The following is a 243,213-nucleotide window of genomic DNA, read 5'->3' as shown; positions in this document are numbered from 1 at the left end:
CTACTGTGGCAGCAGCTCTCAGTACGAAATTCATTTTTATCACAACCTGCAAATGTTTATATCTATATAACTGAAAGAAAAATTTCATAAAACCATACCAACCTTCTGCCCTCTGCTCATGTGTGACTGGCCATCTTACCAGGTCCCCGGAGCCCAGAGAGTGGTGTTAGAGCCCAGAGCAGGCGCAGTACCCAGTGAGAGAGATCTCTTGCCCACTGAGGACCCAAGTCAGCATTTTCAACTGTGGCCCACCCGATCCTCCTGGAAGCCAGCCACCTGTCTTACCGGGCCCTGCCCCCTGGCGGTGGGCACATGGTTGGGGAGGGGGCGGGCAGGCAGCCGAAGGCCCCACCAATGTTCTCCTGGAGTTTCCACACCCCCGACCTGACCTGCTGCTTGCTTAGGGAAGGGCAGGAAAGCTCCAGGGAGAATTCCCTTTCCCTCTCCCCCGCCTCCTTCCTTTCTTGGTTATTGTGTATCTACTGTGTCATCAAGGACACTCAGCCTTTAGGAGACACCATCTCATCTACCTTTCAGTATTTAATGATGTAATGGAGCCGGACCTCCAATTCTCATTTAGAGGAGACACCGAGGAAGGATGAACGCTAACATTTCTTTAATGCCTATTTGGTGGTAGATCTGTGCTTCAGCACATTTCAACCTTCCAAGGATCCTGTGAGGCAGGTATTAAAATCTCTCTTCTTTCAGGAGCTGTTTTTCCAGCTCCAACCCTGTGGTTTTGGTAGGTGCGACCCTCACAGCACCTCTTCTCTGGGGCCACAAGGGTGGAGGGAGCCAGGCTTGGCCAGTCACAGCCCCCTTTGTTATTTTTTTGCTCAGGTATAATACTAAATGTAATAGAATGCAGAAAGTACTCGATGGATTTCTACTTACAATCACACTGTAATATAGAACACTTCCTGTGTCATAGAAGAGTCCCTTGGGCCCCTTGCCAGGGTGCTTTTTTTTTTTTTAATTGAAGTATAGTTGACTTACAATGTTGTGTTAATTTCTGGTGTACAGCAGAGTGATTCCTCTCTCTCTCTCTCTCTTCTTTTCTAGATTCTTTTTCATTCTAGGTTATAACAAGATATTAAATCCAGTTCCCTGTGCTATACAGTGGAACCTGTTTTTTATCTGTTTTATATAGAGCAGTGTGTATTTGTTAATCCTCAGCTCCTAATTTATCCCTGGCCCCTCTCCCATATCCCCTTTGGTAACCATAAGTTTGTTTTCTATGTCTGCAAGGTGCACTTTTAAAAATGCAAATCAAAAGAAAACGCAGGGCTTCCTGGTGGTGCAGTGGTTGAGAGTCTGCCTGCCAATGCAGGGGACACGGGTTCGAGCCCTGGTCTGGGAAGATCCCACATGCCGCGGAGCAACAGGGCCCGTGCGTCACAGCTACTGAGCCTGCGCTCTAGAGCCGTGGGTCACAACTACTGAAGCCCGCGCACCACAAGGAAGAGTAGTCCCCACTCACCGCAACTAGAGAAAAGCCCACGTGCAGCAACAGACCCAATGCAGCCAAAAATAAATAAATAAATAAATAAACCATTCACTTTATTAAAAAAAAAAGAAAATGCAAATCGGATTCAGTTACTCTCCTACTTACTCCCCGCAATGTTGCCGCCCAGGATAAAGCCCCAAGCCCTGCCTTGGCCCACCGCCTGGTCCTGCTCACCCCCCCCCCCCCCGCCCTCCTCAGTGCCCCCCCACCCCCACGCTCTCTCTCACTCAGTGGTGCGGCTTAGCGCTCACATCACATTCCTTCCTCACAGGGCCACTGCACATGCTGTTGTCTGCTTGGAACATGACGGCTTTTCTTTGTGGGCTTCCGAGCTTCCTAGGGATTCTGCAGAGTGCAGCCCAAATGCAGCTTCGGCAGGAAAGCCCCTGGACTCCACAGGTCAGGTGGGGTATTTCTAGAATAAGTTCTCAAAGCATTTCTTGTAGATTGCAGTCATTTATTCATCTGCAGCGGTATTTTACTAATGTCTACCTTATCTGATAGACTGTAAGCTCCATGGGGGCGAGGACCCCTTCATATATGCCTGGCTCTTCACTGATTCTTTTTTTTTTTTTTTTAAATTGAAGTATAGTTAATTTACAGTGTTGTGTTAATTTCTTCTGTACAGCAAAGCGATTCAGTTATACGTGTATATATATATAGTCTTTTTAAAAAATGTTTTATTTATTTATTTATTTTTGGCTGCGTTGGGTCTTCGTTGCTGTGTGCGGGCTTTCTCTAGTTGTGGCGAGCAAGCAGGGGCTACTCTTCGTTGCGGTGAGTGTGTTTCTCATTGCGGTGGCTTCTCTTGTTGCTGAGCAGGAGCTCTAGGCACACAGGCTTCAGCAGTTGTGGCACGTGGGCTCAGCAGTTGTGGCTTGCGGGCTCTAGAGCGCAGGCTCAGTAGTTGTGGCGCATGGGCTTAGTTGCTCCGCGGCATGTGGGATCTTCCTGGACCAGGGTTCGAACCCGTGTCCCCTGCACTGGCAGGCGGATTCTTAAGCACTGCGCCACCAGGGAAGTCCCTATATATTCTTTTAAAATATTCTCTTCCATTATGGTTTATCACAGGATATTGAATATAGTTCCCTGTGCTATACAGTAGGACCTTGTTTATCCATCCACTGATTCTTGGGTAGCATCAGGCGCATAGCAGGTGGTCAATAAAAAAATTATTAAATAGGGCTTCCCTGGTGGCGCAGTGGTTGAGAGTCCGCCTGCTGATGCAGGGGACACAGGTTCGTGCCGCGGTCCGGAAAGATCCCACATGCTGCGGAGCAGCTGGGCACGTGAGCCATGGCCGCTGAGCCTGCATGTCCGGAGCCTGTGCTCCGCAGCGGGAGAGGCCACAGCAGTGAGAGGCCTGCGTATTGCGCAAAAAAAAAAAAAAAAAATTAAATCAAAGAATGAAGGAAAGGGTATTTCCCTGGCGATCCGGTGGTTAGGACTCCACGCTCTCATTGCTGAGGGCCTGGGTTAGACCCCTCGTCGGGTAACTAAAAATCCCACAAGCAGTGCAGTGCAGCCAAAAAAAAAAAAAAAGAGAGAATGAGGGAACTGTTTCCAGATTGATGGTCATCTATTATTTATTTATTTTCTGCCATTTTAATTTTTTAAAACTCCTTCCTTTTGGGGAAGATAGATCCATTTGCTCAGGCCTAGTCCAGGAGCAGATGATGTATTGGTCTTTTAAAGCGTCTCCCTGTCAAGTGCACTTAGCCACATGTTAGCAATAGACAGTCCTCTGTAAGGGCCTGGGAAGGAGTGGAAAGAGCAGAGTTAGGGCCGGGCTTGGTGTAAATGTGCCTAGCAGTGTGCCTGGCACCTGGACGCTGGGGAGGAGGTTGGCAGATGTGAATACAAAAGAGCTAACATAGGGTCCTTGATCTGAAACTACTTCCAGCTTACCTGGAAAAACAATACACATCCCAGAAACGTCCAGGCCCTGTGTTCAGTCATGGAAACATTCATTGGTCATCTGGGGTGAACCAGACTCTGGAAGAAGGTCTAGATGCTTGGCATGCGGCAAGGTGAGGAGCTGTTGTGCGTGGTGGGCTTAGCAGTGACTTAGTGCAGCACTGACTGCTAGTACTCCCCCAATGCCTGTTCCCTCTCTTTTCCTCAGTAGGTAGAATGCCACTTTTTAGTTGGGCACCTGGCTACCCAGAAAAAAGACTACATTTTTCTGCCTTCTTTGCAGTTTGTTGTGGCTATGTGAGAAAGGGATAGAAGTGGAAGTGGAGGGTGCAACTCCTGGGAAGTGTCCTTTAATTTTTTTTTCTTAAGTGCCTACTTTATTCCAGACATCATTTGGGGCCTTTGGGATACAGCAGTGTCCTTGTCCTCAAGAAGGCTTATTCTAGTAAAAAGCACATTTATCTCTCTTCTAGGACACGAAGAAGGTAAATTCCTTTTACAGAATTCTTCATTGTTAAGGTAGCACAGTAATTGCATTGATACCTTTGCATTATCCAATATCTTAGCCCAAACTTTACTTTTTTTTTAAACATCTTTATTGGGGTATAATTGCTTTACAATGGTGTGTTAGTTTCTGCTTTATAACAAAGTGAATCAGCTATACATATACATATAGCCCCATATCTCCTCTTGCGTCTCCCTCCCATCTTCCCTATCCCACCCCTGTAGGTGGTCACAAAGCACCAACGAGCTGATCTCTGGGAAATGTTCTTAAAGGGAGAGAGCGTGAACTGTTTCTTTTGGCTCTCCTTTCTGCTGGTGGGAATGCATATGTGATGGTTGCAGTTCAGCAGCTATCTTGGACCATGAGGTGACCTGGGGAATGGAAACTCCCCTTGGTAGAGCAAAGGAGAGTTGGGACCTGGGTCCATGGCACCATGAAATGCCATACTGGCCTTGGACAGATTATCTCTATATGTCTGGAAAATTGAGAGAGAAATAGGCTTCTGTCTGGATTGAGCCACTCTTATTTTGGGTTTTCCTGTACTCTCAGCTGAGCTAATTCTAATATAGTGAGCCTATCAGCCTGTCTCAGGGATGTAGCTGCCAGAGGATCCTGGAGGATGAGCAGAGAGAGCACTGACTGGGATAAGCAAACTGGCTTCCAACCCCGGCCTGCATCCTGCTCTTGACTTGCTCTGGGATGTTTGGGAAGCCCCTCCCCTCTCTGGGCCTCAGTCCCCTCTTCTTGGACAAAGAGGGCTAGACTTTAGGGTTGCTATGGTATCTTCTAGCTGTGCCATTTTATCTTCTGGACATTTTGGTGAGTCATGGAAGCCCAGAATGCCAAGTTGAGAAATTTGAACTTGATCTCAGAAGTGGTGGTGTCACTGAAGATTTTTTTTTTTTTTTTTTTTTGTGGTACGCGGGCCTCTCACTGTTGTGGCCTCTCCCATTGCGGAGCACAGGCTCCGGATGCGCAGGCTCAGCAGTTGTGGCTCACGGGCCCAGCCGCTCCGCAGCATGTGGGATCTTCCCGGACCAGGGCATGAACCCGTGTCCCCTGCATTGGCAGGCGGACTCTCAACCACTGCGCCACCAGGGAAGCCCTGAAGATTTTTTTGATGGGGGGCCAGGAAGTGAATTGATGGGAGGCAGTGCTTTAGGAAGATGAACCTGGCAGGTCCTGACAGGGACACGTGACTAAAGTGGGACGGGCACTGGGTGAGGGTCAGAAGACCTGGTGGACACCCTGGCTCTGCCAATCATGGCATCTGTGACCTTGGGCATGCTGCCTCCCCTCTCTGAACTTCAGTTTGCTGCCCGTGACACGGGGACAATCAACACGGCCCAGAGTGGTTGTGAAGACTGGAACCGGTCATGCATGTGAAGGTGTCCTTTGAACTGTAAATGCTCTTTCCCTCAGATCTCTCTCAGGATGAATATTCTCCGCCTTCCCTTCTGTGTCTCTCCCCCACCCTGGTGCACCACATTCACTCCGCATAAGACCAGGGAGCCTCCCTGGGAAGAAGGCAAAGGGGCCCGAAGGCATCTGCCTGCTCCCTGCCCCCTTCCCCACTTCTCTTAGGTTTTTTCCTCCTCACTTCTCTGTGTACTGAGCTTTGCAGTTTTCGAAGTGCTTACAAAGGCTTCACCTCGTTTGGTTCTCACATGTTCTCTGAGAGGAAGGTTCAAGTCTCTTTTTATTTTATTTTAATTAAAAAAATTTTTTAACTACAAATCTTAAATGTTTTAATTTCAAAAATATCTCTAGTTACATGAAGTAATACTTCCAACTCACTGTAATAGAACTGTATTGTGCAGGATGCTTCTTTTATTTAATACTATAGTGAGTCTGTAAACTCAGTCTCCTTCTACTGTCACTCCTTTCATTCAGAAACATACTTGGAATATCGTCAAGTCTCATTTTATAGGTGAAAAATGACGCCCAAGGCTGGGGAGAGGGAGTCACTTGCTCAGGGTTGCCTGGCTATTTGGGGGGCAGAACTTGGGTCAGAACAAGGGCCTCAACCTGAGCTTTTCCCAGACTATTTTACTTGCCCAGACTCTTTTAACCTAGGGGAAAGTTGCAGGATTACAGTAAAGGACGAAGGAGTGAAGCACACTGGTGGGTGCGCCTGGGGCAGTGGAGAGGAGGGCAGTACAAGTTCACGGTTGGTTGGTCCCCGTGGGGTCACTTTACTCAGGCTTCTGGCGCCACCTAGAGGGAGATTTGGAAAGTGCAGCCAACTAAACACCCCCACTGCAGCCTGCTCCTGGCTTCGGGATGTTTCCTCTAACACTCCCTTTCCTTCCAGCTCCTGGTCTATTTTGGGGGCTTATTGGAACAGAGAATGTAGGTAGCTTGGAGTTTTGTTTTTTGGTTTAGGAGGTCAAAATACAAATGCCCACAGGGGTCAGACCACTAATGTAAAAGAGGAAAGTGAGTCTGGGGTAAGAAACTGTGGATAGACACAGGTTGTTTGCACATGAAAAATGCTGGAATATTCTTCTGCTCACAAAGAATTGCGTTTTCCATTGTCTTTTTTGAAACCTGCTGGCCTTTCATTCTCCCACTGTAGATTGAAAGATGGGTGCAGGGATGGTTTAATTTTCTTTTTAGCTCTATCATAAGGCGGTCCAAGTGTAGAAAAGGCATCTGACATTTGGCGTCATTGTTGGGACAATAAAAGGGAATGGTAAGGACCACGGCCAGCTAGAATTACTGATAATCCCTGGACCAGAGGCACCCCTTCCATGCAGCTCTTGTTTTAGCAGGCTCTGCTCTGTTACCCTCCGGCTCTGACTCTTGACCCTTAGTGAGGAGTCCAAGGGGCCAAGGAGGTGCCCACCCAGACAGAGCTGTGTCTCCCTGTCCCTGTCCAGATGGACCTGAGCTCACTTCCAGAAACTGCTGGGCTTCTTCCCTGGGCCCTGTCTCCCTTGAACCTTTAGTTCTGACAGTGGCTATGGGATGGTTGATTTGGGGGTGGATGGGTGTCCAGAGCTGGTCCATCCTAACAGGCAGCCACCAGCCACATGTGGCGATGGAGGATTTGAAACATGGCCAGGCTGAATTGGGACGCGCTGTAAGTATAAAATAGCACATCTTGAAGATAATATGAGAAAAAATGAATATAAAATATTCATAATTTGAAATATTGATTACATGTTGAAATAATATTTTGGATATATTGGGTTAAATATGTGTACTATTAAAATGAATTCCACCTATTCCTTTTTACTTTATGAAGTAGCTACTAGAAAATTTAATATTCCATATGTGGCTGGCATTTGTAGCTTACATTCTGTTTCTATTGGGCTGGTACAGAGGGCCCTTGGAAGACTGGTTAGGGTGTCCACAGGCCTGTGCATGAGGGCCCTTCAAATATGGGGTGAGATTCAGGATGCAGCTGGGTCAGAAGAGCAGGGGGCTGTGGGTCTCCCTTTGCAGCCCGTCCTGGCTCCCCAGATGCTGGGACCAGGCCCAGGGGGGCCTCTCTCCTCAGCCCCTGCCCGCTGTAGAAGACATGCAGGGATTCCAGAGCTTTCAACTTTGCAACAGAAATCGGAAATCTGGATTTTTACAAGAAATCTCTTGATTTAAAAATGTTGGCAACTAATTCAAATGTTTGGAAAAAACATTGTCCTGGCCAAGACCTCACAAGCCACAGAAAATATATCTTTGGGCTCTGGTTCAAAGCAGGGAGACTGAGGCACTTCCCTGGCGGTCCAGTGGTTAAGACTCTGCGATCCCTGGGCGGGGAACTAACATTCCGCATGTCGCATGGCGGGCCAAAAACAAACAAACCAACAAAACAAAAACAAAACCAAAAAACAAAACAAAACAAAGGAGGGAGACTGAGGTCAGAGAGAAAGCTTAGCTTGGTCCCCACAGCATAGGAGCCTGAGTCACCATAGAAGGACTGAGGGGAAGCAGATGAAAGGGGCTGCAACATCGCCACCACCAGCTCCCACCTCAGTGCAGCATTGGTATTAGGGGGAAGTGAAGTGGTGGGGACCCAAGGGACACAGAGAGCCCCAGATTTTCCTCTTTCCCTGCAGCCTGCTTCTCAGTCTGTCTGGACCCCTGAAAGATGGGCAGTAATTGTGGGCTACGCTCAGAGGGAAGGAGGTCGGTTGTGGGCATATAGGAGGTTCAACAAGTGTCCACTGGGGGGCAGCAGAGGAGCAGGGAAGAAGCAGCTCCACAGGCTCCTTAGAGCAGAGCTGGCCGGCCTGCTGCATCCTCCGCATTCCAGGAGCCAGATCTGGGAGGTGCATTGCAGACCACCAGAAGTCCACAGAGAGCTTGCATGCAAATCAAAGGAAGCTCTCATCTTCTGGGGGGTTGCAGCCCCAGGTCAGGGTCTGGCTTGATAAGTGGAACTTGGGGTGGATTTTAGTCCCCATCCACTTATGCCCTACCCGCCTGGCAACCCAGGAGGCGTTGCTGTGGTGGTGGAGGAGCTGAGGGCTGAGGGGACCGAGGTCTGGAGTGGGGCAGCCCCGGTCCTGCAGGTGTGTGCGGTTCGCTGCTCTGGTGCTTTGAGTTCCAGGTGAGAGGTGGCAGGGGTTCCCACACTGCCAGGTGCCAGTTGCTGGCTCCCGCCTTTCCGGCAGGTGGCAGGCTCCAGGCTCCATCGGCAGAGCCGACTGAGGCTGGGGTGACAGGGCTCTGCCGAGGGCTGGCAGGTGAAGCTGGGGGGGTGGGGCGGTGAGAGCTTGACAGGGTCCAGGAGGATGGGCACAGCGGACATCGGAGGCGGGTGGGATTTCTGGTTCTGGAGGAGGGGACACCTGCCCCTGGCACTTGGGTCAGCAGTGCAGAGGCCGGTGCTCTCTTGTGGCGGCTCAAAGAGGGAAGTCACCGTGCGTCTGGGCAGAGCCAGGGCCCTTGCTCCCTGCCCCCAAAGCACTCCTTCAGGTTGGTTCGGATCATGTCACACCCCAGCCCAAATCCCTTCTTTGGAGTCACCCAAGCCCCTGAGCTTGGCACTCAAGGCCCTGCCTGCCCTGGCTGAAGACCACCTCTGCAGCTGCAACCCCACCATCTCCCCCCCTACCCCGGCCCAGCAGCTCAGCTCCTTGCAGGTCCCTGGAGGAAGTCGCACACCCTCACACCCCTCGCTCTTTGTGTATGCCTTCCCCTGCCGGCAATGCGGGCTCCCTCTGGCTCATCTTAAGTCCTCCTGACCCTTCCGAGGCTGGGCTCCCAGTTCCCCTGTACTCCAACCCGTGGCTGTTTTCTCTGCATTGCATCCCCCACCCCTTGCCCCAGCAGATGGTGAGCTTCGTGAGTCTGCCTGGAATGCATTCTATATCCCTATGCCTGGTAGGAAGGCCTGACTATATCCCCCCTCCCACCCTTCCAGCCGCAGCCTTGTCATCACAGAAGACTGGTGGGGAGCCAGGTGTGTGTGTGCATGTGTATGCATGTTTGTGTGTGTGTGCTCATATGTGTGCATGGTAAGTGCACATACAGAGGGTCTCAGGCAGCAGAGACAAGGACTAATTCACATGGGAGCTAATATGTGAGCAGGCGCAGGCAGGCCGTGCACATTGGCCTGGCAAGACAGAGCTCCATATGCAGTGCGGGCTTTACTTTAAAAAAAAAAACAGGGCTTCCCTGGTGGCACAGGGGTTAAGAATCTGCCTGCCAATGCAGGGGGCACGGGTTCGAGCCCTGGTCCGGGAAGATCCCACATGTGGCGGAGCAGCTAAGCCCGTGCGCCACAACTACTGAGTCTGCGCTCTAGAGCCCGCAAGCTACAACTACTGAAGCCCACGAGCCACAGCTACTGAAGCCCGCACGCCTAGAGCCCCTGCTCCGCAACAAGAGAAGCCACCGCAATGAGAAGCCCACACACCTCAACGAAGAGTAGCCCCCGCTCGCCGCGACTAGAGAAAGCACGCGTGCAGCAATGAAGACCCAACACAGCCAAAAATAAATAAATAAATAAAATAAATTAAAAATACTTTCACTGAAGTACCTATATATACAGAGAAGTACTTATGTCAAAAGTATACAGCTTGACAAGTTTTCACAAACCGAACACATCATGCTACCAGCACCCAGATCAAGAAGGCGCAGGGCCAGCACCTGCAGCCCACAGTAGGGGCTTTTAAAAGGCCTGTGCCTTGACTCTGAAGCTGGGAGGGGGTGGCGAGAGGGTGCGGGAGGAGAGAGTCTTGGGGGCTTCAGGCTTCCACCTGTCTCCCTTCCAGAGTCTGGGCTGCTCTAGGAGATTTACTGCTTTTTGAACCCAGGCCCTCTCCCTAATGCCTCCGTTTTGTCATGCCCGTCCTCCTCCAGCACCCTGGCTGCCAGGCCCTGGCATGGCCCCCTCCTTGGGCGGCAGGCCCAGGGCCTATTTCATTTCCCAGTCTACCTCAGGAGCCGTAGGGTCCCTATGGCCCTGTGCTCAAATCAGCTGATGGCCAGTTTGTGCTTTTCTCCCACGCCCAAGGGGCAGACTGTGGGAGTGCGTGGCTTCTGGGGTGACATCTGCCCCAGCCAGGCTTGTCATAACTACAGAATATGGACAGAATAGGGATAAATGAAGCCCACCCAGTGTCCTAGAACTGCAAACACAAGGTGGGTACAAAGACCTGCCCCCTAAAACCAGCACTCCCAGGATGGAGCTGGCTTGACTGTGTCTGGGACAATTGTAAACGCCCAGTGACGCTGTGCAGGTCTGAGTGACTGGACACGCACAGGGACACTGTTTTACGGAGACTGCGTGGAACCCTGTGTGTGTGGCAGGGGGTTGGCGTGTCTGGTGGTGCTGGCACCCTGGGTGTGACAGGCCGGGAGTGGATGGCTGTGTGGCTGTGTGTGTAGGGCTGCGCGTGTGGGGCTGTGAGAAGGGCTGGTTGTGTCCGCGTGCTTGGGAGCCCATGTGTGTGCACCGATGTCTGCAGGTGAGGGGATAGTGCGGGGAGAGTTGTAGCTCTGGGCGTGTTTGCTCACTGCAATCAGGAGGTCACCTGTTCCTGTGGGGACCCAGTGCTGGTGAGGAGAGGTGAATCTGGAGAAGCAGAAAGAACAAGGGGGTGGTGGTCGGAGGCTGTGGATGGGCTGTCCCTTCCCCCCGAGGGTCTTGTCTGTGGGCCCCTCCTCTTGGCTCCCAGCTTTGCGGGTCAGTTACCCTGCCCACTGCCTGCAGAAATGGGCTAGGTGGGGACTTCCCTGGTGGTCCAGTGGGTAAGACTCCGCACTCCCAATGTCGGGTTCGATCCCTGGTCGGGGAACTAGATCCCGCATGCATGCCACAACTAAGAGTCCGAATGCCACAACTAAAAAAAAAAAGGTCCCGCATGCCGCAACTAAAGATCCTGCATGCTGCAACTAAGACCCAGCGCAGTCTAAATAAATAAATATTAAAAAAAAAACAACTTAAAAAAAAAAAGAGAAAGAAATGGGCTAGGTGGAGCCCAGGCTGGGACCTAGATGCTGAGGTGGCAGGCAGGCCTGGGAGGAGGGAGTGGGGCTGGTGACAAGCCAGAGCGGCAGCCAGAAGCATGGGGCACCCTGCCCTGTGTTGAGCTAGCAGCTGGCTCGGGGAGCAGGCAGGGCCCCACCTAAGCAGGCCAGGGCAGGCAGGGCAAGGTATGTCTTGGGTCAGGGAGGGGATGGAGCTGATGCGGCAAGCCTGGGCCTTGTTTGGCCAAGATGGAAGGTTGAGGGGCAGCTGCGGGGGATTCCTTTGTGATGGGGGCAGTGTGTCTGTGCCTGCTTACTCATTATTGTACATGTGATTGATTTGCTTATGCATTTATCTCTCGTTGTATGCATGGATCCATGGGTCTGTGCGAGGGCCACGGGTGGCTGTGTGTGTGTGACTGGTACCCAGGCATGTCTGTGCGAGGGTCTTGCACGGTTGTGTCTGTGGGAAGGCTGTGTGCTTGCATGACGGCTATGTGTGCACGTCGTCCGAGAGACCCACGTGACTTCTGTATGTCTCGTTTGTGGCAGACATCTGTGTGAGTCAGTGTAGGCTTTCTCCAAGGCCTCTGTGTGTGTGTGTGTGTGTGTGGTGTGTGTGTGTGTATGTGTGTGTGTGTGTGTGTGTGAAAGGTCTCTGTGTATGTGTAAGTGAGTAGTTCAGGTCTTGGGCTCAGACAGCAGAGGGCCAGCGGTTGGCAGTAGCCTGTCCAGGGTGGGTGATGTGGGGAGGGGAGGGGTCTGGGCTTCCTGGGTTGGGGCTTGGCCAGGCCCTGGGACCAACTTGCTCCTGCAACAAATTCACATGTTCTTTCCACTCCCCCATCACCTCCCTTTAATGGTTCTGACAGTGTGTGTGTGTGTGTGTGTGTGTAATGACCCCCAAACCATTGCAACTCTGTGTATAAACATTCCACTGACCCCTTACGATGTGTTTGTGTTTATAGCAATCCTGAAGACCATGTGTGCACCGTGTGAAGGATGCAAGTGTAAGTGTGACACACACTCCTGTGTTCCTCTGTGTGATGACTCCACAAGCCACTGGGTATGTGCCTTGCTGTGTGTGGGTCCCACACTCACTGTGCATGTATGCGGGTCAAGCTGACATCGTCCCTCCTCAGCCCGGGGATCTGGCACATACATCTTGTTGCCTCCTCCAAAGCCCACGTGTGCTGACACTCAGCTTCTTTCTGCTCCCCACCCCACCCCTTCTCACAGCCCTCAGGGATCCTCCCTGGAGATGGAAACCCTGGGTGGTGAAGTTGAGAACAGGACCTCCTGCGGAGTTGGCATTTTTCCCTCCCAAATCCGCTTTAGTATAATGGGTCCAGGAGGAGGCCACACCACCTACGAGCTCAGGGGGCAGCCACAGCCAGTGGAAAGAGCACAGGTTTAGAGCAGAACTGGGTTCAAATTCAGACTCTCACATCTGTAAGACCTTGGACAAGTCGCACTCTATGCCTCAGTTTCTCCTGTTTGTTTTTGGAGTTGCTATGTGAACATAATGCTCCCAGCAGTAGGTGAACAGACGCAGTAGTCTCTGGACAAATGGGGGTCCTTTTCTATTTAAGGAATCACTTTGAGAACACTTGAAGGTCACTGTGAGATCTTGCAGGAAAGGGCCACAGGGCTTGGAAGGGGCAACTGGAGCCTGATCTCAGGGTAGCATCTGGTCTCTGACCTTCAGGGGCCCTGCAGTGTGGAGGTGGGCAAAGCCGGAGCTGGAGAACTCTCCAAATGTGTAGCCCCTGTCAGGCCCGACCTGGCCTTGCACTGTCTCATAGAGCCTCAGGCCTTGCACCCCTCTCAGAGGGAGGCATAGAGTAGGGCATCCAAGGTGTGTGTGGAGGGGGTGGGGGCTACAGAGATGATATTGAAACGGTGGTCATGGAGTGACATCCCAAAAAAGTCAACATGCAGACTCCAAAAAGCCACAGCCCAGCAGCTGCACACACAAAGATCCAGGAGAGGAAGACAGAGACACCCTCAAAAAGACAGGCACACACACAGCCTCCCATTTCAGAGGGAGAGAAGTCCCCACCGCCCCAAGGACGACCCCGGAAGACCAGACACCAGATTCCCCTCCTCTCCAGAGGGCTCGATTCTCCCAGAGGGATGGACACGCATTCCCCGCCCCCTCGCCCCTGGGGAGGACGCGCAGAGGGCGGCAGGCAGGCCCCTGCTCCCCCTGCTGAGTCAGCCTGTCCCCGCTCAGCCGGCGGGTGTCGGGTGGAAGCGGCTGAGCGGAAGCGGCTGGGCGGCGGTCCAGCTCCAGGGGTGGGCGGAGAGTCAGTCGTCAGGCTGCCGGCGGGAGCCGCCCTGGGCCCCACGGCGGCCGAGGGAGCGCGAGGGCCCAGCCAATCGGCGGCCGCCACCCGGCGTAGCGCTCTGGCCCCGCCCCTGCAGCGGGCGGCCGGCCTCTCGGTTCCCAGGGCCCCCTCCCAGGGCCCCCTCCCAGGCAGCCTGATCGGCCCCTGACCTGGCACCTGGCCAGATGGAGCCCGTGGTCGCTACCTGGGGAGGGAGGTACAGGAGACGGAGCACGGGGCTCTCAGGGAACAGAGCTCCCAGCCAGGAAGTCTCAGCTCCTCTCCGGGGTCCCCTTCTTTGCCACTCCCACCTGCTGGTTAGGGGTAGGGGTGACCCTGTCGGTGACAGTGATGGGGTGGGGGGCGGGGGAATTGCCTCCTTCTTGCTGCCCTCTGAGCTCTTCCCAGATCGTCCCTTCCTCGAAGGGGACAGACTGCCTTGCTTTTCAGACTCTCGGACTGTGTTGGCTTCACACTGGTGTTTCCTGCACAGTCTTGATGGCAAAAATTCTCTGTCCACAGTCAGCCACATCACAGCTCTGTCTTCTGCTTCAGACAATACAGTCACTCCTTGGGAGTGTCATTGTTCCTAAGAGTCTGGTGCTGCCTGCTACTGAGTCCGGCCTGGCCAGAGCCTGGGCCTTGATACAGACATACAGGCAGATACGCATAGACTCATCTGAGCAGGTAGAGATTATGCAAACACACAGACACAGAGAGACAGATCTACAGATGTTCTGTCCAGATTCTCATATACATGGAACGCAGACACATTTTCGGCATGAAAGTCAAGTATCCCAGCTCTGTCCCTTACTACTTTTCTGACTTTCCAACTGTTTTTCGGTAAAATGGAGATAGCTAGAATCCCTTCCTTACAGAGTTGTTGTGAGGATTAAAGAAAAAAAAAAACAACACCTGGAGAGTGCCTGGTACCTTGTAATAACTCAATAAATGGGAGCTACAGTGATCTCCCAGGCCCACAAGAATATATCCACACACACACCTCATGGACACACACTGATGCACACACACACACACACACACACACACCAAACTTCAGACATCAATACATATGCAAGCACCAGGTGTGTCTGCACATAGCAACACAGACACAAACAGCACCCCTCTCCCCCCGGCCCCTGCCCCCCGCCCCCCCCTCCACCCATGACCTCTGCAACAACAATAAAAGCAAAATTTACTGCCCAGGGTGTGATGGGAACAGTCAGCCCAGCAGGGCAGGACAGGGGCGGAGGCCTCCGCATAGGGCGGTGCCTGCTCTGCTGGGGCTCCCACTCAGCCCCTGGGAGAGGACGCTTTCATTCTTCCAACATGCCCCTCTCTGTCCCCGAGAGCACTCACCCCATCACCTCTCCACTGTCACCTGAAATCAGGCTCCACCCTCTCCCAACAGCCTGAGCCCCAGGGTGGGCCCCCGCAATGATTTGTGCTCCGTGTGGTTGAGGGGTGCGCATGATGGCCTGGCTCTCTGGGGAGGACTTGAGGGTCGGCAGGGTGGCCCTCTCCCCACTGCTTCTCTGGGCCGGTGGATTTTGGAGGGTAGTGATGGTGAGGATTTTGTTGCTGCGCCCTGGAAGCAGCCAGAAGGGGACCACCTGCAGCTGGGGATCCCCCTCTGGGCTTAGATTCCCCTGGGCTGCACACAGCTTTCAGGCAGCTTCTCTCTACTTTCTATTTTATTTTTATTGTGGTAGGAACGCGTAACACGAGATCTACCCCCTTAAACTTTACGTGTACAGTATAGTATTGCTACAGGCACCGTGTTGGTAGCATCTAGAACTTACTCATCTGGAAACTGGACCACCCTCTACTTTGTCATGTGCTTCCCAACCCCAGCTCTCGCCAGACCCTCAGCCCTCCCCAGAGCTGGGGACATCTGTAAGTGGTTCTCTAGTCTCAGGGGACGCCAAAAGGAACACTGCCCCCAGCTCTGGGAGGGAGAGTCCTTTTCTGAGAAGCCATGGCCACAGCAAGCTAGTCTTCTACTTAAGCAGGTTCTCATTGCCCTCAGATCCCCTCCCCCCATTAACACATGAGGATACCCCTAGTAGAATAGGCTGTCAGAGCTGGAAGGGACCCTCAAGGTTACTGAATCAAGACCCGAGATGGAGGCCCCCATGTCTGAGGTCACACAGTGATTCTGTAGAAGCAGCAGTGGGATTGAAGCTGGGGCTCCTGTCTTCTCATGCAAAAAAGCCCGAGTCTCAGTGCTGGCTGTACCACTCCCCCACCCCAGCCCCCATGTCCATTTTCACAGGGCTGCGTCCCTTCTGTGTGCTGTCTGATCCTAGGAGCTGGGGAGGGGACTTGAGCAAGGAGGGGACTCGGGCCCTGTCCTCAGGGACTCCAGCCTGATGGGGGAGGAGGGTGTCAGATCCAGGGAACAGAGAAGCTCAAGCCATACATGGGACCTGAACCCATCAGACTGGAAGGTCTCACAGACTTAGGGAGATTATCAGGCACTTGCCCGGAGGAGGGATTAATTAATTAATTAATTATTTTTTTGGCTGCGTTGGGTCTTTGTTGCTGCGTGCGGGCTTTCTCTGGTTGCGGTGAGTGGGGGCTACTCTTTGTTGCGGCGCATGGGCTTCTCATTGCGGTGGCTTCTCTTGTTGCAGAGCACAGGCTCTAGGCACCTGGGCTCAGGAGTTGTGGCTCGCAGGCTCTGGAGCACAGGCTCAGGAGTTGTGGCACGTGGGCTCAGTAGTTGTGGCGCACGGGCTTAGTTGCTCCGTGGCATGTGGGATTTTCCCAGACCAGGGCTCGAACCCGTGTCCCCTGCATTGGCAGGCGGATTCTTAACCACTGCGCCACCAAGGAAACCCCTGGAGGAGGGTTTTGAGGGAGAAGAGGAAAATGGGCAAGTCCAGGGGGGTGGCCTCTGGATCGTGGGACTGGGGGTCTTGAGGGGAGTTGATGAGGCTTACTCTGTCCCCTTTGTGGAGTAAATTTCTGCTTCCCACTGTGGGGACTGGATTTTGGGGGGTTGCCATGAGACACCAGGTGACTCTGCTTTAAGTGTTGCAGATGGCCAGAGGGAGGCCAGAATGTCTTGCCAGGACCAGACGTGGATGTAATGGCATGTAATGTAACCTCCAGGGCTGGGACACTGGTCACCTTCAGTGGCTGATCTCCCTGGGGGGGCTGGGGGCGAGGGGATGAGTTCACCAATGCCTTGCCAACCTCCACTTGCCCACAACCCAGTTCAAGCTTCCTGGAGACCAGCTGGCCCTCGAGTGTGGCCGTGTCCTGCCAATGGGTCCCCAGAGGACTAGGAAGTCTTCTCAAATGCTCTGGCCTTAAGCAGACCCCTTCCTTTCCTGCTTTCAGCTTTCCTGCCCCCCTTTGCTCCCAGGGTCTGGATGAGCCAGAAGGGTAGGGCTCCCACTTGGCAAGACCCAATTTTGCTGGCTGGGGGTTTTTCAGGTGCGAATTAAAAGGAGCCACCCAGAGAGAATGACTTCATTTGTTAACACACCCACCCTTCTGCCCTGCCCTTTTTCTGCCCCCGTTCACACGCCCAGCCAAGACAGGGGTGGTGGCCAGCCCCACAGGAAAAGCAGGGTTGTGAGCCTACGTGGCTGTCAACAAGCAAACCACAGGCTCAGAGCATTTTTGACATTCTTTTCCCCCTAGTCAAATGTTGCAGTCGCTGCATTTCCCCTGTTCCCCTCTCAGCTGAAGTGGATGGGCAGAATTGATCTGGATGGGGAGGGACCTAGGTGGCTCCCAGAGCCCCCAAAGAGCCCTACTGTGGGGAACTCCTTCCCTGGCCTGGACTCAATCCAGCTAGCTACAGCCCTGTGATCTGGGGCCCCTTGGTGGGTCCACCTTCTGTACAGGCGGTGTGAGTTTCTCCCCACTTCTTCACAGTTCTCTCTGTTCCCTAAATTCTTGCAAAAGTAAAACCACGAGCCCTTCCATCCTGGGTTGCGAGATGGGGGTGTGATAGCCGAGGTGGGCACTAGTGCAGATCCAGTGGTATCTGGAGGAGAGGTGCTGGAGTGTTGCTGACTTTGCAGAGCTCCCGAAGATTCCTACCCGGTGTTTGGGCTACAATCCCCGTTGACCCCTTGGTCTTGGCTGGCTGCGGGGAGGGATGTGAGTTTACGGATTCTGTCAGGATGGGGGCATGGTGTGAGTGGGTCTGCCCCCAGACTCCAGGTGCCCGGGAGCGGTGCCACAGGTCGGAGGCAAAGGAGCTGGGCGGCTGCGGCCCACGTGGAGCGGGGACGGGTCAGCGCTGGCCCCTTCCTTCCCCTCTGTTCCGGGAATTCCCTGCAGGGGTCGCCCTAAGCCAGGCTCTGGGCCGGTGGCAGCGGTACGGGCCGTCTCCAGAAGCCAGGTGCCCTCTCAGACCCTATGTCCCTGACTCGGGCTCTCTTCTCTCTCCGGGGTCCTTCAGCCCTCAGGAGTCTGGGAAAGGCCACGAGGGAGGGACAGAGACCACGTGGGGCCCAGTGGCTCTGAAGCGACAGGAGTGACAAGTGTCAGTGGCCAGACAGGACACATGCAAATGACGTGCAAATGAGCCCAGCTACCTCGCCCTGGCCAGAGCCGAGGGTGTTTTGGCCAGGTCCCTGGGGCCCTGAGAGACTTTGTCACCTGATTTCTACCTGTCTCTGAGCTTTAGGATACCATTTTTTACTGCTCCCTCCCTCCAAGTGACTGTGCCAGGCCTGTGCTAACTGCTTTAGTTACCTCTCTTAATTGTCATGATATGTCACTGGCGGGGACCACTATCCTCATGTGTATATGGCTCCCATGGGGTTGGATTAATGTTTCCCAGTTTCTCCCTTTCGCCCTCGCAAATCACCAAGTATCAAATGCGCTTGAACAGAATGTAACAGGACCACTCCCACCCCCAGCCTCTGGAGAGCAGGGCCCTCCTGAGATGTCCCCGAGAGTGGAGGCTCTGCTCTGTGGTCTGGCACCAAAGGACTCCCTGGGGTCAGGTGAGGACTCCAGAGAAGTCACCTGGAGCATTCCCCTGCCTCTGTGGGGCAGCCTCTCCCTGCCGGACCTGCGTCCCCTTGACCCAGGCCCACTGCTCGTGTCTGTTGTCCTTCCCTTAATGGTGTCAGGGGTCTGACTCCAATCCCCCTTGCTGCAGCGCTGGCCTATTCCCCTGGTGGTGGGCCAGGCTCCCCAAGGAACTTTTAAAGGGGGGTTTGATGCAGTTTCTGTACTCCCCTCTTGCAAAAGGCCTTCATGAAGCTGGGGGGCTGAGGGGGACACTGGTCACTTTCCTGGAGTGGAGTCCCAGAGAGAGAGGGCCTGTGGACTGAAGCCCTGCTTCCCCAGGGGATAGACATGAGTTCTCCCTGGCACTTGGCTGCCCCTGGGGAAGCTGGGAGGGGGCTGGGGCGGGGGCCGGGGCAGTTTGCCCTGCCTTCTCCTCCAAGTGCTCTGCCCCAGCCTGGTCTCAGGACAGAACCTCCCCTCTCCAGACCGGCCTCCATCCAATTCCTCCCCTCACTTCTCCTTCATTCACCCTGCCCTGCTATCTCTCCCACCTCCCACTCCCTCCCTGGCCCCTGCCCATCTCCCGTCTCCTGGAGCTTCAGCCAGGCGCCCCCTTCTCTGTCCCCGACCCTCCGGGAACCTTGGCTGGCCACTCTGGAGACCCACAGGGTTTCTCTTTCCCACATGCCTGGGGCCTTAAGTGCTCTTCCCTGTTGCTGGGAATGAGGTGGCTTGAGGAATGAAGCTCTGGCACATTCCAGAGCTTGGAGGTGCTCAGATGCCCACCACCTGGGCTCTTCGGTCTGAGACCCCTGGCCCAGCAGAAGCCATGAGGCAGACGGCCCAGGCCTCCTTGCGGAAGTGATGGCACAGGGGGGTAGGTACTCTGGGGGCTCAGCCACTAGGCCTCAATTTCGACCTTAATTTCCACTCCCCACTCTGCCATCCTACATGCAACCATGCGCCACCCTCCCTAGCCAGGTGTCACAGAGGTCTGGGTCCCCCTTCTTATCCCCTCCACTCAACAATCTCTCCCCTTGCTTCCTGAGGCCCCTCCACGCTCCCCTCCTCTGCAAGGTGCTGCCAACTGCCCCAGCCCGCTGTTGCCCGAGTTGTTCCAGCTGGCTGAGCAGGTTTCTGTCTTTCTCTAGATTCCCCCAACCCCCCTGGTAGAGGGGGAAGAACAGAGGTGCCGATTCAGGCTAAGAACAGACAGGCAGAGGCAGGCACAAACCTGAGAAAGGGTCCAGGTTGTACAGACAGACCTGGTTCAAATCCTGACTCTGCCACCGCTGGTTGTGTGAGCTAGGGCAAGTAATGTAACTTGACTGAACCTCAGTTTCCCCATCTATAAAATGGTGTTAATTAGAAGCACAATATATAAAACACCTGGAACGTAGTAGTTGTGTATTATGTGATAATAATTCTTTTTTCTGGCTGCACCGCGCGGCTTGTGGGATCTCAGTTCCCCAACCAGGGATTGAACCCCAGGCCACCGCAGTGAAGGCGCCAAGTCCTAACCACTAGGCTACCAGGGAACTCCCTAATTATTCTTTTTTAAAAAACATCTTTATTGGAGTATAATTGCTTTACAGTGGTGTGTCCCTAATTATTCTTGATACATATAATAGTATTAAAAATTGAGACAACGTCCTGGAAGAGAGGTCTTCTCTTGAGCCCCTAAATGTAAGAAAGGACCCTACTTTAAAAAAAAAATTAATCAATTAATTAATTTTTGGCTGCATTGGGTCTTCGTTGTGGTGCACGGACTTCTCATTGCAGTGGCTTCTCTTGTTGTGGAGCACAGGCTCTAGGCACGTGGGCTTCAGTAGTTGTAGCACGCAGGCTCAGTAGTTGTGGCTCGCGGACTCTAGAGCTCAGGCTCAGTAGTTGGGGTGCACGGGCTTAGTTGCTCCGTGTCATGTGGGATCTTCCCGGACCAGGGCTCGAACCCGTGTCCCCTGCATTGGCAGGTGGATTCTTAACCACTGCTCCACCAGGGAAGCCCCAGGAAGGACCCTACTTGATGTCCAACCCCTACCTCCAAGTGGTCTTTCTCTCTGAGACACCCTCCCACCCAGTCCTTTATTGGGATTTTGCCTTCTTAGGAGAGGCAGTGTGGGTTGGAGTGCTTGCCTCCTGGGAGGGGGTTGGTCGTGGGCCTTGAAGCTGGTCCCCCTCCCCCCAGCCCCAGTTCCCCTCTGCGTGGAGTTGCCAGCTACCCCTGGTTGGGCCTGCCTGGGCAGGTACGCAAAGTGCTCTCAAAGCTAGCAGAGGGGTTTAAGCGTTCTCATCAGTGGCTGGGAGCTGCCCCGGGCACCCTGGCCCTCGGAGGGGCTGGCGAGAACAGGGAGAGGGTGTGGACCTGAGCAGCCAATGGGAGGTGGGGGGCGAAGTGTGGGTCAAGCTGGAGCTTTCCCAGGCGGGGGTAGGGGTGAGGGTGCAAAGTGGGGACGGCTGGTGCTGGATTCCTTCCCGAGTTTCGATCAGAGGGGCGGGTTTAACGTTGGGCTCTGTTGAGCTAGCAGCTTTTCTCTAGGAAACTTGAGAGCTTTGAAGGGAGAAAAAAAGTCTGTTCCACAACAAGTCAGGGCACTGGGAAATATTTTTCTCTGATGAAGCACTGTCTCCTGGGTCCTGGGGTGGGGCTGGGGACTGTGGACATCCACACACAACCCTCATACACACACACATCACAACACACAACCTCACAACATATTCACACCCCTCTATCCCCTCTTTCACACACACACCCTTACATGCTGTCATACGCAAGTGTCTTCTACCATACACATTCACAGAAGCTATGTATTCACACTCTCACCCTGACGCACACTGCTAGCTTACACATTCACACCCAAACCTGGCTTCCACAGCCCCTACATTTTTACTTGTATGCACACATATGTAGTCCTTCACGATCATGTCCAATCTCTTTTCACCTTCACGCTCACTCCCTCACATTCATTACAAGCTCCTGGCGATACACACCCTGCATGTATTCGCACGCATGTCCCTATTCTCTCTTTCTTTTACCCTGGGAGGTCGGGAGGGCACAAAAAGCCCTTCAGACCACAGTGAGAGCAGGAGTCCCAGGAAAGTCAGCCTTTAGTAGGCCAGGCCTGGTTGGTGAGTGGAGGCTCAGGAGACGATGATAATAAAAAAAAAAATAAAATAAAGCTAATAGTTGGTGGGTACTACACTGTGCTAAGTTCTGTTCTGAGCATTCTACGTGTATCATCTTGTTTGACATACACAGCAACCCTATGAAATAGGAATGATTATCCCCTTATTATAGTCGGGAATGCAGAGGCCCAGAGAGGTTAAGTGCCTTGCCTGAGGCCACACAGCTAGTCAGTAGTGGAGACAGTATCCGAACCCAGGCAGTCTGGGCCAGCTGGGACTTCTTCTTCTTCTTCTTCTTCTTTTTTTTAACATCTTTATTGGAGTATAATTGCTTTACATACATACATATACATATGTTCCCATATCTCTTCCCTCTTGCGTCTCCCTCCCTCCCACCCTACCTATCCCACCCCTCTAGGTGGTCACAAGCCACCGAGCTGATCTCCCTGTGCTATACTGGGACTTTCTTAAAGTCCAGAAAAATGCCCAGAAATCACCAGGACATTAGGTCCCCATTAGGGGGGCTGTTTGAGGCCTCTGGCCTTACATCCCCACCAGGCACCAGGAAGGCGGTGGCAGAGAAGGGACTCAGGGAGATCAGAATCAGCCCCTGCTTCTGTTCCTCCTGTTGCTGCAGGGCTGGCTCCTGCCGGGCTCCCAGGCCTGGTTCCAGTTGCGAGAACCCCGGCCGCCTGCAGGGGAAGTCAAGACTGGGAGAAGCCGGGCTCCTGCTCCTGCCCGGATGGGAATGCCGGGAATGGGTCTGTGCCCTGGTGAATCCTGGAAACATGTCTCGTACCAGGACTACATTAGACTGCATGATCCATCAGGCCGACGGCTGGCTCCCGTGTCTGCAGTGCGCGCGTGCAGCCTCCTGTACGTGTCTGCACGCATGCGCTTGTGCCAATGGGCTTCCAGAGCAAGGTTCAGGTCTCCTGCGGGGAAGAAATCAGACAGTGGAATTGGGGAAAAGCCCTGAGAATACATGCAAGGGAATGCTCTGAGCCATTCACTATAATCTAAGGGTATATTTATTGACACAGACGGGGAGGAAAACTGGCTAGAAATCTGTATGTGTGATATGATCCCACTTCTGGGAAATACATATTTACACGAATAAATGGTGCTTACACTATCGTAGAATACAGCACTATACTAGACATATGAATAGACATACACACACACACACACACACACACACATCATCGTGAGATGGAAACTCCATAAAGGCATGGATTTTTATCTGTTTTTTTTTTTTTTACTACTTTATTCTTAGCGCTGGAACAATATCTGGCACATAGAAAGTGTCCAATAAATATAGGTTTAATGAATAATGAAAGATATTTACATATGGAAAAGTCTGGAAGATTATGCACCAAAATGTTAATAGTGACTACTTCTAGGTGGTGGTATTTTGGAAGAGTTTTATTTTTTCTAATTTTGTTACCTGTTGCTTTAAATTTTTCAACAATGAATTTGTATTGTTTGTATAAAGAAAAGGAAGTGTCACCAGCTTTGGACTCTTCTTCTTCCTCCACATCTTTAAAACAGGAGCCTAGACTTTAAGAAGCACGGCAGTGGGTGGGATCTGCATTTTCTCCCCCTTTCACTTGCCCATCCAACATCTTCCTGCCGGTCCTCTCCTCTTTCTGCCACTTCTCCGCCCACAAGCTTCTGCTGGCACGGCTCCCCGGGCTTTTTGTGCCACCTTAGTACAGAAAGGTTTAGGTAAAGTCATTGGAACAATGGACGGGCTGACTCAGGAGCCGGGAGAAGGTCCTGGGCAGCACTCCCCCCCTGCCAGGCCAGGCTAGCAAGCAGGTGCCTCTGGGGCCAAGAGGAACTGGGCTGATGTTGCAGCAGGAAGGAGTGAGGTTAGACCCGAGAATTTCCTGACAGTCATAAGAGTCTGGAGCAGGTCAGGGAGATCACAGAGCCAGTCTCCTTTTCTGGAGGGCAGGTGGGGCACTCCCTTCTTACCTGGAGGGGATTATGTGGTGTATCTCCGCATACCGAGCACAGTGCTTGGTGCTGAGAAGCGCCCAGGAAATGTTATGGGTGGATGATAGCGTGCATGAGCTTGTTGGGATGGGGGGGCTGTGTGGGTGGGGGTTTGGGGTCCTCTTCTATAGTCTCTGTCCTAGTCTCATGGCTCTCTGCAGTGCAGGATGAAATGAATCCTGGCTTAGTGGGCTCTAGTCCTACCCTTGCTGTGTGCTCTGGGCAGGTTGCTTGCCCTCTCTGGGCCTGTTTCTTGTGCTATGAAACAAGGGTGTTGGATAAGATGACCTCTTAGGTCTTTCTGCTCTGACATCTGACAACAACTGGCAGGTATTATGCACGTGTGGGGCATTTTTGGTGTCAGGTCATTCTCCAGTTGTGATCTTAACTAGCGTCTACAATTCCCAAGACCTGGTCTGTGTCGCCACGGCATACGCAGTCTGGCCCTCCTTGCCTTGCTGGCACTCAGCACGCTGCTGTCTGTGCTCCCTGGCTTGCCTGACCCTCCCTCCCCTGGACCCAACTAGTGGTTCCTGTCCTTGTCACTTTTGTGACTCGGAGGCTCTGTGGAGCAGGGGCCCGTGATTCTTCCTTTTGGGGAGTCGGCGGGCTGCAGGGCAGAGCATGCATCAGTGGGCTTAGGGATTAGATTTGGTATTAGGAGAATTTCCTAACTTTCAGGATAAATTGAGAGCGGTCCTCACTCTTCAAGTTCCCCCTCCCAATCCTGCTTTCATTACTTTTCTCTTCTGGAAGATCTCCCCAGACTAAACCTTTATTTTCCCATCCCCCAGTCCTGACAACTAACGCCACTCCTGTTTCTGGTCTTATTTCTTGGGTTTGCGTGTGTCTGGGGGTGGGACCACCTCCTCTATCAGAGGGTATCTCAGCTTTTTTGGACAATGATCCTTAGTAAGAAATGCATTTTATATCACAGTTCTGTACACACTTACACAGACATACACACATGGAACACAATTTTATGGTGATACACTCTGATATGTTGGTCGAGATCCATTAAATTGATTTCACAACCTACTAGTGAGTTGTAACTTGCAGTTCTGAAAATACTATTCTCTCAGACTGAAGTTCCTTGGGGAGGGGGGCAGAAGATTCAACCCCCTCCCCATGCCCCATGCCCAGGGCTTAGTGCTTCAGATGGCCATGGGAGGGTTGCTGGGGAGGGGGACTGAGGAGGGGCAGGGAGCTGGTCCAGGTAAACCCCCTACCCTATCTCCCAGTCCAGGAGTTCTGCTGGGGCCTTGACCTCGTTTTCCCAGGGTTGTAGGAATCCTGGAAACTTTGCCCTAGAAGTTGCCCCATGGACCTCTGGGGTGTTGGGAGGCTGTCCTTAGTAACATGCTGTATAAATATTTACCAACTCAGGAGTGGTTGCTTGCAGCAGGGCACCCAACTGGCTGAACCTGATTGGTTCAGAGTGGCAGTGGCTGTGTGCTGGGTCCTGATGGGCAAGTCTGGACCCTCAACTCAGATTTTCCCCTCTCAGCCCAGCCCTCTTTCCTCTCCCAGCTACCATCAGTTTGCTCCTAAAGATGTGTTCTTGGCTCCCACAGTCTGGGACGGGTCCCCCTCCACAGAAAGGCCTCTACCTTCCTCACCCTCGGCCAGTGGTGTGCTGGAGCCAGTTGTGCAATCTCGTGAGGGCTAACCGTGTTCACCTCTTCCCAACTCTGCAGTCAGTGACATCATGCCGGTAGCTTGAAATCAGCCATGGCGGGACCATTTATACCCTAGAAGATGGCAAACACTACAAAACAGAGACGTGTTCTCCCAACCCCACAGACAGCCAGCTGTTACACAGCAGCCCCCACTGCCCAGGGAAGCTCAGCGAGTCCCCTCCACGGCCTCTCTCCCCAGCACGCACCAGAGGGGAAGTTTCTGGTTCTCTGTTGACTAGGGAAACACTCCTCCTATTGCAAGAAGGAGTCTTGGAGGAGGCTTCTCTTCCTGAGGAGACGATAGGATACTTAGAAGATCTGGGTTCTCATCCTGGCTGGGCCTCTTCACGTCTTTGAGATCTTGGGCAGTTGTTTTTGTTTCTGTGTCTGTAGTGTGAATAAGAATAATCCCCACTTCTCAGATCGTGGTGAGGATTAAAGAACGTGAAGCATCTGCAGGGCCCGACACAGTGACTGGCACCCAGAGTCAGTATGACAATCTCTAGGTCCATCCATGTTGCTGCAAATGCCATGATTTCATTCTTTTTTTATGGCAGAGTAATATTCCATTGTGTATATGTGTGTGTGTGTGCGTGTGTGTGTGTATACATACCATATCTTTATCCATTCATCTGTCTATGGACATTTAGGTTGCTTCCATGTCTTGGCTATTGTAAATAGTGCTGCAATGAACGTTGGGGTGTGTCAATAGAATTTTAAAAAGTGTGTTATGCATGGAAAATGGTTATTACTCCAAAGTTAGAGTTTGGCATTGTCCCTCCTCACTTCCACCCTCAACCGGGAACTTGGAGACAAACATTTAACTACTGAGCTCCCAGGAAAAGCTTTGCAAATCTTTCCTCTCCAGGCCTCTCCCTGTGGGTGTTGGGGGCTCATTACCTGGGCACGGAGGCCTGAGGAGGCAGCAGCTTGGCTCCCCTCTGGGACACCCCTTCCCTCACAATAAGCCCATTCTCTGGATGGGCAGCGCCTTCCTTCATGGCCAGTGCAGTGAGGAGGGCAGGGGCTACCCGCCCCCAGCCCAGCAGGCAGAACGGTGCCAGGGCAGAGCAGGCTGGTGTGAGTGTGCTCTGCCTGGCCTGGGGAAGAGTGAAGGGCAGACCTTTCATATCCTCCCTCCCCTCCTGTCCTGACAGGCCAAGAGAGCTGTAATTACAGGCGAGATAGAAATCAGCCACATCTGATGGGTGCTACGCCCTCCTTGCCCTCCCTGGCTTTGGGAAACTTCGAATAGGGACGAGATTGACCTGTGTTCTCTGTAGGCCGACAGCACATGGAGGAATGTTTTACATTTTAATAGTTATGTTTTATTTGAATATGAATTCAAAAAAATTAGAACCAGCACGCAAAAGCTACATTTTCAAGGATATTACGGCTTAGGGTCAGGATAAGAAAGAAGTGAACTGATTTAGCTTTGATTTAAAGAAAATATTAAGTATATACTAGTACATCTGGCTTTACAAAACGGCGCGATGATGGAGGTTGAGTGTGAGTGGCTGATGTTTGGGAGACTCAGGAGATTCTGGGTCAGAATCTGGCATGTATTTCCCAGCTGCAAAAGCAGAGCTGAGGGAAGGTTCCATTGTGCCTAGATCGGGGAAGTCATGGGGTGTCCATGGTGGGGGAGGGGAGGCTGACTAAAGGCAGGCACAAGACACTTGAGCCTTTTCTGTCCAGTTCCCCTCAAACAGGACAGGGCACTAACCAACCCCTTCGTTGCCCTGCGAAAGCTAGGAAGACCCGAATGGGTGTGGGTAACCCTGTCTCATCTTGCCCCAGGAGATGACTTCTGTTCTTCTGCGATGTGCCCAAAATAAGCACTCCTGCCGCTGCTGCTTCGAGAAGATGGCCAGAACCACAAGACCTGTACATGCGTCTACGGTGGAGACTCCAACACTTTATTGCACTTACTGGTTTTCAAATAGATTCCCCACTTCTCTCCCACTCCCCTTCCTGACTGCAAACACCTCGAAGGCAGGGACTTTCATTAAATTTTGTTTAACCTGGGCTGGCATGGTGTCTGGCACCTGGTAGTGCTTAATTAATGTTGATCATGGATGAATGTTGAGAAATGAGTTCACTTTTGGATCTGCTGCGTGACCTCGGGCAAGTCATTCTACCTCTCTGGGCTTCAGTTGGTTAAGGTGTCCTTCAATACTGACATTCCCAGGTCTCTGAGAGGAGCACAGTGAGGTGGTTAAGTGCAAAGACTCTGGAGTCCAACTATCTCTGTTCAAATCCTGGCTCTGTCACTTACTAGCTGTGTGGCCTTGGGAAAATTATTTGTTCCCTCTGCAAGGTGGTGATAATCATAGTACCAACTTCATAGGGTTGTTAGGATCAAATGCTTACCATATGTAGAGTTCTTAGATAAAAGTACAGGTGGGTAGATTCCCAAAGAGCTGAGCATAGCATCCAAAGGACATACACTGGGGGGATGTAAAGCCGCAGAGGAAGGGTTTCTAGTGGCATGCCACAAGGCTCTGTCCTTGTTTTCCTCCAAGGACAAGAGGAGGGTCCAGGTAAAAAGAGGAATCCCTCGCTATTACACCAACATGCCCACTTGCAACCCAGTGCACTCTTTCTCAGATCGTTTCCCCCATTCTTTGTTCATATGTGTATTCTCCACGGGACTATATATTCTTTCAGGATGGGGATGGCGCCTTATCCATCTTTTATGTCTCCTGTACCATTTAGCTCAGTGCTCAGCCCACAGCAGGAGCTCAATAACACACACACACACACACACTACCATGTTTGCTTGCTCCCAACCTTGTGGGGGAGTGAGATGGGGAGTGATCAGTGCTTTGGAGAACAGAATTGAGATTCACAAGGATATCCAGGGGTTAAAAGATGGAAGGAAATCAACAAGATGAAATTGAATGGGGAATCATTCATTTAACAAGTATTTACTGAGCACCTACTGTATGTCAGGCAGTGTTCTAAGTGCAGAGGTTACAGAAGTGAGCAAAGAGACCAAATCCCTACCTTTGTGGAAATGATATTCTAGTGCAGGAAGATTGACAAACAAAATGAGTAAGTGAAATATACGGTATGTTAGGAAGCGCTAAGTGCTAAATGGAAAGAGATAAAGCAGGGAAGGGGTAAGAAGTGTCAGATGAAGGATGGCCTCAGCGTTGCACTTTTGGTTTAGGACAACCAGAGAAATTGACTTGTAGCTATACGGGGATCTGGGAAGGAGCATTCCAGGAAGAGGGAACAGCGAGTGCAAAGGCCCTGAGGCAGGAGTGCTCCTGGCATGTTCGAGAATAAATTAGGGGCTAAACTAGATTAGGCCTCTTTCATGCCCTGTACTTTTCTCTCCTTATCATAATTGCAATCAAATACGTATCTAATTACCTGTTCTGTGTTTCTCTACTAGACTCTAAGCTTTCTTGGTGCAGGGGCTGGGCCTTGTTCTCTGCTAAATTCCTAACTCTCAGCATAGGCCCCGGCACATAGAAGGTGCTCAATCATATCTTGTTGAGTCAATAAATAAATGTGGATAAATGGCTATTGGGTCAAAAAATCCGCTTCACAAGCAGAACAGGCTTGAGGGCAATTAGAGAGAAAGAGATTGAGGAGTTGTAGCTGTGGCCAGGGGTGAACTCAGGGTGGAGCAGTAAGAGTAGGGGCTGCTGGGGAGCTACAAGAAGCTGCATTGGCCAGGGCATTCTCGAAGGCAGGACTGGGGTGGGCAGGGACTGTAGAGCATGAGGTGTGGTTGAGCAGTAGTCCCCAACTTTTTGGCACCAGGGACCGGTTTCATGGAACACAATTTTTCCACTGATGGGGACAGGGGATGGTTTTGGGATGATTCAAGCGCATTACATTTATTGTGCACTTTATTTCTATTATTATTACATTGTAATATATAATGAAATAATTATACAACACCATAACACAGAGTCAGTGGGAGCCATGAGCTTGTTTTCCTGCTACTAGATGGTCCCGTCTGGGGGTGATGGGAGACAGTGACACCCAGGGTGTGTTGCTTATGTCCAGTTTACTCTAAGTCACAGCTTAATTGTCACTTGCCACTCACTGACAGGGTTTCGATATGAGTCTGCAAGCAACTGATTTATTATGGTCTCTGTGCAGTCCGACCTCTTTGCTAATGATAATCTGTATTTGCGGCCGCTCCCCAGGGCTAGCATCACCGCCTCAGCCCCACCTCAGATCATCAGGCATTAGATTCTCATAAGAAGCGCGCAACCTAGATCCCTCGCATGGGCAGTTCACAGTAGGGTTCGTGCTCCTATGAGAATCTAATGCCGCTGCTGACCTGACAGGAGGCGGAGCTCAGGCGGTAATTCGAGCAATGGGACCGACTGTAAATACAGATGAAGCTTCGCTTGCTTGCCCCGCTGCTCACCTCCCACTGTGTACCTGCTGTGGACACGTAGCGGTTCATGGCCTGGTTCCTAACAGGCCGTGGACAGCTACTGGTCCGTGGTCCGGGGGTTGGGGACCCCTGTGGTTGCATGCTGGGTTTAACGTTAAGTTCACGATTCCAGCCATTTGGACTTTTGCTGCTGCGTGATCGGGGTCCCTTTGCGTACCTTTGTGTGTACCACTCAGCCTCCGAGGGGCCTGGCATTCAAACGTCCAAGCCATTTTTTCATTCTCTCCATCACAGCATGATTTTTTTTTAAATAGGGGAAAACATGTGTTCCAGCAGTGTTTGAGAACTCACGGGGATTCATGAAGGTCCCTGGCTGTAACTGTCATGGATAAGAATTCATCTCTTAAACAAGTACTTTGGATGCCTAGCGTAAGCCAGACCCTGAGCTTGATGCGGGGGTGGACAAGGCAGGCATTGTGGAGTCATGATCAAAGGTTTGTTTAGTGGGCTGCTCTGTGGGGCAGTGGTCTGAGCTGGGTGGGAGCCCTGGCTCCAGCCTGATCAGCTGTGTAGGTGGCCTTGAGCCAGTCACTCAAACCACAGAGTGACAGGTCAAAGTAGGCTCCGCGGTCATCTGGTGCAATCTCTTAGGTTACTCGAGGCTGCACAGCCTTTGCACCCTGCACTACACCCTATGGGTCCTCAGAGTTCTTAAGTGTAAAACAAGGGCATTGTACCGGAGGACCCTGAAGCTCTCTGGCTCTAATGTTCTATAATATTACAAACAAGGGGAAGTTCCAGGGAGGTACATTAGGCCCCGTTCCAAGTGTGACCTCTGCCCTTCACCCTCAGTACCAGTGGAGAGGGGTGGTAGACTCCAGCCCACGGAGATCTTTCTTAAGAATGTTTGTGGGAGGAAGGCACCCGGCCCTCCTTGCCTCTGCAAAGTGGTCCCCAGGGGGTAGGGTTTGGAGGTGGGTCCTCAGTGGGATTCAACCCATTTTCCACATTCTCTTTCTAGACTCTGAGGCTGCTCCACGTTGCCTCCTCTCTCCTCTGTGTCCCTGAATCTCTGCTTGGATCATTTTTCTCCTCTTCTCTTCCTCACCTGAGCCTTCAGTCCCTTGATCTCCTTTGCTTTCCCCACAGAAGACCTGACCTCGTCATCTGTCATTCAGTTTCCTTCCGGGATGCCATCTGCCAGATGGGGTTTCTAATCCTCTGGAGGGAGGGGAGATGCGCTCACCATTGTCTGGTCCCGGGGGGTGGAACATCTATGGGATTGTTTGCATTGCTAGGACTGACTTCCTCATAGCACATCTCTTGAGTGTTTATTATGCTGAGTCTCTGTTTGTCCTGGCTTTGAGTTGCATTATCAAAGGCCCAGTATCCCAGCTTCAGGGTGCATCAGGCTCTAAGAAAGCGGGGGAGGGACAGGGAGAAATAGCCCTCCCGCCTTGTAAAGAAGACATTTTGGAAATTTCTAAAAATCAGAGATGCCGGCCCTCCTTGCCAGCAGTGGGAGGGCAGCAGTGGAGGTGGCTGGATGCCTCCCATCTCGGGTCCTCCACCTGGTGGGAGGCCTGCTGAATGATGAACCTTGGGGCTACTCCAATTAGCAGACTCTCAGGGCGGAGACGGAATCTATCCTGCAAGCGAGCCTCAAAACTCCTGTTTTTGCTCCCAGTCCCCAGGGAAGGTATGTCTCTAAATGTACATTTTATTTCAGAGCCTGGGATCCTCTGATGTGTTGACAGGCACAGTGCTGGACCCAAGTGGATGTGCCTAGTGCTGTGTGTTTGTGAAAGGGACACAGGCTGGGCTTGGAAATGCTCCATTCCCCGCCCCCCCGGGTGCAGATGGCTGGTTTGAGTGGGGTGGCGCCTCATGGATGATTGCTGCGTTGGGCAAGAGGAGGGACTTGGGTACCCTGTTTTTCTGTTTCATTTCCAAATCCTGCAGTGTCTTTTACTTATTTATTTATTTATTTTTGCGGTACGTGGGCCTCTCACTGTTGTGGCCTCTCCCGTTGTGGAGCACAGGATCCGGACGCGCAGGCTTAGTAGTTGTGGCTCACGGGCCCAGCCGCTCCGCGGCACGTGGGATCTTCCCGGACCGGGGCACGAACCCATGTCCCCGGCATCGGCAGGCGGACTCTCAACCACTGCACCACCAGGGAAGCCCTGCAGTGTCTTTTAGCTAACGATGACAATAACACCTCTATTAACCTCCTGGCTTCTCCTGTGCTGCAAAGTGCCTTCCTCCTCCTACTCTCGAATGTAGACCCTCCCTCGGGAAGATGCACTCCTCTGTCCAGCATCTGCAGGGCACTCAAGGGCTCCATCTGAACCCCCTCCATCTTCTTTTCCCTTTGAATGTGCCTCCCTTCTTCCCCATCTCCTCCTCCAGGAAGCCTTCCTTGAATGACCCTCAGGAAGTTTGCTCAGGGCCATCTCTCCCCATCCCCCAGCACTGAAATCCAGGTCTCTGGCTACTTCCTGGTCTTCAGAATGTGCCCATCCCTCCTATAGCCTGGGAGCTCTGAGGGCAGGCTCTGGGTCTCTTCCTTGGGCTCTGCACTTGCCAGGCACCTATTCCCCAGGCGTGTCAGAAGAGGCCAGCTGGAGTCAGTGACAGACACACTCAGGCCAAGAGCATCTTGCTCTCCAAGACCCAGCCCAGGCACGGGAGGAGATAAAAGTCTTGTGCCGTCCCGGGGCCTCAGGGCAGGAACACACACACCTTGAGGATCCTCTGTAGCTGTGAAACCTTCAGTCTCTGCCATGTCTCTCTCTCCCTGCCGGGCCCAGAGGGGCTTCAGTGCTTGCTCAGCCTGTTCTGCTCGCTCGGGGGGCCGAGGCAGGGTCAACTTCAGCAGCAGGAGCCTCAGTTCCTTTGGGGGGTGCCAAGGAGGCTCTCGTGGGAGGGCCTGGGGTTCAAGGGGAAGGCTAGGGGTGAGGTATGGGGAGGGGATCGGTGGGCCTGGGCTTTCCCCGTGCCCTCCGGGAGGCATCCAGGAAGTGGCCATCAACCAGAATCTGCTGACCCCACTGAAGATTGAGATCGACCCCCAGTTCCAGGTGGTTCAGACTCAGCAGACCCAACAGATCAGAACCCTCAACAACCAGTTTGCTTCTTTCATTGACAAGGTGAGGGTGAACTCAGCTAAGCCCCTGTCTCTGTGACTCCCTCGAGGAGCTGTTCTCGATGGACTTGGGAATGGGGAAGTCTGGTCTCCTACTAGTTTTCTAATCACTTCTGCAGCAAGGAAGTCCCTCCTGTGGTCTAACTGGAGGCTCTCTGGTTATGCTGAGGCTCTGTTTAATTAGTGTTTTGAAATTCCCTTTATAAAAATGTCATTATAATTCATTTAGTGTGTTGGAAAATATTTATCAAAGGCTTAAAGGCTCCGGGCTGGCTAGAGGGTTGCTCAGGCTTTATTTCCCAGAGGCTGTGCCCAGGGAGTCCGGCAGGGGCTTGCCTCAGGGACCCGCTGTTTGTGCTGTAGGTGCGGTTCCTGGAGCAGCAGAACAAGGTCCTGGAGACCAAGTGGGACTTGCTGCAGCAGCAGGAGTTGAGTGACAGTCCCCAGGCCCTGCAGTCTTTCTTCGAGGACTGTCTGTTCCAGCTCAGGAAGCAGCTGGAGCAGCTGCAGGGAGAACGGGTGTCTCTGGACGCCGAGCTGAAGTCCTGCCAGTACCAGCAGGAGGAGTATAAAGCCAAGTAGGCAAAACGCAGCATCCCCATGGGCCCTGGATGGGGGCTGGGAGGGCTTGAATCAGGCTGTCAGCCAGAGGGTATCTCACTGCTGAGCTCCCAGTGTCACATGACCGGCCTCCCCTCTAGCCCCTCCGCATCCCCATTCCCTCTGATTCTCAGGGGGCCCCACCTGCTGCAAGTAAGTGGTCCCACAGCCCCTGATACCCAGGACTGGAGAGCCTCGATTCTAGCAGGCCCCAGTTACGAGGGCCACATTTCTGGTCAAGGCTGGCAGGGGCTTATTAAACAATGCCTATGTGGGTTCTTTTCTTGAGAAATTTCTGTTGAGCAGGCTGTGGGTCAAAGTGACTCAGACATTCTCTGGTCTCAGAGGTGGAAGAGAATTCATTAGTGGGAACATCCCTAGGCCTGTGGCATGACTCACAGGTAGGCTGTGGTTCTGGGTTCCCCGCCAGGTCACCTGGTGGTATGGAGAGAGCCCTGGACCAACAGGAGGCTTGGGGTTAGTGACTGTGAACAAGGAATAGCTGTGTGGCCTTGGGCAAGGCATCTTACCTTTCCCAGCCTCAGTTTCCACATCTGTGGACTGGGAAAATGCCACTTGCCTTTCTTACCTTCCAGAAACATTGGGAGCATTGCTCCAGGACACAGGTGGAAGGTCCTGGAAAGATTGGGGCCAGGAGACCTGTGTTTTAGATCTGCCTGGGCCACCTAATTATCTAGGACTTGGGCACATCTTGTAATCTCTCTAATAAAATCCAAAATGCCTGCTTCAGATGATGATTGTGCGTGGTAAGTGAGAAGAGCGTTTGAATGTACCTTATAAACATGAAGCAAAGTCGCATGATGTCACAAGTCGACCTGGGCTGAAAGAGTGAAGAGGGACATAAGACATGACAAAGCTTCCTGATGGAAGAGCAGAGAAGCAGGCTGGTGGCGTGTCCTGCTTTGGAGCATCTAAAGCAGAGTGGCCTTTGCAGGGAGGGTGTACTTGGAGAGGGGCCTGGGCTCTGATGCCGGCACTCCAGGCAGCGTCTTTCTATACTTACTTGGCAGGTATGAACGGGAGGCCCACAGGTGCGCCACACTGGAGAAAGACTTCGTGGTCCTCAAAAAGGTGAGGGTGGGGTCAGCTGCTCTACCTGAACCCCGAGCATCCACCGTGCACAGAGCCCAGTCCTGGGCTGGGAGGGCAGTGGGTGGGAGATCCTCACGCACGACATGCTGTCACACTGCCTCTAGGGACCCTCTGAGGAAATGGGACGTCTACGTAGACGCAGGGGGACCCTAGGACAAGATCCAACTGAGGGACTATGTGATGAGCTCTGGTGTCACTGTGGGAGAGGATGGGGAGGGAGTGGAAGAAACAGGACTGGTTAGGATGAATCAGGGAAGGCTTCCTGAAGGTGGTGTGGGTCAGTGTCAGGCAAAAGAGAGAGCAGGGCAGGGCGGGGCTGGAGGAGGAAGGAATGGGAGCTGGAGATGGCCATGGGGTAGGTGTTGGGCAGTGTGTGAACAGAACTCCTGGGTCAGAGTGGGACCCCCAAAGAGGGAGTGGGGGTATATGGCTTTTATCTTCCTGTCCCCAGGATGTGGATGGAGTTCTCTCGAGCAAGATGGAGTTGGAAGGCAATGTGGAGGCTCTGAAAGAGTACATCTGCTTCTTGAGGCGTCTGTATGAAGAAGTATGGATCACTAAGGGCAGAAGTGATGGTCTGCCAGGGGCAGGTGGGCGGGAGGGAAGGGCACAGGGTGGGCAGGCTCCTGTGGCAATAGTGGGAGTGGCTGGGAGGTGAAGCCTGGTTAGAGTGAATTAGATGCCGGTCATTCAGTCCTTTGATAAACAGTTACTGAGAATGTACCATGTGAATTACTAGGTATTGGGGATACACCAGTGAACAACCAGACAAAAATCATGAAGCTTGCTTTCTATTGGGAGACAGACAATAAACACTAGACCTAGTAAATAAATAAATGACCAAGTATGTTAGAAAGTGATAAATACTATGGGAATAAGGAAAATTAGAACAGGGAAAGGAGGATTGGGAATGTGGCCGGGGGGTAGGGCAGGTGGCAATTTCAAATAGGGTGGTTGGCATGGCCTTATTTAGAAGACAAAATCTGAGCCAAGATCTGAAGGAAGTGAGGAAGACAGACACACAGTGGGGAATCTGGGATTCCAGGCAGAGGGTGCTGGTGTCTTTGAGGAAATGCAAGGAGGCTGCTGTGACTGGAGCAATGGGAACAAGAGAGAGGATGTGTTAGGAGGTCAGGGGAGTGATGGGGACCAGGTGATTTCAGACCCTGCTGGACACGTTCCTTTAATGTCCACGAGTCGTTGGACAGCCCTCAATTCCAGAAAAGGACACAGCCCTGCAGAGGGCAGGGTGTGCTCATTGTCACCCGGCACGAAGGAGGGCTGCCTCCGAAGGAAGAGGGCACTCTGCCCACCTGCCCGGGGCTCCAAGGGGAAAGGGAGCTGGGGGGCCAACGGACACTGAGTCAGTCTTCCCCACAGGAGCTGGGCCAGCTGCAGACCCAGGCCAGCGACATGTCTGTGGTGTTGTCCATGGAAAACAACCGCCACCTGGACTTCAGAGACCTCATCACCGAGGTCTGTGCCCGGTACGAGGAGATCGCTGGGACCAGCAAAGCCGAGGCTGAGATGCTGTACCAGACCAAGGTGCCAGGGCCGGGGGACAGGCACCATGCTGGAAATGGCTGGGTCTCCCTGCCTGCCCCCCCAGGGTGGTCGTCCACCTTGGTCCCGTTGGGCAGTTGTAATAACCTCTCTGAAGCACCAGGGCTGGGTGGGCACCATGTTTCCCCTCTCCAGGAGGGAGGCAATGCAGGGAAATTGTGGGAGATGAGCCCAGACTTCCGCAACCACATCCCACCGTGTCCTGGTTTTCCAAGCGTTTTAACCCGCTTCCCAAATGAGGATGTAAGGAGGCAGAGAACCGGGGCCATGGTGTTCCTCATGGTCTTGGGGTCAAAGGTGAGGGTCCTCTCCACTGACGGTGTCACCCCATCCCCCATCAGTACCGGGAGCTTCAGGTGTCTGCCCAGCTTCACGGGGACCGAATGAAGGGGACCAAAGTCCAGATCACTCAGCTGCAGCAGGCAATTCAGAAGCTGCAGAGTCAGACTGAGAACCTCAAAAAGCAGGTGAGGGTGCCAGAGCCCCCAAGCCCTCTGTCTTACCACCTTTGTGCCAGGGTCACTGCTGGGTTTGTGTGAAACTTTGATAACTGGCTGGGGGTTTGGCTAATTTGGGGTGGAGAGAACTTCAAGCCCTGTTTCAGAGGCGTTCAGCTCTCCTGGGAATTCTAGCTGCATGGGCTCTGCACTGCCAACCCTGGCCCCAGCCCTCACGCTGCATTCCATGTCTACATGCACATCTTGCTTTCAGCTCCTTGGGGAGAGGGTTCATTCATCTCTTTTCTTATCTCTTCTTTTGATACTTACTCGTCAAGCCCAGTAAGGACTCTAAGGCCACACGCTGAATTTCCTGGTCCCGTGTTAGGGAGGGAGAGTACCAGGATCTCAGGGAGCGGGGGACATGGGCAGGACGGTGGGGTGCCGAGACCCCCTTAGGGTCAGGTGATGCTGTGGGTGTGAGGAGCTGGGAGAGGTGGAGGGAGAAAATGGCAAGGGCAGGGAGGTGGGTTCCTGCTTCTCCTGGAGACCTGACTTCTAGGTGTGAGGATTACAGATTCTTAAGTTTTCAAGTGTCTTTGCCCTCACTTTCCCCAAGCCCAAAGCATCGTTTTTTTGGGATCAACAGAGGGTTGAGAGCTGAGACCACAGAGTCTGGCGGTTTCCTCAAGCACTTCAGCCTGACTCTCAAGCCATGGGTGGCCTGTCCACATGCAAGCACAGACCATTCAAAGGCCAGACTCAGTCTCCAACCATTCTGACCTGCTCTCCTTCAGAGTGTGAGGAAGGACCTGAGATGCGGGTGACCAGGTCCTATTACTCAATTTGCTGCCACGGTGTTTTGCCCATAAATGTGGACTTTTTGCTCTGGAAGCTTTGGGGTTCTCTGGGGGTGTCTGATAAGATGCAGATTCCTGGGCTTCCCACCAGAGAGAGGGAATCTGAGTCTCTAAAGGTGGAGCCAAGAGGGCTTCCCTGGTGGCGCAGTGGTTGAGAATCCGCCGGCTGATGCAGGGGACACGGGTTTGTGCCCCTGTCCGGGAAGATCCCACATGCCGCGGAGCGGCTGGGCCCATGAGCCATGGCCGCTGAGCCTGTGCGTCTGGAGCCTGTGCTCCGCAATGGGAGAGGCCACAACAGTGAGAGGCCCGCGTACCACACACACAAAAAAAGGTGGAGGCAAGAAACCTGCTTTCTCAACTAAGTTCACCCAGGTGACAATGAAGTGTGTGGAGTCTCAGAGACCAGTGGCCAGCACTTAGGAGAGTCACTATGTCCCCATGTCTGGGAAACACAGTCCCCCCTGCATAGCAAGGTGCCTTTCCTGGGAGAATCCTTCTTGGGGTCACAGCCCCCTCTCACTCCTCCTTTTCATGCACAAGCCTGATGAACTGAGGCTACAGTAAGAGTGGTGGACTGGGCCTCAGCTGTTCTGGGTTAGGGTCTCAGCTCCGCCACTCACCTCCTTTCCTAGCCTCAGTTTCTTCACCTGTAGAATGGAGACCCTGTTCCTCATCCATGGGGTGCTTTGTGGTAAGTGAAAGAGAGCCTTTAGGGAATGTCTTCTTTCTTGAACCGAACGTGAGGGAAAATCAACTAGATGGCTGATTGGACAGGGATGCTGTCCTTCCTCTAGGAGTTTTCTGTCGGATTGGAGAGGTGAGCACAGAGAATGTTTTTCAGACCCCAAACTGAGGCCCATGAGACTCTGACAACATCAGGATAAAGTATTTGAAATGGGGCTGTTCCAAAAGCCTCAAGGACACGTGGCCCTCAAGAGGAGACTTGTAGGTAATGACCCGTACGGGACGGGAAGAGCTTTAAGTACCCTAGGAGAGAGAAAGTGCTGCAGGGAAGGTGCTGAGGGTCGACAGGGTGGGGAGAAATAGGGGAAGATCATGGGAGAAAGTGGAGCAGGAGCTGCATTCATTTCCTGTGGCTGCCGTACAAAGTGTCACAGACTTGGTGGCTTGAGAGAGCGGAAATCTATTCTGTCAGTTCTGGAGGTTAGAAGTCTGAACTCAGGTGCGGGCAGCCACACTCACTCTGAAGGAGCTGGGGGAATCCTTCCTCACCTCTTCCTGGCCTCTGGTGGCTCCGGAAGTTCCTTGGCATTCCTCGTCTGGTGGTGCATCACTCCCATTTCTGCCTCCATTTTCACACGGCGTCATCTCAGTGTCTGTCTCATCTTTTTCTTGGACACCAGTCACTGGATATAGGGCTCACCCTAAATACAGTGTGATAGCATCTTGAGATCCTTAACTAATTACATCTGCAAAGACCCTATCTCCAAATAAGATTATTTTCTGAAGTTCTTGATGGACCTGACGTTTTTGAGATGCTACTTAACCCACTCTGGGAGTTAAAGAAGCAGAAGAGGCAATACTCTCTTTGAGAATGAGAAGAGCTGGCCATGGCCAGGAATAATTTTGAGCTCTTGAGATTATGGTCCATCTCAGCCTTTAAGTTATATCCACAGTAGGTGCTTTGGGAGTCTGTGTCGGGCTTACAGCCACTTCCTCCCTTATTTCTACCCCTGTCTAGAATGCCAAACTGCAGGCTGCCATCGCCCATGCCGAGCAGCGTGGGGAGCTGGCCGTCAAGGATGCTCAGACCAAGCTGGCCGAGCTGGAGGCCGCTCTGAGAACCGCCAAGCAGGACGTGGCGCGGCTGTTGCGCGAGTACCAGGAGCTGATGAGCTCGAAGCTCTCCTTGGATGTGGAGATCGCCACCTACCGCAGGCTGCTGGAGGGCGAGGAGAGCAGGTGGGGCTGGTCAGAGGGCCCTGAGGATGTGTGACGGAGGTGGGGGTGGGGGGGTGCAAGGCCAACACAGAGTGCTGAGAGATTTCTTTCTTTCTTTCAAAATAAATTTATTTATTTATTTTTGGCTGCGTTGGGTCTCCGTTGCTGCAAGCGGGCTTTCTCTAGTTGTGGCGAGCGGGGGCTACTGTTCGTTGCGCTGCACGGTCTTCTCATTGCGGTGGCTTCTCTTGTTGCGGAGCACGGGCTCTAGGTGCGTGGGCTCAGTAGTTGTGGCGCACGGGCTCAGTTGCTCTGTGGCATGTGGGTTCTTCCCGGACCAGGGCTCGAACCTGTGTCCTCTGCATTGGCAAGCAGATTCTCAACCACTGCACCACCAGGGAAGCCCCTAGGATGCTGAGAGGTTTCTTGACACTGTGAGCCACCGAGGGCCACCCATTCTGCTGGGAGGGATTTAAAATTGGGGACTGGGGATTTTATCTGCTCAGAGGGTGGCGAGCTGCTCTAAGAGGCTTAAAAGCACCTGGGAACATATTTTCTGCAGCCCTTCTTAGCATTTCTTCCTCTCGTCCTTTTGCCCCCAGGACGTCTGGGGAGTACACCGGTCAAGTCACTATCTGTGAGTATCAGGGGACTTTGGGAGAGGGACCCCATGGGGAATCGAGGACCTGCTGTGACCCTGGTGCCTTTCCTGGCAGCTGTTGGGCAAGGCAGCACCATCGTGTCTGGAGGAGCAGATGGTGGCCTGGTGGGCACTTGTGGACTCGGAGGCGGGAATGGCAGCTTTGGGTCCAGCCGCTCCAGCATCGTGACCGGTGACTCCAACGTCATCCTGGGCTCTGGGCAGGGCCCTGTCTTGGGCTCTTGCTCTGTGTCCGGCTCTGGCTCCAGCTCCACCTGCCACACCATCCTGAAGAAGACGGTCGAGTCAAGTCTGAAGACGTCCATCACATACTGAGTGACCCGGAGGCCATTTGCTCCTCCCGCCCTCCCACCTTCCTGACCCCTCTCAGCTCTTCTCCCACTCTTATCACTCCCATCCCTGCATGGCCAGCTCTGTGTCCACTGCCCACAGCCCGAGCCAGCCCACAGGGGGCTCTGCAGAAGTCAGTCGGGTCCGGCCTGCTGTTCTGAATGCTTGCCCAGTCTGGCTTTGTTCCGCGTACTGATTTGCATCTCATTTGTCCGCTGCCTACACTAACCAAGGAGCACAGCGCCGAGCCTCCAGCCAGGCTCGTCCTCTCCTCTCTCCACAGCCTTCAGCCGAGCTAGGAAAACTCCTGGTTGGGCTTGGCCAGACTGCATCCGCATCCCAAGGGAGAGGCCTGAGGCCCACTGACAAGAGCCTGAGGGCTGGAACCAAGGGACACCATCCTTGCCCTCTTCAGCAGCCTCTGGGCCTCCATTTCTGTATTTCTGTCCAATTATTTCCTGTGAAATAAAGCAGCACCCAGTTCTCCTGGTAGTGGGTCTTCCTTTCGCTCTCCCTCCCCCTCCCCCCTCCCTCCCTCCCATAAATTTGATTGAGTGCCAGGACTAGGGCTACTCTGGCAAACAAGATCAGACCTATTGTGCCCTCCTAATGTGTCTTTCTCACCCCTTCTGTTCCTGGTGTCTCCTGCACAACCCCTCTGTGCTGAGGTCCTCTGTGTTCTGTCACTTCATCCAGTCCCCTCCCAGTGATGTGCTGGCTCCAGCTCCACCCAGGGTGGCAAACCTGGGTCTTGTCACCTCACCCCCATCTCTCGCCTCTGAGCTTTAACCTGACCCTTCTCCTGGGCAGGTTAATAATTCAGCAATGGTGCTAAGCCATAGCCTTAAATATGTGTTGAAAGGGCCTTTAGAGGACAGGCTGCAGGCCAGAGATGAAGGCTCCTTTTGGCAATATGCGGCTTCTCTGCCGCTCCTTCCAGCAATTCAGCTCTGCCCCAGGATTGCACAGCTCACCCAGCAAAACAAAAGCTATGCAGCTACCCAGCTCACTCTCCTCGGGAGGCAATTTATGGAATATCTATGGTTGTTTGGGTAGGTCCTGTGGACATCTCACTCCTCACCCCAATCAGCTCATCAAGGGATTCTTTCTAACCCTCCACTATGCTCCCTGGGATGCCCTCCATCTCCTCCATCCCACTGATGTTTTAGTATCTCTTGTATCTTGCTCCCTGCTTAACTGCCTACACTGGGCTCTACTCCTGACCCAGGACAGCCCCATTCATCCCTGTTCCTCCTTCTTCCCAAGTCTGCACCAGTTTTCGTCCCACCTGGAAACCTTCCCCAATTCTCCATGTCAGAATGCACGAGACCCTTCTTGTCCCTGGCACAGTCTGGCTGCACCCGTTGCTGTTCTTGGCTCTGTTTCTATCCAGTTCTTGTCTGGAATGCAGGTTTCCTATTAGCCTGGGACCTCTGGGCAGGCTCTTCTCCTGCACCCTGGATGGGGATCAGCAGCTCAGCTTGTGCCTGGAGGCTTGATGGGTACTTGGGACTGGAACTATGCCCCATCCCTCCTGCCCCTTGGCGCTTATCCTATCTCTGGGCCTGTCTGAACATGACCCTGGAAACATCTTCTCCTTCCCTCTTCTGCAGGAAGCTCTGCATGAAGCCAGGAGTGTGGGCATCAGGGCCAGGTGCTAAGAGGGCGGGAGGGTCACCTTCTCATTCTCCAGCAGCCCATCAGCTCCTGCACTGCTCCTTCCCTCTTCCCTGTCTCCACCTGGTCAACTCCCAACTCCATGGCCTGAGCTGCAGGAGGTCACGCCATTGCCCTCTCCTTTATGGGGAGGTCAGCCCTTTTCTCAGACCCACAGTTCTCTCCATCAAAAGTATCTAAGAAGGAGCTTTTCAGCCTTTGCCTTCTATGAGAGAGACATGAGTGGGTAAGCACATGGCCCTGGAGCTAGAATTCCTGGGCTTGAATCCTGGCTCTGCTATTCACTGGTGGTGTGACTTTGACCAAGTACTTGACCTCCTTGTGCTGCAGTTTCCTCACCTGTGAAAAGATTTTAGTAATAATGATACCTACCTCACCGGGCTGTGTGGGGATGGGACCATTCAGGGTCCCAGAAGGAAACCAATTTACCCAAGATAGTTCAACTAAATGGACTTTAATGAAAGGATTCCTTACAGAGGTGTGGATGTGGCTAAGGGCACAAACACAGGACGGAGAGGCCAGAGGCAGGCAGTTGTGGGAAGCCATTGCCACCCACACCATCCCCCCACTCCCCCTGAGCAGGGGTGGCCAACCTTTTGTTTGTCCAGGGCCCAGGGGTTTTCCACGGTGTGGGACTTTCAGTGCTAAGGCAGGACAGTCCCAGGAAAATCAGGATGAGATGGTGGCTCTGAGTAGAGCTGAAGAGACAAGAGGAAGCATGGATGACTGATTGGGTGATAGAGGTGCGGGGATGGGAAGAAGCTGTAATCACAGAGGAAGGCAGCCACCTCTGGAGCAGGGAGGGGGCCAGGAGGAAATAGCCACCTCTCTCTCAGATCTCCTGCTAGTGTCCCCTCCTTGGCCAACCCCCTCCTCCGGAAGCCAGAGAGGCAGGGAGCAGCCTGCAGGGGTCAAGGAGGTCAGGGAATGGATCTGGGGCAGAAAGGATGCAAACGGAGCATCCCCAGCGTAGGGATTGGATGCATTATTGCATGGAAAGTAAGTGCTCAATAAATGACGACTATAATAATTATTCCTACTAGATGAGAAAGCGCTGCCCTGGATGGGGCTCCTCACGGGCAGTGGCTGTTTTCTGCACCTCTGCATCTTTCCTATCGCTCAGCCTGACTCACGTTGGGTGCCTGGTTGATGCCATAGGCTGTCTCCCTTCATCCTTTCCATAGCGGCAGCAGCGCTCTGTCCCCTCTGTCCTTGCGTCCTGTGCAGGGAGAGCCCCTGGACAGGGGAAGGTCTCAGAGATGGAAGCCCTTGGTCCAAGCAGCAGAGGTGGGGAGGGAACCACGCCTCCTACACTGAGAAGGTCTGAGTTTGGGTGTCCTGTATAAAGATGAGTGGAGAGTTGGACGGGAGGAGGCACAGTGGCTCCATGCTGTCTGGGCTGGGACTGGTGAGACGGTCTCCAAGCAATAACGGTTAGAGTGGGCCCTGGGCTGCCTGAGCGCCTGTTACCAGCTGCTGGCACAAAGCCTGGATGGATGGAGGATGTCAGTCTCTGGGGAGAGGGGGAGTGTGTGTTTGCAGCTGACTCTACTGTCACCATCCTGGCTGCACCTGACTCAGATGGCTGACATCACTCCCTTCCCCAGTTGCCACTGTCTCCCCCTCTCATGCTCCGTGGGGAGAGATAAGGGAGCTGAGAAAGTGATTATAGCCTCGGGGACAGGAGACAAAGGTTAGTGGAAGTGATGGCTCAGTTCTGGGACGGTGGGTCAGCAATTTTTTTTTTTCTGTTCTTCTGCCTCATTTATTCTGCTATTGATTCCTTCTAGTGTATTTTTCACTTCAGTTATTTTATTGTTCAGCTCTGTTTGTTTGTTCTTTTTTTTTTTTTTTTGCGGTACGCGGGCCTCTCACTGTTGTGTCCTCTCCCGTTGCGGAGCACAGGCTCCGGACGCGCAGGCTCAGTAGCCATGGCTCATGGGCCCAGCCGCTCTGCGGCATGTGGGATCCTCCTGGACCGGGGCACGAACCCGTGTCCCCTGCATCTGCAGGCGGACTCTCAACCACTGCACCACCAAGGAAGCCCTGTTTGTTTGTTCTTTAAACCTTCTAGCTCTTTGTTAAATATTTCTTGTATCTTCTCTGTCTGTGCCTCCATTATTTTTCTGAGATCTTGTATCATCTTTACTATCATTACTCTGAATTTTTTTCGGGTAGAGTGCCTATCTCCATTTCACTTTGTTGTTCTTCTGGGGTTTTATTTTGTTCCTTCGTCTGGAACATATTCCTCTGCCATCTCACTTTGTCGACTTCCGTGTTTGTGGTCCCATGGACTGCAGGATTGTAGTTCCCCTTGCTTCTGGTGTCTGCACCCTGGTGGGTGAGGCTGACCTAAGAGGCTTGTGCAGGCTTACTAGTGGGAGGGACTGATGCCTGCCCACTGGTGGGTGGAGCTGGGTCTTGTCCATCTGGTGGGCAGGGCCATGTCAAAGGGTGTGTTTAGAGGTGGGGGCCAGTGATTTTTGAAAGGATTTCCCTGGCGGGCCTTGCTTATAGGCAGAGGTGAAGGGGCCCAGAGAGGTTGAATGTTGCCCGAGGACATACACCTCAGTGGGGATTCATCTCCCAGCCCAGCTCCCCCAAGTGCCTGGTGTTCTAACTCTAAGCAGGGAGAAGAATCCTTCTTGGGCATTAAGGGACTAGTTCTGTGAGCACCTTCACCCCCATCCTCCATGGGAGGCTGGGTTCAACTCCTTCAGGCAACTGGGAGCCATTTGTAGCCTCCCAGAGGCCCTGGAAAGGATCCCACCGCCTCCTGGAGCAGCCCGCTCTCTGCCTGCCTTCCTGTGGGGGTGGTCCCATGTGCTTTCCTTTGGGATCCTGGGGACACAGTTGCTGAGAGTCCCAGCTCTAGCCCTGGCAGCTGTGTGAGGACCACAGCAAGTGCTGTCTCTGCTCCTTCCTCAGGCAAGTCTCTCTCCTCTTGGTGCCCCTTCCTTGCTGAAAGCTAAGGTGGGTGAGGAGGAATCATCTCTAACTCAGGTCCTCAAAACTCCCTCGTCCTAACACTTGACTAACACTGATGTCTCCCATTTCTCCCTTGGGGATATGTTTGGTCCCAGCAGCCTGAGGTGAGTGGGCATGGAGGAGACTCTGCGATGTGATTTGAGGAACCCCCTGGCCTTTCTGGCTTGAGCACTGGGGCTCCGCGGGCTGGGAAGACTGGGGTGTCCATAGGCCTCTTGGGGCTTTTCTTGGACACTTACGTCTTCTTTTTTCTTTTTTTCCTGCTGCACTGTGTGGCATGAGGGATCTTAGTTCCCAGGAGCCTGGGCAGGGACCCTCTTCTGTCTTTGTATCCCCTTTGCCCAGCACAGGATCTCCACCGAGCAGACAGTCTGCCAGCATATGACAAAAGATCAGGCTGCCTGCCCCCTGCCACCCCAGGCTATCACCTGTGCCCCTACACCCTGGACCTGCCAGGAGGCACCGAGGCCATGGGCCGGGAAGGTGGGACTGGAACAGGTCTGGGCACCCTCTTCCATAGCCCCTTGCCCAATGCCTGTGCCCTCACCACCGCACAGCCTGGGCCCTGGGGCCTTGGCTTACCACAGGGGACTGGGACCAACCCCAGAACACAGCCCCACTGATGGTGGCCACAAAGCCTGGGTGGGAGGAGGCCAGCCAGTCACTGCGTGGTGGCGGTGGCCATGGCAGCCCCTATCATCCTGTTCCAAGTCAGGAGCGCCCCAGGGGGGAGAAGGAGGTGGCATCCTGCCCCAGACAGTCTCGGCTCAGCCCCAGCTCTGGAGCTCAGGCAATAACTGGGAGCAGCCCCTCCCTCCCGCTATGGGAGAGGAGACTCCCCTGACCAACAGGGCCCCTCCCTCTCTCCAGGGGCGATGGGGCAGGAGTGTCTGTGGAACCCAGGAGCCAGGAAAAGATAAAAAAGCCATCAGTGGCCCAGCAGCTCACCGTGCTCTTTCCCAGCTCTCCCGGCCTGCACTCCAGCCCTGCTGCAGCCATGAGGTCCTCCGTGTCTCAGCAGACGTACTCCACCAAAGGGGCCTTCAGCTCTCACTCTGCCAGCGGAGGGGGTGGCTCCCGGGCCCCCAGCAGCATCAGCTGGGTGACCGCGTCCCGGAGTGGTAGCAGCGGGGGGAGGGCCCGCTGTGGCCCCAGCACGGGCGGCTTTCGCAGCCGGAGCCTCTATAACTTGGGGGCCAGCAAGAGTATCTCGGTGAGCGTGGCTGGAGGGGCCTCATCTGGACAGGCCCTGGGAGGCTTCGGCCTTGGTGGTGGGGCCTATATGGGCCCGGGGGCTGGCAGGCAGACGTTCGGGCCTGCCTGTCTTCCTGGAGGCATCCAGCAGGTCACTGTCAACCAGAGCCTGCTGACCTGCCTCAATGTGGAGATCGACCCAGAGATCCAGCGGGTGCGCACCCAGGGGCGGGAGCAGATCAAGACCCTGAACAAGTTTGCCTCCTTCATCGACAAGGTGGGCCGAGGTGGAAGGAGGCAGGGAGGGGCCATGGAGTGCAAGCCAGGCCCCTAAGAGAGGGTGGGCTGGGCGGATGCTGGTGCAGCCCATGTGCACTGGGGCCTGGAGTGGATGGAATGACCTTTGGAGCACTTCTGGCCTGAGCGTGGGACGCCTGGACCCGAATGGCTGGACCATCTTTACTGTAGTTGATGGTGAATCTCGAGTCCACTCACGAGGCCTGTTGGCCCAGCCTAGCTTGACCGTGTTGCAGCCTTTCTTATAGTCGTCATTAATGGGGTTACACGGCAGCCTTGTCCCCCAATTAAACAGCGGATTGTCTTCATTGCTCTTCTTAGTGGGGTGGCCCTTACTGCCTCTTGTTTTATAGCTGGGAAAACGGGCTCAAGTGTCAAGTCTCCAAGGAACCCCATCTGTTGCCTGTTCTCTTGGTTTTGGAGGAGGTCTAAGGGCAAAGATGTGATCAGGACACAATGGTGGGGGGGGGGTCCTAGGGGAAGTCTCCTTTTCCCTTCTCCAATTCTTCCTCGCTGTTCCAACCAAGGAGCTCAGTTTGGGGTGGAAAATGAGCATGGTGGTCACCAGGTCACCATGACCCGGGGATATGCAGTTTGATCTGTCCCAGATCGGGAGTGTCCTGACTCCTCCTCTGGCCCTCAGGCCAACTAGGGAAGCTCTTGTAGTAATCTCTGGCATTTCCAGGTCCACTTTGCTGCATTGTCTACCTCTACCCCGAGCCCCCCCAGGCAGTGGGACCATGATGAGGAAAATCCTGGTGGATGACCATACCTTGGTTCAGTGATTTGTGGGTTCCCAAAGGATATTCACGTCCCCTTTCTCATATGATGCCCACAGTGTCTCATGAGAAATCAGTCTAGTGATAGTGTGCTCCTTTTTTTTTTTTTGAAGGATTATTTATTTATTTATTTACTTATTTTTGGCTGCGTCTGGTCTTGGTTGTGGCATGTGGGCTTCTCTCTAGTTGTGGCGTGCGTTTTTTTTTTTCTCTCTCTAGTTGTGGCGCACAGGCTTAGCTGCCCTGCGGCACGTGGGATCTTAGTTCCTTGACGAGGGATCGAAACTGTGTCCCCTGCATTGGAAGGCAAATTCTTTACCACTGGACCACCAGGGAAGTCCCGTGTGTCTATTTTTAAGAAGAGAAAATTGAGGTCTGGAGAGGTTGAGTGATTTGCCCAGGATCATACAGGTACTTGGAGGCAGAGGTAGCCCTGGGACTCAAGTTCGTGGCATAAAGAGGTCTTTTTGTCACTGCTGCCTAGTGCCCTGGGGCCATGTGACTGTGGGCCTGGGGTGCTGTGGAGGTGGGATCTGGAGAGACCTGATGGCAAAGGGTGAGGCAAACTGTTCTGCCCACCTCCTCACCTTTTCCCCTAGTGACTTTTGTTTCTTTTGTGGGACTGTCCCAGAGGTCAAACAAGCAACACCTTCTCAGACTCTCAGAACCATGGTCTGGGAGCTGAGGCCTGACAGGTTGTCCGTGTCTGATATCCTGGAATCCTGGTTGGGCAGAGAACCCCCCTGGGGGCCCATTAAGTTCACGCCATGAGCACCCTTCTGAGTCTGTAGAAATAGGGCTGGACATCCATGTTTTAAAAATTAAAAAAATGTTGGGCTTCCCTGGTGGAGCAGTGGTTGAGAGTCCGCCTGCCGATGCAGGGGACACGGGTTCGTGCCCCGGTCCGGGAAGATCCCACATGCCGCGGAGAGGCTGGGCCCGTGAGCCATGGCTGCTGAGCCTGCATGTCCGGAGCCTGTGCTCCGCAACGGGAGAGGCCACGACAGTGAGAGGCCCGCGTACCACAAAAATAAATAAATAAATAAAAAAAATTAAAAAATGTCAAATTTACAGAAAAGTTGCAATAATGGTACAACATATTCCTATATTTCCTTTCACCCAGATTCACCAATTTTTAGCATTTTGTCACATTTGCTTTCTTTCTCTCTCTCTTTCTCTATGTATATTTGTATATATCCATATGTACCTATATATACACGTATACTATATATGTATCTGCATTAAAAATTTTGATTTTGATGCAGAATTGAGGCTCAGAAACATTGATCTAGTTTGATTTACCCAGGATAAGTGAGAAAGGGAGACCCAGGAAGAAGTGACTTGACTTCTTCCTGGGTCAGGAAGTAAATGACTGACTGAGCTGGGCTTTTTTAAAAAATTTATTTATTTATTTTGGCGTTGGGTCTTTGTTGCTGCATGTGGACTTTTTCTAGTTGCTCTGAGTGGGGGTTTCTCATTGCTGTGGCTTCTCTTGTTGTAGAGCATGGGCTCTAGGCACATGGGCTTCAGTAGTTGTGGCTCGTGGGCTCTAGAGCGCAGGCTCAGTAGTTGTGGTGCACGGGCTTAGTTGCTCCGCGGCGTGTGGGATCTTCTCAGACCAGGGCTCGAACCCATGTCCCCTGCATTGGCAGGCAGATTCTTAACCACTGCGCCACCAGGGAAGTCCCGGAGCTGGGCTTTTATGTTTATTAGCTCTTTAGAGTCCTTGTCATTGGATTGGACTGTCTTTTCCAGCAAAGATTGTTCACTCAGGAACTCCTCCCCACAGAAAGACAGAGGCCCTGCACTGCCCTGTGGTGTCCTGGTCAAGACAGATGGTGACGATGGGCCAGGTCCTTGGTCCCTCCTGGGGCTGGGGCTGGCGCCAGCCACCCTTCTTGCTCTGGCTCAGGTGCCGTTCCTGGAGCAGCAGAACAAGATGCTGGAGAACAAGTGGGCGATGCTACAGGAGCAGGGCCAGAAATTGGGCATCATCTGGAACAATCTGGAGCCCCTCTTTGAGTACTTCATCAACAACCTATGGGGGAAGCTGGACAACCTCCAGAGCGAGCAGGGGAGGCTGGACTCAGCTGAAGAACGTGCAGGATCTCGCTGAGGACTTCAAGAGCAAGTGAGGAGAGCTGGATAGGCTGGGGCCATGTGGGGATGGGGAAGCGTCAGCCTGGGAAATCTCCCCAGAGAGGGCCACCCTATTCTTGGGTCCAGGGACCCAGCTGGGGGAGTGTCCAGACAGAGCTGCTTCCCTCGGGGGCTCAGGTCTTGGACCCATTGCCTCCTGGAGGATTGTCACACTGTGTACTGTTGTAAGATGAAAAAATATTATAAGGTAGGGAGAAAAGTGTAATGAACATTTATGTTCTCATTACCCAACTTTAATAATTGTCTACTCATAGCCAATTTTATTTTGTCTACACCCCTACTCACTCGCTTTTCCTCTTCCCTTATTGTCTTGAAGCAAATCTCAGCCATCATGTCATTTCATTCACAACTATTTTTACTGGATATATTCATATAGTTCATCTGCATAACGTGACTTAATAACACACAAACACAATGCCCTAAGAACACCTAAATCTTTTGAAACAATAATCCTCAGTATCACCAACTATCCAATCAACAATTGAATTTCCAATTGTTCCATAAATGTCATAAATTTTAAAAATACAGTTCGCTTGAATCAAGATGCAAATAAGGTTCACATATTATGATTGGTTGGTCTGTATATTTGTGAGTTTAAGGTATAAACTTTCATATCTTTTCCCATTGCTTTACACTGGCAATTTCTAAACCTTAAATTCTCTGCAAAAGCAGTTGGAGAGAAGTTGATGTTTTCAATGACATCCTATTGTAGAAAGTGAATGCAAAGGTTAATCATTGTTGACACATCTTCAACCTGTTCCCATAAAGCCTCCCAAGGGCTCTGATCCAAAGAGATGGCTGCTCTCAATTGCCATATTATTGCACAAATACTGTGCTCATTTCCTCAAAGGAAGTGGGAGGAATGTTTAAAGACTGTATCCCTGTTTCTTCATTGGTTAGCTGCATTACAGAACTACTCCCCAAAGGTGTTCTTGGCCATTGTGGGACCCATCAGGGCTTCCTTAAAGCCAACTGGGTTCAATGTCTTAAAAGGCAGAAATGGGGGGAGGCTGGGCTGAGTCTTCCCTGTGTAACAGGTATGAGGATGAAAGCAGCAAGCACACTGCCGCAGAAAACGAGTTTGTGATGCTCAAGAAGGTGAACGAGGTGGCAGGGAGTGGGGGCAGGTGGTCTTTGGCTGCCAGGGTGCTGGGCTGACTCGGAGAGAGGTGAGAGCCCTGGGGGCTGAGCCAACCGCCCTGCTCTCTCTCTTGCCCCCAGGATGTGGGTGCTGCATACATGGGCCAAATGGATCTGCATGGCATGATAGACATCCTGATAGAGGAGATGGAGTTCTTGAGGCATCTTTATGAAGAAGTAAGATAGCCAATGGACAGGGATACTTACATTCACATACAGCTTTGGGGATTCCCCCTGGAAGTCTGATCAGAATTCACTAGTGCAACTTAATTGATAGAATACAGCACCTGGACCTGGATCAGTACTCGCTTCCATGTTTATGTGCTTATGATGGGCCAGGAACTGAGCTAAGCTTTTTACATAATCCTCTCAACAACTCCATAATATAGGTTCTATTACTGTCTCCCTTTTATAGTCAGGGACACTGAGGCTCTGAGTAACTTGCCCATGGTCACACAGCTAGTTAGAGGCAGTTCTGAAATTAAAACCTGGTCCTTGGACTGTTATACTATTCCCCTTGTTGCCCAGTTTGTAATGGAGCAAGGGATACAGGAGCAGAGATGGACAGAGAGTGGGGACTGAAATTCCATGTGAGAGCAGGAGGTGAGGTGTGGGTAGCAGGTAGATCACAGAATCTACGAGGGGTCCCAGGAAACAAGGGGGCTTTGAAGACCAAGGTAAGAGGGTTGAACTTGACATGAGTTGGTGATAGACTCTTAGATTCAATAGGGAGCCCAAGGCCAACCTTATGCTCAGAATAAGAGCCCTTTCTCTAATATCCCTGACGGGGGGCATGTAGCCTTTACTTGAATACTTCTAGAGGCAGGGAGCTCACTCTTTTTTAGGGCAGGCATTTCCATTATTGAACAACCGTATTGGAAAGCTGACTTGAATCTTCTTCCCATGACTTCTGCTCTTGATTGGCCCTGATTCTGCCCTCTGGGCTGCACGTATCCAATTGTCTTCCATGTGACACATGTCTGTCATATGACAACAATTTAGTGGTCGGGATGATTAGTGAGCTGACATTTGTGGCATGTGAAAAAGTTGGGGAAACAGCATCCTTAGTCCAGAATCCAGAAGACAGAGAGGTGGGGAGGAAGGTTACAGATACAGACTTCTCTTCATGCAGCCTAATATTGTACTAGTTTATGTGTTATTTTTAGAAGCCATTTCACAATGTTTGCCCCTTAAAAGCTCCCTGGGTTTTTTTACGTGAACGCCTTCAAGTGAGACATGCATCCCCTGTCCTCCAACTTCCTGTATTTGGGCAGCTGAATTTTTGAAACTGAACGCAAGAGTTAATGATTCCCCTTTTTCCTGTGAAATGTTATTGTGGTTCCATCTCATCATTTTAGGTCACTGTGGGTGCTTTGAAACTTGATTCTCCTATCCATATATTGGAGGTGTCCAAATGGATAAGTGGATATATTACTGATGCCCCAGCTTTGGGTTATCTGCAGACCTGATAAGCTTTCAGTTTAGTTATTTTACAACATTTCAGTGTAAATCATTGATAAAACACATTAAGGCGGACAGAGCCAAGAAAAGAGTCCTCGTCCAAGAGCTAGATCTTCCTTGGTGCCTTCTCACCAGGCTGATCTCATCACTCCACTAATAAATAATTTGTGTCACTAATAAATAATTTGTGTTTCAAGAGGCTCAGTTATTTTAAAATCCAGTGAACCATGGCATCATCTGGCCCACATTTTTCTGTCTTATTTTTAAGAATGTCAGAAAAAAAGCATTTCCAAAGAGAGGGGAAAAAAAACCGTCTTCCAAAGAAAGTCTTGGTCAAATAGCATCTGTGGCATCCTTGAGTAGTTTGGCAACACAGCCGTGGAATAAAATCTATTTGGTTTGACTTTTCCTTAGGGAAGTCTTGCTGGCTCCATGCCTCTCACACACATTTTAGAATTCATTCTAGAGGTTCATAGGAGATTGATATCAAGTTTAAGTTGGAGAAGTCTAAATCTCTCCCCTTTGAAAATGAGGACGTTTTCATGTCTCAGGCTCTGGAAACTCTTCTACTGTCTATATTTCTCATGGATCTCCAGGGGTGTTTATTTCCTTGGCCATGGCCATGGGGTCCTAGGATTTGCTCCTCTGGCTTGGACCCCTGAGATTCCCAACAAGGCCAAGGTCTCTCATACCCTCAGTGTCTGTCTTGGCTTCCATTTCTTCTCAAGCATCCTGCCCTTTCCAGTTTGATGACTGTTTTCTTGATGGGAAAGAGCAAATGACATAGCAGTTGAGTTGTTGGCTTTGCCTGGGTCTTCTGTAAGGTTAGCCCAATGCTACCTCCCTGTTCTTCACACCTAGAGTTTATCTAATGACCCCTGTCCACTGGCCTTAGCGTTTTTCCAAGTACATCCTTGGCTGTGTTGTTCCCCTTCAAACATCTCTACACGCCTGTCGGGATGAGCTTGTTGGGGAGTGTTCTGTGCCATCATGCTGATCTCTTAGGTGCCTCCCCAGTTTCTTTTTTAGTGGGATCACTGATGGGCATTCACCATCCGGAGCTTCCTTATTCTCCTCTCTTAGGGTGGACTCTCCTTTAGGACAGGTCAAGGGTGCCTAGCTCCTCTTCTCTGAATGGGTAGGAACTAGCTTTCCTACTCTCTCAAAAAGCTTTCCCTTCCTTTGCTGTTCCCTGTCCGTTTGACACATGTGGCTGAGTACCTTCCACACGACCACAGAAGGACAGTCTGCCTTTGTGGGTTACCATGTGACAAGAGCCATGTTGGGACAGGGATAAGGTGCATGGGGCAGGCTGTGGCTGACCCTCCGTGGGAGGTCTGGGGGCATTTCAGAGGAGATAGCATTCGTGTTGGATTTTGAAGGAAGGGCGGGACTTCTGAAGGAGGAGCAGCGAGGGTCTGTCAGCCAGGGCCCCAGCCTGCGCCATGACGCGGAGGCACCAAAGAGCACGGTGTGTTTGGGGAGCAGCAGGTGACCTGGCGTCAAGTGTGTGGGAGAAATGGATGAGGAGATGAACGGGGAAGGCGAGCTGGGACCAAGCCAGGGTCACTTCCTGTCAGAGTTCCCCATGTCTGTGGGCACCTCCTTGCGGGGGGAAGAGTGAAGGCCAGAGCAGTCATTCCCTTGCTTGCATACCAGGCGTGATGGCTAACACTGCACTCGGTAATCGATTTCATGGTCTGGTTTTGGTCAAGCCAGATCTCAAGGAAATCCAGAAGGCCAGCCACCAATCCCTGGTGTGTTGTACAGGGCAGGAAAGTTACCTCGTGGCTTCCCTCTGGTCCGGGGGCTCCCTCCGGGATCCAGCTCCAGTACCCTCACTTCGCCCCTCTGGCTCCTTTTCCCATGCGTGGGTGCTCCCTCCCCTCAGGGCCCCAGATGTCTAAGGAGCTCACACCTTTAATCCACAGAGTTCTCTCTCCACTAGCATTAGCTCTTTCTTTGGAAAGCCTGAACTTTTTATCCTCTAGTCCTAGCAAGAACACCTTTATCCACTCTTGATGGTGTCTGGTAGATAGTGTTTGCCTCCTTGTCTTAAAAATTCCAAGTTAATTTTCCTCAGGACCACGCTCTGGCATGGGACTGTAGAGGGACCCTGAGCTGGGGAGGGTGACGGGTGATGCTGCAAGATGATGCTGGCAACGCACGACTGTGACAGAATGACTTTTTCTGTGGCACATGCCTCACGGGCATCCTGACTGACTTTTGGAGAAATCTGGGCAAATGATTCATTTTACTGAGCTCCCACCATGGGCCACGTATGGATCTGAATCCTCAGATCAACTGCATGAGGAAGGTATTATCACGGCCATTTTACAGAAGAGGAGACTGAGGCCTCGTGAGGCTTAGTGATGACAGTGGTCCCACAGCTGGTAGATGTCAGACTGGGGACTTGAACTTAGCTTTGTCTGTCTTTAGAGCTCATTTCTTTTTTTAAGAGAAAATTTTTAGTTTTTTCTAGTACACTTTGGCCACGCCACGTGGCATGTGGGATCGAACCTGCGCCCCCTGTTGTGGAAGCACGAAGTCTTAGCCACTGGACCACCAGGGAAGTCCCTAGAGCTCAGGTCTTTTCACTAAACCGTAAATATTTTAGTGATTGGATTTCTGCCATTTGTGATTGGATTTTCTGTCCATTTCACCTTTTAAAAGAGAATCTAATTTGAGAATTTAAATCTATGTCCATACAGATGTCAGTTTTGGCTTTGCTAGTTCTTTCTTTCTTTTTTTATAATTTTATTTTTAATTGAAGTATAGTTGATTTACAATATTGTGTTAGTTTCAAGTGTATAGTAAAGTGATTCGGGTATATATATATATATATATATATATATATATTCTTTTTTCCCTGATTCTTTTCCATTGTAATTTATTACAAGAGGTAGTTCTTTCTTTCTTTATGCCCATCTCCATCTTAGTCTGTATCATCTCAGGTTCTGGTGTCAAACTCCCTGTGTTTGAGACTGAGCTCCTTGCTTAATAGTTTGTGATTTTGGGCAAGTTGCTCTCTGTGCCATTGGGAAAGGGCAGGGAATGAGTTAGTACCTGTCAAGTGCCTGATCACAGGGAACGTCCACTAATGTGGATTGTTCTTGCCATTCTTCTGTCTACTGTAATCCCACTGGCAGCAGTGAAGGGCAGCGTGTGAACAAAGTTGGAGACAAGACCAGAATATGTTGGAAGGTACTGACTTTGAGGCGGAAGATTTTCTTCCCTTTGGGAGCAACTGAGGAGCACTGAGTGGATGAGGGATTTGATCGGAGCTGGGGTTTGGGGCAGTTTTTCTGCAGCCCAGGGCAGGAAGGACCACGGGAGAGACAGAGGCAGAGCCCAACTGGGAGTCAACACAGTCATGACCTAGTGATAAGAGCTGGTCTCAAAGCCCAACATACCGTTCTCGGCATCTTTAAACGTTGTTTTAGGTGTGAGAGCTGATGGTCCTGGAAACACAGGGAGGGTCCAGAACATCAGCATGGACTATAGATAATTAGTGAATTCCAGAGGAAAACACTTGGGCTTTGGGCACTCACCTGACTGGTTCCAGGCTGGGCCCTGCTGGGTCAGACTGGATGACCTTGGATCTTGTGACCCTGGATGTGTCACTTCTTTTCTTCAAGCCTTGTTTCTCACCTGCCTATGTCAGGACCACTGTGAATGGTGATGCAAGTTGTTAAATGCCTGAGCAGAGAGTGGCGTTTGAATCAGGCCCATACTTGGCTGCCTCTGTCCAGAGGAGTGCTGTTTCCTAATTTGCACAGAAGCACCCTGTGGGCCAGCTGTGGCCCTGCCTGTCTCACAGGGTGTTCTGAGAATTAAAGGTGAATGTGCTGGCTCAGGCCTGGTACCAGCTGGAGTCCAGTCAGCACACATTCCCTTTCCCCTTCTTTAAGCTCTTGGAAGCCTGCAAATCCACACAAAGAAAGATGTCTATAAAACTGGGAGCCCCATTCCAGCTGGAGAGATTGAGGCCTTTCCTGGCAGTTGTAGCTTCCTTCTAGGGCGGAGCCTGGGGGAGAGCACAGGCCTCCTGATGCCACCTGGGGACCCCTGGCCTGGAGCATGGGCACTGGTGACAGCTATTTCTGTTTTTGCAGGAGCTGAGTCAAGTGCAGACTCACATGTCTGACACCAGTGTCATCCTCTCCATGGACAACAATAGCAACCTTGACCTGGACAGCATCATCACCGAGGTTAAGGTCCAGTATGAGAAGATTGCCCAGAAGAGCAGGGCTGAGGCCGAGGCCTGGTACCAGACCAAGGTGAGAGAATGGCCAGTCCAAGGATGTGGGCTAGGCCCGCACCAGGACCTTCCCCCATTGTGAGAGGCCTGGGCAACTGGGCTCCTCGGAGGTCCGGGGCCAAACACATCCAGCCTACACATCCTGCTGTGAGGGTGGGCCCAGGGGTCAGTGGTTACCCATGGGGGCCTGGAACGATCTGACAGCTCACTGTCATTTCTTTGCCTCCAGTACAAGGAGCTGCAGGTGACAGCTGGGAAGCATGGGGACAACCTGAGGGACACCACGAATGAGATTGCATAGGATCATAAGAGGCTTCTATGAACAACTATATGCAACAAACTGGACAACCTAGAAGAAATGGATAAATTCCTAGAAACATACCACTTACCAAGACTGAATCAGGAAGAAATCAGAAATCTGAACAGATCAATTACTAGTAAGGAGATTGAATCAGTAATCAAAAGTTTCCCAGAAAAGAAAATTCCAGGACCAGATGGCTTCACTGGTAAATTTTCACTGGTAAATTTAATGCCAATCCTTTTCAAACTTCTCCAAAACCCAAGAGGCAGGACAACTCCCAAACTCATTTTATGGGGTTAGCATCAAAGCCAGATAAGCACACTACAAGGAAAAAAACTACAGGCCAATATCCCTGATGAATATAGAGGCAAAAAAATTCCCAACAAAATACTAGAAAGCTGAATTCAGCAGCACATTAAAAGGACCATACACTGTGATCAAGTGGGACTCAACCCTGGGATGCAAGGTTGGTTTGACATACACAAATCAATAAATGTGATACATCACATTAATAGAATGAAAAATAAAAAAATCATGTGATTAAAAATCATATGATCATCTCAACAGATGTAGAAAAAGCATTTGATGAAATTCAACATCCATTCATGATAAAAACTATCAACAAAGTAGGTATAGAAGGAACATATCTCAGTATGTTCCTCAGTATAGTAAAGATGATGTATGACAAGCCCACAGAGAGCATTATACTTAGTGGTAAAAGGTCACAAGCTTTTCCTCCAAAATCAGGAACAAGGCAAGGGTGCCCACTTTCATAATTTCTACTCAGCTAGTACTGGAAGTCCTAGCCAGAGTATTCAGGCAAGAAAAAGAAATAAAAGGCATTAGAATTGGAAAGGAAGAAGTAAAATTTTCTCTATTTACAGATGACATGATTTTATATGTAGAAAATTCTAAAGACTCCACAAAAAAACTGTTAGCTCTAATCAATGAATTCAGTGAAGTGACAGGATACAAAAGCAACATACAAAAATCTATAGTGGAAAAAAAAAAAATCTATAGTGGGGCTTCCCTGGTGGTGCAGTTGTTGAGAGTCCGCCTGCCGATGCAGGGGACATGGGTTCGTGCCCCGGTCCGGGAAGATCCCACATGTCATGGAGTGGCTGGGCCTGTGAGCCATGGCCGCAGAGCCTGCGTGTCCAGAACCTGTGCTCCACAATGGGAGAGGCCACAACATTGAAAGGCCCGCATACTGCAAAAAAAAAAAAAAAAAATTATAGTGTTTTTAAACACTATCAACAAATTATCTGAGAAAGAAATAAAGAAAATGATCCCATTTACAATAGCATCAAAAACAATAAAATGCTTAGGAATAAATTTAACCAAGGAGGTGACAGGTCTCTACGTTGAAAACTGTAAGACATTCATGAAAGAAATTGAAGAAGACACAAATAAATGGAAAGATATCTGTGCTCATGGATTGGAAAAATTAATATTTAAAATATCCATACTATCCAAAACCATTTATAGATTCAATGAAATCCCTGTCAAGATTCCAATGATATTTGACATAGAAGTAGAAAAAACAATCTTAAAATTCCTTTGGAACCACAAAAGAACCCAAATAGCAAAAGAAATCCTGAGAAAGAAGAACAAAGCAGGAGGCATCACAAGTCCTGGTTTCAAACTATATTATAAAGCTATAATAATCAAAACGGTATGGTCCTGGCATAAAAACAGACACATAGACCAGTGGAATAGAATGGAGAGCCCAAAATACACCCATGCATGTATAATCAACTAATATTTGACAAGAGAGCCAAGAATATTCGATGTAGAAAAGACAGTCTTTTCAATAAAGGGCGCTGGGAAAATTGGATATTCATATGTAAAAGAATAAAACTAGACCCCTATCCTACACCACTCACAAAATCAACTTGAAATTAATTGAAGACTTAAATGTAAGACCTGAAACCATAAAACTTCTAGAAGAAAACAGGAAAAACCTTCTTGACATGGGTCTTGGTAATAATTTTTGAGGTGTGTCACACCTAAAGCACAAGAGAGAAATTAAAAAATGAACAAGTGGATACATCAAACTAAAAAACTTCTGCACAGCAAAAGAAATGATCAGCAAAATGAAAGTTCCACCTATGGAATGAGAGAAAATATTTGCAAACCACATACCTGATAGGGGGTTAATATCCAAAATATATAAAGAACTCATACAACTCAATAGCAAAAACCTCCAAATAATCCGAAAAGGAAGAGGACCAAAAAAAACATCTTTTCCAAAGAAGATATTCAACAGGTACATGAAAAGGATGAAAAGGTGCTCAGCATCACTAATCATCAGGGAAATGCAAATTAAAGCCACAATGAGGTATCACCTCATGCTTGTTAGAATGACTATCATCAAAAAGACAAGAAGTAACAGATGCTAGTGAGGAAGTGGAGAAAAGGGAACCCTTGTGCACTGTTGGTGAGAATGGAAATTGGTGCAGCCGACTATGGAAAACAGTGTGGAGCTTCCTGAAAAAATTAAAAATAGAACTACCATAAGATCCAGCTATTTCACTTTTGAGTATTTATATGAAGGAAACAAGATCACTATGTTGAAGGGATATCTGCAGTGCCATCTTCATTGCAGCATTAGTTACAATACATGGAAGACTTTGAAACAACCTAAGTGCCCACTGGCAGGTAAAGAAGATGTGGTTTATATAGAAAATGGAATATCATTCAGCCATAAGAAAGAAGGAAATCCTGCCAATGCTACAATATGGATGGACCTTGAGGGCATGATGCTAAATGAAATAGCTCAGACAAAGAAAGACAAATACTGTATGATCTCACTTATATGTGGAATCTAAAAACAAAAACAAACCCAAACCACCCCCCCCTCCAAAACCTCATAGAAAGAGAGATCAGATTTGTGCTTACCAGAAGCAGGGTATAGGGAGTGGGGAAATTGGGTGAATGTGGTCAAAAGGTACAAACTACCAGTTATAGGATATGTTCTGGAAATGTGATATACAACTTGCTGACTATACTTAAAAATGCTGTATGGGATATTTGAAAGTTGCCTAGAGAGTTAATCCTAAAAGTTCTCACCACAAGGAAGAAAATTTTTTTTGTAGCTGTAAGAGGTAATGGACATTAACTAAACTTATTATGGTAATCATTTTGCAGTATATCCATATGTCAAGTCATTATGCTGTATACCTTAAACTTTTACAGTGTTTAATGTCAACTGCATCTCAATAAAACTGGAAAAAAATCCACATTTTAATTAGACTTTGTGGTTCACAAATATGTTACTTTGTCTATGACCTTCACAGCAGCCCCAGAATTTAGTCGGGGGCAAATGATACCCCTTTTTGCAGGTGAGGCAATTAAGGCTCACCGAAGTTAACTTTCACACCTGCAGTGGTATAGCTGGTGAGTGGTAGCCAGGGCTGCCAATTTCAAGCTCTCCACCCTTTCTTCACAGTGGCAACCTCCGTCCTACCTCTGTTTCCGTCACTCGCCAAATCATATGGAGCCTTCCTCCACTGTGTCTCTAGGAGTCACCCCTGTCCCTCTTCATCTCCACACTTCCCTACTCTGAGCCTCAGTCAATTAATTACCCAAGTAATTCCCCAACTGACTGACTTCCCAGCCCTGTGCCCTGCCACACCCCAAACCCTGCTGCCAAATCAATGTGCCCCTCCCTTCTCTGGCAGCCTTAGAGTTCCTGATGGAAGGGACCCTTCTTGATGTCCCCTCCACTCTTAGCCTGGTCACTCAGTCTCCCTAAAAGAGACCAGACAAGCCCCACGAAACTTCCACCAGGGTCGTGGGAGTGCCAGCAGAGGGATTTTGAGCCAAACCCTAACCACAGCTTAGGAACACAAAGGTTAGCACTTAGCAAAATTAACTCCACCACCTAGGTGGTCCCCAGCTTGGGGAGGCAGTCATACTTTCAGTGAGCTTTCTCTTCTCAGGGGGATGGAGTATAGAGCACCCCTGATAGGAATAATAACTAGTATTTACTGAGTGCTCACTGCCTACTGTACTACTGTCAACTCTCTACCTGATTCACTCTTTACAGCAGCCTATGAGAGAAGTACTATTTTCATCCCCATCCTGCAGATGAGGAAACGGAGGCACGGAGTGATTAAGTAACTTGTCTAAGGTCACACAGTTAGTAAGTAGCTGAGTTGGGTATGCAATCCAAGAAGCTTGGTTCCAGAGCCCAACTACTGGGTTATGCTGTTTTATAGAAAAAGAAATTGAGAAGCAGGGGTACTGGAGCTGGAGAGATATCTGAGGCAATCTAGTCCAAACGTTTCTTTCTTTCTTTCTCTCTCTCTCTCTCTCTTTTTTTTTTTGGTCACACCACACAGCTTGTGGGATCTTGGTTCCCTGACCAGGGATTGAACCCGGGCCCCGGACAGTGAAAGCATGGAGTCCTAACCATTGGATTGCCAGGGAATTCCCCAAACGTTTCATTCTATAGGTGAGAAAATGAGCTGAGAGAGGGGAAGAACTTGCTAATGACAAAGTAGAACAAGAAACAAATTTTTTCAGGTGGTAATCAGATTTTTTTAAAAAATTGAAGTATAGTTAATTTACAGTTCTGTGTTAGTTTCAAGTGTACAGCAAAGAGATTCAGTTATACATATATATATATATATATATATCTTAACAGAGAAACAATTTTATTGAAATTATATTTACGGCTTAAAAAATAGAAACAGTTTTATCAAGTAGCAAAACTCAAAGATTATACTATGGACCATGAAGATCCACTAATGATGTGTATGTTACTTAGAAATACTTGTGTAAAGCTGGGAATGGCCTGGACACGGGGTTTCGATGCTGAATTCCTGGAGCCTCAGGACCCCAGGGGCTACTCTCAGGGGGTCCAGGGAGAGGCCAGCATGTAAGAAGGTTCACGGTTCCCTCCTCTGCACCAATCAGAGCATCTCTTCTTTTACTTGGTTTTCAAATGGGGCTGTGCGTATGTTTTTTTTTGTTTGTTTGTTTTTGTTTTTTGCCGTATGCGGGCCTCTCACTGTTGTGGCCTCTCCCGCTGCGGAGCACAGGCTCCGGACGCGCAGGCTCAGCGGCCATGGCTCACGGGCCCAGGAGCTCCGAGGCATGTGGGATCCTCCCGTACTGGGGCACGAACCCGTGTCCCCTGCATCGGCAGGCGGACTCTAAACCACTGCGCCACCAGGGAAGCCCGTGTGCATATGTTTTGGATGACAAGAATGGTTTTGCTGTCAAAGCATGTTGGGTAACCCCTGCTGACACATGCCCGGGAAGTGGGGGGAGACCAAGAATGCTCTCTACCCCTGGGAAAGGGGGGACCTTGTGTACAGACTTCTCCTTCCCGATTCTAAGGGCTCCCCACCCTCTCTCTGCCCTCACTGTCCCCTTGCCGAAATGCTGACTGGTCCTCTTCTGCAGAGTCTCTGATCCCCAAGTTGGCTCTGGCTCCCCACAGAGTGACTCTGGGGCTGCTGAGGCTGGTTGACTGAACGGGGTGAGGGCACAACCCGGTCAGGACAGGCGGAGGTGCTTTCCCACACCACACACCAGGTTTGGGGCTAAAAGACTTGGGATCCCTGTAATCCCAGGACTGAATGCAAGGGCTTGCCTCCCTGACCCAGAAAACCCTAGGCAAACACACCCTCCGCTCCGCTCCACACCCCTGTCAGCGGCTCATCCTTCTTTGACAAGATGGGGAACGGCTGCCAGTTGAGGAAGGGTCACAGAGGTTAAGAGTGGAACTGTGGAGGTGGGGTGGGAACCTGCTTTTAGCTGTCACTGCCAGGGGGAGTCACCCAGGAGCTGGCCCAGGAGCTGCAGGAGGAAACCTTCCCTTTCTCAGGGATGGAAACTCTTCTTTGCCTCTCTCCCTCGAGGGTCAGCGCTCTCTTGCACACTGAAGACATGCCTACCTTCAGTTCCTCAGGCTGCCGTTTGAGGATTTTGTGAACTTCTGGCAATTCTGACTTCATAATAGAGCCACAGAATATGGCTCTAGTCCAGAGCTTTCTTCCTGTTTGGTTTGGGTTTATTATTGGATTTGTCATTTAGTTAATTTGGACTTAGTTAGTTGGAGGACACAGAACTGGCCCCTCAGGACAGTGTCCTATATTATTGGATACTTGTAAGGACAGGGCCACATGATCCAAACAACCAGTCCTGTGGTAAAAGCAAGGACAGAACAAGCAGAGTGCTGGCCGAGACCCCGTGGCTACTCTGATGCACCATAAGCTACAAGTCTGTCTAAGTTGCTGTATAGTTGTTTTTCCTACGGATTCTGATATACAGCATTGTGGTGCAGAGGTTAAGGTCACAAGCTTTGATGTTAGACAGACAGGACTGGCCTCCTACCTCCACCACTTCCTAGCTATGTGATCTCAGGTAAGCTACATAACCTCTCTGAGCCTCAGCGGCTGTAGCTCTAAACTGAGCATAGCAACTCCTCTTTTTTGCAGGGTTGTTGTGAGGAAGGGAACCCCTACCTGAAAAGCACCCAGTGTCCAGCACGTGATGGCAGCTCTATACGAGAGTTCCTTCTACATGGAAAGCAAGGCGGGCTTTCCCTCATCTAAATTTTTATCTTAGGAATGGCGTCTGCCTCAACTTAGAGTTAGCTTGATGAGAAGTACATCAATTGGGGATCTTTGGTTTGGGTGCCCCACAGGCACAAAATAAGATTGATTGTATATTATAGATTATTTCCCTTAAAGTCCCTTCCACCCCCGCTGGCTTTCTGTTTTATGCACTGGACACACCTTAAGGACACAGCATTTTCTCCTAGTATTGGGGTGTCACAGCTATAGACTACAAGACACAATGGACACATCACGAGATGCCTTGAGGCTGCACCCTGCAGATGCACACCCTCCTCCTAGCCCATGAAAGTCCTCATCAACCCTCAGGGAGAGCCTTTGCGAGCAGACTGATGTGGGTTCGGGTCCTGGCTCCACCACATGCTACTGTGTGACCCTGGGGGGCTACTTCTCCTCCCCGGGGCTTCCAAGTCATCATTTGTAAACACGGTTGTGATACTGACTGCAGAGAGCTTTTAGGAAGATTCCATGACCACATGTATATAGAGCATTCAGTACAGTGCCTGGCGTGAAGTTGGCATTCAATAAATACTCATTGAAAGGATGAGAGGATGTTCAACCTTGTCCCTCGTAGGAGATAGTCCTGGCTCTAGAACGCTCACTTACTACAGGTGGACGGACCATCCCTTGGGCTCTCTCCCATGGACATTTGACGGGGCCCAGGGGCTCTCCTGTCCTCCCTGCCACAGCATTTCCACCCACTCTCCATTTACTTAGAGGCCACCTAGGCAGGGGCAGGGAGAGCCCAGCAAAGGCTGAAGTAGATGGGGACAGAGGGTGGGGTGCAGCTCAGAGGTAGAGGGAAGAGGAGGGCAGGGAGAGGCAATGAGGGTAGAGGTGGGGAGAGAGGAGCTGGCCAGAGGAGAGAGCTCCCAGCCAGTCCAGCCTCCCCTGCAGCCCGATCCCCAAGACCTGCATCCGCTGACCACCCTCTTCTCACCCCATAGGCCCGCCCTGCTCTCTCTCTTTGCACGGGATGGCTTGATCATTTTTGGGGTGGCCAGCTTTCATTCGGTCAGAGTCAGCTCAGGCCTGTGGGAATTATGTAGGCCCTCATCACTGCTGTTCCCCAGATTCAGAATAGCAGTCTCATTAGGGATTGAGAAGAGGGGTGAGGTTTCATCTAATTTCTCCTCAGAAGTGGCAATGGCAAAGCCCGGGCAGGATAAGAATGAATGCCTACCGACCTACTACATACCAGGCACTGTAGATACCTCATCTCACGATCTATGAGGCAGGCGTCCCATATGATAGATGAGAGGATGGGTTGAATGGGTTCAGAGAGGTTAGGTGACCTGCCCAAGACTGCACAGCCAGTTAGTGGCAACAGGTGGGATTTGAAGACAGATCTGTTGCACTCAGTGGGGAAGAATTTAAGTCTGAGCTTAAAACTAGGGTTTTGTATTTGAAAACATTGCTCTGGGCAGAGGCTCATAGGTTTCACCATTCTGCCAAAGGGGTCCCCAGCACCTTGGAACAAAAAGTTCCAAGCTCCTACCCTGAATGCCGGGACCATCATGGGAAAACAGAACATGACCTGTTCCGGTGGAGCCAAGAAAACAACTGGGCAGCAAACTGAGTAGCATGGCGCGCACAATAAGGACCCAGCCTGGAGAACGCTGACCTAGAATCCTGCCAACCCAGACTGGAAGCCCCGAGAAGGAATGCGAGTCTTGACGGCCCAAGGCAGAGTCAACTTTCTTCTGTCCCCAGCTCCATGCCTGGCACACAGTAGGTTCTCAATAACTGTGTGTCAAGTCGAGGTGAGTCTTGATCTAGGTTTGGAAGGCCAGAAGGCTGGAATATGGATTTCCCCTTTTGTGTGACTACATGGGGCCAAGTGCACATGGAAGAAGAGTAATGAAATTGACAAATGACTGTGCAGCCTCTGACGGTTTACAAAGCACTCATTCTTCTTAATCTCAGGATCTTGACAGAGGTGAAGGAAAATATTTGTAGTATTTTCAATTTATGGGTGAAGCAACTGAGCCCCAGAGAATGACTTGCTTCAGGTTTGCAGAGCATGCATGTGAAGTCAGGCCTGCAGGTTCCATATTCTGTGGAGTGAGCGACAGAGCAATGGGTTGTCTTGTCTGGAGCAGGGAGGCCCCTGGAGGCTGGTGAGATGGGAGTACAGTGGGTGGGGGGCCTGTGACCCAGGAGGCCCTGCATCACCGGTTCAGCTTCTCCCGGCGGAGAGCATGCCCTCCAAATGACTTCTGTAGGTGTGTTTGTGACATGTTCAGCAGGTGTAAGAAGGATGGGCCAGTGCCAAAGGCCAAGCCCAGAGGTGTTTCAGATTTTTCCCTTTATGCCCCTGCAACCAAGCCCTGCTCTCCTGCACATATAAGAGACCCAGGCTACGGCTGTGGCAGTCAGTGGCCTGGCCCTTCTCGCTTCTCCCTGACAGCTCTGAGCGTGTTCCTCTCTCTCCAGCCATGCTCATCAGACAGCAGTGTGTCCGAGGCGGGCCCCAGGGCTTTAGCTGTGGCTCAGCCATCGTAGGTGGAGGCAAGAAGCCTGCTTTCAGCTCTATCTCCATGTCTGGGGGCACAGGCTCCTGCTCTGGGGGCTTCAGTAGCAGAAGCCTTTGCAACCTCGGGGGAAACAAGAGCATCTCCATCGGCACGGCTGGCTGCTGGCGAGGCGCTGGGTTTGGGGCTGCTGGAGGTTTGGGGGCTGGCTGCTTTGGCCTTGGATTCGGTGGCTCCTTTGGTGGACGGGGCGGTGCTGGCTTCCCTGTCTGCCCTGCTGGAGGGATTCAGGAGGTCACCATCAACCAGAGCCTGCTGACGCCACTCCACATGGAGATTGACCCTGAGATCCAGAAGGTCCGGACCGAGGAGCGGGAGCAGATCAAGACCCTCAACGACAGGTTCGCCTCCTTCATTGACAAGGTGAGCCGGCCCCTTGGTCAGATAAGGTGGTAGAAGCCAGGGTTTCTGAGTCCTGGCATCTCAGACCTGAGCCTGCTGCGGACTTGGGAAAACTGTGAACTTCTCTGGGCCGCTGTTTCCCACCCGGTTAAGAAGAGTCATTACTCTTTCTCTTTTGTCCTATGACTGGTGGGAAAACAGGCTGCTCAAAGCAGTTCAGTACTTGGATTTCCTGCCGTGCTATGTGTTACTGGGCAAATCATTCAGCTTTTCTGGGTCCAGTCACCCCAGCTATAAAGTGGGTTCCTTGTTTCCCTGCTTCTTCTCAGATTTTGGTTTCATAAATAATATGGCTAATAATTTAATAGTTAATTAATTATAGTGAATATAATAGCTTAACGACTGACACTTCTGTTGTCAGAGCAGAAGAAAACCAGGCTGGTTTCCCAAATGAGAAAGGGAGTGACTCTAATGGCAGATTAGAGTTCCTGGTAGGACCTTGGAAGGTCATTGTGTTCATCCTCCTGATTCTGGGCAAAATTGCTCATTTCTGTGTCTGTTTGAAGAGGATAGGGGATGGCTCTCTGATTTTCCTTTTTGTAGTCCACTTCCCTACTCCATGCAAGGTCTGGAGGTTCAAGTCTTTTCTGCTGTATGCTGTGCTTCTGTATGATGGATGATAGCAAAGAGATTAGTTCCAGAGAGTCATTAATCCAAAGATGAATGACTGAATAGATGACTGTAGCACGTTTGGCCCAGGGTGCCCTGGTTCTCTGTGCATCGAAGTCTTACTTCTCTTAGATGATGGGGCAAGAATGAACAATCTGGGAGTAGATCGAGTGGGAATATTTGCTCTTCTTGCTAGTTTGAATTAACCCATAGCAGCTTAAAAGGGCTTTACTGTGACTCTAGGACCTATAGATGTGAAAGTAAGACCAAGGCTTGGGTGCTTCCTTGTCTAATCTCCCATCATCAATTTAAGTTCAAACTGTGATCAGTCACCCTTACCTGCTTTTCTTACAATTCTGAAGCACCTAAAGTGGAAGCATCATGCCAAACCCTGGTTTATCTGGCTAGATTTCTTCCTAGAGGGAAAGTTCAGGGAAGTCCTCTTGCAGCAGTGAGTCTATGAGACTCAGAATATGTCTAGGGCTTGATCTTAAGTATTTATACTCAGTTGTGCACAGGTTCACAGGGACACACCAGGTCCATTTAGAAGAAAGCTTGTTTAAGACATCTTCAGTGAATTTATCATTCCTTTGCCTTGGGTCAGGATCACTTTGAATGCAATAGCCCTTAGGCTGTGGTTGTATCTCCTAAGTTTGTTTTATTTTATTATTTCATAGAGGTTCAGTATTCTCAGCAACTCATCCCTTCTCAGTAACTCTGGATCCCTGTGGTTGGGAAGTTGTTCTTGCTGCACAGTCAGGCCCCGATGCTTGGGCTCTGCTCTGCTCTCCCCAACACACATGGCCCACTTGCTGCTGTGGAGCGGGGCCGCCTTGTTGACCCCAGCAGATAATGCCTGGAGTTGCAACGTGGTGGCCCTACTCGGATGGCTCTTGGGCTCCCTGGTTAGCTTGGATTGACGGGGATGGTGTTGGCCAGCCCTCCTGCCAGAGATTCAGGCCCTCATCTGTCGGTTGGTCCCTGTGTTAAATACAGGTGCGGTTCTTAGAGCAGCAGAACAAGGTTCTAGAGACCAAGTGGAACCTCCTTCAGCAGCAGGCGACAACCACATCCAGCAAAAACCTTGATCCCTTGTTTGAGGCCTACCTCAGTGCCCTGAGGAAGCAGCTGGATACCTTGACCAACAACAAAGGAGGCCTGCAGTATGAGTTGAAAATCATGCAGGACAGCGTGGAGGACTTCAAGGCCAAGTATTTGGGGAGGGGATGTGACAATCTGCCCAGCCATGCCCCAGGCCCCCCGGGTTCCTCTTCATCATTTAGAATCTCAGGCTCTGGAGAGACCCCAAAGGGTCAGGGAGGACCTCCAGTCTGTTCCCATGCTTCTACATGGTCACTTTTTTAATGGGGTGAGGTCTAGTAACCCTAAGTTGCCCCAAACAGAAAATGAGTGATGTATTCAGAGAGCTGGGCTTGCCATATACAAATAAGATAAAAAACCAAACAGATGGAAAGTAATACAGCAGGGTTAGAAGAATACAGGCTGTAGAGATAGATGGACTTGCTTGGCATACTGATTCCTTCACTTACTAGCTGTGTGATCTTGGGTGACTTGCTTAACCTCTCTGAACCTTAGTTTTCATCATCTTTAAAATGGGGATAATAGTTCTACTTTATAGGTTGTGAGAATTAAATGAAATTAAATGAGATAGAGAGAGCTAGTAGCATGGTGCCGGACATAAAATGAACATTGAATGCAGAGTAACTCTTATTATGCTCATTATGGGATGGAGCTGGGAAAAATACCAGCTCCCTCTCTCAATTCACTCTCACACCAAAGAAAAAGAACTGGAGTATTGGCAAGCCTCCTGAGAATTTAGTCCACCCAATTGCCAAAGGACAGCCCTTCTATGGAAATAAAGTCGACCAGATCATTGCTGGTTCTCCTCCTCACATCTTATCTCTTGCAAACAGTCTTTTTAAAATTTGGTTTTCACTTCTCTGAGTAAACTAGGGTCTAGACTGGTACCTCATATGCTGTAATTACTCAATAAATGTAGGTGGAATGAATATCTGTATGAACGTGGGAAAATGTAGCCAATTAGATGGATTTTTCCAGGTAGTTAGATGTTTGAAAACCAGCAGGAGAGAGTGAGAAACAGTAGCTCACTGTGGGCTTTTTTTTTTTTTTTTTTTTTTTTTTTGCGGTACACGGGCCTCTCACTGTTGTGGCCTCTCCCGTTGCGGAGCACTGGCTCCGGACGCGCAGGCTTAGCGGCCAGGGCTCACGGGCCCAGCTGCTCCACGGCATGTGGGATCTTCCCGGACCGGGGCACGAACCCATGTCCCCTGCATCGGCAGGCGGACTCTCAACCACTGCACCACCAGGGAAGCCCTTGTCTTTTTTTTTTGCATCTTCCCATCCCTAGGTATGAAGATGAGATCAACAAACGTACAGCTGCTGAAAATGACTTTGTGGTCTTAAAGAAGGTAAGGGTTGAAGGCGGGTAGGGATGTGCTCCCACTTCCCTCAGGAGTGGCCTTCGGCTTGAATCATGGGTTCGGTCCATCCCTCTCATCTCCACCCCACTTGGTACTATCCAGATCTCACTGAACTATGAATTAAGGCTGTGAAAAAAAAGCCCATTTGGGTAATTAACTTCCATGTCTGCAGGTGGCTTTAGGGGCAGAATAGGCCAAATGATTAGTCCCCCGCCACCTCACCTGGTGCTACCTTGTGTGTCACATAACACTCCCTGCCCCCCGTTGGAATGCCTGTACCTTGTCTCTTATCCTCCCCCTTCCTCTGCAGGACGTGGACGCCACCTACATGAACAAGGCGGAGTTGGAGGCCAAAGTGGAGGCCCGTAATGATGAGATCAACTTCCTGAGGGTCCTCTATGCTGCGGTGAGGACTCCATTCCCCCACCCCACCCCCCCCATTCAGGGAAGGGACTCCTCCATCTGTGAGGCTGCTGGTCGGAACTGACAGTTCGTTGAAAGGACTCCAGCTCCCTTACTTCAGGGCCGTGGGCTCTCAGCAAGGTCATGGATAGAAAGGGTTGAAGTGAGAGATTCAACTGAGTGGTCTCAAAACCAGAGGTTGTCTTAGAAGATTAGGTCTAAAGATTGCATGGGATAGAAGTTATTGCTGTCTAGCATTTCTCTGGTGAAATAGATCCATTCCCTTCCCTTCCATGTAACATACTCAGGGCCCCCTGACCTGGAGGAGCTTAGGGAGCAGTAGGGACTACAAGCATTGCTTTTCTGACTTGAGATATCGCCAACCACTTGATTTCTACATAGAAATTTACCCCTCCTCCTTCTCTGTATGCAATGCCAAGTTGGCTTCCATCTGAGCCTGTGGCATGGCCATTTCCATGGTGATGGCAGGTCTCTGGTGTCAGAGATTAGGGAAGACTCTCCAGGAGGCCTGATGTGAGACATTTTCCCTGCAGGAGCTGTCCCAGATGCAGACCCATGTCAGCGACATGTCTGTGGTCCTGTCCATGGACAATAACCGCAACCTGGACCTGGACGGCATCATCGCCGAGGTCAAGGCCCAGTACGAGGACATCGCTCAGAGGAGCAAGGCCGAGGCCGAGGCCTTGTACCAGACCAAGGTGGGTGTCGGGGGTCTCTCAGGGGCCGAGAGTGGCTTCTGGGGCTCTGCTTTTGATGTCTATGAGCAGATGAGCATCAGCTCGAGCCCAAGAGAAGTGAGGGGTAAAACTGGTTCTTCTGGGTGGCACTGATCCTGGTCTGCCTGGAGATAGCATGACATTTTGTATCATTCCTGCCACCTGTGGCTATTCTTGCTGAGTCCACTTGAGAATAGACTCTACCCAAACACCCCTGACCCCTGATTCCCTGTGTCTCCTGGGTCTCAGGTCCAGCAGCTCCAGGCCTCAGTCGAACAACATGGTGACAGCCTGAAGAGCACCAAGAATGAGATTTCAGAGCTTAACAGGATGATCCAGAGGCTGCAGGCTGAGATCGAGAATGTCAAGAAGCAAGTATGTGTCACCTCTACCCGGCCTCGGTACAGGGCCAGGGGCCTGAGGCAGATGCCTCCACAGTAGACAAGCAGATAAGGCATCAGCCCAGAAGATCCTGAGCTAGTCTGCGGGGGATTTGTAGCTCTTTGCATAAGTCATACCCAGATCTTTTCAGCAATATCCTAGTTAACATGACACGATAACCTCAGCAGATAAGTTTTCCTGGCTCTTTTTCATTGGTTTTGCTCATTTTATCTAATCAGTCTGGTGGGGGCATCGGTGGACCCTAGCTGGAGTGAATAAAATACATAAGAGTCAGGGAAGGTGGGGAGAAGGACAGACAGAATCCTGACATCCTAACCCAAGCAAAGCTGCTACGGGAGAGGGGACAGATTTAGAGGTCTTGACAGCAGGACCCTGGTGATCGCCTGTCCCGCGCCCCTGTCTGCAGTGCCAGACCCTGCAGGCATCCATGGCTGGTGCAGAGCAGCGTGGGGAGGCGGCCCTGAAAGATGCCCACGGCAAGCGCACAGAGATGGAGGGCGCCCTGCAGAAGGCCAAGGAGGAGCTGGTCCGGATGCTGCAAGAGTACCAAGAGCTCATGAGTGTGAAGCTGGCCTTGGACATTGAGATCGCCACCTACCGCAAGCTGCTGGAGGGCGAGGAGTGCCGGTGAGGGGGGCTAAGGCAGGGTGGGAACAGGAGGAAGGGAGAGGGTCCAGAGCCATGGCCAGTCCGGGACACCTCTGCTGGACCACTTGCTTCTGTGCTGGTGTGTTATGAATCAGGACGGTGTTATATAACAGGTTCACATTCAGGCCTCAAATCTGGCTGCTGAAGGATGGGAGGGTGCTTGATACCTGCTTGTTGAACCAAGTGTGGTTCCAGGTTTGCTGAGGTTCACTGCTCTTTCTGTTGCCCACAGAATGTCTGGAGAATGCCAGAGTGCCGTGAGCATCTGTAAGTACCATCTGCCCCCGCTGTGGCCATTTGTTCACCCCGGTTTGGGGTGAGATTCCTGGTTTCCAGCACTGTTGGAACGACCATGTCCTTGTCTTTCTCCCGCAGCTGTAGCTGGGGGTGCTGCCAGTGCAGGAGGCGTTGGTGGAGGGTTAGGAAGCTGCTCCGGATTTGGCCTGGGTTCTGGCTCCGGAAGTGGTTTTGGGTTTGGTGGTAGTGTTGGTGTCGGCGGTAGTTCCAGCAGCAAGATCATCTCTACCACCACCCTGGCCAAGAGATCCCACCGATAGAGGAGGTGAGGTCCCTGCAGCCGCCTGAGGCCAGCCTGGTCCATTCCTGGTGTCTCTGCTTCCTTCACCTCCACCTCCACCCTCCCTTCCTGGGGCTTATCTTACATATGCCGCCTCAGTGCCAGGGCATGGACTCTGCTCTCTTGGAGTTTGGTAGCTTCTTCCTAATTTGGGCTTGCTGACCCAGCTGGAATGGGAGAGGTGTCAGCTGACTCTTCACCTCCCACGGACAGAGGAGAATCCAGCCAGGCGCTTCATCTCCAGAATTATTAGGGTCGCATATATCCCCACCCAGCCCAATGCCGCCTCCTACCAGATCCCGGATCTCCCTCTGCAGCAGGACCAAGCTCCTTCTCCATCACTTGGCAGCCTCTGGCCCTGCAAGGTCAGGACAAGAGCCACTCAGTACCCTGTCCACCTCTTCTCCTTCCCTCTGTCCATCTTTGGGTGAATCTTCAATAAAAAGCTTTTGTCATTCACTTTGAGCAATCGTGTTTGTTCCTTGGGGAGAAGCCTCAAGAATTCAGGTGAAAGTGAAGGAGGCTGGGGCCTGAGGGGTCTGTCTGTCTGTCCAAATCAAGGTTATCAGCTAATTTCTCAGATCTCTACTTCTAAGTTGCTCAGATTATTAGGACAGAAGGGTCATGTGTGGAGCCTGAAGGCTGCCTACAGAACAGGAGCACAGTCTCAAAGCAACCAACAGTTATCCAAAGATCGCGCATTGCAAGCAGTCAGGGTGGGGCCGTCTCAGTGCTGAGACCCAGGAGTATCTGGCGGGAAGGGGTGCAAGTCTGGAGGTGTGGGGTATAGGGCAGGTATGGGGACAGGCAGTCAGAGGTCTCCACTGAATATAGAACAAGAGGTCAGGGAGCTTATGCTCAGCGTCTAGCAAGTCCCTGTCTTCACGAAACTCCAGGCATGGGCTTTCCCACCAAGCCAGCAAGGCTTTTGGGAACTTGTTCGCAGAATCAACAAGGTCACGACTATTGGATGGAGAAATGAAAACATGTTGCTCTCACAGAGCTTTCGTGCTGAGCTCACTTGCCCTTGTCCTCAGGTGATTGTGTCCGAAGTTATGTCTAGTGGCTGTCCCTGAGTGGTGGGAGAGAGGGGGGTGTGAGGCAGGTCTTTGGGGGCACTGGAGGGTGTAGCTTCCTGTTTGGGGCCAGCCCTGGAGATTCCGGTTGGATATTCAGAGGTGGGGGTCTGGGTGTAGCCTTTGTGGACATACTGTTTTTATACTGGACGGATTCCAAGATACCTGGAGCATCACAATCTTCCCTTCTTCGGAGGAAGTCCGCACAGCTCCCCTTGTGCAGTCTGACCTAAATCCCTCCTACTACGGTTGCAGACTGCACTCGCTCCCCTGGCCGTCAGTTGGTGCCTCCCACCCTCGACTGCCAGGGAGTGCATGCAGACTCCAATCCCTCCTCATGGTGCCTCCCACGGGCCCTTACTATGTGCAGAACAAAGGGCACGCCGTTTGCCCAAGGCTGGTCTCTGCCCATGGGGCCTTCGCCGCATGCAGGCAGGCTCAGGGCAGCAGGGCAGCAGGGCAGAGCAGCGAAATGTTAACCTCAGGGGTTTGCGCTCCCAGGCAGGGGCCTCCTGCCAGAAGCAGCTGCTTCCTGCTCCCTGGGCTGGCCAGCTGGTCCTCCAAAATCTAATCTCCCCATAGACCTGGGGCTCACCCCGTGTGGCAGAGCAGGAAGTCTTTGACTTCTTTCCATCACTGCACCCCTCCCCTGGGAGAATGGTGAATCGGCTCTTTTCCGAGTTTCTGGGGTGGGGAGGAGGAGTCAAGGGTTGGAAGCAGGGGAGGGGCTTCTCAAGTTCACCCACCGGGAAGTTGTAGGTCGCGACGGGCCACGCCGAGAAGCCGAAGCCCAGAAGACGGGCAGGTTACTGCCTTTTTTGTGCCCTCTGAGTGGGCGGAGTGCGGGAGCGGGGAGTAGCCAGCCTGAGTATCACTGTCGGGTCTCTCAGGGCCTCCTCAGTTGAATTTAATGACTTACACTCAAAGTTAGATGGTAGAAATAAAATTAAAGGTCCCTGCCATCCTGTCATTCTGAGCCTGATGGAAAAGACATAGAAACGTGTGATCACAGTACAGCGTGGTAAGACCTACAGACTGGTGTGCCGGGGGCTCTGGGCACAGAAGTGTACCCAAGCGGGGAATCAGAGAAGGCTTCCTGGAGGAAGTGACTCTGCCCTGAGTTGGAGCTGGTTAGGGAAAGAGGGAGGACGGGTGGGGGGATATTTTCCAGCTGGAGGGAGAGGCTCACGCAAAGAGTCAGAGACTTGAGAGCACATGGGCCCTTTCTGGAACCTGGAACTGTTTGGCACAGGTGGAGAGCCAAGTAGGTGATGGGCAGGGGCAGTGAGAACTGAGTCTGAAGATCTTGGTGGATCTCAGATCTCAAAGCACCTTGATGCCAGGCTAGGAGTTTGAATCTGACCTTGACTTTGAAGGGCTATAGGCAGGGGAGTATCATAATCTAAGTTGTGTGTTGTAAAGCTGCCGTGTGGAGAGTATGGGAATTTCAACTGACCTTAAGGCCGAATCCAACCATCAGTGAGATCAACTGTGTTTAAGGCAAATAAATCAAGCCAATGAACAGATGGTTGAGTGGGAGGCAGGTGATAGGCCTGGCGAAGCTGGACAGATACCTACCTCTGCCACACTCCCCAGGCAAAGGCACAGTCTGCCAGGCTGAGCTCGGCTCCTTGCTTTGACCCCCTCCCCGTAGTTCCAGGAGCTGCAGCTGGCAGCTGACTGGCCTGGGGATGACCTCAAACACACCAAGAACGAGATCTCAGAGCTGACCCGGCTCATCCAAAGGCTGCACTCGGAGATCGAGAGTGTGAAGAAGCCGGTGAAGAGGCTTTGGGGTTTCCTGGCTCAATCCCAAGGGAGGGGTGAACTGTCCATCATATATACTCCCCCATGCCCCTTCTCCTTCTCTGGGTCCTCCATCTCAGAAACCCCTTCCTCAAATGGAGCCCCTGCTCTCATCACCTGCACGTAGCTCCCACCTGAACTCTGGAACAATTGGAAGGGCCTTTTCAGAAAGCCAAGGGGCTGGGAATAACAAGCCCCCCAGTCCCAGGTTGACAGGACTCTATCGCCATGCATGGGGTTTTGCTCTAGGAAGTGGAGCAGGACAGGGCTTGGTCCAACCACAGTAAGCACTTGGGGCGGGGGGCGGGAAGGGAGGCTCAGGCTGCCTTAGAACTGAGGGGGCAATGCCACCTCCTGGCCCTCAGTGCTCCAGCCTGGCGATGGCCACTGCTGACGCCGAGCAGCGGGGCAACTGCACCCTGACGGATGCTTGAGCCAAGCTGGATGAGCTGGAGGCCACCCTGCTCCAGGTCAAGGAGGAGCTGGCCCGGATGATGCATGAGTACCAGGAACTTATGAGCACCAAGCTGGCCCTGGACACCGAGATCGCCACCTACCGCAAGCTGCTGGAGAGTGAGGAGTGCCAGTCGGTGATGGGAGGGGTCTTAGAATGTTCGGGCTGGAAGGACTTTTGGAATCCTCTGACTCAGTTTCCCAGATGGGGGGGGCAGGCTGCTGGAGGGGCTGGAGATGTTTTTTTAGGTCACCCACAAACGTAGCCTTATACAGAATCTGGTCAGATAATAAGATGATGATTTCCTTTAGGGTTCTCTTTCCAGTCTTCAGACTGTGATGGGGAGAAAGTTTCAGTGTAGTGCTGTTGTATCTTTAACACTGCTGCTCTGACACTTGCAAATGTCCCAGTTAGTAAAGAGATGGTAGATCTCAGCTTCACAGCCTCTGGGCAGACAAAAATATCTAGCCAAAATTTAAAAAAATTGTTTCATCCATTATATTATTTTTACTGCTACAGTTTTTGTCTTTTTTGGTCCAGCAATACTGGTTTTCTGTTTACCCTGGTGATATAAGACTTCCTTTTAAGAGAAATGCATTTTTTATTATAAAAGGCAGGATCAATGGAAAATACTAAATATATAAGAGTATGAGTTATACGTGGTCGTAGCAACAATTGGAAGGGTGGTACATGAAGCATTGACATTTGAAAAACCCTGTTCTAACCTAGCACCATTTTATAAATGAGACCTAGAGAGGAGAAGTTATTGGTCCTAAAATCATACAGTTGGTTCCTTAGCGGCAACTCCTGATGCTAGCGTTTCTACACGTGTATTTATTCAGGCAGTAGCCCCACAGGGATGAAGAAATGGGCTGAAGAGAAGCATGGCAGGAGGGCCTCTGGGAGGTGGTGTTGCCATGGCGCGGGGCGGGGGGGGGGGCGCTCCAGGGTTGAAATTCGCACATCTCTGAAGGGGAAATAGCAGATGAGGAGGGAAAGAGAGGTGCTTAGAGTCACACAGGTGCACTTCATGCCACCTGGCCAGCTAGAGGGCTTGTGGAGGCTGCAGTAGCCTCGCTGATGATTCCAGGCTGGGGTGAGCGTAACTTGGATTCCATGTAAAGGAGATTTACCTGTGCTTTTCTCCCTGTGCAGGATGTCTGGAGAATATACCAATTCTGTGAGCATATGTGAGTACTTCATTCCCTGAAAGAGTATTTTTAGCCCATTAATGAACACAAAGTAAGCAGTCCCCTACCACCAGGACCCCCTGGAAGAGCCTGGGCTCTGCCTGGTAGAGCATCATTGTCCTAATCGCGTCCTTTGATGAGACCTTTGGCCTCTTCCTCTGTGGAGTCAGCTTCCCATCACATTCTGACATTTCACACTGACCCCTTCCCCAGAAACCTCACCCATGCTAGGATGAGACTCTCAGTCCTACCCTCTTGTGTCACTCCCATCCCGGCTTTCCTTCATGACGGAAGCTGTGAGTAGGAAGAGGGGCACCTCCTCAATCGGACTGAGACCTGCGCACGGAAACACTGCGTGAGCCGGCAAAAACTCCCCTGGGACGAGCAATCAGGAACTGCTTTGAAAAAAATTAAGGATGTCTCCTTGAGTTAAATGCAAGACTTTTTGGCTTATGCGATACTTGGGCATCATCTGTTCTTTGGGGGAAGCCCCTGCTACTAGAATGAGGAGGCTCTGGGTTTGGGGGTCCCGCGGCACCTGGGCTGATTCTCCCAGTGCTTGAGCTGCCCAGGAATTGAGCATATATCACTAAACTCAAGTCCACTGTTGATGTGGAGTGTTTGTGTAAGAGGGACACATTAAAGCTAGTTGGGGCTGGGAGGTTGGAGAGGACTTCGGGTCAGCCCTGTCCTGGGACACACCCTTATCATCCCTCCCTCTGTCCTCCACAGCGGTCATCAGCAGCTCCATGGCCAGGACCGCAGGCGCAGGAGTCGGCTTTGGGTTCAGTGGTGCCAACACCTATGGCTATTGGCCCAGCTCTGTCGGCAGGGTCTATGGCATCCTGTCTGGGGGCTGTGTCACTGGCAGTGGGAATTGCAGCCCCCGCGGGTGGCCAAAACTAGGCTGGGGAGTGCAAGTGAATTTAAGGATTGCTGGGCAAGCCCCCAGCTCTGAGTTTACCCACCAAGAAAACCACAAAATAAAGTGCAAGACAGCTGTCCAGACATCTTGCTCTGGTTTCTCCTGGACTCCCTGCTCCAGGAAATTCCTCCGTCACATTTGTCATCATCTCTTCCTTGCTTTTCTTCTCCACTGACATGTCCTCTCTTGCAACTCTCTGCCTTAGTCCTTCTTAATTAAGAATAGGGATTCTAGCCCATCCTTCTGCTTTCACACCAAGAGGCCTCTTAACCCAGCCTCCCCTTCCTGCTGCATTGCCCAGGATAAAGACTTGACCCTTTCTCTGGCTGCATGCCCCCTTGCAGATGAAGGTTTTCTCTAAAGGGCATCCCAGGCCTCCTGTTGCTCCTTCCATGCCCCGGCTTAGGTAGTTATTCAGCCATATGCTCCATGGGTACAGGAGATTACAGGTCCACTGATAGACCTGCAAGGACTGTATCTTGCTAGAGCAACGTCAGCTCTGGGGAAACACCTGGTTATTTGTTGTATCTTGCATGGTCCCTGCAGACTATAGCTGGGAGCACCCCTGCAGACTGATCCCATCAATGAAGGGATCTGTGTTCTCAGCATGTACGTTTTTGTCCTGGTTCAGGCCTCTGTCCCTGTTTCCTCGTCTCACCAATAAACTTATACAACTCATGCAGGCCCAGGATGCTTTTCTCTCCTAAGGGAATCCTCATCTTAGGCCAAGTCTCTTCTGTATGTAGAGGTCAATGACCTGGAGCCCAGGGCATCTGAGGCGCATCTTTCTTCCATAGAGACCCGAAGTATCCTTTGATCTGAGTGAAAGACATCCTTGCACGGATGGCAGGACCCCACCATCACCTCCGCTGGATTTTGTGATACTCAGGATTCATCTCTGTCTCCCATCCCCAGCAGATGCATCTTTTTTTTTTTTTTTTTTTTTTTTTGCGGTACGCGGGCCTCTCACTGTTGTGGCCTCTCCCGTTGTGGAGCGCAGGCTCCGGACATGCAGACTCAGCGGCTATGGCTCACGGGCCCAGCCACACTGTAGCATGTGGGATCTTCCCGGACCAGGGCACGAACCCGTGTCCCCTGCATCGGCAGGCGGACTCTCAACCACTGTGCCTCCAGGGAAGCCCCAGATGCACCTTTGAAGTCATGCTTTTCTCAGATGAATGCACCGGTGAATGGAAAACCTTTGAGAACGTTCAGATTCTCAGCAGAGAGAGGGAGTCAACATTTGTCTTGTGGCAAAATTTAAAACTGGCCAAGAGGCAGCAGAAGGCCAGTTCCAGAAAACCTGGGGCTCGAGTTATAGCTGTTCCTTGTTCTCTGGGAAAAGGTCAAAGGTAGATTCTGTTTCAAGTAATGAGCCATGTTCTCTTGGTGCCTGGGGAAGGTTCACTGGGTTGAACATGGTTGTGGATGTATATGTACGAGTTGTGTTTTAAGCATGGGGGGCATCTCTGTTACACGCCACTCAGCTTCCAAACACTCTTGTGCTCAGAGCCTTCTTTTTTTTGGCTGCGTTGAGTCTTCATTGCTGTGCGCAGGATTTCTCTAGTTGCGACGACCAGGGGCTACCCTTTGCTGTGGTGTGTGGGCTTCTCATTGTGGTGGCTTCTCTTGTTGTGAAGCACGGACTCTAGGCGTGCGGGCTTCAGTAGTTGTGGCTCACGGACTTAGTTGCCCTGTGGCATGTAGGATCTTCCCGGACCAGGGATTGAACCTGTTTCCCCTGCATTGGCAGGCAGATTCTCAAACATTCTCAAACATTGCACCACCAGGAAAGTCCCTCAGAAAGTTCTCATAGGTCTCTAGGCCATGACTATGCTGGCAGGATATGACAGGAAGCAAAAAGCAAGTGAGAGGCCAGCACACATTGAGGCTGGGGCTCACAGGTGCATCTGAACAGGGTCACTGTGGGTCCAGAGTCCTACAGTTCAAGTCAATAGCCTTGAATTCAGACCCAGTCCCTGTGACTAAGTGGTGATCATGAGTGAAGCTCTCAACCCTTTTGAGAGTCATTTCTTTAGCTATAAAATAAGCAGAATTAACCCCCAGCTTGCTGTTAGGCTATGAGACAGCATGAAGATGTTCTGTGCAATTCCTGGTACAAAGTTCATGCTTAATAAATGTTAAATGGAAACAGAATCTTGTTCTTAATCTTTGTGGTTCAAAAACAAAATTAGCTCACTGAAAGGGGTGTTTAGCTGCTAGTAAAGCAATTCACAAAATCTAAGCTTTAAAGAAACCATCTTATAAACTACATGCAGTTTATTTATTGCCCAAAGGAGAACTGGCTGGCCAAATAACTAGTCTCAGGGAAGACACTCTTGGGGCCAGTAAAGAAATGGTGGTCAATTCAAGGAATATTTAGTAAGTAGCTATCATGTGCCTGGCATGAGTTAGTGTTCGGGATAGTGATATGGAAACAGGTCCATGCTCTTAATGGAGACATAACCACAAAAAATGTAACTATAACACAGGTGAGATATTGGCAACACAAGAAATGACAGAGTCAGCACAGAGGAGAGTGGGGAACTTCAGGGAGGTCAGGGAAGGCTGGCAGAGGAGGCAACATGTGCAGAGTTTCAAGAGGATGGAGTTTACTAGGCAGTCAAGAGGAGGGAGAGGGCATGGTACCCAGAGGCACTAGCATGGTGTAAGTAGGTCATGGTTGCTGGAGTGTGAAGAGGAAGGCCGAGGAAGTTCTGCAGGTGGAGATGGAGGGGGCAGTGGCACCTGAAGCTGGGGAGGTTGGCAGCAGCCACATCAGAGGGGCCCTTTCAAGTCTGCTAAGGAGCTGGGATTTCATGCTGTAGAGCTCGTGGGAGAAGCCTACACATTGGATGTCGGATGGACCCAACTGGAGTCCTCCTCTGCCACTCAGTGTGACTTAGGCAAGCTACTTCTGCTCGATGACCCTCAGTTTCTTCATCTGTAAAAAGGAGTTAATAATAGTATTCCCTAAAGAAATTGCCATGAGAATTACATTTAATTAGAGAATGTAGGAGAATTATTTAATTTAGTGACTGGCACATAGTACATACTAAATAAATGGCTGCTATTAAACATTGTTAATATTATAGCTCTCTTTTTTTTAAAGCATCTTTATTGGAGTATAATTGCTTTACAATGTTGTGTTAATTTCTGCTGTATAACAAAGTAAATCAGCTATATGCATACATATATCCCCATATCCCCTACCTATTGCCCCTCCCTCCCACCCTCCCTATCCCACGCCTCTAGGTGGTCACAAAGAACCGAGCTGATCTCCCTGTGTCATGCAACTGCTCCCCACTAGCTGTCTATTTTACATTTGGTAGTGTATATATGTCAGTGCTACTCTCTCACTTCATCCCAGCTTACCCTTCCCCCTGCCCGTGTCCTCAAGTCCATTCTCTACATCTGCGTCTTTATTCCTGTCCTGCCCCTAGGTTCATTATAACTTTTTTTTTTTTTAAAATTCCATATATATGTGTTAGCATACGGTATTTGTTTTTCTCTTTCTGACTTACTTCACTCTGTATGACAGACTCTAGGTCAATCCACCTCACTACAAATAACTCAATTCTGTTTCTTTTATGGCTGAGTAATATTCCATTGTATATATGTGCCACATCTTCTTTATCCATTCATCTGTCGATGGACACTTAGGTTGCTTCCATGTCCTGGCTATTGTAAATAGTGCTGCAGTGAGCATTGTGGTACATGTCTATTTTTGAATTACGGTTTTCTCAGGATATATGCCCAGTAGTGGGATTGCTGGGTCATTCGGTAGTTCTATTTTTAGTCTTTTAAGGAACCTCCGTACTATTCACCATAGTGGCTGCATCAATTTACATTCCCACCAACAGTGCAGGAGGGTTCCCTTTTCACCACACCCTCTCCAGCATTTATTGTTTGTAGATTTTTTGATGACGGCCATTCTGACTAATGTGAGGTGATACCTCATTGTAGTTTTGATTTGCATTTTTTTTTTGATTTGCATTTTTCTAATGATTAGAGATGTTGAGCATCATTTCATGTGCGTCTTGGCCATCTCTATGTCTTCCTTGGTGAGATGTCTATTTAGGTCTTCTGCCCATTTTTAAACTGGATTGTTTGTTTTTTGATACTGAGCTCCATGAGCTGTTTGTATATTTTGGAGATTAATCCTTTGTCTGTTGTTTCATTTGCAAATATTTTCTCCCATTCTGAGGATTGTCTTTTTGTCTTGTTTATGGTTTCCTTTGCTGTGCAAAAGCTTTTAAGTTTAATTAAGTCCAACTTGTTTAGTTTTGTTTTTATTTCCGTTACTCTAAGAGGTGGGTCAGAAAAGATCTTGCTGTGATTTATGTCAAAGAGTGTTTTACCTATGTTTTCTAAGAGTTTTACAGTGTCTGGGCTTACATTTAAGTCTTTAATCCATTTGGAGTTTATTTTTGTGTATGGTGTTAGGTCGTGTTCTAATTTCAGTCTTTTACATGTAGCGGTCCAATTTTCCCAGCACCACTTATTGAAGAGGCTGTCTTTTCTCCATTGTATATTCTTGCCTTCATTATCAAAGATAAGGTGACCATATGTGTGTGGGTTTATCTCTGGGCTTTCTATCTATATTTCTGTTTTTGTGCCACTACCATACTGTCTTGATTACTGTAACTTTGTGGTATAGTTTGAAGTTGGGAAGCCTGATTCCTCCAACTCCATTTTTCTTTCTCAAGATGGCTTTGGCTATTTGGGGTCTTTTGTGTTTCCATACGAATTATAAAATTTTTTGTTCTAATTCTGTGAAGAATGCCATTGGTAATTTGATAGGGATTGCATTGAATCTGTAGATTGCTTTGGGTAGTATAGTCATTTTCACAATATTGATTGTTCCAATCCAAGAACATGGTATATTTCTCAATTTGTTTATGTCATCTTTGATTTCTTTCATCAGTGTCTTATAGTTTTCAGAGTACAAGTCTTTCAACTCCTTAGGCAGGTTTAGTCCTAGGTATTTTATTCTTTTTGTTGTGATGGTAAATGTGAGTGTTTCATTAATTTCTCTTTCTGATTTTTTGTTGTTGATGTATAGGAATGCCAGAGATTTCTGTGCAGTAATTTTGTATCCTGCAAACTTACCAAATTCATTGATTAGTTCTAGTAGTTTTCTGGTAGCACCTTTAGGATTTTCTATGTATAGTATCATGTCATCGGCAAACAGTGACAGTTTTACTTCTTCTTTTCCAATTTGTATTCTTTTTATTTCTTTTTCTTCTCTGATTGCAGTGGCTAGGATTTCCAAAACTATGTTGAATAAGAGTGGTGAGAGTGAACATCCTTGTCTTGTTCCTGATCTTGGTGGAAATGCTTTCAGTTTTTCACCATTGAGAATGATGTTTGCTGTGGGTTTGTCGTATATGGCCTTTATTATGTTGAGGTAGGTTCCCTCTATGCCCATTTTCTGGAGAATTTTTTATCATAAATGGGTGTTGAATTTTGTCAAAAGCTTTTCCTGCATCTATTGAGATGATCATATGGTTTTTATTCGTTAATTTGTTAATATGGTGTATCACATTGATTGCTTTCTTATACTGAAGAATCCTTGCATCCCTGGGATAAACCCCACTTGATTGTGGTGTATGATCCTTTCAATGTGCTGTTGGATTCTGTTTGCTATATTTTGTTGAGGATTTTTGCGTCTATATTCATCAATGATATTGGTCCATAATTTTCTTTTTTTGTGATATCTTTTCCTGCTTTTGGTATCAGGGTGATGGTGGCTTTGTAGAATGAATTTGGGAGTGTTTCTCCCTCTGTAATTTTTTGGAAGAGTTTGAGAAGGATCAGTATTAGCTCTTCTCTAAATGTTTGATAGAATTCACCTGTGAAGCCATCTGGTCCTGAACTTTTGTTTGTTGTAAGATTTTTAATTACAATTTCAATTTCATTACTTGTGATATGTCTGTTTATATTTTCTAATTCTTCCTGGTTCAGTCTTGGAACATTGTACCTTTCCAAGAATTTGTCCATTTCTTCGTGGTTGTCCATTTTATTGGCATATAGTTGTTTGTCGTAGTCTCTTATAATCCTTTGTATTTCTGCAGTGTCAGTTGTGATTTTTCCTTTTTCATTTCTAATTTTATTGATTTGTGTCCTCTCCCTTTTTTTCTTGATGAGTCTGGCTAAGGGTTTATCAATTTTGTTTATCTTCTCAAAGAACCAGCTTTTACTTTTATTAATCTTTGCTGTTGTTTCCTTTGTTTCTATTTCATTTATTTCTGCTCTGATCTTTATGATTTCTTTCCTTCTACTGACTTTGGGTTTTCTTTGTTCTCCTTTCTGTAGTTTTTCTTTTTTTTTTTATACATAAGTTAACCCATTTAATGGACTTCCCTGGTGGCGCAGTTGTTGAGAGTCCGCCTGCCGATGCAGGGGACACGGGTTCGTGCCCCGGTCCGGGAAGATCCCATGTGCCGCGGAGCAGCTGGGCCCATGAGCCATGGCCGCTGAGCCTGCGCGTCCGGAGCCTGTGTTCTGCAACGGGAGAGGCCACAACAGTGAGAGGCCTGCGTACCACTAAAAAAAAAAAAAAAAAAGGATATTTTTATTTTAGCCATTCTAACAGGTTGTATAATGGTATCTTGTGGCTTTACTTTCCATTTCGCTGATGGCTAATCATGACGAACAACTTTTTATGTGCTCATTTGTCACCCATATATTTTCTTTGGTTAAACATTTGTTCAATCCTTTAAAAAAACAAAAATACCAAAAACCCAAAGGCAGCTGTGGCAGTGAGTTCAAGGATCCCCCTGCCAGAAACCTCAGGCTGCAGGTGTGCAAGCAAAAAGGCCTCGAGATGAAGGGCAAGTGAAGGCTGGCTCTGTGAGCAGAAAGCTGCAGACCTCATCCATCTCCTCCCTGCGTCCTCATCTCCTCCCGCAGGTTCCCTTTGCAAGTCAGGAAATGCTTCCTCCGGAACCACAGTCCCATCCCATCGCCCCTCCCTGTTGTCCTCAGCAGGGCAATGCTCTGATGCAGGAAGTCCAGCCACGGACTCGCTCGGTGACCCTCTCCTTGGTCACCTTTCACTGGGTCACTGCCCCAAATGCAGAGATAACACACATATCCAGGATGCTTCCCTACGACCAGGGGAAAGCTCATCTGTCCCTGTGCCTTTCTGGGCCTTCACAGCCAAGGAGCTCTCATTGTCCTCTTATTGGGATTGTGTCCAGGTCTCTGCTTCCCCCACAATAAACGATTGATATCATTTGATTCTGAGTGTTGAATATGTTGCCCGGGATGTCGACATCTGAGTTGCCCTGAACAGTTTTGCTCGGTCCAGCTCTTTCTTCCTTCTGGGTCCCTGCGCTGACATGGATCTTTGCCGTCTGGTCCTGGCCAGGTAGGCTTTGTGTGAGAGGTGCTCCGTATAAACAGCAGAGATTTGTTACTGATGCGCCTCTGGGCAGGCTTGGGGCTTCCAGTGCACTGGGGTACCTATTGCACACAATGGACCTGCCAGATGGGCACAGTCACCACCCCCCGACCATTATAGAGAGGCTCAGGCCTCTGTGATCAAGGAACCAAATCACCCCCAGACTGTCAGGTGTTCGAGCTTCAGCGCGGCTTCCTGCTGCACTTCTCAAAAGCTTCCACAAGGCTTCCTGGTGGTGCAGTTGTTGAGAGTCTGCCTGCCGATGCAGGGGACGTGGGTTCGTGCCCCGGTCCGGGAGGATCCCACATGCCGCGGAGCGGCTGGGCCCGTGAACCATGGCCGCTGAGCCTGCACATCCGTAGCCTGTGCTCCGCAGCGGGAGAGGCCACAACAGTGAGAGGCCCGTGTACCGCAAAAAAAAAAAGAAAAAAAAAGCTCCCACAGCGTCACCCGCAACTGCCTCTTGTTGCCGGAGAGTCACTCCTTCTTTCCTCCTCACTCCTGCCAACCCACCCCCAGTCCTACTCCCCCACTCCAGCCCTGCTTTCCTCTTCTTCCAGCCGATTCTTTTCCACCCTCACATTTGAGACCAGCATGCCCACTTGCTTACGGATGCATCTGTATCTACAGTGTCCACAAAGCAGTGGCTCACTAGACAGAGCTTCGGTGAACCCGGCATTGTCAGGCACCGGGAATTGTGGAGTCAGCAAACGGGTGCACAGAGCCTGTCCTCAGAGAGCTCACAGTCTGGTGGGGAGAATAAAAATCAGCAACTAACAAACGCAGGATACGCTGTCAGGCAGTGATGACTGCTGTGAAGAAAAATTAAGTGGAATAAGAAGGGTGTCCTTTGAAGCACATGCGTGTTTCTGTTAGTGTTCTCTCAGAAGCAGCACAGTCGCCTTGATCAAGGTGCGGAAGGGCAGAGTCCTCCAGGGTGAGGCCACCTTCCAAGGATGAGTGTCAGTCGAGGGTGACTTTCAGGATGCCCATGACACCTTCTCCTCCCTGTCATTCCCCAGCCTCACACTCCAGTCTTTCTTCCCAGAGGCCAGGACTCTTCACACCCCAGGACCATGGCAAATCTGGCTTCCAATCTTGACGCCCATGACCCATTTCCTGAAAGCCCACTCATCCTTCGTGGCTCGGCTGAAATTCCACCTCCCATGGACATGCGTTGTCTGGTCCCTCCAGGTGGACTCCATCAAGTCATCAAGCATTAAATGAGAAGGAACATTAGAGCTGGTGGCAACAATTCCCCTGGTACCCCCACTATATAGGTCAGCAAATGGAGGCCTGGATGTCTAAGTGCTCTGCCCATGTTCACAGTGCTGGTGAGCATGGGGACCGGAGCCCTGCACATCCACAGCACTGTTCCCGAACCCGTATTACAGTTGTTGCTTTATTTTCCTGGTGTCACGTTAGCTGCGCACATGTCTGTCCCCTCCCCCCACCACTCACAGCCCCGTGTTCTGTTCTGGGGCCCTCCGTCTGGCTCACGCTTGGCACTCAATGTAACATTTGCCACAGATATGCATGGCTCAGTCTCACCAACCCTCACTGGGGAGAACGAGCTCATGGAACACACATGTGTCCTGATGATTTGGCGTGCAAGTGATGAAACACATTTGTGTTAATAAATTTGTGCTTTACATGCATCCACATGTAGGCAGTTTATAGAATTTATCAACCAAACGGAGACACCTTTATTCTGGACACATGCTAAGCTGGATCTGCAGACAGCAGGCATAAGCCAGGACTCTGTCAGGCACATGCTGCCGTAGGTCTAGTGTCCTGGCTGAGTGTCATATGCCTGGCTTCAAATCCTGGCTCTTCTAATGGCTAGTTGTGACTGGCTGCAAGATCCTGCCCTTACAAAATAGGGTCGATACAAGCTGGCCTTGACTGAGTGCTTTCTATGTGCCAGGTACTTCTCTCAGTACTTTATGTCTGGCAACGATGAATTCTCCCAACAACCTGATAGGTATAGTTGTTATAAGGTGCAATTCTAATAATACAGATCTCACTCGTGAAGATGTTGAGACTCAAAAGGGTAAAATAACCCACCCAACGTCCCACAGTTAGTAAATGGCAGAGTTGGGAGTTGACCCACAGTCCAATCCCAGAGTCCATGCTTCCAGGCACGATACCTCCTTACCTGTCAAAGTTCTCACCGTAGAGAAGAGTTGAGAATATGAAAAGGGATAATGGAAGTAATACAGTGCCTGGAATATAATTTGCAGCCAATAGATGTTAGATGTTATTATAATAATTACTATTAATGCATGTTCTTTGGGCCTTTTGTGTTTTGCCAGCTGTGCACTGGTTCCTGAGCAGTCAGTTCACAGCAGGACTGTGCCCGGAGACCTGGCTTAGGCGGGTTAAATGCAGGGCCAAGGCGAACACTGGCTCTCTTCACTGACACACGGTCCCATTCAGTCACCAACTGCTAATTTGCAAGCAGGAAGAGTAACTCCTCGGTGCCAGTATTTTTTTTTTTTTTTTTTTTGCGGTACGCGGGCCTCTCACTGTTGTGGCCTCTCCCGTTGCGGAGCACAGGCTCCGGACGCGCAGGCTCAGCGGCCATGGCTCATGGGCCCAGCCGCTCCGCGCCATGTGGGATCTTCCCGGACCGGGGCGCGAACCCGCGTCCCCTGCATCGGCAGGCGGACTCTCAACCACTGCGCCACCGGGGAAGCCCCGGTGCTGGTATTTTTGTGCATACACTGCCCTCTGCCATCAGCCCCGGGTACTGCACCTTCCAGCCCAGTGCCTTTGGAGGAAAGGCTCTTCCCTAAAACGGAGAGGGTGTGGGATGATTTTGGACAGGCTCTGTGCCCACCGTGGAGCTGCCAGCTGGAGGAGATGCTGTTTCGCTCCCTGGCGTGCCCAGGCTGGCCCAGCCTCCTTGTTGCCCAGGCCCTGGCTTCTGTCTCCCCTCCCTCTCCTTTCCCATCTCTCCTCTCACAGGATTGGGGGTTAGGAACTGTGGTAGTGCTGGCATTGCTGCAGCCCAAACCCCTTTCAGGACCTTCCTTGACAGGCACCTGAAAATCTTGGTGCTAGTCAGGAAGTCCGGGGAGTGAGAGCCCCCGTCCCTCAGCAATACTGTCCTCTAGACTCACCTGCACTGCTGGTAAGCTCCTGCCCTGGCTGCAAGGGGGACCCTCTGAGATCTCAATACCACACCCCGCCCCTGCCCCAGTGCAGTAGATGATCTGGGCATGGAGGCACTGGTGAGACACAGGCAAGGGGCTACAGAGGAAGGAAGGGATCAGAGCTGAACACAGACAGCCTGGGAAGGCTTCCTATAGAAGGTGAAGGGGACACGACTTGTTGGAGAACGGGAGTGTCTTAAGACGTTTTAGGTCTCATCTGGCAGCTGCTCTGAGGTTTGAGCTGCCCTTTGCCAGCTGCCTCTATTTCCCTCCCAGGGCCTCCACCACTCCTGCCATCTCAGGGCGACACCACTTGTAGGACTAACCCTCCATCCCTCAGCCCTTAGACTCACATCCGGCAAGTGCTGCACAGACCAGAGAGGCACTGAGGGTCTCTCCTCTCCTGCACGCCAATTTCCACCGCCCTGGCCCTCCCTCCCTGCTTGGTGCACTTCCACACCACAGCCCCTTGTATATTTGGTCCCTCTTCGAGCACGCATAGACACGTGCTCATTGGCTCACAGATTCAAGTCTACGGAAGATACTCAAAATACTTAACTGGTATAATCAGGCACCAACTCATCAAAGTAGTTGTCAGCCACAGACAACCGAGACAGCCATGCCAGTCCCTGGGCACCATTCTGCTTAAGTTCGTGTTCACGACTACTCGCATGTAGATGTGGACCCCCACGTGGCCTCTGACACATATGGGAGAACATCTTTCAGCTGGTGAGCAGTGCTCACAATTCATATTATGATCCCGAGCCTGGGTCCAAGGAGCAGAGAGCATCACCTGGCCTCGGAGGGAACTGTTAGGCTGGAGGAATGCACACAGCCCTTAGGCAATAGGGTTGTGTGAAGAAAGGTGCAGCTGACCCAGGGAGGGCTTGGGGGAGGTTTCTTAGAGGAGGGGTGTCTTGGTTTGTCTTAAAGGATAGGACAAGCCTGCCCTGGTGGGCAGGAGGCTGGAAGAACAGCCCAGAGCATGTCATCAGGGAAAAGCATGATGCATGTGAGAAACATGCAATCATCTCATAAGCACACCTACCCAAGTCCCGAAGTTACAATTGTCTTCAAAAGAGTAAAGCAGGCTGAGAAGGGGAGCGGGGCGGGGGGTCAGTTCCGCTGCCTAGAGAGTCTGGGACAGGAAGAAGAGTGAGGGAAAAGTGAGTGCTGGTGAGCTCAGTGTTTCACACCGTGCAGGCACCTGCACTGGACATTTGCACATGAGAAAGCCAGGACAGTGTAGAGGCTATGAGCACAGATGGTAGCCAGGCTGCCTGGGCTGAACCCTGGCTCAAATCCTGGCTCAGCTACTCACTAGCTGTGCAACCACCAGTAAGTTACTTAACTTCCTGGTGCCTCAGTATCTTCATCTGTAAAATGGGGATAACAACAGTACCTGCCTCACAGGGCCGCTGTGAGCATTAAATGAGTTAATATATGTGTAGTGCTTAGAGCAGTGCCCAGCAGAGCTCACACTGTGTGTTAGCTATTATCATTACCATCATCATTATTATTTACAAGGTGCCTCCCATACACCTCTGGGAGTAGGTGGAGCAGGTATTAGCACCCCCCTTTTTAGGGATGCGGAAACATAGGCTTAGGAAGTTGGGAGACCTGCCCGTGGTCACATGGCAGGACCAAGACCTGGGTCCTCAGAGTCCTGAGTCCACACACTTCGCCAGAGGCTTGGGGTGGGGCTGGAGGAAGGAGATGGCTAGCAAAACTCAAAGGAGATGGTCCCGGCCACGGAGCTGAGCAAGGAGGAAGCGAGGGGGATGGGGCTGCCCAGGAAGGCACCTCTCTGGTAGCCAAACAGCAGGATGGGAGCAGAGCTGAGTGTCTGGCAGGACAGTCCTCCTTGGACTTTATATCCCAGCTCCTCTGGGGTGAGCTCACCTTCAGCTTTGCCAGCTGCAAACCTGCTGAACAGCTGTCCTGCCCCCAGATGTGTGGCTCTGATTGTGGCCAAGTCCCCCAGGGACTGTGCTCCAACCAGCTAGCATGGGGCTGTGTAGTCTTTCCCGAGAGAAGGTAGGTCAATCTCTACTGGCAGAGGCTTGTCAGGGTTACTGGCAGGAGCTCCAAAGAGAAGACAGACCCTTGCTTCTTACTCCTGAAGGCCAGCTTGGTGCTATTGCTAAGCCTGGGTCCATGCAGGCTGTGCACAGGGAAAGCCAGTGAGAGGGAGTCTGCCCCTGATTGGTCAGGGAAGCTGTCCTCCTCCCATCAATTTTAAGCTGATTTCTCCGCTAGTCATTTGACAGGTGGATTGGGAGCATCAGTGTGTGGTCATTCACAGGCGGCTTGGCCACGGGCATTAGTTTTGGTGGGCTAAGGACTCTCTTGAGAAGCAGAAGAGTGTGGTGGGGAAGAGGTCTCCACAGCGTTGTGAAGTCAGACCTGGCTTCCACCTTGGCCCCATCACTTACCAGCTGTGTGACTTTGTGTGGCTAAGCCAGCTATGTGGACACGTGGAGAGTCATTCATCCTGTCTATGCCTCTGTTTCTTCATCTCTACAATGGAGATACTAACCTACCTCTTGGGGTCATTGAAGGATTCACGAAAGAAAATGCATGTGAAGATGTTGGCACGATGCCTGACACATACTAAGTGCTCCCCAAATGGCGGTTATTGTTATTGTCGTTTTTATCTCTGAGAGCTAGGGTAGGGGTGTTGAGAAGGAGGAGAATCAAAGGTCTGGAAGAGGCCTCAAGGGATCATCCAGTCCAGATAGGCCCTGACTTTCCATAGATAAGAAATGATTGCTCCCATTTTGCGGTCGGCAAAAGCATGGAAGTAATGCCGTGCCCAAGATCATCTCCAGGGTAGGGAAGGTGAGGTTGGATGACCAGCCTCCTGCCTCCAGACCTAGTACTGGGGACTGGAGGGCTATGCTGGCCACATGACAGTGAGGCACCAAGGACAAGTCAGCCCAGGACAAATCCTATGTTGTGATGGTCAGTGGCCATCAGAGTCTCACCTCCCCACAGCTCTGGACCCTGGCTCGGAGGATTCCCTGCTGCCTCTGCTCTCTTCAGGGGCTGGCACCTTCTCTGTGGCTTCTTACCTCTAAGCCTTTTACCTCTAGGAGATCAAAGTGTTCTGAAATTTGAGGTCTGGGGGGATGGGAGTGGACTGACTTTTGGCTGGGCTGATCAAACCTCATTAAGGAGTAAAGTCTGGAGACATGGAGAGAAAGACAAACATGAAGACAGTCACCTCTGTGAAAATTGTGGTCTGCCTGGGGTGAGAGGGAAACAGGCTCAAAAGCCTGGAGGGTTCCTAAATAATTTTATTCTCTAGAGGAGTATAATCCCATAACCCCAGGCAGCCGGAGAAGATGGGTGCATCCTATCGGTCATCCAGATGTGGAGTTCAGATGTGTATTGTGGTGTCCTGGGTGTAGGGTTTTCTCTTTGGTCAATGCTTAGTCTTATGAGTAGACATGAAAAAATCAGGACTGGTTAAACCAAACCAAATGCTGGAAGATCTGCTGGACGCAAGCTGTTTGGTGACCAATCCCATCTCAACACTGAATACCAGACAGTTTTCTAATGTCCTGTGCTTCTGACTTCAAGGGACACAACCTTGTTTAAACAGTAGCTGCACTCATGTACGATTAAGGGAAGTCACGTTAAAGAAAAGTCCCAAACCAAACAAGAGAGGTGTATGCAGACCCACCAGCTCTGGTCAGTTTCCCGGCCCAGTGAGGACACAGTGGCGTGGGGAGCTCCGTCTGCCCATCTGGCTCCATAAGCCATGCTTGCTCTAGGGAAGATGGTTCTGAGGAGCAGGACAAAGGGAGGAGGAGGAGGCATGAGCAGAGATGCAGTTGGAGGCTGATGCAGGAATTTAGAACACCCAGAAGTCCTTGGTCCGTTGAGCCTCACTGAGCTTGAGATGTTAGAAAATGAAGAGCAGACTCCCTTCTTTAGAGTGGTCAACCTTTTCAAAGATGAACCCTGCCTGACTCTGTTCCAGTACTTTCAAGCTCACCCCTGCCCTGGGCTGGTTTGGCCACAGCGGGTTCAGAGTGATCTGATGCATGGGTTATGGGGACACATATCTGTGTTCAGTTCTGGGCTCTGCCACTTATTAAACTATTGGACCTTGGAAAGAAGCCCAACTTCTCTATGCCTCAGTTTTCTTTACACAAAATAGGGTTCATGATGCACCCACCTCATGCAGATGTTGTGAGGGGTAAAGGAGAAAATGCAGGGGAGCGCTTTGCAAAGCTCCCTGGGAGTGACAGGTGTGACTGTTTTCGTGGTGGCTCAACACTTCTGGGTGTTGGGCTCCAGGTGTGGATCCTGGAGCAGCAGAACCAGGTGCTGGGGACCAAGTGGGAGCTGCTGCAGCAGCTGGACCTGAACAACTGTAAGAACAACCTGGAGCCCATCCTCGAGGGCTGCACCAGCAACCTGCGCAAGCAGCTGGAGACGCTGTCCGGGGGCCGGATGAGTCTGGACTCGGACCTGAGGAATGTGTGGGATGTGGTGGAGGACTACAAGAAGAGGTGAGCTGGGAGGGGACCCCCTGTAGCTACATGACTGTCCCTGTCCCTTTTGAGTTTGTTAAGCAGGAGTGGGCAGCTACCCCAGCTTAACATTTTTGGAGGTGGAGGGAGGCAGTGTTCCTTGTCATCCCAAGCAGAATCACCCCCAAGAAAAAGGAAACTTGCTCTCCTCCTCCAGCCTGGCACTTAGGACGATGTGAGATTTCGTACAGGACATTCATGCCACACGCTCCTTCCTCATTTTTTAAAATTAATTTATTTCTTTTATATTTATTTTTGGCTGTATTGGGTCTTCGTTTCTGTGCGAGGGCTTTCTCCAGTTGTGGAGAGCGAGGGCCACTCTTCATCGCAGTGCGAGGGCCTCTCACTGCCACGGCCTCTCCCGTTGCGGAGCACAGGCTCCAGACGCGCAGGCTCAGTAGTTCTGGCTCATGGGCCCAGCCGCTCAGCGGCATGTGGGATCTTCCCGGACCGGGGCACGAACCCGTGTCCCCTGCACTGGCAGGCGGATTCCTAAACACTGCGCCACCAGGGAAGCCCTCCTTCCTCATTTTTGAAGCTGGATCTTCAATAATCTTCCAAAATTAGTGATCACATCTCCTCCTCCAGGAAGGCTTCCTTGCCTGGCTGGCCCTACTGGCCCTGGACTCTGCAGCCCTGCAGCATCTGTGCCCTTGCTCAGGGTCTTCCCTGGGCAAACGAGGGTTCTCAGTGAGACATATTAACTGACAGAGCACTGGCATTCCTGCAAGTATGAGGAAGAAATCGACAGGCGGACAGCAGCAGAGAATGAGTTTGTGCTTCTCAGAAAGGTGAGGGGTAGGCAGGTCTTGGATCTGGGGCTGGACTGGGACCTGGAGGAGCTGAGTCTGCCAGTGTGCTCTGCTTTCAAAGAAAGTTAACTGATTCAGAAATAGCGAGGGGAAGGCAGGGGAAAACCGCGATGCAAGAGTATCCAGAGAAGGGAATAAAACCGGTAGAGAGGATGATGGCATTCTTGAGAGTTTAATGGGGTCGGGGTTTGTCCACAGTGAAGAACAGTGGAGGGTGACACACAGGGGCTCTCCCTGCAGTTGCGGGCCTGGCTAGGATGTCACAGTGATGACTGACAGCAGCCTCGATGGGTCTAGTACAGTGCCTGGCACAGAGTAGCTGCTTAATAAACATTTGTTGATTCAGGGATCGAGGAGAAGGGGGTTCAGAGAGCACCCCTTCAAATCTGTGGATATCTATTAAGGCCTTACTCGGAGTACTGCTCCTGGGAACATAGGGAGCAGTCTCAGTTCTAGTAGGTGGGGAAACAAGATTCTCATATACATTAACAATAGCAGCATCTCCTGTCATTTTATCACACTGAATCCTTCCAAAGACCCTGTGAGGCAAGGCTTACCTGTTGTTACAGATGAGGAAACGGGTTCAGAGAGGTTAAGAGTGTTGCACTGCGGTAAGTGGTGGAGTTGTGATCTGAACCAAGGTCTCCTGACTCCTGGTCCAGTCCTCTTTCCACTCTCCCATGGGTTTTAACACTTAGTAGCTCTGGGACATTGGGCAAGTTACTTGTCTGCACTGCACAGGGTGTTGTGAGGACTGGATGAGTCAAGTTATATAAAAGCCATGTGTAGGGCTGAGCACAGTGCCGGGCATATGGTAAGCATTTGGGAAATTGTTTGTCCTGGGGTATCTCCTTCCCCATTCCCTCATCTGTGACTCCATGCACCTGAGCAGCCACTGTTGTGGTACCTGCAATACCATATTCCCGTGATCTGTCCTCCTAGACTTTAAACAACTCAAGAGCAGAAGGCTGAGCTTACTCTTACTCATTTTGTATCCTCAGAGCAGGGTGGCCAAATAAATGACTTTGAAAGGTACTCAGTGGCACTGAATTAGCCATCAACTCAGGGGGGCAGGATGCACTATTTTTCATCACCACCAGTGTCTAAACAGAGTGGAGATAAAGCTAAGAAAGGACTTGCCGACCCCAGAAGGGGCTCCAACTAGAAGAGGAACAGGGAGTCTGAAGGGTGGAGGTGGGCATCTCTGCTCCAGAATCTCAAAGAATGAGTGGGACTTGGATGTGGATGATTCCAGTGAGCACTTCCAGTTTCCAACCTCTGTAATTCCCCATTTAGGCTTCCAACCTGGAGACGGCCATCGTTGTTGCTAAGCAGCGTGGGGACAACACCCTGAAGGATGCCTGGGCCAAGCTGGATGAGCTCCTCCAAAGACAAGCTGGCCAGGATGATGCACGAGTACCAGGGACTCATGAGCCTGAAGCTAGCCCTGGACATGGAGATTGCCACCTACCGCAAGCTGCTGGAGAGCAAGGAGTGCCGGTGAGGGAGCGATGCTCTGGCAGGAAGGCCACAGGGGTTTGGGAAGGACCAAAGGAGAAAGCCTAACATATCTTAATCCAGAAGAGATGAATTCTTGGGGAAAGAAGGGGTGGTGATGCTAAGAATAATAATAGAATTAATAATACTACACAGACACGAGTGCTTACTTCATACCAGGCACTGTGCTACGTTGATTGGTTCATTCAGTCCTCACCACTTCCCTGCCTGTACCTGGGTACACTACCCACCCCCCCCAAAAAAAAAACATTACTCTGTTAGGCCTTCTTGTTCTCTCTTCCTTAATTGTCCAGGTAAAAGACGAGCTTGTGAGTGCTGTCCCAGGGCAGCCACTCCAGCATCACCAATGCCCTTGGGAGAAGGAAAGCCTCGATGCCTGGGAGGCTGACCCTTGGGAGGTGTGCATGCCATCCCCACAAGTACTCCTTATGAGAGCTACTGTTTGATGGATTTTTGCCTGGTTACCCCAAAGATTCAGGGGTGGCCCCCATAGCTTCTGGAGCTCTGCTTGTGCCAAAGGAGCCCTGGTATTTCCATAGGTGCCTACTGAGTTCAGAAACCCACATTAGGCCAGTGGGGGCACTAGCTTTGAGGTTAATAACTTGTGGCTTGAATGACTGTTTGTTCTTATTTTATTTCTCCCCTAACAGGATGTCATGAGAATTTCCCTCCCCTGTCAGCATCTGTAAGTACTTGTGTTCTTGGACCTAGAATTGTAGAATGTGTGGACTTGAAAGGGCTTTAGTTATACCCTGTGTGTGGAGATGAGGAATCTAAGGACCAGAGAGGGGAAAACTTTGCCTGAGATCACACAGCCAGATGGCAGGGCATGTCCAGCAATCAGGCCTTCTGACTCCCAGCCCAGCACTCCTTCCTTTTTATCATTCTGTCTCCCTGTTCTGAGGGCAGCTAGGAAGGTTATCACCATGGTGATGGGGAACCAAAGGACACAGTGCAGGAAGGTGAGTATGGGTGTGTGTGAGGCCTGGGGAGCCAGGTTGCAAGTTATGATGAGACCTGGGCTGGGGAATTGGTAAATGGGGGACCTCAGAGGTCAAGCTGAAAGTGTTAGATCTCTGGATTTCTCATCAGGGCTAAGAGTTAAATCATAGCTTCCAAAAGATGCCATCTGGAGGACAGACGGTAGAGGTTGGAAGCTGGGAAGTTTAGAAAAAAGACTAATAGAAGAGGCAGAGTGTTCAGAATGACAGGTGGGTCCATTGGTACCTGGACCAAAGAGGTGGACCTCTGAAAGTTAAGAATCAGCTAGATTGGATGTAAGCTGGGCAAGTCAAGGGCAACACATGGAGGAAGCTGTCTCTGAGATATTTTCCCCAGTGGGGATGGGGTTGGCTGTGACTGGGTCCCCCACCAAACCCATTGTTCCAAGAAGAGCCCTACCTGTCCTGGGGAAAGGTGGCCTCGTCCGGTCCCACTCCCAGCTGTGCTTGTGGGGTGTTGACCCTGCTCTCCCCCTGCAGCCACCATTAGCAGCACCAGCGTCAGCAGTGGCTATGGCTTCTGGCCCAACTCGGTCAGCGGAGGCTATGTGGTCAACGGCAGCAGCTGCATCTCTGGAGTGTGCAGCATCTGTGGCAGGGAGGGCCAGAACCAGAGCAGCACCACTGACTACAAGGATGCCCTGGGGAAGGGCTCCAGCCCGAGTGCCCCCTCCAAGAAAGCCAGTCCATAGAGAGGGCTGTCCTCCCGCCACCTCTTCGTCCTAGCTCTGGCTCCCACGTGCAATCTCCCTAGCCTGCTCTCAGCCCCACTCCCACCCTGCTGGCCCTGCTTTTGTACCTCCAGTGCTGGACTTGGCCACCCACCTGTGTCATCCTGAACCTGGACAGGTGTGGATGACTAAGCCTGGTGAAATTCGTCCCCGCACACGCTTGGGGTTCGCCTCCTTGGCTGTGGTCCCCGAGCCATGCCACTAACTCCCAGTCTTCGATCCTCTGCACAGCCTCTGGCTCAGTCACTAATTACTCTCTCTGGCCCCGTGGGTCTCAGACTGAGGCCCCCCTCTCACACTGGGGCCTTTGTCCCAGCTCCTACTAACTACCTGTGGTAGGAGTGGCTCTGTGTTCAGGAAAAGGCAAATGAAAGACAAACGACCAAGCGAGGCCATCCCCGCCCCTCCCTGGCTGGCTCATGACTCATTCTGAGTGGACCAAGTACAACTCAGGGTCTCTTTCTTCATTCTCCTGCACGCACAAGCAGGGAAGAGGAGGCCTGTTCGTTTCTCCTTTCTTCTTAAAGGCCCTCCCTCTGCATCCTCAATAAACAGCAATGATCTGATGCCTTGGCCTCTTGAGTAGTTAAGGTGTGCACAAGGACCTCAGTCCAGATGCTCATGTGAGCAGACACCACAAACCCACACGAACACACTACACCACTGCATATCGCCTGTGCAGCCTGTATTTCCAGGTTAATCTTCTCTGTAGAGCAGAAAAAGAAGACGTTCTCAGACCACACATAGCAGAGGGGCTGGAAGCACTTCTGGGGCTGCAGGGAGGTGAAGCGCGGAGAGTTTGGGAAGAGGGCAGGAGAAGGCGTGGGGAGAAGAAAGGAAACCATAGAGAGGGGGTGTGTACAGCCTGGTTTGTTGTTTTCAACAAAAGTGTTATATGTGACCACTGGCAGAAACGGTCCTGCTCCTGACAGGGGTCCTGGCCTCTTCTGGAGAACTGGATCTTTCCTAGAGGGAAGGTAGGGGCTTGGTGGACAGGTATCTGCCTTTGTTCAGCCTGTTCCTCACTCTCACCGTCCTGGCCTTCCGGGGGGGGGGGGCGTGTCTCCAAGGAAGGGTGAAGCTGGTGGGAACCACACATGCTGGCCCCACTGTTAGAAAATCTAAGATAGGGAACCAGAGTTCTGCGAACCTGAGCCTGGACTGAGGGGGAGTGAGATGGGGGAGGGGCAGATTGTGAAATTTAGTGACTATGCAGTTGGTACCTCTCCAGACACCTGTTCACCCTGGAACTACTGTTGAGGTGGCCAGTCCTGCCCTGTGGTGAGGAGGGCTGGAAGGAGGAGAGATGGACAGATTCTCCAGTGACCAGCAAGAGCAAGCAAAACTCAGCGGGGAAGTCTTTGGGAGTCCAAAGGGTTTGCAGAGATGGAGGTGGAGGGATTGGAGGATGGGATGGAAGGGCTGCGCTGAAGGATTGAACCTGAGAGTAGTGGTTGGGGCTTAAGACAAGGCTGCAGGGCCAGGCTTGAGCAACCCACTCCAGGAGGCGACCATCAGCTGCCCTCAACCAGGAAGTCAACACCACCATTCAGTAGGTGTCGGTAGAGGAGGGCAAGCAGATCAAGACTCAGAAGCAAGTTTTGCTTCCCCGGTTGACAGGGTGAGGCCAGTGTCTGTCCTAACCTGTACACAAACACTAACCTCTACCCTAACATGTAAACTAACCAAAACCCGTTGTTGTACCCTAAGCTGAACCCTAAACCATACCCATTCCCTAACCCTAAACCTAATCCTAACCCTTACACTAACCCGAAACCTAATCCTAACCTGTACACTAACACTAACCCGTACCCTACCACGTGCCCTAACCCTAACCCGTTGTCGCACTCTAACCTGTACCCTAAACTGTACCCGTTCCCTAACGCTAACCCTAAACCTAACCTTAACTGTAAACCTTACCCTAAACTGTACCCTATTCCTAATGCGTACACTAACACTAACCCGTACCCTAACACGTACCCTAACCCTAACCCGTTGTCGTACACTAACCTGTACCCTAAACCATACCCATTCCTAACCCTAACACTTACCCTAACACGTACCCTAATCCTAACCTGTATAATGAAACTAACCCATACCCTAACACGTACCCAACCTTAACCCGTTGTCATACACTAACCTGTATCCTAAACGTACCCATTCCCTAAACCTAACCCTAACTCTAAACGTAACACGTACCCTAACCCGTACACTAATCCTAACCTGTACACTAACACTAAACCGTACCCTAACACGTACCTTAAACAAAAATTGTTGTCGTACGCTAAACTGTACCCTAAAACATACACGTTCCAAAACACTAACCCTAAATTTAATCCTTACCCTAACCTGTACCCTAATCCTAACCTGTACACTAACACAAAATCGTACCCTAACGTATACTCTAACATTATTCAGTTGACGTACACTAACCTGTACCCTAAACCATAACCGTTGCCTAACCCTAACCTTAACCCTAACCCTAAATTTAACCCTAACCTGTAACCTAATCCTAACCCATACATTAACACTAACCTGTACCATAACACGTAACCTAACCATAACCCATTGTCGTACCCTAGCCTGTACCCTAAAAAGTACCCGTTACCTAACCGTAAGCCTAACACTAACCCTAACCCTTACCCTAAACCATACCCTAATCCTAACACGTACATTAGCACTAACATGAACCCTAACACATACTCTAACACTAACCCATGGTCATACATTAACATGTACCCTAAACAGTACCCGTTCCCTAACCCTAACCCTAACCCTAACACTTACCCTAAACCAGACACTAATCCTAACCCGTACACTAACACTAATCCGTACCCTAACACGTATCCTAAACCTAACTCTCTGTCGTACACTAAACTGTACCCTAAACCATACCCATTCCTAATACTAACACTAATCCTAACCGTAACACTTACCCTAAACCGTACCTTAATCCTAACCCGTATAATAACACTAACCTGTACACTAACACATACCCTAACCTTAACCCGCTGTCATACCCTAACCTGTACCCTAAAGCGTTCCCACTCCCTAACCTAATCCTAACTCTAACCCTAAAACTGACCCTAACCGTACAATAAACCAAAAATGTACACTAACACTAATCGGTAACCTAACAGGTACCCTAAACCTAATTCATTGTTGTACACTAACCTGTACCCTAAATCGTACCCGTACCCTAACCCTAACCATAACCCTAACCCTAATCCTAACACGTACCCGAAGCCTTACCCTAACCCGTACCCTAATCCTAACCCGTACACTAACACTAAACCGTACTCTAACACGTACACTCACCCTAAACCGTTGTCGTACCATAACCTGTACTCTAAATCATACCAGTTCCCTAATCCAAAGCCTAACCCTAACCATAACCCTAACCCTTATACGAAGCCTTACCCTAACCTGTACCCGAATGCTAACCCGTACACTAACACTATCCCTTACCCTAACACGTACGCTAACCCTAAAATATTGTGGTACCCTAACCTGTACCCTGAACCGTACCCGTTCCCTAACCGTAACCGTAACCCTAACACTAACACTTACCTGAAGCCTTACCCTAACCTGTAACCTAATCCTAAACCGAACACTAACACTAACCCGTACCCTAACACATATGCTAAACCTAAACCATTGTCATACCCTAACCTGTACCCTGAAGCATACCCGTTACCTAACCCCAACCTTAACCCTTACCCTAACACTAACCCGAACACTAACCCTATCCCGTACACTAACATCAACCCATACCCTGACACGTACGCTAAACCTAAACCATTGTAATACACTAACCTGTGCAACAAAATGTACCCTTTCCCTAAACCTAACCCTAACCCTAACCATAACCCTAACACTTACCTGAAGCCTTACCATAAAACATCGCCGAATCCTAACCTGTATGCTAACAGTAACCCGTACCCTATCACGTATGCTCACCCTAAACCGTTGTCGTACCCTAACCTGTACCCTAAACCGTCCCTGTCCCCTAACCCTAACGCTAATCCTAACGCTTACCAGAAGCCTTACCCAAACCCGTCACCAAATCCTAACCCATACGCTAACACTAACCCTTACCCTAACACGTACGCTAACCAGAAACTGTTGTCGTACCCTAACCTGTACTCTAAACCATCCCAGTCCCCTTACCCTAAACCTAACACTAACCCTTACCCAAAGCCTTACCAGAACCCGTCGCCTAAACCTAACCCTTACGCTAACACTAACAAGTACCCTAACACGTACCCTCACTGTAAAACGTTGTCGTACCCTAACCTGAACCCTAAATTGTCCCCGTCCCCTAACTCTAACCCTAACCCTAACCCTAACCCTAACACTAACAGTTACCTGAAGCCTTACCCTAACCCGACCCATAATCCTAACCCGAACACTGACACTAACACGTACCGTAACATGTATGCTCACCCTAAAAGGTTGTCGTACCATAACCAGTACCCTAAACAGTCCCCATACCCTAACTCTACCCCTAAGTCTAACCCTATTGCTAACACTTACCCGAAGCCTTACCCTAACCTGTCCCCTAATCCTAAACAGTACGATAACACTAACCTGTGCCCTCACACGTACGCTCACCCTAAACCGTCGTACCCTAACCTGTCCCCTTAACCATCCCAGTCCCCTAACCCTAACCCTAACCCTAACCCTTACCTGAAGCCTTACACTAACCCGTCCCCTAATCCTAACCCGTACGCTAATACTAACACGTGCCCTCACACGTACGCTCACCCTAAACCGTTGTCGTACACTAACCTGTCCCCTAAACCGTCCCCGTCCCCTAACCCTAACCCTAACCCTAACCCTTACCCGAAGCCTTACCCTAACCCGTCCCCTAATCCAAACCCGTACGCTAACACTAACCCGTGCCCTCACACGTACGCTCACCCTAAAACGTTGTCGTTCCCTAACCTGTCCCGTAAACCGTCCCCGTCCCCTAACCCTAACCCTAACCCTAACCCTAACCCTTACCCTAACTCTTACCCGAAGCCTTACCCTAACCCGTTCCCTAATCCTAACCCGTACGCTAACACTAACCTGTGCCCTCATACGTACGCTCACCCTAAACCGTTGTCGTACCCTAACCTGTCCCCTAAACCGTCCCCGTCCCCTAACCCTAACCCTAACCCTAACACTAACCCTAACCCTTACCCGAAGCCTTACCCTAACCCGTACCCTAATCCTAACCCGTACGCTAATACTAACACGTGCCCTCACACGTACGCTCATCCTAAACCGTTGTCGTACCCTAACCTGTCCCCTAAAAAGTCCCCGTCCCCTAACCCTAACCCTAAACCTAACCCTAACCCTTACCCGAAGCCTTACCCTATCCCGTCCCCGAATTCTAACCCGTACGCTAACACTAACCCGTGCCCTCACACGTATGCTCACCCTAAACCGTTGTCATACCCTAACCTGTCCCCTAAACCATCCCTATCCCCTAACCATAACCCTAAACCTAACCCTAACCCTAACCCTTACCCGAAGCCTTACCCTAACCCGTCCCCTAATCCTAAACCGTACGCTAACACTAACCCGTGCCCTCACAGGTACGCTCACCCTAAACCGTTGTCGGACACTAACCTGTCGCCTAAACCGTCCCCATCCCCTAACCCTAACCCTAACCATAACCCTAACCCTAACCCTTACCCGAAGCCTTACCTTAACCAGTCCCCTAATCCTAACTCGTACGCTAACACTAACCCGTGCCCTCACAGGTACGCTCACCCTAAACCGTTGTCGTACCCTAACCTGTCTCCTAAACTGTCCCCATCCCCTAACCCTAACCCTAACCCTAACCCTTAGCTGAAGCTTTACCCTAACCGATCCCCTAATCCTAACCAGTACGCTAACACTAACCCGTGCCCTCACACGTACGCTCACCCTAAACCGTTGTCGTACCCTAAACTCTCCCCTAATACGTCCCCGTCCCCTAACCCTAACGCTAACCCTAACCCTAACCCTAACCCTAACCCTTACCCGAAGCATTACCCTTACCCGTCCCCTAATCCTAACCCGTACGCTAACACTAACCTGTGCCCTCACTCGTATGCTCACCCTAAAACGTTGTCGTACCCTAACCTGTCCCCTAAACAGTCCCCGTCCCCTAACCCTAATGCTAACCCTAACCCTAACCCTAACCCTAACCCTTACCCGAAGCCTTACCCTAACCCGTCCCCAATCCTAACCCGTACGCTAACACTAACCCGTGCCCTCACACGTACGCTCACCCTAAACCGTTGTCGTACCCTAACCTGTCCCCTAAACCGTCCCCGTCCCCCTCCCCTAACCCTAACCCTAACCCTAACCCTTACCCGAAGCCTTACCCTAACCCGTCCCCTAATCCTAACCCGTACGCTAACACTAACCCGTGCCCTCACACGTACACTCACCCTAAACCGTTGTTGTACCCTAACCTGTCCCCTAAACCGTCCCCGTCCCCATCCCCTAACCCTAACCCTAACCCTAACCCTTACCCAAAGCCTTACCCTATCACGTCCCCTAATCCTAACCCGTACGCTAACACTAACTTGTGCCCTCAAATGTACGCTCACCCTAAACCGTTGTTGTACTCTAACCTGTCCCCTAAACTGTCCCCGTCCGCTAACTCTAACCCTAACCCTAACCCTAACCCTAACCCTTACCCGAAGCCTTACCCTAACCCGTCCCCTAATCCTAACCCATACGCTAACACTAACCCATGTCCTCACACGTACGCTCACCCTAAACCGTTGTCGTACACGAACCTGTCCCCTAAACCATCCCCATCCCCTAACCCTAACCCTAACCCTAACCCTAACACTTACCCGAAGCATTACCCTAACCCGTCCCCTAACCCTAACCCGTACGCTAACACTACTCAGTGCCCTCACACGTACGCTCACCCTAAACCGTTGTCGTACGCTAACCTGTACCCTAAACCGTCCCCGTCCCCGAACCCTAAACCTAACCTTTACCCTAACCCTAACACTTACCCAAAGCCTTACCTTAACCCGTTCCCTAATCCTAACCCGTACGCTAACACTAAACCATGTCCTCACACGTACGCTCACCCTGAACCACTGTCGTACACTAACCTGTACCCTAAACCGTCCAAGTCCGCCAACCCTAACCCTAACCCTAACCCTAACCCTTACCCGAAGCCTTACCCTAACCCGTCCCCTAATCCTAACACGTACGCTAACACTAACCCATGCCCTCACACGTACGCTCACCCTAAACGGTTGTCATACCCTAACCTGTATGCAAACCGTCCCCGTCACCTAACCCTAACCCTAACCCTAACCCTAACCCTAACTCTAACCCTAAGCCTTACCCGAAGCCTTCCCCTAACCCGTCCCCTAATCCTAACCCGTACACTAACACTAACCCTTGCCCTCACACGTACGTTCACCCTAAACCGTTGTCGTACCCTAACCTGTACCCTAAACCGTCCCCGTCCCGTAACCCTAACCCTAACCCTAACCCTAACCCTAACCCTTTCCCGAAGCCTTAGCCTAACCCGTCCCCTAATCCTAACCCGTACGCTAGCACTAACCCGTGCCGTCACACGTACGTTCACCCTAAACCGTTGTCGTACCCTAACCTGTACCCTAAACCGTCCCCATCCCCTAACCCTAACCCTAACCCTAACCCTTACCCGAAGCCTTACACTAACCCGTCCCCTAACCCTAACCCGTACGCTAACACTAACCCGTGCCCTCACACGTACGCCCAACCTAAACCGTTGTCGTACCCTAACCTGTACCCTAAACCGTCCCAGTCCCCGTCCCATAACCGTAATCCTAACCCTAACCCTTACCCGAAGCCTTACCCTAACCCATCCCCTAATCCTAACCCATACGCTAACACTAACCCGTGCCCTCACACGTGCGCTCACCCTAAACGGTTGTCGTACCCTAACCTGTACCCTAAACCGTTCCCGTCACTTAACCCTAACCCTAACCATAACCCTAACCCTAACCCTTACCTGAAGCCTTACCCTAACCCGTCCCCTAATCCTAACCCTTACGCTAACACTAACCCGTGCCCTCACACGTACGCCCAACCTAAACTGTTGTCGTACCCTAACGTGTACCCTAAACCATCCCCATCCACTAACCCTAACCCTAACCCTAACCCTATCCCTTACCCGAAGCCTTACCCTAACCCGTCCCCTAATCCTAACCCATACGCTAACACTAACCCATGCCCTCACACGTACGCTCACCCTAAACGGTTGTCGTACCCTAACCTGTACCCTAAACCGTCCACGTCCCCTAACCCTAACCCTAACCCTAACCCTAACCCTTACCTGAAGCCTTCCCCTAATCCTAACCCGTACGCTAACACTAACCCGTGCCCTCACACGTACGGTCACCCTAAACCGTTTTCGTACCCTAACCTGTACCCTAAACCGTCCCCGTCTGCTAACCCTAACCCTAACCCTAACCCGTCTCCTAATCCTAACCCGTACGCTAACACTAACCCGTGCCCTCACACATACGCTCACCCTAAACCGTTGTCGTACCCTACCCTGTACCCTAAACCGTCCCCATCCCCTAACCCTAACCCTAACCCTAACCCTTACCCGAAGCCTTACCCTAACCCGTCCCGTAATCCTAACCCGTACGCTAACACTAACCAATGCCCTCACACGTACGCTCACCCTAAACCGTTGTCGTACCCTAACCTGTCCCCTCAGCCGTACCTGTTCCCTTACCCTAACACTAACCCAAACCCTATCCCTAACCTGAAGCCTTACCCTAACCCGTACCCTAAACCTAACCCACACACTAACACTAACCCATACCCTAACACGTACGCTAACTGTAAACCATTGTTATACCCTAACCTATACCCTAAATCGTACCCGTTCCCTAACCCTAACCCTAACCCTAACCATATCCCTTACCTGAAGCCTTACCCTAACCCGTACCCTAATCCTAAACTTTGCATTAACACTAACCCGTACGCTTACACGTACACTAACCCTAAACCGTTGTCGTACCCGAAACTGTACCCCATACCGTACCCATTACAAACCCTAACCCTAACCCTGACATGAAACCCTACCCGAATCCTTACCCTAACCCGTACCCTAATCCTAACCCGTATACTAACACTAACAAGTACCCTGCAACGTACGCTAAACCTAAATTGTTGTCGCACGCTAAACTGTACCCTAAACCGTACCCATTCCGTAGGCCTAACCCTAAAGCTTACCTTAACCCTATCCCTTACCAGAAGCCTTACCCTAACCCGTACCCTAATCTTAACGCATACAATAACAGTAAACATCACCCTAACACTTACACTAACTCTAAATCATTTTCGTACCCTAAACTGTACCCTAAACCGTACGTGTTCCCTAAACTTAACCATAACCCTAATCCTAACCCTAACCATTACCCGAACCCTTACCCTAACCTGTACCCTAATCCTAACACTTAAACTAACATTAACCTGTACCCTAACACGTACGCTAACCAAAACCATTGTCGTTCTCTAACCTGATCCCTAAGCCGTACCCATTCCCGAAACCTAACCCTAACCCTAACCCTAACACTAACCCTAACCCAATCCCTTACCCGAAGCCTTACACTAACCCGTACCCTAATCCTAACCCGTACACTAACACTAACCTGTACTGTAACACATACACTAACCCTAACACATTGTCGTACCCTAATCTGTACCTTAAACCATACCTGTTCCCTAACCCTAACCCTAAACATTACCCAAAGCTTTACCCTCACCCGTACCCTAATCCTAACCCATACACTAAAACTAACCCGTACCCTAACACGTACACTAACACTAAACCGTTGTCGTACCCTAACCTGTACCCTAAACCGTACCCATTCCCTAACCCTAACCCTAACACTAACCCTAACCCTAACACTTACCGGAAACCTTATCCTAACCCGTACCTTAATCCTAACCTGTACACTAACAATAACCCGTACCCTAACACATATGCTAACCCCAAACCGTTGGTGTACCCTAACCTGTACCCTAAACCATATCCGTTTTCTAACCCTAACACTAACCGTAACCCTAACCCTTAACTTAAGTCTTATGCTAACCTGTACCCTAAACCTAACCCGTACACTAACACTAACACGTGCCCTAACACGTACACTCACCGTAAACATTTGTAGTACCCTAAACCATATCCATTCCCTAACCCTATCCCTAACCCTAACCCGAATCATTACCCTAACATATACCCTAATCCTAACCCATACACTAACACTAGCCCATACCCTACCACTTACACTAATGCTAAATCCTTGTAGTACCCTAACCTGTACCCTAAACTGTAACTATTCCCTAATCCTAACCTTAACCCTAACTTTTACCCTAACCCGAACCTAATCCTAACCCGTACAGTAACACTAACACTTATCCTAACACGTACGCTACCCCTAAACGTTTTCATACCCTAACCTCTACCCTAAGCTGTACTCGTTCCCTAACACTAACCCTAACCCTAACCCTTACCCAAAGCCTTATCCTTACCCGTACCCTAATCCTAACCCATACACTAACACTAACCCGTACCCTAAGACATACGCTAAACCTAGACCTTTGTCATACACCATCCTGTACCCTAAACCGTATCAGTTCCCAAACCCTAACCCTAACCTTAACCCTTACCCGAAGCCTTACCTTAACCCGAACCCTAATCCTAACCCGTACAGTAACACTAACCCTTATCCTAACACGTACGCTAACCCTATACCATTGTCATACACTAACCTGTACGCTAAGCCATACCCTTTCCCTAATCGTAACACTAACCCTAACCCTAACCCTTACCTGAAGCCTTACTCTAACCCGTACTCTAATCCTAACCCGTACACTAATGCTAAACTGTACCCTAACACGTACGCTAAGCCTATACCTTTGTCATACCGTAACTTGTACCCTAAACCGTACCCGTTCCCTAACCCTAACCCTAACCCTAACCCTAACCCTTACCCAAAACCTCACCCTCACCCGTACCCTAATCCTAACCCATCCACTAACAATAACCCATACCCTAACACGTACACTAACCCTAAATCATTGTCATACCCTATACTGTACCCTAAACCGTACCCGTTCCCTAACCCTAAACCTAACCCTAACCCTAACCCTTACCTGAAGCCTTACCCTAACCTGTACCCTAATCCTAACCTGTACACTAACACTAACCCATACCCTAACACTTACACTAACGCTAAATCATTGTCATACCCTAACCTGTACCCTAAACTGTAACTGTTCCCTAATCCTCACCCTAACCCTAACCTTTACCCTAACCCAAAACTAATCCTAACCCGTACAGTAACACTAACACTTATCCTAACACGTATGCTACCCCTAAACCGTTGTCGTACCCTAACCTCTACCCTGACCCGTACCGGTTCCCTAACACTAACCCTAACCCTAACCCTAGCCATTACCCGAAGCCTTATCCTTACCCGTACCCTATTCCTTACCCATACACTAACACTAACCAGTACCCTAACATGTACGCTAACCCTAAACCTTTGTCGTACCCTATCCTGTACCCTAAACCATAACCGTTCCCTAACCCCAACCCTAACCCTAACCCTAACCCTTACCCGAAGCCTTACCTTAACCCGAACCCTAATCCTAACCCGTACAGTAACACTAACACTTATCTTAACACGTATGTTAACCCTCTACCGTTGTCGTATCCTAACCTGTACGCTAAGCCGTACCCTTTCCCTAACCCTAACCCTAACGCTAACCCTAACCGTAACCCTAACCCTAACCGTAAACCTCACCCTAACCCGTACCTTAATCCTAACCTGTACAGGAACACTAACCCGTACCCTAACACGTACCCAACACTAACACATTGTTTTACCCTAACCTGAATCCTAAAGCATACCCGCTCCCTAACCCTAACCCTAACCCTATCCCTTACCCTAAACTGTACCCTAATCCTAACACGTACACTAACACTATCCCATACCGTAACATGTACCATAACCCTAACCCATTTTCGTACCCTAACCTGTACCCTAAACCATACTTCTCACCTAACCATAACCCTACCCATAACCCTAACACTTACCCTAACACATACACTAATCCTAACCCATACACTAACACTAACCTGGAACCTATCACATACCGTAACTGTAACTCGTTCTCATATCCTAATCTTAAACCTAAACTGTACCCATTCCCTAACCCTAATCCTCACCCTAATCCTGACCCTAAACCTTACCCTAACCCATACCCTAATCCTTACCTTTATACTAACAGTAACCCGTACACTAACCCATACCCTTAGACTAACCCGTTGTCATACTCTAACCTGTACCCTTCACCGTAACCATTCCCAAACCCTAACCCTAACCCTAACACTTACCGTAACACTAACCCTAATCCAAAACCATACACTAACACTAACCTGTACCCTAACACGTACCCTAACCCTAACTCTTTGTCGTACTCTAAACTGTACCCTAAACCATACCCGTTCCCTAACCCTACACCCAACCCTAACACTTACCCTAAACCGTACCCTAATCCTACACCATAGACAAACACTAACCCGTACCCTAACACCTACCCTAAACTTAACCCGTTGTCGTACCCTAACCTGAACCCTAAACTGTACTCGTTCCCTAACCCTAAATCTTACCCTAACCCGTACCCTAATACTAACCTGTACACTAACACTAACCTGTACCTTAACATGTGCCCTAACCCTAACCCATTGTCATACCCTAACCTGTACCCTAAACCATACCCATTCCCTAACCCTGACCTTAACCCTTACTCTATCTCGTACCCTTACCCTAAACTGTACAGTAACTCTAAACCCATTGTCATACCCTAACTTGTACCCTAAACCCTACCTGTTTAGGTACGGTTAGCCGGTGTGTGTGTGTGTGTGTGTGTTTCCAGAACTGGTTTGAGACCCTGCCATTTCTTCAGCAAAGGATGCACACACACCTGCTGCCCCTGCCACCCTGTTCCCTTTGCAGCAGTAAGGACTGAGGTGGGATATCAGAAAGAACTTCCCAGTTGAGAGGTTTAGAAGAAATGCTAGATTCTCAAATATGGGGATCGAGGGTGCTTCTCTAGATGCTGCCATTTTATCACCCATACTGTGGTTGGTGGTTGTGGTGGAATTAAGAACTCTCCCACAGCCCTTTCTGCCTCAGGGCTCCCAGCGGTCTCCTGGGTGTGAAGGTGATTCTGGGTACTGCGTCTCTTTTTTAGAACAGCAGATCAAGGTGCTGGAGACTGAGTGGAGCTTCCTGCAGGAGACAGTCAAGAGCCCCACACTGAAGCCCACAGTTGGGACCTGAGTTAGCTTGGTAGGTCTGAGGGTGAGAGGGCTGGGCTGGATGTGCATTACAGACCAGACAGGACTTGGTGGACAGTTTGGGAAAAAAGACAGTGCTCTGGGGAAGGGACTAAGGAAAATGACTAGCAAGGAGGGTAGCCACTATGTTACATGAGTCTACGTGGTCATCGGATTGTGGTTGCCAAGAGCAATATGGGCTGAAAAATAACCTGGGAACTTTTTTAAAATGCTGATGTCTGAGCCGCTATTCTAAACCTATTAAGTCAGGCTACTGGGATGAGGCCAAAGTTTCACTGTTATCTTTTGAAAGTTAGTGATGTGGTTCAAGGGAGTGGCCATAGCTAAGAACTATAGGCCTAGGGTGTGGCTTTAACCATCCAGAAGGGAAGAAGGGTGTGATTGATTAGTAATGCCTGCCATGGCTGCAGGTGGAGTGAGTCACAGCACACGATGCCCTCTCTCATTGGTGCCCACCTGTCGCTTCACAGTTTACCAAATACTTTCACACCCACTGTCTGAACAGCACTGAGTGTGAGGGAATGCTTCTGTTGTCATTTTACAGAAAAAAAAATTGAGGCTCAGATCCCCTATCAACAACCACCCTGGGCTGGAGAAGACCCTGAAGGTACCCTGTCCCTTGCCTGCCTAATTTTAGAGGGCTGAGGGGAGAGTGGGGTCAGGGCTTTGGCTCCAGTGCATGAATCTGGATACTTTGTCCTTGGCAGTGCTGCCACGTGCCTGCTCCTCCCTCCTGGCAGGTTCCAGGAGGAGATCAACCTCAGGGTCAATGTGGAAGAGGGCACGGTGCTGCCCTGACTCCTCCCATGGTCCTAATGTGGTGGCCCTTCTGTGCTACATAGCAGGAACCTCTCTATTTCACCAGTGAACTGAGACACAGGGAGCGGCAGGGGCCTCGTCTAAGGTGAACTAGGTTGTCAGGGGCAGAGCCAGGCTCAGACCCCAAAGCCCGGTGCTCTTTCCATCACATCCATGGCAGGATGGCATTGATCTCCAACATGGGTGAGGGGGGTGTTCCCTTCAGGTTGGCGGGTTAGGGACCTGGGTAGCCTCGGGAGCAGAGGGGATGCTGGACAGTCATAGAGAGGTGAGCACTTCACAGCCTTCAGTGGCGTCCGTGGGTGGAGGAGTGCAGGTGGGTCTGCGGCAACTCAGGGAGGCTCGGGAGTGGGCAGCCAAGGGAGAGGCAGGGCAGAGGCTGTCTGGGGAAGCAGGAAGTACATCACGTGTAGCAAGTCGGCTCTTCCCCACTCAAGCCTCTGCTCCCTGAAGCCCAAGAGGAGCAGAGGGAAGGAACAGGGTTTCTGGAGACATTCAAGGCAAGGAAAAGAGGTGTGGACTCACTGTAATAGAGATGAGGCCCATGTGGAGGGGACTTCAGGGAGCTGGAGGCTCAGACGGAAGGGCTGTGAGGAGAGCTGCTTCCCAGGGGGTCCCATCGGGGCTGGCCCTGCGGGTCAGAGTTGTAACTGAGTCGGTTGACATGGGGCTAAAGGTGCCCTTGGAGTTAACATGGCCTGGTTTTCCTCAGCTACTGAGCTGTTTCCATTTCCCCCACCCCCAGGACCACATTTCATGTCCGTTTCCCACTTACACACCCCAAAACTGAACCTCAGAAGGGGTAAGTGATGGAGCCTGGCCCAGGCCACTGACTCCAAATTCATTGCTCCCAAAGGGTTCCTACCTGTCATAACAATTCCTGCTGGATCCCCAAATCCATCTGGTGTGGGGACCAACAGGGTAAAGACTTGGTTATGTGCATTCAGAGTATGAAGTGTGCCCTAAGTCAGGGAGTCCCTCATGCTACTGTGTCATGAGAGCTGGCCTGCTGGCCTGGAGCTGAGCTTCCCACCGCCTTGCAGGAGGGGACCAACAGGCCTGGGCCTCAGACACATCCATGTTCCTGTCCACGGGCATCAAGCGGCTCTTGGACCGGGCTGCATCATCCCAGTAGGAGAATATGGTCGGGGTGGGGGGGTGCAGGAGGGAGGCCCGGGCCCTGGAAGACCAGGGGGCCCTGCAGTGCTCTGTAGCTGGGCTCCCTCTGTCTTCTGAGAGCTCCAGGTCAAAGGTCTGTAGTGCTGAAATCCAGGTTTAAATGACATCAGGCAGGAAGGTTAATAAAAATTGGGCAGGGAGATTCACAGAAATAGGATCTCCTTTGACCTTCAGAGTGGGTTCCTATAGATCTGGGCTTGGGGTGAATTCCTGGGGTGTTTGCTATAGGTATTGAGTCCCTGGAGCCACGATAAAGTGACACTAAGGGATGGGAAGTGAGGAAGCCAAGGACAAGAACGAAGTGGGGGAATCATGCCGTGAGGACTGTTATGAACCATACTCAAGATGGAATGGGCTGCTTTAAGACATAGGGTGTTCACCATTATTAGAGATGTTCAAGAACAGACTCAACAACTCTTGATCGGTTTTATAGGGGACTTAAGAATTGGATGGACAGTTTGACTAGACCAATGCTTGTCAGACTTTCTTTTGCATATCAATCTTCTGGGGATCTTGCTGAAATGCACCTTATGCTTCAGTAGGCCCAGCTGGGGCCTAAGAGTCTGCATTTCTACAGAGCTTGCAGGTGTAGCTCATGCTACTGATCCTTGGACATCTCTTCCAACCTGAGAGCTTTAAATTCCCTAATAACTGAACTGTTTCTGCCTGAATTTGGCTACTAAGTCCCAGAAGGAGATTTCATGGAGAGAGCCAAGCCCAGAGTAAAGGGATGAAGGGCATTTGTATCTAGAGTAGTGTTTTCTGATTTGGGCTTTCTTTTCCTTTTGGTTTCATCATTGGAACTTTGTTAAGTTTCTGCATGGTGGGACAAGCCCATCTGGGCAGTTGGGTATTTTCCCGAGGTGCTGGGACTCTTCTCAGGGAGAGGAGGGAGGGGAAGAATCAACGGGACCACGTTGGACTCTGCCCACCAGAGTGACTGTGGGTAGGGGATGGATAAGAGTCTAGGGAGACATTGAGGTTTCTAGCTTAGGTGACTGGGCAGTAACACCATTTACAGGGAAAGGGAATATAGGAAGAAGATTAGGTTCTGAAAGGAAGACGTGGAGTTCAGGCTTGGAGAAGCTGAGTTGTACCTGTAGTACAGTCAAATGGAGATGTCCAGTAAGTGACTGAATTAAAAAGGGTCAGGCCTGGGATTCAGATTTGGAAGCATCAGAATTTGGGGACAGAGAGGACACCCAGAGAGATAATTAGGGGGTCTATAACAGAGCCCTGGGGCAAAGGGGGAAGATCCAGCAAAGGAGACTGAGGAGGAGTGATTGGAGAGATAGGCGGAGAACAGCAGAAGGCATTCAGGAGTCAAGAAAGGAAAAATTCTTGAAGAAGAAAAGGATCAAGAGGGGCAAATATTGCAGAAAGGCCAGGAAAGGGAAAGAACCAAAAGACAGCTTTGGGTCTAGTGATGGCTTAAGTGGGCTCAGGCAAGAGTTGGGCAGAAGGCCTATTGAAGTGGGAGTGGGGTGGGTTGGAGTCAACTTGACCATGAAGGGAGAGAGACAGATGGGGAAGTATGAGGTACAGGGTAAGGAGCACATGGTGCGTATTTATAGTCTCTGGGAATGTGTTCAGTGGAGAGAGTGGTTCAAATTCCAGCTGATTTTGTACAGCAGAAATTAACACAACGTAGTAAATCAACAAGAAAAATAAAGTAGATTTTGAGATGTCGACAAACAAACCAACAAAACAAAAACAAATTCCAGCCAACGTAGCAAGGTCTTGGAATAAGGGAGTAGAGATGGTATCAAGGTACTAGAGATGGAAGGATGAGCTCTGAAGGGGACATGGGGTTGGGAAGCTGAAAAAGCTCATATCTAATAGCCTAGCCTTTTGGGTCAAGTAAAAGGCATGGCCCTGTGCCGAGTGACGGTGTGTTGCAGGGTGTGGGCACAAGCAGAGGGTGAGGGGCAGGAAGGGAGCTGATCCCAGGGCTGTAAGAGCATTGTGATGGGCCTCAAGTCCTGCCCCCAGATCTGTCCCACTTTGCTGTCTTCCTCACATTGATGGGATGCTCTGTGCAATGGATGCTGGAGAAAGAGAAAGCAAACTTATAGTCCCTGCACCAGGAAGCTTCTGGTCCTACAGGCAGGAAGAACCACTCAGGGAGAACGCAGGTGGAGGAAAAACTGGTGCAAATGACTAAAGTATGAGATGCGGTTGTAGAGACTGACTCGAGAGTGGGAGACACAGAACACTATGAGGCACAGAGCTGTGTCCCTCCCTGACTAAAGGGCCAGGGCCAGGGCCCAGGACACTTTCAGTGGGCTCCCACAGTGGGAAGGGGGTGACAAGGCCCACCTGACACCTCTCCCACAATACCTCAGCCTGCAGAGAGGAACTGGAATGTCAGAAGGTCAATCACCAGGTGTGACAGAGTTGCTAGGGCAGCTCTTAGGCTGGAGACTGGTCTAAGACAGCCCTAGAAACAGCTGGAAAGCTCCACTGGACAGGATAGTTTGTGCAAGAGGGAGCCTGGAGTGGGTCTGAGGGGCAAGGGCAGGGCTAGGATGGCAGCCTAGGGGTATAGAGGTTGTGGCTGTCCGTGACTATGGGAGAAGAGGAAAGAGAGGAGTCATCATGTGTTCGTTTCCTCAAATGCTAATAGTGAAGGCCTTTGATACTTGGCGAGTGTCCCTTGCTTTCTGAAACATCGTCTCTGCTCCCCTACCCACCTTACTCATCACCTCCCCCAAAACCAGTGACAGGGACGGAATCGTACTCTTTTGAACTCCTGTGCCTGGCACACCATTTGCACTCAGCACAAGCTGGTGGACTACGTACCCCCCACCTCTCCGCAGGCCCTGACTCCGGGCTGCCATCATGGCTCCTGACAGAAGCCAGCCTTTTGGACACCCCACTGGAGGCCCCTGCAGCAGGAAGGCCAGGAGTAGCAGTGGCCCAGCTGGGGGACTATCAGGGGCCGCTCGGAATCAGGCTGTAGATGTGGATGTTGGTACCCTCTGGACAACTCTGGAAGGCAAGGAGAGGAAAAGGGGGTTCCACGCTGCACCCAGGGGTCCTGCCGAGGGGCTGAATCCTCCCGACACTGACCCCTGCCCAGCTTCTTTTCTCCATCTGTGAAGCCTCATCCCTTAGACCCTCTCCTATACTTTAGGCCCGGAGTACCAGGTGGGAGTCTGAGGGGAGGGATTGGAAACTAATGTTTACAGAGCCCCTACTACTGGATCAGAATCTCCTCTGGCTGGACACCTCTCTGAGGCAGGTGTTCCTAAGACAGACATGCTAAATCCAGGGCCACAGAACCAGTACCTGGAGCCAGGATTCCATGAGCTCTGTCTCTCCAAAGCCCACTCTCTTTGCACATCGCCACCATGCCTCCTGGTGTGGAAACTGTCTGGCTCTGCCCACTCAGCTGCTGTGTGTTTGTTCCCGCCCTACACTGACATCCCACGGGCTCCCTGCCTGCTCTTTGTTGGAACTTTCATCATATTCCGTCATTCGAAGCCTGACGTCTCTGAGTCCTAGGCACTGGGCTGGGTTCCCTTTCCACCTCCTGACTGCTGTGTAAGCCATCTCAGTTTTACATACTGCAAGCTTCCTGCAGAGACTGTGGCCACACTGTCACTGGTCAGTCACAGAAGCTCATCCCCTCAATAGTGAGCATCGTCAAGGCAGCACCTTGATCAAGTTCCTCCTGAAGTCCTAATCTCCCATGCCAGAGGCGGCCAGGGCAGTGGGGTGGTGTTGCCCCTGGAGCAGGAGTGGATGAGGAGGGAGGCTGTGAGCAGGTGGTGGAGGTGGGCCCAGGAGAGGGGTGTGGAGGGAGCTTTTGGAGGGAATGGGGCTGAAGCAGATGGGGGCGGGCCGTTTATCCCGAGAGGCTGGCTGGGCTCTGGGAGCAGAAGCATCAAAATGAAACCCTAGATCAGCAAGAAGAATCTGGAGATACATGAAGGAGACAGCTCCGGCCAAGCAAGTCAGCTCTTCAGGGCACTGTCCTTTGTCTAGGCATCAGTGTGGTAGCCAGCGCAGCCAGCTGGAGACGGCCATCACCTCTGTCACCACCCCCGACAGAGGCATCCCCATTTTTCTTGGGCGCCTTCTGAGGAGACTCTGGAGTCTTCATGTCTCAAAACCTGACCTTAGAAAAGTTCTGCTTCCTGTCTGACCGCCACCCCTCCTGCCACACAGGACCTGGTTCCCTACCCTGCGTGCATTACCTTGCCCAGCAATGAAGACTGTTTCTCGTCTGGATCACTCACCTGCTGCCTCTCAGGGCTGGAGATTCTCGGGTCCTGTACCCTAACCCCACTGGCCCAAATCTCATCAACTGTGGGCTTATCAACACCAGCTCGAGGAGACAAGATATTTTCAAGTCTAGGTGTCAACCCTTTCTCTGCCTTAGCTCTTTCTGCTCCCCCATTCTAGACTGAATACAATCACTGGCCGCTGCCAGTGCTGGTGGAAGAGGGAGGAAAAGCAATCCAAAAATGAAGACTAGGCCACAGAACAGATAATTCAGAAGCATAGATGATCCAAGGATTATTTCCATTACAAGATATAGAAAATATATTTATCCTCTAGGAACTAGCTCCCCTCACTTGGTCCTGATTTTTTTCTTTGTTTGAACAGCTCATAGATAGTCCTGGCATCCAGCCAAATCAGGAAAGAGGGACTTCTAGGTTGCCATAGAAAATCCTCGAAGCAAATAAAAGATGGATGAATCATGGCTTTGACTGCCTGAGGGATGGATGCATGGTGGGAAGATTCCTGTTTGACTTCCCCTGCCCAACCCCCATCGCCAACCTCAAGTCAGCAAATGGAGCGTCAGGGCAAGGGGCCCCATGCAGGATGAGGCAGGTTTGAAAAGAAGGGTTGGTGGGGACACCGCACCCTCTGAAGCCAGAAAGACCGGGGTATTCCCTCTGCACGTCCTCAGCTGGCAGGGCAGCCTAGGCCCAGCGTTTCCTCTGACACCCTTTCCTCCACAGTCAGGGATGATGGAGGTTGGGGATCCTTCGTATTTTCTAAGCAGCCTAAGTGCACTGGATTAATTTCCCCTGCCCGGAAGAGGTGTGTGGTGAGAGAGCGCCATGCTCAGAGTCCACGATCCAGCTGGATTTCAAATCAGATTGTACCATCCACTGCCTTTATCCTTTCATAAAAGAAAAGGACCATTTAACAGTAGGAAGGACATGCTCTCAGAATAAGTTCAATCCTCAAGGCTTAAATTGCTAGCCACCTGAGAAACTTACTGCCTGGCACTCCCTTAGCTCCAGACCAGTAAAAACTGCTTCAAGTGTGGGCCCTGTCTCAGCATTTATTGTGCGACCTTTTCCTATCTTAGGCCCTCATCCAAACAATGAGAATAAAAGTGCTCTGTCAAGTACACGCCATTGAGAAAATCATCAAAAGGAACAATAAAGGGGAAGCCTGTAGAAAAATGAGCTACGGAATGAAAGGAGTGTTAACAGTGATGATCCTGCAGAGGGATGTCTTTGGGCAGGGAGGGGCACGGGCACTGGTCCCAGACTCCACCCTGCAGAGCTGCACCTCACAGCAAGTGCCTTATACCCTGTGTCTGCTTCTCTTCTGCAAAAATGGGAATAATAATAACCACCTCCTGGCATTGTTGTAGTTGAGACATAAAATACCAGGCCCACAATAAATGTTAGTTTTATTATTATTGTTATTATTGTTATTATTATTATTATTAGGGATAATGATAGCTAGGAAACACAGGTAATTAGAGTTTAACTGGGACTCCGGTCCTGATTTGATTTCCCAGCAGCAAGAGTGCTTATCTCCTTCATCTTTGGTTTGTCCCCCAGACTGATGTATTTCAGCCCATGTTTCTGAAACTGCCTCTGCCAGGGAACCAGCCCGGTTCTTCAGAGCCCACGGCTTCCTTCTCAGTCTCTCCCTACCAGAATGGAGCTTTTGCCCCTGGACTTTTCCCGAAACCAAACCCCTGGAATCTCTTCCTAAAGCTCTGCCTGGCTCCTGACGCGTATATGTTGCTCAGCTTGTCGTTTACTTTGAACAGGATTGCTACTTTGCCCCCATGGACCCCCTGCCTATTTATTAGTAGTCTCGGTGGTGGAGCTGTCTTTTCCTCCAGGGTCCTCAGTGGGCAGAGCCTGGGAGGTGCAATGTCTTCTTGTGTGGTGTTCAGGACTGAACTCGCTGGTTTTGATGATGGTGGGAAGAAGACACCTGCAGAGTCGTGTCTCAAGAGCTCTGAACACCACGCCCCTGCACCATGCCACTCTCTGCCGCTCAGTCTCCCTTCTCTGCCGTTCATTCACCCCTCTGCCTCGCTGCGGACCTACCTGTCTAACGGGGCTGGGAACGGCCACCTTTCATCCCCGAGGGCCAGGTGTGCCAGGAGTCACTGTCAAAGCTGACTTCCAGCTGACAGAGTCTCAGGGCAAGAGTGGGCAGGCAGGGCTCGGGTTAAGCACCAAGCCTGGGAACGGAATCTCCATGGCACCGTGATTGACTATTCAGGGCTGGTGTCTGGAAACTGGGGTGTGAGCCAGGATGGGTAAGAGGAGAATAGGCTGAAAAAAAGACGTCCTGAGTGGAACAAAGCTGGGCGGGGAAGGGGGAGGAGGGGCTGCCAGTCACATCGCTGAAGCCTGCAGATTTGGAAAGTGAAGGTTCGGGAGGGACAGTCAGTACCACAGAGAGCAGGGCCTGGGTGCAAGAGGGTCAGAGACAGTGGTGTGCTGGTTAAAGCTTAATCAGCTCTTTGAAAAATGTATGTATATGTAAATACACATACACACACGCATATATGTACATACATAATTTTACATTTTACTGATATATAAGGTGTGTAACACAGAAGTTATAAATAATAATAAAATATTCAATATTCTTTATTATAAACTTTGTAATAGCTTACTGATTCTCACGAAATGCTTTCAATTGATTTTTGTTAAGTTCTTACATCTATCACCAGCCTGTGGTTACAACTGACAAACAAGTATAACTCTGACAGGAACGTTAGTTCATATTTTCATGCTAATGATTAAGACGAAAGTGAAACAATGAAGATGGTTGTTAGAGCTTCCCTTTTTCCTCAGTGATGTGAGTGACTTCATGGCTGAATCAGGTAACAGCTTATGAATCCTGGAAGATTATTTGGTCACTTTTTTTTTTTTTTTGCTGTCCACAATGTAATGGCTACAGACAGGACACACTTTTAAGTTTAATCTGCATAACATTTTCACCATCACTTCATTAAATCTAGGCCAGAGCTGTCCAACAGAAGTGTAATGTAAGCCGGACATACAATTTAAAATTTTCTAGTAGCCACACTAAAAAAAAAAAAACAACTGAAATTCATTCTAATAATGTACTATACTTAACCCAATATATACAAAATATTATCATTTCAACGTGTAACCAATATAAGAATGATTAATGATATATTTTACATGCTTTTTTCATACTAAGTCTTCAAATTCCAATGTGTATTTTACATTTACAGCATGTCTAACTTTGGACCTCCCACATTTCAAGCGCTTAATAGCCACATGGGGCTAGTGGCAACCGTGATAGATAGTGTAGCTCTAGACAACCAACAAAACAGTAAAATATATACATATATACATGTATGTGTATACACATGTATGTGCACACATGTATACACATATATGTATGTGTATATAGAATCATTTTATTGTACACCTAAAACTAATATAATGTTATATGTCACTTATATCTCAATTTAAAAAATACAAAAAGAAAAAAAAGAAAAACAGTAAATTAAGCTCTGATTTGCAGTGTTTGGTGATTCCTTTGGTATAGATGCTCCCATAGTGGTGGTTTCAAGCTACCAACACGATGTCACTGATCTCAGCGTTGCAGAAATGTGCAAGGGCCCATCATTGTGTGGTATTTCCACCCTACAGATTCCATAGATGTAAATAACCTCAAGAGCTTAGAGAACAGTAAAATAGGAAGTTATCAGTTTTAAACATTTCTTACCTTTGCTTTTGATTTAATTAATTGTAAGTTGATATAATTTAATTTGAATTATGGCTATGTTTAAAAACCAGCTCACAAAATTCTTGAAAATTTATCAATTGGCTATTGTAAGCCAGCAGAACTGGGTCTAGCACTACACTAGTCAGAGATCAGAACAAAAGGAGCTTTCAAATGAGACATATGGGTTTGGGGCAGGGATCAAAATGGGACTTTTCTCTGTTAAACTAAATAGACATTTCTTGGTTATTTTTATGTGTCAGTTTGTCTGGGCCATAAAGTGCCCATACATTTGGTCAAACATTATTCCAGTTGTTTCTGTGGGGATGCTTCTAGATGAGATTTACATTTGAACCTTTTTGTAGGTTGAGTGAAGCAGTTTGCTCTTCCCACTGTAGGTGGGCCTCATCCAATCAGCTGAAGACCAAAACAGAAGCAAAGTGCTGAGTAAGAAGCAAATTTGCCAACTTGAATATGTGAGCTGGGACATTGGTCTTCTCCTTAGGACTGGAATTTACATTGTTAGTTTTCCTGGTTCTTAGACCTTCAAACACAGACTGGAACTACACCACTGGCTCACCTGGGTCTCCAGCTTGGCCACTGTAGGTCTTGGGACTTCTCAGTCTCCTTATTCATGCGAGCTAATGCCATATATATATATAGATATAAATATAGATATATATATTATATATATATATATAGAGAGAGAGCGAGAGAGAGAGAGAGAGAGAGAGAGAGCTGGTGCAGGGCAGGAGTGGAGGTAGGGAATAGAATGAATACAATATGATTCTGGCCCTCAGAGGTCTTGTGATCTAAGAGAGGCACAGAGACCTATAGAAGCAATAATAAGTGCAAGTTATAAGGGTGGCCCTGAGGGTTGTGGACCCAGAGGTGAAGAGGTAAAAAGACATTTGACTCTGTCTCTAGGTCACTGCCTCATTTTGCTCTGTTTCCTTGTCTGTTAAATCAAAGAGTTGGGCTGAGTGAATGGCCAGGTTCCCTTCCAGCTTTCAAGGTGGGTCTTCTCGCAGGATGAGTTGGGGGCGGTGGCCCCCTGGATGAAGTGGCACTTGAGCTAGCCTTGACAAATGCTGTTCTCAATGCATAGAGATGAAGAATATGGGAATCCTAGGCGTCAGAAACAGTGAAGGCAAAAGTAGAGGGGCAGGAACAGAAAGGACATTTTGGGAAGGAGATGAGTGCCCCCGTGTGAACGCAGAATAAGGATGGAAGAGCAAAGAGGGTAAGTACCAGAGTTTTAGGGGTGGAAGCGTTCTTAGAGTTTATCCAGAGGGCTACTAGATGAGGAAACCGAGGCTTAGAGAGGTTAACTAACTTGCTCAAGGTCACACAACTAGCAGGTGGGAAAATCAGATCCAAGTGACTCGATATACATAAGGATATACATAATTAACGCATGCATGTCCAAACTCACATATTTATATAATTATCCCGCTCAGCTGCTTATTTCCACATGTTTGAGCGTAGGATAATCATTGATGAAAACAAACCTAAATTCTTTCACTCTGTATAAAGATGCTTGGGTCCAGGGTTCTCAAAAAGGCATCTTCAGAAAAGGGCATGGAAAATGGGGAGAATACTATAAAATGCCTAAGCAAAAACAGTGAAAACATCTGATAAAATAATTAGCTTATATTAGCCTCTGAGAGACGGCCCAGGCATTTGGACACCCCAGCTTTGCATCTGCTGTTGTTGGGGGAGACCCCAGCAGCTTCCCTCTGTGTCCCAATCCTTAGCCCAGGGACCTTGAAGGATCAAGCTGAATACAGTCAGCAACATCTGCCATCTGGAGATCTCTTGAGAGCCCCAGGCACCCCCCCAGGCACCCCGCAGGCACCCCCAGGCACCCCCCAGGCACCCCCAGGCACCCCCAGGCACCCCCCAGGCACCCCCCAGGCACCCAGGTAACCCCCATCCCCTCCACACACTGAGTCAAAGACTTGATTTCCAAAATGTCTCCAGCATGGTGGCCCAGGACCTGGCAGAGATGGTCTCAACCCTACTGAGATGTCCAGGCTTTGGGTCCCCAACAGGCTGGCCGGCCAGCCTCAAATGGAGTATTCTTGGACTGCTCAAAGTTCCAGGTCAGAATTGTGGCAGCAGAGAGCACTCCCAGCTCCTGACTGCAGCCTGCCCCTTTCCCTTCCTAGGCCTGGCTCTGTCCTCACTGCAAGGACCCCATGAAAACCCCAGCCTACATCTCCAAACTCCAGATACAACCCACAAGCAGCCTGGAGGAGTGCCCACCAGCAAGGCAGTCTGTGCACTGAGGAAGGCCCTGGGAGGAGGCCTGCACAGGCCTGGATGTGGGCTGGGGGTATGGGACAGGGAATTCTGAGGTCTTAGTTACTTAAGCTGGTCTAGAAGGGGAGCGTGGCTTCAGATGAACTTGTCCCTGTGGCCCTGCACACTCCTTGCTTTGTGGGGAGAGGGTCGCTGGGAGGGGCCACAGCAGGGCCCGCTAAAGTGGGGTCCAGGGCAGGAGCCCTTTGTGCCCAAGTATAAGGTGCTCCTGGACGTAGGACTTACATTTGGGACACTGACTGGAGCAGAACTAAGCACCAAGGTCAAGCTCTGGGTGTCGAAGGCCACGAGGATGAAGTAGGGGTGCTGAGCCCATCAAGGAGATGAGAAATAAGTACAGAGAGAACATCAGAAGGTAAGAATAATGATAATAGCTATTGTCTCTTGAGGGTTTCCCGTGTGCCAGATGATGAGCTAGGTTCTTTAAGGATATTTCCTTATTCAATCCTCATCAGCAACTCCATTAGCATCCCTATTTTATATAAATAAAGAAACTTAGGGCTGGAGAGACTATGAATTGTGGTTAGAAGGGTCACCAGCCAGAAATGGCCCCTGCACTCTCTCCTACCCTGATGGGGTACAGTGTGCTGGAGAGGGGTGACAGGAAATTCACTGTCCTCATCTTGTGTCTGCTCCAGGGCCTGGCTCCGTCTCCAGGACGGAGTATTGGGAGAGGTGTTCCAGAGCAGTAGGGGACTCTGTGTGGGACCAATGATATGGGTCTGGGAGGGTAAAGGGTAAGGCTGCAGCAAACACTGTGGACTGGGCAGGACCGCCAGACATGGTCAAGTCCATGCAAGGCTCCTAATGCCCACGTGATGAGGCCACACTTAGGGGGTGGCCAGTGTGGTCATGGTCGTGAACCTAGTGCCCTGGGGAGGTGGCAGATGCCTCGAGGTGAGCAGCTTTTTAGGAATTTCTCCCTGAGGTCAGAGGGAGTGCTTCTCAGCATCTCTCTACCTGTCTCAGGTGGGGATGGACTCAGGAGCCTCCGCCACCTCCCTCTTCCCTGAAACACACCTGGGCCAAACTGCCCACAGCTCCGGTTGTTTTGACTGCCTGGTCGGAATCTGCTGCTTGCTACACTCACCCTCTTGCTCTCTAAGGACTGTAATTTGCCTTTCTAAGTGCTCATTTGTGGTTTCCAGACACTCAGTGGTATCATTACAGAAATGGACTCTCTACCTCCCTGACTCTGGGTCAGGTGTACCTGTTGGCCCAGGTTCACAGCTGGATGTTCTGAGAATATAAAGCAGCCCAGGTTATCGCCCCGGCCCCCATCTCTCCTAAGTGCCCCCGAGGGGGCTCCTTGCTTGGCGAGAGTTGAGGCCCAGGAGCAGAGAGCAAGACCTGGCTATATGGCTGGAGAATGGACAAAGGTAGCCAGGAAACGGAGGGGAGGGTCTATTTCTGTTCCAAGGAAGAGACGGTTAGCAGCTAGCACTGCTGGCACACAAAATCATTTCTGGCCGTTTTGTAGTTCTGGCCTTATTTTGATGTGTATTAGAAGAGATGTCACTCAGTAGTTAACAAAGTTGCCTTATAAAATAAATATATTAGGCAATCCAGTTTAAAGAAAAAATATTAAAGAAAATAACAGTATAACCAGTATAACCAGTTTGGAGACGTGGGCAAAATCCTGACGGCGGCACTTGAATGACTATAGTTTGGGAAACACTTAAGGAGTAGTATCCATATTAGAGAGGAGCAGACAGGCACAGGCTGGAGAGGCCAGAAATCCCAGCCCGGGGCTGGGTTGGCTAAGGGGGCTGTAGCCAGATCCTGAGGCGGTAAGAAGAGCAGGGTCAGGCAGGCTGCCGCAGTGTAGACAGCTTGGGAGATAACCGGATTATTCTCCCTGGGAGTCAGTGTCCTCCAAGTCAGAGAAAGAGGGTGACTGCGAAATGTCCCCCAATACAAAAAAATTTCACCAAAGGGAAAGAGGAATTGATCTCTTGTGTAGTTCATAGTGCAGAACAGGATGCTGGAAGGAGGCTGATCTCAGCTCACAGTGAGGAAGAACTCTCTTCTAATGAGACAGGTCTGAAATGGGCTGGTGGATCGGCGGAGAAGACAGCCCCCTCACCGACCTCCAGTGCAGCTGGGAAAGGGCGCCCTCTCTGGTCCCTCCCGGCAAGTTCAGTGTGACCCTCCAACGAGGGAAGGCGGGAGGGACATAACTAAGGTTCTCAGAGGCAGGCTGAGGACAGGGTGGGCCGGTGGCTCCTTGGCCACGTTCCCTGGTGCCTGAGGGGAGATGTTTGATAGGCCAGATAAAGGCCAGTTCTGATTGCTGGGAGCAGATGAAGGAGAACAGGGAGAGGGACACTCTGAAACCTGATAGAATGGGCTCCCTCCCTCAGCCCTCAGGAGATTTTTGGATGCAGACCCTGCATCAGACACATCAGGATTCCTGTCCATGGAAAACAACCACAGCCAGGATCTGAGAGCGTCCGCTTGAAGAATGTGGCCAACATGCCACCCAGCCTGAGGCCCAGCTGGAATTGGGTACCTGAGCAAGGCAGGTAACTGATGGTGCTGGAGGCCTTTGAAGGTGCCTGCCCAGCTGACTCAGCAGATGGGGCCCAATTTGGTACCATGGACCCAACGTTTGGGTGTTGGGATATACATGCTGCATCACTTTCTTCAGGGAGCAAACCCAAGACAACACCTACTTTCCTCCTTCCACTGCCATTGGGGCTGCCCCCAGCCATGGAGGAGCCGTAGCCCAGCTGCTCAGTTATCTGCAGGGACATGGTGGGGGACACAGGCCGTGGGTATCCTCATGAGGGTGTAGGTCAAGGGGAGGGCACAATTCCCGAGTAGCCAGAGCTACTTTAGCTTGTGCTCCCAGCTGAGGTCGTTATGAGATAGACCTATCGGGCACACCCTGGTTCTCCTCCAGGACTAGACCTCTGTCCTAATTCTATCACAAAGGTGCTCTCTGTCCTCGCCAACCAGGAGGGCTGTGAGGGTTTGGGCAGATGGGCAGAGTCCATGCCATTTGAAGAAATCCCTCTGGGGACTGTCTGGGGAAAGGGTGGGGCTAGTGTCCACAGCCTCCCACTCAAGGAGCTGGAACACTGGGAAATGTCAGCATCTGTCCATCAGGCCAATGTCCTCAGGAAGACGGTGATCATGGTGTCATCTTCTAGGGCAGACACATTTTTTACCAGCTGGCAGAGACTCTTTCCCTACGAACTGCCGTCTTCCCTTTCTTGGCCTCACCAGCATGAAGACCAGGAGCTGGCAGGTGATGGGGGGATAACCCAAGGTGGACAAAGGCAGCAACGGGCAAAGTTAACTGGCCAGGAAGGGAGCCACTGAGCTGCTGAGAGACCAATCCTCTTAAAAAGACAAGACAGACCCTGGCAAGGTGGGGTGATCTTCACCAAGCAGCCTGTGCTCACTCCAAGAGGCCAGGTCCCAGGGTGGCTCGCTCTCATCAAATAGGAAGCAAAGACTGGGCCTGTTCCAGCCCGAGTTCTCCCTGCCCCCAGCCAACGGGTGAGCTCCTGTGCCAGTCAGTCTGCACCGGGCACTGGCCCTGCTGAGTCCTGGGCAAGGGGATGTGGACAGGTTGGAGGGAAGGTCAGTACTGAGGAAGGTGGGCTTAGGGACCCAATCCATACTGAACTCCAAGCTGAGAGCAGTGGATGAAATGCATACAGATCCTGGGGCAGAAAAACAAACATCCAAGCAGAGGACCCCCAGCAGATGGTGAGTGTAGCCTATTCGCTGTTGTCCCATAGACCTAGTCCAGCTCCCGGTGGTACAAGTTGTGGGATGGATGAGTAAATGAGGTGACAGGTGAGCCTGGGCAGTGGGCAGATTTTGGAGGGGAGCTGTGAGGAACAGAATTCAGGGAGAAGGAGGGGCAGGCAGGGCTGGGTGGAGAAGGCAAGGAAGACATCTTGAAGTGGGCGGAGGGTAACCTGCATGTGGAGGATGCAGGGTGGATTTCCTTGGTCAAAGCAGAATCTGGATAGCATGGTGTATTTACTTTCTGTTGCTACTGTAACAAATTACCAAAACCACAAATTTATTATCTCATAGTTCTAGAGATCAGAGTCTGAAATGAGTGTCGCTGGGCTAAAATCAGGGTGCCGGCAGGGCTACATGTTTTCTGGAGGTTCTAGAGGAGAATCTGTTTGCTTGCCTTTTCCGCCTTCCAGAGGCCACCCACATTCCTTGGTTCACAGCCCCTCTCCTCCCTTCTTCAGAGTTGGCAATGGTAGTCAAGTTCTCACTTGACATCACTCTGACCTCCTCCCCCTCCTGCCTCCTTCCTCCACATTTAAGGGCCTTTGGGCTTACATTGGACCCACCTAGATAATCTAGGATAGTGTCCCAAATTTTTAGGTCAGCTGACTAACAGCCTTAATTCCTTCTGCACCTTAATTTCCCTTTTCCATGTAAAATACCATACTCACAGATTCTGGGGATTAGGGCGTGGACATCTTTGGGTGCCATGGTTCTGCCTACCATAGATGGTAGGAGGGATGGTGAGTAGGGGGACCCAGAGGAATGTGGAGGTGAGTTTAAGGCCAGTAAGAAGCTATTCTATGTTCTTGAGAAAAAGAGGACCGCGCTTCTCAGAGAGACTGGGGCTAACCTACATTCACAGGGTTATCATGAGATCGTTTTCCAGTCTCAGAACAATGGAGCCACGTTCTGTCTGAGGGCTTGCAGACCATAACATGTTACTGTTCTCTGCTGAGGGCAGTGTGCCAACCTGCAGGGGGCCTTGGCTGGCGCCAGAGTGAGGGGGCCCAGCCCTCGGGGATGCCCAGGTCAGCTGGAGGCTGTCCAAGAGGCTGGATAGGTCATGACATTCTGGCTGTGAGACATGGAGAGCTGCTGAGTGTCTCTCCAGCTCTGAATGGTGAGACTGCCCCTTCCTGGGAGGCCTGGAGGGTGAGGAGACCAATGGGTGGGACAAGTCTTTCGGGTAAACTCTGGAACCGGTTGGGACTCCTGGGATGCTGAGGAGGGAAGCGGGGCATGTGGGGGCAGGGGGAGGGTCAACGTGAAAGGAGCTTTTGTTCACTCCTTGGCTCATACACTGCCTGGGAAGTGATGGATCAGTGGAGAACACTCAGGTCTGTAGATCCAGACAGTTGGGAAGTTCCATCTTGCTGGGGCATTGTGGTGTTGATGGCTCTAATGGTGTCTTCAGAATTTTCTTACGGGTCGGGCTTAGAGTTTAGGAGCTGTGATCGAGTTAGAGAGAGGCAATTGTATGGCAACCTTGGTCTCAGAGCTAGTTTGCCCGGGAGCACACTGTTTTCATTTAGGTGGTATGTTTTTTTAAAGAGGCTTTGGTGTATGGGCTGCTGATGGAGATCAGGAGTGTTCTGGGCTCCTCAAGGTCCCCTGGACACCACCACTCGTGTGCTGGTTAAGAACACGGGCTCTAGGACCAGCCAGACCTGGGCTCAACTCTCAGGTGTGACACTTATTAGCTGTGTGACCTTAGATAAGACACATTTCCTTTCTGAGGTTCAGAAAATGGGGATAATGATGCTTGACTGTCTATCGGTAACATGAGTAGCAAATATGACAATGTATGTTAAGTCTTAGCTCAATGTCAGGCACAGAGCAAGCCTCCAATGGTCATTCATTTCAAAGAGAGGCTAGAAGAAATCAGGCCTAGTGTCACCCAAAGAAATAAGGCCACTTGTCTGAATGAAATGGGGTTCATTTCTTTTCTGAGTGGGGCAGCCTCACGCAAGGAGTTGGTGTAATACCTGTGAGGCCACTGGCTAGCTCGGCCCATCCCAAAGGATTACAAATGGCAAATGAACATCAGGCTGGGTCACCCCATTTCATCCTTTCCTGTTCATGGCCTCTGCTCATTCAGAGCAAAGTTCTGTGGGGCCCGGTCTGGGAGTCTTGGCCACAGGGACCTTGGAGGATGGGAGAGACAAGACATAGAAGAAAAACTGAAGGTTGAACTAAGGCACCAGTCCACACATGAGGTTGTTAGACATGTCTGGACCTTTGGAAGAGACTACCCCAAAGGCACCTGAACCTTTGCTTTGTGTCTGGTGCTAGGGGAGTGGGCAGAGGAGCAGCAGTAGGCCAAGCTTCACTCCCAGGAACATTGTATAGAGTGACCCCAATTCACTGGAACCTTGCCCCATGGTCCCAGCTGCTTCACCACAGGTTCTGACAGTTCAGAGAGGGGAAGGGTCTCCCCAGGGATCCATTCCCCTATCTCCACTCAAGGCTAGAGCTTCTTCTCCCTAAGGGTTGCTGGAAGACGCCGAGAACACTGACTGCTGGGTGGCATCTAAGGCCCTCTGTGTTTGCTGCCCTCACAGGTTGGCTGGAGACCAGAGCTGCAGCTAAAGGCCTCCTCTTCAGGGTCAAGTCAGGGTCACGGGCCAACAACTTGAGTATTCACAATGGTGAAGACAAGCGCTCTTGGAGCCACACTTACCCGGATTCCTATCTAGGCTCTGTCACTGGCCATCTACTTAACCTCTCTGAGCCTCAGTTTTCTCATCTGTAAAATAGGGATAATGAATAATAGGCCCATCTCCTGGGGTTGTAAGGATTAAATGAATTGATACATCCAGAGCCATGCCTGGCACACAGTCAGTGCTCTATAAGTGTGGCTGTTGTTATTGCCTTTTATCTAACACAGAACACATCCTGGGCACTGACCCAACCCATACATTGAGCTGTTTGGGGATCATGGAAAGTTCAGAGTTTCAGAGAGGCACCCCATCTAGCAATCGTCAGACATGTCTCCCCCATTTGGAAGAGACTGTCTGAGAAAACATCTGGGTCTTTGCTTCATGTCTGTGGGACGTCAGGACAGAGAGAGAGATAGAGAAACACAGAGACAGAGAGACAGAGACGGAGCCAGCACTCAGCTGGCTGCTCCTCTTAGCAGGAAAGCAGGGGAGCAGGTAGGCCCTGGGGTGTGGGTATGGATGGATCCCTCTGGGTGGGGAGCTGAACAGCCATGGGAACCCAAGGATGGGTGAGTGGAATGGGGACCCCTTGGAACTGTTTCAGAGGATACGATTTGACTAGAGCCAGCAGAGAGCACTGCGGGGCTCTGAACCCTGGCAAACAGAGTGAGGTGTGAATTCTCACTCAGTGGGAGTAGGAGGTAGGGAGAGGAGCAGGGCAGAAAGTGGTTTCCATCAACAACTCTTCTTCCCATCTTTGGTCAGCGTCACAGCCTCCGGGACCTAGAGGCCTGGCACAGGCGAGGGCCCTGGGGAAGGGCCCTGGTGCTGACTTTGGCTGAGGCTGGTCTCGCCCTGAGTCTGGTCTTGCCCAGGAAAGACAGCGTCAGAAGCTGTCAGGGCTCTGGATGGAGGTGAGGTGGGAAGCAGTAAATTTGCATCACCCATAAGTGGCCTCATACACACAGGGCTCCTTCCACACTGGCCTGGGGAAGTGGTTCTCTGAAGGGGGCCGAGACACGCATCCTCGAGTGAGACATGTGTGGGCTCTTGCTAGGGTGCAGGCGAGGCAGCGCAGGGCAATGGCAGCACGTGGGACGGGCCCTGGCTTTGTCCTGGCTCTGACAGCAGCTTGCTGGGGGATTTGGGGTTAGGTCTTCCCTCTCTGAACTCAGCTTCCTCCTCTGGGAATGGGTTCCTGGTGGACACCTGGGCATGGATGGGCAGGGGGAGAGTGAAGGTAGGAATCAGAGTCAGAAGATTCACATAAGCAAGTATGGCCAAGGCTTGCCTGGAATGGCTTGTGGGAGCTGAGTTTTCCTGAAACCAAGTCAGGCAGGATTCCCTAAGCCCGCCTTGGCATGACCACCCCCTGTCACCAGGAGAGTGGTGTGGGTAAATCATCCTGCTCCTGGCAGGACCCAGGCCTGTCCTCAGACCCTGCATCTCCCCCCGGGCCTGTCTTGTTCATGGCTGTACCCCGACTGTGGCCCAGTGCGTGGCACCCCACAACTGCTCAAAACACACGTGCTGGAAGAAGAAGTGACCAGATGATTGGTACACGTGTTCCTGTGCTCTTTCTTTTCTCAGGTGCCTTTGATGCTGTGTCTCTCTTGGAAAAACTAACCTGGTTCCATGAGCCCTGGACAGTGCCTGGTGGTCCCCAGTGGATGAGGGATGAGGCCAGCGGTCTGTGTACCTGGGGGATGTGCAGGAGCTGAGAGCACGTGCAGAGGGTGCAGCTAGGCTGGGAAGGCGACCATTTGCCTCTGGGACTGTCCAAACTCCAGGTGTGTTTCAGAAACCAGCCCTGGGAGGGATAACATCTCCAGCCTCTGCACTGTCGTCTCTTTCTTTTCTTCCCTATCGTATCATCATTGTCTACACTGAATCATGTCCCAGTGATTGGACCTCACCACCTGGGAGATGGAAACAAGCCTCAGTCCCCGCACCTTGCCCTACCTCCTCAGGATGAGGAAGTGGTACACCAGACACATACTCCAGGAGGGCAGCTTCCGTCTCTACCTTCATCTCCTCATCCCTGGATGAGAAGTCACTAGTATGCTGGAGGTAGAGAAAGTACAGGAAGGAAAGAAAAAAAAAAAACATGGGGGAGGTTAGGGATGTAAAAAAGTTTCCCGGCATACCTCTGACCCTATAAGGATAGAAGCCTGGTATAAATGAATCATGTCCCTGCCTCTTCATTGTAGAGAAAGTCTGCGAATTCCTGGAGTACCAGGCATGCCCACACCCACGTGTAAGGAAAAAAGAAAAAGCCAAGAAAATGGTAAAAGCCCTTCTTTGCAATTTTAGATTCACAGATGTGGAGTTTGTAGGACAGGACCTGGTATATGGTAAGTCCTATATGAGTGTTTATTAAAAGAAAAATAAAACCACCCTCCATGAGAAAGCAAAGCACAGAGGTTTTTGCTGTATGTCCCTTTTTTTAGTCCCTCTGACTAATTAAAGTGTTTGTTGATATCCAGTCCATAGTTTCAATCAACTGAGGGAGACTTTCAACGACTTTGCTATGCCTTTGGCAAAATACCCTTCCGCTGAGGAAAGAACATTCCCCAGACTTGCAGGGACCTGTTGGAGGGAGGCTGAGAGCTCTGCTCTGTGGTTCTCGCACCACCAGTGCCAATCTCCAGCTCAGTCTGAGGGGTGGGGGCCAAGGCTGCTCCCCACAGCCCCCTACATGTTGGCCTCACCCTTCCAGTCAACCCCAGCCAGCTTGAAATTACCATTCCAGCCCCCACGGCCTCCTCCAATGAGCCCAGACCCCTTTCCTGCTGCGTCTCCCAGCCCCAGTGGGGGAAGCTGTGTTGAAAGCTGGGCTTTGTGTCTGGGATCCCAGTAATTCAAGGGCTAGATTAGGACCAAGACATGGCCTGGGGTGGGGGGTGGGCACGGGCTTTTGTACCTCTGCTGGGACCCACGATTTGTGTGAAGCCCTTGCACAAGAGAAGTCAACTCCAAAGGCCCCCTTGTCACCATGACCCAGATAATGGCAGCAGGGGACCCCTCCAAAGCCAAGACATAGTGGTTCCTTTACTTGTGGACATGTGCATTTCTACCCAGGTCTCTTCTCAGATGTGAGAGTCCTAGAGAGGCAGGGTGGTACTTGCATCGACAAGGCAGCCTCTGCCAGATGTGGCTACATGAAGGAAGGGTGGTGGATCCTGCTCTCCCATCCGCAAAGGGGCCCGACTCCTCTCTGCCCCTGCAGTTCTGAGAATCCAGCATCTGAGATCAAAGCTGGGACACAGAGTTCCCTCTGGCTTTGGGTGGAGGTAGGAGAATTCTTCCCTCAATTCCTCCCTGAGGCTAGGGCTTTGTGAGGAGCTGCGAGGGCTGGCTCTGGGCTCCGTCCCCCATTCTGCTGGATCGGGCTCCGTAGCTAACCATCATCCAATGAATAGGTGACTCATGCCCCAACTATTGCTCCCCACTGTCTGTGCTGAACAAGCATGGGGTAGAAGGTCCGCAAAGACAGGGACAGTGCAGCTTTCTTTCTCTCCTGGAGGGGGACGTGGCTGCTGGGGCTGAGGGCTGGGGGAGAGGAATGAAGGGAAGTCCAAGGGATGAAGAGTCATGAACTCTGTCCTCAGAGGGTGCCCAGGCTAAAGGGGACAAGAGATCTGCTCTCTGGACGGGAAGCCAGGGACAGCAGCAGGTGGACAGGACCCTGGGACTTGGCATGGGGCTGGGGAGGGCCTCCCACAAAGACCTAGGGAAGGGAGATGACCTTATTCTGTCAGTTCAAGTCGAAACTGTTTGCTGAGCCCCATCAGTGTGTGCGGCTGGGCTGAGGGTGTGGCAAGGCAAGCCAGGTGTACTCCCTAACCTGGGGGAGTCGACTGTCTGGGGAAACCTAGAGGGCATGTGCCAAACCATCTCCCGTTAAATATGTCCATTCCATCGTCTTCTATGAAAGGCACACATATAGCACTGGGGGATCCGTGGAGGGAGCTCTAGGCTGGGATCACAGGATTTGCCTAATCCTTGTCCCACGGTCACCTGGACCAATCCTACTCCCTGCCTTGTCTGTGAGGTGCGTCCCTGTGGACAAATGCTGCCCGTGTTCTACGTTCGCACACCTTATGAGGGAGGACAAGGCAGTTGCCCCTGTCCCCCTCTGACACGAAGACCAGCAGGGACAGCTGCTGCAGCTCCTTCAGTCCTGCACTTGCCTCTTGCTGATGAGGAAAATGATGCCTGGAGAAGCTAATTAACGTGTCCTGCCAAGCCTTGGTAACTCTCTCTGTGAGAATGCCTGGCAGAAAAGCTCGGCAAGCTCTGTGTAATCTCTTTTCCTGCCACGGTGAAATTCCAGGCTGGGGTGGGACTCTCCCACACTGTAGTGGTGCTGGGGCCTGGTTCCCCAGGGGAGCATCGCCACTATTTGTAGCCATCCGGGTCTGGCATTGTGGGAGGGGCTGCCCTGCCTGCTTGGGGGAGAGTTCCCACAGAGAGAGATGCTTTTCCCCGAGTGAGGCATGCAAACACTCCCAGCCACAGTGACTTGTCCCTGGCATCTGATCTGAGCTTGGCACACTCCAGCCACCCTCAGGCTGGCCAGAATGCATTCCTGTTCCACCGAGGCCTGCTCCTTCCTGAGAGGAGGAGGAATGGGGAGAAGCAAATGTTCTGGTGTCTTAGGAGGGTGGGGCTTCCCAAGGGCAGTGGAGACTAGACCCAGGATGTGTGTGTGTTGGTGTGGGTGGGCAGCGGGGGGACATACCCTGACAGTAACCTTCCATTGGAGAAAGAGGACTCGTGCTAGGAGTCCCCAGATCTGTTCTGTCAGGGGCTGAGAATCTACCCATAAGTCTCAGGGCCCCCAAGACACTCACGTCTGTTCTCTGAGAGGCAAGAAAGTGTTAAATTGACAAGCTCAGTAAAATGTATCTTTGAGTATCTCAGGAATCCTTCAGGGAGGGAGGCAACCAAACCTCATTGCCCAAGACCTGTAAGGCCAGCTCTGGCCATTGACCTGTCTGCCTGGATTTGCTCGTCCACTGCTTTCTCACCACAGCCTCTGATGAGCAATCACCTCTCGGCTGGTCTCCAGCGGCTCCGAGTCATTTTTCCACAGCCAGGGCTGCCTTGTGGCAAGCTGCAGGCCCCGACTGGGGATTCCTAAGCCACGGCTGGGTCCTCACTCCTTTACCCTTGAGGACGTACCTCCTTAGCCTCAAGGTTTCAAACCCACCCTCACCCTACCCCTTCCTCCAGCCCCAGCCCTGGGGTGCCCCCCGGCCCTGCTCACAGCTCTTAATGGCCGAGGCACTGCCTGAGAGTCCTGCTTCTGTTCTGGGGATGAAGAGATGTGAGCCCGCTCAGGTCTGCAGCCAAAAAGACGGGGTGTGATCTAAGACAGACACTTATAGAACCCAAGCAGACCACTTGTCCTCCGTCTGGTACCATATAGCCGATCCGGACAAGCTTTGAAGAGGGGTCTTCCTGGGAGGTGGGACATGGGGGCTTTCTAAGACAACTTTAGCAGATTGTTAGGCCAGCTCTCTGGTCGCCCAAACCTGCCCCTTCTAGTCTCTCTGGCAGGACGATCCATAGATTTAGAATTCCTTTTCCATTCTCCAGGCCCTGAAGGAGGGTTCGGGCTGAAGCTCAAGAAAGCCCAGCAATTCCCGTTGCTTGGAACAGGGTGGTTCACTGGTTTAACAGAGCAGCCAACTCTCAACATGTTCCTAATGAGAATAGAAGCTCCTGTAGGTATGTGTTTGTGGTGGCCTTCAGCCTGTACCAACAGATACGATGACTCATTTCTTCCCTAGTGGAATCACTGAGGGCTTGCTGGGACACACCTGGGGTTCTGGGGAGCCGGCAGAGGAACTCCCCATGAAGAGAGACGTGACTGCCAGGCAGAGTCTCAGGACTTCGCAGGGAGGGCTATTGATTGCATGGGACACCTGGGTTTACTTAAACCCACAGGGTCCTGGCCAGGCCAAAGAGCAAGGGAAAAGTTCAATGTCACAGAAAAGGCTGAATTAGGAGGCGTTGTGGAGGGATGGGTCTGCCCGGGCAGAGAACAAAGTGGGACAGACCTGGGGCTGGGGGTCTCCCCCATACTCTGTTTCTGGAGCTTGGGGCTTGGGGAGTCTTTCTGGCCTGAACCTTGCAGGAGAGTCTGCCCAGTGGGCTCTGGGATAACTGCCTCCTCAAGGAAAGGAAATTTTGCAGTAGAGGACCGGAGTCAATTTTCCCCTCTGGCACAGAGCTGAGATATCAGGCCACACTTGGCTTTCCAAGGGCTGAAATCCCTGAAACAACCTCTCATTAGGGGAGTAAGCAAAGCAGACCACTGCCAGTGGGGGACTCGCTCTGCCCCCCTAGCCTCCTGTTCATGGACAGTGTACACCATGCTGGGATGCTTGACATCCCTGGTCCTGGAAGGATCCTTCAGGACATTGGCCAAATGCCCCGTTGCTTCTTTGGGCTACTCACAGCCCTGGGCTCCCACAGTGAAGAGAGGTTTGCTGCCAAGACATCTGGGCTGCAAGGCAAGTTTATCCCTACCTGAGCAGAGCCTGCCAGGAAGAAAGTGTTTGCACCCCACACCGCTGTGCAGGTGTGCCGGTGAGCTCACAGCTGCCCTTCAGGCATGCCCAGCCCACTTAATCATTCACAGCTCAACAACTCTCTCGCCCAGCCCAGGTCTAGAGGATAAAAGGGTGGCTTGCCGCTCCTGGCTAACAGAGCCACCTTCTGCGTGCTCTCCTGCTCTGTTCTTTCTCTGCAGCACCTCCAGACCGCTAGTGCCCACTACTCTTGCTCCACTAGGAACAAGCCATCATGTCTCGCCAGTCGAGTGTGTCCTTCCGGAGCGGGGGCAACCGTAGCTTCAGCACCGCCTCTGCCATCACCCCGTCTGTCTCCCGCACCAGTTTCACCTCCGTGTCCCGGTCCGGGGGTGGGGGTGGAGGTGGCGGCTTTGGCAGGGTCAGCCTTGGGGGTGCTTACGGCACGGGCGGCTATGGCAGCCGGAGCCTCTACAACCTGGGGGGCTCCAAGAGGATCTCCATCAGCAGTAGCGGTGGTGGCTTCAGGAACCGAGGTTGTGCCACCGGTGCCGGAGGCGGCTATGGCTTTGGAGGTGGAGCTGGGGGTGGATTTGGTTTTGGCGGTGGAGCTGGTGGTGGCTTTGGGCTCAGTGGTGGAGCTGGCTTTGGTGGGGGATATGGGGGCTCTGGCTTCTCCGTCTGCCCCCCTGGAGGCATCCAAGAGGTCACCATCAACCAGAGTCTCCTGACTCCCCTCAACCTGCAAATTGACCCCAACATCCAGCGGGTCAGGACCGAGGAGCGGGAGCAGATCAAGACCCTCAACAACAGGTTCGCCTCCTTCATCGACAAGGTGAGCCATGATTTTTTGTGAAAAACCGCTATGAGTGTGGAATAAGTGCCAAAGAAAGTGGAAAGAGGGGCAATTTCCTGACTTTGTGCAAATATCTTCATAGTTTGCAGTTATGTTTTTCTCTTTGTTTCTGTGTCCTGGATTTGTGGCCTGCTTTCTTAATTAGACTGGCAGCTTGGAAGAGAAGGTCTTAATTCTTCCCCTTCAGAGATAAACACACAAGGGATCCTTGCTTACTGTTGGGCAGAGATATAGTCTGTGCTCCAGGTAACAGGGCTGATTGCACAGAAAGGTGGATGAATTCACTGGGCAGCAGCCCGAGTGCTTTTGCAGCCACCCCTACACCAGGCCACTCTCTGCCCAGCCGTGCCCAGTGCTATCTGTGCCCTGGAGAAGTGTCCTGTCTCCCCTAGAAGAGTGAGTTTAGATGCTTCACTCTGGACCTGCCCTCTGGGGCCCAGGTACAAGCACTGCCCATCATGGGAAGGTTTAGGGGGACAGAATGAGATGGGAGGGAAACTGGGAAATTGACCACTGAAACACGAAATCCAAGTTTGTCCATCTTCGAACTCTGTCCCTTCCAGGTGCGGTTCCTGGAGCAGCAGAACAAGGTCCTGGAAACCAAGTGGGCTCTGCTGCAGGAGCAGAGCACCAAGACCGTGAGGCAGAACCTGGAGCCTTTGTTTGAGCAGTACACCAACAATCTCAGGAGACAGCTGGATGGTATCCTGGGGGAGAGAGGCCGCCTGGACTCAGAGCTGAGAAACATGCAGGACTTGGTGGAAGACTTCAAGAACAAGTGAGTTGGGGTGGAGTGGAGACAAGGGCGGGTCTTGGCACCAGATGTACTTTATAACCAGACTACTGCTTATGCCTTTCCCAAGGGGTGAAAACATATACCTTCCATGGACACCTAAAGTACTGGAAAAAATCCAGGTCGGTGTTTAGAAAGTTCTAGCTGCAAGCTCAGTCTCTCTGCAAGGCACTTAGCCTCCAGCCAGAGTAACAAACTCAGCACCCTTGGTACCACCTAGTGGAAAAAGCAGTCATGTAATCCTTACTTTATGGGGCTTTTCTCCCCAATACACTCCAAGTACACAGCATTGGCTTTTTGATGGATTCCCCCCAAAGCAGGAACTGATGACGTAACCTAGTTTGGTGGCTCAAAGTATTTCTTTAGTCCTTATGAACCAGCAGCTGGGTTGCTAATATTTTGTTTTTTTTCAAAGGCTATGAAAGCTGAAAAAAAAAAAGCATTAGAGAAATTGACTAGATGTGGAGTTGTAGAGAAACAGCATAGCTTTTCTACAGGAATGTTCTTGAAGCAACTGAATTATAGCAATAAAAGAATAGTTATCTGCTAGGCAATTATAGAGAAAACAGTACCCTAATGGGTAAGGACCTTGCCCAAAGACTCATGCTCCCACTGTCCCTCTCTCTCTGCCTATATGATGTGAGAAGCCCCTTTTGGCGGGAAAGCAGGCTCACAGTTGACTTTATGCAGTACAGACCCCAGCCCTCATCCTCTGATAAGCACTTCTCATCCTTTTTATCACCAGGTATGAAGATGAAATCAACAAGCGTACCACCGCCGAGAATGAGTTTGTGATGCTGAAGAAGGTATGTGGGTAGCAGAGAAACTGTTGCCTGTGGTTATGCTCACTTAAGGTATTGTTCATTTAAGTCAGGGCGGAAATGGGGTGCAGTGCCAACTATCCCTGTTTCTCTAGGATGTGGATGCCGCCTACATGAACAAGGTGGAACTAGAGGCCAAGGTCGAGGCACTGATGGACGAGATCAACTTCTTGAAGATGTTCTTTGAGGCAGTAAGAAATGCCCCCTATTTGGGACCCAGAGAGATGGTCACAGGGATTAGGGTCTCCAGGGTTAAGTGACTTTCAGTGGTTCGTAAGCTATGGGCACATTTTTGTCTTTCCTACTCCTTTAGTACTATTCACAGTACTTAATAAAGCCAATTCTTTTTTTTAAGTCAAATTTAAAGCAAAAGAACTCTTCATAATCATTTTGCAGAGTGAGATTTAGAATGAGTTATTAGAGCCCCAGGTATACCTTTCCCAGCCACCTCCCCTTTCTGGAGTATCATTCCGTCTTTGTTTACTCCCAGCATGACAGACCACACAACTAGATTCTTTTTTTTTTTTTCTTTTTTAACATCTTTATTGGAGTGTAATTGCTTTACATTGTTGAGTTAGTTGCTGCTGTATAACAAAGTAAATCAGCTATACGTATACATATATCCCCATATCCCATCCCTCTTGTGGTCTCCCTCCCACCCTCCCTATCCCACCCCTCTAGGTGGTCACAAAGCACTGAGCTGATCTCCCTGTGCTATGCGGCTGCTTCCCACTAGCTGTCTATTTTACATTTGGTAGTGTATATATGTCCATGCCACTCTCTCACTTCGTCCCAGCTTACCCTTCCCCCTCCCCGTGTCCTCAAGTCCATTCTCTACGTCTGCATCTTTATTCCTGTCCTGCCCCTATGTTCTTCAGAACCATTTTTTTTAGATTCCATACATATGTGTTAGCATACCATATTTGTTTTTCTCTTTCTGACTTACTTCACTCTGTATGACAGTCTCTAAGTCCATCCACCTCACTACAAATAACTCAATTTTGTTTAAAATAAGTTATGACCTAAGAAGATTCAAGTCTGAGAGGTTACACGGTAGGGGTTTCTTGATGTTCAGAGTTGTTAAATTAAACAAAAATAGATTTAGTAGTGATTTGGATTATTTATTAACTGACCTAAGTTTTTTACGTAGGTGGTTATTCTTATTTTTCTCAAGTCGACATAGTACAATGAGTAGAAGATTAGAATGGACCTGTTATTAAATAACATGGACTCACATGACTAACTTGAAATCTCCCTGCAGGAGCTGTCCCAGATACAGACGCACATCTCAGACACGTCTGTGGTCCTGTCCATGGACAACAACCGCTGCCTGGACCTGGACAGCATCATCGCCGAGGTCAAGGCCCAGTACGAGGAGATCGCCAACCGCAGCCGCACAGAAGCCGAGTCCTGGTACCAGACCAAGGTGGGTGCTGTGGCGAATGTGCAAGTGTGTCCTGAGCGAGGGATGGACACGTGTCTAGGATTCCAGGCCATGACCAAATGCTAAGGATGTGGCTCCTGAGATTGGCTGAGGCCTACTGGGAGGAGTTATGGGAACAGTCATGCATGCATTTGCCACATAAATTCAAGAACATTAAAGAGAATCTCACTGAGTTTCACACCAGTGTCTCTAGAAAAGCAAAGGCAAAAGCAAGTTATTGAAGACCAGCCCCGGGCACCCAGTAACTACACCACTTGCCACCTCTTGGTAGCTCCCACCTGTGAACCTGGGAAAGTGTTTCCATCCTCATATAAATGGACTCTTTCCTCTTTTCTGGTGGCATCAGTACGAGGAGCTGCAGCTGACTGCGGGCCGGCATGGCGACGATCTCCGCAACACCAAGCAAGAGATCTCCGAGATGAACAGGATGATCCAGAGGATGAGATCCGATATTGACAACGTCAAGAAGCAGGTAGGGAAGGAGCCTGAGCTTTGAAAGGGAGACCTATTTTGTCTTATTTTATGTTTTCTAAGTATACACACACATACACACACAGAGCTGGAGCAAGTACCAGCATTTCAATATTCCACCATCCACCATGAGACCAGGACAAATGTGCTGGTTTCTCTCTGGTTTCTCAGAAAGAGACACTTGAGGCCCAGCTCAGCCTCTAAAGTGTCCCTACTCTTCCTTCCTTCCTCTCTAGTGTTCCAACCTGCAGAACGCTGTCGCCGATGCAGAGCAGCGTGGGGAGCTGGCCCTCAAGGACGCCAGGAACAAGCTGTCCGGGCTGGAGGACGCCCTGCAGAAGGCCAAGCAGGACATGGCACGGCTACTGAAGGACTACCAGGAGCTCATGAACACCAAGCTGGCCCTGGACGTGGAGATCGCCACCTACAGGAAGCTGCTGGAGGGCGAGGAGTGCAGGTGCGTGACACGGCCAACATCACGAGCACACGATGGCCTCACATTTGATAAAATGGAGCTGCTTCTTCACTGCAGGGTGTCAAACACACACACAGGTGGCCACTCTCTTGTGCATGATGATTATCCATCATTAATCAATGATCCAATCCAATCCAATCTGACACCTGGGCATACAGCTGACCTACACAATGTGACCTCAACTCACTTTCTGACCCTATTCCCACCACCAGTATTCTTGAATGCTGCCTCTCCTTCAAACAACCAAGCAACCCAGCAAATGTCTTCCCCATTCTTCAAGTGCTTCTTCCTTCAGGAAGCCTTTCATGATTACTCCATCTGAGTTAAATTCACCTGCCTTTGGATTCTCAAACTACTTGGGTTTTCTTCAATCTTCTAACACTGCCCACCACCTACGTCCTGTCTGAAGTATTTCTGTCCGGGCCGTCTTCTCACAGAATGTAAGCTCCTACAAGGCAAAAACTGCTTCCTACATATTCACAGTTCCCACAGCCTCTTCCTCACGTTTTCCATATAATGGGTAGAGGACAGTGTGAATTATAAGCTTCCTTTGATAACCTGTTTCTAGATCAAGACCTCTTCCTTGGGAAGTCCCTCCAGAGAACTGTCTCTTTCTCTAATTTAAGCAGTTTTTCTGGCATGCGGTCTCCTTGCTCAGAAAACAAGTTCTAAACATGACTATGGGAGTTATCCATGCAGACTAATGCTGTCTTTGGGGGGAGTTTTTAACTCTTATTTCAATTTTTCCCCTTTTAGACTGAGTGAAGGAATTGGACCAGTCAACATCTGTAAGTAACTTTGAACAGACATTAACAATGATGACAATATGGGGTACTTGACGCCAACTCAGAATCCTGCTATTTCTAGATGCCAGACACTCCCATCCCCAAAATGGTTATTTAATACACTTAGTGAGAAGCAGGTGGTGGAGGAGAAAGAACACAGTTTGAGACAGGAAGCAACGGGGCTCATTTCTTATCTCCTAAAGAGCAGGCCCTGTATCTCACCTGTCTTGGACCCTGTTCCCCTGCCTTGCCCTGACCCCCATCCCCTGATGACTTAGCACTGTCCCTTGCCTACTGTGTTCACCAGCTTTCTGTTAGGGATCTTCACTAAATGACTTAGCTCATCTGCTACTCTGTAAAAGGGGCCAAGTACAGTGCCGACACCAGCAGGATCAAATAAGTTAGATGCCTAGGCTCTAATCTGGCCGACTGGTCTCACCAGGTTCTCCCTCCTTTCTCCACAGCTTTTGTCACGAACACCGTCTCCTCTGCCTACGGCGGTGGCGGCAGCTTTGGCAGCAGCCTTGGCGGTGGTCTTGGCGGCGGCCTTGGCGGAGGCAGCAGCGGCTTCTACTCCAGCAGCAGCGGGGGCACCGGCCTAGGCAGTGGGCTCGGTGTGGGGGGCTCCAGCTTCAGTGCGGGCAGTGGCCGAAGCCTGGGCTTTGGCAGTGGCGGGGGCAGCAGCTCCAATGTCAAGTTTGTCTCCACCACCTCCTCCTCCCGGAAGAGCTTCAAGAGCTAAGAGCCTGCAGCAGGTCACTATCTCCCAAGTGCAGAAGCCAGCCATGGCAACAGCCTCTTCTAGGTGGTGGTCCCAGCCAAGTTTTCTCTTTTTCTGGAGTCTAGTCGACCAAGTCTATCGCAGACCCACATTCTTTGGTTCATGAAAGGCCCAGCCTCCAGTCTCTAGCCTTCTGTGTCCTGATTCTATGCTCTGCTTGCAGTTAGCCTTTGGATCTCTACAGCCTGGTCCTGGGTGACAGAAGAATCCAATGTTTTCCAGTATCAAAACCATCAAAACAGAGTCCCTACCCCAATCCCATCTGGCCTATCTCCAGAGTGTGTTCAATAAAATGCTTTTATAATATAAGCTGTTGGGAAGAATTGTTTTTTCAAGATCTACAACCAACCTAGAGAACCCCTGCGGGTCCATCTGTCCAGGTGTGATTTGTTCCTTTGATGATTCACAGGGAGACAGAATGGCCTTGGAGGGAAAGTAGTCCTCGTGGGTGGTCTAGAGACTCCAGGAGGCATGAGAGGTGGATGCTAAATCCTCTAGAATGAAGGAGTCTCTAGAGGGCGTGAAGGGTAGGGTTCTTTGTTTCACAGTTTGGACAGATTATAGAGCTGTTTGTTGGAGGGGGGCCCCAGTGAAGGTGGGCCAACTTGCAAGTAACGACATAACGCGCTTAAGTCAAATTTGTAAATAGGAATATGTTGCCTCGAAACCCCACAAAGGCCTAAAAGATATTGGGCCTGTTCTAATAATGTGGGTGCTGAGAGTGTCAATAGCTTATAGTTTCTTAACAGAGTCAGGGATGAAGTAGCCCTCGGATTAGCGAATAATTTCAAGAATTTAATGGAGGTGACCGGAACTTGCACTATGTGTTGGACAATGGCCCATCCTCTTTTTCTGAACTTCTTTGTGAGTCTTTTTGGTCCTGAATGGGTATGTTTAATGAATCTTTTTGAAGAGGGACTTATCAATGCAATATCATACCTATGCTCCTGGGGAAAGTCAGATGCATTTAAGATCTTTCCTGCAAAGACTGTGTGTGATGGCAGGGCTGTTGAGGTACCTCACCAGCGTCTGGGTAGAGGTGGATTGTGCCCCTTCCGAGGTGAAAGCAAACTGTGATGGAGAGGCTGTTGCAATGGCTACTGAACAGAACATTATTAGCCAAATCCACAAGAGCAAAATATTTACCAGTTGCTGATTGAACAGAGTCAGCGATTTCAATCATATTGGATAGTGAGCCTTAACGGGAGTGACCATGGCATTAGGGTTGTGGTAATCCACTGCCAGGCACCTTTATTCTTTCCAAGTTTAAAAGTAGGCCAAATTGAGTTGTTGAATGGAGAAACAGTGGGCATAATCACCCCTTCTCTAAATATATTCCCTTTAATGGGTTTGACCTTTGAAGGCCCTGTTTTCATTTACATTGGGACATATTAACAATTTTAACTGGAGGAAGGTCCATGGAGTCCCATTGTGACAAGCCAATTTGTTAGTGTCAAGGATTTAATTTAATTTTAGTTTTGTTACTCACTGGATCAGTGTCCATGACCACTGTGAGATATACTGGCGGGGGGGGGGGGTGGGCAATGAATAGTATGCTCATGTGAAATTTAGGCAAGTCAGTAGTTCTGCTAATTAAGGTAAGGCATACTTGTTTGTTTTCTCTTTTGTGTTCAGTAACTCCCTCAAGATTACAGGGGGTACCTTGTTTAAATTTAGTGAGATCCCCAGTATAATATGAGCTCCAGTATGGATTAAGGCCATGAAGATTTGCCAATTGGTGTATTTCAGCAGACATTAAAGTTAATTCAGAACCTATGCAGTAGAGGTGCAAAGCCAATCCACACCCCTTTATATTTTTTTTATGTATAAATTCTTTCAGTAAATTTTGGATTTTCAATTGCATCGAATTGTGTTTAAGTTTCTTTTGTTTCCTCCCCCTGTTTCCAGGTTTCTTTCTTTTCTTGCTGCCTCACTCTGGTTCTCTCTCTCTATTTCTTCTTCCTTCCTCCCTTCTTTCCTTCCTTCCTTCCTTCCTTCCTTCCTCCCTCCCTCCCTCCCTCCCTCCCTTCTTTCCTCCCTTCCTCCCTCCCTCCTTTCCTTCCTTCCTCCCTCCCTCCCTCTCCCATGCCCCCTCTCTTTTCTAGGATTACTAGAATTACTTATGAGAGAGGAATTCTTGCTACTCTGCTCATATGTATAAATTTCTTCCTCCAGAAGGCCTCAAATCAGTATCATCAGGGTTTAAGGCCTCCCCCACAGAAATAGTTGAATTAACTCCTTAGTTGTGACACAAGGGTGCCCTATGTGTCTTCCCCTATAACCCTGAAGAAGAGGATCTCTTTTTGGCAACAGAGGCATAGGCAGCAGCAGCAGAAAAGCATTTTGTAGGGTTCTCATACACTATCTGCCTTTAAGAGTGTGACCTCAGTATGCTACAGAATGACTGCTTTTCCTCTCAATGAGTGATCACCCGATAGGACCATATATTGCACAGGTTGTAGTCTTTCCCCTGAGAACTTCATAGAATGGGAGCCAACACCTGCTTAAGACACACACCAATCTTCACAGGGTAACAGTCATTCCCTTGATCTTGGCGTTGGTCATTACTTATGGAGGAATCAAGAAACACAATTCAATACGAGACACACAGATAAGTCTGCGCCAAAACACATGACACTTTAAGGAGGGCTCCAATCCCATAACTGTCTCCAAATGACAATGATTGAAACTTCTGACATAGATCAGTTAAGTCTGTAACAGAGGCCTTGGTAGAACTCAATAAATGTGGCACAAAGCAGTACAGCTCAAGTGCAAGCTTGACAGCAGGGAGCAGCACAACTCAAAGAGATCACTAGCCAGAAAGCAGCGGCTCAAAGTGCATATTGCCACGCTGAAAGCTAAAACAAGAAAAGAAAGATCCCTGTGGTAGCAGTCATCATCCAGACATCCTGCTCACAAAACCAATTATTGTGAACACCCTCACTCAAAATGTGGTTCCACTATTGAGACTGATGACTCCACACACACACACCAAGATGGTATGAAAATGATATTATTCACATAACAGAGCTCTCTGGAAAGAGTAGGGCAGGTCTCCCACGCTGGTCCACATATGGCTTGAAAGAGACTGGAGTGGATTTATTACGGTGGTTAGGGGTTGGGCCAGGCCAAGGATTCCCACACATGGTCTGAAGTTCCCACTAGTCATGAATGGGGCGGGGATCACCCAGGCTTTCTAATCAGATGGGGAAGGAAGAGGGGTGGGGATTAGAAGCTGTCAACTGTCAAGCATCATTACAGTAAGAGTGCTTTAACATCCAAAAAGTTCAATCACATAATACGCAAATTTACAGAATAAAACGAGAGGAGTCAAATGGTCACCTCTCCCTCCAAATAGACAGGAAATATTATACTTAATAGTGAATGATAAAAACTTTCCATTGAGATCAGAAAGAAAAGAAAAACCATATCACCACAATTATTCAAAATTATACTGGAGCTTTAGCCAGTGCAAGTCAAGACAAAAAAATAAATATCTTTCTTTTTTCTCACACACACACACACACACACACACACACACACACACACACACACACACTGTATTTTATTTTTACAAGAGATAAACTGACACCAAGCACTGTAAATGGATTGTGGGATTTTTTTTTATTCAAACAGAAAGTCACAAAAACTATAATCATCCTCATCAGTTCACTTAGTCCCATGTAATTAATTTTTTTATCTTGATTTTTGTTAGCACTTTTATGAATTCATCAGTTTTCCATTAGAGTTCTGAAATGCTTATTCATTCAGTTCAGCAGTAAAGTCAGTTACCAGAAACCTGTACTCATCAGAGTCTTTTCCATAAATTCCTTGAAGATGAAACCCTTTTATAGAAACATTTTTGCAAAAGCATCAGAGTACACCCAGAACTGTCTGTAAATGACAAAAGACTTAAAAATGACCACGGTTAAATATTTGATGAAAGTTCATAATAATGCAATTGACAAGGAAATTTAGTTATTTCTGAGATATACATTTTAAAGTAATAACTAGAATTATGACATAACACTACACCAGAACGTATAAGATTTTTAGAAATTTCATGTAATGTCTGAAACATTTATATTAACATATTTCCATACAAATAACCCAAAGAAAGATTAATATTAGTTGGGTTTTTTTGTTTGTTTGTTGTTTATACTGCAGGTTCTTATTAGTCATCAATTTTATACACATCAGTGTATACATGTCAATCCCAATCGCCAAGTTCAGCACACCGCCATCCCCACCCCACTGTGGTTTTCCCCCCTTGGTATCCATACGTTTGTTCTCTATATCTGTGTCTCAACTTCTGCCCTGCAAACCGATTCATCTGTACCATTTTTCTAGGTTCCACATACATGCGTTAATATATGATATTTGTTTTTTCTCTTTCTGACTTACTTCACTCTGTATGACAGTCCCTAAATCCATCCACATCTCAACAATGACTCAATTTCGTTCCTTTTTATGGCTGAGTAATATTCCATTGTATATATGTACCACATCTGCTTTATCCATTCGTCTGTCAATGGGCATTTAGGTTGCTTCCATGACCTGGCTATTGTAAATAGTGCTGCAATGAACATTTGGGTGCATGTGTCTTTTTGAATTATGGTTTTCTCTGGGTATATGCCCAGTAGTGGGATTGCTGGATCATATGGTAATTCTATTTTTAGTTTTTTAAGGAACCTCCATACTGTTCTCCATAGTGGCTGTATCAATTTACATTACTACCAAGAGTGCAAGAGGGTTCCCTTTTCTCCACACCCCCTCCAGCATTTGTTGTTTGTAGATTTTCTGAAGGAAATAAATATCTTAAGGATTAGAAAAAAAGAAAGAAAACCACAATTACTCACGTATGACATGATTCTGTATGTAGAAAATCAAAAGTCTCCTAACTATTAGAACTAATAAGTGAATTTATTAAGGTCACTAGAAAATAAATATAAAAATTAATTGTATTTCTATATACCTACAAGAAACAATTAGAAAATGAAATTTAAAAGATACCATTTTCAGTAGCATCAAAAATATCTGATATCTAGGAATAAACGTAGTCAAAGATATGCAATACTTATACACAGAAAACTACAAAAGTTTATTGAAAATGTAAAGAAACGTAATAAACAGGTATGTATATACTATCTTCATGGATTGGAAAACAATAATGTAGATATGTCAATTTCCTCCAATTGAACTATGGATTCAAAGCAATTTCAATCAAATTTCATTTGGTATTTTATGAAAATTTATAAACCTATTCTAAAATTTGTATGGAAATGAAAAAGATCTAAAATAATCAAAACAATCCTGAAAAAGAACAAAATTCTTATAGTTCCAGATACTGAGAATTATTAGAAAGATATAGTAATTAAGAGATTGCAATATTGAGGAAATGACTGAAAAATGGACCAATGGAACTATATACAGAAACTGGAAACAAACCACACGTAGACTCACTAGATTTACAACAACGGGGCCCTTGAAGTGCAATAGGGAAAGGATGGCTTTGCACAATAAATGATGTAAGATCAGTTAACTCTCCATATGGGAAAAAATGTATCGAGTCCTAATTCAAAACATTCACAAATATCAGTTTCAGCTGTATGATAGTTCTATATGTGAAAGGTAAAATAATGTATTTAGAAGAAAATAGAATATATCATTATGACCTGAGGATAGGCAAAATATCTTAAACATCATAAAAAAAACTGCTTCCCTTAAAAAACAATAAACTTCTTTCCATAAGACACAAAGAGAACAAAACAGCAAGCCACAACCCAGGAAAATACATACTACAATGCTACATGATCCATCGATGGTTGAATCCATGGATGCAGAACTGCAAATACAGAGGGCCAACTGTAAAGTTACACACAAATTTTCAACTGCATGGGGGCCTGATACCCCTAACCCCTGCATCGTTCAAGGATCAACTGTATTGTAAGATTCTAAACTGCTGCGGTTTTGTCAGAACCTAATCAACCTGGGGGAAGAGAATGCCTGACTCCAGCTTCCTCTAGCCAGCCTGTCCCACCTAAGGGGTGAAAAAAAAGCCCTGAGAAGCACACGTGGAGTTCACAGCCCCGGGGCACAAGTTCAAAAAAAACCAGGACCTAATCATGGGACTACAGAATGCTTTCTTTCCCCCACACCTTACCACCACATCACTAAAGGCCTATTTAAATAGCACAGTTTCTTTCACCCAGTACATCATGGTTGGCTTTCAACAAAAATTTACAAGGCATACTAAAAGGCAAAAAAAAAGAAAAGAAGCTTGAAGAGACACAACAAGCAATCACAAGAACCAGACTCAGATATGGCAGGAACATTGGAATTATCAGACCAGGAATTTAAAATAACTATGACTAATATGCTAAAGGCACCAATGGGAAAAAAGACAGTATGCAAGAACAGATGGATAATGTTAGCAGAGAGATAGAAATTCTAAGAAAGAATAAAAATAAACACTAGAGATCAAAAACCCTATAACAGAAGTGATGAATGCCTTTGATAGTTTCATTAGCAGATGGGGCATGGCTGAGGAAAGATTATCTGAACTTGAGGATATGTCAATAGAAACTTCCAAAATTGAAAAGCAAAGAGAAAAAAAAAACAGAACAGAATATCCAAGAACTCTGGAATAACTATAAAAGGTATAACCCATGTGCTGTGCAGTGGGAATACCAGAAGAAGGAGAAAAAAAGACAGAAACAGAAATAATATTGGAGGCATTAATGACTGAAAATTTCTCCAAATTATTGTCAGACACCAAACTACAGATCCAAGTTCAGATAACACCAAGCACGATAAGTGACAAAACAGAACCACAAAAAACAAGCAAACAAAAAGACAACTAGGCATATTCAAACTGCAAAAAAATCAAAGATAAAGAAAAAAATCTTGAAAAAATATTTTAGGAAAAAACAGCTTACCTACAAAGAATACCTTTGATTTCTTCTCAGAAACCATGCAAGCAGGATGAGAGTGGAATGACATATTTAAAACATTGAAAGGAAATCAAAACACCAACCCAGAATTCTGTACTCTGCAAAACTATCATTCAAAAGTGAAAGAGAGGGCTTCCCTGGTGGCACAGTTGTTGAGAGTCTGCTTGCCGATGCAGGGGACACGGGTTCGTGCCCCGGTCCGGGAAGATCCCACATGCTGTGGAGCAGCTAGGCCTGTGAGCCATGGCCGCTGAGCCTGCGCATCCGGAACCTGTGCTCTGCAACGGGAGAGGCCACAACAGTGAGAGGCCCGCATACCAAAAACAAAACTACCAAAGGTAGAAAAAAAGTGGAAAACAAAAATAAGAACAAGGGCAATGACTAGAAAACTGTAACAAAAATGGTATTGATTGAACTATATTGATGATCACTTTACACAACAATGATCTAAGTATACCAATTAAAAGACAGATTAACAGAATGGATCAAAACAAAAGACCCAGCTATAGGTTGTCTACAATAAACCCACTTATATAAAGACATATATAGGTTAAAAGTAAAGTGATGGAGAAAGATATACCATGTTAACACTAACTGAAATAAAGTTGGAATAGTTGTATTAATTTCAGAAAGAGTAGACTTCAGAGCAAGGAAAATTATCAGGGATAAAGAGGGGCATTACCTAATGATAAAGGGATCAATACTCCAAGAAGATATAACAATCTTTAACATGTACATACCTATAACAGAGTACCAAAATGCATCACACAAAAAGTGATAGAATGGTACAGAGAAATAGATGGCTACTATTATAATTGGAAACTTCAACCCTTCTCTATTAGTGATGGGCAAATCTAGCAGACAGAAACTCAATAAGGACATAGTTGAACTCAACAGCATCATGAATTAACTGGATATAATTGATATCTATAGAATACTTCATCCAACAATAGCAGAATACACATTCTTCTAAAGCTTACATGGAACACTCATCAGGGTAGAAAGAATGAAATCGTACAATCCATGTTCCCAGACCAAAAACAGAAATAAATCAGAAATGAATAACAGAAAGATAGCCAAAAAATCTTTTTAAAATGAGGAGACTAAACAACAAACTTCTAAATAACACATGAGTCAAAGAAGAAATCTCAGGAGAAAATTTAAACTATTTTGAACTAAATGAAAATTAAAGTATAACAACTTAATTTTGTGGGATGCAGCAAAAGCAGTGCTTAGAAAGAAATTTATAGCACTGAACACATATATTAGAAAAGAAGAAAAGTCTAAAATCAATAATCCAAGTGTTCATCTTTGGAAACTAGAAAAAGAGGAACAAAATAAATCCAAAATAAGTAGAAGAAAAGAAATAATAAACAGAATTCAATGAAGTTAAAATAAGAAATTAATAGAAAAAAATTAATGAAACCCAAAACTGGTTCTTTGAAATGATCAATAAGATCAATAAGCCTCTAGCCTAGTTAACTAAGAAAAAAAAGAGAAAAAACACAAATTACTAATATCAAAACCAAGGAGTGGACATCACTATAGATCCCATAGACATTAAAGAAATAACAAAGGAATACTCTGAACAACTCTGTGTCCACCAAGTTGATAACCTGGATGAAATGGACCAATTTCTTGAGAGATGCAATCTGCCAAAATTCACACAAGAAGAAACAGACAATCTCAATAAGCCTATATCTATCTAAAAATTGAATCAAGAATTAATAACCTTCCAAAACAAATAGCATCAGACTCAGATGGTTTCTGAGCCTGATGAAACTCAGAAAGTTTTTCACTGGTGAAAAACTTAAGGAAGAAATTGTACCAATTCTATACAATTTCTTCTGGAAGACAGAATCAGAGAAAATATTTTCTCATTCTACAAGGACAGCATTGCCTTAATACCAAAATCAAAGACAGTATAAGAAAAGAAAACTATAGTCCAATATCTCTCATGAACTTAGATGCAAAAATTCTCAATAAAATATCAGCAAATCAAATCTGACAATGTATAAAAAGATCAAGTAGGATTTATTCCAGGTATATGAAGCTGGTTCAGCATCCAGAAATCAATTAATATAATCCATCACATCAACAGACTATAGAAGAAAAATCACAAGATTATATCAATAGATGCAGAAAATGTATTTGACAGAATCCAACACCATTCATGATAAAAACTCTCAGCAAGCTAGGAATAGAGGGGAACTTCCTCAACCTGACAAAAAAAATCTACAAACAACCTACAGCTAACATCATATTCAGTGGTGAGAAAATAGAAGCTTTCCCACTAAGATCAGGAACAGGGCAAAGATGTTCCCTCTCACCACTCCATTTCAGCATTGTACTGGAATTCCCAGTTAATGCATTAAGACAGGAAAAGGAAATAAAGGTGTACAGATTGGGAAGAAAGAATCTTTGTTCACAGATGACTTGATTGTTTATGTAGAAAATCCAAAAGAATTGATAAAAAATACTCCTAGAACTAATAAGCAATTACAGCAAGGTTTTAGGATACAGTGTTAATATATAAAAGTTGATTGCTTTGCTTATACCAGCAATGAACAAGTGGAATTTGAAATTAAAAACCCAACACTATTTACATTAGTATTCTCCAAAATGAAATATAATACTTAGATATAAATCTAACTAAATATGTAGAAGATCTATATGAGGAAAACACTAAAACTCTCATGAACAAAATCAAAGAACTAAATAAATAAAGGGCTATTACATGTTCATGGATAGAAGGACTCAATATTGTCAAGATGTCAGTTCTTCCCAACTCAATCTTTAGATTCAATGCAATCCCAATCAAAATTATAGCAAGTTATTTGGTGGATATCAAAAAACTGTTTCTAAAGTTTATATGAAGGCAAAAGAACCAGAATAACCAACACATTATTGAAGGACAACAAAGTTGGAGGATTGACACTACACAGTCTCAAGACTTACTATGTTATGGTAATCAAGACAGTATGGTATTGTTGAAAGAATAGACAAATAGGTCAATGGAACAGAATAGAGAGCCTAGAAGTAGACCCACACAACAATAGCCAACTGGTCTTTGACAAAGGAACAAAGGCAATACAATGGAGAAAAGATAATCTTTTTAAATAAATGGTGCTAGCACAACAGGACATCCACATACAATAAATTAATATAAAGACAGACATTACACCCTTCCCAAAAATTAACTCAAAATGCATCATAGACCTACATGTAAAATGCAAAACCATAAAACTCTTAGAAGATAATATAGGAGAAAATCTAGATGACCTTAAGTCTGGTAATGACTTGGATACAACACCAAGAGCATGAGTCATGAAAGACATAATTAATAACTTGGACTTCATTAAAATTAAAAACTTCTGCTTTGCAAAAGACACTGTCAAAAAATGGTAAGTCAAGCCACAAACTGGGAGAAAATATTGGGAAAAGACATATCCAATAAAAAGACTGTTATCTGAAATATAAAGAGCTCTTAAAACTCAACAATAAGAAAACTAACAACCTAATTAGAAAATAGGCTAAAGATCTTAACAGATACTTCACCAAATAAGATATACAGATGGTAAATAAGTGTATGAAAAAAATGCCTACATCATATTTTATTAGGGAAATGTAAGATAAAACAATGAGACACCACTACACACCTACTAGAATGGTGAAAATCCAAAACTCTGAGAACACCAAATCCTGACAAGGATGTAGAACAACGATAACTCTCATTCATTGCTGGTGGAGTGCAAAATGATACAGCAATGTAGGAGACAGTTTGGGCGTTTCTTATAAAACTAAGCATACTCTTACCATACACTCCAGCAATTGCACTCATTAGTATTTGTTCAAATGAGCTGAAATTTATGTCCACACAAAAACCTGTACATGAGTTTCACTAGGTCCCATTTGTTTATTTTTGTTTTTATTTCCATTACTCTTGGAGGTGGATCAAAAAAGATCTTGCTGTGATTTATGTCAAAGAGTGTTCTTCCTATGTTTTCCTCTAAGAGTTTTATAGTGTCCAGTCTTACATCTAGGTCTCTAATCCACTTTGAGTTTATTTTTGTGTATGGTGTTAGGGAGTGTTCTAATTTCATTCTTTTACATGTAGTTGTCCAGTTTTCCCAGCACCACTAATTGAAGAGACTCTCTTTTCTCCATTGTATATCCTTGCCTCCTTTGTCATAGGTTAGTTGACCATAGGTGCGTGGGTCTATCTCTGGGCTTTCTATCCTGTTCCATTGATCTATATTTCTGTTTCTGTGCCAGTACCATGTTGTCTTGATTACTGTAGCTTAATAGTATAGTCTGAAGTCAGGGAGCCTGATTCCTCCAGCTCCATTTTTTCCCTCAAGACTGCTTTGGCTATTCGGGGTCTTTTGTGTCTCCATACAAATTTTAAGATTTTTTTGTTCTAGTTCTGTAAAAAATGCCACTGGTAATTTGATAGGGATTGCATTGAATCTGTAGATTGCTTTGGGTAGTATAGTCATTTCACAATATTGATTCTTCCAATCCAAGAACATGGTATATCTCTCCATCTATTTGTGTCATCTTTAATTTCTTTCATCAGTGTCTTATAGTTTTCTGCATATAGGTCTTTTGTCTCCCTAGGTAGGTTTATTCCTAGGTATTTTATTCTTTTTGTTGCAATGGTAATGGGAGTGTTTCCTTAATTTCTCTTTCAGATTTTTCATCATTAGTGTATAGGAATGCAAGAGATTTCTGTGCATTAATTTTGTATCCTGCAACTTTACCAAATTCATTGATCAGCTCTAGTAGTTTTCTGGTGGCATCTTTAGGATCCTCTATATATAGTATCATGTAATCTGCAAACAGTGACAGTTTTACTTCTTCTTTTCCAATTTGTATTCCGTATATTTCTTTTTCTTCTCTGATTGCCGTGGCTAGGACTTCCAAAACTATGTTGAATAATAGTGGCGAGAGTGGACATCCTTGTCTTGTTCCTGATCTTAGAGGAAATGCTTTCAGTTTTTCACCACTGAGAATGATGTTTGCTGTGGGTTTGTCATATATGGCCTTTATTATGTTGAGGTAGGTTCCCTCTATGCCCACTTTCTGGAGAGGTTTTTTAAATCATAATTGGTGCTGAATTTTGTCAAAAGCTTTTTCTGCATCTATTGAGATGATCATATGGTTTTTATTCTTCAATTTGTTAATATGGTGTATCACATTGATTGCTTTGCGTATACTGAAGAATCCTTGCACCCCTAAGATAAACCCCACTTGATCATGGTGTACGATCCTTTTAATGTGTTGTTGGATTCTGTTTGCTAGTATTTTGTTGAGGATTTTTGCATCTATATTCATCAGTGATATTGGTCTGTAATTTTCTTTTTTTGTAGTATCTTTGTCTGGTTTTGGTATCAGGGTGAAGGTGGCCTCACAGAATGAGTTTGGGAGTGTTCCTTCCTCTGCAATTTTTTGGAAGAGTTTGAGAAGGATGGGTGTTAGCTCTTCTCTAAATGTTTGATAGAATTTACCTGTGAAGCCATCTGATCCTGGACTTTTGTTTGTTGGAAGATTTTTAATCACAGTTTCAATTTAATTACTTGTGATTGGTCTGTTCATATTTTCTATTTCTTCCTGGTTCAGTCTTAGAAGGATATACCTTTCTAAGAATTTGTCCATTTCTTCCAGATTGTCCATTTTCTTGGCATAGAGTTGCTTGTAGTAGTCTCTTAGGATGCTTTGTATTTCTGCAGTGTCAGTTGTAATCTCTCCTTTTCATTTCTAACTTTATTGATTTGAGTCCTCTCCCTCTTTTTCTTGATGAGTTTGGCTAATGGTTTATCAATTTAGTTTATCTTCTTAAAGAACCAGCTTTCAGTTTTATTCATCTTTGCTATTGTTTTCTTTGTTTCTATTTCTTTTATTTCTGCTCTTATCTTTATGATTTCTTTCCTTCTGGTAACTTTGGGTTTTGTTTTCTCTTCTTTCTCTAGTTCCTTTAGGTGTAAGATTAGATTGTTTATTTGAGATTTTTCTTGTTTCTTGAGGTAGGCTTGTTTTGCTATAAAATTCCCTCTTAGAATGGCTTTTGCTGCATCCCATAGGTTTTGGATCATCGTGTTTTCATTTTCATTTGTCTCTAGGTATTTTTTTATTTCCTCTTTGATTTCTTCAGTGATCTCTTGGTTATTTAGTAACATATTGTTTAGCCTCCATGTGTTTGTGCTTTTTCATGTTTTTTTCCCTGTAATTGATTTATAATCTCATAGCATTGAGACAAAAATAAACAAATGGGACCTAATGAAACTTAAAAGCTTTTGCAAAGCAAAGGAAACTACAAACAAGATGAAAAGACAACCCTCAGAATGGGAGAAAATATTTGCAAATGAATCAATTGGACGAAGGATTAATCTCCCAAATATATAAACGGTTCATGCAGCTGAATATTAAAAAAAAACAAGCAACCCAATCCAAAAATGAGCAGAAGACCTAAATAGACATTTCTCCAAAGAAGACATACAGATGGCCAAGAAGCACATGAAACCTGCTCAACATCACTAATTATTAGAGAAATGCAAATCAAAACTACAATGAGGTATCACCCCACACCAGTTAGAATGGGCATCATCAGAAAATCTACAAACAACAAATGCTGGAGAGGGTGTGGAGAAAAGGGAAGCCTCTTGCACTGTTGGTGGGAATGTAAATTGATACAGCCACTATGGAGAACAGTATGGGAGTTCCTTAGAAAACTAAAAATAGAATTACCATATGACCCAGCAAGCCCACTACTGGGCATATACCCAGAGAAAACCATAATTCAAAAAGACACATGCACCCCAATATTCATTGCAGCACTATTAGTTCATGGAAGCAACCTAAATGCCCATCGACAGACAAATGGATAAAGGAGATGTGGTACATATATACAATGGAATATTACTCAGCCATAGAAAGAAACAAAATTGGGTTATTTGTAGAGACGTGGATGAATCTAGGGACTGTCATACAGAGTGAAGTAAGTCAGAAAGAAGAACAAATATCGTATATTAATGCATATATGTGGAACCTAGAAAAATGGTACAGACGTACCGGTTTGCAGGGCAGAAATTAAGACACAGATGTAGAGAACAAAGGTATGGACACCAAGCGGGGAAAATGGCGGGGGGGGGGGGAGATGGTGGTATGATGAATTGGAAGATTGGGATTGACATATATACACTGATGTGTATAAAATTGATAACGAATAAGAACTTGCTGTATAAAAAAATAAAAAAATAAACAAACAAAAAACCCCAAAAACCTGTACATGATGTTTATAGCAGTATAGATTCATCGACCGTAGAAACTGTACCACTCTGATGTGGGATGCTGATAGTGGGGAAGGGTATGTGTGTGAGGGGGCAGGGAGTATATGGGAACTCTTTACATCATGCTCAATTTTGTTGTGAACCTAAAACTGCTCTAAAAATTAAAGTCTAATGTTAAAAAATGATTCAACCATTTTAGAAAACTGATATACATTTACTCATCTGTGTGTGTATGTGTGTGCGTGAGAGAGAGAGAGAGAGAAGAATGGAATTTTCTATGGCTCTGGTTATATACACATAAGATGTGCCTGGCTGGGCTGGCTGTACATTTACTCTTGATGCAGCAGTTACATTCCTAGGTACTTATTTAAGGAAAATGAAGCATATGTCAACACAAAGACTCACAAGTATGCTCATAACTGTTTAATGGAAGGTAACCCCAAACCGGAAATATTTTAGGAACCCACGAGTCAGAATGGGTAAAGAAACTGTGGTTTATTCATACAATGGTACAGTACTCAGCCATAAAAAAGAATGAACTATCAATATTCACAACCAACTGGATGAATCTCAAGAACATTTTGCTGACTGAAAAAACTACACACACACAAATATATACATATGTATTTATAAATACGTAAGTAAATGCTGTGTGATTCCAGTTATATAAACTTCTAAAATAAATTAATTCCAGGTGGAAAAATCAAAACAGTGATTGCTTTAGCCAATGGGGTTAAAGGGAAAGGGCACAGAGGAATTTTCTGGAGGAATGGAGGTGCCCTATGTCTTGATATTGTGTGGATACAGAAGTGAGCAAATTTGTCAAAATTAATTGAACCCCACACTTAAGATCTGTGCATTTCACTGTCTATAAACTATACCTCAATAAACACAAAAATTTTTAAGAGAAAGAATATTTCATGTTTCAAGTTTCTAAAGCGGAAACGGGAAAGAAAAAAGTAACTCAGGAATGGAATCGAGATTAGCCAAATCAACTGTTTCTGCCACAGGGTCCAAACTTTTCTAGCCATCTTGAATGTTCTTCTGGGCCTATTGGAAAAATTCAAGCTATTTTCTGGAAGTGGCTGAGGCAAGGGCAGAGGAAAATCGGAAGGAAGCTAAATGTAACAGATCCAACCTGAGGTCTCCTTTGCAATGTTAGTTCCACAGACTTGTGCCAGAGTATCAATGATCTGTTACTAATTCCAACCCTAGGTTTAAAGTAAGATTATAAAGGATTAACAAATGGAAGTAGCCATTGAATGCCAAGAAATCTCAGAGGAGACAGTTGGAGGCATGTTTGCTCTCTAGGACATTCAGATGGTTTTGAGATGAATTTTTTTGGGGGTAGGAATTACTCCAAATCATCCTGAATTGGTGGGGAGAATTACCCAGTACATTCATAATTAACCAATATTTCCCCTTTACTGAAATAAAGGGAGTTTAACCAGAAGGCAGATGTAGGAAGACATCATCCCATAAGGTGCATCTTTTCTAATCACTCATGTTATTTAAGTCAGATACTTCGTGTATCTTATTAAAATGTTGGAGAATTTTCACCCAACTATACTTTTTTTTAATGACACAGTATAGAGAGGTGGACCCTGCAGAGGTGAGGAGGTGAAAACCAGAAGCTCAAAGAGGAGGCAGACATAAGAAGGGAGGCAAGGATGTGAGGGAGGCAGTGGAGAGAGAAAGAAACCAGTCCACTGGTAACTCTTCTTGGGCACTTCCTTGGTCTCCCCTGGAGCCCTGGCTTGGCTCTCTTCAACCTCTGTTCCTACCGAGAACTGAGGACATATGACAAAGGAGGCTCTGGCCCCTTGTCCTCTTCCCCATGCTCTTTTTTGCTGCTCATCCCAGGCATGCTCCACACTAGCCCTGGGGTTCAGCCTGTTTTTCCCCATCCTCACATCTTCTCTAAAACACTTCTCACCTCCTGCATCACTCTTGCTTCAGAGCATTAAAATGCCTCACTCACGAGTTACCAGTTGCTCCTCCTCCTCCAACTAGTTTCCCCACATCAATTAGGAAAGCCAAAGGTTGTCCCCTTCATCCAAATATGCCTTCAGTCCCAGCCCAATGATGCACTTATCAGCGACTTATACTTTCAAGTGCACCCACCTACCCAATACCAGTATGTACAGGGCGAGTCAGAAAGAAATGAACATTTCCAAACATGTATTACTCAGTAACTAGTTTTTATAAGAAGAGGTACCAAAATCAGTTGAAGGGGAAAATCAGAGGTTTTTTTTCTATAACTGTACAAACACTCAATTTTTGTCCCTCAAGGTACATGACATGCTTCAATTCTGTAGGCTAATAATTGTACCAATTCATCCCAGACCCTTTGTTGAACATTACTTTTGATAATTGAAATGGCAGCCACAATGTTTCCCTTCATCTCCTCCAGGCTATGAGAAGATGTGGGACAAACACAAGGTTCTTGACTTATATCCCCTAGAAGTCACATGGAGTGACATCTGGGGACTTCGGACTGTAGTTCCAGAGGTCAATACTTTGAACCGAGCATCTCACTGAGCCCCGTGGAAGGTGTTCTTTCCATGACCTCTGGACCCCACGATCGACTTAAGGTAGAGCCCCATTCTGCTGGAAGACAGAGTTGTCAGAAACTACCTGCAGCTGTGAATAAAGCCACGCAGGTATCATATCCAGATATGCGACCCCATCACTGTGCTCTCTGCCAAAAATGGGTGGACTCTGTTGTGAAAATTGAGAAATACAAGGGAAGCTCTACTGTTTAGTGCATACTACATGTTTATATACGGCATGGTTACTAAGTAATACAATTTTGAAAGTTTCAATACTTTCTGAACCACTCTGTATATCATAGAAGGCTACACTTTCCACTCCAACTTTTGGTGCTGAGACAGACTGGGACCTGGGTCCTGGGACACTTTGCTGCAGTGCTTGCACCTGGGCAAGCATCTCCTTGAACAACAAAATACAAAGAAACTTATAAGGGACTAAAAGTAACTGTATATGTGCAGTTGGGGCAAATTATGGACAACAAGATACAAAAAGACCAAACAAACCCAACTGCCACTTCTGAAGACCTGGGAGCAAAAGCAGGGTACTGCACATGTCCCCTGCACACAACACCACCGAAGGGGTGGCCAAATCACCTAAGCCACCCCTCCAGCCCGACCCCTGGGCCCACCCCTACCCTCACCCTATATAAGGAACAAGCTCGCTCCTGAGCTAGCAAGGAAATACGTTACTTGTTCTCACTCCCCGCTGCTGCAGTAAGGGTCCCAATAAAGCCTTGCCTGAATTTCTTGTCTGACCTCTGATCAATTTCTATTGATTAAGGAGGCTAAGAACCCTGGTCGGTGACAGTGCTACTGTCTCCATCCTTTACATGTGTGGTTGCAGGTGTTTCTCTTTCAATGGATGCTCCCCAGGGACAAGACTGGGTCTGTGGGATTCCCTCTGAACAGCATCATCCTGCTCTGGGGCTTGCAGGGTTAGGCACTTAGTCTTAAGCTTTTGATGGAATGTGACAATGGCCTATTCCTCATTCTCATCTGCCAGCTCCACCCAGGGAGACAGAAAGACAAGGCAAATCCTCCTGAGGCAGACTTTCCGTGGGCTCAGCCTTCAGGGGATCCCTCCTGCCTTCCTCCATGCTGGGAAAAATGCAAGGAGTATGGTTTAATCCTTGGGCCCTAGATCAAAGCCCTTCCTCATTCCATGGCCATGAGAGACAACACCAGCCTGGATGGAGCCTCTCCCAGCAGAGAGTAGAGGCTGGGTTCAGCAGCCTGCTGAGGAGGAGGCTGGCTGTTGCTGGAGCTACTCATGCAGCTTTGCTTCAGTTTCTCTCACATAGTTGCCTGGCTTATCATTCTTTGTTTTAATCTTATTATGAAGGTCCAGCTTCCCCACCTTTCTCCTCTGGGAAAATATAACTCCCCTGTGCTCCACCATAGGACATGATTCAGGATCACTGGGAAGATTTCACGTGAGAAGTCAATTCTCTAACCATCCAGTGGGTCCCCACTGCCTATGAACATAACCCTCTCCTGGGCGCTAAAACAGGGGAAGAGGGCAGAGTACTGCATTCCAGAGGAGGGTAGAAGTACAGCTTAGTCCAGGGAGGCAGTCTAAAAATGGGTTAGGGAACACGGCACACTTCCCACACCCAGACAAAGAAAGATAGAGAAAATCAAGGGCAAATGAACCACTTGCCCTTGACCTTTTAAGGGTAGTGGGACTTGAAAAGAGTGGACAGAAATGGATCAGCCGCAGGGTCCCTCCTCCCTGACTCCCCCTCCACTCTCTCAGGAGCCCTCATCATCTCTCATGAGCCCTCTCAGTGGACATGACTCAGTGTCAGGGTCCCTGGAATTGGTTCCTAGAACAGCATTCCCTGGCAGGTGGTGATATATATATGAATGACTTATAAATCTACCAATAGGAGAAATACTTGTGTCAGGAAATGAAACAAACATGATACTTTACATTGCTGATGCTATCTGGTGCACATGCCAAATTTCACATTGGATCATATGTTGAAGTGAAATCATCCTCTGATAGGCTAAATGGTTGAATGTGAGTTTCCTGCTGCAATTGAATTATATACATCATTGGAGGACGAGTCTGCTCCCACCCTGGAAAAGATATACAATTAGTACTAAAAGAGGAAGTGATCTGATCACCTGTGCTGTTTGACAGAAGCCTGTCCCCGTGTGCACAGCCCAGAGGACAGATAAGGACCCGGAAGAGGGTTACAGCAGAGAACCTGACTCCGCAAGAGGGAGAGGGCAGCCTGCCAGGCTCTCTCCTAGGACTTGGATGCTGCCTTCCTCTGACCACCGCTTCCTTCCAGCCCCTTGAGCAAGGAGCTGCTGCTGGAGAAAAGCTCTTCCCTGCCTGCTGCTCTGAGTGCCAGCAAGCTTTCAAATCACACTTCTGATCTCGTGCCTCTGCATGGCCTCCAGGAGCAAGGACAAACTTCTACCTGTGGCTTCTGGTCTTACTAATGTGGCACAAACCTGCAACACTGGTCGCATTTTCTCCCCACCCCTCCCAGACACATACAGGTTGTCCCTGTGTTCTGTTCTTGAAGCTTCTTGTGGGTCCCTGAACACACCAAGCTTCTTCATACTTCCATTATAATGATGATATTAGCTCATCTTCATTGAGAACTTATGCGCAGACACAGTGCTAAGACTTTTACGTGAATTATTTCACGTAATCCTCACATCACTGTGAGACAGGTACTATTTTCATCCCCCAGTTTACAGCTCTAAAAATGAGTAATTTGCATAAAGACCACGGGAGCCTGTGAGCCTGAGCACTCTGTCTCCAGAGCCCTTGCTCTTAACCAGGGGTTGGCACATTTTTCTTTAAAGCGCCATCTAATAAATTTTTTAAGCTTTGCCAGTCATACACACTTCTGTTGCAACCATTACTCAACTTTGCCATTGCAATGTGAAAGCAGACACAGACATGGGACATTGACATAGACACAGGACATTGGACAAATGCATGTTGCTCCAACTTGACTTGCTAACCCTTCCTCCCCTCCTGGCCTCATCCATGTCAAGTCTAAAGAATCTATCCCAAGAGAGTAGCTCAGAACACCATGCCATGGAAAGGAAAGCTTCTTTCTCAGAATTGGGTGGAATCACATTTCTTGGTAAAGCATTGTGCAACCAGGGTGGAGGAAGGGGAGCTGCTTCCATTGCCTTGAGAAGGTACCTCTTTCCTGCCAGATGCTGAGTTAGCACTCCTTTGGGTAGGGAATGCCCTGCTCTCCTGGATGCTGTGCCTCCGTAACACTGGAGAGATTGAATTGCTTATAAAATAGTAACAAGAGCTTTTCTCAGGCTCATCTCAATAGGGGAGTTTGTCTTTCCTCCCTTGGTTGTCAATTAACCAGATATTCTCATAAATCACCATGCCTACAATTGCTCTCAATATTCCTCTTACTACTTAATGTATGGACTAAGAAATGAATCTCTTTCCCCATAAACCAAACACCATGCTCACTTGACAGCCTTCCCACCCTCTAAGAATGTGTCTGGGGAATTGAGATTTCAAGCACTGAGATTAGAAATATAAATTTGGAATTTACTTGTGACATCATCACACTTATAAAGGCACATTTTAATGATTCACTGCTTCTATATGCCCCTCAACTTTCTGTGCACACCACATTAAGATATATAATTCTTGATTCATAAGAAAGGTCAGAATCTATGGGCATCAAAATGCAGTGAATTCCCTTAATGATTTTTGTCCTACTCATTTTAGCTTCTTTAAATTAAACTCTAAGTTAACATTCCAAAAAACCAGAGAAAAAGGTGTCTATGAATTTCATTTGGTTAAAAAAAAATGTACAGGGTCATCAGCTCAATGGGAAAACAAACACTAGGGAGGGAGGTGCAGGCATGGGTAGAAATCACAAGAAGTCAGATCTCTGGGCAGGGTGGGCTTGGGAGATCTCTTATCCTATTATGAAACTGCCAATTCCACACAGGATAGAGATGCTCTTATGCTGTAAAAACTCAGCTCCTTTGTCCCTCTTGCCCTTCAAAGGAGGGTCATGTGCCCAAAGTAGCCCCCATTCCCAGGCCAGGCCACCAGAAAAGCATCCAGGAGCTCCAGAAGGACAGGTGCAAACATGGCGGAAAAACACCACAAGCCACTTCTTGCTCAGGCCACAGGGCAAATGCCTATTAGCTCTCAGAGGCAGTCCAACTTGATGGGAAGGGTGGTGCTGGTGGAAGAGAAAAACTGTGTGGGAAAGGGGCAAACAGAACAGTGTCTGAGTAAGCAGAAGGAGGGGACAATTATCACAGATCAACTCCTTGTCTCCTTTGTTTGAGAACATGACTAACTCATGACTTCAGTGAATTTACATCCAGACTTATTGTGTTGTGATCAAGTCAAGGCTAGAAGCCAGGAGAATTTCTCCACGAGTAAAGGATGCAAAAGAAGCAACATTCATACTTCATACCTTCATAGTGCCTCGGGGTGATCTCACTCTTTGTAAAGCCCAGCCTCCCCAACCTGCAGGCTCACCTTCCAGCACTGAGCCCAGCCCATTTTCCCCATATATAAGCCACTGCTGGGAACCTCATCTCACCGATCTGCTCCTCTCAGCTCTACCCTCCACCTCTCACGCCCTCCTCAGCCTCTTCGACTTCAGGAACCATGACTTCCAGATCCACCGTGAGAAGCCAAAGCGGCAGCCGCCGTGTCTTCAGTGCCGGCTCAGCTAGAGTCCCTGGGGTCAACCGCTCTGGCTTCAGCAGCATGTCCGTGTGCCGCTCCAGGGGCAGTGGAGGCTTCACTGGAGTGGGTGCAGGAGCTAGCTTTGGCAGCCGCAGCCTCTATGGCATAGGGGGCTCCAAGAGGATCTCCCTCGGAGGGGGCAGCTGTGCCTTCGGTGGCGGATATGGCGGCAGAGCTGGAGGCGGCCTTGGCTTTGGAGGTGGAGCCGGGAGTGGATTTGGTTTCGGCAGTGGAGCTGATGGTGGCTTTGGGCTCGGTGGTGGAGCTGGCTTTGGTGGTGGCTATGGGGGCTCTGGCTTCTCCATCTGCCCCCCTGGAGGCATCCAAGAGGTCACCATCAACCAGAGTCTCCTGACTCCCCTCAACCTGCAAATCGACCCCACCATCCAGCGAATCAAGACTGAGGAGCGGGAGCAGATCAAGACCCTCAACAACAGGTTCGCCTCCTTCATCGACAAGGTGAGCCGGGAGCACCTGCCCTCCACTGGGATTTCAGAGTCCCCAGTCGAGAGACGCAACCAATGTCCTACCAGGGGGAGTCTCGGGAGAGAGGGAGGAGGGGACTCGGGCTAGCTCTCCACTGGGATGCAGGACAGGCTCCATGTGGGCCACAGGTAGAAGGTGATAAAAATCATTTACAGCTACTGATCCCTTAAATGTCTTCATTCCTGCCTGGGAAGCATTCTCCACTCTTGATAACCCTCAAGCAAAGGAAAGGAACTGAGAGAATGGAACGAGTTAGCTTGATCTTCTGAAGGGTCTAAGAAATTAAAAAGGGAATTACAGTGGAAACAGCACTTGAGCCTTAGCTGGGGTGGCGGCGGGGAAGGAAAGAAGATAAAAAACCAAAGGAAATTACAGGAAAAAAAGACTCAGAAACATGTATATGTGCATAGAAATACTTAACTTGTAGAACCAGATCATGAGCATTAAGGGAGCTTGTTTTAGAGGGACTCATACACTAGATGGGAAAGAAGATTAAATCCAATCATCAATAGGGTTGGAATTTAACCATTAGATTCTAAACATTTGACATCCCTTTAACTGAGATACACTCTATAAAATAACTCTGCACAATATACGAGAGAAATACTATTTTAAAGTACATTTGTGATTGTGCATATCAAGAGGAAGAAAAGAAATGTTGAAAGTCACTGACTGACAGGCTCCGTAATTGAGAAGAGGGACTATCTGATAGCTCCCTGGGGAAACTTGGCCAGTGAGATCTGTGTGGTGTGAAGGAAAACAGTCAGGGGAGCGGAACTGTCAGCCTGAGCCTCTGTACATGCTCTGGAGTAGCCCAGCACCATGGGGACCATCAGATCTGCTTGGGGACAGTCAACTCACCTCTCTTCCTTCCTTCTTTCCTTCCTTCCTTCCTTCTTTCCTTTGTTGGACAAATAACCATCTTGTCTTTCTCCAGGTCCGATTCCTGGAGCAGCAGAACAAGGTCCTGGAAACCAAGTGGGCCCTGCTGCAGGAGCAGGGCACAAAGACCGTGAGGCAGAGCCTGGAGCCTTATTTCGAGCAGTACATCAACAATCTCAGGAGACAGCTGGACTGCCTTGTCTCAGAGAGAAGCCGTCTGGACTCAGAGCTCAGGGGGATGCAGGACACGGTAGAAGACTTCAAGAAGAAGTGAGTTACAGGAGAGAAAAGGGCTCAGTTTCCTGAAGCCCACACTTCAAGTCTATTAGATGACCAGGTCCAAATGAGGGCATGATTCTTAGTAAAACGTGTCCATGGAAATGAAACCACAATTCTTGCCTAAACACAAACCCCAAAGAACAAAAGGGCCATACAGGTGGATGGGGAGAGTAAAGATGTAAACAATTTAGGGACCACAGAATTCATCTTTTAGGCTTACTGGCAGGAAAGCTCCATTTGGATATATCCATTGTGGGAAGTTGGGATCCCAGGCTGCCTTTTCTGTATCATCTTCACCACTGACTCAATTAGGTTTTACCCTTTCTAATTCCAGATATGAAGATGAAATCAACAAGCGCATGTCAGCAGAGAATGAATTTGTGAATCTAAAGAAGGTGAGATGAGTAAGATCAGGGGTTCATGTTTCTTTGCCGACGGAGAGGACTCTGAGAAAAGAATAATCAGTGAGACTAAAGGAGGAGCAGACTGGGAAGGAGGGCTTGGCTCATCTGATCCCAAGTTTTTGGCTTCTTCCCTAGGATGTGGATGTTGCTTACATGAGTAAGGTTGATCTACAAGCCAAGGCAGACGCTCTCATAGATGAGATCAACTTCCTCAGAGCCCTCTATGAAGCAGTAAGCATCTTTCCACACTCTGTTTTATTGACTCTAAAGAGATTTGCAAAGGATGGAAAATCTTAGGCTTGGGTACCTCTGTAAATGTCATGGGAAAAGAGGATCTGACGATCTCATGTTCTGCAGGAACTGGCTCAGATGCAAACCCACGTGTCAGATACTTCTGTCGTCCTTTCCATGGACAACAACCGCACCCTGGACCTGGACAGCATCATTGCTGAAGTCAAAGCCCAATATGAGGAGATCGCTCGCAGGAGCCGGGAGGAAGCTGAGTCCTGGTACAAGTGCAAGGTGAGCAGTGAGGGGGAAGCTGTTGAAGAATCCCTGTACCTCCCCCCTGAAGACCAGCAAGGCTTCCCGAGACTTCACTCGGGAAATCTACATCTAGGAAGCGGGGGTCCACTCAAAGAACGTGTACCCTGAACCAACAGAATAGATCTTTACAGTATTTATGTCCAAGTCTAGTAAGTCAAAGAACCTAAATGTAGGACAAAAGCTACCATAGATAAAGGCCAAGGGATCTTTGCTTTAGCTTCACCCTGATGCTGGTTCTCAGAAACAGTACAGAGGATGTTCTGGTCCTGAAGAGAACCAGGCAGTCAGTGGTCCTACCAAGGGTGGTGTGTGATGGGTGTACAGTGTCCATGACCTTGTAACACCAATTTTCTTAAAACGCCTTGTGGAGAAACCATTAGTTTGGATTTGTGAAAACCTTGATTAGTGTCCTGTGAAGTCCATGAACACCATCCTCTCTCCCTCTGGTTTACAGTACGAGGAGCTGCAGAGTTCAGCGTGCAGACATGGGGACGACCTGCGCACCACCAAACAGGAGATCGCTGAGATCAACCGCATGATCCAGAGGCTGAGATCTGAGATCGACCACGTCAAGAAGCAGGTATGGTGGGGACCATGGAGGAGAAAAGCATCCTTTCCTTCCTAGACCACCAGGGATCATCAACCACCATGTAGGGAATTCCTGGGCACTGAGGGAACAGCAGGGAGGGGAGGACATGTACTTCCTCCCTTAGTGAGTTCCCACAGTTTAGAGAGATGGATCCCAACCCAAGAGCAGGAGACAAACGCATGACAGGGCCAATCCCAACTGGTCAGCAGTACAAAGATAAGGTCTTGAGGCACTGAAATGAGATTCCATAAGACGAATGATTGATTAGGGAATGCAAGACACAAGTTGGCAAAGAAAAGTTCAGGCCAGAAAGTGTGAGGAAGAGTGCTGCAAATATGCTCAGATTCGATGTGAAAAAGAAGCTGAGTAAAGACACAGGACAAATGAGGGTTTTCCAAAAATGTGAAGTGGAAGGAAGGCAAGGTCACAACAGTTTAAAGTGAAATCATCTCCTCACTGTGGGTGTCTGTGGTTTTGTGTGAGTTAGCGTGCACGCACATGAACTTACCCAAACTATCAACATTCAGAAGAAGCCAGTGGGTCCATTTCTTCCAATGTCCCCTGGTCTTGGGTCTGCTGTAGTATCTTCCAGCACTCACCACCTCCATCTTCATTAGGGTGGTTAACACAGAGACGCATAGGGAGCTCCTAGCCTAGTTCAGGTTTGCAGAATGGAAAAAGACTGGACAAAAAGAATCAAACCTCCTTTTCCATGGAATCTGGGCTCTAGAGCTCTTCCTCACTGGGAAAGAAGAACCATGGTTCATCTCCTCAGGAGTCCAGATTGCAGGTTCATCTGCCCATCTTCCCCTCTAGTGCACCAACCTGCAATCCGCCATCGCCGATGCAGAGCAGCGTGGGGAGCTGGCCCTCAGGGATGCCAAGAACAAGCTGGCCGAGCTGGAGAACGCCCTGCAGAAGGCCAAGCAGGACATGGCGCAGCTACTGAAGGACTACCAGGAGCTCATGAATGTCAAGCTGGCCCTGGACGTGGAGATCGCCACCTACAGGAAGCTGCTGGAGGGCGAGGAGTGCAGGTGAGTAACTCACACAACCTCCTCAAACATCTGGGTCCATCTCCAAGGTGTCCAGCCAGTGAGCACCACTGGAAGGCACTCTAGTCGTGGCCATAATGCCACTCCCAGAAAACCACGTAGAAGGCACGTTCCCCATGGGCTCTCCTCACGCCAAAGCTTCCCACGCTGGTCCAGCTCTGGCTCTGAGGTCTCATAATGGCTGTGTCTCCTCTCTCCTAGGCTGTATGGGGAAGGCGCTGGACAAGTCAACATCTGTAAGTACCTTCACTTGCCTCCCTCCCTTGCCCTTGTGCTCTTCTGACTGGACTGTGTGTGGCAGAGTGAGCTCACCATGTCTTGTCATGGCCTTGTCTCCTTGCCTCTCCAGCCGTGGTACAGTCCACCACCTCCAGTGGCTATGGCGGTGCTGGCGGTGTCAGCAGCGGCTACGGCATGGGCGGAGGCGGTGTCAGCAGCGGCTACGGCGTGGGCGGAGGCAGTGGCTACTCCTACGGCAGTGGTCTCAACGTTGGAGGTGGCTTCAGTTCCAGCAGTGGCAGAGCAATAGGTGGTGGCCTCAGCTCCTCCGGGGGCAGCAGTTCCACCGTCAAATTCAGCACCACCACCTCCTCCTCTGGCAGGAAGAGCTACAGGCCTTGAACACCTGCCACGGGCTCGTGGTCCCACAGCATCTCAGGCTCCCTCTCTGGCTTCACTGCCCTTTCCTCCAGTTGCTTCCTCTCTCCTGCTTCTTTCTTCTCTTACTCCTTGAGTTAGAACTGAAGTTGCTGAGTGCCCTCATGTCCTCTCTGCCACACCTGCTGCATCTGAGCTTCCATTGCTCACCATCGGAAGGTCCCTGTCTGGGTCCTACTCCAGAACAGGGCAATCCCCCTAGCTTTCCACTGGCCCAGTATGTCCCATCTCACAGGTGTTGTGTTCCTCCCTTGCAGTGATCATGAAAGCACAAGTGACTAGTTCTATGATGTACGGGGGTCTGTATCCCTGTGATGCTTCCTCTGCTCTTTGCTCACTTGTATTGCTAAATAAAGCAGATTTATACTATAATGCATGGTTTCATATTGCCTTGCTTTGTTACCAATGGTTCTTGCGGTTTTCATAGGGCAAATGCCTTTTCAGGAATGAAGCATACTCCCAATTGCCATGTGCGTCGCCCCCCTCCTTTAGAGAACTTCAACAAACAGCAACTTAGCATCTGGTTGCTCAGGAGTCCTCCAAGAAGAGTTTGGCAATTGAAGCGGGAGGGATCAGGTCCATCATCATAGTAAAGTCTGTTTTCACTGCCCTTACCAGGTGCCAGCAGATTAGTTTCTCTGACTTGGTCTCTAACTGTCTACCTCCTCCTGCCCCAGTGGATACCCATACTCCCCAGAGAATCATATTACAGTCCAAGTAGATCAGGACATTGACTAGAGAGTAAGATATTTGATTTATACTTAGAAATGCCTCATGACCAAGAAACTTGCCTGACAACATGTATCAGGAATAATCTAAATGTACATACTTCTGAAATGAAATTATGCTTCTAGCAATGTGTCCTGAGGAAATAGTACAAATGCAGAAAGCTGTACTTCATGGTTGTCAATCCCAATAATCCTTTTGACAGGGAAAAATTGGAAACACTTGGCAAATTCAGGATCCAAAGACTCAGACACAAAGCACAGGTGTTGATTTTTTGAAGTGTGGAGTCAAAATAAGAATGGAAATGCCTTCTTCCTTACCACATAATCCTCTCACAGAGACTCAAAGAAGTAGGGTCCTTGCAGCTCCAAAGAGATAGCCCTGCATCCTCTCTCAGCTGTGCCCTGGCTTCCTTTGACTTTTACAAATGGGTAATGGAAAACTCAGGATACAGTGCAAGGTTGGTCTGTCAACATTTTCCTGAGGGCCAGTCACTTTTTCCAGTCTCTGTTCTGTCCATGTCCCTAATCCCAGGCTTTTTCTCTGGAGAATTCTGCCTTATACCATTAGGAATGAAAGTTCCCTTGTTAGGAGTCAAGGAGAAATGACTGATTCTACGAATGGGGTGGAATATATACATAAGATGATCCTGCAGCATCTTTCAGTGCCAAGAAGTAAAGAAATAATCAAAAAGACTCTGTAAGAGCTCCTAATAGACAAATTGGAACAACTTGAGCCATAAATAAATAGATAAATAAATAATGTACTGGATTATAACCCAAATTATGAAATAATTATTCATGGTCCCCACTGACGTGAATAAGTGATTGACTAAATTGATTAATAAGGGATGATTGACAGCTCTTAGGCAGAAGAATTTCATTTAGTTACATAGGTGCTCCCCAATCAAGGAAGGAGTGAAGAACTGCTCCCCCCTAAGTGTGGGCTGTGCACAATGATTTCCTTGCAAAGAGCACAGTCTAAAAATGGGGGAAAAGAGTAACTTTACTGTCAAGAAATTAATCAAACACTTCCTCAGCCAGGTGATTAAGGGTAACACCGACAGTAGTAAGTCTATCATAGCAAGTACCCTGGATATGATGTAATGAGAAGGGCACACGTCATCTCTGTGGTCTTCCTCCCAAACACCATAACTCCAGTTTATTCATGAGACAACATCAGACAAAGCCCAGTTGTGGACATCTGCAAAACACCTGGGCAGAGTTCCCCAAAACTTTCAAGGTCATTAAGACAAGGAAAACCTGACAAACTGTGTTAGCCAAGAAGGAGACACAATGACTAAATGGAAAGTGGATGATACCCTAGAAGAGAAAAAAGAATATTGGGCAAAAGGTAAGGAAATCCGAATGAAGTATAGATTAGTTAATAATAATATATTTATATTGTTTCCTTAATTGTGATAAATATAACTAAAGTGAGGTATTAATAATAGGGGGAATGAATGTGTATTGTATACAGACCTCTTTGTACTATCTTCACATTTTTTTGTAAATCTGAAACTATTCTGAAATAAAAGTTTATTATGAAAAACGCTTAAAGTGTGGGTCTCAAAGTAACATCTGTATTTTTCACTAAACTAATTTTGTACACAAAATTATGAAACAAGTAAGGGAGAGAAAGAGACAGAATCACAAAGGAACACAAAGACGGTTGCAGGGCCACAGATACAGAGAAATCATTGAAGAACTAATGCTAAAACAATAATGTTCATCATCTCAAGCTAGTGTTAACTCTAGTAAACTGTCTTTCTTTTACGTTGTGTACTTTCTAAATTTTTTGATGTTGAACGTGTCATTTCAAAAGAGAAAGTGTGTTCCCCACAATGTCATTGTATGACATCTGAGATTAAACGTGGTTACACTTTTTGGTACTAAGGAAGGAAAGATTCAGTCTCTAGATTAAGGTCCCTGAGATTAAAACATTCAGATTGATTTCCTTTGCTCACTGAGGACTGAATAAGAGGAAACGTATTTCTTTTGCAACAGCAAAGACGTGTTTTTGAGTCAAGGAAGGACTCGGCAGTTCTGACGGTCCTTAGATACTGGATTTGACTCCTAAGGAGGCTAGCCAATTGCCTCCTCCTGTATGGAGCCCATGTACCTGGAAAATATAGGAAATACATTTTTAAAATAACAACCTCCAATAGAAAACCATTTTCCAGTTAGGGGCTGTATCCAAAGTTCACCTTACCTGAATCTTCTGTGATTCAGAATGATCACTTGTGAGCCATACCACGTGGATTCTAGCTGCATTGGCTAGAATCGCCAGTACAGCCCAGTGCATGGAATCCCAGCTCACGGTGGGGGCATGGGGTGCAGAACAGCCAGAGGAGGGAATGTTTCTACAGGTGCTGAGAGAAGGCTGCTCTTCTCTGCGCTGCTCCATGCTCCCAGAGTCATCCCTACAGAATTCCTTGCTAGCTAACTCTTCATTGTACTTGGCCTTGAGAAAAGCTGACAGTAGATCCCAGGATGGGAGGAGAAAAGGGTTGAGGAGTTCTTCTCTAACAGCAGCTGGATTCCTTTAACCATGAATTTTGCTGGGCAGTGCCTTCTCCTCAATGCTCTTACTTCCTGGGCTCCAGGGGTGTCCCTTTAGCACTAGAAAGTGAGTGGCAGAGGAAAACCATACTCTTGAGGTCTGGGAGGCCGATCCCCTCAGATGTGCCATTTTCCCTAACATTCTTACTGTCCCCAACCTCCTCATGCACCTATAGAATCCCCTTCTTTAACCCCACTGCCATCTGTATCTGTACTCCCTCCCTTAAGAAATTCCTCTCCATCAAATGCAATAATGGAAGACCTTTCCTTCCTGCTTCTGTTTGAAACTGCAAGCCTAGAATTTATCTGGATTCTTATGAAGGTTTTCCTTCATCCCGCCTTTCTATCTCTCCATTCCTCTTGCCTAAACTGATTTTCTTCATAGCACTTTCAGGGTGTAGCCACAAAGAAATCAGAAACTGCATTTAATAGAGCTCTTTTTAGTAATAGTATTTGTACTGTTATTTTGACACTATCATAGGTTTGTTGTAGGATAAAGCAAATAAGTAATATGTCATTCAGAGCTCAGCTTTTCAGAGTGAGTAAAATAAATACAGGTATAAAATCATCCTGTATTCTATTTAAATGGAAATATCAGTATAAACTTCTGATGTGAGTACTTTTTAATTATATTTTTACATTTTTCTTAGCTCTATCCATTGAAAAGTCTTCAAAGCAAGAATAACCCAGTAACAATGAACACCCATAGCATGCAAGTTTTAGCTTGTGAATATCATTTCTCAATAAAAGGTACCAGAGCTACTCACAAAAATGGCTGATTCCATGTCTGTTGCAAGATAAGCACAAGGTAGCCTTGAGACATCTCGTCCCTGTCAACAAGGGAGCTTTCAAAGTCCAATGCGTTTCTGTCAAAAGGACACAGAAGCCAATCTGAGGAGCTCCCATTGGCCTAAAATGGACAGTTAAAGCACCAGAAGGATTAATGCCTGCAATGGACTCAAACATATCAAATATATTTTTTGAACTGTGAATTTATAATTATACAAACCCCAAAAAACAAACAAACAAAAAATAACTTTCTTTATTACATTTGGAAATTGCTGGGGTCCCAACCCACTATTTTAAAATTGCAAAATAAAGGAAAAAAAGCACTTATTCTGCCTTTCCTGTATCAATTAACTACATATTAGGTTACCTAAAAAGGAAACAATGACAATTCCTTCCTTATAGATGACTCCCAGGTGATAAATGCAGAGGCAGGACGTTAAATTAATAAGTTACCAGTTTGCAACCCCTCATGAAATGTCAATCTGGGAATTGATCAATGAATATTAAAATATTACATGACAAATTTATTGGACACTTTTTCAGGGAGGGTTAAGACTGGAACTATAGATATACCTGGATCAGTCTTCACATCACTAAATTGAACAACTTGTGTTATATGCCTCATGATCTGATGCAACATGGGGCACACAGCACCAGCTGGGACATAATCTTGCCTGAAACAATGGAACTAAATCTAATCAACTCTAATATAACTAGTACCTAGGAAAAACCGGCGTTACAAGTTACGTGGCACCAACAGAAACAACGAGCCAAATACAGAACGCAGACGTTCTAGAGAAAAAAAACAATTTCTCCACAAATCAGTGGTATATAAAAGAAAACAATGGAATCTATTACAGAATGAAAGAAGCTTAAGAGAACCAACAGTCCAATGCAATATGTGAATCTAGTTAGGCTGTTGCTTCAAGCAAACCAGCATAAAAAGACATCTTTGAGATTATCAGAGAAGTATGAACATAAATGAGTATTAGGTTTCATTAAGAAGTGACTGTTGCTCATGATCGATATAAAACTGTTGTACAGTTAGATTTAAAAGTCCTTAAGAACTTAGACATGCGTGCAAATATTGACAAGTGAAATGACTTAATGTCTTAATTTCCTTGAAGATACATCAACAGAAGTAGAAGATTTCAATATAAGAAGTAATGGAATTAGATGAGACATGCTGAGAAATATGGACAAGTGTTTAATCTGGGGGATTGGTACATGGTGGTTTACATACTATTCTCTTTCATTGTATCTGTTGGGCTTTCAATGATGCAAACTGTGATTAAGCAATAAAGGAGGTTCTTCCACTGAGGAGAACACAAATATATTTTGGGATTAAATTTCTGATTATGGTAAATATGATGGCTTGTAGAAAACTTTCAGGTGACTCTTATCATGGCTCAGGGAAGGGAGAGGCCCTGAGCACAATGATGTCTTCATTGAATCCAATAGTTTCCATGCAGCATGAGAAAGGAAAATTAATATGTTGAATTTCAATTATTGCTTAATATTTTAAATGCTATATGTATTTTAAATATAAATATATGAATGGGAGACTTCTGAATGTAGCCTAATGGAGGAAAGGGAGGCATTTCCCCTTCTCAGATATTATCTTAAAACAAACAAGGAGAACAAGAAATGTAAAAGTAATCTCCACACTCAATCCCCAAAAGGAAAACATCTTAAAGTCCTTCAATCAAAAAAAAAATAAAAATAGAAAACTCTTCTCACAGAAAGAAAGAAATCAAACACAGTTATTGGGAAACTGAGAGAGAAGATGCCCTCAGTGCAGATCTCAGAAAATCCAGTGAAGAACACTCTTGAGAGCAAACAAATCAACACTAAACAATGTGGTAACCACAGAGGGACAGCACACAAAGTTAACCCTGAGGTTTTCCTACTGCCAGGCACTGCTGACTCATGTAACTCCTACTGTATGAATGTGAAGAACATGTCCTCGGGTGCAAATCCAAGAATCGCTGGTTTGCAACAGTCAGAAGTGGGTGTGTGTGTTCCAGGGAGGACCCATTTGCCATGAAGTTTCAAGACCCAGTGAAGGCAGGGTTGAGTAAGTGATCAGAGGCAAGGCCTATTGGCAACAGGTTGTCGGGGAAGCAAAGAAGACTGAGACTGAACTGCGAGCCATGCTGCAGCCGTCTTCCTTGGCTTCGTCTAATTAAAATTAAAAGAATTATTCACACAGCCTGTGCCATAATGAGAATTCCTGTTAGCCTGGTTGCAGCCTGGCCCCTCCTCCCAGAATACTGTCTGCAAAAGACAGGTCCAGAAGGAGCTCGCCTCTTTCAAAGATGAGCCCTTGTTAGAAAGGAACAACAATTCCAGGCCCCACGAAGGATACTTTACATTGAAACAGAGAAACAAAAGTCACTTAGAAAACACTCCACAGAAAAAAGTGACAAAAATTATTACCGAAAGGGCAATGAAATAAACACCACGGTGAAATAAGGCAACAAAGGGGCAGCAGAGTGCGAAATAAAAGAGTAAAATACGAGTTGATAGAGCTCAGAAAAGGAGCGGAGAAGAAAGATAAAGCCACAATAGAAACGAAGGCCAACCTGAAAGCAGCACAAGACGTTGCTGATGCACAGCAATGGACCACAGGTAAAGGTGGAGAAACAGCCTGTAGAAAATAGCATGAGAACCGAGTGAAAACATAGATATGGGAGACAAAGTACATATACCATGAGTGCAACTTCAAAAGAAAATATATATGTGTGTTTCATATATATATGTATGTATATATTCAATATATATCCTCGCATGCATCACACACACCCAAGGAAAGACACAGAAACATATCTAAGTGACGTGACTACAAGGGTACACAGGGAAGTGGCAACACTGCTTTGTCTTCCTAGACAGGAGTGGGGAATGATCTTGAGCATGTAATTTTTTCCTTAACCATGTATTACTTGTTTAATTTTTCAGTTAATAAGTAGGTGTGTAAATATCAATATTCAGTATATAAATAGGCATTCTATGACATCCGTATCTGTAATGTTTAAATAGATAGCTTATTAAGCTTCTAGTTTGAACTGTCAGTTTACAGGATACACAAAGGACACGAGATCATGTTAAATAAGACAACACGACTATGCAAATGCACAGGACAAATAACCTGTTTTTTATTTTTTTCACAAATAAACTGCAAGTGGAAAAGCGGAGGAGGATTTAAGGACTTAAATGATTTTACAGATGTATTACTTTAAAGACATATCACCGAAATACAAAATGTATGGAACTTATTAGAATCCTGATTTGGACAACCAAAACATAAAATATAAATAACACAAACAGATTTAGTTCAAGATTGAATAGATACTCCTTAATGTTAATGAATACATACATATTAAGGATATATAAATGGTATTTGGTTATGTATTTAAAAAGCACCTCATTTACAAAATAAATGTTGAATTCTATACTAAAGAAATGATATGACCTCTGGGATTTGCTTTTGAATATTTTAAGATTGAAAGGGAATTGGGTGGGAGTATAGAAAAAATAAGGCTGACCATGAGTTAATACTTTGTATAAAATCCAGTGATAGATATACAGAGGCCCATTATATTGTAAATCTACGTATCTACCTGTGGGAAATTTTTAATGAAAGCAAAAAAAAGTCATGTTTAACTTCTGTAATCAGTGAAAACACTAATAATTATAGGTAAGGGATAAGCAATAGGTTATTTTGATCTCCAGTATTTCTGCCTTGTGGGTGAAACACCAAGGCAGAGGAGCTTCAGTACATTTCATACACGAGCATAACATGGAGAACCTCTGTGTGAGTCAGTGACTAACTCCCAGCTAAGTGAATTCAGACTAGTCTTATTGTACTGAGAGCAGTCAAAGCTGGAAGGCAGGAGAAATTTTCCCTGACTAAAGGAAATCTAAAATGCGATCTTCAGATTTCATAACTTTTCTAATAAACCACATGTGATCTCACTCTTTGTAAAGCCCAGCCTTCCCAACCTGTAGGCTCACCTTCCAGCACTGAGCCCAGCCCATTTTCCCCATATATAAGCCACTGCTGGGAACCTCATCTCACCGATCTGCTCCTCTCAGCTCTACCCTCCACCTCTCACGCCCTCCTCAGCCTCTTCGACTTCAGGAACCATGACTTCCAACTCCACCGTGAGAAGCCAAAGCGGCAGCCGCCGTGTCTTCAGTGCCGGCTCAGCTAGAGTCCCTGGGGTCAACCGCTCTGGCTTCAGCAGCATGTCCGTGTGCCGCTCCAGGGGCAGTGGAGGCTTCACTGGAGTGGGTGCAGGAGCTAGCTTTGGCAGCCGCAGCCTCTATGGCATAGGGGGCTCCAAGAGGATCTCCCTCGGAGGGGGCAGCTGTGCCTTCGGTGGCGGATATGGCGGCAGAGCTGGAGGCGGCCTTGGCTTTGGAGGTGGAGCCGGGAGTGGATTTGGTTTCGGCAGTGGAGCTGATGGTGGCTTTGGGCTCGGTGGTGGAGCTGGCTTTGGTGGTGGCTATGGGGGCTCTGGCTTCTCCATCTGCCCCCCTGGAGGCATCCAAGAGGTCACCATCAACCAGAGTCTCCTGACTCCCCTCAACCTGCAAATCGACCCCACCATCCAGCGAATCAAGACTGAGGAGCGGGAGCAGATCAAGACCCTCAACAACAGGTTCGCCTCCTTCATCGACAAGGTGAGCCGGGAGCACCTGCCCTCCACTGGGATTTCAGAGTCCCCAGTCGAGAGACGCAACCAATGTCCTACCAGGGGGAGTCTCGGGAGAGAGGGAGGAGGGGACTCGGGCTAGCTCTCCACTGGGATGCAGGACAGGCTCCATGTGGGCCACAGGTAGAAGGTGATAAAAATCATTTACAGCTACTGATCCCTTAAATGTCTTCATTCCTGCCTGGGAAGCATTCTCCACTCTTGATAACCCTCAAGCAAAGGAAAGGAACTGAGAGAATGGAACGAGTTAGCTTGATCTTCTGAAGGGTCTAAGAAATTAAAAAGGGAATTACAGTGGAAACAGCACTTGAGCCTTAGCTGGGGTGGCGGCGGGGAAGGAAAGAAGATAAAAAACCAAAGGAAATTACAGGAAAAAAAGACTCAGAAACATGTATATGTGCATAGAAATACTTAACTTGTAGAACCAGATCATGAGCATTAAGGGAGCTTGTTTTAGAGGGACTCATACACTAGATGGGAAAGAAGATTAAATCCAATCATCAATAGGGTTGGAATTTAACCATTAGATTCTAAACATTTGACATCCCTTTAACTGAGATACACTCTATAAAATAACTCTGCACAATATACGAGAGAAATACTATTTTAAAGTACATTTGTGATTGTGCATATCAAGAGGAAGAAAAGAAATGTTGAAAGTCACTGACTGACAGGCTCCGTAATTGAGAAGAGGGACTATCTGATAGCTCCCTGGGGAAACTTGGCCAGTGAGATCTGTGTGGTGTGAAGGAAAACAGTCAGGGGAGCAGAACTGTCAGCCTGAGCCTCTGTACATGCTCTGGAGTAGCCCAGCACCATGGGGACCATCAGATCTGCTTGGGGACAGTCAACTCACCTCTCTTCCTTCCTTCTTTCCTTCCTTCCTTCCTTCTTTCCTTTGTTGGACAAATAACCATCTTGTCTTTCTCCAGGTCCGATTCCTGGAGCAGCAGAACAAGGTCCTGGAAACCAAGTGGGCCCTGCTGCAGGAGCAGGGCACAAAGACCGTGAGGCAGAGCCTGGAGCCTTTGTTCGAGCAGTACATCAACAATCTCAGGGGACACCTGGACTACCTTGTCTCAGAGAGAAGCCGTCTGGACTCAGAGCTCAGGGGGATGCAGGACACGGTAGAGGACTTCAAGAAGAAGTGAGTTACAGGAGAGAAAAGGGCTCAGTTTCCTGAAGCCCGCGCTTCAAGTCTATTAGATGACCAGGTCCAAATGAGGGCATGATTCTTAGTAAAACGTGTCCATGGAAATGAAACCACAATTCTTGCCTAAACACAAACCCCAAAGAACAAAAGGGCCATACAGGTGGATGGGGAGAGTAAAGATGTAAACAATTTAGGGACCACAGAATTCATCTTTTAGGCTTACTGGCAGGAAAGTTCCATTTGGATATATCCATTGTGGGAAGTTGGGATCCCAGGCTGCCTTTTCTGTATCATCTTCACCACTGACTCAATTAGGTTTTACCCTTTCTAATTCCAGATATGAAGATGAAATCAACAAGCGCACATCAGCAGAGAATGAATTTGTGAATCTAAAGAAGGTGAGATGAGTAAGATCAGGGGTTCATGTTTCTTTGCCGACGGACAGGACTCTGAGAAAAGAATATAATCAGCGAGACTAAAGGAGGAGCAGACTGGGAAGGAGGGCTTGGCTCATCTGATCCCAAGTTTTTGGCTTCTTCCCTAGGATGTGGATGTTGCTTACATGACTAAGGTTGATCTACAAGCCAATGCAGACTCTCTCATAGATGAGATCAACTTCCTCAGAGCCCTCTATGAAGCAGTAAGCATCTTTCCACACTGTTTTATTGACTCTAAAGAGATTTGCAAAGGATGGAAAATCTTAGGCTTGGGTACCTCTGTAAATGTCATGGGGAAAGAGGATCTGACGATCTCATGTTCTGCAGGAACTGGCTCAGATGCAAACCAACGTCTCAGATACTTCTGTCGTCCTCTCCATGGACAACAACCGCACCCTGGACCTGGACAGCATCATCGCTGAAGTCAAAGCCCAATATGAGGAGATCGCTCGCAGGAGCCGGGAGGAGGCTGAGTCCTGGTACAAGTGCAAGGTGAGCAGTGAGGGGAAAGCTGTTGAAGAATCCCTGTACCTCCCCCCGGAAGACCAGCAAGGCTTCCCGAGACTTCACTCGGGAAATCTACATCTAGGAAGCGGGGGTCCACTCAAAGAACGTGTACCCTGAACCAACAGAATAGATCTTTACAGTATTTATGTCCAAGTCTAGTAAGTCAAAGAACCTAAATGTAGGACAAAAGCTACCATAGATAAAGGCCAAGGGATCTTTGCTTTAGCTTCACCCTGATGCTGGTTCTCAGAAACAGTACAGAGGATGTTCTGGTCCTGAAGAGAACCAGGCAGTCAGTGGTCCTACCAAGGGTGGTGTGTGATGGGTGTACAGTGTCCATGACCTTGTAACACCAATTTTCTTAAAACGCCTTGTGGAGAAACCATTAGTTTGGATTTGTGAAAACCTTGATTAGTGTCCTGTGAAGCCCATGAACACCATCCTCTCTCCCTCTGGTTTACAGTACGAGGAGCTGCAGAGTTCAGCGTGCAGATATGGGGACGACCTGTGCAACACCAAACAGGAGATCGCTGAGATCAACCGCATGATCCAGAGGCTGAGATCTGAGATTGAACACGTCAAGAAGCAGGTATGGTGGGGACCATGGAGGAGAAAAGCATCCTTTCCTTCCTAGACCACCAGGGATCATCAACCACCATGTAGGGAACTCCTGGGCACTGAGGGAACAGCAGGGAGGGGAGGACATGTACTTCCTCCCTTAGTGAGTTCCCACAGTTTAGAGAGATGGATCCCAACCCAAGAGCAGGAGACAAACGCATGACAGGGCCAATCCCAACTGGTCAGCAGTACAAAGATAAGGTCTTGAGGCACTGAAGTGAGATTCAATAAGAGGAATGATTGATTTGGGAACTCAAGACAGTAGTTGGCAAAGAAAAGTTCAGGCCAGAAAGTGTGAGGAAGAGTGCTGCAAATATGCTCAGATTCGATGTGAAAAAGAAGCTGAGTAAAGACACAGGACAAATGAGGGTTTTCCAAAAATGTGAAGTGGAAGGAAGGCAAGGTCGCAGCTGTTTAAAGTGAAATCATCTCCTCACTGTGGGTGTCTGTGGTTTTGTGTGAGTTAGTGTGCACGCACATGAACTTACCCAAACTGTCAACATTCAGAAGAAGCCAGTGGGTCCATTTCTTCCAATGTCCCCTGGTCTTGGGTCTGCTGTAGTATCTTCCAGCACTCACCACCTCCATCTTCATTAGGGTGGTTAACACAGAGGCGTATAGGGAGCTCCTAGCCTAGTTCAGGTTTGCAGAATGGAAAAAGACTGGACAAAAAGAATCAAACCTCCTTTTCCATGGAATCTGGGCTCTAGAGCTCTTCCTCACTGGGAAAGAAGAACCATGGTTCATCTCCTCAGGAGTCCAGATTGCAGGTTCATCTGCCCATCTTCCCCTCTAGTGCACCAGCCTGCAATCCGCCATCGCCGATGCAGAGCAGCGTGGGGAGCTGGCCCTCAGGGATGCCAAGAACAAGCTGGCCGAGCTGGAGAACGCCCTGCAGAAGGCCAAGCAGGACATGGCGCAGCTACTGAAGGACTACCAGGAGCTCATGAATGTCAAGCTGGCCCTGGACGTGGAGATCGCCACCTACAGGAAGCTGCTGGAGGGCGAGGAGTGCAGGTGAGTAACTCACACAACCTCCTCAAACATCTGGGTCCATCTCCAAGGTGTCCCGCCAGTGAGCACCACTGGAAGGCACTCTAGTCGTGGCCATAATGCCACTCCCAGAAAACCACGTAGAAGGCACGTTCCCCATGGGCTCTCCTCACGCCAAAGCTTCCCACGCTGGTCCAGCTCTGGCTCTGAGGTCTCATAATGGCTGTGTCTCCTCTCTCCTAGGCTGTATGGGGAAGGCGCTGGACAAGTCAACATCTGTAAGTACCTTCACTTGCCTCCCTCCCTTGCCCTTGTGCTCTTCTGACTGGACTGTGTGTGGCAGAGTGAGCTCACCATGTCTTGTCATGGCCTTGTCTCCTTGCCTCTCCAGCCGTGGTACAGTCCACCACCTCCAGTGGCTATGGCGGTGCTGGTGGTGCTGGCGGTGTCAGCAGCGGCTACGGCATGAGCGGAGGCGGTGTCAGCAGCGGCTACGGCGTGGGCGGAGGCAGTGGCTACTCCTACGGCAGTGGTCTCAGCGTTGGAGGTGGCTTCAGTTCCAGCAGTGGCAGAGCAATAGGTGGTGGCCTCAGCTCCTCCGGGGGCAGCAGTTCCACCGTCAAATTCAGCACCACCTCCTCCTCCGGCAGGAAGGGCTACAGGCCTTGAACACCTGCCACGGGCTCGTGGTCCCACAGCGTCTCAGGCTCCCTCTCTGGCTTCACTGCCCTTTCCTCCAGTTGCTTCCTCTCTCCTGCTTCTTTCTTATCTTACTCCTTGAGTTAGAACTGAAGTTGCTGAGTGCCCTCATGTCCTCTCTGCCACACCTGCTGCATCTGAGCTTCCATTGCTCACCATCGGAAGGTCCCTGTCTGGGTCCTACTCCAGAACAGGGCAATCCCCCTAGCTTTCCACTGGCCCAGTATGTCCCATCTCACAGGTGTTGTGTTCCTCCCTTGCAGTGATCATGAAAGCACAAGTGACTAGTTCTATGATGTACGGGGGTCTGTATCCCTGTGATGCTTCCTCTGCTCTTTGCTCACTTGTATTGCTAAATAAAGCAGATTTGTACTATAATGCATGGTTTCATATTGCCTTGCTTTGTTACCAATGGTTCTTGCGGTTTTCATCGGGCAAATGCCTTTTCAGGAATGAAGCATACTCCCAATCCCCATGTGCGTCGCCCCCCTCCTTTAGAGAATTTGACAAACAGCCGTTTGGCATCCTTATGCTCAGATTTCCTTCACAGGTAAGATTTCATCTAAATGTTTGGCAAGTGTAATGGGAAGAATATGGTTCACCATATTGTATACTCTCCTTTTAATTGCCCATACCAAGAAGTAATGGTTGAGTTTCTCTTCCTTCTTCTCTAATATCACTCCAGCCATGCCCAAGGGATCAACTCTCAATGTCCAGTAGGGGAAAGATATTTCTGGTCTAACATAGCAAAATGACATTTAACAAGAGAGTAAGATGTTTGATTTTTATTTAGACTTAACTTCATGACCAACATACTTGCCTGACAAGGTGTATCAAGGGTAGTTAAAGTGGATATACTGCTGAGCTGAAATTCTATTTCTAGAAATGTATTCTGAAGAAATACTACAAATGCAGGAAGGAGTATGTACATGGATGTGAATCCCATCTTCCCAGCAGGGAAAATTAAAAGCAGGAGAGCTGGTCAAATCACCACCAAACTCAGATTCTGGTTTCTTAAAGTGCGAAGGCAAAACGAGAATGGGAATATCTACCTTCTCACACCTTAAGACTCTTGCAGAGATGGATGAAGCTGAATCCTTCATCTCTCTGGTGTGCTCTGGCTACTGTGACTTCTCTGAATGGGTAATGAAAACTCAGGATATGGTGCAAGGCTCATCATTCACTAGTGCTGCCTTTTGTCCACACCATTCCCTATTTCCTCATGAGTGACAAGTATCTCCCTTGCCCCCAGGCTCTTACAACACAAGCGAAAGTTTCTTGTATTCCATAATATAAAGAGGGTGAATCTGGATCCTTTTGTATCAGTATTCAGCTGTATTCACCTATAACCATTCCCCCAGCAAAGTGGGCAGCCTCTCACATTGGTACCTCCTCACTTTGCCCAGAACTTCCCCAACAGCTGGTATGTGATGATTTGGTTCCAAAATCTAAGCCCACTTAGTATTTATATTATTATGTACCCATGAGGAATAATGGAAAGAAAATACTGACCAGGAAATATATATAGAATATATCAATGAATAATAAACAGGTTGCAAAATAATATGTACACATGGATTTATCTTATTAAAATCTTATGGTACATGTGCTGATAGCGAAACGGCAGACTGTAAACCATCGAGCTCTCTTTTTGCCAAAGAAACATTGAAAAAACAACCAGAAGCTGTCTGAACAAACTTTGCAGGAGCTCTGGAAAACACTCAAGAGTTTACAGCAAACAAGCAAATGCCCAATCAAGAAAATCCACCTTCAAAACGATAGCAAAGCTTTGTGACAATTTTCCTAGCACTTGCCCTGCCCTATACCTGGTGTAGTTGTGGTCTTGAGAAAGCAGCAGCCTTATTCTAGAACTTTCCCCCACCCCTCTCCCACCCTCCAGTCCCCTCTCAAACCCATTTGCTCCTCTTGGTCACCCTCCACCACCCAGCACATGCATCTTGAACCAGAGAGCAGATGCAGATTATTTGCAAATTACTGTGCAAGTCTCTTCAAACACATCTGGGGCATTCCTGAAGAAATAATACAGGATTCTCACCTTTGTTCCACATAAATCCAAATGCAGGCAAGAGAAGCAGCAGGTACAGTTAGTAAAAACTGTAGGGCAGACTACAAACCCACAGAGGCCTGGGGCAAAAGACTATGGGAGAAGATATACAATAGACCCTCTGACCATCTAAGGTCTAGAGGCTAAGCTGGAGTGAGAGTCTGGGAAATGAGGACATTCAGGCGCAGCTGTGTATATGAGAGAATTTAGAAAACTGTGCCTAGGTCCAGACAAGACACCTGCTCAGAAAATTCTTGAGAAGGTCTTAAGCATTAAGCTTGGGCTGATCTCTAGGTTCAGAGCAAGCCCCACTAAGTGGTGAAGGAGTATCCAGTCACAGGGAGAGTTGGTTGTTCTCAGTTTGTTATTTTGGCTTTTGGTTGTTGTTTTTTTTTCAGCTCCTGGTATACAAGAAAATCTTCATCAAGACAGTAGCTGAACACAAGCTATAGGAGCAGCCTGAAGTTGAGGTTTTACTGCATGCCAGGCACTGCTGACTCATTTAACACAACTAGGTCAATGTGAAGGACAGGTCCTCAGGTGCAAATCCAAGAATCCCTTGTTTGCAACAGTCAGAACTGGGAGTAGGACCTGAGGCAGGACCACATTAGTCATGATCTTTCTAGAAACTGGGAAGTAGAATTGAATAACAAATCAGAAACAAGGCCTATTGGCAACATTTTGTTAATAAGAGGGACAAAAAGCAGAGAGAATGTGAATTTGTCACTCTGCAGTGATTTGTTGGGCAAGGTTTTTAAGGAATAAGAGAATTATTCGCACAGCCTGTTAACCTGAATATGGCCCCAGCTCACTCCCCAGAATACTTTCTGCAAATGACTGGTCTAGAAGGAGTTCACGTCATTCAAAGATGAGCACTAGTCAGAAAGGAACTGGTCCAGGACTCACTAAAGAGAATACACATTCAAAAATGAAATGAACAGGAAAAACAAAAGGCGGATAATGATCACTCATCAGAACAAAGTCACTATAAAATATTGCCAAAATAAAACAAACCCTCTACAAAATTAGAGAAGAAAAAGTATATAATGAGACAATAAGAGATAAGCCATTACTAACAGAAGTCAGATATGAGACAGAGAGAAAAACAAAGCCAGCAGGGAAATGAAGGCCAAGTTGATGTCAGTACAAAGGACAATAGACGTGCTGAATGCACAACAAAGGGCGTATGGGAGAATATGGAGAAAAGAGAATCGGGGGTCATAGAGGGAGTTAACGAGGGGTTAAAGGAGGGTCAAGAGGATATATAGATAAAGAAGACAAAGTAGATTCAACACAAGAATAATTGAAACACCTAAAGGAGGAGTATACACACTCATACGCAAACTCATACACACAAATTGTCCCCCCCAAAGCACAGAAACATCTTCAATTAGGTGGCTGGGGATTTGCCCTGAAATTTATTTTGATAGACAAATGTGCATTTTTTAAATATGTAAATATTGTATATGGGTATAAAGAATGAAATCTTGCCACTTGTGACAACATGGATGGATCTCTAGGACATTATGTTAAGTGACATAAGTCAGACAGAGAAAGACAAGTACTGCAAAGTCTCTTATATGTGGAATCTACAAAACAAATTTTCAAAAATTTATAAACTAAGCTCATAGACACAGAGATCAGATTGATGGTTGCCAGAGGCGGGGGAAGGGATGGGAGTGGGAGAAATGGGTGAACTGTTTTCGTGAGGTTTTTTTTTAAGTTTAAATAAATTAAATTTTAAAAGCCCACAGAGATAAAACCACATACTATTAGAATGGCTAACAAAGTAATTGAGGATACCAAGGCAACAATATGGAGCAAACAGAACACTCATACACTGCTGTTGGAAACTCAAAATGATGCAACCAGGGCTTCCCTGGTGGCGCAGTGGTTGAGAGTCCGCCTGCCGATGCAGGGGACACGGGTTCGTGCCCCGGTACGGGAAGATCCTACATGCCGCGGAGCAGCTGGGCCCGTGAGCCATGGCCACTGGGCCTGAGAGTCCGGAGACTGTGCTCCGCAACGGGAGAGGCCACAGCAGTGAGAGGCCCACGTACTGCAAAAAAAAAAAAACAGAAAAGAAAATGATGCAACCACTCTGCAAATATATATATTTATGGATGTATATAATGTAATACTCAATCTTATACACTTTCAACTACATCTACTTCTGGAAAATAAACTTATTATTCTTCCAGATTTAAGATTCCAGATTACAGGAATATAGAGGAGAGAGTAACATATGGAATGACATCAGAGGATGCAATCACAAAAGCCAAAGAATGGAAAACTCTACAGGACAGTTAACCTAGTTTATTTAACAAATAAATGGCCAAAAAGATGAACAGCTAAATGATGTAAAGGATGTATTATTTAAAGGATGTATCATCCAAATAAACATGTATGGACCTTATTTGGACCCTGAATTAAATTATAAAAATAAGTAAGAATAAAGGGAAATCTGAATGTTCACTAAACTTAGTGATGTTAAAAATTACTGTTAAATTTTTAAGATATAAAAATAGCATTTTGGGGACTTCCCTGGCAGTCTGGTGGTTGAGACTCTGCGTTTCCAATGCAGGGGACTAGGGCTCCATCCTTTGTCGGGGAGAACTAGGATCCCACATGCCGTGCATTGTGGCCAAAAATAATAATAATAAAAATAAATGTTTAAAAAAATAAAATAAAGTAAAAAAAGCATTTTGGTCATTTTCTAAAGAGTCTGGTATTTAGACATAAATACTGAATTGAATATGAAATCATATGACCTTTCTTCTGGAATTTCCTTTCAAATAACTTAAGGTGGATGAAGAAAGTAGGTGGAGCTATGGATAAAATAAAGTCGGCCTTAAGATAATAATTGCAAAATCTGGGTGATGTGTATCCATCCTTAATAGACAAATAGGGGTCTATTATGTTGTTCTACTTTTCTATCTGTTCAGATTTTTATATACAGAAAAAACAAGTCAACTTTAACATATTTGTAATCATTAGGGAAATGGTAATCTTTCTATTAGGGCATAAGCAATAGATTGCTGTTAGATTTCTAAGTTCTCAGCTGTTACGAAAGATCAGATTGGAATTATGGATGAAATAAATCTGGCCTTGACATAATAATTGCAAAATTGGGGTGATGGGCACGTTCATTCTGATACACAAGCAACCCATATTGAACCTTTGTTTGAGACAGTCTAACTCCTAGCCTCAGTGAATTGAGAATAGTCTTGTTGTATTGATATAAATCAAAGATCAAAGGCAGGAGAATTTTTCCCTGGCTAAAGGAAGCCAAAAAGCATTCTTCATATTTTATATCTTTTCTAATAACCCAGGTATGATCTCACTGTTTGTAAAGCCCAGTCCTTCCCAACCTGCAGGCTTACCTTCCAGCCCTGAGCCAAGCGCATTCCTCCCTGTACACTGGCTGCTGGAAACCTATCTTACACTTTTCCTCTCAGCTCTACCCTCCACCTCTCACGCCCTCCCCTCTTCGACTTCAGGAACCATGACTTCCAAATCCACCGTGAGAAGCCAAAGCAGCAGCCGCCGTGTCTTCAGTGCCGGCTCAGCCAGAGTCCCTGGGGTCAACCGCTCTGGCTTCAGCAGCATGCCGGTGTCCCGCTCCAGGGGCAGTGGTGGCCTCGCTGGAGTGGGTGCAGGAGCTAGCTTTGGCAGCCGCAGCCTCTATGGCATGGGGGGCTCCAAGAGGATCTCCTCGGAGGGGGCAGCTGTGCCCTCGGTGGCGGATATGGCGGCAGAGCTGGAGGCGGCTATGGCTTTGGAGGTGGAGCCGGGAGTGGATTTGGTTTCGGCGGTGGAGCTGGTGGTGGCTTTGGGCTCGGTAGTGGAGCTGACTTTGCTGGTAGCTATGGGGGCTCTGGCTTCCCTCTATGCCCCCCTGGAGGCATCCAAGAGGTCACCATCAACCAGAGTCTCCTGACTCCCCTCAACCTGCAAATCGACCCCACCATCCAGCGAATCAAGACTGAGGAGCGGGAGCAGATCAAGACCCTCAACAACAGGTTCGCCTCCTTCATCGACAAGGTGAGCCGGGAGCACCTGCCCTCCACTGGGATTTCAGAGTCCCCAGTCGAGAGACGCAACCAATGTCCTACCAGGGGGAGTCTCGGGAGAGAGGGAGGAGGGGACTCGGGCTAGCTCTCCACTGGGATGCAGGACAGGCTCCATGTGGGCCACAGGTAGAAGGTGATAAAAATCATTTACAGCTACTGATCCCTTAAATGTCTCTCATTCCTGCCTGGGAAGAATTCTCAACTCTTGATAACCCTGAAGCAAAGAAAAGGAAAAGAGAGAATGAAGTGGATTAACACTTACCACTAATGTGTCTACAATGGGATACAAAGAAAAGGCCAGTCACTACCTTCTCTGAGGTTCTGGCCTACCTTTCCAGCAGGAAGAAAAAAAATGAAAAACAAAGAGAAGAAAATAAAAATGGAATTATTTTCCATCCAGGTGAGAAAAAGAAACATTTGAGATGTGCAAATATTTATAATTTGTTGGTTTTGTGTGTGTGTGTGTGTGTGTGTGTGTGGTACGCGGGGCTCTCACTGCTGTGGCTTCTCCCGTTGCGGAGCACAGGCTCTGGACGCGCAGGTTCAGCGGCCATGGCTCATGTGCCTAGCCACTCCGCGGCATATGGGATCTTCCCGGACCAGGGCACGAACCCGTGTCCCCTGCATCGGCAGGCGGACTCTCAACCACTGCGCCACCAGGGAAGCCCCTATAATTTGTTTTTTAAAAAAAAAGTTATTCTAGAAACAGAGTATGACCATCTATCAAGAGTGTTTTAGAAGAGATATATGCACTAAATGGGAGTTTAGATTAGAATCTAATCATTAGATAACATTTAACATCCCTTTTATTTTAGAAAATAAAAGCTTTGTATAATACATCAGGTAAAAACCATTTTAAATTACATTTTTGATTCTGCTTCTCAAGAGAAAGAGAGGAAGTGATGAAAAAATCACTGATAGGCACAATAACTTACTTATAGGGCAGGAACAGCTCAAAAGTCTATGGGGGCATTTCATCAGTGAGATCTGCTGGTTGAGAAGGAAGAATATCAGGGGAGCATACCGCCCAATCTAAGCCTCTGTATATTCCCTTAGTAGCCCAGCACCATGGACACCACCCCAGCCTACTTGGAAACCTGGTAATACAGACACTTGTTCCTTTCTTTCTATGTCTAGCAAACGACTCTCTTGCCTTCCTGCAGATGTGGTTCCTGGAGCAGCAGAACAAGGGCCTGGATACCAAGTGGACCCTCCTTCAGCAGCAGGGATCCAAGCCCATGAGGCTGACCCTGATGCCTACGTTTGAGCAGTACATCAACAACCTCAGGGGGTGGAAGGAATCTCTCCTCTTCTTTAGTGGCTTCCCGGATTCATAACTCAGACACATGCAGGATCTGGTGGAGGACTTCAAGAACAAGTGAGTTACAGGAGAGAAGTGAGCTCAGTTTTCTGAAAACCACACTTCAAGTCTACCGAGTGACTAGGTCCATTTGAGGGCATCATTGCTTAGGAAAAATATCCAATGGAAATGAAAATTTCCATTGGCTTTCAAAATCCTTTGCTCACTGGCTCAAGCGTCTTTCAGCAGCCTCTCTGGAAATGAAGAAGAAATCAATAGGCCTGCAACCGCACCGAATGAACCTGTAACACTGAAGGTGAGCTTAGCAATATTAGGTGTCCCCATTCCTTTGTCGAAGGCTGGAAGAGCCCACACATGGGAGGAGAAGATATTGGGTGGGCTGGGAGTAGGGGTCGGCTGACTCTTGAGTTGTTCCTCCTTTCCCAGGACGAGGATGCTGCATGAATGAGGTTGAACTGCACACCAAGATAAATACCCTTAACGATCAAATTGATCACTTATATTCTTACTTTGAGATGGAGAGAACCTTACCCTGTTTGTTCATTGGTTTGTTCATTTTTCTACTTAAGAGTCTGAGTGGATAGAATGTTTGGGAGTTGGATCTCATAGATGTATCACTGGAAGCAGAGGTACTAACAATCCATATCTGGTAGGAGTGCTCTCAGATGCAATCCTACAGCTCAGACATTTCTGCGGTCCTCTCCGTGGACAACAACCATAATCTGGACCTGGACAGCACCATTTCTGAGGTCAAAGGCCTATATGGGGAGATTGCTCAAATGAGGCAGGCTGAGGCCAAGTCCTTACACCAGACCGAGGTGAGCAGTTGCCAGCAGCGGGAGAGAAATCCTGTGCCCGCGCCCCAGGTGGTTACACTCAGCTGCACCAGCCTACCGCAGTTTTTTGAGTGGAGTTTGAAATACAAAGACCCTGGATGATTTCATAGGAGGTCTGTCATTGCTCAGTTCATGTAGACAATTAAAGAATTTACAATTGGGCCTATTGAATAAAAAGAAAAAAGAGTTTAATGACATTGCCCTACTGAGTTTTGCCTTCAACCTCTTCCTGATTGTGAAATCCCGTAGATATCACTAAGAACATCACTAGTTTATTGAAAAACTAGGTGCTCAATGATCATACAGAACTATTCAGTTGTGCAGCAGCAAATAATCTTGTGCCATCTACTATTTCTAGAGATGTCGCATCGTTTGGTGTGAGTTTATTAGATGGCTGGGAATTGAAAGCCATTTTTGGCATGTGAAAGCCCATAAACACTGTATCTACCCCAATGCACACTGCTTCTCTATTCTTCTGGACTACAGTGTAAGGAGCTGCAGGTCAAGGTACATAGACAAAGGGATGACATGTATAACACCAAGCAGGAGACTGCTGAGCTCAACCACATGATCCAGAGACTGATCTGAGACAGACCATGGCCACATGCAGTCTACCATCTCTAGTGGCTATGGCAGTGTCAGTGGTATCAGCAGTAGCTTAGGCCTGGGCAGAGGCAATGGCTATTCCTACAGCAGTGGTCACAGCGTTGGAGGTGGCTTCAGTTCCGGCAGTGGCAGAGCCATAGTGGGTGGCCTCAGCTCCTCCAGGGACAGCAGTTCCACCGTCAAATAAACCACCACCTCCTCCTCCAGCAGGAAGAACTACAAGCACTGAAGTCCTCCTGTTGGTACTTGGTCCCACATTGTCTCAACCCCCCATCCAGCTGCATTGCCCTTTTCTTGGGTTGCTGCTTCTCTCCTGTCTCCAACTTCTCTTGGCCTATGAGTTAGAGCAGAAGTGGTAAGTCCTCATTTCCTCTGTCTATACTGGCTTCACCCAAGCCTCCATTACTCACTATCAGAAGGTCACCAATCAGTGTCATGAACATATGTAGACATCCTATTGATGTTCCCATCTTATTATCAGTGTCATCAGTCTACCATGATTCTAGGAAGAAAATGACCTATGCCCTCCTTGAAAACTGACAATCGAGATCATGAAAACAGAGCAGGGAATCTTCCCTTTAACTGTCCTGCCCATTCTAGCTAGACTCAGGAGTTCCCCACAGAACAAATAAGTTATCTTCCCATGCAGTGTCCCTAAATGGTACTGACACCACCCTCTCAGCAGCAGTTATATCCCTACAATGTTTTTCTCTGCTCTCTTTGCTTTCTTTTGTTGTGTTGAATAAAGCATATTTCTAATATAAAGATTCTGTGTTAGATTGTAGTGTTGATCATGTACTGGTTCTGAAACTTACTCATCCCATTCAGTGATCCTCATCTTTGGAGAACCACCTCTCAGCCCCACTGACAACTTACCCTGCTTCATACCCAACTCTATCAGTCAACATCATGTGATACTCAGTTATTCTGTGGGTGGATTACTACCAACTACTATTCAGCCCTCTTCCACTCAGGGTTTTTTCTCAAAATGGAGTCTTTGAGAGAGTCTCTTCAGCAAGTAGTGTTGGGAAAGCCGGACAGCTGCATGTAAATCAATGAGGTTAGAACACGCCCTCTCACCATACATAAAAACAAACTAAAAATGGCTTAAAGACTTAAACATAAGACATGACACCATAAAACTCCTATAGGAGAACATAGGCAAAACATTCTCTGACATAAATCATACCAATGTTTTCTTAGGTCAGTCTCCCAAGGCAATAGGAATAAAAACAAAAATAAACAAATGGGACCAAATCAAACTTACAAGCTTCTGCACAGCAAAGGAAAACATAAACAAAATGCAAATACAACCTACAGAATGGGAGAAAACACTTGCAAACGATGCGACCGACAAGGGCTTAATTTCCAAAATATGCAAACAACTCAACAACAAAGAAGCACACAACCCAATCAAAAAATGGACAGAAGACCTAAAGAGACATTTCTCCAAAGGAGAAATACAAATGGCCAATAGGCACATAAAAAGATGCTCAACATGGCTAATTACTAGAGAAATGCAAATCAAAACTGCAGTGAGGTACCACCTCACTCTGGTCAGAAGGGCCATCATTAAAAAGTCTACAAATAACAAATGCTGGAGAGGGTGTGGAGAAAAGGGAACTCTCCTACATTGTTGGTTAGAATGTGAGTTGGTGCAGCCACTGTGGAAAACAGTATGTACACTCCTCAGAAAACTAAAAATAGAATTATCATATGATCCAGCAATCCCACTCTTGGGAATATAGCCAAACAAAACTATAATTCAAAAAGATATAGGGTGACAGTGGCCTCATAGAACGAGTTTGGGAGTGTTCCTCCCTCTGAAATTTTTTGGAAGAGTTTGAGAAGGATAGTTGTTAACTCTTCTCTAAATGTTTGATAGAATTTGCCTATAAAGCCATCTGGTCCTGGACTTTTGTTTGTTGGAAGATTTTTAATTACAGTTTCAATTTCATTACTTGTGATTGGTCTGTTTATATTTTCTAATTCTTCTTGGTTCAGTCTTGGAAAGTTGTACCTTTCCAAGAATTTGTCCGTTTCTTCCAGGTTGTCCGCTTTATTGGCATATAGTTGCTTGTAGTAGTCTCTTATGATCCTTTGTATTTCTGTGGTGTCAGTTGTAATTTCTCCTTCCAGGATACAAAATTAATGCACAGAAATGTCTTGCATTCCTATACACTAACAATGAAAGGTCAGAAAGAGAAATTAAGGAAACAGTCCCACTTACTATTGCAACAAAAAGAATAAAATACCTAGGAATAAACCTACCTAAGGAGGCAAAAGTCCTGTATGCAGAAAACTATAAAACACTGGTAAAAGAAATCTAAGATGACACAACAGATGGAGAGATATACCGTGCTCCTGGAGTGGAAGAATCAATATTGTGAAAATGACTATGCTACCCAAAGCAATCTACAGTTTCATGAAATCCCTATCAAATTACCAATGGCATTTTTCACAGAATTAGAACAAAAAATTTTACAATTTGTATGGAAACACAAAAGACCCCAAATAGCCAAAGCAATCTTGATAAAGAAAAATGGAACTGGAGGAATCAGGCTCCCCAGCTTCAAACTATACTACAAAGCTACAGTAATCAAGACAGTACTGGCACAAAAACAGAAGTATAGATCAATGGTACAGGATAGAAAACCCAGAGATAAATCTATGCACCTATGGTCACCTAATCTATGATAAAGGAGGCAAGAATATACAATGGAGAAAAGACAGCCTCTTCAATAAATGGTGCTGGGAAAACTGGACAACTACATGTAAAAGAATGAAATTAGAACAATTCCTAACACCATACACAAAAATGAACTCAAAATGGATTAAAGATCTAAATGTAAGACTGGACACTATAAGACTCTTAGAGGAAAATATAGGAAAAACACTCTTTGACATAAATCACAGCAAGATCTTTTATGACTCACCTCCTAGTGTAATGGAAATAAAAACAAAAATAAACAAATGGGACCTAATGAAACTTAAAAGCTTTTGCACAGCAAAGGAAACCATAAACAAGACGAAAAGACAACACTTAAAAGGGGAGAAAATGTTTACAAATGAAGAAACTGACAAAGGATTAATCTCCAAAATATACAAACAGTTCATGCAACTCAATACCAAAAAAACAAACAACCCAATCAAAACATGGGTGGAAGACCTAAATAGACATTTCTCCAAAGAAGACATACAGATGGCCAACAAACACATGAAAAGATGCTCAAGATCACTAATTATTAGAAAAGTGCAAATCAAACTACAATGAGGTGTCACCTCACACCAGTCAGAATGGCCATCAACAAATAATCTACAAACAATAAATGCTGGAGAGGGTGTGGAGAAAAGGGAACCCTCCTGCACTGTTGGTGGGAATGTAAATTGATACAACCACCATGGAGAACAGTATGCAGGTTCCTTAAAAAACTAAAATAGAACTACCATATGACCCAGCAATCCCACTACTGAGCATATACCCAGAGAAAACCGTAATTCAAAAAGACACATGCACCCCAGTGTTCACTGCAGCACTATTTACAATAGCCAGGACATGGAAGCAACCTAAATGTCCATCAACAGAGGAATGGATAAAGAAGCTGTGGTACATATATATAATGGAATATTACTCAGCCATAGAAAGAAACGATATTAGGTCATTTGTAGAGATGTGGATGGACCTAGAGCCTGTCATACAGAGTGAGATAAGTCAGAAATAGAAAAACAAATATTGTATATTAATGCATATATGTAGAATCTAGAAAAATTGTATAGATGATCTTATTTGCAAAGCAGAAATAGAGACACAAATATAGAACAAGCATATGGATACCAAGGGGAAAAGGGGGGAGTGGGATGAATTGGGAGATTGGGATTGACATATATACACTATTGATACTATGTATAAAATAGATAACTAATGAGAACCTACTATATAGCACAGACAACTCTACTCAATGCTCTATAGTGACCTATATGGGAAGGAAATCAAAAAAAGAGGGGACATATGTATGAGTATAGCTGATTCACTTTGCTGTACAGTAGACAGTAACACAACAGTGTAAAACAACTATACTCCAATAAAAATTAATTTAAAAAAAAAAGAAAGATGGTCCCGGTTAACAGATGACACTCAGATTAGCATGGAGGCGGTTATGGCTGGGAACATTCTCCTTTTGTGATAGGATATCCAAAAACCATTTTCAGTGTAAAATTCTATACAAGTTTTGACAAGCAAAACAGACGTTAGAGGTTTATTCACATCTTCCCAGATATCAGTGTCAGGGTTATGATTTTGACTTTTAGACAGAAACAGATTTTTAGGCCAAGTTTACACAAGCTTTTTGTAGAATTTGGCTCATCAGGCTTTCCAACCAGATCCTACCTGTATGCAGAAGAATAAAAAGCAAGGAAAAATTCCATAAGAACCACAATCACCAATTCAATTATAATAATTGTTGCTTATTTGGAGCCACAGCAGAGACCCTCTGCCCTGGATCATAGATCAAGTTGCAATCTAGCCTTATGCCATGGTGGTCCACAGGTGTGCAAGGGTCTTGCAGCTGAGCAGGTCACTAGGCAGAAGTTTTGGATCTGGGGAAGACTTCTGAGAATTAGTGACCTCCCTACCCTACTATTACGCAGCTGTAGGGTTTGAGTCAAGGGAATGATGGAAGCAGAGGTTAGCAACTACCAAGCTGTACAAAATCCCAAAAGCTGGTGGGGAAACATCCCAATGAGCCGGGCACAGACTCTGGTTCCCCCTCCCCATGTGAAAAGCTCCATGACAGCAGGTTACTTACAGGCTTCTCTCATCACCCTGGGATGAAGGCCAGATATGTCCCCAGTCCTGTGGAGGCCAGCTACATGCCAGCAGCTTGACCTTCAGGGCAGGCATTACTATGCCAGTCAGCTATGAATAGGGCCACCAGAAAAAATAGAGGCTGCCTAGTGGAACTTGAATTTCACATAAACAACAAAAACATTTTAACATAAGCATGCCCCAAATATTGTATGGAACCCAGCTATATTAAAAAATTATTTGTTGTTATATCTGAATTTAAAATTGAACTGCACATCTTATATTTTTATTTGCTGAATATGACAACCCTACCTATGAACTACAGATATACTGAATGACAGACATTGAACTACAGACAAGGGCACTGGTGGTTGGGCTGCTGCTCCGTATTTCTATTGTAAAGCGGCAGACAATGGGCAAGGACCAAACCCCCGCATAAGTCAGCTCAAACAGCCTTGAGATCCCCTGGAGTTTCTCAGAGTTATGTGTCATCACTGGTGATTCCTAGTATCCCTGACTTCCATGTTTCTATCATTTCTCAGGCTTGATCCTGGGAAAAGGAGACAGCAGTACACCTGGCTGGCCATTTTAGACAGAACCTAAGCCATGGATTCTAAAGGACATTGTGCTTATTTATTACGTATGTGATTTATTAAACGATGTTAACACGGAGAAAAGGGTGAAAGCAAATACATGCGTCAAAATATTAATAGTGATTGATTCTGAGGAGTGGGAATTTGGGTCAATGTTCTTTTCCCTTTTGTACTTTTTTGCTGCATAAAAGTATATCCTCCTTTTCCCCCATTGGAATACTACTTTTATTACATTGAATTCATACATTCTCTGTCCTGATCCAGTCATCTCTTTGTGCGATCACACCATTGTCATTACTAAAGCTTTCTATTCCATGATGTTTTCTGATACAGTGATTTCTACTCATTGCTTGTTTGTTCTCAATGTTTTCTTCTTATTCTTGTGCATTTTGTTTTGTGGTTGCTGTTGCTATTAGGTTCCCCTAGGGATCTTACAGTTTTTTGTTGTGAATTAGAACCTCTTCTGTCATATTTTCTAATCACTGGAAGGTAGTGCACGAGAGTTACTGATTCCTGTACCAACCACCTTGCTAAACTTTATCCCAGTTCTAATGATGAAGTGACAAGAAAGAGGCAGAGCCAGGATGCAAGGACTGACCTGCCTCCTTTCGTAATCTTCGCTCTTCCCCAGTGCTAGGGCGGTGCGATCTCACCCTTGGACTCTGGCTCCATCAGTTCCCCCTCTGGCCATGGGGAGAGGTGCAGGTGTGGACCAGGAGGGGCCAACCTGGTCTCCCCCATCACTCCAGCCCTTCCTGGCTGTGCTTGCCCTCCGGTGGAGATGCCATTGTGCTAGGGTGCTAAGAGTAAACACAGGAGTGGGCTCCTCTCCTCAGTGGGACATCTGCTGCCTCATGACATCAGCTGGTGTCACATACCCCACACCGAGGGCAAACACCAAGGAGTGTTGCCCTTGAGCCTGAGAATGCCAGCCCACACTGGGAGGATGAGGAATGACTGCTTTTGCCCAAGCTGGTACAGCATCCCCCTCTCTCCTCCCCCAGCTCTGGACTCCATCCAAGCTTTATATTGTCTTTCCTCCTCCTGAGAACCTTACCAGTCTCTGCAGCCTTATTTTCCCCATCTGACCTCTCGTCTATTCCTTGGTGATGTAGGAGTGATGAGTGGAGTATGACTGTCTTTAGCTTGTATTACCCTCATCTAAAAACATGTTTTCCAAACCTCATTATTTGCTCATATATGCTCTATGTCACTCAGCCACCCAGCAAAGTCACTCAGCAATACAGTGTCAGGTTACCTGTGGCAGAGCCAGCGTCTAGACACTGCAGATAATTGAAAGGCAGGTAGGTGCATTATTAAGCTCATGTTGAATTCAACTGAATGATGTGCCTACCCTTGAAGAAAAATCCCTCTCACTTGACAGAGCCAGAACTACACCCATAATCATACACACACACACACACACACACACACACACACACACACACACACACACACACACACACACACACACACACACACACACACACACACACACACACCATGTAAATTAAGAGGCAAGAGTGGTTCATGCATGCAAAGCATAAAGGTACGTGAACAGTGGCGGGTCCAACATCAGAGAGGCTGAGTGACTGTCAATTCCTTCAAGTGAAGGGCAGCTTTTTAAATGTAGGGAAACCACATTTTAGAACTAAATCCATAAAATACCATGATACCTAAACAACCTTATCAGGGTACAGCGTATAGGTACTAATCTCACAGAGACATTAAATGCTCCAGAAAAACAAAACAAAACAAGCAAACAAAAAGAACTCCATTTATTGCAGAATCACACCCTCTCAATCATTCCAGAAAGAATCAGAAATCTCATGACTTCCTGGAGAGAGGATTTCCTTGTTTACCATTAGACAGTAGAAGCGCTTTGTTACTGAGTTGAATTCCTCTTGCTGAGTTTAAGTGTATTCTATTCCCTGGTGGCTACAACAAAGCCAAAGAAACAGATTGGCCTCCTTGCATCATGCCTTTCCCCTCCCCTCACACCTCCTATTTCCCAATACCTTCATCATTTTCACCTCCGGGCTCACTCCAGGCTGGCCAGCTCTTGCTTAATAAACCAGTGCTCGGGGCAAGTGGAAAGCACATTGAAGCATTCCTTTAAAAGGAATTAGTGTCTCTCATTGGCCTGATGGGAACATATCCAGAATGTCCACCGGAGGAGAATCACCAGAGGGCACTGAGGCGTCTGGCTGTGCGATCATACACCATTTTAGCCCTTTTCCCGGAAGTAAGGTGAGAGCAGTGCCCTGGCCGCTCAGTGTAACCTGCAGCACAGACATGGCGCTGGTCGTTTCGTGAAAACGATTTCATCCCATCAGATCCCAGAAATACACGTGGTTTTGCAGAGGGCTTTTCCTAGAAGCCCTCCAGGGAAGCTGCGTATCAGTCAATCACACTGTGAGTGCACGCAAGAAGAGCTGACCAGTTGGAAGGGTCCTCTGCTGAGTCCTTCTTCAAAGAGAAAAATTCTTTTGCGGTAACAACTCACAGATCTTAATTTTTCATCCCTCTGTCTCTAGGCGTTTGAATATTTACCCTCTTAAAGCAGAGCATGGAGAGCTACGTGCTCTCCAGTTACCTGGGGCCAATCGCTCCCAGCTTAATGGCTCTTGGTTTCCCAACACCATCGTCATTGTCACCATCCTCATCAACAGCATATGCTCACAGGGTGCCCGCAGGTCAGCTGGGTGTCAGGCAGTCCAGAATGAGACAGGGACTCTGAGGCCAAGGCGGAATGCTCCGCAGGCCTGGCCCTGCAGGGGATGGTGGAGAACACAGCCCCCCACCCATAAACTCCTGTCCGTAGAAATACCCAGGTAAATAATGTGTCACCAAAAGGTTTTAGACAGTAATGCAACGTTACAGACAAGGTACGTGTGCATTCAGCAGATCAATGCAATCCCATCTCAAGGATCTGTGAATGGAATCACTCTGATTTATCAGTGAGAAATGTTAAACCAACCCAGCTCCCCCAGACTCTCCTGCCACGCTCAGGAGGTTGCGTCCTCTTGTGTGCACCCAAAATGTGGTCCTCGGAGCCAGCAGGGAGAGCAAGGCTCGTCTGCAGCCTTCAACGTCTATCCTGCATTCAGTCATGCCACTCACTGTCTGAATTTCACCTTTTTAAATTCTGTTGTATGCCACTTTATATGACTTTTATTGTTTCATATAAGTACGTCAATTTTATCTTCCTCACAGCCCAGCAAGCCCCTTGGGGTGGGAATCGTGCAGAACCTTTTATCCAGCAGGGATCAGGGTGACATGGGCACAAGTCCTGTGCTAGGGGACAGGGGACAAGAGTCCTAACTCCAGATTTACTCTCAACTTCCTGTGGGACTCTAGGCCTCACTCTCCTCGTCCATAAAATAGGGACCTCTGTAGCATGTACTTCATGAACTTTTCTGGAGCTGAGGTGAAAGCAGGGGCCTGGGGTCTACACCCCAGTGTCATGGCCGGACTTCCTAGACACGTGGCAGCTGTGTCAGAGCTCCCCATGCACACCCTATGCCTACTCCTATCCATACGATGGCACTATCCTCATGGTCTGTTCCCTGGATGGGTTGGTAATGGGACCCCCTTCACTCTGGTATCCCAGTGCTGAGTACACTGTAAGTTCCACAGATATTTGTTGAATGAAAACATGAACAACTGCATCTTGTCTGAAGGCTCAGGTCAAAATAACTGGGGCTGAGAGGATGAGACTAGAAAGCAGGAAGGAAGAAAGCGTTTCCATGACATCCAAGCCCACGAGACACTGGGCAGTGCCCAGCCCAGCACAGGGGTGAGGCTGACGCATCCGGCTGTTTCTTCCCAGCTGGTGACACACACACCCACCCTCAACTGCTACCCCCAAGCCCAGTAACGAGCCAATGGGATGGTGTAAAGAGCCTCCCTGGGTGCTCGGGTATCGTCCAGCCCACCCAGCCTGTGCCCACAGACCATGACGACGTTGCACGTTTACCTCGCCGGGATTCCTAGGTAGTGTGTTCCTCTGTTCACAGATGGCCCAGGAAGAGCCCAGGGGCATCCCATTGCTCCCCCACTTTCCTCTCCCAGCAGCATCCCCGTTTGGCAGCTCCTCCTCAGCACCAACCAGAGAGACTTGGTGAGGCGCCCCCTCCTGGGGACACGGGAGGACATTAAGATGGTCAGAGGCAGATGGCCAAGACACACCTGAATCCTTCCAGATGCTTTCGGGGGGGGGGGGCACTGTGACAGCCCTTGAGACGCTGGCATCATACCACCCCCTCCCTCCAGGAAGAGCCCCAGCTGTGCTTCCCAGGCAAAGGGGGCTTTTCTCACTGGCTCTATGACATGAGGGACGTCTGGGGCAAAAGGCATCAGAAGGGATCGGGAGTTCTGGCTTGTCTACCAGATGATTGTGTGGACTTCGGTGGTTCCCATCCTCGGTTTCGTCCTCTCTGAGCCTCCCTCAGCTCTAAAGATTGACTCTGCTCCTTTGCTTCACCTCTCTATCCTGACGCACCCAGTCAACACTACACTCATGTGTAGATTATCGTCTCGTGAATGTCCTTAGGACGTGGGTGTCCATGTGTCCATCCACACTTTGTACACGCACGTCGGCTGGGTGTGTCTGAAGCTCTTGATCACGGAGGGAAGGGGCTGCTCCATCTCGCTTCTCTTAAGCACAAGCTTGAATGGAAAGAGCACCCCAATTTGCTGCTAAAATTGAGGAAAGGGCCTTGAGGGCCACCTGCCCACCTGCACCAGGCTCTGTACCTGCCCATTGAATCTGGACCTGAGTGAAAGCCCTGGTTATGTGGGCAATGGAGTAAAGCAGATCAGGTAAGTTCTGGCCGTGTGCAAGTACACAGCCCAAGTCCTGAATCTCGGTGGTTTCTTGTGGTCAATTGGCACGTTTAGTCCCTTTGGAGAGGAATTGTTGCCACTGAATGCAGGAGCAAAGGGGCCATGTGGTGGAAGGTCTGACCCCTGTACAGGCAGGCTGGGTGGTACCTGTTAGAGATGCCAAGTGTTGAGGAAGTCGGCTGCCCTGGCAGGAACAGTCAGGGTTGAAAAGTGTTTCTGGTGGGATGTCTCAGGTACCACTGCAACAGAATTATCATCACTGTACTCAGTCCCCAGAAGCTGTGAGACTCAGGTTGTGACTGAACCTCCAGATGGCCCCACCCCCTTTCTCTTTCAATGTGAGCTCCGGGAGGGAAGGGGTTGTCTGCCTTGTTCACTGCTATATCTCCTGTACCTCCATCAGTGAACACCTGGCGTATAGCAAGTGCTAATAAATAGTTTTTAACTACAAGCAGAACTCCTTGAGACAGTAGGAGAGGGCTGTCTGGGATGCATCTAGCATATTGAGGGATTGGGGGTGGGTGGCTGAGGCCTGGGGACTTGGACACTGTACCCAGGGACCCTGGCTCTGAGCATCAGCCAGCATGCTCTAGAGGATGACCCAATCCCCTCTGCCCCCTCCAGCCTGCCCTACTCTGGCCCTGGCCTGGTTGGAAGCCAAAGCTCCTTGGTGTGCCCCCAACCCCCATGGCCTTGGGAGGTGCGCCTCCATGTTTTCCTCCCCTCTTCCCATGACTTCAAGCCCTGGTTGCCACCTCGGGTCAGTCTCCTTGAAGTCCACCACAACCAAAAGCCTCAGTATCCCTCTAAGGATGGGAGAGACCAACCCGAGCAGAAGGTGCAGGAACGGGGAAGTGGAGGAGTTTGAAACTTCCAGCCTTGGGCACCAGAGCCCATACTATAGCTTTTGCATCCACGACTCCTCAAACCTCAAGAAAACTCCTCCCAGACAGACCCAACAGTACAGTGTTGGAGAAACTCAGGAGATCTGGAGAACAGAAAGGAATATGTTCCTAAAGCTCTTCTTTAAATTAGACAACCTATGTCCAGTGAGCTGCAGTCACAATTCTCTGTAGGGTGCTACGAGGCAGGGCAGGGGAAAGGGGACACACCCCAACCCTCCAGACCACCAGGAAACCAAGGCAGGAGGAACAATACGCCGATGTGCAAGCCACACACAGGCCTGCTCAGGGAACAGGTGTGAAGGGGCTGGTCTTGGGCACAGTTTATCTGAGAAGCCTTCTTGCAGGGAGAGTTCAAAGCAGAATTATAAAGGAGGTTAAAAATCGAAAAAGAAACCTCGTTGGCAGGAAGGAAAGCAGAGATGTCATAGTCTCTAAGTTCTGAGGTTTTAAAGTGGGACGCCAGGGTGTCCTAGGCATTCAGGTAGACATTGTCCACCAGGGTAAAGGTCACAGTGAAGGTCAAAGGTCACAGGAGGGGGGAGTGAAGGAGAAAGAGAGGTAAGACATATCTGTTTCCATCTACTTCACCAAAGTCAACGAGTAAGACAATCTACCTTTGGAAACAACGGTCCAGGTGGGAAAATTAGAGAGAGGAGGGAGGGAAGGAAGGAAGTGGGAAACCCCAGACAAGAGGTGATGGCCAAGGGAAACAAGATTGGAAACAAGATGATATGGCAATGCCTGGAATAGGCTCCCAGGAGAGGGTTTGGGAAAGAAAGGCATGACCCAGGAGGGAAAGCAGCCTGGAGCATCCTCCACACAGGAAGCTTAATGGGCAAGAGCTGCGGTGACCCCCATTCCGGTGGACGGGCCAACAAAGGCCCTCCCAGCCTTGACCCTTCACAAGCTTCTGTTCCCTGGAAAGCTCTGAAGAGTTTCCTCAGCATGGCTCAGGAAACAAGTGTCCCTTCTTCTGGGAGAAAGATCATCATGCCATGATTACAGAGAGCAAAGACGATTATTCTTTCCACTGCAGACGCATTCACCACGCCAGCTGGGATCTGGACGCGTTGGCAACCAGGCAAGAGAACTCCTGTGCTCCTCCTGGTCTGTATCAACAAAAGCTATGATTCACGGGTTCCCTGTGGAAAATGAGACTCTCAAGCAATTTCTCGATGGAGGAGAGGCCCGTTCCCTGGCCTCAGCCCCAGGGAGGAAATAGCCCAGAAAACAGAGAACTGCCGCTCCAGGGGCCAAGCTGCTGCTTGAGGCTGGCGAGCGTCTGCCAACCCATCACGTGCACCTCTGAAAGGACCCCTATGTGGAGAGACCACGGAATGGGGCTCTGCTTCGCTCTAGCTCAGCAATGTTGGTCTCCTTCCTTTACCAAGTGGGGACTCAGTTTCCTCATCAACAAAACAGAGACGGAATACATTTCAGCTTCTCCCATCCTCCAAAACCACTGCAAGAAGCAAGAAGTCAGCAAGACGAAAGAAGATCTAAGGATTTCTCTGTCTGACTCCACCCCCACCCCCGCCCCCGGGATGTGAGATGAAGACAAAAGGGAACGAGAAGCCTTGGAGACTCCTTATCAATTTAGATGGATAGGGGCTGGAGGACACAGTCAACAAGACCTACAGGGATCACTATAAACTTCCCTCTTAGAACGGCTTTTGCTTAAAACTGAATCATTTCGCTCTATATCTGAAATATTGTAAATCAACTATACTTTGATTTTTAAAGAATCAAAAAAAAAAAGAAAAGAGAACTGCTTTTACTGCATCTCACAGGTTTTGGATCATCATGTTTTCATTTTCATTTGTCTTTAGGTATATTTTAAATATAAATTTATTTTTAATTTTTGGCTGCATTGGGTCTTCGGTGCTGCATGTGAGCTTTCTCTAGTTGCAGCGAGCGGGAGCTACTCTTCCTTGCGGTGTGCAGGCTTCTCATTGCAGTGGCTTCTGTTGGTGTGGAGCATGGGCTCTAGGTGTGCCAGCTTCAGTAGTTGTGGCACACAGGCTCAGGAGTTGTGGCTCCTGGGCTCTAGAGCTCAGGCTCAGTAGTTGTGGTGCACGGGCTTAGTTGCTCCGTGGCATGTGGAATCTTCCTGGACCAGGGCTCAAACCCATGTCCCCTGCATTGGCAGGCAGATTCTTAACCACCGCGCCACCAGGGAAGTCCCATGTTTCTAAGGAATTTTTGATTTCCTCTTTAATTTTTTCCATGATCCATTGATTGCTTAGTAGCATATTGTTTAACCTCCATGTGTTTATGTTCATTGCAGCATTATTTACAATTGCCAAAATATGGAAGCAACCTGAGTGTCCATCAACAGATGAATGGATAAAGAAGATGTGGTACATATATGCACTGGAATACTACTCAGCCATAAAAAAGACGGAAATTTTGCCATTTGCAGCAACACGGATAGACTTGGAGGGCATTATGCTAAGTGAAGGAAGTCAGAGAGAGAAAGACAAACACTGCATGACATCATTTATACGTGGAATCTACAAGATACAACAGACTAGTGACTATAACTAAAGAAGAAGCAGACTCACAGTTATAGAGAACAAAAACTGGTTACCAGTGAGGAGGGTCAATATAGGGGTAGGGGAGTGGGAGGTCCAAACTATTATTGAGTGTAAGACAGGCCACAAGGATGTATTTTACAGCATGAAGAATATAGCCAATATTTTGTAATAACTGTAAATGGAAGGTAACCTTTTAAAATTGTATAAAATATTTAAAAAAATTTTTTTAAGACTAACAGGGAAAAAAACAAAAAGCAAGTCCTCTACTCAGTGTAGCCACTGGGGCTTTTTGATGAAGGATTAAAGGGTCAGGATCCTTGGCCATCTATAGGAAAAGCGGCCAGTCAGGGAGACTTCTGGAATAAGGCGACCTGAAACAGAGCCAAGAGGTGGTGTTTTACCGCGTACCACCTTTTCATAAGTTACTCAGTGTGCTTTCATTTTGTCTTCCCAACAGGACCACAAGCCTGTTATTAAAGAAAAAGAACGTGCATTGTGCTTCTCTCGAATCCCCACAGGACTTGCTCAGGACAGACGCCTTGATAGCACTTCCTTCACACATGCGTGATTATATCAGGAAAGAAGACACAACAAACATTGGCTCAGCATTTACATGTCCTCAGTGTTGCAAAAGCTGTTTTGCCATGAATAATCATCACAAACCCCACTTTACAGACACCCACACCGAGGCCCAGAGAAGTTTCATGACTGGCCCCATGTCTCACCACTAGGAAGCGGCAGGGCCGGGATTCAAACCCATCTTCCCACTCTCTCAACTGCTCTCCACGCAGGCAGAAGACCTGGCCTTGAGGGTCACGTTATACAGGAATGGACAGGACATACATGCGTGCACGGACGCACACACTGACGCCCCAGAATGTCGTGTGTGACCCATGCAATAGAGTTGGCAGCTTCAGAGTAAAATAAAGAGGCAATCAAAATGGCTGGATTCCTGATAAAGATGAGTGAGGAGCAGGATTTTCAAGATCTAGAGGGACTGCTTGAGCTGGGGACGGGGTCGGGAGGGGGGATAATTGCCCAGAAAGTGCTCAGGAATAAGATGCACACCTAAGGGATAGGAAGGAACAGGAAACAGTGAACCGCAGTCACTAGGGTTGACACAAGATGTTTGGACAAGAGGGAGTTGGTCCCAGGCCTAAGAGAGCGGTTTAGAAATGAGGCAGTGTTTTCTGAGTCCATTATAAGATGCATGATTAGGACGTGACTGAAAGCTATTTACGTGCTTCTCATTCATCTGCTGATCAAGTTGCGACTAGAAAGGAGTTTCCACATGCGGGAGGGATGTCAGGGAACCAACCAGTGGCTTTTACACTGTTTCCAGAGGGGAGCTGAGTGTGGGCTCAAGGTTGGTGGATGCCAAGGAGATGCCATCAGAGGCCTGCCTGAGCACACCCTGCCCCTCCCAGAGGCCCATAAAAGCCCAGGGGGCAGGGCGCCCCAGCTGCCCTGTCTCCTCCATCCCCCTCCACACGTACCCACATCAGGAGCTCTCCTCGCCAGCCTCTCCCAGCCACCATGTCCAGGCAGTCCACTCTCACCTTCCAGACAGGCAGCCGCAGGGGCTTCAGCATGGCCTCAGCCACCACCCTAGCCACCAGCCGCTCTCGCTTCAGCTCCGTCTCTGTGGCCCACTCCCCGGTGTGGGCAGTGGAGGGACGGGAAGGATCAGCGGTGCTGGGACCAGCTGTGGAAGCCTCAGCCTCTACAACCTGGCGGGGACCAAGCAGGTCTCCATCAGTGGGTGCAGCAGCTTCCGAAGTGGCTTTGATGGCAGGGCGAGCAGAGAGATTGAGGTCAGTGGTGGGTTCGGCTATGGGGGCAGAACTGGAGGGGGCTATGGGGGCCACGGCTTCTCCGTCTGTCCCCCTGGAGGCATCCAAGAGGTCACCATCAACCAGTCTCCTGACTCCCCTCAACATGCAAATTGACCCCACCATCCAGCCATTACGGAAAGAAGAGCGGGAGCAGATCCAGACCCTCAATGACAAGTTTGCCTCTTTCATTGACAAGGTGAGCCGGGGGCTGCATCTCGTCCATGCGGTTGGGTTGGCAGGAAGTTTTGGAGAGGCCCCGGCCAGAGCGCAGCAGTCACCCAACGACCTCCCTGTGGGAAAGCGCATCCTCTCGGCAAGCATCTCCCGAGGCAGAGGTATTTGCAGGTGGGGCCCCGCAGGACCTGTGGGAATTTCCCCTCATCCTCCTTGGGAGCCATGCCAGCTGGTTCAGTCAACACAGAGGGAAGGGTGAAGCTGTTAAATTCCCTGGGCAAACTAACTTAACCCAGAGCAGGTGTTGTAGAGACACTTACCCCAGGAATGGAGGCCTCCAAGGCCCACTTCACTAGTTCTGTGGAGCCCCAGAGAACATCGGGGTGGCTTGATGGGCTTTTCCATTTTGACGTGGAGTTGTCAGTTATATCACTGGCAGATGGGCATACTTTTCCTCTCTCCCGTATTAATTGGGGTGTCTGGCTCTGCCTCCCCAGTTTCTCCAGACTTCACTCTCTTCTTCCCCCATCAAGATGCGGTTCCTGGAGCAGCAGAACGAGGTCCTGGAAACCAAGTGGGCCCTGCTGCAGGAGCAGGGCACCAAGACCGTGAGGCAGAGCCTGGAGCCCATCTTCAACACCTACATCAACCTCCAGTGGCAGTTGGACAGCGTCACCACCAAGAGGGGCAGGCTGGGTGCTGAGCTGAGAACCATGCAGGATGTCGTGGAAGATCTCAAAGTCAGGTGAGAGTGGGAGACCCTTAGGTCACATGCAGTCATCCCAGAACCCCTCTTTATGAGGACCAGAGGGGTGCGAAGGAGCAGATGCCCGTGTCAGGGAGGTTTGGACTTGCAGTCATTATCTCATGAGAAGAAGACAGCAAAGTATGGGGTAACCAAGGGACCCTCATCTCATGCATCACTATTAACAAGAAGCCTACTCTGTCTGTCTCCATGACTGCAAAGGGACATCTGTGTCATCTCACAAAAGATTCCGACTCTGGAAAGCAATATATTATTTTATAATCGGCTTATTATTTAACTCTGCTGGACATGGGCTCTGTTATTGAGACACCTGCATTTCCAAGATGCACACTAGAGTATAAACCAGTCCATCTGATCCTCCTCAGGGGAGGCAATTTTGACTTGCCATCACCCAGGCTACAGTAGGTGAGGTATCTAACAGAAAGGATGGTCCTCACCAATCCCTTAGCTGGCTCACCCTTGGTTTCTGAGTTAGAGCAACACCTACTCACTAAAAGCACACTACTTAAATGACTGCCCTGAGGTTCAGTGAAAATATATCAAAATCGACCGGAACAGTGTCCTGAACAAAGTTTACCCCACAGTTCCAGCAGGCACTTGAGGCAGCAAAATTTTTTTTTCTTTTTTGTAAAGCAAGCATCTGCCTTTTTATTTTTTTATTTTTTTTATTTTTGGCTGTGTTGGGTCTTCGTTTCTGTGTGAGGGCTTTCTCTAGTTGTGGCGAGCGGGGGCCACTCTTCATCGCGGTGAGCGGGCCTCTCACTGTCGCAGCCTTTCTTGTTGTGGAGCACAGGCTCCAGACACGCAGGCTCAGTAGTTGTGGCTCACAGGCCTAGTTGCTCCGCAGCATGTGGGATCTTCCCAGACCAGGGCTCGAACCCGTAACCCCTGCATTGGCAGGCAGATTCTCAAACACTGTGCCACCAGGGAAGCCCAGCAAAATTTTTTAAAGATTGGAATTGTGCATCTCTAAGAGGATGGAGTTGCATAAATATGTATTTCTATTCCTATCAGTTGCACGCTCACCTTCTAGTCTTACAAAAGAAAAAAGGGAAAAAGAAACTCTGGCAGAAGAAATCATTCCCCTTTTACAGGGGGAGAAATAGAGGTTAAGTGAATTACCCAAAGTCACACACAGGTCAGTGGAAGAGCTGGGAAGAACTTAAGGTTTCTTAGTTCCTGCTGCACCAGTACAGTCCTCCTCTGTCTGGGAAGAGTTCAATCAAACAGTTACTCATAAATGCTGGAGAGGGTGTGGAGAAAAGGGAACACCCTTGCACTGTTGGTGGGAATGCAAATTGATACAGCCACTATGGAGAACAGTATGGAGGTTCCTTAAAAAACTAAAAATATAATTACCATATGACCCAGCAACCCCACTACTGGGCATAAAACCTGAGAAAACCATAATTCAAAAGGAGTCATGTACCACAACGTTCATTGCAGTACTATTTACAGTAGCCAGGAGATGGAAACAACCTAAGTGTCCATCGACAGATGAATGGATAAAGAAGATGTGGCACATATATATAATGGAATATTACTCAGCCATAAAAAGAAATGAAATTGAGTTATTTGTAGTGAGGTGGATAGACCTAGAGTCTGTCATACAGAGGGAAGTAAGTCAGAAAGAGGGAAAAAATACCGTATGCTAACACAGGTATATGGAATCTAAGAAAAAAAAAAGGCTATGAAGAACCTAGGGGTAAGACGGGAATAAAGACACAGACCTACTAGAGAATGGACTTGAGGATATGGGGAGGGGGAAGGGTAAGCTGTGACAAAGTGAGAGAGAGGCATGGACATATATACACTACCAAACGTAAAATAGATAGCTAGTGGGAAGCAGCCGCATAGAACAGGGAGATCAGCTCGGTGCTTTGTGACCACCTAGAGGGGTGGGATAGGGAGGGTGGGAGGGAGGGAGACGCAAGAGGGAAGAGATATGGGAACATATGTATATGTATAACTGATTCACTTTGTTATAAAGCAGAAACTAACACACCATTGTAAAGCAATTATACTCCAATAAAGATGTTACAAAATAAAACAAAAAATAACCCTTACTCACAAGCACGCCCTCTCTCCTCTGTGCTTACGGGGACGAGGACGAAGTTAACAAGCACACTGCTGCTGAGAATGAGTTTGTGGCTCTGAAGAAAGTGGTTAGGAATGTCTCTCAAAGGAGAAAATTCAAAACCGAATCCTGGAGTGTGGGGTGATGGACCCTTAGGCCGCCCAAGAAAAGTGACTTCAACCTTGAGAATATCTGCATAGCTCAAACCTGCCAAAATCCTCCCTCTGTATTTATGGCCCCAATGACCCTGCTTGGGTTTCGGTTAGCCCAGGAGATTCGAGCCTGCAGTTCCCAGCAATCACCCACCCCCAACCCCAAACCCCAGATACAGAGTTTGCTAAAATCCAAACTGTAAGGGCCATGGAGGAAGAGTCTGCCCAGCTTCTTTTGGACTTGCTGCCTGGTGCCAGGGTCTCAGAGGAGCATTCTGTGCTGTCTTTCCAGGACTTGGATGCCCCCTACATAGACAAGGTGGACCTGGAGGCCAAGGTCAACTCTCTGACCAAAGGGACCAATTTCCTCTGGGTGCTCTTTGAGGCAGTAAGAGCCTGCAAATGTGTTTGTCCCTCCTATGTCTGGACCCTGAAAAGAAAAGGATGTGGCAGGATTTTATCCATATAGTGCCTCTACCCGGGATGGAGGGCTTAGGAGGTCATGGATATTGGGAAGAACTGCTTGAAATCCTGCCACATTCAACCCCACCCCACCTCTGAGGCTTCTGCCCCCAACCCCATGGCCTAGCAAGGAGGGAGTGCTGATTCCTAAAATCCCATGTCGTTGGGTAACATTCCCAGGGAATTAAGACCCACGTCTCCCTTCCCCATCCCAGAAAGTTCATAAGGCAAGCTGCCCCTCAGCCCTTCGGTCAGGGTGTTTCTTGGCCCCTGAAGATGCCTCTTTCTGGGCACTGCCACTCTGATGGCAGAGACCTGGGTCTGTGGAAGGGGAGAGAGGGGTAGAGAGTGATGAATTCACACTGTGCAGGGGGAGGGGAGCAGGGTCCGAAAAATCACCCAGTCCCGAAGAAACCTTTAATGTTGGCATATGAATCACATAAGTCGTATTCAACCTGATATAATTTGGATTCAGAGAACACTTACTCATCCTTCATACTCAGGGAAAATACACAGAAGGAAGCCCTGAGAAGGGATGCTGGGGACACACTCCCATCACACTGATCTATGACCCAGAAACTCCTCAGAGGTTGACATGGGACCGCCCCCTCCATCAAATGCCTGGCATAAGAAGAGCTGGGAAATCCCTGCCGGGGTTGCCAAAGGATTCCTGACTTAGATGGGAGGTCAACTGCATGATTTCGAGACCCCTTCTTTTTTTGCTGTAGTGATGCTGAGTTAACTGGCTCTGCAGGAACTGTCCCAGATGCAGACCCGGGTCAGCGACACATCGGTGGTCCTGTCCATGGACAACAGCTGCAGCCTGGACCTGGATGGCATCATCGCCGAGGTCAAAGCCCAGTACGAGGACATCACCAACTGAAGCCGGGCTGATGCTGTGTCCTGGTACCAGACCAAGGTGAGCGTGGGCACCTCCGTGATAGGCTCCAGGGCTAGTGTTCTCTGAAGCCCCAAATCATTGTTTAACTACTAGCCACAAGCCTCAGGAATCATGTGAGCATTCCTGTTTCTTTCAACTTGGCAGGAGCCAAGTTGAAAACTATGAAAACTAAGCTTGAAATGCATGCGGAAACCCTAATACACACACACTGATATGTGGTCAAGAAATGCTGGGTGCTCAAAAGGACAGCCACAGTCCACACACCACTTACAACTGGTTGGGGGTTGGATGAGACTCAAACAACCAAGAAACAGTCATAAAACTCTTTCTAAAGGGCTTGTTTATTTACGGAGCTCCTACTATATGACAAGCAGGGTTACAAAGTTGTAAATGAATGAACTACAAAAGGAATCCAAGGTCTGGGAGGCCATGAAGTGAATGAACAGTCACAGAAAGCAAAAAGCACTAATAAAACACTTCCAAGAAGGGTGGGTTTTCAGTCTGTGTTGGAAGCAATGAGAGGAAAAGATTGCCAAGGAGCAGGGAGGGGTTCAAGGCTGAGCAAGCGGTCCCGTGGGGCTGCAAGGCAGAAATGAACACTGCTGAACAAAAGAGTTTGTACTGGGAAGAGGGAGGTTGGAATAACCACAGAGAGCTACTATCCAAAGACGCAGATGGCCAGAAGGTTTGGCTTTGGAGGGGTGTAGTAGCGTGGATGGTCCAACCCATGAGATCAGTTCTCTGCCAAATGCAGGTGCTTTTCTGGGGCAGCTGCTCACCTACAAACTGGCTCCCATCCCTTGCCCTGATCTGGGCATGGACTTAGTCCCTACCACTGTAACGTGGTAGAAAGGAAGCAGGGTGTCATGTGCCAGGGGTGCAAGGGCGAGGCAGCCCCTTGGTGGTAAGTGGAGGTGGGATGCACTTAACTCCAGGTGGGATGGTTGAAATGTATAGCGAACGATTCCCTTTGCTGGCAAGGCTGTTGTTCCCTTTAACTGTGTGTGTCTAGAAACGAAGAAGGTGAACTATTCAGCACTTTCAAAACTGGACAGATCTTCACTCAGGCAGGGGCTCTTCTTCTGTTGGGCAAGGGCGTGGGTTTTCTTCAGGCTGCTGGAGGACGTAGGGTGCATTTATTTCTCCTAAATGAGTGTGTCCTGGATACGCACTATTAGACAGAGAGCCACCTGAGATGGAGGATTCTGTTACAAAGTCTTCAGAACGGGGTACTCTACAGTCTGGACACCGTCCAACACCGTTCCCCTGCATCTCCTCCCTGTTTCCCCAACACCTGTGTCAGGAGGGCCACCAAAATTCATGGTCACAGTTGGTCTGGACGTATGCCCCGTGACCAAGAACCACCCCCCCAAGGACAATGCCAAGTCACCTGTTACTCCTAGAGCTCTGCGTGCGCTTTCCTATCCCAGGGTGTTCGCACACAGGCTGTTTCCCGGTCTGGAATATTCTCCCCCAAGCCGGTCACTTAAGTCAATCCTTCCCAGCCTTCAGTGCCTGGCTCAAGTATCCCCATCTCTTGAAGGACTTCCCTGCCCATCCCCCCAGCCACTCCCATATCCAGGTCAGATTCCTTTATCACACCCCCATAGCCACTGTTCAATTCCTAAGGGACTCATCTCAGTTTGGAACCATAAACTCGATAATATGCTGGTTTGACTGTTGCCAGAAAACTGTAGGCAGGGCTCTGATTATGCTCTTCATGATATTCCCAGAGCCCAGGACACACCTGGCGAGTAGATGTGCTCAAGAAACAAGCGAGGGAATGTGCGAACGATCAGTGAATGGATGGGCCCGCTCAGGGCACCGAGGGCCAGGCTGGGTGCACAGGCAGTGCCCTTGCCAGTGTTTGATGGAGTGACTGACTCTACGCGGGTGGCATCAGTACGAGGAGCTGCAGGTCACGGCAGGCCGGCCCGGCGATGATCTCCGCAACACCAAACGAGAGATCTCTGAGACGGACCGGATGATCCAGAGGCTGAGAGCCGAGATCGACAACGTCAAGATGCAGGTACATTCTGGCAGGGCCCAGAGCTCCCCACACACTCATTTCTTCCGGGTCATTCTGCCACTCTTACAGGACTCCTACCCAAGAAGCACCAGATCTCCAGAGGTTAGCAGTAAGGCTCACGGCTTCCTCCTTTCCTTACAGTGTACCAGCCTGCACACAGCCATCGCCGACGCGGAACAGCACGGAGAACTGGCCCTCAAGGATGCACGGGCCAAGCTGGTGGACCTGGAGGAGGCCCTGCAGAAGGCCAAGCGGGACATGGCACAGCTGCTGCGTGAGTACAGGAGCTCATGAACATCAAGCTGGCCTTGGACATGGAGGTCGCCACTTACAGGAAGCTGCTGGAGGGCGAGGAGTGCAAGTGAGGGCAGATGCACCAACTCCATCCCAGCTGCCTGGGCATTCCTAGGGGCTCAGGTGCTGCAGGCCCCTCCTTGCCTGGAAAAGGGAGCAAAACGCAGGTGGAATTGGACTATGACAAAGAATACAGGTGCAATTTCTTTCCAGGGAAATCATGAGCAGATTCCCACATTTGAGGTGTAACTACTTTTAGCACCCCATAGAAATTTAGGAGCTGATTGGATCTCCGTAATCAACTTCTATCAAAGGAGAAAGTTGGTTACACGGTGGGTCTGGATATGTGGTATGAACTGAGAATAAATTGTCCTAGGATTTGGGCTGACAGGTCTACCACTAACTAGCTATGTAAGCTTAGGAAACTCAGTATCCCCTCCCCTGCCCAGCCCCAGCCTTCAATTTCTTTAGTGATGGAATAAAGAGGCCAGGTCACATGATCCCCAAAGCCCCATGGGAGCTTTGTGCTCGCCAGTTACCAGCTGTGTGACCAAGGGCCAATTACTTCATCTCTCCAGTCCTCACCTGTAAAATGGGGATAACCACAGTTTCTATCTTATATGTTATTAAGGGGGCTAAAGTGAGGGACTATATATGAAGCTCTTAGAACAATGCATGGGACACAGCAAATGGTCAATAAATGTTAGCTATCTTTCAGTTTAATGGCCAAAGATATGCGCTTTGGAGTCAAATGAATCTGACCTCAAATCCAGCTTTGTGATCATGGGCAAGTTAATTAACCTCTCTGATCTTCAATTTCGCCATCTGTAAAACTGAGATAATAAAACCTACTTAATGGGGTGTTGAGAGAATTAAGTGGCATAATGTAGGTAGTAGGTAGGTAGCCTTTTTTAATGTTCTGTCTGTGTTTATAATGAATGCCACTTCTGTCCTCAAGATGCTAAAGCAAAACTACTCTACTTGCTACAACAATGATAGACTTATTATTGTTATCGTTACACTTATGACTCAGACTCCTCTCCACACCTGTAATAACCTCAGTGCCTGACAATAGTCCATTACTGAAAGAGAGCTCTTCTTGTTCTATGACAGCCCTACCTTTCCAGCTGACAGTAGCATATGATTAGCTTTAATTTTCTTAAGGTGTCTACCTCATTTACACCAAAAAATGTGTTTCTGAGATTACAGGTTTGACTCCTATGAACCCCAAACTCTGCATTATTTCATTCATTAGATTATTATTTTTAATACTACTAGTATTTAAATAATTTCAACCTCCATTACTTCTGCAATAAAAAATAATTCAGGTTTTTCTAAATACATTTAAAACAATTGCAAAAACGTCGCTTCCAATGGCTGTAAGCTGCTGAACACCACAGTAACCTTCCTTCTCCCCCCTCCCCCCCAATCAGGCCGAGCGGAGAGGGTGTTTCTCCAGTTAACATCTGTGAGTATGACATCCTCTTGTATCGTTTGGAGTGTATGTGGCTGGGGTCTGGGGAGCTTGTGGGCATGCTGGAGGGTGGCAGGGATACATGGGTCATTGGAGGGGATCTCACCTATAGGGGGTTCATTTTGAGAAGGTTTGAGGTTCTGAGTTCGTTAAAAAGAGCTGTATTAGGAGGGTCTTTAAAGTCACCATTCTTACCTCTTTGCAAGTGAGAGAGGGGCCACAGAGGGGGCAATGGGAGGTTTGATGTAATCCTTCTGCATGGGTTTGGAAGAGCCACCGGCTGCACCTCCCACCTCCCCAAATTCCACACCTTTCTTTTTTTTTAACATCTTTATTAGAGTATAAATGCTTTACAATGTTGTGTTAGTTTCTGCTGTACAAAAAAGTGAATCAGCTATATGTACACATATATCCCCATATCCCATCCCTCTTGCGTTTCCCTCCCAGCCTCCCTATCCCACCCTTCTAAGTGGTCACAAACCACTGAGCTGATCTCCCTGTGAGATGCAGCTGCTTCCCACTAGCTATCTGTTTTACATTTGGTAGTGTATATATGTCATTGCTACTCTCTCATTTCGTCCCAGCTTACCCTTCCCCCTCCCCTTGTCCTCAAGTCCATTCTCTACGTCTGCATCTTTATTCCTGTCCTGCCCCTAGGTTTGTCAGAAACTTTTTTTTTTTAGACTGCATATATATGTGTTAGCATATGGTATTTGTTTTCTCTTTCTGACTTACTTCACTCTGTATGACAGACTCTAAGTCTATCCACCTCACTATAAATAACTCAATTTCATTTCTTTTTATGGCTGAGTAATGTTCCATTACATATATGTGCCACATCTTCTTTATCCATTCATCTGTCGATGGACACTTAGTTTCCTTCCATGTTCTGGCCATTGTAAATAGAGCTGCAGTGAACATTGGGGTACATGACTCTTTTTTTTTTTTTTTTTTTTTGCGGTACACGGGCCTCTCACTGTTGTGGCCTATCCCGTTGCGGAGCACAGGCTCCGGACGCGCAGGCTCAGTGACCATGGCTCACGGGCCCAGCCGCTCCGCAGCATGTGGGATCTTCCCAGACCGGGGCGTGAACCCGTGTCCCCTGCATCGGCAGACGGACTCTCAACCACTGCGCCACCAGGGAAGCCCAGGACTTTTGATTTTAAAAGTGGGGCAATAGGAGAAGGATGAGACCAGATGGTATTTTAACAATAATAGCAAATACACAGTACCCTGTGCCAGGCATAGGCGTGGTGCTTTGCAGACGTTAACTAGTGTGATATTTGTAACACAGCAGCTCTGTGAGGCAGGACCAGTGTTATCCTCATTCTACAGATGATGAAACTGAGGCCCAGAGAGGCCCAGTCACTTACCCAAAGTCACATGACTAGCACAGGACAGAGCTGGGGTTGAAACCCAGGCGGCAGGCTCAGTGTCCTGAGCCTGCGCAGCGCCAGAGTTATGCTGGAAAACGGAAGGACAGGCATTAGGAAGCATGGGGAAGCTTTAAATGCATCGATGTCACTCATCAAAGTGAGTCATTCGGCCAGACTAAATCCCTGACCCTGATTCTGTTGCCTTCGGGGGCAGTGAGTGGGTGAGGAGCTCCCTTGGAGCCTAGAGGAAATAGGCGGGCTGTCTCTGAGGATCTGGTAGAGTGAGTAATTGCTGTCTCTGCAAGTGAGCTGCAGGCAGAGGCCAGGCTCAGAACTCTCTTGGTGAGGAGGGGCTCGGGGTCAGCTGGGATTTCAGTGACTACAGCCAACTCTCAGAACAACTCAGAAAAGACAGCTGCGTCAGCAGCAGGCAGCCAACTCTTCACTGCCCTCCCAGAGGGCACGCCTAGATGACGTAAGCTTCCTCAGCAGCAAGATAGAATAAAGGTAGCTTTAAGAAGGACTTCCCAGAGAATGATTCGACACAGTGGGCAGTGGCATGGAAGGTAAACTTGCTAATGAGAGGCAATGATAAAAGTCATCTGTGTTGAGTGGATGGAGGAGCCAGACGTGTCCAGAGATGGGGCTGGACCTGGTGCCTCCCTAGGGCATTCAGTCGGTGAGACACGGATTTGCCCCCAGAGGCTCCTACCCTCAGGCCTGATACCAACTCCCTTCCAAACCCCACAAGCCCAACTAAAACATTTTCCCTTGCCCATTCCGCCAGATATGAAGAGGAGCTCTCCCTGCAGCCCTCTGCTGAGAATGAGTTTGTTGCCTTGAAGAAGGTGAGGGAGGATGGCCCAGGGAGGGAGAAGGCCCCCTGAGCTGGCCCACTGGGCCTGGGGACACTCAGCCCCTGGACCGTGTCCGAATGTGCCTGCAGCCCGCCCACACCGCAGACCCTGGGAGAGAGGAAGGCCAGCCTCCCCTGCCCCTTGCAGAAGGACAGGGACTGACCTGGCCTCCACCTCCCAACTCATGTTAAGGGTTGTATTTACACCTGCCCAAGAAGCTGGAGATGTTGCAAATGCCAAATCAAAGCCAAAACAAAGACTCTGACTCAAACTCCCAGAGATGAAAATCATCTTGTTGATCCCTCACATAGATAGCGATGTATTTTCTGGCCTGAGGTCCATAGGGAGCTCTGAGGAATGCATTCAAGGCTCCTTTAACCCCATTGTCTTCAGATGCTTCCCCATCAGAATGCCAGGCCCAGGCATGGGGTCCTGGGGCTGGGGACCCCTCACTCCATCCTTGGCTTTGTCACCCCTTCCCTTCCACATAGGCCTAAGTGAGGAAAGGTGGGTCCCACACCCGCCACCTGCTACCACCTTGCCTCGTGCCCAGCTGGCAGAGGGGTGGCCCCAGGTTACGACTGTCACTTCTCTGGCCGCAGGATATGGACACAGCCTTCCTGATAAAGGCTGACCTGGAGACCAATGTGGAGGTTCTGGTCCAGGAGAACGACTTCCTGAAAAGCTTATATGAGGAGGTACCTGCAGCCATGCTGCCCACAGGTGGTCAGCCAGGGGCCAGTCTCCCAGGGTCCCCACACCCAGGAGATCAGCCTGCTGCAGTCTCAGATCTCAGAGACCTCCATCATTGTGAAGGTGGACAAAAGCCAGGAGCTGCAGGCGGGCGGCATCGTTTCCCAGATCGAAGCCCAGTACGACAAAATCGCCAGCCGCAGCAAAGCGCAAGCAGAGGCCTGGTACCAGAGCCGGGGGAGGCCCAGGCGGGGCCCGGGGGACCCCAGGCCCACTATCCCCCAGGAAGCGGGTGAGGAGAGACTGAGGGCCATGCCACACCCAGGCCCTGGTGTGGCAAGGAATGCTAACTGGCAAGGAATGCTAATTGGCAATGATGACAAAGAGGACTCTGGGCTTCCGGGCATGGGAGGAGGCTAATGGCATGGGGTGTTACTAATAATGGAGCAGAAACCGTGATTCAGGTGGCCCCAGACTTAGGTAATTTAGGGTCTTGCTGGGAGGGCAGTTGGTGTCCCTGAGGGCAATTTGATTTAACAAATATTATCATCTCAGTCTTGCCCAGCCTATCTGTGAAAGGCACCATTATTATTCACTCACTCATTCATTCATTCATTTATTGAGCATCTGTCGTTTGCCAAGCACCGTTCTAGGTGCTGGAGGTCCAGCAGGGAACAGCACAAACAATCCCTGCCTTCGTGTCACTTTCATTCCAGAGGCAGGGGCAGGGGCGGGACAGGCAAGGCAAATAAGTACAGTGGATGTATGTTAGATGGACACGTGCTACGGAGAAGCGTAGGGAGTGTGGTGCGAATACGGGTTGCAACAGGGTGGCCAGGGAAGGAGGGCCTTACTGGGGTGTGTGGAACCATGAGGATACTAAGAGTCACAGCATCCCCATCCTCAAGGAAATTACAGTCCACGGGAGAGAAACGTGGAACCAGCCAAACTGAGATACGAGGTAGCATGAAGTGACCGCTAAGGTCAAGCTGCAGGCCAAGGGAATAGGATGATGATGCAAGTAACAAATTGTGTCTGGAAAGGCGGAGGCACTGGGGTGTGGTCGGGATCTCGAAGGCCAAGTATGACTTCCATAAGCAAGGGGGAAAGGACGTCTGGCTGAGGTGAGGCATGAAAGGAAGCACCATGAAAGAAATGCAGCTGGAGACACAGGGCCAGATCACAGCAGAGCTGCACTGAGGCCTTTGGACTTTTTTCTGAAGGCAATGGGCACCAATCTCCAGGGAGTGTCCCGAGCAATGTTCTACCCTTTTTCTGGAGATCCATGGTGATCAAGGTATCAAACCCTGGCCTGGCGTCAGCTCCCTATGACTCAGTCTGTGGCTCACCCACGGCCAGGTTTTGCTCCGGCCGGCCCCTCCTCCAGTTGCTCTCCCGGGCCATTCATCAGTCAGGTGGGCTCAGGAAAAATAACCACAGTTTCCCATCCTCCTAAGTTAGAACCAGAAAGATAACTCTATTATTTAAAAATTGTATTTAGCCGTGAGGATCAGAAATCAATAATAATAATGACAGTTGAAACAAATTTGATTTTTACTTTTTTCTCAAATAATTTGAAAGTAAAGAAGTAGACTGCCCACAGATGACTCTGGGGTTCTATGTTACCATCAGGAACACAGGCTCCTTCTAGCTTTCTATTCTGTCATTCTTAGCATAGTGCTTTAATCCTCATGGTTGCCCCATGTCCCAAGATGGCTGCGATACCACCAATCTCACATGTTCATTCCAAGCAGGCAGAAGAAGAGAGGGCAAAAGGAACATGACAACTGAATCATCTCTGACTTTAAACAGCTTTCCTAGAAGCCCTACCCAGCAACGGCCGTGCACCTCGTTGATGAGAAAGCTGAGAAATATTCTCTTATCTGGGCTTCTGTTTGAAGAAGAGGAGAATGGGTATTGATTGGGCAACTACAGGCTTTTTCACAATAACCAAAGAGACTGACTTGTGCTTATCTTGTTTTGCATTTTCTATGCAAAACGCTCCCATCCATTATGTGCAGAAAATACAAAGTTGGCTAAATGTTTAATCTATTAATGTAATCTATAACACACTATTCAGAAATCAGATTCAATGTACAAAAGTTTAATAAAAAAGTGTTAAACCAAGATAGGAAATAATATTGCATTTTGTTTTCAATTGTTTTGAAGGAGAATATACAAACATATTCACCCTGGCGGGGGCAGCTGTGCTGTGTCCTCAGTCCTTGGTCTGTTACGTACCCCAGGCTGAGCACAGAATCTCTTTCCAAGGTCCAGAGCAGGGATGGAGAAAAAAGGAGGGAAATCCCAGGGCGGAGAGAAAAGGACAAGACACAGAATCACTAAACAGAGAGGAGGCGAGTTTGGAGCTTAGAGGAGAATTTAATAAGCCTAAAGATTCAGGGCTGGAATATGAGAAAGGAATAAGGAATAGCCCAGAAAAGGACCAGAAATGGATAGGAGATGGGGAACAGAACAAGTATAAGAATCCAAAAGCACCTGACCCAGGAAGTTAGGAGAGGAGACACGGGGGACAGTGGGAAAGGGGGCTGGGAGGGACAACAGTGTGGGTGCCCAGGTTCTGACCTCCCTGTGTGGTAGTATGAGGAGCTGCGGCTGACAGGCGGGACCCACTGTGACAACCTCCACAGCTGCAAGAACGAGATTCTGGAAATAAACAAGCTGATTCAGTGGTTGCAGCAAGACATTGAGAATGTCAAAGCCCAGATGAGGCCATCACAGGGTAACCCGCCATCTGGTCTTGGTCGCGATGGGGGGGTCCATCCTCCCTGGGGGCCCAGTCGAGGAGGGAATAAACTTACGCTGTTTCCCACGAGAGGGAGCGAGCGCTTTCTACAGAAGAGCTGACCCACAGCAGGATGAGCAGGCTCAGGAAACAGTGAGGCCCCCAACAGAGGCTAGGCAACCTACTGCATCAAGATGGAATAGCAAGGATTCTTCACTAGATGGGAGTATAGAAAAGATGTTCTCCAAGGCCCCTTCCAACCAAAGACTCTAATTCTATGATCTTGAAATTCAAGGTGACCCCGCAGAGTTCATAAACTCAGACTCACTCTCTTCTCCTAGGCTAGTGAAGACCAGGCAGACACTTAAAATCTATTAGTCACAAAGAAATTGTTTGGCTTATCTAGAGGAAATTCACAGATCTCCTTGAGGTGTTACAGACAAGAGAACTGGTCCCCATCCCCCAGAGGAACCAGATGTCGCAATCCTAGGATGAAACCCACAGCAGATTTGAATCTGACAAATAACCATGACTGTAGGAAAAACTCACTCTTCCTCCTGTGTCCCTCCCTTACCCTCCCACTATCATATTCACAGCACTTTCTGATACCAGATATGGGGGAAGGGTGTTTCCATACTAACCAGTTCTGCAACACCAGCTGGGTGTTCTACAACTTAACGCACTTCTGACACTACCTACCTGGAGATAGCATCAGATCCCACGGGTTAGGGACTGCCCCCCAAGTCCCACAAGGCTGCCCCCAGTTCAGATGCTAGTCACAAGTCCAGGTTGTGTTTCTGAGCAATCGGCTATATATTGGAGGTCTCCATGACCCCCCTCCTCAGGTTCGATTAATTTGCTGGAGTTGCTCACAGAACTCGGGAAAATAGATTCCTTTACATCTACTGCTTTATTATAAAAGCATATGATGAGGGATACGGATGAACACCCAGGTGGAAGAGATGGATAAGGCAAGGTATGTGGGAGGGGCGTGGAGCTTCCATGCCCTCTCCAGGCGTGCCATTCTCTCCACACCTCCACCTGGTCACCAGCCTGGAGGCTCTCTGAATCCTCTACTGTTGGGATTTTATGGAGGCTTCCTCTCCTAGGCATGATCAATTATTACCTCCGTTCCCAGCCTCTCTCCCCTCTCGGGAGATTTGCAGGGTGGGCTGAAAATTCCCAGCTTCTAATCATGGCTTGGTCTTTCTGGTGACCAGCCCCCATCCAGGAGCCTACCTAGAGTCACCTTAATTAAACAAAAGACATTGCCAATACCCAGGAAATTCTAAGGGGTTTAGGGACTCTGTGTCAGAAACCAGGGTCAAAGACCAAACGTTAGAACAAAGGATGATCTTAGTGTGTTTATCACTTAGGAAATTACAAGGTTTGGGGGCGTTCTGTCCAGAAACTGGGGGAAGAGACCAATATATATTGTTTCTAATTGCCTCACAACGACCGTGTTCTCTGTTCTCCAGGGCGCCCCGTAATGCCTTTCTGTGCCCTCTCCTCCCAGCGCTGCAAACTGGAGGGTGCGCCATGCCCGAGGCGGAGCAGCAGGGCGAGGCGGCCCTCAACGACGCCAAGTGCAAGCTGGCTGGGCTGGAGGAGGCCCTGCAGAAGACCAAGCAGGACATGGCCTGCCTGCTCAAGGAGTTCCAGGAGGTGATGAACTCCAAGCTGGGCCTGGACATCGAGATCGCCACCTACAGGCGCCTGCTGGAGGGCGAGGAGCACGGGTCAGTCAAGGATGGGCACCAGGTATGTCTGTTCTCCTGCCCTCTGCTTGCTGTTGCTGCCATTGCCCATCCCACAGTCGTGGAAAATCTAAAACAGCACGCAGACCACAGGCCCTCCTCGCTGACAGGGTCTGTGGAGCAGGCAGAAGCGGTGGGGTGCCACGTGCCTCTTGGCCTCATTCTCTGATGCAGTTCCCTTGTGTCTCCTTTGCCTCCCACCCCCAGGCTGCATGAAGGTGTTGGGCCCGTGAATATCTGTGAGTAGATGAGCCCTCCCCAGCGGTTCTGGGGTCTTGGGAGCTGATCGACCCATAATAGACCACACTGGCCCCTGCCCAAACCTCAGCGTGCTTCCCCCACCCCAAAGGAAGAGTTCTGTTTGCCTGGAGCTCCTGGAAGATGGAAAGGCTCTCCCTCAGAGCTACCCAAGTCTATGGGAGTGAGAATCAGGGGCAGACATGCAGCGTGGTCCCAGTGCTTCAGGGCCCAGAAGCTGCAAGGAACCATATAGACAAGGGGATGCTTTTCTGGAGAAAGAGGATTTGAAGCAGGCTCAGACAAATAGAAACAGAGAGGGTGAAGCAGAAGATAGGGCTCTGGGGCAAGAGGAGAGACACGTGGGGAACTGCTAAGCACTTTATGTGGCCAGAGTGAGAGACATGGAAGTTGGTAGTTGGGATGGGAATGTCCTTAGAAGGGAGCTGCAGCAGGTGGGGGCCTGGCCTGGCCACGATGTTTCAGGGCAGGGCCCTGAGTATCCTTTCCTGTTCCCGCAGCTGTGAACAGCTCCAAAGGCACATCCTCTACGAGCCAAGTGTGGTCAGCACACCCATGTACTGTCCAGGGGACACCAGCGTCCTCAAGAGCAGCGGGGGCTGCAGCATCATGGGTACGGTGAAATCTACATCCCCTGTGAGCCCCGGGGGCTACTGGGCTGTGGAAGCAGGTGGAGCTTCGGCATGAAGCTAGGGGCTGGGGGTGGCTCCTCCTGCCACAAGTGTTAGTACAGCCCCAGAGGCTAGAAGCCCAGGGGACGGGGCACCAGCCCCCAGCCTGGATGTTGTCCCCCTGCCACCAGGGTTGAAGACAAGGCTGTTCCAAAATCCCACCTTCCTATACTGATCGAAGTTTTCCCTTGGGTTTTCTCCGTGAGCCGCCCGTCAGGTATCTTCAAGAGTCACCTTTCACTTAGCTGTGTGCAGACCCTGCGCTAGGTCCTGGGGTGGGGGTGGGATGCAAAGAACGAAAATACATCCGCCGTATATCTGGACCACTGACACTCAGGCTCTAGTGCGGCCAAGAGAATGGCAATGGCCCCCAAACACTTCTCTTCCCCATGAGAAGGCCAAATGGGCACATCACAGCTCTGCTTTGTGGATCGTCCCATGGAACTTTCCCCACAAAGCCAGCCTCCCCCGACCCCGGGACATTCCCCTCCTCTCTTACCTCGGTCTGTCATGCGCCTAAAAAGTGAACTCCTTTTAACACCCACCTAATACACGCACTATTACAAATATCAAAATACCCCCAAATCCCATTCCAAATTCCCAAGCCAGGTGCCAGGATTTCAGCTTCGCTCGGGACCTGTCCATGCTCCTCTCAGTTAGCACACAGAATCAAGAGGTGGTCTTTGGGCAGTAGATTTACCTGCTCAGGTGTGTTGAACTGGCGCTATAAAAATACATTTTTTCCTGCGCTCACAGTGGCAGCTGACGGCTAAGAAATGCCTAGCACAAAGGCAAGGGGACATGGAGTGTTTACTGAACAAAGGGACAATGGAATCAGCCCCACCCCTACCCTCTGCACGTAGCCAGCCCTGCCCTGCTCCCTCTCCTTTGAGTTCCTCTTGCTTTGGGTCGGATATGAATGTGCTCTCCTGGCTGCAGCGATACGGGGCTGCCTCAGCACACTCGGAGGCCCTGACTCAGGGGCTGCGAGGGGAGGGGAGGGGCTGAGCTGACCCCACCTCCCCAGAGCACAGCCCCTCCTCCCGAATTGTGCTGCATCTGCAGAAGCCCTGCCCACCCAGGGATCCACGTCTCTGCCGTGAGCCTCTGGGCTTGTCTATTGCCAATCAACTGACTGTTCCCAGGCTACGGGAATCAGGAGTATTGGCCCTGCTCTGTGGAGGGCAACGAGGCTGAAGGGGAACTGATGGGCAGCTTTGGGGAACTGGGGGCTGGTGCGGAGTGCGGGGTTGGGAGTGGAAAGAGAGGTTATTATACAAAAGGGAAAACTACATATGAATGATTGGCAAGTGGCCTGTGGAGTAAGTGGGGAGCCATACAAATTCCCCTTAAAACCTGCACATCACACCCCAATAGTTTGCAAGTCACCTGCCACGTTAAAAACCACAGCCCTATTCCCCACAGACCTCCTCACCACATGGTCCCCTGCATATGTCCTAGAGAAAGTCTGTCATGTCTGTACTCGGCAGCCTCAAAGCCTGGGCTCTGCCTCCCCAGCCAGGTCCCCAGGCAGGGCAGGTGCAGACCTGGGGAAAGCAGGGAAGATAGGCAGCAGACTGGCTAGGGCGGGGCACCCCCTAGCCTCCTCTCCCTCTCGGGAGCCCCAAGACCTGGAAATGAGACTTGGTGGCAGCGGTTCCACCCTCTGCCTGACCCTGATACCCTCCCCGTTGCCTCACTGATCCCCTGTAACAATCCCCCCACTACAGATGCCCCCTTGTGGCTCCCCTCTCCTGAGCGCTGGGGTGCATCTCCTCTTCCCCCACAGCCCCGCGTAGGGCATCTCTTCTGTGCCAAGCCCCGCATTAGAAGCTGGGGATACAGAGGTGACTACAACATGCTCGGAACCCTAGAGTGACTCAGCCTCACAGAGGAGTCATAAGCAGTGACAGCCAGAGAGAATGGAAACGACAAGGAGAAGCAACTTGTGATTATGCCAGGCAAGGAGATCAGAGAGAAGCTCACAGAGAAGACTACAAGGACAGGGTCTGAATGGACAAGGGTTACTGACGTATGGGCAGCATATTAAAAAGAACCCACCCACTTGCGTTTTCATTCACTCAATATAATATTTATCAAGCACCTGTCATGGGTCAGACCTCCCAGGGGCTGGTGTCTCTGTGGTGAACAAGGCAGCCCCAGCCAGGGCTGACCTACCAGTAGGGACAGTAGACACAGTTCCTAGAGCCCATGGTAGGGACCATAAACTGGTGCAGCCATTTTGGAAAACAGTCCAGCAGTTCTTCAAAATGTTAAACACAGAGTTACCATGTGACCCAGCAATTCCACTCCTAGGTAGATACCCAAGAGAAATGAAAACATGTCCACACAAAAACTCGTACGTGAATGTTTATAGCATCGCTATTCACAAGAGCCAAGAGGTGGAAACAACCAAAATGTCCATCAGTGGATGAATGGATAATCAAAATTTGGTCTCTCCATACAACGAAATATTATTTGGCCATAAAAAGGAGTGAAGTACTAATACGTGCTCCAACATGGATGGACCTTGAAAACATGAGGGAGATAAAAGAAGCCAGACACAGAGACCACATATTCTATGATTCCATTCATAGGAAATTCCAGATTAGGGCAATCTACAGAGACAGAAAGCAGATCTGTGGCTGCCTAGTGGGCTGGAGGGAAGAGGAGATGGGGTGGCGGGGACAGCCAAAGGTTTCTTTTGAGGCGATGAGAACATTCTAAAAGGGACTGGGGTGACGGTTGCACTTATCTGGGAATATACTAAAACCACTGAATTGTAATTTTCAATGAGCGAATTATATGATATGTGAATTATATCTTAATAAAGCTATTTTTAAAAAATGGGGCCCTGGCCCCAATCCATGCCCCTGGGGCTTACAGCCTCCCTGAGGGTACAGACCTGGAACAGGAAATTACAGATGTCGGCTTGTTGTGAAGGAGGACATAACTGAGGGTCCCACCCTGGTCACGGGCCTCAGAAAGATCCCCAGAGGAGGGGGCAGGCAAGCTGGATCCCAAAGGCCAGCAGGACTGAGGGGAAGCAAGGAAGCCCAGCAGGGGCTCCAGGCTGAGGGATCAGCAGCCGTGAACCAGAGTGTGCAGCGTCAGACGGGTGAGGGCCGGTGGCTTTAGGGATGCACATCCACACCCAGGGAAGGAGGAGATGGGACAACGGGGGCCTCATGGCCTCCATCCCACTTGAAGCCCTGTCACTCTGGATCTGGCCCTAGAGCCAGCTGAGCTCCTTGCTGATTAAGCACTCAAAGCTCTGAAAACTACAGGAATGCTCTGGCCTGCAGTCAGCAGAAACAGAGATGACAACAGGCCACCCACCTCTGTCCCAAAGATGACTACCCAAGGCCCAGGAGGCACCCCAGTGGAGTAAAGGAGGAGAAGGAGAGAAGATTCCCCCACCCTCACAATGAGGTGGGCTTGAGCCTGGCGACCATCCCTTTGGGAATTCCCATCCTAGAGTGGCCCAGGCCCCAGGGGAAGGGAGACTTGTCTGGAACCGTCCACTAGGCAGACTCATCCCAGTAGTGAGGGCACCCCAGCTAGTCCTGGACATGAGCTACAGGCCCCGGCGCATCCCCCTCAGTGCTGTGCAGCCATGCCCCCATTCTCCCCCTCTCTCCAGGGAGGAGGTGACTCTAGGCAGGCAGGACAAAAGTGCCTCCCGATGGTCCCCTGGGCGGTTCACCTCCAGTACCTGGGCAAACATCTGAGTTTCTCCCAGGACCCACCCTGCACCTATAGGGAGGATCAGGCCCCGCCCTGCCCTCGGAAGGAAGGGAGAGCTGACTGCTGGAAGCCAGAGCCTCCCTGCATTCCACCCGGCCTCGGGAATCCAAATCCCAGCCCTTCCCAGAGCGCCCCCATGAGGACAGGTGGGGAACAGCCCAAAGAGGCCTGGGGCAGGTGGGAGGACCCTGAATGAAGTCCCTTGTTTTTGTGTCTGTCTCGCCCGAATGTCTCCCATTTCTTGTCCCTCTTCTCTCTAGGAGAGCCTTCCTTGCCCCACTGTGCCCTCCCTCAGATGCCCTCTGCCCTTCCCCTGGGTCCCCCAGGATCCCTTGCTCATCCGAGTCCCATCAGCGGCCCCAGGTGGACCCACTACCGCCTCTCTCCCCTTGGGGCTCGGATTGGGGGAAATGGCTGCAGAAATGGAACTGGGGGCAGAGAAGGGGAACTTAGGATCACTGAGTCTGGTAAAAGGAAGAGGGCTGCACCCAGCAAGCATCCCAGCACCTAATCTTGATGTCGGCTCACATCACACCCAATAAAGGTTTGTTGAAGCAAACCGACCTGCACGCCTGCGAGCAGGTCACCTGTCACATTTCACCCTGACAGATGATAACTGTGTGGGCAAGCGAAGAATTTGGGCTAAACCTGAAAAAAGTCATTCTGCCTGAAAGGGTGGGGATGGGCTCAAGCAAGAGGGGTGCTTTGACTCTCCTCGGAGGTGTTAGGATTCTATCCTAGCATCACTAGTCTGACAGGGCAGAGGGCTCTCTCCTCATCGCCCCCCTCCTTCTGCTGGGGGACCCCTGAGCTTCCCTTCCCACCAGGGCAGGTCTCAGCATGAACACCTCCCGGTGAGTGCCTCTCTCCTGTGCAAACTTGTCCCTAGGCAAAACGGAAACATCTGAAGAAGGTGGCTTTAGCAAAGCCTTCTCACCATCTGGATTTCCCTGTCACCCTCCTCCCCTCCCACAGGCATGCGCGCACACACACACACATCACACACACACACACACACACACACACACACACACACACACACACACGGTGCAGCCACTGTGCACCCAGGGTTCACAGGCTCTGCTCAGCCAATCAGGATGGCCCCTTCCCCTCCCATCCCCTCCTCCCTGCCAAGCCCTCATCAGCAGTTCCCCCTCCGCCCCAGGCAGTTAGCATCGAGATGAGCCAGCAATCTGCCTACACTAGCTCAGCCAGCAGATCTCAGGATTACATCCAGACCAGCTCCCAACAGGAAGCAGAAACTGTCAGAGCAGCAAAAGCCGCAGCCCGGAGTTTCCAGGACAACTCCCCTCTCCCCACCTGCTGAGGACTGTGTTTTGCATAGTCTGATGAAATAATGCCTCAGAAGTATAAACTGCTGATGGCAACAGCCCATCTCAGAAAAGGGGTTATGCGTGACTGGTCTCAATTACCGCCACCCCGCCTGGGCTGTTAAGGTTGAAGGAAGCTGAACCACAGGACAGCCCCGGGAATGGCTGGTGGGGTAATGCTGCCACAGCCACTGGAGTGGGAAGCAGGTGGGGTGCTGGACGGCAACAGAAATGACGACTTACCAGTGAAAGGAGGATTGTGCAGAAGAGAGGGGAAGGGGACAGAGAGAAAAAGAGGGGGACGGAGGGGGGAAAGAAATGGATGACAATAACCACACCAGGCTCCACACAGCATACACCCCAAACATTTTCACATGTAACCCGCACATACTGTGCAGTAGGTATAATTCCATTTTACAGATGAAGAACCTGAGGCTTAGAGAGGTTAAACAATTTCCCCAGGTCATTTGTATACCATGGAGGGCGAATGTTGCACAGTGATAATAAAAGGCAAGCAGACTTTTAGTTGGGTGTATTGTTGTTTTTAAGTTCTCTACAGACACGCACCCCTGACTGCCTGCATCCAGGGTGTGCCACTACCGTGCCCTTCCCATGCCACTGCCCAAGGTCACACTGCTGACTGATGGCAAAATTGGGACTGAACCCAGTTCCATTTGACTCCAAGGGCTGTGTCAAGTCTTCTGTTCCCGGCCTGGCACACTCACTGGTGTCCTCTATGCCATCCCTCCTGCTCCCCTCCCCTTTTCTCCTCCACAGGGGTCCCCCATCCCCTTCCCAGTCACCTGGATCCCCTTGCCTGGCCTCAGTGGAGGGGGATGCCCTTTCCTCCAAGCAGCCAGGCTCACACCCCAAGAGGCTGGAGCTGGAGGGCAAACTGAGATCTTGGATTTCTGCACCATCCTCCTCAGGGTCATTCCTGTCCATTTTGGAGACTAGAGTCTCCTCTTCCTGAAATACTTACAAAGCCAAATGCCCAAATTCCTCTTCTTTCACCCCCTGTCCTTTCTCCCTTTTTCCTCCTGCTTTTAATCTTTGCGGTGTCTTCATTCATTCAACAAAACCATATAGCATGCCTCCCACATGTCCCCGCTATCCTAAGCAGGAGACACAGAGGAGGAAAAAAACACACAACAGTGCCTGCCTCCTGGAGCTTATATTCCAGCCTGGGAAGACAGGTGATAAACAGGCAAACCCATGCAGGAAAGGACCTCAGACTGTAAGCACTGCTAAGGAGAAGAGGAAGCGGGGAGGGGGAATAGAGAGTACACAGGGGAGGGGGCTTTAAGGAGGGGGCGACCCATGAGCAAAGAACTGGAAGAGTTGAGGGACCCGGCCATGTAGCCATTTGCAGGAAAAGAGTTCCCAGCAGAAAAACAACAACAACAACAACAGCAAATGGGAAGGCCTCTGAGTAGGAGTTTTCCTGCCTGTCTGATGGACACACAGGAGGCCAGGGTGGCTGGAGCAGGGTGAGCAGTAAGACGGATAGAGGGAAGTGAGGTCAGTGAAAGAGGAGAGCAGACTAGGTAGAGTCCTGTATGGCATTTACTCTGAGTGGGATGGGAAACCACCAGAGGCATATGAGCTTAGAAATGGCATGATCTGACATGTTTTTAAAGGACCCTTCTGACTATGGTGTTAAGGAAAGTCAGAGGGGGCAAAGGAGGAAGCAGGGTGACTAGCTGGAAGGAGACTTCAATAGACCCTGTGAGGAGTGATGGGCTCGGACCAATATGGTAGCAGTGGGGTGATGAGAAGTAGTAGGAGTCCAGGTATATTTTGCAGGTAGGACTTGCCAATGGATTGAATGTGCGATATGGAACAAGCTGAGGAATAAAGGATGACTCCCAGATTTTTGGCCTGAGCCACTACAGGGATAGTGAGCCTGGCAAGTGGAACATATTTCATAGGAACAATCAATCGGGAGAACAGCTTTGGATAGATGAAGGCTGAGATACTAATCGATATCCAAGTAGAGATGTGGGGGCTTCCCTGGTGGCGCAGTGGTTGAGGGTCCGCCTGCCAATGCAGGGGACATGGGTTCGTGCCCCGGTCCGGGAGGATCCCACATGCCGTGGAGCGGCTGGGCCTGTGAGCCATGGCCGCTGAGCCTGCGCATCCAGAGTCTGTGCTCCGCAAAGGGAGAGGCCACAACAGTGAGAGGCCCGAATACCATATATATATATATATATATATATATATATATATATATATATATATATATATATATACACATGTGGGGCACAGAAGGGATGCCTGGGATAGAGATACACCTTGGCAGTCATCAGTGGAAAGATGGTATTTAAGTCATGAGGCTGTATGCTGTCATGAAGGGAACAAGTATAGATAAAGACATGAACAGGTACAAGGGCTGAGCCCAATGATGCTGTGGTGTGTAGAGGTCGGGGATATGAGGATAAACTGGTTGAGAAAACTGAAAAGAAGCAGTCAGTAATATGTATAGAAAATCAGGAGAATGTGGTGTCTGGAAACCAAAAGAAGAAATTGTTTTAAGGAAAAGGGAATGATCAACTATGTCAAATCCTGCTAAGTTAAATGAGAGCTGGGAATGGACCAGTGATTTTAGCAACCTGGAGGTCACTTGCAACCTTCACAAGAAGTATTGTGTTATTATTATTTTTCTGCTTCTCCCTTTAGACATACACCTGATAGCTGGGTCTGTATAAAACAGTAGTAAACTAGGAACAGAGGAAAACTTCCTCAACTTGACAAAAAATATATATAGCTACAAAAAAACTACAGCTAATATTGTACTTAATGGTAAGAAACTTGAAGATTTCCCACCAAAAATCAGGAATAAGGCAAAGATGCCCCCTCTCACCACTGCTTTTCAACATCAAACTGGAAGTCCTAGCTAATGCAGTAAGACAAGAAAAAGAAATCAAAGATATAGAGATTGGGAAGGAAGAAAATAGTGAAGACCTGAGATGGTTAGCTCCAGAGAAAAGCACATATCCCCTTCCAAGTAGAATCCCAAGTGAGCACAAGTTCCCCCAGGCACAGACGAGTAGGACAAATCATGTCACTCTCTAGAATAGAAAAGGCAAACATCTGTCTCTGGGTCCTGAAATACTTGCGATATTGATTAACGATGATAATGATAGCCAGTGACTTAGAACTTTTCATTTCCTACCCAGATGTTTATTGCTTGGTTTCTCTCCCTCCTAACCAAAGATTCATCAATAATGCAAGGAACCCGCATAGGCAGGACTATAGATCAGCCCTAATGTGTATTCTGGGGGCTCAAAATCATGTGGTTAACTTTCCACACAGATACACGGCCAAATCATACAAAATTTTGGCCTCAAACTATGCCACAAAAGTATTGGTTGGTAGAAATCCTCAAGATTAATCTCCCCCCAACACCAGGAGGATAGAGACCATCTTTTTATCTCTGTACCCTCGGCACCAAGCACATTACCTGAGAGAGAGTAACTGGTAATTGTCAAATGAATAAATGAACGTATGAATGAATGGATCTCCTTTGAGTGTCTCAGATCAGACATGTATCTACACTACCCCAAATGAGCTTTAAGGACGATTCAATTTTTATGTAAACAGTCAAATCAGATCATAAAGTTTAGATAAAACACTGCAAAATGTTTTTGGACTGTTTAATCCATCTCCAGGAATGCAACCAACTGTATTCTCACCATATCATTTCTTACTTAGAGCTATGAAAACCCTGCCTGTCTTCTGCACACCCCCATCTGTTGAGGGGGTTATCTGTATAGCTGCATCCCTTGCAGCCTCTTGCTGGAGCAGTTACCATCCTAACTTTCTGGTGGTTAGCCACACTTACTGTGGAAAGTCTATTGGATTTATGACCAAAGCAAATTAAGGTCCCCATAATGGCAACAGTGGTGGACTTGTGGAAAAAGTAGGACCATAACGTTTACGTGTTTATATGTTTTTAATGTTTATAGGTTTGATGTTATAGCCCTGATTCTGAGGAAAATAGGTGTGTCTGAGATTAGCTCATTGTGAAGGAGGTTACAGGCTGGAAGATTTTCTGCTAACTACCCAAGCTCATAAATGCTTCCAAAGGGCTTTTTCCATTTTTAGGGGGCCAATCCTCAGATCCCCACACACATAAAAGTGCTTAGAGGGCTCCACCGGCCTCAGAGGGCGTCCCAGCTCCAGCTGCCCCTGCTCTGCAGTCGCTGCTAGCCTCTCACCCAGGACACCGTCACACCTTGCCGCTCCGACACAGTCAGCTCTGGTCGCCGTGCGGGCAGCTTCAGCTCTTGCTCAGCAATGCCCCCCCAGAACCTGAACCACTTCCGGGCCAGCTCTGTCTCCTGCAGGAGTGGGCCCCGCTTCCAGGGTCTTAGCAGCTTCGGCAGTCGGAGTGTCATCAGGTTTGGATCGTGCTCACCCCGAATAGTAGCTGTGTGCCCTCGGCCCATCCGCTACGGAGTTGGTCTTGGTTCTGGCAGTGGGATGGCCTTTGGCTTTGGTGATGGGAGCGGTGCTGGTCTGGGGTTTGGAGCTGGCAGTGGCCTCGGCTATGGCTTCGGCGGCCCTGGCTTTGGCTACCAAGTTGGAGGAGCTGGAGTGCCAGCAGCCCCGTCCATCACAGCAGTGACTGTTAACCAGAGCCTGCTGACCCACCTCAGCCTGGAGGTTGACCCTAATGCCCAGAGGGTGAAGAAGGATGAGAAGGAGCAAATTGAGACCCTCAACAACAAATTTGCCTCCTTCATCGACAAGGTACTTATGACAGCTCAACCTCTGGGTCTGGGATGATGCGAGCTAAATGCACTGAGATGTTCTTTCCCTTAAGAAGAACGGGTCCAGACTTAGGGCGTCGACCTTGAGCCCAGATCCTTCAGGCACCAGCCAAAAGCATGGCGGTATGATTTCTGGGTCACTCTGCTGCGGAGCCAGGACGAGCCCAAGGAAGCACTGCATAGAGGGATAGATTAAGACAGTGGTGGTGTCTTCTGGGGGAAGGAGGAACATCCAGCCAAATCTGAAGGCATCTGAACAAACTAAGACCTACCACCTAGTCGCTTAGAAATATCTCCCAAACAGGCTAGAAACACTAACACCTCCACCAGGTGTTGGCTGGTACAGGTTTAAGGTTTTATCCTTTGAGATCCTCATGCTCTCTTTCAAGTTTCCATGGTTTCTGAGGCTGAGTGGCCACACCTATTCAGGCTTAAAGAAAGGGAGAATGGAGTTGAGTAATTTTTGTACAAAGCAAAGAATTCATACCCCTCCCCCACCTGGGTTATCCAGATTCAGCTGAGTCGCCTAGATTGAGGGAAACAGTAGGGAATGACCACGGGTGGTCACTGGTCTTCAGGACGATGAGAGGAACAGAGAGGTGGAACTGACACAGCCCCAAACCCCAGACCGTGTCTCCATGAAGTGGGGATGCTCTATTGTGTCTGAGATTGGAAACTCACCTCTGTGAGCTTCATTTCACTCCGAAATGAGGGGTTGGAGCAAATGGCCTCTATGTTCCCCTCCAGCTCTATAAGTCTCAGCTGATGGAATTTCTGAGGTGATGGGTATGAATTATGACCTGAGAATTCCCACCTCCTAATACCACATCCCAGCCCAATGTACTTTACTCTGCTCCTCATTCCCTGCTAGGGATGGCTGAAATCAGTTTTCAGATATAGGCAAACCCCAGCTCAGGTAGAATCGATCTCCAACTTCCCAGTGAACCAGCCCTCACCTTTCTCAGAGGGTTGAAAGGGAAATGGTTGAAGAGCTTTGGTTCCAAAGCTTCTGTTTGTAGATAAGCCTGGTTGAGCACGAGGAGGGGTCGCAGACCTGCTCTGCAGATTCTACTGAGTTAGAGGAGGAGCTAAATTCAACAGAGGGGGGAACAATGTCACCACAGGTTTAAGTCACCTCTGGCCATCTGAGCAACGTTGACATACAGGTGACTATATCAAGCACTTCAATAGCCATGTCTTTGCCCCTGTGGATTTAGGTGCAGTTCCTGGAACAGCAGAATAAGCTCCTAGAGACCAAGTGGAACTTCCTCCAAGATCAGAAATATGCCAGGAGCAACCTGGAGCCCCTCTTCAAGAACTACATCACCAACCTGCAGAGACAGCTGGACGTAGTGAACAGCGAACGGGCCCGGCTGGAGGCTGAGAGGAACAACGTGCAGGATGTCCCTGAGGGTTTCAAGAAGAAGTGAGTGGCTGCTGGACTGCACTGACCTAGGATGGGCACGGGCTGGTCCCCAGAGCAGCGGCCAAGCTTGGGTGAGAGCTGCCGGAAGGATCAGGGTTGAATGCTGGTTTCAATTCCCAGCCTGAAGACAGGGGTGGGGATGTGATATGTATGGGAGGAGGAGGCCCTCCATGGGTCCTGAGGAGAAAGGAGACTTGGAATTGGGCATGGTTGTCCCTAATCCTGCCTGTGAGCATGGGTGAGTTGACCCCAGGAAAAGAAACTCTCTGATTTTGAGAACAGTGCCTAAGTCCAGCCACAAATAAGGTCCTACTTCCTCTAAGTGCAATGACCCTAAGGCTTTTCCAGCAGAGGAGCACAGCAAAGGTCCAGATTTTCAGACCCCACATCCAATTTGAGAAAGTAAAAGGGATTTGGAGAAACCAAGGGCTGTGGACTCATAAAAGGTCTTAAAGATGGGACAGAGTAGATGAAAACATGCAGGGAGCCAGGCTCCTGGACAGAGCAGAGAGGTCACAAGAGGTGATAACTGGGGAGCTGGGAGTAATCGGCTCTCAGTTCAGAGTGAGAACTCACCCTCTTCATCCTTATCATCCACATATGAAGAGGAGGTGGAACTCCTGGCCAACGCTGAGAATGAGTCTGTGGCTCTGAAGAAGGTAAGGAGAGCAACAGGCCCAGGCAAACTTCTCCTCCAGACAGACAAATGTTCTCGCAACTCCAGGACACTGCCCGGACAGACCTGTGAATACTCACACACAGTGGACCCCCTAAGGTCACAACCGCTTCCCTTCGAAGTTCTGATTTGGCCTCCAGTGACTTAGGATTGGGTCTTCATGAGAGCAGAGGTCTGAAGGGATGACATTTGAAGAGTCTTGGATTATCCAGACTCTTCTTGCCTCTAAATAAGCATCAGAAAGTGTCCAGCATCCCTGGGGGTTTCATGCTATATAAGGGAGAAGAACAAGAGTCACTAAGCTGTATTTCCACCCAATGACTTTCCCATCTGTCCCACTTGGCCTGGCCCTGTGGGAACTGGCCTGGTCTTCCCACCCACCTCCAGAACCCGCCAAGGCGGGGAGGTTAAACAGTGCGCAAGTAATGAGCATTTTATCCTTCTCTCTTTGATACAGGATGTGGATACAGCTTTCTCAAATAAGTCTGATCTAGAGGCCAACGTGGATACCTTAACTCAGGATATCAACTTCCTGAAAACCCTACACATGGCGGTAAGGGGTCATCCCCTCTGAGCTATCCAAGGAGCTCAATGTGTGGTCTGGACTCCCTGGGGGATTCACTGGACTAGTGTATTTTCTAAACTTTGGTATCATACCTCTTTCCTCCCATCAAATCTATATCCTCTATATGTTGATGTATGTACAAGTGGAGAAGGTAAGGGGAGCAGGCTTCTCGGCAGCCTGACTCAGGTCTGTGAATCAGCTCCTTGGATCCATGAGCCAACTTCTGTTGACCAATCTAAAGACTGGGGTCTAGGAATGTCACTTCCTATCTACTGATGAGAAGACCCTGGAAAACTGATTTTCTAGGAGATGTAAGAAAAATTGTGTTACCTAATTAGTCAAATGAACTAGCGATCTTTTGCTTCTGTTTGGTCTGGAACGATCCCAATCAGAGCTAAATGGCTGGCTCTGAGTGGAAAGGCTGAAGAAAGCTCTCTCTGGGGCCCTCACCTTGCAGGCCAGTTCCCAGCCCTCCCCCAGCCCCACCCCTGGTTCTATTAAGGACTTGGGATATAGGAATTCCTAGACCACCATGTTCTAAAATATTGTCAGCTCTCAGTGATCCAGACTGGCACAGCCACTGTGTGGACAAACCAAAGAAAGTTTAAGCTTTAGCATGGTCTCGCTCCTCTCCGCCAAGTCCTTAGGCTCCCATGGTTTTAATAGTCACCTAAGAAGTTAAGATGTTAAAGGAATGTCTCCTAGTGTATAACAAGGGTTTAAAGTCAACCTGAAACGGTTCTGGGCCACCTCTTTTTCTTTGCTTTTGGTGTGGATGATCTGCCCCATTGCTGTGCTCTGAACAAACAAGCAATGCTCTCTCCCCCGACTCCGCATCCTGGGGACCCTGTGGCAGAGCCCCGGGCACTGACGGGACTCTGAACCCATCTGTCTCGCTGATCCTACAACACAGGAAATCCAGTTGCTGCAGTCACACATCTCTGAGACCTCAGTCATCGTGAAGATAGACAACAGCCGGGACCTGAACTTTGATGGGATCATCGCCGATATCAAGGCGCAGTATGAAGAGACTGCCAGGCACAGTCGGGCTGATGCAGAGGCCTGGTACCAGACCAAGGTGGGCAGGAGGGCACTGGGGAAAGGGTGTAGGCAGCCCTGGGGTCAGACTCATGGGTGACAAAGTTGGCTGTGATCTTGACCCAATCTTCAAGCCCTCGGAATACCCCTTTCTCCCCCACCCGCCAGTATGAGGAGATGCGGGTGCCAGCTGGCCAACACTGTGACAACCTGCGTAACACTCGGGATGAGATCAATGAGCTGACCCGCCTGATCCAGAGGCTGAAGGCAGAGATCGAGCACACCAAGGCTCAGGTGGGCGAAAGAAAGGAGAGAAAGCCCCGCAGGGAGGACAGGCAGGGCCCCAAGCTTTGGGGAGCCCAAGTCTGAAGATGTGGGGGAGGCCACCAGGACCCAGAAACAGAGGAATAAAAGAATTAGTCCAGGAAGACTTCCTGGGGGAGGAAAATGTGGAACCAGGGAAAGAGTCTCCCATGTAGAAGGAAAGACCTGGGGCTGATTTAGAGGGGCAGGTGAGGCAGAAAGAATGGCTTTACTCTCTGGACCCCATTGGTCTTAGAGCAGCAGAAATCAGGAAGTGCAAAATCAGTGAGGATAGAAATGGAAGATAAGCAACGTTCTGCTCCCTGGTGACGTCAAACTACAGGATGACAATCCCTGGGAAAGCATCCTCCACGGGCTCCACCCCTGGCTTAGCACCATGCTGTGTGCCCACTCACAGGGGGCAGAGTTTCTAGACTGACCTGAGGATCCCCTAGTCCCTGCCAAAGCCCACCTGCAAACTGCCCTTCCCCCAGCACTGCAAGCTGGAGGCCGCTGTGGCCGAGGCAGAGCAGGGGGGCGAGGCAGCCCTCAGCGACGCCAAGTGCAAGCTGGTGGAGCTGGAGGCCGCCCTGCAGCAGGCCAAGCAGGACATGGCACGGCAGCTGAAGGAGTACCAGGAGGTGAGGAATGTCAAGCTGGCCCTGGACATCGAGGTCGCCACCTATAAGCGCCTGCTGGAAGGCGAGGAGAGCCACTAAGTGCTCTCAGTGCAGCAGGTGGGAGTGGGGTCAGACTTCCGGCTTCTAGAAAGACTAAGCGGGGGAGGGAACTACGTGAAGAATTGCTGAAATGGGCACCCTCTAGGGGTAACTATTTTTTCTGCAAACCTTAGGCGGGTTGTCCTTGGCAGGGGTTTAGAAGATGGCTCTAGATCTGTGCCTCTCAGTGCAAGCCTGTAGACGGGCTGCACCAGAATCACAGGGAGTTCTGCTCGATTAGTTAGCTTGTTTTAAAATAAGAAAGAAAGAAAAGAAGAAGACATTCCCTCAGATATTTTGATTCAATAGTTTTGGGGCAGGGATTAGGAACGTGTCATTTTTCAAAGCTCCCTGATGCTTGTGCAGCCGAGGGCGAGAACCACTGGTCCACTGAGCCCTCTGGTAGCACCTGGGTTTTCAGGGAATGACACCTTGGGAACCTGTTTCTTTCTCTCTCCAGGATCTATGAAGGTGTTGGACCAGTAGACATATGTAGGAACCTTCAGTCTTTTCCTCTTCACACACTTCTCTCCTGGGGCCCTTCAAATGTCCTTTAAACTCAAGCCCACTTTGGGGTCAGGAGCCCATGCCAGACTGGCCATGACAGCCAGGGGAGCAGGGACCATCTGGCCCCTAAACAGACAGCATCCCTTTAGCTGAGGTCTGAGACACCCCCAGAGCCTTCCTCCCCAGAGCCAAGCAATCGCAAAGGTTTGCAGGGCCTGGTAGGTGGGAGAGGGTTCCAGAAGAGAGTCAGCCTTTTTGCTTTGGGTGGTCTTGTCCTTCAAGGGCAAAGACCAGAGGAGGAATGGAAAGGTCTATGCCAGGGAGTTCCCTCACCTCCTGATGGCAGGGGATGGCAAGGCTAAACGCAAGTCCCCTTGCTACTGCTGCGGCTACAGCCACCAAACAAAGCGCTCAGGACCTGTGCTGGGCTCTGCAGGGTAGGGACACAAAGAAGGTGAGACCCAGCCCCTCCTCTCCAGAATTATAATCTTCTTGAGATGGGTCCTATCCACCGTCAAGCTAATCCTCAAAACCCCGGGGGGAGGAATAGGCATGCGCAACCCGCTTTTACTCGATCAGAGAAGATACAGGACTTGCCAGAAATCACAAAGGTAGTCAGTGGCACGGCCAGAATTCAAACCCAGATTTCGGATCCAAAAGCGCAAATATACACAGCTGTGTATGCTAAACCGGGTGGGTCACAGATGGCAGGAAGGATTCTGGTGAGAGGAGAAGGAAGATAGGGAGGCCGTCCACCCTGGGGGCTGGTCTAAGCAACGTTTAATCAGATTAGGGTCCTGGGTCATGGAGGTGTGCCCAGTGAAGACCAGAGGGCTAGAGAGCAGAGCCATCAGTGGGTCAGGAGGAACGAAGGACTACCTTTCTTTTTTTTTTTTTTTTTTTTTGCGGTACGCGGGCCTCTCACTGCTGTGGCCTCTCCCGCTGCGGAGCACAGGCTCCGGACGCGCAGGCCCAGCGGCCACGGCTCACGGGCCCAGCCGCTCCGCGGCATGTGGGATCCTCCCGGACCAGGGCACGAACCCGTGTCCCCTGCATCGGCAGGCGGACTCTCAACCACTGCGCCACCAGGGGAGCCCAGGACTACCTTTTTGATGGGCAATGTGGGGACCGCCAAGGAGAATGATATCATTGGAAGAGAGAAGCCCTGTGGCTTCATGGAAGCTACTGACGCAGCTGCTGGGTAATCCAGATCACTGCCCGCCTCACTCAACCCAATCTGACTTTGGCCGTATATAAATGGTGGTGGACTTATGGCTATAGGCCAACACCCGGGGAACTGGCTGAATTCTTCCATTTTAGTCCGAATGTTTGACTTCAGTGGGGTCACAGCATTTGAGACACCCAGACAAGAGAAGGGAAAAGTGGGTACTGACTATGTAGACAGTAGGAACTACTCGGACCCAGGCCATTTCCCCTAATGCCACCGCCCGTCCCTCCCCCCACCCCCAGTGGGAGGGGGAGGATGAGGCAGCCTCACTGAGGGTTTCATCCTCCCACAGCGGTGAGCAGTTCCCGGGGCGGCCCAGTGTGCGGTTCTGCAGCTAGCACGTGGGCGGGGCCCAGGTCGTGGGCGGGGCCCAGGTCGTGGGCGGCGGGGACCCGCTGAGCCCGGGCTTCCAGGGAGAGGAGCTCCGTGCTTGTGGGCGAGACCTGCGCCCCCAGCGTCCCCTGCCCGCTGCCCACCGAGGGCGGCTTCAGCAGCCGCGGTTCCAGCGTCCGCTTCGTGTCCACCACCACCTCGAGCCGAGCGCCGGCCAGCCACCAACCAGGAAGAACCAACTCCACGGCTTCTGCTTCTGTCCCCAAAGTGCCCGGACCCTGGGCCGAGGGCGCTCTAGGTACCCATCCTGCCAAGAAGCCGAGGGCTGCTCTGCCTGGCCTGTGTCCTCTGGGGGGATTTTTTTTCACCACCTAAACGCTCCATCCACAGCCCCAGCGGACTGGCCTCTCCCTGACTCCCAATTTCCTTCCTTTGGGTCACTCCTCACCACCCAGCCCAAAGACCTCAAGAAATGCAGATTCAATACAATTACAAAAATCAGCATGTTGGTCCTAGCTTTGGATTAACTTAGAGAATGGAGAGCTGGCTGTCCACACAGCAGGTGTCCTCAGCCACCGTCCTCTGCTTCCCTCCCCTTCCTTTCCCTGGCAGGAGAAGGTCCTTTCCTTCTCTTCCTGACCCAGAAGGATCCACCGTTTTTGGTGCGCCAAGTGATCCCTGAGTCCCCAGAGATGGTTCTTCTCTGAGCGGCATGGGTCCTAGCTGCTTCTCTTCCTGGGGTGTTGGTGTAACCCTGGCATGCGAGTCCACGAGGTGGGTGGGTGCTGGTAGAGAGATGGACCCTGCAACACTCCACGCCCCTGCTGGTGGTGTGAGGGAGGCCCAGCTCTGTTCACTGCAGGGGGGTTTATGTCTGCATGCTCCAGGGAGGCCTGGGCTGGGGTGGGTGCCTGTCTGTACTGCTCTTTGTGTTGCTGGCATTTCAATTAACTTGCCAAGCTAGGATCACTAGGACTCTGGCCTTTCCTTCCCAATCACACTGGGGACGGGGGAGCTTGCCTCCTAGACTCCACTAGCCCACCCCCCTGGGGACTTGCCAAGGGCAGAGGCTGGTGTCCTGGGACAGAGGAGGTACTGAGGAAAGAGCGCTCAGGCCCCTCTCTGGAGGGGCTCACAGCTCAGCAAGGGAGACGAGACATATAGCAAAAACTCTGAAAACAAATGCCAAGCAGCCCAGTTCTCTCCACGCATTGCCCTCCAGCCTCCTCCCTACCAGGGCGAAATCCTTCACTTGTTCCCCAAGTCCCACCCCGCCCCCAGTTCCTCTGGGATCATTGCAGGGGCCAAGAGACCCAACCATGTGTTTAACGGGTTGGAACTTTCAGTCCACCCTCCCCAACCTCCAGGGAGGGAAGCAGGGTTGGAGTTTGAATCAATCAATCAATCCTGACTATGTAATGAAGCCTCCATAAAAACCCCATAAGGACTGGGGGATTCAGAGAGTTTCTGCATTGGTGAACATGTGGAGGAGTGGCACACGTGGAGAGAACGTGGACGCTCTGCACCCTTCCCCCATACCTTGCCCTATACATCTCTTCCATCTGGCTGTTCCTGAGTTATATCTTTTTATAACAAACTGGTAATCTAGTAAGTAAAATGTAAGTAAATCTAGTAAGTAAAATCTAGTAAGTAAAATACCTAAGTATCAGCCTTTAAAAAGGATCTGTATGCTAAAAACTATAAAACAATAATGAAAGAAATCAAAGAGGACCTAAATAAATGGAGATACATACTATGTTCATGAATTGGAAGATTCAATATTGCTAAGGCATTGATTCTCCCCCAAAGATGGCATAAGGTTCAAACCTGTGGACTCACAGACCCCGGTTCAAATCCCAGGCTCTCTACTTAAAATAGCTGTGTGACCAAAAGTAATAATAGGCAAGAATAATACTTATAGATTGAACTGAGAAGAGTTTCAAGTGTGTTCTGTGTTTTAACTTGACTTTTTCAACAATCTTAGGCAGTAGGCACTTTAATAATTTCCCTTTTGACAGATGACAAAATCAAGGCCCAGGGGTCAAAGCAGAGGCATTCTGACTCCAAAACTCACACTCATCACCACCATGCTGTTCTGTCTGTCACAATCTCACTAAGCCTCTTGCCTCATCTGTAGAATGGAAAATAGTTCCTATTTCAAAGATTATTAGCCCATAGCCTGGCACACAGTGATGCACAACAAACGGTTGCTACTGTTTTGATGGTGATGGTGGTGGTGGTTCTAGTTTTACTACTAATGGAGAAGAGCTGTGTTCAGCAGCTCAGCCACTCCAGGACCAAACAAGGGTGGATACCGAAGTGTCAGCGGACTGTTTCCAGCGTCTGCACCTGCACCGAAGCCCCAACTCTGATCCGCAGGCAGGCGACTCCCTAGCCTTTCCAGCTCCGGCAACCAGGACTGAGCCTCTGCGGGGCTGCCTGTGGGGCTTTGCTGCCCTCTGCTGGCCACCAACTTCCGTGGAGACACCGCACCAGGGCATTTTCAAAGCACTCCCGCAATAGGATTTTGCGGAGGGAGAGGGGAGTTTTTTGTTTCGTTTTTTTTCCTTTTGTTTTTTTTAATCAATTTCCCTAAGTTTTTTTTTAATTGACGTATATTTGATTTACAATATCGTGTTAGTTTCAGGTGTACAGCACAGAGATTCATTTCTGTATACATATACAAATATATATATAAATATTCCTTTTCAGATTATTTTCCCTTATAGTTTATTACCAAATATTGAGTACAGTTCCCTGTGCTATGAGAGGGGAGTCTTTTAAAGACAAATTGTTTTCTCCAAAACTGTGTTTAGGACACAAACATTGCAACACTGAATAGCAACTTTAGGAAAAGAAATCCACCCCCTCACTCACCAGCCCAGCACAGCACTGTTTTCACCATCCTGTGTCTCTGTCAGCCTGGGTTCCCACAGATGCTCAGAAAACCACAGGCTTGAATCAGGAAAGAGCCATGGAGGGCTCTGAGCGCCATGGTTCTCAAACTAAGTGCGCTTCTCAGGACTCAAGGGCCAGAGTTTCCCATCAGTGGCATTTAATGCCACACATAAAACATTTAAAGTATCCAAGACATCCATTCATTTACACAGTCATTCAGTCAGCAAGTATTTACTGGGCACTTACTCTATCCCCAACACTGTTCCAAGTGCTTGGGAACCATCAATGAACAAGATGGACAAAAATCCTGCTTCCATGGAGTTTATTTTGGGGTGAGAGGAAAGACTGATAATCATCAAGAAATAGAACAGACAGGCCAATTATAGGGTGTGCTAGAAGGTGTTAAGTGTTATGGAACAAAGAAATAGATCAGAGCAGGATAAGCTGGATGGAGAACGCTCTGGGAGGGAGAAGGCAGGTTGCCATTTTTAAAAGAAATGCCAGAGAAGCCTGTTTGAGTAGTGACGTTTGGACAAAGAGCCACAGGTGTCAACAGAGCGGGCCATGTGGTGGAGGGAACAGCATTCAGGGCAGAAGGGCCAGTCAGTGCAAAGGCCCTGAGTCAGGAGTGGGCCAGGTGTGTCTGAGGAGCAGAGGGAGGCCGGTGTGGGTGATGAGAGCAAGGGGATGAGGTGAGAACTGTAACAACAGGGACAGGCGGTGCATCATTAGGACTTTTTTTTTCTTTCTTTTTTTACTTTGAGTGAAATGGAGAATTATTGGGGCATTTGAGCAGAGGAGTGACACAGCTCAGTGTCTTAAGGGGATCACTGGAGTGGGGGTGGGCAGGGCAAGCAAAGACCAGCATATCCATCTTTTTTTTTAAATAAATTTATTTATTTATTTTTGGCTGCTGTTGGGTCTTCATTGCTGTGCGCGGGCCCTCTCTAGTTGCGGCGAGCAGGGACTACTCTTCATTGCTGCGCGCGAGCCTCTCATTGTGGTGGCCCCTCCCGCCGCGGAGCACGGGCTGTAGGCACGCCGGCTCAGCAGCTGTGGCTCGTGGGCTCCAGAGCTCAGGCTCAGTAGTTGTGGCTCACGGGTTCTAGAGTGCAGGCTCAGTAGTTGTGGCGCACGGGCCCAGCCGCTCCGCAGCACGTGGGATCCTCCCAGACCAGGGCCTGAACC

General features: G+C 48.8%; 9 protein-coding genes, 1 long non-coding RNA gene and 1 pseudogene across 13 annotated transcripts; 10 read left to right on the top strand and 1 right to left on the bottom strand.

Annotated features, from left to right (window-relative positions):
* Positions 1 to 11,432: 11,432 nt before the first annotated feature.
* KRT78 (keratin 78) lies at positions 11,433 to 40,936 on the top strand. Of its 2 annotated transcripts, XM_049694127.1 has the most exons (11): positions 11,433 to 11,537; positions 12,320 to 12,361; positions 30,151 to 32,985; positions 33,345 to 33,559; positions 34,613 to 34,673; positions 35,146 to 35,241; positions 36,075 to 36,239; positions 36,599 to 36,724; positions 39,260 to 39,480; positions 40,062 to 40,096; positions 40,176 to 40,936. In XM_049694127.1, exons 3-11 carry the CDS (start codon positions 32,620 to 32,622, stop codon positions 40,433 to 40,435), a joined length of 1,545 nt encoding a protein of 514 aa, XP_049550084.1. In that variant the 5' UTR covers positions 11,433 to 11,537; positions 12,320 to 12,361; positions 30,151 to 32,619; the 3' UTR covers positions 40,436 to 40,936. The 2 variants fall into 2 exon arrangements, with proteins under 2 accessions (XP_049550084.1, XP_004274334.2); XM_004274286.4 differs by lacking the exon at positions 11,433 to 11,537 and having other exon boundaries at positions 12,132 to 12,361.
* Positions 40,937 to 46,112: 5,176 nt separating this feature from the next.
* On the top strand, positions 46,113 to 56,708 carry KRT79 (keratin 79). The gene is given in 7 exon segments (XM_004286768.3): positions 46,113 to 46,586; positions 49,298 to 49,473; positions 49,475 to 49,516; positions 50,583 to 50,643; positions 50,767 to 50,862; positions 56,262 to 56,426; positions 56,637 to 56,708. Coding segments are annotated over 7 exon segments (1,086 nt in total).
* Positions 46,564 to 142,071, top strand: LOC101271277 (keratin, type II cytoskeletal 5). Of its 2 annotated transcripts, none has more exons than XM_049694109.1 (9): positions 46,564 to 46,586; positions 136,756 to 136,970; positions 137,731 to 137,791; positions 137,902 to 137,997; positions 139,068 to 139,232; positions 139,597 to 139,722; positions 139,958 to 140,178; positions 140,953 to 140,984; positions 141,446 to 142,071. In XM_049694109.1, the coding sequence occupies exons 2-9, from the start codon at positions 136,939 to 136,941 to the stop codon at positions 141,721 to 141,723; spliced, it is 1,011 nt and encodes a 336-aa protein (XP_049550066.1). In that variant the 5' UTR covers positions 46,564 to 46,586; positions 136,756 to 136,938; the 3' UTR covers positions 141,724 to 142,071. The 2 variants fall into 2 exon arrangements, with proteins under 2 accessions (XP_049550066.1, XP_004274336.1); XM_004274288.3 differs by lacking the exon at positions 46,564 to 46,586 and adding an exon at positions 135,499 to 136,171.
* KRT4 (keratin 4) lies at positions 65,659 to 72,530 on the top strand. The gene is made up of 9 exons (XM_004274287.3): positions 65,659 to 66,195; positions 67,840 to 68,054; positions 69,233 to 69,293; positions 69,616 to 69,711; positions 70,262 to 70,426; positions 70,694 to 70,819; positions 71,253 to 71,473; positions 71,727 to 71,761; positions 71,870 to 72,530. Exons 1-9 carry the CDS (start codon positions 65,737 to 65,739, stop codon positions 72,049 to 72,051), a joined length of 1,560 nt encoding a protein of 519 aa, XP_004274335.3. The 5' UTR covers positions 65,659 to 65,736; the 3' UTR covers positions 72,052 to 72,530.
* Positions 142,072 to 163,107: 21,036 nt separating the features above from the next.
* Positions 163,108 to 168,540, top strand: LOC101290218 (keratin, type II cytoskeletal 6A). Its single transcript, XM_049694123.1, has 9 exons — positions 163,108 to 163,729; positions 164,694 to 164,908; positions 165,252 to 165,312; positions 165,457 to 165,552; positions 165,679 to 165,843; positions 166,322 to 166,447; positions 167,273 to 167,493; positions 167,713 to 167,747; positions 167,861 to 168,540. The coding sequence occupies exons 1-9, from the start codon at positions 163,190 to 163,192 to the stop codon at positions 168,130 to 168,132; spliced, it is 1,731 nt and encodes a 576-aa protein (XP_049550080.1). The 5' UTR covers positions 163,108 to 163,189; the 3' UTR covers positions 168,133 to 168,540.
* On the bottom strand, positions 164,738 to 178,169 carry LOC125960409 (uncharacterized). Its single transcript, XR_007470028.1, has 2 exons — positions 178,027 to 178,169; positions 164,738 to 164,825 (listed from the first exon to the last, which is right to left on the bottom strand). It is a non-coding gene; the product is annotated as an uncharacterized LOC125960409 (long non-coding RNA).
* LOC125960407 (keratin, type II cytoskeletal 6A-like) lies at positions 176,326 to 181,747 on the top strand. Of its 2 annotated transcripts, XM_049694122.1 has the most exons (10): positions 176,326 to 176,930; positions 177,895 to 178,109; positions 178,453 to 178,513; positions 178,660 to 178,755; positions 178,880 to 179,044; positions 179,523 to 179,648; positions 180,474 to 180,694; positions 180,914 to 180,948; positions 181,062 to 181,103; positions 181,146 to 181,747. In XM_049694122.1, the coding sequence occupies exons 1-10, from the start codon at positions 176,391 to 176,393 to the stop codon at positions 181,337 to 181,339; spliced, it is 1,695 nt and encodes a 564-aa protein (XP_049550079.1). In that variant the 5' UTR covers positions 176,326 to 176,390; the 3' UTR covers positions 181,340 to 181,747. The 2 variants fall into 2 exon arrangements, with proteins under 2 accessions (XP_049550079.1, XP_049550078.1); XM_049694121.1 differs by having other exon boundaries at positions 176,376 to 176,930; positions 181,062 to 181,747.
* Positions 181,748 to 186,902: 5,155 nt separating this feature from the next.
* LOC117202991 (keratin, type II cytoskeletal 6A-like) lies at positions 186,903 to 190,267 on the top strand (annotated as a pseudogene).
* Positions 190,268 to 205,399: 15,132 nt separating this feature from the next.
* LOC117202997 (keratin, type II cytoskeletal 75-like) lies at positions 205,400 to 214,222 on the top strand. The gene is given in 10 exon segments (XM_033436227.2): positions 205,400 to 205,613; positions 205,616 to 205,875; positions 205,877 to 205,988; positions 206,500 to 206,713; positions 208,836 to 208,894; positions 209,254 to 209,349; positions 210,178 to 210,342; positions 212,228 to 212,353; positions 212,495 to 212,633; positions 212,636 to 214,222. Coding segments are annotated over 10 exon segments (1,374 nt in total). The 5' UTR covers positions 205,400 to 205,493; the 3' UTR covers positions 212,719 to 214,222.
* Positions 214,223 to 214,245: 23 nt separating this feature from the next.
* LOC117202994 (keratin, type II cuticular Hb2-like) lies at positions 214,246 to 225,328 on the top strand. Its single transcript, XM_049694141.1, has 6 exons — positions 214,246 to 217,052; positions 217,120 to 217,283; positions 219,648 to 219,790; positions 221,325 to 221,554; positions 221,758 to 221,789; positions 222,309 to 225,328. Exons 1-5 carry the CDS (start codon positions 216,960 to 216,962, stop codon positions 221,764 to 221,766), a joined length of 639 nt encoding a protein of 212 aa, XP_049550098.1. The 5' UTR covers positions 214,246 to 216,959; the 3' UTR covers positions 221,767 to 221,789; positions 222,309 to 225,328.
* Positions 222,265 to 240,145, top strand: KRT84 (keratin 84). The gene is given in 10 exon segments (XM_049694930.1): positions 222,265 to 222,444; positions 231,770 to 232,312; positions 233,550 to 233,758; positions 234,357 to 234,417; positions 234,892 to 234,987; positions 235,913 to 236,077; positions 236,206 to 236,331; positions 236,835 to 237,050; positions 237,515 to 237,551; positions 239,087 to 240,145. Coding segments are annotated over 10 exon segments (2,049 nt in total). The 3' UTR covers positions 239,503 to 240,145.
* The last annotated feature ends 3,068 nt before the right edge of the window (positions 240,146 to 243,213 follow it).

Source organism: Orcinus orca, chromosome 11, assembly GCF_937001465.1.
Source record: "Orcinus orca chromosome 11, mOrcOrc1.1, whole genome shotgun sequence".
In the NCBI taxonomy this organism is placed as follows: domain Eukaryota; kingdom Metazoa; phylum Chordata; class Mammalia; order Artiodactyla; family Delphinidae; genus Orcinus; species Orcinus orca.
This window is presented reverse-complemented; position numbering and strand designations above follow the sequence as displayed.

What these genes read in the sequence shown, in the direction of transcription:
- KRT78 (XM_049694127.1), top strand. Translation starts at nt 32,620, where the DNA reads ATGTCTCTCTCTCCCTGCCGGGCCCAGAGGGGCTTCAGTGCTTGCTCA. An exon ending in TTGCTTCTTTCATTGACAAG is followed by an intron (nt 32,986 to 33,344) that starts GTGAGGGTGAAC and finishes TTTGTGCTGTAG; the next exon opens with GTGCGGTTCCTGGAGCAGCA. An exon ending in CACCGGTCAAGTCACTATCT is followed by an intron (nt 40,097 to 40,175) that starts GTGAGTATCAGG and finishes CTTTCCTGGCAG; the next exon opens with CTGTTGGGCAAGGCAGCACC.
- KRT4 (XM_004274287.3), top strand. Translation starts at nt 65,737, where the DNA reads ATGCTCATCAGACAGCAGTGTGTCCGAGGCGGGCCCCAGGGCTTTAGC. An exon ending in TCGCCTCCTTCATTGACAAG is followed by an intron (nt 66,196 to 67,839) that starts GTGAGCCGGCCC and finishes TGTTAAATACAG; the next exon opens with GTGCGGTTCTTAGAGCAGCA. An exon ending in ACTTTGTGGTCTTAAAGAAG is followed by an intron (nt 69,294 to 69,615) that starts GTAAGGGTTGAA and finishes CTTCCTCTGCAG; the next exon opens with GACGTGGACGCCACCTACAT.
- LOC101271277 (XM_004274288.3), top strand. Translation starts at nt 135,611, where the DNA reads ATGTCTCGCCAGTCGAGTGTGTCCTTCCGGAGCGGGGGCAACCGTAGC. An exon ending in TGAAGATGTTCTTTGAGGCA is followed by an intron (nt 137,998 to 139,067) that starts GTAAGAAATGCC and finishes ATCTCCCTGCAG; the next exon opens with GAGCTGTCCCAGATACAGAC. An exon ending in TTGACAACGTCAAGAAGCAG is followed by an intron (nt 139,723 to 139,957) that starts GTAGGGAAGGAG and finishes CTTCCTCTCTAG; the next exon opens with TGTTCCAACCTGCAGAACGC.
- LOC101290218 (XM_049694123.1), top strand. Translation starts at nt 163,190, where the DNA reads ATGACTTCCAGATCCACCGTGAGAAGCCAAAGCGGCAGCCGCCGTGTC. An exon ending in AATTTGTGAATCTAAAGAAG is followed by an intron (nt 165,313 to 165,456) that starts GTGAGATGAGTA and finishes CTTCTTCCCTAG; the next exon opens with GATGTGGATGTTGCTTACAT. An exon ending in TCGACCACGTCAAGAAGCAG is followed by an intron (nt 166,448 to 167,272) that starts GTATGGTGGGGA and finishes CTTCCCCTCTAG; the next exon opens with TGCACCAACCTGCAATCCGC.
- LOC125960407 (XM_049694121.1), top strand. Translation starts at nt 176,391, where the DNA reads ATGACTTCCAACTCCACCGTGAGAAGCCAAAGCGGCAGCCGCCGTGTC. An exon ending in AATTTGTGAATCTAAAGAAG is followed by an intron (nt 178,514 to 178,659) that starts GTGAGATGAGTA and finishes CTTCTTCCCTAG; the next exon opens with GATGTGGATGTTGCTTACAT. An exon ending in TCAGAGCCCTCTATGAAGCA is followed by an intron (nt 178,756 to 178,879) that starts GTAAGCATCTTT and finishes CATGTTCTGCAG; the next exon opens with GAACTGGCTCAGATGCAAAC.
- LOC117202994 (XM_049694141.1), top strand. Translation starts at nt 216,960, where the DNA reads ATGGACACAGCCTTCCTGATAAAGGCTGACCTGGAGACCAATGTGGAG. An exon ending in TGAAAAGCTTATATGAGGAG is followed by an intron (nt 217,053 to 217,119) that starts GTACCTGCAGCC and finishes CCCCACACCCAG; the next exon opens with GAGATCAGCCTGCTGCAGTC. An exon ending in CCAGATGAGGCCATCACAGG is followed by an intron (nt 219,791 to 221,324) that starts GTAACCCGCCAT and finishes TGCAAACTGGAG; the next exon opens with GGTGCGCCATGCCCGAGGCG.